At 45.1% G+C, this 288,358-nt stretch overlaps 2 protein-coding genes and 1 pseudogene across 4 annotated transcripts; 2 read left to right on the forward strand and 1 right to left on the reverse strand.

The window, feature by feature from the left end:
* The first annotated feature begins 9,709 nt into the window (after positions 1-9,709).
* Positions 9,710-12,363, forward strand: LOC121279190 (annotated as a pseudogene).
* Positions 12,364-18,552: 6,189 nt separating this feature from the next.
* On the forward strand, positions 18,553-37,176 carry kbtbd2 (kelch repeat and BTB (POZ) domain containing 2). Of its 3 annotated transcripts, none has more exons than XM_041189389.1 (4): positions 18,553-18,750; positions 30,423-30,935; positions 31,815-31,980; positions 34,677-37,176. In XM_041189389.1, the coding sequence occupies exons 2-4, from the start codon at positions 30,766-30,768 to the stop codon at positions 36,213-36,215; spliced, it is 1,875 nt and encodes a 624-aa protein (XP_041045323.1). In that variant the 5' UTR covers positions 18,553-18,750; positions 30,423-30,765; the 3' UTR covers positions 36,216-37,176. The 3 variants fall into 3 exon arrangements, with proteins under 3 accessions (XP_041045323.1, XP_041045326.1, XP_041045325.1); XM_041189392.1 differs by lacking the exon at positions 18,553-18,750 and adding an exon at positions 19,114-19,164; XM_041189391.1 differs by lacking the exon at positions 18,553-18,750 and adding an exon at positions 19,385-19,528.
* Positions 37,177-38,365: 1,189 nt separating this feature from the next.
* On the reverse strand, positions 38,366-194,741 carry avl9 (AVL9 homolog (S. cerevisiase)). The gene is made up of 16 exons (XM_041189388.1): positions 194,588-194,741; positions 173,905-174,025; positions 168,561-168,646; positions 162,487-162,558; positions 145,813-145,902; positions 143,351-143,417; positions 127,654-127,694; positions 108,183-108,221; positions 97,886-97,955; positions 96,222-96,766; positions 91,553-91,687; positions 85,646-85,865; positions 84,059-84,176; positions 77,139-77,192; positions 41,291-41,379; positions 38,366-40,306 (listed from the first exon to the last, which is right to left on the reverse strand). Exons 1-16 carry the CDS (start codon positions 194,660-194,662, stop codon positions 40,191-40,193), a joined length of 1,938 nt encoding a protein of 645 aa, XP_041045322.1. The 5' UTR covers positions 194,663-194,741; the 3' UTR covers positions 38,366-40,190.
* Positions 194,742-288,358: the final 93,617 nt, after the last annotated feature.

The following is a 288,358-nucleotide window of genomic DNA, read 5'->3' on the forward strand; positions in this document are numbered from 1 at the left end:
CTCCTAAAGTTAAACATGAGGATATAGGAAGCATTTTAAAAGATTGCTCCATGTGCATGTTATGTTCATGAACAGCCCAGTGAGTCATCGTGCAGGATGTGGTGAGGATATTGTCACATTTTTGCACCGTAAGTATATAAACTGTGAGCAGATACGAACTTAGACAGAGTGGTGTATGTAATAGAATGGAAAAATGGCACAAAAAGCCTATTTTGGGGTCAATGAGAGAATTTAACCCTAACAAAGAGGACTGGAGTAATTATGAACAAAGGCTTGGATGAATGCAAATAAAATTGGAGAAGAGGATAAAGTTAATGTCTTCCTCAGCAGGTTGGGGCCAAATGCCTCTGATGTCGTGTCTAACTAGTTTTGCCTGACAGACCCAGTACTATAAAATATATTGAAATAAGTGAGATTTTAGATTCATATTATGGCACTGCTAAGAATGAAATTGCACCGAGAGTTGCATTATGTCAAATGTTGTCAAGTGATATTATAGCAGATTACATTCTTGAATAGAAGAAGCTTTCTTGCCACTGCAGATATGGCGTAAACTTAGAAATCAATTTCAGAGACACTTTTGTGGGAGGCTTAAAGAACAAAATCCAGGCCAAGCTTTTGAGTAAAGGAAATAAACGGAGGTAGAAGGAGGCCTGTGATAAGGCCATGGCCATAGAAATGGCAAAAAGGGATAATTGCCAATTGCAAGGGAATATTTTTCTCAAGGTGTCAGGTGAGGTCCACCAGTTTCAGAGGAATCCAGGCCATGGCAGCCAAGTTCAAAGTCTCAGAGTCAGAAATTCAGATGTTACTGTTGCCAAGGTAGTCACTGACCATCTAAATGGTCCCACTTCCAGTGAAAGTTCTATGCCTGTGGGGAAGTTGGTCACATCCAGGTGGCATGTAGGAGTAGAGGAGATAGTAATGCTTCAGGTTGCAGTCAAGCACCAGATCGCAATTGTGGTAGATCTAAAGATAGTTCAGGAGCTTGGAAGACCTCGAGTGCGCATATGATAGATACGGAAACAGAAGTTGATGTTATTGAGCAAGGAGATCAACAGCTGTACTCAGTCAGAGAGCAAGCAAAACAGTGCATTAAAGATGAGAGTAATAAGACTGAGGATATAATTCCAGTTTCAAGTGAGGTTAAGTTTTATTATTCTGCTTTGTAGAAAAAATCCATGAAAGCAAATGGTGTGTTTGAAATACTTAAAAAAGTGCAGTTAAATACTATATGTTTGAAGATGATACACAAACACTAGATACATATTGCAGTCTGAAAAAAATCATTATTTCTTCCTAAAAGAACTTGTTTAACTTACATTAACCCACATATTGGAGTGTTTATTTCATGCATAAGTTTGTGTTATTACGATCTCCGTAGAGATGAATGACTTTTTAAAAGAGACGAATTTCCCAGTGACCGAGGATGGATATAATCGAAATTTTAAGTCTTCCACTGTAACAAACGAACCAAAATCAACTTTACTTAACATTCAGGCTTGGGCTAATAAGTGGCAAACAACATTCACGCCACACAAGTGGCAGGCAATGACCATCTCCAACAAGAGAGAGTCTAACCATGTCCCCTTGATGTTCAATGGCATTAGCATCAATGAAGTCCCCACTATCAACATCCTGGGGGGTTACCATTGACCAGAAACTGAACTGGACCAACCATATAAATACTGTGGCTACAAGAGCAGGTCAGAGGCTTGGAATTCTACAGAGAGTAACTCACCTCCTGACTCCCCGAAGTATACTCTCCACTTGCCTGGATGAGTGCAGCTCCAACAACACTCAAGAAGCTGGACATCATCCAGGACAAAGCAGCCCACTTGACTGGTACCCCATTCATCACCTTGAACATTCACTCCCTCCACCACCAGTGCACAGTGGCAGCAGTGTGTACCATCTACAGCTTGTCCACCAGTTTCTCAACTCACCAAGGCTCCTTCAACAGCAGCTTCCAAACCTGTGACCTGTACCACCTAGAAGGACAAGGGAAGCAGATGCATGGGAACACCACCGCCTGCAAGTTCCTCTCCAAGCCACATACCATCCTGACTTGGAACTATAGCGGCGTTCCTTCACTGTCGCTGGGTCAAAATCCTGGAACTTCCTTCCTAACTGCGCTGTGAGTATACTTACACCATGTAGACTGCAGTGGTTCATGAAGGAGGCTCACCACCATCTTCTCAAGGGCAATTAGGGATGGGCAATAAAAGTGCTGGCCTAGCCAGTGACACTCACATCCTGTGAAAGAATAAAAAAACTTAATAAGCAAATAATTCACCAAACTAAAGAACAAGTACTTTCACACTAACTAATGAACGCAATTGAGATACTTCTTATAGGCCCTCTTGCTGTGCACCCTGCTTCTGGCGGATGTATAACAATACAGGAACAAGTCTAAAGTTACTCCCAGCTTTCCAACAGGCTCACTTCTTGCTGCACGAGGTTGAAACATCCAGTGTGTTTCAAAAATCATTTCACTTAAGCTTAACCTTCCAGAACTGACTTTCACTAGCAAGGCCCACCTCAGCAACTCCTTTTTTAAATCTCCAGAAGTCCCACCTGTTCAGTGCTCTTCTCTTTGGAAAGAAAACCAGCTCGCAGAGGCATCCAAAATTTGACATGTATAAAGGATCAAGGGCAATAAAAGCTATATTCTTAATAGATTTAGAAAGAAATTTACTCAAATTTGTTCCTCAACATCTTTCCCACTAATTGGTGGCTTGGAGATTACATCTAGCAATGTAATTGCAGCTTTTTTATTCTTTAGCTCTGGCCAAATAGATTCTGTCCTTGACCCCTCTGGGACAGCCTGTGTCTCCAGCACTGCAATCTGCTTAGTTAATGCTGCCACCACTCGCCCTTTCCTATCTTTCCTGAACACTTCGTATCCAGGAATATTTAATACTCCTTCCTGTTCTTCTTTGAGCTAGGTTTCTGTTGTAGCGACAACATATTTCCATGTCACTATCTACATCTACAACTCACCAATCTTACTGACTGCACCCCTCACATGCACAAAAACTCCAAGGATACAATTTAGCCTTTGTTGGCCGGGAGGGCTCAGGAAGCCGACTGCTGCCTGTGATCGAGGCCGAAAGGCCATTTCATAATGGCAGGCCAATTAAGGCCGGCCCAGCGTGAAAAGCGAGTGGCAGCACTCAGCGCTGCCTGTGCGGGCAGGGGGGGGAGGAGGGTGAGTGCGAACTTCGGGCATGCGCACAAGTGCGCCCTTGAGAATCTCCCTGCCTCAGGGAGATGAAAAGTTTTTTTAAAAAAAATGAAGAGATGAAAAATGTTATAAAACATGAGCAGGGACATGTTATTTATTAAATTTTAACATTTTTATTTTATTATTTTACTTCTGTTTGCTTTAGGAAGCCTCATCCCACCTGTGGATGAAATTTCCTGAAATGTGCAAAGGCCGCTTGGTTTTTTCCCCTGCCTGCCAACTGCAAGGCTGGATGGGCAGCGGAAAATGTCAGTTAATTGAGACTTTAATGACCTTAACAGGCCTTTTAATTGTCGGTGGGCGCGCTGCCGACCATAGTTTTGTGCTCGCCTGACATCAACATGCATCATATTACACTCCAGCAGGTCGGGCGCACACCCACCCACCCAACCACCCACACATCCACACACCCACACACCCACCCACACACCCACCCTCCGAGGTAAATATTTTGCCCCCCAGCAGGAATGATTACTTTCTCCCTTACTGTGAACCCTCCTAATACCGATTTCCTTCTCTAGTGCTCTCTAACTGTCCCACTACTCTGTGCACCTTGATATTCCTGTCTGATTCCTGGTTCCTACACCCCTGCTAAATTAGTTTAAACCAGGCTTGTCCAACCTTTTCACTTTGGAGGCCACATTTCCACTTTTTTCTCACTCGAAGGGCCTATGAGCAAATTTCAGAAAGATAAGGTTTGGCACAAAATTAAACATGATTTTCAAAATAAGGTTGAGGTATGAAGAAACAAATTGCTGACAAAAATAAAGCAATGTCAAAGCAATAAATTGATAATTTAAAAAGAATAATTCACAAAGATCACCATTAGAGTGTGAGAGGGACAGAGTCTGTTTGTCTGGCTCACTCCCAATCTCTTGATGCTCACTCACTCACCTCTCCCACTATGAGTGGGTGTGATTGTGTATTGGGGTGAGTGTGAGTAGGAATCCTGAGCCAGACACACACACTCTCTCTCCTGTGCTTACCCTCTCTCCCGCGCTTACCCCCTCTCGCTTACCCGCTCTCTCTCTCTCCCGCAGTTACCCCCTCTCTCTGTCCTGCGCTCACTCACTCTCTCTCCCATGCTCTCACCCCTGCGCTCTCTCTCTCACCCCTGTGCTCTCTCTCTCTCTCACCCCCACCCCCACACTCACTCTCTCTCTCCCACATTTCCAGGCAGCAAGCCTCTTCACCCTCACCACGTGTGGACCATAGCATCCAGCCTCTTCCAGCCCAGCAGCATCTTCCTCCCCCACCCCGGGGTTGCCACTTCCTCTATTCCCCCCATCCCCACTTGCAAGCCCAACAGCAACAAAAGGGGGAGAGGAGCAGACTGTGATCAGAGGGGCAGGTTCTTTCAGAATCTCCCACACCACTTACCGGCATTTTGAAAACTGCGTCTAGGGGCCACATTGTGGGGCTTTGCAGGCCACATACAGCCGGCAGTCTGAGCATTGGACAAGCCTGGTTTAAGCCCTTCCTAATAGCACCTCCCAAAGAGTAGGATTAGGAGCAGGAGTAAGCCACTCGGCCCCTCGAGTCTGCTCTGCCATTCAATAAGATCTTGGCTGATCTGATGTTAACCTCACATTCCTGCCTACCTCCCATAACCTTTCACTCCCCTTGTCTATCAAGAACCTATCAACTCTGCCTTAAAGATATTCAAGGACTCTGCCTCAACCACCTTTTGAGAAAGAGAGTTCCAAAGTCTCACAGCCCTCTGAGAGAAAAGTTTTTTCCTCATTTGTCCTAAAAAGGCAACCCCTTATTTTAAAACAGTGACCCAGAGTTGTAGCTTCTCTCACAAGAAGCAACATCCTTTCCACATCCACCCTATCAAGTCCCCTCAGCATCTTATAGAGATTATTACCTTTGAGGTTCTGCTTCTTAATTTGTTGCTGAGCTCCTCATAGTGATTATGCAGAACCTCTTTCCTTGTCCTTGCTATGTCATTGGTACCTACATGGACCACGACAACTGGATCCTCCCACTGCAAGTTCCAGCCCTGAACAGATGTTCCAAATCCTGGCACTGGGCAGACAACTCAGCCTTCTGGACTCTTGCTCTTTGCTGCACAGAACAGTGTCAATCCCCCTCACTATACTGCCCCCCACTATGACTACATTCCTGTTTGCTCCCCCTGCTTGAACAGTTTCTTGTACCGTGGTGCCATGGCCAGCCTGCTCATCCACCTTGCAAACCTCGATTTCTTTCACACAGGCTGTTTGACAATTGCAAAGTCTGAGGCTGTTTGCTCAGTCCCTTAACCTGCCTCAATCACGGTCACATCCTCCTGTCCCTTACTGTTGATCAAAATAGATGATTCCATTCTAAGAAGGCTGACTGTCTTCTGGAACAAAGTGTCCAGGTATTTCTCCCCCTCCCTTATGTTGCTCAGTGTTTGCAGTTCAGCTTCCAGATCAGCTGCTAAAACTTTCTTCAGATCTATTTGTCCTGGATCGCCTTGGCATCCAAAAGTGCCCACATTCCAGAGCTACAACATAACACCTGTCCTGCCATTGTTACTTATGTTATTTAGTTAAGTTACCAAAACAGACCACCTTATTCTAAGAAGTGGAAATTGGTCCTGGCTCTGTTTTGGTGCAGCGTGTCCAGCAAGTACAGGTTCCATTTCCCCCAAAGTTGGACCCTATGTCCCAGGAATCTAAAACCTTCCCTCATGCACCACTTTTCCAGCCATGCATTCATCTGCTTTATCCTATTATTTCTATACTCATTTGCATGTGGTACTGGGAGTAATCCAGAGATTACTAATTTTGAGGCCCTAATTGCTAATTTCCTACCTAGCTCCCTAAATTCTGACTGCAGAACCTGATCCCTCTTTCTGCCTATGTCATTGGTACTGATGTGGACCATGACTGCTGGCTGTTCACCCTCCCCCCCGCCCTCCCCCAGGTACCCTGCAGCCATTCAGTGACATCCTTGACCATGGCACTGAGGGTCCTGAATTCATGTCTGTGGCCGCAGAAACGCCTGCCTGTTCCCTAAAACTATCGGATCTCCGATGACAATTGCTCTTCCAGTCTTTTTCATGCCTCCCTGCACAGCTGAGACATCTCAGATGAACTATAACTTTCATCACTGGGTAGAGAGTGAAATGCGCTCAGGGGACTCCGCACTACCTGCCTATTTCCTCTTGACTGCCTGATGGTCTCTCCCTGCATATTCTTAAGCTGTGAGGTGACCACATGTTTAAACATTCTATCAACAAAGCTCTCAACCTCATGGATGCGCTGCAGTTACACAAGCTACGGCTCTGAAATTCCAAGATTGGGCTGCTGCAGCTGACAACACTTACTGCACATATGGTTATCCAGGATACCAGAAATGTTCTGGAGTTCTCAGGAGGGGGGAGGAAGAAGTCTGGACGTGGAATAGTGGTAGGGGATTCGTTAGTGAGGGGTGCAGACAGGTACTTCTATGGCTGTAGACATGATTTTGTGCAGTAACTTTTGATGTGGCACCTTATCAAATGCCTTTTGGAAATCCAAGTACAGCACATCTACAGGTTCCCCTTTACAGATCTTGCTTATTAGAGACATAGCAAATAGAAGCAGGAGGAGGTCATTTAGCCCTTCGAGCTTGCTCCGCCATTCAATATGATCATAGCTGATCCTCTATCTCAATGCCACATTCCCACTCTCTCCCCTTACCCCTTGACACCATTAGAGTCCAGAAATCTATCAATTTTCTTCTTAAATATATCCAGTGACTTGGCCTCCACAGCCCTCTGTGGTAGAGAATTCCACAGGTTCACCATCCTCTGAGTGAAGACGTTTCTCGTCATCTCAGTCCTAAATGGCCTTCCTTATATCCTGAGATTCTAACCCCTTGTTCTAGAGCCCCCAGCCAGAGGAAACATCATCCCTGCATCCAGTCTGTCCAGCCCTGTCAGAATTTTATACGTTTCAATGAGATCCCCTCTCATTCTTCTAAACTCCAGTGAATACAGGCCTAGTTGTCCCAATCGCTCCTCATACAACAATCCTGCCACAAAGAGCTCTAATAAATTAGTCAAATATGATTTCCCTTTCACAAAAACATGTTGACTCTGCCTGGTTGTATTTTGTTTTTTTAAATGTTTTGCTATTATTTCCTTTGTAATGGATTCTAGCATTTTCTCTCCGACAAATGTTAGGCAAACTTGCCTAGTTTCCTGCTTTCTGTCTCCCTCCTTTTTTGAATAGAGGCGTTGAAAAAAGCAATTGTACGATTTGTTGGGACCTTTCCAGAATCTATGGAATTTTGGAAGATCACAGCCAATGCATCCAGTATCTTTGCAGCCTTTTCTTTTAAGACCCCAGGATATAGTCCATCAAGTCTAAATAACTTGTCTGGCTTAAGTCCCATTATTCCCATTACTTCCTAGTGATTATGATTACTTTAAGCCTTTCTACCTCTTGATTTTCAGGTATTCTTGACCTGCTTCACACTCTTCCCTGTCTGCTCCACAGTGATCCTGACTTACAACAACAGGTGCTGCTGTCCTTCTTGAAGCCGGTTCCACATGCATTCAGGCAAAACTCCTACAAGATCAACTACAATAGACTGGACACTGTGTCCAGATGGCTGAAAAGCATCTCCCTGCCAAGTGCTGTCTTCTCAACTCTCAAATGGTCAATGTTCCAGGGGAGAACAAAGAAAATGCTTCAAGGACAGTCTGAAATTCTCTTTGAAGCCTGGCAGCATTGACAGTAATGACTGGGAGGAACTTCGAACTATAGAAAAGTTACAGCGCAGAAAGAGGCCATACAGCTCATCTTGTCTGTTTCGGCCGGAAAAAGAAACGCTCATTTTAATCCCACTTTCCAGCACCTGGTTCGTAGCCTTACAGGTTACAGTGCTTCAGATGCAGATCCAAGTATCTTTTAAATGAGTTGAGCGTTTCAGCCTCAACCACCAATTTAGACAGTGAATTCCAGACACCCACCACCCTCTGGGTGAAAAAGATTTTCCTCATGTCCCCTCTAATCCTTCTACCAATCACCTTAAATCTATGCCCCCTGGTAATTGACCCCTCCGTTGGGGAAAACAGGTCTTTACTGTTGACCCTATTTAGGCCCCTCATAATTTTGTACATCTCAATTAGGTCACCCTTCAGCCTCCTCTGTTCTAAGGAAAACAACCTCAGTCTATCCAAAACAAAAACAAAAAACAAAAATAGCTGGAAAAACTCAGCAGGTCTGGCAGCATCTGCGGAGAGGAACACAGTTAACGTTTCGAGTCCATATGACTCTTCAACAGAACTAAGGAAAAATAGAAAAGAGGTGAAATATAAGTTGGTTTAGCCCAATCTATTCAATCTCTCCTCATGGCTGCAATTTTCAAGCCCTGGCAGCATTCTTGTAAATCTCCTCTGTACTCTCTCCAGAGCAATTATGTCCTTCCTGTAATGTGGTGACCAGAACTGTACACAAAATTCCAGCTGGTTACCAATTGTTCAGGGCATCAACTTGTCCATCAAACTGCATCACATTTTTGAGTCTGCAGGCCTTAACAAGGAGAGAGAGCAGTGGTAGAGAAAGAAAAGAAATGAAGCAAACGCTGCAGTCTGGATCCCACTGACTGGTGCCCCTGGTGCTCTTGGTGATCCTGGTGCGACTGGTGCTCTTGGTGCCCCTGGTGCTCCTCGTGCTCCTGATGTCCCTGGTGCTCCTGGTGCCCTTGGTGATCCAGGTACCCCTGGTGCTCCTGGTGCCCCGGTACTCCAGGTGTCCCTGGTGATCCTGGTGCCCCTGGTGATCCTGGTGCTCCTGGCGCCACTGGTGATCCTGGCGCCCCTGGTGATCCTGGTGCCCCTGTGGTGATCCTGGTGCCCCAGGTGATCTTGGTGCCTCTGGCGCCCCTGTGGTGATCCTGTTGCCCCTGGTGATCTTGGTGCCCCTGGTGCTCCAGATGACCCTGGTGATCCTGGCGCCCCTGATGCTCCTGGTGATCCTGGCGCCCCTGGCACCCCTGATGCTCCTGGTGATCCTGGCACCCCTGGTGATCCTGGCGCCCCTGGTGCCCCTGGTGATCCTGGTGCCCCTGTGGTGATCCTGGTGCCCCTGGTGATCCTGGTGCCCCTGTGGTGATCCTGGTGACCCTGGTGTGATCCTGGCGCCCCTGGTGATCCTGGTGACCCTGGTGATCCTGGCACCCCTGGTGATCCTGGTGCCCCTGGTGATCCTGGTGCCCCTGTGGTGATTCTGGTGACCCTGGTGACCCTGGTGCCCCTGATGATCCTGGAGCCCCTGGTGATTCAGGTTCTTCTGGTGCCCCTGGTGATCCTGGCGCCCCTGTGGTGATCCTGGTGCCCCTGGTGTGATCCTGGCGCACCTGGTGATCCTGGCACCCCTGGTGATCCTGGCACCCCTGGTGCCCCTGTGGTGATCCTGGTGCCCCTGGTGATCCTGGCATCCCTGGTGAACCTGGTGCCCCTGGAGATCCTGGCACCCCTGTGGTGATCCTGGTGACCCTGGCGCCCCTGGTGATCCTGGTGCCCCTGGTGCTTCTGGTGCCCCTGGTGATCCTGGCGCCCCTGGTGACCCTGGTGATCCTGGCACCCCTGGTGATCCTGGCACCCCGGTGCCCCTGTGGTGATCCTGGTGCCCCTGATGATCCTGGCGCCCCTGTTGATCCTGGTGCTTCTGGTGCCCCGGTGATCCTGGCACCCCTGGTGATCCTGGTGCCCCTGTGGTGATCCTGGCATCCCTGGTGATCCTGGCACCCCTGTGGTGATCCTGGTGCCCCTGGTGATCCTGGCACCCCTGTGGTGATCCTGGCACCCCTGGTGATCCTGGCACCCCTGATGCTTCTGGTGCCCCTGGTGATCCTGGCACCCCTGGTGACCCTGGTGATCCTGGCACCCCTGGTGATCCTGGCACCCCGGTGCCCCTGTGGTGATCCTGGTGCCCCTGATGATCCTGGCGCCCCTGTTGATCCTGGTGCTTCTGGTGCCCCTGGTGATCCTGGCACCCCTGGTGATCCTGGTGCCCCTGTGGTGATCCTGGTACCCCTGGTGATCCTGGCACCCCTGGTGATCTTGGTGCCCCTGTGGTGATCCTGGCACCCCTGGTGATCCTGGCACCCCTGGTGATCCTGGTGTCCCTGGTGATCCTGGTGATCCTGGTGCCCCTGTGGTGATCCTGGTGCCCCTGGTACCCCTGTGGTGATCCTGGTGACCCTGGTGTGATCCTGGTGACCCTGGTGATCCTGGTGATCCTGGCGCCCCTGGTGATCCTGGCGCCCCTGGCACCCCTGATGCTCCTGGTGATCCTGGCACCCCTGGTGATCCTGGTGACCCTGGCGCCCCTGATGCTCCTGGTGCCCCTGGTGATCCTGGTGCCCCTGTGGTGATCCTGGTGCCCCTGGTGATCCTGGTGCCCCTGTGGTGATCCTGGTGACCCTGGTGTGATCCTGGTGACCCTGGTGATCCTGGTGATCCTGGCGCCCCTGGTGATCCTGGTGATCCTGGCACCCCTGGTGATCCTGGTGCCCCTGGTGCCCCTGTGTGATCCTGGTGACCCTGGTGCCCCTGATGATCCTGGCGCCCCTGGTGATTCAGGTTCTTCTGGTGCCCCTGGTGATCCTGGCGCCCCTGTGGTGATCCTGGTGCCCCGGTGTGATCCTGGCACACCTGGTGATCCTGGCACCCCTGGTGATCCTGGTGCCCCTGTGGTGATCCTGGTGCCCCTGGTGATCCTGGCACCCCTGGTGATCCTGGTGCCCCTGGAGATCCTGGCGCCCCTGTGGTGATCCTGGTGACCCTGGCGCCCCTGGTGATCCTGGTGCCCCTGGTGCTTCTGGTGCCCCTGGTGATCCTGGCGCCCCTGGTGACCCTGGTGATCCTGGCACCCCTGGTGATCCTGGCACCCCGGTGCCCCTGTGGTGATCCTGGTGCCCCTGATGATCCTGGCGCCCCTGTTGATCCTGGTGCTTCTGGTGCCCCTGGTGATCCTGGCACTCCTGGTGATCCTGGTGCCCCTGTGGTGATCCTGGCATCCCTGGTGATCCTGGCACCCCTGTGGTGATCCTGGTGCCCCTGGTGATCCTGGCGCCCCTGTGGTGATCCTGGCACCCCTGGTGATCCTGGCACCCCTGGTGCTTCTGGTGCCCCTGGTGATCCTGGCACCCCTGGTGACCCTGGTGATCCTGGCACCCCTGGTGATCCTGGCACCCCGGTGCCCCTGTGGTGATCCTGGTGCCCCTGATGATCCTGGCGCCCCTGTTGATCTGGTGCTTCTGGTGCCCCTGGTGATCCTGGTGCCCCTGTGGTGATCCTGGCACCCCTGGTGATCCTGGCACCCCTGGTGATCTTGGTGCCCCTGTGGTGATCCTGGCACCCCTGGTGATCCTGGCACCCCTGGTGATCCTGGTGTCCCTGGTGATCCTGGTGATCCTGGTGCCCCTGTGGTGACCCTGGTGATCCTGGTGCCCCTGTGGTGACCCTGGTGATCCTGGTGCCCCTGGTGACCCTGGCGCCCTTGGTGACCCTGGTGTCCCTGGTGATCCTGGTGCCCCTGTGGTGATCCTGGTGATCCTGGTGCCCCTGTGGTGACCCTGGTGACCCTGGCACCCCTGGTGACCCTGGTGTCCCTGGTGATCCTGGTGCCCCTGTGGTGACCCTGGTGATCCTGGCACCCCTGGTGATCCTGGTGACCCTGGTGATCCTGGCACCCCTGGTGACCCTGGTGACCCTGGTACCCCTGGTGAACCTGGTGACCCTGGCGCCCCTGGTGTCCCTGGTGATCCTGGTGCCCCTGTGGTGACCCTGGTGACCCTGTGGTGATCCTGGTGACCCTGGTGACCCTGGTGTCCCTGGTGATCCTGGTGCCCCTGTGGTGACCCTGGTGATCCTGGTGCCCCTGTGGTGATCCTGGTGACCCTGGTGTGATCCTGGTGACCCTGGTGATCCTGGCGCCCCTGGTGATCCTGGCGCCCCTGGTGATCCTGGTGACCCTGGTGATCCTGGCAGCCCTGGTGATCCTGGTGCCCCTGGTGATCCTGGTGCCCCTGTGGTGATCCTGGTGACCCTGGTGCCCCTGATGATCCTGGAGCCCCTGGTGATTCAGGTTCTTCTGGTGCCCCTGGTGATCCTGGCGCCCCTGTGGTGATCCTGGTGCCCCTGGTGTGATCCTGGCGCACCTGGTGATCCTGGCACCCCTGGTGTTCCTGGTGCCCCTGTGGTGATCCTGGTGCCCCTGGTGATCCTGGCACCCCTGGTGAACCTGGTGCCCCTGGAGATCGTGGCGCCCCTGTGGTGATCCTGGTGACCCTGGCGCCCCTGGTGATCCTGGTGCTTCTGGTGCCCCTGGTGATCCTGGCGCCCCTGTGGTGACCCTGGCACCCCTGGTGACCCTGGTGTCCCTGGTGATCCTGGTGACCCTGGTGATCCTGGCACCCCTGGTGATCCTGGTGACCCTGGTGATCCTGGCACCCCTGGTGACCCTGGTGACCCTGGTACCCCTGGTGAACCTGGTGACCCCGGCGCCCCTGGTGTCCCTGGTGATCCTGGTGATCCTGGTGCCCCTGTGACCCTGGTGACCCTGTGGTGATCCTGGTGACCCTGGTGTCCCTGGTGATCCTGGTGCCCCTGTGGTGACCCTGGTGATCCTGGTGCCCCTGTGGTGATCCTGGTGACCCTGGTGTGATCCTGGTGACCCTGGTGATCCTGGCGCCCCTGGTGATCCTGGCGCCCCTGGTGATCCTGGTGACCCTGGTGATCCTGGCACCCCTGGTGATCCTGGTGCCCCTGGTGATCCTGGTGCCCCTGTGGTGATCCTGGTGACCCTGGTGACCCTGGTGCCCCTGATGATCCTGGAGCCCCTGGTGATTCAGGTTCTTCTGGTGCCCCTGGTGATCCTGGCGCCCCTGTGGTGATCCTGGTGCCCCTGGTGTGATCCTGGTGCACCTGGTGATCCTGGCACCCCTGGTGTTCCTGGTGCCCCTGTGGTGATCCTGGTGCCCCTGGTGATCCTGGCACCCCTGGTGAACCTGGTGCCCCTGGAGATCCTGGCGCCCCTGTGGTGATCCTGGTGACCCTGGCGCCCCTGGTGATCCTGGTGCTTCTGGTGCCCCTGGTGATCCTGGCGCCCCTGGTGACCCTGGTGATCCTGGCACCCCTGGTGATCCTGGCACCCCGGTGCCCCTGTGGTGATCCTGGTGCCCCTGATGAACCTGGCGCCCCTGTTGATCCTGGTGCTTCTGGTGCCCCGGTGATCCTGGCACCCCTGGTGATCCTGGTGCCCCTGTGGTGATCCTGGCACCCCTGATGATCCTGGCACCCCTGTGGTGATCCTGGTGCCCCTGATGATCCTGGCGCCCCTGTTGATCCTGGTGCTTCTGGTGCCCCTGGTGATCCTGGCACTCCTGGTGATCCTGGTGCCCCTGTGGTGATCCTGGCATCCCTGGTGATCCTGGCACCCCTGTGGTGATCCTGGTGCCCCTGGTGATCCTGGCGCCCATGTGGTGATCCTGGCACCCCTGGTGATCCTGGCACCCCTGGTGCTTCTGGTGCCCCTGGTGATCCTGGCACCCCTGGTGACCCTGGTGATCCTGGCACCCCTGGTGATCCTGGCACCCCGGTGCCCCTGTGGTGATCCTGGTGCCCCTGATGATCCTGGCGCCCCTGTTGATCTGGTGCTTCTGGTGCCCCTGGCACCCCTGGTGATCCTGGTGCCCCTGTGGTGATCCTGGCACCCCTGGTGATCCTGGCACCCCTGGTGATCTTGGTGCCCCTGTGGTGATCCTGGCACCCCTGGTGATCCTGGCACCCCTGGTGATCCTGGTGTCCCTGGTGATCCTGGTGCCCCTGTGGTGACCCTGGTGATCCTGGTGCCCCTGTGGTGACCCTGGTGATCCTGGTGACCCTGGCGCCCTTGGTGACCCTGGTGTCCCTGGTGATCCTGGTGCCCCTGTGGTGATCCTGGTGCCCCTGTGGTGACCCTGGTGATCCTGGTGCCCCTGGTGACCCTGGTGACCCTGGCGCCCTTGGTGACCCTGGTGTCCCTGGTGATCCTGGTGCCCCTGTGGTGATCCTGGTGATCCTGGTGCCCCTGTGGTGACCCTGGTGACCCTGGTGACCCTGGCACCCCTGGTGACCCTGGTGTCCCTGGTGATCCTGGTGCCCCTGTGGTGACCCTGGTGATCCTGGCACCCCTGGTGACCCTGGTACCCCTGGTGACCCTGGCGCCCCTGGTGTCCCTGGTGATCCTGGTGCCTCTGTGGTGACCCTGGTGACCCTGTGGTGATCCTGGTGACCCTGGTGACCCTGGTGTCCCTGGTGATCCTGGTGCCCCTGTGGTGACCCTGGTGATCCTGGTGCCCCTGTGGTGATCCTGGTGACCCTGGTGTGATCCTGGTGACCCTGGTGATCCTGGTGATCCTGGCGCCCCTGGTGATCCTGGTGACCCTGGTGATCCTGGCACCCCTGGTGATCCTGGTGCCCCTGGTGATCCTGGTGCCCCTGTGGTGATCCTGGTGACCCTGGTGACCCTGGTGCCCCTGATGATCCAGGAGCCCCTGGTGATTCAGGTTCTTCTGGTGCCCCTGGTGATCCTGGCGCCCCTGTGGTGATCCTGGTGCCCCTGGTGTGATCCTGGCGCACCTGGTGATCCTGGCACCCCTGGTGATCCTGGCACCCCTGGTGATCCTGGTGCCCCTGTGGTGATCCTGGTGCCCCTGGTGCCCCTGGTGATCCTGGCACCCCTGGTGCCCCTGGAGATCCTGGCACCCCTGTGGTGATCCTGGTGACCCTGGCGCCCCTGGTGATCCTGGCACCCCGGTGCCCCTGTGGTGATCCTGGTGCCCCTGATGATCCTGGCGCCCCTGTTGATCCTGGTGCTTCTGGTGCCCCGGTGATCCTGGCACCCCTGGTGATCCTGGTGCCCCTGTGGTGATCCTGGCATCCCTGGTGATCCTGGCACCCCTGTGGTGATCCTGGTGCCCCTGGTGATCCTGGCGCCCCTGTGGTGATCCTGGCACCCCTGGTGATCCTGGCACCCCTGGTGCTTCTGGTGCCCCTGGCACCCCGGTGACCCTGGTGATCCTGGCACCCCTGGTGATCCTGGCACCCCGGTGCCCCTGTGGTGATCCTGGTGCCCCTGATGATCCTGGCGCCCCTGTTGATCCTGGTGCTTCTGGTGCCCCTGGTGATCCTGGCACCCCTGGTGATCCTGGTGCCCCTGTGGTGATCCTGGCACCCCTGGTGATCCTGGCACCCCTGGTGATCTTGGTGCCCCTGTGGTGATCCTGGCACCCCTGGTGATCCTGGCACCCCTGGTGATCCTGGTGTCCCTGGTGATCCTGGTGATCCTGGTGCCCCTGTGGTGATCCTGGTGCCCCTGGTGATCCTGGTACCCCTGTGGTGATCCTGGTGACCCTGGTGTGATCCTGGTGACCCTGGTGATCCTGGCGCCCCTGGTGATCCTGGCGCCCCTGGCGCCCCTGATGCTCCTGGTGATCCTGGCACCCCTGGTGATCCTGGTGACCCTGGCGCCCCTGATGCTCCTGGTGCCCCTGGTGCCCCTGTGGTGATCCTGGTGCCCCTGGTGATCCTGGTGCCCCTGTGGTGATCCTGGTGACCCTGGTGTGATCCTGGTGACCCTGGTGATCCTGGCGCCCCTGGTGATCCTGGTGATCCTGGCACCCCTGGTGATCCTGGTGCCCCTGGTGATCCTGGTGCCCCTGTGTGATCCTGGTGACCCTGATGATCCTGGCGCCCCTGGTGATTCAGGTTCTTCTGGTGCCCCTGGTGATCCTGGCGCCCCTGTGGTGATCCTGGTGCCCCTGGTGTGATCCTGGCACACCTGGTGATCCTGGCACCCCTGGTGATCCTGGTGCCCCTGTGGTGATCCTGGTGCCCCTGGTGATCCTGGCACCCCTGGTGATCCTGGTGCCCCTGGAGATCCTGGCGCCCCTGTGGTGATCCTGGTGACCCTGGCGCCCCTGGTGATCCTGGTGCCCCTGGTGCTTCTGGTGCCCCTGGTGATCCTGGCGCCCCTGGTGATCCTGGCACCCCTGGTGATCCTGGCACCCCGGTGCCCCTGTGGTGATCCTGGTGCCCCTGATGATCCTGGCGCCCCTGTTGATCCTGGTGCTTCTGGTGCCCCTGGTGATCCTGGCACTCCTGGTGATCCTGGTGCCCCTGTGATGATCCTGGCATCCCTGGTGATCCTGGCACCCCTGTGGTGATCCTGGTGCCCCTGGTGATCCTGGCGCCCCTGTGGTGATCCTGGCACCCCTGGTGATCCTGGCACCCCTGGTGCTTCTGGTGCCCCTGGTGATCCTGGCACCCCTGGTGACCCTGGTGATCCTGGCACCCCTGGTGATCCTGGTGTCCCTGGTGATCCTGGTGCCCCTGTGGTGCCCCTGGTGATCCTGGTGCCCCTGTGGTGACCCTGGTGATCCTGGTGCCCCTGGTGACCCTGGCGCCCTTGGTGACCCTGGTGTCCCTGGTGATCCTGGTGCCCCTGTGGTGATCCTGGTGCCCCTGTGGTGACCCTGGTGACCCTGGTGACCCTGGTGCCCCTGTGGTGACCCTGGTGACCCTGGCACCCCTGGTGACCCTGGTGTCCCTGGTGATCCTGGTGCCCCTGTGGTGACCCTGGTGATCCTGGCACCCCTGGTGATCCTGGTGACCCTGGTGATCCTGGCACCCCTGGTGACCCTGGTACCCCTGGTGACCCTGGTGACCCTGGCGCCCCTGGTGACCCTGGTACCCCTGGTGATCCTGGTGATCCTGGTGCCCCTGTGGTAACCATGGTGACCCTGGTGTCCCTGGTGACCCTGGTGTCCCTGGTGATCCTGGTGCCCCTGTGGTGACCCTGGTGATCCTGGTGCCCCTGTGGTGATCCTGGTGTCCCTGGTGATCCTGGTGATCCTGGTGCCCCTGTGGTGATCCTGGTGTCCCTGGTGATCCTGGTGATCCTGGTGCCCCTGTGGTGATCCTGGTGTCCCTGGTGATCCTGGTGCCCCTGTGGTGATCCTGGTGTCCCTGGTGATCCTGGTGCCCCTGTGGTGATCCTGGTGTCCCTGGTGATCCTGGTGATCCTGGTGCCCCTGTGGTGATCCTGGTGATCCTGGTGCCCCTGTGGCGATCCTGGTGACCCTGGTGACCCTGGTGATCCTGGTGCCCCTGTGGTGATCCTGGTGTCCCTGGTGATCCTGGTGCCCCTGTGGTGATCCTGGTGTCCCTGGTGATCCTGGTGATCCTGGTGCCCCTGTGGTGACCCTGGTGATCCTGGTGCCCCTGTGGTGACCATGGTGACCCTGGTGCCCCTGTGGTGATCCTGGTGTCCCTGGTGATCCTGGTGCCCCTGTGGTGATCCTGGTGACCCTGGTGATCCTGGTGATCCTGGTGCCCCTGTGGTGACCATGGTGACCCTGGTGATCCTGGTGCCCCTGTGGTGATCCTGGTGTCCCTGGTGATCCTGGTGCCCCTGTGGTGACCCTGGTGATCCTGGTGACCCTGGTGACCCTGGTGATCCTGGTGCCCCTGTGGTGACCCTGGTGATCCTGGTGATCCTGGTGCCCCTGTGGTGACCCTGGTGATCCTGGTGCCCCTGTGGTGATCCTGGTGACCCTGGTGATCCTGGTGTCCCTGGTGATCCTGGTGCCCCTGTGGTGATCCTGGTGTCCCTGGTGATCCTGGTGATCCTGGTGCCCCTGTGGTGATCCTGGTGTCCCTGGTGATCCTGGTGATCCTGGTGCCCCTGTGGTGACCATGGTGACCCTGGTGATCCTGGTGACCCTGGCGCCCCTGGTGTCCCTGGTGATCCTGGTGATCCTGGTGCCCCTGTGGTGATCCTGGTGATCCTGGTGCCCCTGTGGTGACCATGGTGACCCTGGTGACCCTGTGGTGATCCTGGTGACCCTGGTGACCCTGGCACCCCTGGTGACCTGTGACCTGCGGGTTGAGAATGGGCCGAATGGAGGAACCAGCCCGAAAATCACTCAGTCGATGTCATCCCAGAATCGACAAGGACCATCCCGACCTCCATGTGAAGTCAGCTTCCAACCTGCAAAAAGAGACAGTCCTAAAGAACTCTGAACATTTTCTTACAACTTTATATTGTACTTACTCCTCATTAAAAGGAGCTTTTATCTCCCTCCATTTCTCGGCTCATTCCAGCCCTTAGAGGACGAGCCTCAGCACCAGCGCCACCTGCTGGGCAGCCTGGGCCTCTGCTTCGCTGGTGGGCGTCAGCGTGCGCGCTCCCGGGGTCAATGCGCGCGCGCTCCCCGTGTCAGTGTGCGCACTCGTGCGGGTGGCGGAGGCGGAGCGGGAGCGATGGGACCGCCCCACGCAGCGGCGTCATGACGTTGGCGCGTTCCGGCGGCCAGTGGCTGTGGGGCCTGTGATGGCGGCGAGGCCGCGGCTTTTGGTACCGGTTTGTCTGCATGGACTGGGCTTCAACGTGGGGCTTGCCAGGGACGCGAATCACGGGCAATAAAATCTTTATGGAGGTCGCGGGAAAGTTTGTGGTTTGTCTTGTTTAAAGGTAAGGCCCATCGGCGGACCGGGAACTCGGCCCCGGTGGGAGTGGCCGGTGAGCCCCAGGGCCCGAGCCCCGGCCCCGGCCCCCTCTCCCTCTCCCTCTCCCGCTCCCTCTCATGGCGCCTCCGGAACTGCTTGGCGGCAAAGCCGTGAGGCCCCGGCGGTAGGTGAAGGGGAGGTTGAGGGCCGGGGTGGGGGGGAGGTTGGGGGCTCGGGGCGGGAGGGCTCGGGGCCGGGGCCGGGGCCGGGGCTCAGGGCCTGGGCCGGGGCGGGAGGGCTCGGGGCTCGGGGCCCTCAGGGCCGGGGCTCCACTCCTCCTGTCCCCGCGCGGCAGGAAGTTGTGTTGCAGCCATTTGCCGCATTTGTGAAGCGGGATGTCGGCTGAGCGGCCTCAGGATGGAAGCTGGGTTTGGAGGAGGTGAGTCTCCCTTGCGGGGACAAACTGCAAACTCATGGAAGCGGCCCCAGCTCCAGATTTCAAGGGCATTAAACCGTTTCTGGATTTAGACGATGAAAGTGGTTCACCTGCGTTTTATATGAGAAATCCAGGAATCCATTTGTGAACCATTGCCGTGTTTTACTGCATCCGTTTGGAAGCAGTAAGTTTGACTTCAGTGTGAGAGATGAGAGGACCAAAAACATTGCTTTGAAATGGAATCTGGATGATTACACTTCAGCTATAAACTTGGAAATATTGTGAACTGTGAGGAGGATAGCGATAGACTTCAAAGAACTTAGGCTGGTAGAATGGATAAACAAGTAGCAGGTGAAATTTAATGCAGGTAAGTGTGACGAGGTACATTTTGGTAGCAAGAATGGGGAGAGGCATATACAATAAAGGATGCATTTCTAAAGGGGGTGCAGAAGGAGAGGAATCTGGAGTACGTGTGAACAAATTGTTGTTGGGGACAGGGCAGGTTGAGATAGTGGTTAATAAGACGTACAGGATCCAGGCTTTATAAATAGAGACATTGAGTAAAAACCAGGAAGCTATGATAATCCTGTAAAAACATTGCTTTAGCTACAAGTAGAGTATTGTATATAGTTCAGGACACCAGACTTTAGGAAATTTGTGAAGGCATTGGAGAATCTTTCCAGAGATTACAAACTTCAGTTACTTGTCTAGGTTGGAGAAGCTGGGGTTGTTTTCGTGATGGAAGAGGAGGTTGAGAGGAGATTTGAAAGAGGTGTTGAACATCATGAGGGGTCTGGAGAGAGTAAATAGAGAGAAACTGTAGAAGGGTTGAAAACCACAACCTGCTACTTTAAGATGATTGGCATAAGAACCAAAGATAATATGCAGAAAACATGTTTACTCAGTGAGTGATTAGCATCTGGAATGCACTACCTGAGTGTGTGGTGGTGGCTTTCAAAAGGAAATTGGATCGTTATTTGAATAGAACAAAATTGCAGGGTTACTGAGAAAAGGCAGGGGAGTGGGGTTAGCTGAGTTGCTCTTGCAGAGAGCTGGGTACAAACACAATGGGTTGAATGGACTCCTCCTGTGCTTTAACCATTCTATGGTTCTGTGAAACGTGCTTTTTCTGGAAATGGGTCTCAGTTTATGTGAAATAATATTCACCCATCTCTTTGAAACATAGGCCACTCAGCCTCTCAACTGCTCCTCCATTCAGTTAGATCACGGCAGATTTGTAACATAACTACGTTTATCTGTCTTTGCTCTGTAACCCTTAATATCCTTGCTCAACAAATCTAGCAATCTCTGTTTTGAAATGTTCAATTGATCCTAAGCTGCAGCAGCTATTTGTGGAGAGATTTCTACTCTGAGTGAAGATGTGGTTCCTGTCATCACGCCATGAATGGCCTGGAACTAATTTTGTTCTGGACCCTCCTGCTAAAAGGAATAGTTTCTTTCTATCTACTTATAAACTGCCTTAAGTATAAATATTGTTATTAGATAAAATCTTAAACTTCTATACTCAAGCATATATAAGTCTAGTCTATGAAACTTGTTCTCAAAATTTAACTTTATTTTAAGCACCATTATGATTCTGGTGAATCTGTGCTGCAAACCTTTGAAGGCCCATATATTCCTGAAATGCAGTGCCCAAAACTGAATGCAGCACTCCAGAAGAGGTCTCAGCAAAGCTCTATACAGCTTTAACTTAATTTCTACCCTTCTTATTCCTCTACAGATCCCTGGGGGACACCACTAACAATGTCAATTTGGGTATATACCTCTTTATCCCTACTCTGTCCCCTGCCCCCTAACCAATCCCTTATCCAGACTAACAAGTTGCCTCCACTTCCATCTGTGCTCATTTTTGTTGAGTCTCTTATGTGGTGCCTTGCCATGCACCTTTTGGTGTCGAAACTGCCTTATCTACATCATTTGTTACCCCATCAGATATCAGTTACTATTGTTAGTCATTTACAAATTCATATCTGTTGTCTCTAATAGTTTATATTTGCCTGAGTGCTCAGTCACTTGGACCTAATAACAGCTTTTAGTAGCTTCTCACAACTGATGTTAGACCAATAGGCCTATAATTAAAATTTATCTCTCAACAGCAATAATTGATATAGCGCCTTTAATGTAGTAAAACATCCCAAGGTGTTTCACAGGAGCAATATGAAACAGAATTATACATGAAACTACATATATTCAGGCGATGGCCAAGAGCTTGGCAGAGGTAGATATTAAGGAGTGTCTTGAAGCAAAAAGAGAGGCAGGGAGAAAGCGATTTTTGGAGGGAATTCCAGATTTTTGGGCTTGGGCAACTTAAGGCATGGCCACCAATAGTGGAGCAGTTAAAATCGAGGATGCTCAAAAGGCCAGAACTAAATGATGCAGATATCTTGGTGAATTGTGGGTCTGTGGGAGATTACAGTGAGAGGGTGAGACTTTACCAGAATTTGAAACCAAGGTTGAGAATTTTAAATAAGAACAGAAAATGCTTGAAATACTCAGCAGGTCAAGTAGCGTCTGTGGGGAGCAAAACAAGAGTTAATGTTTCATGTCTGTGACCTCTCATCCTAGGCCTGAAACATTAACTCTGTTTCTCTCCACAGATGCTACCTGCCCTGCTGAATTTTTCCAACATTTCTGCTTTTATTCCAGCATCTGTGGTGTTTTGCTTCTGTATGGGAGTTTTAAAATCAAAGCATTGCTTGACCGGGAGCCGATGAAGGTCAGTGAGTATGGGGTGATAGGCGAATGGGACTTGGAGCAAGGACATGGGCAGCAGCATTTCAGATGATCTCAACTAAATGAAGGGCAGAATGTGGGATGGCAGCCAAGAGTGAATTAGAATAATGGAGTCTAGGGTAAACAGAGACATGAATGAGGATTTCAGCAGCAGATGAGCTGAGATGGCAGCAAAGTTAGGCACTGTTATAGAGGTGGAAATAGGCGATTTTTAGTAATAACATGGATATGTGGTTGGAAGCAAATATGACACCAAGGATTTTAATTTAGCCTTGGACTGTTGCTAGTGAGAGATATGGAGTTGGTAGCTAGTGTAATTAGTTGATTTTGACCTCCGGGAATTAAGGGATTTGGGGAGCATGCGGGTAAATGGAATTGAAGCCCAAGATCAGCCATGATCATATTGAATAGCGCAGCAGGCTTATTGGGCCATATGGTCTATTCTTGCTCCTATTTCCTGCGTTCTTGTGAACGGAGTTCTGTTTTCCCAGAGGAAGACACAAATAACTTCCCAGAAATGCTAGGGAACCAAGGGTCTAGTGAAGAGGAGGAATTGAAGGAAATTAGTGTTACTAAAAAAATAGTGCTGGAGAAATTAATGGGACTGAAAGCCAATAAATCTCCAGGGCTTGATGATCAACACTCAGGGGTACTAAAGAAGGTGGCCATGGAAATAGTGGATGCGTTGATTGTTATCTTCTAAAATTCTGTAGATTCTGGAACAGCCCCGGCAGATTGGAAGGTGGCAAATGTAACCCCGCTGTTTAAAAAAGGAGGGAGGGAGAAAACGGAATTATAGACCAGTTAGCCTAACATCGAGTAGGGGAAATGCTAGGGCTTATTGTAAACAATGTGATAACAAAACATTTAGAAAATATCAGTGGGATTAGGCAAAGTCAACATGGATTTATGAAAGGGAAATCATGTTTGGCAAACCTACCCGAGTTTTTTGAGGATGTAACTAGAAGACTAGATAAGGGAGAACCAATGGGTGTGGTGTATTTGGACTTTCAGAAAGCATTTGATAAAGTCCCATGTAAGAAGTTAGTGTGCAAAATTAAAGCACATTGGATTGGGGCTAATATGTTGGCATGGTTTGAGAATTGGTTCACAGACAGGAAACAGAGTAGGAATCAATGGGTCTTTTTTGGAGTGACAGGCAGTGGCTAGTGGGGTACTGCAGGGATCAGTGCTTGGGCCCCAGCTATTCACAATATATATCAATGATTTGGATGAGGGATTCAAATGTAATATTTCCAAGTTTGCTGATGACATGAAACTTGGTGGGAATGTGAGTGATGAGAATATTAAGAGGCTTCAAGGCGATTTAGTTAAGTTGAGTGAGTGGGCAAATACATGACAGATGCAATATAAAGTGGATTAATGTGAAGTTATCCACTTTGGTAGGAGAAACAGAATGGCGGAGTATTATTTAAATGGTGAAAGATTGGGAAATGCTGATATACAAAAGGACCTGGGTGTCCTTGTACACCAGTCACTGAAAGCAAGCATGCAGGTGCAGCAAGCAGTTGAGAAGGCAAATAGTATGCTGTGAAAGGACTTGACTACAGGAGCAAGGATGTCTTACTGCAGCTGTACAGGGCCTTGCTGAGACCACACTTGGAGTATTGTGAGCTGTTTTGGTCTCCTTATCTAAGAAAGGATATACTTGCCATAGAGGGATTGCAGCGAAGGTTCACCAGACTGATTCCTGGGATGGCAGGATTGTCGTCTGAGGAGAGAATGGGTCAACTATACATATTAATGGAATTTAGAAGAATGAAAGGGGATCTCATTGAAACGTATAAAATTCTGACAGGGATGGACAGACTGGATGCAGGGATGATGTGTCCTCTGGCAGGGGGTCTAGAACAAGTGGTCATAGTCTCATGATATGGGATAGGCCATTTAGGACTGAGATGAGAAACTTCTTCACTCAGAGGGTGGTGAACCTGTGGAATTCTCTACCACAAAAGGCTGTAGAGGCCAAGTCATTGAATACATTTAAGAAGGAAATAGATTTCTACACCCAAGGTATGGGGAGAGAGCGGGAGTATAGCATTGAGGTAGAGGATCAGCCATGGTCATGTTGAATGGCGGAGCAGGCTCGAAGTATCAAATGACCTACTCCTATTTTCTGTGTTTATGGAGCATGGAATGAAGACAATGCAGTCTTCCCAATATTTAATTGGATTAAAATTCTGCTTATCCAACGCTGGATATCAGACAAGAAATCTGATAATTTAGCAGCAATTAGGGATGGGCAATAAATGCTCACCTAGCCAGCGAAGCCCATATCCCATGAATGATTTTTAAAAAATGGAAAGGTCCCTGATAGTAGAATAACACGGCAATTTTCCAATCCAATAGGACAGTTCCTGAAAGAAAAAAGTTTTGGAAAACTCTGACTAATATGTCAACAATTTTCTTATGTGCTTTTAATACCCTGAGATGGAAACCATTGGGCCCTGGAAATTTGTCAAACCATAACTTTATTATTTTCTCCATCTTCATGTATGTTATTCATATTAAATCTAGTTAGTTTCTCCCACGATTTATTTTTAGTTTCCCTTCTTTCCCTGGCACTTTATTCTCATCCTCTAAAGAAGTCTGCTACTTCCTGATTTCCAATTACAATGGATTGCGTTTCTCATTAAGGGACCTCCAACACTCTTAGGCACACTGTTAATATATTTGTAAAAACCTTTAGTGCTTTCCTTAATGTCCCTTACAATCTTTTTCTTGTATTCTGTTTTTGCAGCTCTAAATATTTACTTTGTTTTTTTCTGCTGCCTTACGCAGTCCATTGGATATCTACTGTTCTTTAACTTTGTATAAGCTCTTTTGGTTTAATATTATCTCACTTTCCTTGCTGATCAAGGCTGTTGAATTACATGCAGAGCTCTTGCCCTTTAGGGCATATGTACAAGTTTTACATTCTACCAGTTACATCTTTTGAACACATCCCATTGTTCATCTGTAGTTTTATTCGTAAATGGTTCTGTCCAGTCTGTTTTTGGTCAATTCCTGCCCCAGTTCTGTAAAGTCAATTTTACCAAAATATAAAATCTTGGTTCATGACTCATCCTTCTCATGCTCAAACCTAATATTGAATTCAATCATGTTACGACCACTTTTACCTGTTAGGTTATTGACTAGCTCAGGCTCATGACTCATCATTAAATCTGAGGTGGATTGCTTTCTTGTTGGTCATAATTTTCCAAAAAACTGCCTTGGCTACATTCAAGAAACCTGTGCCTTTGTTATTTGGGCTGTTCTGCTTCCACCAATCTGTGTGAAAATGAAAGTCTTTCATTATAATAATTCTTTTGCAATATGTTTCTCTGATGTACATGTTTATGTATCCCACTACTACCACTTATAGACTTGCAAGTCTATAAACAACTCCCACCCAAGGTTTGCATCCTTTGATATTTACCCATAGTCATATAACCTGCTCAACTCTACTTCTGTTACTTTTAAGTTTTATGATGAGAGCCAAAGTTGTGCTCATCTCTCTTATAAGTAGTTTTGCTGAAATTGATAATTCCTTCCTGTCACTAGTAAAAAAACTTATGTCTTTTAAAACTAGCCTTCAAATGTGCTAATTAAGGTAGGGCACACTTACCTATAAGATTGCAGCATTTTCTAACTTGTCACCTTTGGGTTATGATTGGTATTTTCACCTTTCTTATTATTAAGTTTATTTTGGGTCAGAAAAAAAAGCATAGGGAGTAATTATGTGAAGAATGTAAAATAAAAGCAAAACCTGTTATTTCCTTATAAATACCATATTGGCATTCTTAGTTATTCACCAAGCTTGAGCTCTGGACAGAACAGTACCTTAAATGGTGGAGAATGTGACATAAGGAATGGATCAGTGTACGTAACTATCAATGCATGTTTGCACATTCTTCCAGCCTCAGCATTCTTGGGGATTTTTGTAATAAATTTCCGGAATGTTAACACCTGTGCATAAGCAATAAGCATGCATTATTCCTTTTGCATAGCTCTTTTGCAGAACATTAATTTTGTAGGCTGTTGTTCTTCTGGTTCTCCAGCTTTGATATTTTAATCTTATTCCAAACAATTCAAGTTGAATGAAAGCAAAATACTGCAGATGCTGGAAGTCTGAAACAAAAACAAAAAATGCTGGAAAAACTTGGCAGGTCTAACAGCTCCTGTGGAGAGAAAGACAGTTAACATTTCAAGTCTGTATGACTTCTTCAGAACTAAGAAGTAGAAAAGTGGTGAAATATATACTGTTTAAGGCGGGTGGAACAGGTGGAGCTGGATAGAAGGCCAGCAATAGGAGGAGGCAAAGGAGAGATTGCGAAAGATGTCATAAACGAAAGGTCAAAGGGTTGTTAACAGTGGTGGTTCTGGCTGAAGGAGTGCTAATGGTGACATTAAGAGTGGAAAGCAGAATGTGATAATGGCCAGACCAGGGTAAGTACTCTGGAAAGTGACAGATGGCCCTAGTGGGGGGGGGGGAACGGCGATGGGAAAAAAGATTGAAAAAGCTGGGGATAAAACAATGAATAACATGGAAATAAATTTTAAAAATAGTAACATTGAAAATAAGTGGGGAAAAAGTAAATAAAAATTAAAGAAAAAATAAAAATGAATAAGAAAAAACGGGGTGGGGGGGGGTGGGGGGCGGTGCGGACTCAGAAAGGGGGTGGGGATGGAGGAGAGAGCTCATGGTCTGAAGTTGTTGAACTCAATATTCAGTCTGGAAGGCTGTAAAGTGCCTAGTTGAAAGATGAGCTGCTGTTCCTCCAGTTTGCTTTGAGATTCACTGGAACAATGCAGCAAGCCAAGGACGGACATGTGGGCAAGAGAGCAGGGTGGAGTGTTGAAATGGCAAACGACAGGGAAGTCTGGGTCATGCTTGCAAATTCAAGTTGAACGTTTGCTTCATACTAGAACCAGATGACTGGAGTAGGCAGCAAAGTCTGTGATATTTAATTAACTCCTTTCCTGGACAATATCACCAACTCTACATGATTGCAGGATTTGCAATATGGTTCACTAATATTCAGACTTTTTGTCTTGTCCCCTTGAGAGCCCCACACACAGTTTGACAGAACTGCCATTCATTTTCAATTTCTAAGATTTGAATACTAATAGAACTTGGTGTTCTAACTTAGTTTTATCCACGAATTAAGCTGCAGTAAGAAGAATATTTCCAATCCAAATCTCCAGACTCTTAGAATTCAAACAACAAACTAGAGTAAAGAATGCAAGGTAAATTTGCCAATCTCAGGCTTCCAACTGGGAGTTGAGCTTGTTGAATGTGGGTCAAAAATTAGGGCTACAGTGTTATTTCAATTTCAAATTTCCATATGCTCTGTCCTCTCTTATATTCCTTCTTCATTACAATGACCTCCCCATTCAAACCCTATCTATTATTTTGATTGACCCCTCTCAAAACCTCTTTCAATCTGTAAAACACTACAACTTTTGTTCTTCAGGACTTTCATTGAGGAAACGAAAATTATATTCAATGTCTTTTCAATTTCTTGTTTCTTGCAAGTCCAATCAAATTATCATCTCTCCCCTTCACTCCACGCTTCCTACTTGGCCTGTCAACATTCTGGTGTTGTCATTTGCCTATGGTCTCAAATGGAAGCCCTAAATTTCCTTCATTACTTTAGCTACTACCAAGAAGCTGAGTGTTCAAGTCAAGCACTTTTGTCCACAACTCTCTTGAATAATACTGATACAAAAGACACTTCTGCTGCCCCTCTTCCACGGAATATGAGAAAAAAGCTGAGATTGAAAACTCTGGAATAGTATGCGTGGTATGTGACTTTGAGGGATGCAGATGAGATAATCATTGCTTGATTATCAATGTTGGTCATATGAGCTAAGAATCTTCATCAAGTGATTGCCCCCTCTCTACGTAATCATTTGATTAATTCTGGTTCTTATTATTTTAACGTGTGCCTCAACAGCATTTATCTAGAATGGCTATGCTACTAAATTCCTGTCTTTCAGCTCCGCAGTGACAATCGGGGCCAAATTAATTCACTCCATTGTTGGCCCTTTCTCTGTCAAGTCACTCTTGATATTGTCCACCCAGTGCTTCCTTAGTCTTCCTTAGCTTTTTGCTCCATGTACCTCTGTGCGGGCCTCGAAAAATGTTCTAGCTGTCTTCTTCCATTCTGGAAACATGCCCAAACTATTGTATTCATCTGTCTTGGATTTTCTTACTTGCCCAAGGGATGTTCTCAATCTTGATACTTTGTGCCCTTCATGGCCCCAGTATTCATCTCAATCAACTTGGCTCTATGTCAGCATTTTTGCTCATATCACTACTCATGTTCCAACACTCAAATCTTATAATAATATGGAAAAAACCATTGCTTCATAACCTCTTACCTTCATTTTACCAAAATATCTTGAGCCTTTCCACATCCTACTTAATGTTCTAAAAGCAGCAGAAGTTAGACCATTCTGAATGAATGAGTCCCCTATTGGCCATGATTTCACAGATTTTGGCCCTATTGGGGGCTACAAAATATGTAGCATGCACATGGGCTTCCACATCATCTTGTAGACAGTGGTCAAGCTACTCAGTAGCTTTCTCTCATGTCTCAAATCGCAAATGAGGCTGGAATATCTGGGATCACTGTGTGTAGAAGTGGCCCAGAAACACAATGCAGAATTGTAATAATGGACCTGGACAAGAATGTGGAACGTCATCACCTTCCAACAAAACTTCCATGTGTATAATATTTGCATTGCTTCCATTCTCCTGAATACCTCAGAATTGAGGTGAATAACAGATGTATTTAAGGGGAAACTAAAAAGGCACAAGGGAGAGAAAAATATGCAGCGAGGCTCGAACAAAGAGGAATAGGAAGAGGCTTATGTGGAGCATAAATACTGGCATAAACCATGTCATATGTCAAATATGAACTCACTTTCAAACACACCAGGAAAAGATTGACACACTAGATGAGTGGTATCTTCACCATAGTCGCTGCTTTTGGTGGTGTGGCTTCATTGCAAGTAGTCGGATCAAAAAGGTGACTCACCAATGCATGTCACAATTTTAAGATGTTTGGCATCTTGACCGATCCCTTGATATCCCTAGGACAGATGATGTATAATGTGGGCAAATGTAAACTTGTTCACTTTGGCGGAAGAATACAGAAGTGTGATACTATTTAAATGGAGAATGATTGCAGAACTTGGTGGTACAGAGGGATCTGGGTGTCTGGTACACACATCACAAAAAAGTTAGTATGCAGGTACAGTAAGTGATTAGGAAGGCACATGGAATGTTACCATTTATTGCAAGGGGAATGGATTATAAAAGTAGGGAGGTTTTACTGCAGCTGTAAAGGCCTTGGTGAGACTATACCTAGAGTAGTGCGTGCAGTTTGGTGGTCTTATTTGAAAAAGCATATAATTGCATCAGGAGCAGTTAAGAGAAGATTCACTTGACTCATTCTTGGGATGAAGGGTTTTTCTTAGGAAGAAAGATTGAACAGGTTGTACCTATACTCACTGTAGTTTAGAAGAATGGGAGGTGATCTTATTGAAACATGTAAGATCCTGAGGGGACTTGATAAGGTAGATACTGGGAGGATGTTTCTCCTTTGGGTGAGTCTAAAACTAGGGAACAAAGTTTAAGAATAAGAGGTCTCCCTTTTAAGACAAATGACCTTTTTTTCTCCGGAGGGCACCTGTGGAATTTTTTTCCCTGGAGAGCAGTAGGAGACTGGGTCATTGAATTTATTCAAGGCTGAATTAAATAGATTTTTGATAGACAAGGGAGTCGAGGATTATGGAGGGGTCAACAGTAAAATGGAGTTGCGACCACAACCAGATCAGCCACAATCTTATTGAATGGCAGAGCAGGCTCAAAAACCGAATGGCCAACTCTGAAGTCCTATATTCCTCATTAACTGTCTGTATTTTAAGTGGCAGATCCATATGGTATTTCTCACTTTTCCAGATCTCTTGTTCCAGGAAGTTTGCTCGCTTAAAATGTGCGTAATGCTTTGTATTTATAAACAGAGTAGCTATGATCATAGAGAATTGGAAATTTATATTTGATCGCAATGCTGCTTGGACATTTCAATGTTTTAAAATATTCCAGTCGTGGCTCAGTGATGGTATTGATTCTGTGTCAAATATTCCAAGTGTTCAATGTATAATTTGCATAATGTATAAACTTCTGATTTGGTTGAAGATTAGCTGCTTTACTCCAGAAAGCCAATTGGCGAAGGATAGTACTGGAGCCAGTGTTTACTCTGTTATATTTATTTACAGAGTAAAACATTACAAACATACACCTGCTAACTCAATCACACCATGGTTTAACAAATATCTTCTTATATGTGCTCAGATGAAACACCAATTAATGGCCACAATCTGTACATAAAAATAGCATACAATCAGCAATAAATAATGTACAATTAACAGCAGGTGTTTACTCAACTTTAGTTGAGTAATTCAGTCTCTAATCTTTTGTTTCTTTTTTTCTCTAGGCACTGATACTGTCTAGCACCCGGATCACTAATGTGCCCACAAAATCTACGCTACCTCAAAGTTAGTCATGTACTGTGACACAATTTGTCTGAATGGAAATGCTGCAACTTGCCACAAGAATCATTTGGAGTACAGAGTTTGATATGATTGTATGAAATGACCCAGGGCTATTTCAAAGTGGAACGTTCTGCTGTCAGAAGTCTATTAGGATTGTTTTACAACTTTCAACCATAGTAAATAAATCAGTGCTCAGTACTTATTTCAACAGAAACTTCAGTTTTCAAGCTGTGTTGCAGAGATTTCATCAAACTGGGTGAAGCTTCTTATTGTTGGAATGCAATCATGTCCAATAAGGAAGAGAAGCAGATCAATACTGAATATGCTGTATCTTTGTTGGAGCAGCTTAAATGCTTCTATGACCAGCAGCTATTGACTGACATAGTTTTAATCGCAGAGAGCACTGAATTCCCATGCCATAAGATGGTTCTCGCTACATGTAGTTCCTACTTCAGGTAAATTGCAGTCTTTGTATTTTCCTGCCAACTGTTTTCTAAGATTAAATTAATTCATTAATAGGGAGTTTTATCTGTTTTTGAGAGAATTTTGAAATAAGTTTTATTTTTAAATATCTATTCAACTCCTACTTTACAGTGTTGAGTTTTCTGATCTTTAACTTCTGAGACCTAAAAGCTTGAAATATTCCTTTTCAGAGAACCTTATTAATTTGAATTGCTATGGACTGTCAATTGGTTTTAATCAAAAACCTGAATAGAAATGGCAGCTTGATTTTCTTTTTAGGTTTTGAAACTGTAAATTTGTATTGGATTATGGTGACCATTCTTGATGGTCCATGTGTATAAGTCTTAGGCTGCAGAAACCAGAATTGACATGGAGATAGATCAATGTAAGTTTGAAGCATGACAAGGAGGAAAGTGTCCATCTTTTGATAGCAATAAAAAATAAAATGGCACTTTAATATTCAGGATTAAAGGAACTCCACTCCTTTGAACCTTTGCAGTCAGTGCAATTAAAGCACTCACTGATTCAAATTCCTTTTGGAAATGAATGGACTATTTGATCTCCCTTCTTCTCAACAATGTCTGGGGCATGGAATCAAAATGCTGTTCTCTTTGAGTTTGCTGTCATATTGAGTATATACATTTCTTTCCTTTGATTCTGTATAAGGCAGCATTCTGGAAGTTTGAAGAAACTTCTCTTTCTCTCTTCTGCAGCAGCTGTTAGCATTCGAGGAATATATTGTTGGAAACATTGTAGATACATCTGAAAATTAATGCAGATTACTCAAAGAAATTGTATCTACTGTTGGCTCAGTAATTTCCCTTTGTCTCATGGTACTTAAAACTAGTAACTTATGTTGGATCTTTCTCCAGGGCCATGTTTATGAGTGGATTGAGTGAAAGCAAGCAGACACATGTTCACTTGCAGAATGTGGATGCACCCACGCTTCAGATAATCATTAGATATGCATACACGGGTAACCTGGCAATAAATGACAGCACTGTGGAACAGCTCTATGAGACATCATCCTTTCTGCAGGTAAGAATATTAGATTAACTGAAGCTAGTTTCTCCAAGTTTGTACTCTAAAGCATGTGCTAAAAAGGATCCAATTACCTCTTTGAGGGCAGAGCTGCTGTTTGCATAAAAGTTTAGACTTACAAAGTAGATACTAGAAGGAGCATTATAAGAATGCAGAGCACCATTGGAGTGACTGAAGCATATAAAAAAGCATTGGAAGAGCAGCAGCAGGGAAAACAAACTGCATAAATTTGCAAAAGTGACATTACAGTCAATAGAATGAAGGGCCTGGTGCAAGACAAATTATGTCACAATGAGCACGGAGCAACAGCTCTGAGGTTGAGTAAATAGTAAGTAATTTGTCTTTTTAGCAAAAGCAGTCTACCTAATTTTATTTCAGACTATTAATAAACAGGTTAAAGATGAGATACCAGCACAGGTAATGTCGGAAGTGTAATATGTGGTAGTTTGTGGGCACAGACTGTTCTGGATTCCCACATCTGCAGGAAATATCTCCAATTTTAATCACTTGGCTCAAAGCCATTGAGTTGGAGTGTCCGTTCGAGATATTCTGAAACATAATGTGGTAGTAGGGAGAAAAATTTCGGGATAGTTTTATCCAGAACAAAATCACACTACAGAGGAAAGCAGAGGTTCAGGAAGTGTAGGCGCCAAGTGGCAGGTGGTTGAGAAGGAGGTTCTGCAAGCATTGGTCCTGTTTTAACAAGTAGTGTACCTGTCAGGAGAAAGAAAAAGACTTGCAAAGCGGCAGCCACATTGCACACCCAGGTATGGTGGCTCAGAAGGCTGCCTTAGGAGGGGCAAAGGGGCAGATAAAGTACCCTGCAGCCACCAGCTAGTCCCAAAGGCTGTGTTGTCTGCTTGGTGCCAGAACCTGTGCAAATGGTGTACTTGGAATTCCAAAAGGCATTTGATAAGATGCTACTTCAAAAGTTACTTCACAAAACAAGAGCTCATGGAGCAAGGAGCAACATATTAACATGGATAGAGGATTGATTAGCTACCAGGAAGGAGAGAGTAAGGATAAATATGTCATTTAGGTTTGGCAAATTGTAACTAGTGGGAATGCAATTGGGATCAAAGCTGGGGCCTCAACTATTTACAATCTATATCAATAGCTTGCATGAAGGGACCAAATGTATATGAACATATGAACATGAAGCAGGAGTAGACTCTGCTATTTGATCATGGCTGATCTGATAGTAACCTCAAATCTGCATCCTGCCTAGCTCCGATAACCAATCACTCTCTTGCTTACCAAAAATCTATCCACCTCTGCTTTAAAAATATCCAAAGACTCTGCTTCCACCATCAAGTCCCAAGGTTGCTAAATTTGTTGATGGCACAAAGATAAGTAGGAAAATAAGCTACTAAGAGGACATAGAGTCTACAAAGGGATTTAGATAGGTTAAGTGAGTGGACAAAAAATTGGCAGATGGAGTAGAACAGGGGCAAATGTGAATTCATCCACTTTAGCAGGAAGAATAGAAAAGCAGTATATTAAATGGAGATCGACTGCAGAACTCTGCGATACAGAGGGACCTGGGTGTCCTGGTACTTGAATCATAAAAGGTTGGTATGCAGGTACAGCAAGTGATTTTGAAGGTAAATGTTAGGAGGTGTTGGCACAGCTACATGGCCTTTTCTGAGTCCATATTTGGAAAACTCTAAAGTTCTGATCTCCTTACTTAAGAAAGGACATAATTATATTAGATGCAGTTCAGACAAGGTTCACTTGATTCATCCCTGGGATGAAGGGGTTAGCTTATGAGGATAGGTTGGACTGGTTGGGCCTGTATCCATTGGAGTTTAGAAGAACAACAAGTGATCTTATTGAAACAAAGAAGATCCTGAGGGGACTTGATGATGAGAGAATGTTTCCCCTTGTGGGGGAGTCTGGAGCTAGGGAACACAGTTTAAAAATTAGGAGTCTCCCATTTAAGACTGGGGTGAGAATTTCTTTTCTCACAAAGGGTCGTTAAGCCTGTGTAATTCTCTTCCCTGCAAAGCAGTGGAGACTGTGTCGTTGAATATATCCAAGGCTGAGTTAGATTTTTGATTGATAAGGGAGAGCCTAACCAGTCCATGTATGTCCTCCAAATGAATATTATTCCTAATCCTGTGTGTGTGCCCTGTATCACAGTAGTGTTGTGAAATCATTAGTGCCACCACAACACGTAAATAGAGCCTCTATTTAACATCCATAGGAGAAAAACCTCTGACCATACAGTACTCTCTTGGCACAAATTGTGGAATGGCCCTTGACAGTACTAACATCCGTGCTTGGATTGAGTGTGCCCAACTAGCTGCTAATTTTTATAAAAGGAGTGATGTATTTAATTAAATTCTCCTTCTCTCTCTCTTCTCACCCCAGCACTTGTTTGAACACAGCTGAAATTAGCCACTACAAGGAATACTGGGGCGACTCATTCTTACCCAGGGCATTGAGGAGGTGCCATTGATGAGAGCAACCACTTTTGCTAATTATCAGAACATGCTAGAAAAATACTAATGAAGTCTGATTGGGAGCTCATTCAGATTAATCAAAAGTGTACCCTGTCTCTCAACGTTCACTTACCTTTGTTCACTGGTTCACCTGCTGGATTCTTTAGCTTATTCCGTGCAATTATTTTCTCCAAGTTTAAGATGGAATTAAAATCTGTGTTGATTTAAATGATCTCCCTCTTCCTGCAGGTGGAAAACGTGTCTCAACGTTGCCGAGAATATTTAATTAAGAAAATTAATGCTGAGAACTGCGTCCGATTATTGAGCTTTGCAGACTTGTACAGCTGTGAGGAGCTGAAAGTAAGCGCAAAGCGAATGGTGGAGCACAAATTCACTGCTGTTTACCATCAAGATGCTTTTTTGCAGCTTTCACATGATCTTCTGATAGATATCCTCAGCAGTGACAACTTAAATGTGGAGAAGGAAGAGACAGTCCGTGAAGCTGCTATGGTGTGGCTTGAGTATGACACCGAATCACGATCCCAGTATCTATCTTCAGTCCTTGGCCAAATAAGAATTGATGCACTGTCTGAGGTAACACAGAGGGCCTGGTTCCAAGGCTTACCACCTAATGATAAGTCTGTGGTGGTGCAAGGACTGTACAAATCTATGCCAAAATTTTTCAAACCTAGACTTGGTATGACTAAAGAAGAGATGCTAATATTCACTGAAGCCTCTGGTGAAAGTCCTCGTTCTTCCTTTTGTGCTGTTTGCTACAGCCCTCAGGCAGAGAAAGTGTACAAACTCTGTAACCCACCTGGAGATTTGCAGCGAGTAGGGACACTTGTTACTCCTGACAATGATATTTACATCGCAGGTGGACAGGTACCTTTAAAAACTTCTATCACCAATAATAGTAAGGCAAGTAAACTTCAGGCTGCATATAGACCTGTGAATTGTTTCTACCTGTTTGATGCTCAACAGAACACATGGGTTCCAAAGACTCCAATGTTATGTGCTCGCAACCGACCTTCATTGGTTTGCTGTGAAGGATACATCTATGCAATCGGAGGGGACAATGTTGGTGGGGAAATGAACAAACGGACCGTGGAAAGGTATGATTGTGAAACAGATGAATGGACTTTAGTGAATCCCTTGCCCTGTGCTTGGCAGTGGAATGCAGCGGTAGTAGTGGAAGACTACATTTATGTTATGGCACACAATCTAACATTTTGCTACTGTCCACGTACTGACTCATGGGTTGAAATGGCTGCACGTCAAACAAGCAGGTGTTTTGCCTCAGCTGCAGCTTTTGGAGACAAAATTTTCTACATTGGTGGTTTGCATATTGGAAATAACTCAGGCATCCGAATACCCTCAAGCACTGTTGATGGTTCTTCTGTAACTGTCGAAGTATATGATGTGATCAAAAATGAGTGGAAGATAGCAACTAATATCCCTGCAAAGCGCTACTCTGACCCCTGTGTAAGAGCGGTGGTGGTCTTGAACTGCCTGTGTGTGTTCATGAGAGACACTCACATGAATGAGAAACCCAAGTATGCAATCTATCAGTACAACATGGAGCTGGACCAATGGATCCTGCGTCAGTCTATTTCAGAACGAGTCCTTTGGGATCTTGGCAAAGATTTTCGGTGCACTATGGGGAAACTTTACCCCTCGTGTCTGGAAGAATCTCTATGGAAGCCTCCACCTTCTCTATTCTCACAAGATGGAGCCGATGAGTTTGAGTTGGATGGAGAGATGGTTACTTTGCCGTTGAATAGTTAGCCAGATATGGGCACACAGATGCTGTGGATTCCTAAGACATACATAGCACAGGAATATGTATGTCACAAGCTTCCAGATCATGACGGGGTTTATTTTAACAAATTAAGCAGTAACTGTGTTCTGCACAGCATGTCACTAAGTTTGCATAGTATTGTGTAAATAACTGAGAATACAGTTGTGTTGTATCATCTACTACTCCTAGATACCATGTGTTCTGCTAAAGAGATTATTGCATTATTGTTACAATGTGACTAATTTACAAAAGAAACGTTTTATTTACACAATTATCCCTGGATTTGACCATGAAGATACAAAATCATGTAGATCTTCCCAGTAAAAATAGGCTGAGCAAGGTGGCTGGCTGCAGGTTCAGTCAAAGGTCGTATTTGTTTGACACAAGTCTCCAATTTCCATAAAATATTCCCATTTATTCCAGGTTGCAGGCCTACCAAGCAGCTGGTAGTTTACCAGGTGTATTAGTGGGGGCTGTGTAGTGACTGCCAGCCTCTCGTAGTGCGGGTCTATGTGGAGCTTCAATCATTTAATGTCCCTCCACGTTGCAAGTAACATAGGCTCATCCATATTACAACTTCCTGCTGCTGAATTTTCATTTGTAAGACAAGTTTTAGTAACAACCAGGTTTTTATTTTGTATTTCATTAATTTAAGGCAACTGTTACTGTAGTGTGATTGTGTATAGGTATCCTAGCCGTTAGGTTTTTAATACAGTTGGTTTGAGTGAAAAGTTTCAAGAATGAACTGTATCCTGCGTGCAGGAGAGCAGAACGGACCCAGCACTGCTCTGGCATAATTCTGAGGAACCACTAGCAGTTGTTGGGCTCTCCATTCTAACATGAGCACAGGTGCTTCATGAAATCCCTACTCGCATGTTCAGCTGCATTGTGTTCCTTTGGCACTGTATTTTGAATTAAATTAATTTATTAAAACCCTTCACAAGTAAATGTTTGTTTTGCTTTTGTGATGCAGAACTTGGAGAATATCTGTACAATACTAACTTCTGCAAGTTTTCAGACATTTTGGCAAAGTTTCCTATTTGGATGGATAAACCAGAAACTGGCATTGCAGCTGAACTCGGTGTGATTGCTGTAATGTCTTTATTAATGTCACAGAATTTATTCCTTATGCTTTATGTTGATATTCACTACTTGCTGCAGCATACTTAGTTGACAGTGGTTTTTGGGGGTACAGATTTCCAGGGATGACCACCTCCAGCTCTAATTTAAAATCAGTTACGTAGCTCTAGGATTAGGGTTACGCCATGACTCTACTGTTATCAGTGTAGCTGTAAAGTGGCATGTTTCTCTAAGCCTGCAATTGAACAGCAAAATTGATGGTATTTCCTGGACTAATGTGACTTTGTTTTGCAGGAGATTGTAAGATTCTTTAAACAGAGAACTGGTTTTGCTCTCCTAATCTTGAAACTTCTAAGTACGTTTTCACAAACTATTGCTTCAATGTTTGGAGAGGGAAGAAAACATTTTCACTTCTCCACTGTAAACTCAACTAAATATTTCAACATACCTCTACTGGAGGTTGGTAAAATCACAACTGATTTTAGGGAGGGGTTTTAAAACAGTCTAACTCAGCATTTTATTCATATTAAGTTACTGACATTGCCTTTCAGTAAATGTCAAATGAAATTCAGCATAACTAGAGAGTGGCTGTTGGACTTAGAAACATTAAGCATGTCCAGCAGACTGGCACTTGTACTGTGGTCAGCGGTTACTTACATAGAAAGCCTTTTGGTCAGATTTTGTGTTGTAATGGTTGACATCAAAATTTTAAATTTTTTTTTAAGTAACATTTAACAACAGGTATAACAGACTATTGCACCTTGCAGATGGTGTTTAAAAACGATGACCCTTTCAGGAACTATTCAAAGAGCAGGGGAATTTTGTGTTTTTGGCCAGTATTTGATCTCACTCACTACCATCTATTTGACCAGATAATTTGTTTTATTTTGAGATATCGCTGTGCTCAAATTGACTACAGTGCTTTCCTACATTACAGTTCAAAATAACTAATTTGCTGTGAAGTGCAAGGCCATGAATGTTTTGTTCTATATGGAATAAACAAGACCTTTATGTTGTCAATACATCAGGCAAAGCAATAAGATCCTGAACTCTTAACTGCAGTTGGAGAAATCAGTTTTATAGAAGTATTAATCAAGTCTAAACTAAACATGTAACCTTATAGCTGTGCAAGAATCCTAAAAACAGCAAAAACATTTCTGATGACATAATTACAAGAAAGACTGATTTCTTTGGTACATAACATGTTTATAGCAAAGTTCATTGTTTGAGTGAATAGAAATATAATAAAACATCTGCAAGGCTATAATTTCTGTAGAATAACACATCAAAACTATAGTATATATCTCAGCAGTTTCACAAAATTTAAATATTTGAATAAAATATAATTAGGTGTTTGTGATAAATCCAATACAAAGATCTTTTGTGAAACAATACTTTTGACACTAGTATCTGGTTACAATTTGATTCTGCATTCAGAAAAAGCTGTTTGGATGACATATAGTTCAGCAGGTTTCATCAGAAAATGAGAAAACTTGCACAGGAAAAGGACCCTTGATTAAATGATTATAACCAGTCTCAATTGGATCTAAAGATATTAAACCCCTGTATGAAAATTTAAATTGTGTACTTGAAACATGACTGAAGACAGACTCATGTTTAATTCTCTCTCTTTCCTCCTTCCTGCCTCCCCTTCCCAACCCACCTCCAAAAAAAACACTGATACAGAACTTGGCCAAGGAATAACTTCACTACTTTGTTATTTATCAAAGGTGACAAACTGGGCAACCAACTGTGGAACTTTGCATTTTACTAGTTTAAGTAGCTTTTAATAGAGGGTCGTCCCCTGAATATTTGCTAATGACAAAGATGGAATCATCCAAAGTTGTTTTTCTGGTATCAGAATACAGAGTAAACTGCATTTTTAAGACTCTATTTCACAATAACCAACTAACTTCACATTAGATACAGGAAAATAACATGCTCAGAATGGCTTACAACAAATAAAAAAACAAGTATCTTGGAGCATGACTGGACTTTTGCAAAGCTCAATGCAATTTCTTTGTACTGAATATAGCACTCCATTGCACATTCCCATTACAAGCACAAAGATGGATCAAAAATTAGTGTTTAGTTTTCAAGATTTTAAGATACCTAATTTTTTTTAAACACTTTTGGGTGGAATGGGGTGGGTGGGGATTAAACCCACAATAATGTTTTCGTTTTTACTGATAGTGTCTTTTAATGCAACCTGTTCATATTGAAACGCATGAAGCCTAGTGTCGTTCCTTGCAAAAACATTGGAATATTTTAATTGTTGCTTAAAAATTGAGATATATAATTTTATGCCAGACAGTGTTCTCCTTTTATAGCAGAAAGTGAGTTAAGTACAGAAGTGGATTCTAATTAAAAAGAGCTACTCATTTTAGTAATTTGGTTTAGTGACCATAATTGGCAGAGTCTACCAATAGTTTGTTTCAAAGTTGAAAAATTAAATGTAAAATGTAAGCTGTTTACCAATTTATGCTTCAATGCTAATAACTCCAATTTCAAATTAGGAAATGCACTTGGAGGGGGAAGAATTTAGTTCATACATTTATCCATGGACCTCTATTGTTTGACATAAAATGTGAGGAAAAAATAACTGTGACAATCAGGCATTGGCTGCAGTGAAACAATTGAATTACCCAAAACACGTTCTACATTTAATCAGCAAGCATTCAATAGTGAAAACTCAGTTGATTTCATTTTGGAACTATATACATGAAATACGTAAACACTGATGCATCTCATCTTCATTATCCAGCACTGGAAATAGGATACAGAGCTTGACTTATTAATAAAAGGAATGGTTATTGATGAGTCCCAGCTCACTACACGATAATATTGGAATAGCCAGTGCATGCAATAAGCCTCTGATGTGATCAATGTTTCCCAGTTTGTCTCTCGGAGTAGGTTGTTGTGGACTGTTGATTGAAGGTAGAAAACCAAGAAGTCATAGCAGACTTGGCGCTCGTGAGTGCCCCTCCTACAGACTGACCTGTATCAAGAAGCAACAAAAGGAAACATTTTTGCAGGTCTGATCTTTATCCAGTTCAAATACTCAGGACACACAACTTGCTTATGTCTTTTAGGTCAATTATGCACATTTAAGCAATTATTTTGTACTTAAATATGCAAGAATTTAAAAAAGGTTTTCAAATGCAGTGCGAGTCAGTATCAAAAGAAAAAAAGACAAATTATGATGTCACCCCTTCGTTCTAATGAAAAGTGCACAGCCAAAACATTGTAAGCTTTCTTGTCTCTTTACATATGCGGCATATTTTAAGCATCTCTAGTTTTGCTTTTTATTCCACACATACAGACCTGATGAGAGCTGATCTTAGTTATGTATGCCATAGTGTAGTATAGTTAACCATCAAAATCAGAATTAGGAAAAGCTATATTATTCAGTTGTGTGTACTTCTACTTTTCTCACTCCTGACAAATATAACTGTCTGTTGTCTAAAACAAGTTGAGCATTTTGTGAAGTTGGAGAACACACTTGACAACTCAAAACTAAAACCTTGTGTCTACTGAAAGGGATTCAAAACTCCTATCATATCAGTTATTCTATGTTTATAGTCTTTTAGCATGAGTGGTAGCACTTTCCTGAGCACAGAATAAGTTCCAAAATGGTATGATATAAACACACTCCTACAAATGGATTTAATGTAAAAGCACTTGCTATGGAGCTGCTCAAAACAAAGGCAATCTAACAGTTAAAGACAAACTGATGGAATGTGAATAACATCATCCTATTTTAATGACTGTAAAAAAATCTATTAAAAATTGCATGCTTGGGAGGCCAGTGATCAGCACTCCATTCATAGGTTTGCTTGAATATGTATAACATTATATAAACAGCAATGAGGACCAGGAAGGGAAGTTGGATAGTCAGCAGTTAGTACACCAATTTCCGCTTCGACTCATTCTGAAAATAATACTTATTTATCAAACTCTTCCAAACAATGCTATGTCTTACCGACTGCCTTTCCTGTCTGCACCATACTGCGGCTCGTGGAGATCATTGCATTGCCAAGTTTCTTCCCACGTTCACTATTCTGTACAGAACTGAAACAAAGAAACATCCAGTGAAGAACCTTCATTGTCATGGAGAAAAGTGAGATATTGACAAAGTGATTGCAATCTTCAGCTCAATGGAAGGTTGTCAGGGTTTGTGTGGCATACAGAAATTATGTCTGTTCCCCAGGCAGTATCGCTTTCAGAACTACTTTCAATATTGGTTTCAAATTTCCATAATAGCCATTAAAAGCTGCATTAGTACACTTCGAATTTTAGACAGGATTATGTATCAAGGATTCCAGGGAAAAAAAATACTGCAAATTAACTTCGAATACAAAAGGCTTCATCATTCTTCAAATCATTGCTGTCAACACCAACTCTAAGTATGGAAGTCCTATAATATCAACATTTTATTTTTTTCCCTTATTAAACTAATCTCATAAAATAGAAAATGATTGTGTTGAACCTCAACAGTAAACAGAGAAACCACCCTTTTTGACACTGCCCCTTAAAGGAATTTATTAAGATTGCTTATTTTGTTCCCATTTTGGTTAATGTTTCAAGTCCATATGACTCTTCTTGAGGGATCTGGGTGTCCTGGTACATGAATCATAAATAATATGCAGGTACAGCAAATAATAAGGAAGGCAAATGGAATATTGGCATGGACTGTAAAGGAAAGATAGTATAAAAGTAGGGCAGTGATGCTATTGCTGTACAGGGCCTTAGTGAGACTGCAACGCCGATGCTACCAGACCTGCTGAGTTTTTCCAGGTAATTCTATTTTTGTTTTGGATTTCCAGCATCTGCAGTTTTTTGTTTTTATTTTTGCACCTGGAGTACTGTGTACAGTTTTGGTTTTGTCACTTAAGAAAGAATATAATTGCATTTAAGCAGTTCAGACTGCTCATTAGAGTTGAGAAGAATGAGAGGTGATCTTAGAAATATTTAAGATCCTGAGGGCACTTGACAGGATGGATGCTGAGATATTTTTCCTCTTGTGGGAGAGTCTAGAACTATGGGACACAGTTTAAAACTTAGAGGTCTCCCAAGAGATGATGAGAATTTTTTCTCTCAGAAGATCGTTAGCATATGTAATTCTCTTCCCCAGAGAGCACTGAAGACTTGAGTCATAGATTTTTGATCGACAAAGGAGTCAAGGGTTTGGGGGGCGGGCACACAGCAAAGCGGAGTTCAGGCCATAATCAGATCAGCCATGATTTTATCAAATGGCCGAACAGGCTTGAGGGACCAAATAGTCCACTCCTGCTAATGTGTGTGTTCTGGTGGTGTAAACATTAGATTTTATCCACAGAGAAAGTTCTGGCTCTGAAAATTATCAAGCAATATTTACTTTTGATTCAAGAAACCTGACACTAGGAGTTCTGGAAACAAGTGATTGTGACCATATTCCTTCAAGCTCCACATTAGCACTATCTATTCTAAACTAATTTCCATGGTCCATCTCTGCACCTTGGATATTTTTATTCTTCAAGCGTTTATTTACTTCTGTAAATGCTGTGGTTGGTTTGGCTGAGGAACCCCTTGCGGAACTTCACAGGTAAGCATTTACACAGCAATTACCCAGGAGTGCACACATCCTCTGGCCAATAATGCGCTGGGAACCATCTGAAAATGCGATTTAAAATGCAAACTTCGGATGGTTCCAACAGGGTTACACCAATAGTTGACCAGAAAAAGTTAGAAGAATTAAATCCTCTTCTAACTTCTGGGTAACAATGGTAAAGACCCAGACTGATGCACCCATGGGGACCCCCTAACCCCTGGCTAACCACCCCCCCCCATTCCCCAACCCCCATGGGATTCCCCATACCCGCACACAACTCACCCGTGTTGTCCCACCCTGCCGTGGGCCCAACTCTCACCCCTCAACCCGACTGGACCCCACCCCACCCCCTCCCAAATATCCAAACCCACCTACCCTCTCCTGATGTCTGAAACCCTCGGCCGCCCTCACTCGACCTCTGAACACCCCTACCCCCAAATCCTATCTACTTAACCTTCTCCCTGGCCTGTCAATTTCAATCGAACCTTTAAACTCACCTGCTTTATGGCAGCTAGTGCTGTTAAAAAAAGGGGGGGATGTCCTCAATAGTGCTGGACTTTGAAGACAACTGCGCTGCCTGGATCTCGCCCGGTTGGATCCGGACTTTCGAGTGAGACACGCATAGAAGAAATTTGGCATAGCGAAGTGGGCAGAGAGTGGCAATCCGACGCTGATAGTCACGCCGAGGAAGTTATGGCCCTCCATGTTGTAATGATCTCTTCTGTCAAAAACTATTCTCCTAATTGTCCCATCTAAGCTTCTAATGCTGAGTATGCATTTACATAATTCACTAACAAGTGAAAATAATTTTTCACCATTCTCATTAACACGAGAACACGAGCCTGCTCCACCATACAATAGGATCATGGTTGATTTGATTGTAGCCTTAACTCCACTTTGCTTCCTGCCCCTCCCCATAACCCTTGACTCCCTTGCAGATTAAAAACCTGTCTAACTTAGCCTTGAATATATTCAATAACTCAGTATCCACTACTCTGTGTGATATAGAATTCCACAGACTAATGACTGATGAGACGTAATTACGAGATTTAAAACAGTGCAAGAAGGAGAGAGTGGCAAGACTTCTGAGGTTTAAAAAGAGTAGTAAGGTGCATTAAGCATTAGTAAGATTTATCAATATTAGTAATGTTTATTGGTAGTAGCAAGGTTTATTAGTATTGGTAAATCTTTATCAGTACTGGTTACATTTATTAGCAGGATTAAGTTGTATTAGCAGTAACAAGGTTAATAATAAATAACAGAAAGGCAGGGTTGTTCCATTCTTGAGAGTGCACATCTGTGCAATGTGGGAACTCCAGGACACTTCCCATGTCCTGGATAACCATATATGCAGAAAGTGTCATCAGTTGCAGCAGCTTGACCTCCGAGTTTCAAAACTTGAGCAGTAGCTGATATCACTGTGGTGTATCCATGAGGTTGAGAGCAACATGGATAGCAGGTTTATAGATATGTTTATCCCGCAGCTTAAGAGTATGCAGAGAGAGAGGGAATGGGTGACTGCCTGCCAAAAAGGCAATGCAGCAGTCCCCTAAGTACATCCCACTCTCCAACCAGTATTCAGTGCTGAATACTCATGAGAGTGATGGTTATTCAATGGAGTGCAGCCAGAGCCAAGTCCAAGGCACCACTGGTGGCTCAGATGTACAGGGGGTGTACAAGGAAGACTGGAAGAGTAATTGATGATTCAATAGTTAGGGGGATAGACAGGCATTTCTGAAACGGTAGATGTGGATCCAGGATGATGTGTTGCCTCCCTGGTGCCAGGGTCAAGGATGCTACCGAGCAGCTTCAGAGCATTCTGAGGGGAAAGGGTGAACAGCCAGCAGTCATGGTCCACAATAGTACAAACAACATAGGCAGAAAGAGGGATGTAGTCCTGCAGTTAGAATTAGGGAGCTGGCTAAGGAATTAGCAAACAGGGCCTGAAAAGTAGTCAGCTCTGGATTGCTCCCAGCGCCATGTGCTAGTGAGCATAGAAATAGGAGGTTAGAGTACATGAATGTGCGGCTGGAGAAATGATGCAGGAGGGAGAGCTTTAGATTCCTGGGGTATTGGGTCCGGTTCTGGGGGAAGTGGGATCTGTACAAGCTGGATGGTTTGCATCTCACCAGGGCGGGACAAATATCCTTGTCGGGAAGTTTGCTAGTACAGTTGGGCAGGGTTAAAACTAGTTTGGCAGGGGGGTGGGAACCTGAAGATGAATTCAGATGGGACAAAATCAGAAATGGAAATGGAAGGCAGGAGGTTGTGAATGAGTCTGGAGGGCAGAGGAGACAACAGTTAGAGAAAATAATAAAAAGAGTTTGGCAGTGCTCGAGGGTATATACTTCAATGCAAGGAGTATAACAAATAAAGCGGACAAGCTGAGAACACATAAAAACAGGGCAGCATGATACCACAGCTATTACAGAAACATGGCTTAAAGAGGGACAGAATGACAGCTGAACTTTCTGATTACAGGGTTTTCAGATGAGATAAAGGGGAGGGGGGGGGGTAAAAAAAGAGACGGTGGCAATTTTGGTTAAAGAAACAATTAATAGCTTTGAGAAGGGATAATATGTTAGAAGGATCATCAAATGAGGCCATATGGATTGAGCTAAGGAACAAAAAAAGGGGAAGAATGCACTATAGATCCCCAAACAGTCAAAGTGAGATAGAAGAGCAAATCTCTGAGAAGTGCAACTTCTTTTTACCTTTTTAACTATCCCTATATTAACTGGGATAACTTTACTGTGAAAGGAATGGAGGGAACAAAATTGAGGTGCATTCAGTAGAATCTTTTTGGCCAGTATGTAGCAAATCTAACAAGATTCTGGACTTAGTTTTAGAAAATGAAGCTGGGCAAGGTGGAAAAAGTGGCAGTGGAAGAGCATTTTGGTAGTAGTGATCATAATTCAGTTAATTTGAACATAATTGTGGAAAAGGGAAAAGATAGGAGCAGGAGTCGGCCATTTAATTCATCAAGTCTGCTCTGCCATTCAGTATAATCATGGCTGATCATCCATTTCAATGCCTTTCCCCCAGACTATCCCATATCCATTTATAGCATTGGTATTTAAAAAATCTGTCAATCATTGCTTTAAACATAATGACTGAGCTTCCACTAGCCCTCTGGGGTAGAGAATTCCGAAGATTCACAACCCTCTAAGTAACAAAAAATTCTCCTCATCTCAGTCCTAAGTGGCTTCCCCCTTATTTTGAAATTGTGTCCCCTGGTTCTAGACTCCCCAATCAGGGGAAACACCTTACCTGCATCTGCCCTGTCTATTTTAAGTATTTTGTAGGTTTCATTGAGATCACCTCCCATTCTTCGAAACTGTAGAGAGTACAGGCCCAGTTTCTCCAATCTCTCTTCATAAGACAGTCCTGACACCCTGGGAACAAGTCTGATGAACGTTTGCTGCACTCCCTCTATGGCAATAAGATCCTTTCTAAGGTAAAGGGATTAAAACTGCGCACAGTACTCCAGGTGCAGTCTAACCAAGGTTCTATACAATTGAAGCAAGATTTCGCTACTCCTGTACTCAAATCCTCTTACGATCAAGGCTAACATTAGCCTCCCTAATTCCATGCATGTTAGCTTCCAGTGACTTATGGACAAGGACACCCAGGTCCCTTTGTACATCTACACTTTCTAATCTCTCACCATTTAAGAAATACACTGCAGATCTGTTCCTCCTACCAAAGTGGATAACCACACATTTTTCCACATTACATTCTATCTGCCATGTCCTTGTCTACTCACTAAGTCTTTTCAAATCCCATTGAAGTTGCTTTGCACCTTCCTCAAAACACACATTCCCACCTAGCTTTATGTCATCTGTAAACTCGGAAACATTTGGTCCCCAAATCCAAATCACTGATTTATGTTGTGAACAGCTAGAGCACAAATATCGATCCTTGGGGTACCCCACTAGCCACAGCCTGTCAACGCGAGAATGACTTGATTATTCCTACTCTGCTTTCTGCCCGTCAGCCAATCCTTAATCCATGCCAGTATATTATCTCCTATCCCATGTGCTTTAATTTTGCTAACCAACCTCCTGTGGGGGTCTTTAAAGAAAGGCCTTCTGAAAATCCAAGTGTACTATGTCCACTGACTCCCCTTTATCAATTCTCTTAGTAACATCCCCAAAAGACGCCAACAGATTCTCAAACATGATTGCCCATTCATAAATACATGTTGACCATACCCAATTAGATCATTATTATCCAAGTGCCCATTTATCACATCCTTTATGAAAGATACTAGCATTTTCCCCAATACTAATGTAAGGCTAACAGGTATATAGTTACCACTTTTGTCTCTTCCTCCCTTCTTAAATAGTGGGCTGACATTTGCTACCTTGCAATCTGCAGGAACCATTCCAGAATCTAATGAATTTTGGAAGATGATCACCAATGCATCCACCATCTCCACAGCAACCTCCTTCAACACTCTGGGATGTAGTACATCAAGTCCTAGGTACTTATCAACCTTCAGTCCCATTAATTTCTCCAATACAGTCTTACTAATACTAATTTCCTTCAATTTCTCATTCTTCCTAGTTGTTTGGATTTCTAATTCTGGGAGATTTCTTGTATCTTCCTCAGTGAAGACAGTCATAAAGTAATAATTTAGCTTCTTTGCCATTTCTCTATTCCCCATTATAAATTCTCCTGACTCTGCCTGTAATGGACCCACATTTGTCTTTAGCCAAATGTTTCCTTTTTATATATCTATAGAAGCTTTTACAGTACGTTTTTATGTATTTTGCTAGTTTACATTAATATTCTATTCTCCCTTTATCAGTTTCTTGGTCCTCCTTCACTGTATTTTAAAATGCTCCCAATCCTCAGGTTTATCACTATTTCTGGCAACTTCATAGGCCCTTTCTTTTAATCTTATGCAATCCTTAACTTCCTTTGTGAGCCACAATTGACTGACTTTTCCTTCTGGGTTTTATGTATAATTGCTGTAAACTATGTCATAATTCTTTAAAGACTATCCTTTGCCTATGCACTGTCATACCTTTTAATTATTTTCCCAATCCACTTCAGCCAATTTGGCCTTTATTCCTTCGTAATTTCCTTTGTTTAAATTTAACACCCTGGCTTCAGATTGAACTACCTCAATTTCAAACAGAATGTAAAATTCTATCGTATTATGGTCACTCATCCCTAAAAGTTCTTTTACAAGAAGATTATTAATTTGCCTTTTTTGTCACATAACACTAGATCTAAGATGTTCCCTAGTTGGTTCCTCAACATACTGCTCTAGAAAGCCATTCCTAACACATGCCAGAAACCCATCCTCCACAGCATTAATGCTCATTAGATTTACCCAGTATAAATGCAGATTGATGTCACCTAAGATTAATGTATTACCCGTGCTATGTGCTTCTCAAGTCTCCTGATTAATACCATGCCCCACACCACTACTGTCTGGTGGCTTATAAACTACTCCTACCAATGTTTGCTGCCCCTGTTTTTTAGCTCCACCCAAACAGATTCCACATTTTGTTCTTCTGATCTGAGATCCTCCCTTGCTAATGTACTGACCCCATCCCTTCTTATCAGTGTAAAACCACCTCCCTTTCCTTTTTGCCTGCCCTTCCCAAACGTTGAATACCTTTGACTATTCAGTTCCCAGTCTTGGTCACCTTGCAGCCATGTTTCTGTAATGGCAATTAAATCATACCCATTTACTTCAGTTTGTGCCTTTAAATCATCTACCTTGTTGTGAATGCTGCGTGCATTCAGGTAGAGTGCCCTTAACTTTGTCTCTTTGACATTATTCCACGTTCTAGGCTTACTTGATGCTTGCCTTTGTTTCGCCTGCCTTGTAATTTCTCTTGCTACTTTTCTACTTCCCGTTACCAGCTTTACTTCCTTCCAATTTGAGATGGGTTCCCATCCCCCTGACAAGCTAGTTTAAGCCTTTACCAACAGCACTAGCAAATCTTCCTGCAAGAACATTAATCCCTGTCCTGTTAAGGTGTAACCCGTCCATCTTGTACTCGTCCCACCTGCCCCAATGCCTCAGAAATCTGATGCCCTCCCTCCTATGATTCTTCAGCCACATGTTCAATCAATCAATCCTCCTATTCCCATGCTCACTAATATCTGGCATTGGGAGCAATCCTGAGATTACTGCTCTTGCTTTTTATTTTCCTTCCTAACTCCCTAAAATCTGCTTTCAAGACCTCATCCCTCTTCCTACCTAGTTGTTGGTACCTATGTGGACCACGGCCTCCGGCTGTTCAGCCTGCCCCAGCAGAATGTCCTGTAGCTGCTCTGTGACATGCTTGACCCCTGGTACCAAGGAGGCAACACACCATTCTGGAGTCATGTTTACTGCTGTAGAAACACCTATCTGATACTCTATCTAAACCCCTATTACTATTGCTCTTCCACTCCTCTTCTTCCCCTCCTGTGCAGCGGAGCCACCTGTGGTGCCGCAGATTTGGCTCTGGTTGCACTACCGAGGAACCATTGTCCTCACCGATTAGGAATCAAGATAGACACAGGGGCTCCTATGTCACCTATCTTGGTTCTCTTGGGCTGCCTAACGGTCACCCATTCCCTCTCAGCCTGCATGCTCCTAACCTGCAGTGTGACCACCTCCCCAAATATGCTATCCTTGCTGTTCTCTGCCTCATGGATGCACATCAGTGCTTCCAGCAGCACTTGAGTTCCAAAAACCGGAACTCACGTTTCTGCAGCCGGTGACACTTCCTGAAGATGTGTTCGTCTAGGACACATGATGCGTCCAAGGCTTCCCACATATGGCAGGTTGTACGTTCTACTCAGCCGAGCTGACGCACTATACATAATTTTAAAAATTATTTATTACAATTAGAATAAGTGCTGAAGTAAGAACCAGCTACTGGAGGCTGAAAAATGTAAAAAAAGGAGCACCTCCCTCATTGAACTCCCTCATTCACCAAACTCCCAGCTTGACACACTGTGCACGCAAAGCAGCACACTCGGTGCAGACATGGCCTTCTTCTGCGCTGTTATGATTCTATATTATTCTAATGACCCTCAGAGAAGAAATTCCTCCTTATCTCCATCTTAAATGAGAGAACCTATATTTATAAACTGTGTCCCCTAGTTCTAGATTTCCCCATGAAAAGAACCATTATCTCAGCGTCTACCCTAGAATCTTATATGTTTCAATCAGATCATGTTTTATTCTTCTAAACTCCAAAGAGCATAGGTCCAATGTCCTCAACCTTTCCTCATAAAATAACCCCTCATAACCCCTTCATCCCAGGAAGCAGCATAAGACCCCTTCTCTGAACTGCTCCCAAGGGAAGTATATCCCCCCTTGTGCAAGGAGACCAAAACTTTACACAGTACTCTAGGTGCAGCTTCACCAAAGACCTGAATAGTTAGAGCAAGATTTCTGTGCTTTTATACTCCAGCCCTTTCAAAAAAGGCTAAAACTCCTAATTATTTCTGCATGCTAACTTTTTGTGATCCATGTATGAGGACACCCAGATCCTTCTGTGCTGCAGTATTCTGCAGTCTTTCTCCATCACCTCTAGAGACGTGCTGGTTGGTAGAACTTGGGCTCTTCTTCATAGGTAATGTTCCAATGAACAAGACGGGTTGAACATCATTTGTTTGCAACATTGAAGGAAATGCAAATGGGTTTTGTTGGCATCAATCATTGAGAAGGATCCAGAACTCGCTGCCCATGAGGGTGCTCAAAACAGAAACAATGAACCAAAAAGGAAATTGGTTGGACACTGGAAGGAAATAAACCAGCAAAGCTACGGGGATCGAGGGGGGGAATGGGACTGACTGGACTGCCCCATAAGGAAGCCGAATGGTCTACCTTCTGTGCCGTAAATGACTCTATGATAATTGAGTTACCAGAGGTTGAAGATGAGAACACTCAAATCAAACCAACAATTAGGATGGAGTAGTGGTATTGTTACCAGACTAAGAATGCTGAGGGGACACAGGTTCAACTCCCACCACAGCAGCCTAATGATGACCATGAAACCATTGTTGATTGTCAGAAAAACCTAGTCTGGCCGACATGTGACTCTGGGCCCACAGCAATGTGGTTGACTCTTAAATGCCGCTGAAATGTCTTAGCAAGCCACTCAGCTGTATCAAACCGCTAAAAAGCCTGGCATAAAAGAAATGAAACTGGACGGACCACCCATCATCGACCGAGGCACCAGAAGCGCCAATGGCAATCTCAGACCTGTTGACCCTGCAAAGTCATCCTTAGTAACATCTGGGGGTTTATGCCAAAATTTGGAGAGCTGTCTCACAGCCTGACAAAGTCATTCTCATGGAATCATATCTTACAGATAATGTCCCAGACATCATCACCATCATCATCATCAGCATCATCCCTGGTGGCGGTGCAGTGGTATTCAGTTGGGAGGGAATTGCCCTGGGAGTCCTCAACATCAACCCAAGACCACATGAAGTCTCTTGGCATCAGGTCAAATATGGGCAAGGAAACTTCCTACTGATTACCACGTACCACCCTCCCTCAGCTGATGAATCAGTGCTCCACCAAATTGAACACCACTTGGAGGAAGCACTGAGGGTGACAAGGGCACAGAGTGTACTCTGGGTGGGGGACTTCAATGTCCATTACGAAGAGTGGCTCGGCAGCACCACTAGGGCTCGGCCTGTAAAAGACCTAGCTGTTAGACTGGGTCTGTGGCAGGTGGTGAGGTAACCAAGAAGGGAAAATCATACTTGACTTCATCCTCACCAACCTACCTGCTGCAGACGTAGGTGTCTATCACAGTATCAGTAGGAATGACCACTGCACAGTCCTTGTGGAGATGAAGTCTTGCCTTCACATTGATGATACCCTCCATCATGTTGTGTGGCATTACCACTGTGCTAAATGGAATAGATTTCGAATGGATCTAGCAATTCAAGGCTAGACATGCATGAGGCACTAGGGACCACTAGCAGCAGCATTGTACTCTACTACAATCTGTAACCCCATGGCCATGCATATCTCTCCACTCTACCATTACCACCAAGCCAGGAGATCAGCGCTAGTTCAATGAAGAGTGCAGGAGGGCTTGCCAGGAGCAGCATCACACATACCTAAAAATGAGGTGTCAACCTGAAGCTACAACACAGGACTACTTGCATGCCAAACAGCATAAGCAGCAGGCGATAGACTGAGCTAAGTGATTTCACAACCAATGCATCAGATCTAAGCTCTGCAGTCCTGCTGCATCCTGTTGCGAATGGTGCTGGACAATTAAACAACTCACTGGAGGAGAAGGCTCCACAAATATCCCCATCCTCAATGATGGGGGAGCCCAGCATACCAGTGCAAAAGATAAGGCTGAAGCATTTGCAACAATCTTCAGCCAAAAGTGCCAAGTGGAGTAAGAGGCGCACTATCAGCGAGTGGAGACCTCGACCTGCGTGAGACAGAAACCGAGTAAGTGTATTTGGGAATTTGATTCAAGTGGGAATTCAGTGCATAAGGGGAAAGAGGTGCTGTAGGGAAGTTTACTGCAAGAGGTGCGGCTTAGAATAGATTACAGGCAGTTAGGTAATTAAGGGAGTTAGGAAAGGAGGGAAGAGAGGTACTCTTTTGCTGTCTGCTTTGTCACTTTCTCAGCCTTCGCGAAGTGGTGGTACTTTGCGACAGGGGAAGAAGCTCATTATTAGGTGAGTATCTGGTAAGTGACTAAGGTTTATTCTATTCCTAAGGTTCAAAATAGTCTAGCAACTGGTGGTAAGTTTAATAAAATATATAAAAAAAGTAAAATATATAATTGAATAACAATTAAATAGTTAATTAGAACAGATTAATGATGTCAGGACAAGTGGTGTGTCGCAGCTGCAGCATGTGGGAGCTCCTGGATGCCAGTTTGATCCAGGGCAAACACGGCAAAAGTAAGTGTTTGAAATTTGAGCAGCTTCAGCTTAGAGTTCATGGGCTGGAGACTGAACTACAGGCACTGTGATGTATCAGGGAGGGGGAAAGTTATCTGGATTCTGTGTACCAGGAGGCAGTCACACCTCTTAGGATAGCTTCTTCTGATTTGGTCAGTGGTCAGGGACAGGAAAGTGTGACTGCGAGTGGAGCAGGTAAGGGGGCTCAGAGGGCAGGAGGACAGGAGTGTGAGCCTCTGCAATTGCCCAACAGGTTTGAGGATTTTTCAGCTTGTTTGGATGAGAGTGGGGGCTGCTGGGTGGATGAGCTAACTGGCAGTGGCACAGGGGCACAGGAAGCCATTTAAGTGGGGGGAGCAAAAAGGAATGTAATGATAGTAGAGAATAGTACAGTCAGAGGGATTGACACTGTTCTCTGCAGCAAAGAGTGAGAGTCCAGATGAATGTGTTGCCTGCCTGGTGCCAGGGTGCGGGACATCTACTCGGGGCTGGAGGGCAACTTGCAGTGGGAGGTGTAGGAACTCAGTCATCATGGTTCATGTAGGCAGGACAAAGAAGGAGCTTCTGCATAGTCAGTATGAGGACTTAGGCACCAAATTAAGATGCAGAATCTCAAGGGACATAATCTCTGGATTATTATCTGAGCCAAGTGCAAATTGGCACAGGACGAAACAGATGAGAGAGATGAACGTGTGGCTCAAAGACTGGTGTGGGAAAAGTGGGTTCCGATTCGTGGGGTACTTGCACCAGAACTGGGGAAAGTGGGATTTGTACCATTGGGACGGTCTACATCTGAACTGTGCTGGGACCAGTGTTCTTGTGAGCTGCATAACTAGGGAAGTTGAGAGGGTTTTAAACTAAATAATGGGGGCAAGGGATCAAATTTGGAAAGATGTGGTAAACCAAAGAGCAGAGACAAGGCAAAGGAGATAGGTATTAATACAGGAAATGAAAACCAGACTAGGACAGGAAGGGATAGAAGGTATAAACCTAACAGTAAATCAACAGATGAAACTAGAAGTCATAAAAAGAATAAAAGGATAAAAGTAAAAGCTCTGTATCTGAATGCGCATAGCGTTCGAAACAAAACAGATGAACTGACAGCAACAAATTACGATTTGATCGCCAGTACGGAGACATGGCTGCAGGAGGACATGGATTGAGACCTGAATATTGAAGGGTACAGGATATTTAGGGAAGGACATGAAGTGAGGAAAAGGTGGAGGGGTGGCTCTATTAGTTAATGATGGTATCAGCACAATAGAGAGGGATGACCTAAGTTCAGGAAGCCAGGATATGTTTGGGTAGAGATGAGAAATGGTAAAGGCAAGAAGTCACTTGTGGAAGTTGTGTACAGGCCCCCCTAACAGTAATCACATCATAATGTTGAGCATAAAGGAAGAAATAGTTGGAGCTTGTCAGAAAGGCACAGCAATAATCATGGGAGATTTTAATTTACATAAGACTGAAAAAGTCTTATGGGCAAAGACAGCCTAAATGAGGAGTACACTGAATGTTTTTGGGATAGCATCTTGGACCAGCATGTTCTGGAGCAATGAGAGAACAGGCTATACTAGACCTGGTATTGTGCAATGATCTCATAGTGAAGGCATCCCTAAGTAGCAGTGACCATAATATGATAGAATTTTACATTCAGTTTGAGGGAGAGAGGAGTGGGTCTGAGACTAAATTTTTAAACTTAAATAATGCCAATTATGAGGGCATGAAAACTGAGCTGATGAAAATGAATTGGCAAATTAGGTTAAGGTCAATAGAGCTGCAGTGGCTAATATTTAAAGGGATATTTCAGAATGCACAGAATAGATACATTCCAACAAGTAAGAAAGAGTCCAAGGGACAGGTACACCATCTGTGGTTAACTCGAAAGGTTACAGATAGTATCAAACTTAAAGAAAAAGCATATAATCATGTAAAAACACGTGGCAGGTCAGAAGATTGGACAGAATATAAGGAACAGCAAAGGATGGCTAAAGAACTAACAAGAAGGGAAAAATTAGAGTATGAAAGAAAGCTAGCCAGAAGTATAAAAACAGATAGTAAGAGTCTTTACAAATATTTTAAAAAGAGTTAACAAAGTGAACATTGGTCCAATAGAAAGTGAGTCTGGAGAATTGATAATGGAAAAGGAGATGGCAGATGAATTGAACAAGTATTTTGCATCAGTTTTCACTATAGGGGATACAAGTAACATCCCAGAAGCAGCTATAAACCAGGAAATGGAAGTGGTGAAGAAAGTCAGGAAAATTACAGTCACCAGAGAAGTGGCATTGAATAAATTGTTGGAGCTGTGTGTCCTGATGGACTCCATCCTAGGGTCTAAATGGAAGTGTCTACTGAGATAGTTGATGCATTGGTTTTAAGTTTCCAAAACTCCCTAGATTCAGGGAAGGTCCCATTAGATTGGAAGATAGCAAATGTAACTCCATTATTTAAAAAGGGAGGGAGACAGAAAGTGGGAAACTACGTGCCAGTTAGCTTAACATCTGTCGTAGGAAAACGTTAGAAGCTATTATTAAAGGAGTTATAGCAGGGCACTATAAAAGGCTATATTTAAAGGGATGCAGTCACATATCGGTAATTCTGATTCTTCGGGTTGGATTTTCCCCACATGGCATGGGGCCAAACAGCGTTGGGCAGAGTCAACATGGTTTTGTGAAAGGGAAATTGTGTTTAACCAACTTATTGGAGTTCTTTGAGGAAGTAACATGTGCTGTGAATAAAGTGCCACTTCAAAGGTTATTGCGAAAAATAAAAGCTCATGGTACAGGGGGTAACGAGTGGCATGGATAGAAGATTGGTTGGTTAACAGGAAGCAGAGAGTAGGCATAAATGGGTCTTGTTCAGGTTGGCAAGCTGGAACGAGTGGTGTGCTACAGGGATCAGTGGCTGGGACCTCAACTGTTTACAATTTATATAAATGACTTGGATAAAGGGATTGAAGGGATGGTTGCCAAATTTGCTGATGACACAACAATAGGTAGGAACTTAAATTGTAAAGAGGACATAAGGAGGCTACAAACAGATATAGACAGGTTAAGTGAGAGGGCAAAGATCTGGCAGATAGAGTTTAATGTGGGAAAATGTGAAATTATCCATTTTGACAGGAAGAATAACAGAGAAGCATATTATCTAAATGGTGAAAAATTGCAGAGCTCTGAGGTGCAGAGGGATCTAGGTGTCCTAGTGCATGAATCACAAAAGGCTAGAATGCAAGTACAGCAAGTAATTAGGAAAGCTAATAAAATGTTATCATTTACTGTGAGGGGAACTGAAAACAAAAGTAGTGAAGTTATGCTTCAGTTGTAGAGGGCACTAGTGAGACCACATCTGGAGTACTGTGTACAGTGTTGGGCACCTTATTTAAGGAAGGATGTAAATGCATTGGAAGTAGTTCAGAGAAGGTTTACCAGACTAATACCTGGAATGGGTGGGTTCTCCTATGAGGAAACGTTGGGGACTGGGCTTGGATCCACTGGAGTTTAGAAGAGTAAGAGGTGACTTGATTGAAACATATAAGATCCTGAGGGGTCTTGACAGGGTGAAATGTGGAGAGGATGTTTCCTCTTGTGGGAGAATCTAGAAGTAGGCGTCACTGTTTAAAAATAAGGGGCCGCCCATTTAAGACAGAGATGAGGAAATTTAAAGGGTCATCAGTCTTTGGAACTATCTCCCTGAAAAGGTTGTGAAGCAGAGTCTTTGAATATTTTTTAAATCAGAGGTAGATATATTCTTGGTAAGCAAGGGAGTGACAGGATTATTGGCAGTAGGTGGGATGCAGATTTCAGGTTACTATCAGATTAGCAATGATCTTATTAAATGGTGGAACAGGCTCGAGGGGCTGAATAGCCTAGTCCTGCTCCTGCTCCTTGCTCGTATGATCCATCCTGGCCTCCTCCAGCATCACAGATGCCAGCCTTCAGTCAATTCGATTCACCCTGCAAGACATCAAGAGATGACTGAAGGCACTGGATACTGCAAAGGTTATGGGCCCTGACAAAACTCTGGCAATAATACTGAAGACTTATGCTCCAGAACTTGCTGCACCCCTAGCCAAGCTGTTCCATACAGCTACAACAGTGGCATCTACTGACAATGTAGAAAATTGCCCAGGTATGTCCTGTACACAAAAAGTAGGACAAATCCAACCCGGCCAATTATCGCCCAGTCTACTCTAGGTCATCAGTAAAGTAATGGAAGGGAACATCAACAGTGCTATCAAGCAGCACTTGCTTAGCAATAACTTGCTCACTGATGCTCAGTTTGAGTTCTGCCAGGGCCACTCACCTCTTGACCTCACTACAGTTTTGGTTCAAACATGGACAAAAGAGCTGAACTCCAGAGGTGAGAGTGACTGCCCTTGACATCAAGGCAACATTTGACCGAGTGTGGCATCAAGGAGCCCGAGCAAAACTGGAGTCAATGGGAATTGTGGGGAGCTGCACATTCCACTGGTTGGAGTCATACCTAGCACAATGGAAAATAGTTGTGGTTGTTGGACGTCAATCATCTCAGCACCAGGACATCACTGCAGGAGTTCCTCAGAGTAGTATCCTTGGCCCAACCATCTTCAGCTGCTTCATCATTGACCTTCCTTCCGTCATAAGGTCAGAAGTTGGGATGTTCGCTGATGATTACACAATGTTCAGTATCATTTGCGACTCCTCAGATACTGAAGCATGTCCAAATACAGCAAGACCTGGACAATACCCAGTCCTGGGCTGACAAATGGTAAATAATATTCTTGCCACACAAGTGCCAGGCAACGATCATTTCCAACAAGACAAAATCTAACCAACGCCCCTTGAAATCCAATGGCATTACAATCATCACTGAATCCCCCACTGTCAACAACCTGGTTGTTATAATTGACCAGAAACTGAACTGGACCAGCCATATAAATACTGTGGCCACGAGAGCAGGTCAGAAACTTGGAATTCTGTGGCAAGTAACTCACCTCCTGACTCCCCAAATAATGTGCACCATCTACAAGGCACAATTCAGAAGTGTGATGGAATACTCTCCGCTTGCCTGCGTGCAACAACACTCAAGAAGCTTGATACCATCCTTAGGAACAAGAGATAGGTTAAGTAAGTTATATTTGTATTTGTGGGTGTTAAGAATAAGTTTTAGCTTTAAGTTTAACTTTTGTTTGTGTCAATATGTTAAGAAAGGGGGGAAATCGAGGTGTACTTTCATTTTAAAAGTTGCTTGCACACCAGTGGGTTTATTTGTACATCTTCATCCTAATGAGGTTTGATGGCTCTTAAAGTAGAAAAACTGGGCTGTTGCCTAGCAACATGGGGCCCACATACACAGGGAAAAACAGGACAGCAGTTTTTTTTTAGTTGATTTGAAACCAGGAGCCAGGAGAAGCAGGGCACAGAAGAGGGAACTGCAGAGAGCAGATTTCCCTAAAGAAACGAAAGGTCACAAAGCCAAGGAGTGGGACAGAAAGGAGGGGTCCCAAGAAGACCTTCTAGTCAAAGGAAAAGAACAGGGATCTGGAAAAGGTCACGTTAAATTAAGTTAAGAGTGAGGAGCAGAGAAAGGCTCCAAGGTTAAAGAGAGACACAAAAGTAAAGCAAAATAGGCTTGCGGGAAGACAAAAGATTCGAGGAGACAGCCAAAAGTTAGCGACTCCTTACTACAGACATGTGAAACAGTGATATTCTGTTGACATGGCTGAGTCGGTGAGAGTGTGTGTGGAAGGAAGCTTGGAGGCATGTGGTGATCCAGGGGAGAGGAACATCGGAAGGAGAGTTTGAAACGCTGGAGGTGGACCCTTGTGTAAGGCAAAGAGAAAGCGTCATTTGGGAGAAGATTCCAAAATGAGTTATTTGAGAGTGGAAACCCTCGCGTGGAAGGTGGAGTTCAGTGAGAGCAGTTGGCTTATGGTGTGACAAGCATCTGGGGCGAGTTGATGAGAGATTTATAGCATCCGTTTGGGGTGGCATTTGTCACTTATTTTTAGAGTGTGGTGTGCCTGACTGTAGGTCACCTATTGGTTTATAAGGACTGTGTACTTACTGTGAACATCAGAGCATAAGATAGCTCTTGTAACTTGTGTTATCCTTTTTTATATATATATATATATATATATATATATATATATATATATATATATATATATAAATAAATAAATAAAAGGTATAGCTGTAGGTGATGGAGTATTGTAATATAGTTTATCTTTTCTTGTTTAAAAAATGTTGTATTCTTTTGTTAGAAGTTCATCAGCTAACTCCTGTGACTCTGTTCAGTAGCCACCCTCCATTTTCCTAAACAAAAAAAAATAAAAGTTAGGGTCTATCAAGCCAGATTCCACCCTAGGATCTAGCTTGTCCAGTAGTAATATCAGTTGGGATCATAACATCATCCAGGACAAAGTAAGCCACTTGACTGGTACCCCATCCACAAATATTCCCTCCACCATTGATGCACAGTAGCAGCAGTGTGTACCATCTATAGGATGCACTGCAGGAATTCACCAAGGCTCCTTAGACAGCACCTTCCAAATCCATAACCACTACTATCTAGAAGGACAAGGGAAGCAGACAGATGGGAACACCACCACCTGGACGTTCCCCTCCAAGTCACTCACCATCCTGAGTTGGAAATATATCACCGTTCCTTCACGGTCGCTGGGTCAAAATCCTGGAACTCCCTCCCTAACAGCACTGTGGGTGTACCTACCCCATATGGACTGCAGCGGTTCAAGAAGGCAGCTCACCACCACCTCCTCAATGGCAATTAGGGATGGGCAATAAATGCTGGCCCAGACAGTGAAGCCCACATCCCATAAATGAATGAAATAAAAAAATTCAATCATACCCTGAACTACTGCTGAGGACAAGGTCATTGATGACTTAAAACTGAGATATCCCCAAATTTTTCAACATATCAGAATTTTAGAGCAGAGACTTAATGCACCTAGTCCATGGTGGTATTTTTCTCCACAAACCACTGAACTTAATCCCACTTTCCTGCTTCCCAACACTTATTGACCCGGATTTTGCAGTCAGTGGCAAAGCTGCAGCGCTCACCTCTGCCCACAAAGATTGCTGTGGCAGAAATTTTCCCTTTCCCAATGTTAATGTGAATGTTTCCAAGGGATCTCCATCAAACAGGTTAAGCAGCCAAGCACACTGAATAATTCTCTCAGACAGCAAACCAGTTAGTAAAATGCAATGATCCTTCTTCATATTTTATAAATTTTGCAGAGGTCAAAATAAGGATTTGGACATACAGACTAGAAGCTGATATATCAAACTTTAACAAATGAATTACAAAGCTATGGAACTATTATAATAAGAAAACTGACATTACACAAACATCAAATTACTTTTCCAGGGCCGGAGAGGTTGTTCAGCATGAGTTATGACTACACCTTTAAAAACCCAATCACACCTCTGTGACAGTGATATTACAATGTAAAAAAGGAAGTACACATCAGTTCGTCAACTTCCAAAGATTGCCATTTGCATAGCACAGTGCACCCCATGGAGGAACAGGGAATCACTGACAGCAACTACTGGGATTTCCATGTTTAACTGCACATGGATGAATGCCAGAAGTTGCTGTCAATTTCACATGGTAATGATAGCAAATGCTGACAGTTTCGCTCTCATACAACCTCAAAATTTGGGCCATTATTCCTCTCTCTCAAAAAGCAATCTAATTTTCTCATTTGGCAAACATCTGGGGTTTCCTCATCAGGGAATTCCACATTTTAACCAACTTGTTCAAACTGACTGTATTTTTGAAATCCACTTAATTTTTGTCACCGTTTTAAATTTGTGGTCCTTTCATTACTGTGTCACTGGAAACAAGCTATCAAGGTTCTCTCATTATAATGCTTCATCATTTTGAAGGGTTCTGTCAGGTCACACCTAACCTTGAGCTCTAGTTAAAGAAAGAATCCTGAAATCTCTCTTCATATCTGTAAATGCTCAGTCCTGGCAATAATCTCGTGAATCTACATTGTAATTTCTCTATAGGGCAATGAAGATTAGGTAATAAACGTGGCATTACCATCATAACCCACATCCCAAGAACAAATGCAAAAATAAATACTTTTTACATCCTTTTTATAATAAAGTGCCTAAATGGTACCCTGACTATAAAGTATTTCTGTTTTTCCTCTCTCTTCACAATTAGCTTGCTCCCATTTCGCAATAGAAAATATTATCCTTTTTCTTTGCTAATTTTCACTCATACTCATTGTTGCTCTTCCTCATAGAGCTGAATTTTATTTTTTTTTTTAAACTGGATTTCTTTAATTTATTAAAAAATTACTGGGATTTGTGGTGCATGAAAAAGGAAAAACATTTCCTTAAAAAACAATCAAGACCACTGCCAACAGATTAGTAACATCCAAACAGTTTAAATGCACAAATGAGGAAACTCATCAGTTATAATAACAGCAATTGTCACTGGAGTTTTTAAGAGGCTGTCCCTTAATGAGACAAATCAAACTTACATATTTGTCTGCAGGTTGAGTGAATGAGGAAAATATCATGTTCTGTTCACAATAAGACTGGCAAATCAACCAACTATGTCAAGAATGTTCATTCTAGGGTGAGTTAAATTTGGTCCAATAATATGGTCAATACTAATTTTATAAATTTAGTGATGGTGACAATCAGATACAAAGCACTTGACTGGAAAGGTCAACTTGAAAGCATAATATGCAATCAATTCAAGAAAATATATGGAGAGGCAGCATAAGTACTTCAATATGATGACATCGAAGTTTAATCCAAGGATTCCCCATTCAGCAGATTTCTAGCCGCAAAATCAAAGCAAGGGCTTAACAAAAAGTATAAAATTTAAACTGTGTTTTAAGTCCCTTATGGACCTTTTGGCTGGTTTGTGAATTAAGGAAACCATTAAAAAACAAGAATATAAATTCTATATTTATATTGCATCTTTACCATAACAAAGTGTTCAAAGGTACTTCACAGGAACATATTAAAACAAAGTATGATTCTGAGCCACATAAGGAGATATTAGGTCAGGTTATCAAAATTTGATGAAAGAGAGTTTTATGGAGAGTCTCAGGAAGAGACAGAGATAGAAAGGCAGAGAAATCTATGGAGGGAATTCCAGAGCTTGGTGCCTAGACAGTTAAAGGTGTAGCCACCAACAGTGGAGCGATTGAAATCAGGAATACACTAGTGGCCAGAATTAGAAGAGACAGATATCATGTAGGGTTGTGGGGTTGGAGGAGATTACAAAGGGATGACCAATGAAAGATTTTGAAACAAGGATGAGAATTTTAAAATCAAAATTATTTTTGACCAGCAGCCAATTTAGGTCAGCGAGCATAGGAGTGATAGGCTACAGGACTTGGTGCAAGTTAGGATATGGGCATCAGAATTTTGGAAGACCTCAAGTTTATGGAGGGTTGACAAGTAACTATAATATTTCTCAATGTTATTGTTATTTTTTGTGTTATATTTGTGTATTAACCTTATTTTTGGTTGTCTGTGTGGTGATTTAATTGAATTAGAGTCAGATATGCTGCAGGATTGAAATTATCAAAAGGGTTAGGTGTAAAGCAGACTTTTGAAATTAAGATGGATAAACTCAGATGATGGTTCCACAGAGAAGGTGTGAGTGAAATTTGCGTTTTTAGGTAAGTGAAGGGGTTGTTTGATTTTCAAAGGGATGGTAGGATTTTTTCAACTAACAAGATAAGCAAAACCAAGCAGTATGTTTATTTTTCCCAAAGGTACTAACCATATTGGCAACGTGAAAGATGTTTATATTATAGGGAAAGTAAATTTCCGAAGACATGTAGAATAGTGGGATTTTACACGTTAAAGAGAGATAAACATATATAAAGAAGGATGGAAGGTTATGTGAGGTGTGGCTATTTAACATCTTGAAAGGTACACCATGTAAGGCAGTTTGGGGAACAGCCTTTAGCCACTTTTGCAGAAGTCTGCTGTATCCAGCAACTAAAGCTGTGTTAAAAGTCTTTGGAATTCAACTGTCGAGTGGATGCTGAGGATAACATGCATGTCTGCTTATTCAAATTTATTTTGGACTGTTGCCTTAAAGGGGGTGTATATTTGGGAGTCAGGTTAATTTTGAGATTTGTTATAGTATTAAGTAACTGTAATCTTATGTCTGTGTTGTATTATTTTCTTCTGTTAATAAATGTTTTAATTAAATTTTTAAAATCACTAAAATTGTTAGCGGACTCACTACGTCTGAATTCAGTGCACAAATCTTCTTGTAGTAAATAAAAATTGCAAAACCGTTGTGACAGCATGGCCAAGTTTCCCTTGTGGATTTAGTCAGCCTGGCTGGCACATATCACCAGCCACATCATAACAAGGGTACAATGTGGGGAAACAAACCAGGAGCGTGTGGGAATAGTTAAGACTAGTGGAGATTCAAAAAGGGTGGCAGGGAGTGGGGTTGGGTGGGGGAGTGGATTTTTTAAAACTGAAAATAAATCCTTGAAGCAGGATAAGTGGTCGCCTAACAGCTGGTCTTTGCAGTCTCCTCTTTGCACCCCATCTACTTCAAACCTGGATAGCTTGGAATCCTGATTATTAAATATGCATCAACATTTAAAAAAAATGAAACAGTATTTATTAACGCAGCCCAATATATTTTGTTTAAATTGCTCAGGTGATGACTATTAGCCGCAGACATGTGACAAGTGGTGTCCTGTTTAGACACATATACTGCCTCATGAAGGAAGAGTCTTTGGGCAGAATTTTCCCAGAATTGAGCTAAGTGCGGTAGCGGGCGGCTGAAATGGAGTTTACCCACCGACGAAAATGGCAGGTTTTAACACCGTATCTTCCCAAGCCCACCTCATTATTTATGCATTCCCAGGAAACACGCTGTTTCCATGGCGAGCGGGCTCTCATTCTCCCGCTCACCATCATCCTGTTGTTGCATCATGCTGGCTGCCATCTTAAATAGGCAACCACCAGCAAAGTGCTCATCGCCACCAGCTCACCACTGCTGCCCAGGAGACATGGCCAGCAAAGTCAGAAAGACTGCAGCCCCCCCCACCCCCGCTTCAACAATGGGTCCCTCGAGTGACTGCTGGATGCTGTGGAGACCCAACAGGATTTGCTCTATCCCCACTCTAGCCGCAGGATGGGTAACAATGTCACCAGCCCGGCTTGGGAGGCGGTGGCAGTGGTGGTCAGTGCCAACGCCCTGCAGAGGAGGACAGCCACCCAGTGCCACAAAAGGATGAATGATCTCCTCCGTTTCCCCAGGGTAAGTCACTCTTTTCATCACTCCCAACTCACACACTCACAAACCCATCACCCATCCACAGGGCCCGCACTCACTGCCAGTGCAAGGGACATCACCATTCACTCTCTCACACTCACCCTCATTGTCCTCATCCCATCTATGGGACCACTCACCACCCACACAGGCCAGGTATACTTATCATCTGGCCCAGCAGACATCCTGATACACTCTCCCCATCTCTATCCATTCAGGATAAACTGGTTCACAACAGGAGGGAAAGGTCGCAGACAGGTGGAGGGATGCCGGAAATCAAAGTTCTGACAGAATTCAAAAACAGAGCCATCCAGCTGGCCGGCGACGACCAGGACTGATCCTGTGCAGACGGTGAAGTCGGTGCTGCTTTACCAAGTGAAGATCCAGTAGTGCAATGTCCATAAGTGATGTGTCCTGTTTCACAGGCCACTGCCGTGCATTAATTATCTCCCTTTGTTTTCGTAGGCACTTCGGCCAAACAGCTAAAAGACTCCATGACCCGGGGCCTCCAAGCAAACTCCGAAGAAACCTCTGAAGAGGAACCTGAAGGCACCCTCCCTAAAGTCCTGTCACAGCGCTCACCCACACCCTCCACCAGCACAGAGCCACACACTTCACTGGGAACTAGCTTTAGAATAGCCTCAGGATCACAATCTGGTCAGCACATCACACTTTCTGATCCACAGTAGGTGGAGGCAGGGACTTCCCAGGTCCCGGTATTCAGAGGACTCCTGGAGGCCAGAATGTTGCTGAGTCCGAGTCAGGTGACGAATTCTGGACTCGGTCATGTCACAGTTGCTGGAGCTGCAAAGGCAAGTTAGGGAACAACAGGAAGGGATTCTGCTGCACTCAAGGCACAATGGAGGAGTCCCTCCGTCTTCAAGCTGAGATGATAGCGCTGGCATTGCAACACACCAAATTCAACACTAGCAGAATGGTGGCCGCCATGGAGACCTTGGTCCAGGTCACCACTCCTGCACGGGCTTAAATCCATCACTGATGTGTTAGTTGGCCTCCAACGGTGTGTACATGAGAGGGACGCTGGGCAGCTTGATCTCACTCCAGCCACCCCTTCCACTCTCAGAGTCAGCCAGGCAGTGCCGGCCATTGCTGCCAGAATGTAGTGGGCAGGCACCACAGAGTTCCCTCATACTCTGTGTGTGCTCTCAGCACCTTTAAGGTGGGGCTGGCCCCCATCACACCAGCATCTGAGACCAGTGATGCATCAGCTCCTGAAGGGCTGAGGTGTTGAAGGCAGACACAGCATCATATGTGTCTAAAGTTTCATGGCCGTGTCTCTGTGATGGTCCTGATCACAAAGCGCAAGCCCTCAGCCAGACAAGAGTCAGACATTCTCAGAGGCTGTGTGAAGATCTATGGAGTGTCCTCACTACATGTTGTCATCATCCTCCTGCGATCGAGTGACTTTTAGGGTCTCCACTGCATCTCCATGACAGGAGCTTTCTCACTGAGGATATTGGTGCTGAGATAAGCCAGACTGGAGTCAAACGTTCACAACTGTGACATGAGGATCAATGGGGACACCTCACTGCATGTCATCATCATCCTCCACAAATCTGGCAGCTATGAGGGCCTCCTGAGTGCACCTGCCTCGTCCAGCCAGTGCGAGAGCCTCATCCCCATCATCGTCACCACCGAGGATTCCCTCACCCTCATCCGCGTCCTCCTCATCAGAGGAGATGTGCAGCTCCTCCTCAGCCAGTTCCTCACCCCGTTGCAGCGCCAGGTTGTAAATGGTGCAGTAGATGATGATGATGCGTGACACCCTCTGCAGACTGTATTACAGGACTCCACCAGACCGGTCCAGGCACCTGAATCACATCTTCATCCCGATAGTCTGCTCCATCAAGTTGTGAGCTGCTGCATGAGCCTCATTATAGCGTTGCTCTGCTGCAGTTTGAGGTCGCTGCATGGGTGTCATCAGCCACGGCCTCTGCGGGTAGCCCTTGTCCCCAAGGAGCCAACCCTGCAGCCTCTGTGGACCCTGGAAGACTGCAGGGATCTGTGAGTGACTCAGGATGTAGGCGTTGTGCACACTCCCTGGAAACTGTGTGCTTACCTGCAGGATGTGTTTCTGGTGGTCACACACCAGCTGCACATTCAGCGAGTGGAAGCCCTTGTGGTTGATGAAGTGCACCGAGTGTAGCGATGGAGACCTGAGTGCCACACGAGCGCAGTCATTCACACCCTGCAGCTGTGGGAATCCTGAGATCAGGGTGAATCCAATGCCCTTGTATCCTGGCTGTCTTGGACCCAGGTGAAGTGCATGACGTTGTGTGCCATGGAGAAGATGCATCTGTGACCTCATGGACCTTCCCCTTCTCCTGCTAGCCCACAGAATGGACAGAAGAGAGAATGAGTGACTGCCTAGGCTGGCTCAAACTTTGCACTCAGCAATCACCTTGATTATCCGAGTTCTCAGAATTATGCATCCTTCCTCACTAGATGTTTGGGGGAGGCCAACCTCGCCACTGGCACATGCATGGTTACAATCCCCACTGACCAGCTCGTGGCCTGCTGCTCGAATTGAATGGAGTGAGGGGCATGAGCTCAGGCAACCTCCCTCATGTCTTCTCTCTCTCTCTCCCCTGTTGTGGGTTGCCTTCTCTTGCATAAGGACATATAAATGGATTGTGAGCACATATGATGAAAGGGCAGGTCACAGGATGCTAGTCTGTGGCTAATAACTGGCGTTGTTATTCCCCAAAACTTGACCATGTGCACGGCACAAGTGAAGGGTGTGTTGGAATAATCTCCACTTGCCTGGATGAATGCAGCTCCAACAGCACTCAGGAAGCTGGACACCATCCAGGACAAAGCAGCCCATTTGATTGACAGACCATCCGTCACCCTCAACATTTACTCCCTCCACTGCCGACGTGCAGCGGCAAAAGTGTGTACCATGTACAAGATACACTTCAGCAGCCTCCAAACCTGCGAGCTCTACCAGCTAGAAGGACAAGGTCAGCAGACTCATGGAAACACTACCACCTGCATGTTTGTCCTGTACTCCACCCCATGGCTGCGCCTTCATTGTGGCTGGGTTAAAAATCTTGCAGTTGCCTTGCTAACACATGGACTGCAGCAGTTCAATAAGGTAGCAGCCCACCACCTTCTCGAGGGCATTTAGGGATAGGCAACAGAAATGCTGGCCTTGCCTGTGACACTCAGGTCCTATGACAGAAACACAAAGTGAGCGGTGATGCGAGTTGGGAAAGTAGAAGGTTCACTTCCCCTAACAGTGCTGATGAGATCGTTAATCCGTTTCCTGCACTGCAGGCGTTACTCCTCTGGACCCCACCGGTGCTGATGACCCTGGCAACCGCCTCCCAGCTCGGCATGGTCAGTTGGGTGGACCTCCTGCGGTTATCCCTAGATAAGAGGACATTCCGCCTTTCCTGCTCTGCCTTGAGGAGATGCTCCAGGGAGGCATTGCTGAAACTGGGAGCCAGAGCTTGCTGGTCGTCCTTCTCCCAGGGTCTTGATGGCATTAATGAAGGCCTGTCTGGATGCCTTTTAAATATGGCACCTGGATTTGATGATGGGGCAGCCAACTTCCTACCTGCCCCGAGACTTGACGCTAACCGCGCATGTGCATAAATAATGAGGTGGGAAACGCATGATTGCTTGTAACACCCCAACCCATTCCGCTGCAGGAGTCACTCCCACTTTCTGGTCCTACCACGGAACTTAGAGTGGGATGAGATGATTCTGCCCTTTTTGTTTAGAAAAAGAGATTAAAAAAATAGCTACTTTCAAAAAGAAAGAATTAGATTCCATGGTTTGAAAAAAGACTTCTTGTGATACAAGAGTCAAACAAAGCAAACACTAAATACTATTTTAGTTAATCACCTATACTATAAAGCCAAAGTCAAAGTTAGCTACATATGAATCAACAAGCAAATTGCAGTCCATTATAAAGCATAAAATACATGTTAAATGGCAAGTACAACTAAGACAGATCTTATGAACTGGCTCAGCAGTCTAGTCAGCATACAGGCCGACAAACTCAGTCACAAAGTCCTTCAAAACTTTGCATTCCCTACAAAGAATTTCAACTCCTCTCCTGCGAGGGGGTAGTTTAGTCCTTAGCTGATAGTAGCACATAACCAACCTGAGTTCCAAAGGCAAGGTCTTCACCAAAAATGGCACACATATGCAGAACCTCCTCAACTTGGTCTGGATAGCATAGATCCACCAATGTTATCTTCAAGTAACAGAAACAGCTGCAGCAACGATGTATTTACTAATGCACAGCTTCTGAATCTAGACTCTGTCCTCTTCAGCTTGCCTGTACTGTACCACGGGACAAATCAACTTCAACTACTGTGCTTGGATGTCTCTGCTTCCCCTTACATAGACTCAGTAAGTTTCAGTCTGCCCAGAAGTTTTGGTTTCCCTAGGAACTGGGAAAGCCAGTTTCCTTTTTTGGTTTTCCTTCTCATGAAGGGGCTGTCTTAAAAAAACACAGGTTTGGCAACCATGGATTCCATTACAGCATCAACTGGTTCGCCTTTATCCACCCTGTTTGCTACAACCGCAAAGAACTCCAATAAATTTGTCAAAAAATTTCTCTTTCACAAAACCAGGTTGACTCAGATTGTATTATGATTTTCTAAATGTCCTGTTATTATCTCCTTAATGATGGATTCTAGTATTTTCCAAATGACAACTGGCCTATAGTTTCTTAGTTTCTGTCTCCCTCCTTTCTTAAATATTGGTGTTACATTTGCAGTCTTCCAATCCACTGGGATCCTTCCAGAATCTAGGGAATTTTGGAAGATTACAACCAATGCATCCACTGTCCTTGCAGCCACTTCCTTCAAGACCATAGAATGCAGGCCATCCAGTCCAGAGCACTAGTCAGCCTTTAGTCCCATTAGGTTTATTAGCACTTTTTCTCTAGTGACCATGATTATTTTAAGTTTCCCCCCTTCCTTTTGCTTCTTGGTTTTCTACTATTTTTGGGATGCTTTCTGTGTCTTCTACTGTGAATGCAGATAGAAAATACTTGTTCAAAGCCTCTGCCATTTCCTTGTCTCCCGTTATTAATTCCCCAGTCTCACCTTCTAAGGGATCAATGTTTAATTTAGCTACTCTCTTTTTATACTTGTACAAGCTTTCAGTATTTGTTTTTATATTTCTTGCTAGTTTTCTCTCATACTCCAATTTTTCCCTCTATTATATTTTTAGTCATCCTTTGATGGTTTCTAAAATGTTCCCAGTATTCTGGGCTACACTAAGCTTTGCAGCATTGTGTATCTTTCCTTTCAACTTAATGACATCTTTAATTTCCTTAGTTAGCCATGGATGGTGCATCCTTCACGTAGCGTCTTCTTTCTCAAGAGAATATAAGTTGCTGAGAGTTATGAACTATCTCCTTATATATCTGCCATTGCTTCTCTGCCATTTTACCTTTTAACCTATTTTCCCATTTCACTTTAACCAACTCTGTCTTCATACACCCTTGTAATTGTTTTTATTTAAATTTAAGATACTAGTTTCAGACCCAAATTTCTAACCCTCAGACTGAAAGTCAAATTCTACCATGTTATGATCACTCTTACTTACAGGATCCTTTATTATGAGGTAATTAATTAATTCTATCTCATTACATATTGTCAAGTCTAAAATGGCCTGTTCCCTGTTTGGTTCCAGAACATATTGTTCTGAGAAACTGCCCTGAATACAACCTATACATTCACAGTCCAGATTACTTTTGCCAATTGATTCATCCAGTCTTTCTGAAGATTAAAATCTCCCATGATTGTTGCAGTACTTTTCTCACAAACCCCCATTATTTCTTGATTTATAGTGTGTCCGACAGAGTAGCTATTGTCAGGGGGCCAATAAACCACTCCCATTGGTGATTTATTTCCTTTGGTTATTTATCTCCACCCAAACTGATTCTAAATCTTGATCTTCTGAAACAAAATCATTAGGAGTCATATTTCATGATTCTGTCCAGTTTTGCAAGGAAACAGTTTTGATGATTGCCGAGATGGCACTGTAGGACAATTGGTGGCTTGAAGAAAATCGGTTAAAATTACTGTTTTGACATTATTCAATCATGTGGTTATAATGTAATACATGACCATAATCTGTCCTCTTCAATACAGATTATAAATACTACATGAAATTTCCAAAACTGTAGTTTTGTAAGGAAGGGGAAAATAAATCAAAAATTACACATTAGCTCTGCTGATAAGGATCCATACTGTTAGCTAAACAACGAAGTTGGCTGGAGCTTTAAGGGTTAACTTGGTGCTTTTAAGTTTAACCATGAAAGGGATCCTAAATGATGCTCGTGAAAAATAAGAACTTGCATTTATTCAACACATTATCATGCATGTCAAAAATCTAAAGCGCATGCAATATATGAGAATATCAGACAGAAAATGACCAACAGGTCTATTCAGCCTGTCTGAATCATAATGTCATCTACATCATAATACAGGCACTCAACAGCCCAACTGGAGACATGCACATACAGTGAATTATCAACTGCTGTAAGATATTTATGCAAACACTATCATCATATTGTACATAGCAAGATGTCACTAAAAACAATGGGAGGTGGTGGCATAGTGGTATTATCACTGGTCTAATATACCAGAGACCCAGGGTAATCCTCTGGGGACCTGGGTGTGAATCCCACTACAGCAGATGGTAAAATTTGAATTCAATAAAAATCTAGAATTAAGAGTCTAATGATGACCACGAAACCATTGTTGGTCATTGTAAAAACTCTTGATTCACTAATGCCCTTTAAAGGAAGGAAATCTGCTGTCCTTACCTGGTCTGGCCTACATGTGACTTCAAACTCACAGCAATGTGGTTGACGCTTAAATGCTCTCTGAACTAGGGATGGACAATAAATGCTGGCGGAGCCAGCGATGTCCACACCACATGAATGAATCAAAAAAAAAAGACTAGATAACCCTTACCCTGGCCCTGAACTCATCACTCCCTGGTTTCTCGTATCTCTTCCTGCGCTGTCTCTGAGCTCACCTGTAAACAAGATTCACCTCTTAAATTCCCACTTTTTTTTCCCTAAACTAACTGACATTATGAATGGCTCTCATTATTCTGCTACTGCCATCATCACCTCATATAAACACACCTTGAACCCATGTCATTGCAAACTGCCACCTGTATCCCAAACTTATCTCTCTCAGGAAACAACAAGCCAGTTAGGGAAAATGCCAGAATTTATTATTAAGGTGGTCATAGCAGAACATTTAGAAAACCTTTATGCAATTATGAAGAGTCAACATGCTTTTGTGAAAGGGAAACAGTGTTTGACTAATTTGTTGGAGTTCAAGGAAGCAATGTGCAACATGGCTAAAAGGAACCTGTAGATGTGGTGTGCTTCGATTCCAAGAAGGCATTTGATAAAGTGCCATATCAAATTTTACTATACAAAATAAGAGCTCATGGTGTAGGGGGTAACATATTAGGGTGGATAGAGGATTGGTTAGCCAACAGGAAGCAGAGAATAGCAAAAAATGGATCATTTCCGGGTTGGCAAAATGTAACCAGTGCCACAGGGGTCAGTGCTGGGGCCTCACCTATTTACAATCCGTATCAATGACTTGGATGAAGGGCTAAATGTATAGTTGCTAAGTTTGCTGATGCAAAGATAGGTAGAACAGTAAGTTGCGAAGAAGACATAAGGAATCTGCAAAGGGATATAGATAGGATAAGTGAGTGGGTGAAAATTTGGTAGACAGTGTAATGTGGGAAAATATGAACTTGTCCACTGTGGCAAGAAGAATAGAAAAGCAGAGTATTATTTAAACGGAGAGAGATTACAGTTCTCTGTGGCACAGAGGGATCTGGGTGTCCTGATGCAGGTACCAAAGGAAGGCAAATGGAATGTTGTCATTTATTGTGAGGGGAATGGAATATAAAAGTGGGGAAGTTATGCTACAGTTGTATAGGGTGTTGGTGAGACTACAGCTAGAGTACTGTGTACAACTTTGGTTTCCTTATTTAAGAAAGGATATAATTGCATTAGAAGCAGTGTAGAGAAGGTTCACTTGGCTGATGCTTGGGATGAAGAGATTAACTTATGCAAAAGATTGGCCAGATTGACCCTGTATCCACTGGAGTTTAGAAGAATGAGAGATGATCTTATTGAAACATAAAAGATCCTGAGGGGACTTGACAAGGTGGATGTTGGAAGCATTATGATCAGGATGGGAGAAGTCCGTGAATTATTAAGCCCCAATACTTTGCAGGCTGTACCATTAATTTAAAAGTTTAATTTTCTAACCGATTGGCCAATTGTGTACCTATACCTCTCATACCCAGAGGAAAAGATACTCTCACCAGGCTTCTTTCAAAAACTCAATAATTAATTTATTTTAACACCAAGCTTCTTTTAACAAATTGCTGGTTAACACACAATTGTAATCAGGAAGTACAGCTATCTATCTCTTCCCAGCACACACACAGAAACACAAAGGACAAACAGATAGAGTTTCTCTGCAGAGATGAGCTTTGGAGGGTGGGCATTATAAAATAAAGGATGAAGTGTTATCAACCTGGAGTTCTCTCGTGTGCAGACAGGCCCTGGTCCCAGTGAATGCCTGAAAGTTCCCACCAACTGGTTCAGCTTTTCAGGTCCAATTGCAGACTGGTTACACTCAGATGAGGGCTCTCTGGCTACAGGTTGGTAGCCACACAATTTTAGGCAAGGAAGAGAGAGGGAGCTTTCCTTTCTCAGCTTGTTCTCCACAATACTACATTCAAAAAAGCAGTTTCTCAAACACAAACACACAACTCCTTCTCAAGTACCACAGGTGATTTCTTGGAAGAAGCTTGCCTGCTGACAGTTCCCAGGTGAACTTATGACCATCTTTTAAAAAAAAAACTCCTAGGTTAACATCCAAATGTCTAGATCATGCCAAATCCTTCCATTTTTAAAAGAAAACTTCAGTCTTGAGAGATATGATTCGAACAAAAGGATATTTCTCCTTATGGGATAGACTAGTTTTCGAGGAGGGGGCACTGTTTAAAAATAAGGGGTCTCCCATTCAAGACAAAGATGAGGGGAATTTTTTTTCTCTGAGGGTTGGTATATTATGGAATTCTCTTCCCAAGAAAGCAGTGGGGGAGGCAAGGTCATTGAATATTTTTAATGCTGACTTAGATTCTTGACTGACAAGGGAGTCACAAGGTATAGAGGATAGACAGGAAAATACAGGCCATAATCAGATTAGCCATGATCTTATCAAAGGGCAAAGCAGGCTAGTGGGGCTGAAAGTCCAACTCTGCTCCAAACTTGTATGTTTGAATGTTCACAAAATTCCTAAATTAGTGTCACTTCTCAGACTTCCGCCCATATCATCCAAAAAGCCATCTGAATCAAACCAATCTAGTCTCTGCCCCTCCACATTCCAAAATAGTCCTAACCAAAGTAACAAATGATATTTTACAATCCCTCTTTTTGTTCTCCTTTTAAACACATCTCTCCTTTGTCCTGTTTAGTGAACCTACCTTTGCTTGGTTCCACTCTTACCTACCCTTGCAAGGTCAACTAAGTAGCCCCCAAGGATCCAGATATGGGTTGTTCTTCCTCTTCAACTACATGCTGCCCACTGGCAACAGCATCTGTGAATAGGGAGTCAGCTTCCACATATATGACTTATATACCCAATCTACCTCAACTAGTTCTAAAAAATCCCTTCAGTGCCTCCTGGCTGTAACAGTGCAACATCTTGGTCGAATTGTAATTTTCTCCAGCTAAACATTGGGAAGATTGATGCTATAATCTTGGGTTCACTTCCATAAATTCCATATCCTAGCTATTGACTATATTAGCTCCCTCTCTTGCCATGGTCTCAGTCTGAACCAAGCTGTATGCAGCCATGGTGGCCTGTTCAACATTGAGTCAGCTCTTAATCCCATATCCACTTCATCACAAAGACCTGCTACTTCCACTTCCATAACATTGTTCATATCTGTCCCTGTCTCAATTCATCTACTTCTGAAACCATCTATCACTTCCAAATTTAACTATTTGAATATTCTCAGCTGGCTTCCCATCCTCTACCCTCCATAGACATACAGCCCTTTAAAGCTCTGCTGCCCAAATCTATCACCCACCAAGAGCCACCCTTCACCGCCAAGCTCAATGATCTACATTGGCTCCCAAACCCTCAAACTATGAATGACTTATGTCCTACCCTCCTTAACCCTGTAACCTCCACCAGTATTAAACCTGTCCCCCAAACTCACCATTTCAGGCCACTTGTGAGCAATTCCCCGGCTGAGTTTTTTTTAATCTTTGTCTGCTTCTTCCAGATGATCACATGGTTTTGGGCAGGGCAGAGTGTGTATATATTGTGATACACAAAGGCCCAGATCTTCCGAAGAGTGGAAATCACCATCAGATTACTGTCGTGTTCAGAAATTTGCTCAACCCTATGCTGCTCTGCATTTGTACTGAGGTCTTATGAACCTGGCTATCCCAGAAATGGGGAGTGGAGGGTCACTCGGAGACCTCCATCAGAGATCTCAATCAGACTGTAGTAGAGCTGAAGGAAGGCAAGACACGCCCCCCTTTTTACGGCACTAGCTATCCTATAGTAAGTTTAAATGTCCAGTCTGAATGCTAGTGAGTGAACATTAGTGGCGGGGTGGGTAGGATGTAGGCGGATGAGATGGGTAGATGAGTGAATGGGTAAGTAGGCAAGGAGGGTGAGGTGGGTTTGTTGGGTAGTCAGGTCGGGACGGTACTCGGGTGGCCGGGGATAATCGGCAGGGGTGGTCAGGGGGTCGGAAGATGTGGTTGGGGGGTTGGGAAAGGTAGTTGTGGGGCTAGTTGGGGCATTCGACATGTTGGGGGAATTAGTGGGGAGGGTAGTCAGGAGGTTGGGGGAGTAGTCAGGGTGGTCTGCAGCGGTAGTCAGGGAAGTGGGGGACTAGTTGAGATGGTTGGGGGATAGTTGGGGGTGGAAGGGGGGGGGGATCAGGTGGGGTCAGTGTGAGCCAACTGGGGGTCATTTTTGGAATTATCCAAGAATTAGACAAGGGATTAATCTGTTTAACGCTTCTGGGTAACTATCCAAAAAGTACATCGGATCTCTCCCAAGTCTCTGACTCTTTCATGAAGTGTCCCAGGGAACAGGGGAATTGCCGATTGGAAGTTGAAGTTTCCCAGGCAATTCCCATGTAGGTCCACACATTGGAATTCCCACATGGCCCTGACTTTGCATCTCAGTTATACGTCTAGCCTCTGACAAACTGGAGACCAGAAGGTTTGGCACAAGGTATCACAATTGAGTAGGAAAGAGTGGCACGGAGGATCTTTACCTGTCCATATGTGTCTTCAGCCACCTAGGCCCCATACTTAATCATTTCCTCCCCTCTGACTCTCCAGCCCTCTCTTTTTCTTCTCCTTTAAAACATTCCTTAAAATTCACCCTTTTAGAAAGCTGTTGGTCATCCCTCTATCTTTTTCTTTGGTTCACAGCCTATTTTTCTTCCTGAGGCGTTTCTGAAATATCTTGGTATATTTGTCTAATTACACCTATTAGATATTGTAGCCCAGATAAACCACGATAGGAGATTCCAAGATTAAGTTCTTTTTTAACACCCAATAAGTCAAGGAGACTTGCCAGCAGAATTTCCTTCTAAACGGATCTTGTGAGTCTTATAACAACATTGATATGTAGATATTTCTTCAGCCTCGTCCATTCATAGTTTTCAGACCTTTACATTCCATTAGTGTTGGGGTAGGACCAAGTGTTATATATCTGAATGAAATGATTGAACTTTTACTGTATGCAAGTATCTGCTGATTATAGGGAAGAAAACACTGGAAGAACAAATTTGCATTCATGTTGGGGCTGCTACAATTTTGGGACATCTCAAAGAATTTCATGACCAATTAAGTAATTTTGGAGTGCAGTCACTATCGCAGGATAGAGGAAACACAACCACTGCTTTGTGTAAAGTAAGGCCCGATGAAAAATAATAAGATAACTGACAATATTTTATGCAATGTTTGTTGAGGAATAAATGTTACCCAGGTATGTATACAAGATCCATGCTTTGCTTCGGATAGTGCTGTGAGATGGCATTTGTAGTTTAAGCCTTCTGCACTGGTGAAAGGTTCAGTCGGTCTGTCTGCAAGCATGACCCAGACTTCCCCGTCGCTTGTCATTTCAACACTCCACCCTGCTCTCATGTCCACATGTCTGTCCTTGGCTTGCTGCATTGTTCCAGTGAAGCTCAACGCAAACTGGAGGAACAGCACCTCATCTTCCGACTAGGAACTTTACAGCCTTCCGGACTGAATATTGAGTTCAACAACTTTAGATCATGAACTCTCTCCTCCATCCCCACCCCCTTTCCGATCCCCCTTTTTTCCAATAATTTATATAGATTTTTCTTTTCCCACCTATTTCCAGTATTTTTAAATGTATTTCCATCCATTGTTTTATCTCTACTTTTTAGCCTATTTCGATCCCTTCCCCCCACCCCACCTCCACTAGGGCTATCTGTACCTTGCTTCTCCTGCTTTCTACCCTTAATGTCACCTATTAGCACATTTCTTAGATAATATCACCACCATCAACACCTCTTTGTCCTTTTGTCTATGACATCTTTTGGCTATCTCCACCTATCACTGGCCCTCTATCCAGCTCTACTTGTCTCCGCAGCCCCCGCCGCCCCCCCCCCCCACCCCCTCAACCAAACGAGCTTATATTTCACCTCTCTTCTATCATACGGGCTCGAAACGTTAACTGTGTTCCTCTCCGCAGATGCTGCCAGACCTGCGGAGTTTTTCCAGGTATTTTTATTTTTATTTTTGTTTTGGATTTCCAGCATCCGCAGTTTTTTGCTTTTATCTTGAATGATACCCTACTATTTTATGGAGGTTTGTGAATAAATGAGGAAGCATTTCCTTTCTTCAGAACTGGTAACAGACAAAAGAAAAGTTTTTTCTTGAAGTTCTAACCAAATTCATATGTTTGAAGATAAGTGACACAGAGTTAGTATTCCAAACTTTCACAGTACTCACTGCGACAATCTTAGCTTGACATCCGATACATTGTACTGCCCCTGGAATGGATGGCTGGAAAAGAGAAAGTGATAAAAATTCTATTTTGATTCTATCAAGATTTATTTCCTGACTGACAACGAATAAACATTACTTAAGTACTGAACTTCAAATTAAAACCAGTGAAGTGATCTCTTTCTATAATTAGAATCTTTTTGGAGAAGACAGACAGACTTGCATTTATGGAAGTAAAATCAGATTCGTACCCACCCTATACATATCTGTAAATGAATGATGCCATTAAGGCAATTTAGATGGCTCCTATCCACATTTTATCCATTTGTTAAATATTCTGAACAAACATACTTTATATATGACTAACAAAGTTATCAACATTCATGTACAGTACATCTAAATTAAAACTAATTTTCACATTCATAAGTCTAACCTATATTATTATAGGTTTCCGATAAGCAAAAGTGGAGATTTTCTAAAACAAATTTATTTACGTGACAAAATATTGCCTGGCGGTATGGAGTAAGTATACGTAACACAAGGCTGATATGCACACATGGACTTTAAAATCAAAACTCAGTTTGGCTGCAGAAGTGATCCAATGTCAAAGAGAATTTTGAAAATACACGTTCACATTTAAAATATTATTAGTAAACAAGATATTATATATTGATAACTCAAGTTAGTACAATATTGATGGATTTTCAGAAATGCCGAGTTTTGGACAAGACACATGCCAGCTCAAGTGGATGTGAAACATCCCTTAACATTCTTTAAAGGCCAGGGGATTTCTCTCAATGCTGTGTTCAATTCATACCTCAATAAGCAGATTATCTGTTGATTTATCCCATTGCTGTTCCTGGGACACTGGTTGCTGCATTTGCTTACAGAAATGAATACATTAAACTTGCAGAATGGGCATATAATTGGCAAATGAACTTCAGCACAGTAAGTGTGAGGTATTACAATTTGATTTTTAAAAAGGTAGGACATATTAATGGAAAATAAGAATCTCAATGGGCAGAGGAGCAAAGGGGGATCTGGGAGTACAAATAGACAAATCTCTAAAAGTAGTGACACACGTTAATAAGGCCATAAAAAAGAAAACCAAGAACTAGGTTTATTTCTGGAGGAACAGAATTGAAAAGTAGAGAAGTTATGACAAACTTGCATTGAACCTTTTGCTAGTTTTGGAGTATTCTGTACAGTTATGGCCGCCATATTATTTAAAGGACATGGAGGTGCTCGAGAGGGTGCCAAACTGACGTACAAGGATGATATCAGAAATTAGGAGGTTACAGGATCACTATCACATCAGGTGAACAGGCTGGTTCTGTTTTCTCTTGATAGGAGAAGGTTGAAGGGTGACATAGTAAAGGTCTTTCAAATTATGAAAGCTTTTGACAGAGTAGATGCAGAGAGACAATGTTTCTACTTGTGGGAAGAACAAAATTAGAGGTCTTCAATTGGGATTTTATTTTTTTCAATTGAAACTAAGGTTATCAGAAATTGATTTAAATGGGGTGGCTGAAGACAGTGTTAATTGCATATCAATTGTGTTTGGATGTTTGTAGGTGGTAGGCATTAACCGGGGATTCACTTATTCTCTTATAAACAGGAACAGACTGAATCTGTGGTAGCTTGGTTAGAATCTGCATGTTTGCAATGTGTAACCCTGTAAATCAAAGTTCATAAAGGGTGTAAATATTGGTTCCAGTTCTATCCTTCACCACCTGGCTTTCTGGAATAGAAAATGGTAGCAGAGAATAGTTGCCTACAGGTAAAGGTTGGAAGCTAAGAAAAATTCTCAGTAAGTAGAATAAAATCCTAGCAGCCATCATGGGAAATGGAGGAAAGCCACTGTGAATTGTCAGGATATGATTACCTTCTGATATTCTATAAGCCTGCACCATACGATCAGTAGAAGAATGAAACAAGATATGCAGACACGGGTTACACCTGTCTCAAACAGAAAACAAGGTATGGCCTTGGGGGTTTTCATTTCCTGCAAGTAGTAAAATCAGAAGTACTTTGTGAGATGTATGTCCATTAGAAGCATAGGTTGAGACCTATTAGAGTTCTTGGATATAATCTACGAGAAAGATAGTCCATTAAGTGCCTAAGAGGCCTGGCCCAGAATTTGACAGATTTTGGAAAACAGATGCTCATTCCATGGGAGAATATATCATGGACTTCAATAGATTGCATAAAAGATTAATGAAATTCAACTTGGGAATTCCTGAGTCAGTACTGGCATTTAAATTATTGAAGTATGCTAAGGTGTTTCATATAGACAAGAACTGATTCTAACTGGAGTTCTATTTTCAGAGAAGGAGACCCTGTCGGATCAGATATCTGCTGACCTGGGAAAATTCCTGAGAAAGTGGTAATTTCCTTAAGCCTGCACGGAACAAATGAGACATTCCGCAACACTAAGAATAGAGGACTCAAAGGTTTCCGGATTACGAAATAGTCCAGATACTGGAAGCTGGCGTCAAAAGAAGGATTAAAGACAGGAGGAAAGAATTTAAAGTGTCTTTAACAGATCTGGCTGTCATAGAAGATATCACTGTCCTAAAAGGGCGACCCCTAATTTTAAAACAGTGCCCCCTATTTCTGGTCTTACCAACAAGATGAAACATCCTTTCAACCTTCACCTTGTCAAGGTCGTTCAGGGTCTTGTATACTTCAATCAAATCACCCCTCACTCTTCTAAACTCCAGTGGAAACAAGCCCAGTCTGTCCAACCTTTCCTCATAAGACAACCCACTCATTACAGGTATTAATCTAGTAAACCTCCTTTGAACTACCTCCAATGCATTTAGATTCTTCCTTATATAAGACGACCAAAACTGCACACAGTATTCAAGATGTGGTCTCACCAATGCCCTGTATAACTGAAGCATAACATCCTTACTTGTATGTTCAGTCCCTCTCGTAATAAAGGATAGGTCTCCATTAGCGTTCTTATTGCTTGCTGTATCTGCATGCTAACTTTTTGTGACTCATATACTAGAACACCTGGATCCCTCTGCACCTCAGAATTATGCAGCCTTTCTCCATTTGCTTTCTGCTTTGGTGTTCTTTCTGCCAAAGTGAACAACTTCACATTTTCCCACATTAAACTCCATTTGCCAGATCTTTGCCCACTCACTCAACCTATCTATATCCACCTGCAACCTCATGTCCTCTTCACAACATACTTTCCTACCTATCTTTGTGTCAGCTGCAAATTTAGCTACCATGTCTTCACTCCCCTCATCTAAGTCATTGATGCAAATCTTAAGTTGAGGCCCCAGTACAGACCCCCTGTGGGACTCCACTCATCACATCCTGCCAACCAGAAAAAGACCCATTTATGCATATTCTCTGCTTTCTGCCAGCCAGCCAATCTTGTATCCAGGCTAATATGTTACCCCCTACACCATGAGTTTTTATTTTCTATAATAATCTTTGATGTGGCACCTTATCAAATGCCTTCTGGAAATCCAAGTACAGTATATCTACAGGCTCTCCTTTATCCACTGCACATGTTACTCCTTCAAAAAACTCCAATAAATTGGTTAAACGTGATTTTCCTTTCATAAAACCATGCTGACTCTTCCCTATTGCCTCGAGCTCTTCTAAGTGCCCAGCTATAACCCTCTTAATGATCGATTCAAATAGCTTCCCCACAACAGACATCAAGCTAACTGGCCTCTATTTACCTGTCTTCTGCCTCCTTCACTTCTTGAATAGGGAGGGTTATATTTGCTACTTTCCAATCTGATGGAACCTTTCCAGAATCTAACGGATTTTGGAAAATTAACACCAACGTATCAACTACCTCATTAGCCTCCACTTTTAAGACTGTAGGGTGAAGTCCAGTGGGACCTGGAGACTTGCCAACCTGCAGCTGCATCAATTTGCTCAGTACTGTTTCCCGAGTGATTTCAGTTTCGCCAAGTTCCTTTCTCCCATTCGCCTCCTGATTTGCAGCTATTACTGGAATGTTTTTTGTATCCTCTATAATGAACACAGAAGCAAAAGACTTCTTTCTGATCCCTCTCCCCCCCGGAGGATGTCCTGCAGCCGATCTGTAACATCCTTGACCCTGGCAACAGGGAGGCAACAAATCATCCTGGGGTCAAATTTACTGCCGCAGAAAGGCCTGTCTGATTCCATCACTATTGTCCTTCCTTTCCTCTTCCTCCTGCCCTGTAGAGCTGAGCCGCTCGTGGTGCCAGAGGCTTGGCTCTGGCTGCACTCCCCTGAGGAACCATCAGCCTTGCCAGCATCCAGAATGGAAAACCGATTAGCAAGCAGAATAGACTCAGGGGACTCCTGAACTACCTGCCTGGGAGGTTCTCCTAGATTGCCTGGAGGTCACACATGCCCTTTCTAGCTGCACACTTCTGACCTGCGGTGTGAGCACCTCCCCAAACATGCTATCCACGTAGTCCTCTGTCTTGTTGATGCACAACAGTGACTGCATCCTCCACTCAAGTCGTGAAACCCAGAACTCAGGCTTGTGCAGCTGTGACACTTCCTACAGATGTGTTTGTCAGGGATACATGGTGCATCCACAACTTGACACGTACCGCAGGATGTACACTCCACTTGGCTGAGCTGACCTGCCATCCTGTAACTCTAAAAACTATTTATTACGCTTAAAGTAAGTAGAATGAGCAGAATAAATTACTAGTAACTAAACTTTACTACACTTATGCCAACTTTATCTTACTTTGGTTTACTTTATTACTTTATTTCACTTTGACGTGATTTAACTTTAGTCCCCTATTGCTAGTGTTCCTTACTGAAATCCAAGCACCTAATAAATGATACATTTTTCTAGTTTTAAGCTATTTAAACACACTCCTTAACAGCAGCTTCTCACCAACCAATGAACTTACAGCTTTCCTGTGGTGTCATTCCTGGATTTGTTTTTCAAACTCAGCTTGCTGCCCGAGTAGAGGTGTCCCTCACAGATCCGGCTGTCCCCACTCCCAGGCAGTGAGTGAAGGCCCTGAGCCTCGCCCTCTATTTATCTGCTGCCAGGGTGAGGTGTCCCTCACAGATCCGACTGTCCCCACTCCCAGGCGGTGAGTGAAGGCCCTGAGCCTCGCCCTCTATTTATCTGCTGCCCGAGTAGAGGTGTCCCTCACAGATCCGGCTGTCCCCACTCCCAGGTAATGGGTGACTCAACTCCTGACTCCCTAAAGCTATTCACATCATCTACAAGGCACAAGTCAGGAGTGTGATGCAATACTCTCCACTTCCTTAGATGAGTGCAGCTCCAACCACACTAAAGCAGCTTGACATCATCCAGGGCAAAGCAGCCCACTTGACTGGTACCACATCCACCAGCTTAAACCTTCACTCCCTCCACCATCGATGCACTTTGGCAGCAGTGTGTACCATCTCCAAGAAGCACTACGGCGACTCACCAATTCTCCTTCAACAGCACCTTCCAAACCCCTGACCTCTACCACCTAAGAAGGACAAGGGCAGAAGAAGCAATGAGAACACCACAGCCTGCAAGTTCCCCTCCAAGCCACTCACCATACTGACATGGAACTCAACGTTCCTTCATTGCCACTTGGTCAAAATCCTGGAACTCCTTTCTTAACAGCACTGTGGGTGTACCTACACCACATGGACTGTAATGGCTCAAGAAGGCAGCTCACCACCACCTTCTCAAGGGCAACTAGGGATGGGCAATAAATGCTGGACTAGTCAGAAAAGCCCACATCCATGAAAGAATAAATGAAAAAAAATTGCAATGTTACACGTTTACATGGATAACTTCCAATACAGTGATTCCTTGTTTAATGTTGTAGTTGTGTTCCTAAGTACAACTTTAAATGAATCAGATTTACCAGTTACAACCAATGTAAAAGCTCCAGTTAGGTTCTGTAGGAGTTTTCTCATCAGACAAGTGCATTAAAACATTATACCCTATAAACTCAAAAACTGTCCATTCCTAAATTACTAACTCTTTCTACTTACCTCACACTCACCACCTTTCCCACTGGCTGACCCCCTCACTCACCATCTCTCCCACTCACTGCTTCCCTTCCCTGAGCCCTTGCTATGAATGAGAGCTTAGAAGAGGGTAGCGAGAGAGAGGGAGCCAGAGGAGCTGCGAGAGCGTCAGGGAGGGAAGCGGGCAGTGGGAAGGAAGCAGCCAGCAGGAGGATTAAGGAGCGGGAGAAAGTCGGGGAGCAGGAGAAACCACGCTAAAATGACACTGATTGGGTCATGTGACGCTTATTTGCCCTCAGTGCGAAATGATGCTAAAGCAGAAATCCCAATACTAAGTGCGAATACCAGCCCCATTTTTTATCAGCAACAGTAAAGCAGAACAATGCTGAATGAGGCAACTTATAACAAGGACTTACTGTACAAATGTGGACATGGGAATTTCTAGAGAATCCGACAGAATAACGACCCTCAAAGAAAAACTTTCTTCTCATCTCCATCTTAAATGGTAGGCCTCTTATTCTTAAACTATATCCCTTGGTTTTAGTCTCTCCCACAAAGAGGAAATATCCTCAGGGTATCCACCTTATCAAATCCCCCCAAGATCTTATATGTTTCAATAAGATCATCTCTCATTTTTCTGAGCATCAATGGGTATAGGCCCAACCTGTTGAACCTTTCTTCATAGGATAAACCTGTCATCCCAGTAATGAGTTGAGTAAACCTTCCCTGAACTTCTAAAGCAGTCATATCTTTTCTTAAATAAGGAGACCAAAACTGTATGAACTGTAACAACAGTGGTGCAGATGCATGCTTTTTAATATATCACAGATATGTACAGCATACAGTATTTTGGGATGTGTAACCTGGAAAATAAAATGTTAGCAAAACTCGAGTCATCTCTACTCTTCATAATATCCAGTAATTGGATAGAGAAAAACATGAAATAAACAACATCATCCTACCCAGGATTGACTTCAGTGACAGCAGGGTGTTTGTTGCTATTCCACACTCTGAAGTTGTGTGTATTCTTCCATGCAGTGACAAACAAATTGCCATAGTCTGCTAACATTTTCTCATTATCTGAAGCAGAGTAAAAGACATACTGATATATTGCCTGGTTAGAATAGTAGATAATATTCAGACAATTCTCCAGTTAGCTTCAACATAAATGTTCAAAATTACTTGAATATTAATCCAAATTTTGAAATAATGCAGCTTCTGTACATTCAAAGACCGACTTGAATGGTATTCAAAATCTACTTCAGAAAGCACACACTGTAAACAACAGCAGCTTTCATAACTAGAAGTTGCAGTTATTCCACAATTCTACTCATCAGGATGCTACACACTGTTCAATGTTACGGGGGAATTTCTAAATTTATCGCATACTATACTGGGAGCTCGACAATTATGAAAAGCAACTGCTCTGCAAAACACCCATGGCATATTTAAAAAAAATGCATATTCACTTCACAAATATGTCAGTGAATTATTTGCATGCACAAGAATCAAATGAAGTTTTTTCATAGGTCATGGGAATTTAAGCACAGAATTTTACAGCACAGGAGGCCATTCACTACCTGTGTCACCTATCTACTGGAGCAATCCAAAGCTAATCCCAGTTCCCCATGCTTTCCCCACAGCTCCGTATCTTCCTCTGCTTTAAATATTTATACACTTTTCCCCTGAAGTAAACAATGGTAACTTGCACTCTATGGTGAAGCTCTCTGAGCTCCTACAGCCAGAGGAACATTTCTCCTGTTCTCAATTTCTCATACTTGGTGAACAGTCACGGCACTGACTCTCCAACCAGAAGTAATAGCTTTTCCCCATTCACTCCATCAAAGCCCTGCCTAATTTACAAAAAAAAGACAGGAATTAAATCTCCTAATAGCCTTTTCCCCCGCCCCAATGGAAATAGTCTCAGCTCATACGGCATCCCTGTTGTTATTCAGGTGAATCTACAGTGCAATTCAATTTTCAAAAACCAAAAACCAACCAGCAGTGGTCATTCAGGGTATTATATATTTGAACCCTTGGGTGTCATGTTCATCTGCACCCTTGAGTGTCCTTCCATTACGTGCATAGTCCTTTCCTTCTTCTTCTCCACCTTAAATGTATTACTTTACTTCACTTCTCTAAATTAAACTGCATCTGCCAGTGTGATTTCACCAATATGAAGTCTTATACAATTCTCCTCACCATCTGTCAAAATCCCTACATTTATGTCCTTACATAAAAAAGTTTGCCTCCATGATCTGATTTACAAATATTTCAAGTAGTTTGACGCTAACAGATGTTGCAGTTCTGAATTAGGATTCATACACCAATGAAACAACAGCTCTCAATAAAAGGCCTACAAAATTCAAAAACTAAGAGATCTAATTGCAAATAGGACAAGTTGCTTGGTGGCAGGGCTCAGGCTAATTTCAATTAATTAAGCCCAATCAAATATACTTTGTAGATAAATGGAAATACAATCTTTTATGATACTATTTTGCTGTGTACGTAAAACCATTATTTTACTATATAAAAACATTACATCTCACCTGGCTGCAAAGTAGTGGCAAGAAGGGAATGAATATAGAGTGCAAACTGGGCCCTGATCCATTCATCTCCTCCTTCCCAACCCGTACCATCGAGAAAGATATCATCCCTATTTTCAGTTACATGCTTCACCAAAAAATCTGCAAAACGTAGGTCTGCTGTGGTGAGGTTCAACAGTTTGCGTAGCTCCGGATCATGTGTCTGTATCGCAGCTTCCTCAATCTGTAAAAACATATGATTTAACAGAGCTGCCAAATTTCTGATTCCTCTCCCCTTGTGGAAATTTTAAAGAATGATTGAAAGGAATGGGCATTTGCCTTCATGTTTGATGCAAACATGATGTGAATGAAAGGATGTTGCTCTTTCCTGAATCCTGTGTTAGGAAATAGAGATAATTTAAGTTATATTTGCATTTTTGGGTGTTAGGAATGAGTTTTAGCTTTAAAGTTTAAATTTGATTTATATTTCTGTATCTGTGTGTTAAGAAAGGTCAAATAGCGTTTTAGTTTCACTTTAAAAAGGTATTTGCATTTCTAATGAGGAGTTTTATGACCCTTAAAGAGAAGGTAAATCTAAATAGCCAAGTGGTTATGGTACTGGGTTTGTAACCCCAAGATCAAGAGTTCAAATCTCACAATGGCAACTATGAAAAACAACGTAACTTCATCTGAATAGGAGCAGATGGAAACGTGTTTGTACTCGAAAGAGTTACAAGGGTAGAAGGATTGGACTGTTGCCTAGCAACAGCGGCCCAAGAGGCAGGTGCCTCCCACAGACACACACACAGAAGAGAAACAGCAGTTATTTTGGAAGATGTTTGAGTGCAGTTGGTTCTGAAAGTTGTTGCCAAGAGAAACTGGAGCAAAGGGGACAGAGAGCCAGTCCCAAGCTAAAGAAAAACTCCAAAAATCCAGGGAAGCGGAAGAGAGGAAAGCAGACCTTCCAGTCAAAGGAAGGACCTGAACCTGGAAAAAGGTCCTGTTAAGTGAAGTTAAAAGTGAGGAGCAGAGAGAAAGGCTCCATGCTTCAGTTTTGAGGAACAAAAGCTGCAGAAAGCAGATTTGAAGCAAGAACAGCTTGCAAGAGGCAAGAAGGTACAAAGAGACAACTGAAGGTCTGTAACTTTTTGCCATGGGCATGTGAAGCAATGGTGCACTGTTGATGGCTGAGTCAGAGAGACAGAGTGTGTGGAAGACAGCTTGAATGCATGCGGTGACCCAGGGAAGAGGAACATCAGAAGGAGAGTTTGAAACCCTGGAGGTGAACCCTTGCAGAAAACGTCCGAGAGAAAGCATTGGTTTGGAAGAAGGTTCCAAGGTGAGGTCTTGGAGAGTGGTGATTGGAAACCCTTATGTGAAGGACAGAATTCAGGGAGTCTGGTTGGTTCATGGTGTGACAAGCGTCTGGGGGGGGAATTGATGAGAGATCCATAGCATCTGGTTGAGGTGGCATCTGTCTCTTGGTTTCAGACTGTGCAGTGTCTGATCACAGGGCACCATAGATTTACATGGACTGTGTGTACATTATAGTATAAGATAGCTTTTGTAACTTGTGAATAAATGTTTTATTCTTTTGTTAAAAATTCATCAGCTGACCCCTGTGCCTCTGTTCAGTAGCTACTCTACACGTATCTAAACAAACAAATAAAAGCTAGGATCTATCAAGCTGGGTTCCACTCTGGGATCAGGCTTGTCCAGGGGTAACCTCAGCTGAGATCATAACACCCGTTTCTCCTTGACAGTATCTTGAACTTAGATTTTCACTAGTCTTCTTTATTAAATATATAAATGTTATTGTGAGGCATAACATATTGTTAGTAGTATTCTAAAACAAGACATTTCTCCAGTTAATTTTTGTACACTTAAAATAGAGGATCGCCCTGATTATACTCCCACCAATGTAGATGCTGATTCAAATTGCTAGCTTCCACATATGATCCTGGCTGCCCTGCAGATTATACTTCAACATTTAGTCCCACACAAACCAGTTTACAATTAAAATGGTAATGAAAGGTAGGGATGAAGGTTAAAAGTGGGAAAAAATGCTGAGTGTACTAAAGCATCAAAAGCATCATGAAAGAAATGACCTACACTCCTGCTACAATCAATGACATAAACTGTCAAGAGATTTTCAGGAACGCAGCTACAACTTTAAGTGAGGACTTACCATACGCATGCAAAACAGCTGGAGGCATGTTGGGGAGAAGTAAAAAACATACACAAGACACTGGGTATGTTGCTGGTTAAAGAGGACCCAGATAGGCTGGTGGAAAGGCAATTGTGAAAAATGGCACAGGCTCCAATAGCCCATAAAAGCACCTCTCAGATGGATTTTAATGGCACTATTGGAAAATGCACACATCCTGGTGTCCCAACAAAAATGGTTTCCCACAACTAACATTACTGTTTCAATCACTGTCCATCTCAGCAGTGGTTGTGGGACATCGCTGTGTGTAAACTGGCTGCTGCATTTGCCTACCTACAAAAGTTCCTACATTTGAAAAGTAATTAATTTGAGACACTGAGGATTTGGAAGGATCTGCAGAACGTAGGTCTGCTGATGTCAAGTTGTTCCTCCTAAAGGCTCAGAACAAGAGAGATGGGGATTGAACAGGAAAGTGGAATTTGATCAGCCAGGATCATATTAGATGACAGAGCAGACTCGAGGGGACAGATGGTCTCCTGCCCCTAATTTCTTATATTCTTATTAACTGGGCTTTTATAAGCGAGATGAAAAGAATACCACCTGGCTCCATATTTCTCAAAGGAACAGTGTTGCCACATGTTTTGCTCCATTTCTTTTATTCGTTCACGGGATCTAGGCCTCGCTGGCTAAACCAGCATTTATTGCCCATCCCTAATTGCTCTCGAGAAGGTGGTGGTGAGTTGCCATCTTCAACTGCTGCAGTCCATGTGGTGCAGGTACACCACAGTGCTTTAGGGAGGGAATTCCAGGATTTGACCCAATGACAGTGAAGGAACGGTGATATATTTCCAAGTCAGGAAGGTGTGTGGCTTCCAGGTTGTGGTGTTCCCATGTGGTCGCGGGTTTGGAAGGTGCTGTCTAAGGAGACTCAGTAAGTTCCTGCAGAACGTCTTGTAGACGGTACTCAGTGCTGACACTGTGCATCGGTAGTGGAAGCAATTAATGTTTGTTGATGGGGTGCCAATCAAGTGGGTTGCTTTGTCCTGGATGGTGTCAAGCTTCTTGAGTGTTGTTGGAGCTGCACACATCCAGGCAAGTGGAGAGTATTCCTTCACACTCCTGGTTGTGCCTTGTAGATGGTGTTAGGGAATAGAGACAGTTTAAGTAAGTTATATTTGTATTTGTGAGTATTAGGAATGAGTTTTAGCTTTAATGTTTAAGTTTGATTTGCATTTCTGTTTCTGTTTGTTAAGAAAAGCCAAACGGAGTTTTAGCTTCACTTTAAAAGGTGCCTGCAGTTCTAATGAGAGTTTATGACTGTTGCAGCTAAGTTAAACAAAAAAGAGGAGAGAAACTGGGCTGTTGCCCGGCAACAGGGGCCCAGAGAGGCAGGTCCCTCCCACAGAAACACACAGAAAAGCTGAAGAAACAGCAGTTTTGAGCTCTGTTTTGAAGACAGCTGCCAAACAGAAGCCACCTAGAAGGGACAGATAGCTAGTCACAAGCTAAAATTGGTTTAAAGTAGCTGCCAGAGGGACTGGAGCAAAAGGGCCAGATAGCAAGTCCCAGGCTAAAGAAACGGCCCCAAAAATCCAGGAGAGTGGAACAGGAGAAAGTCCCAAGCAGACTTTCTAGTTAAAGGAAGGACAGAAACTTGGAAACAGTCCTGTTAAGTGAAGATTCTAATGTGAGCTCCTGCTAAGCGGAGTTTGGAAATCCTTGTGTGGAAGTTGGAACGCAGTGAAACTGGTATGCTCATGATGCGACAAGCATCTTGTGGGGGTGGGGGGGGAGTTGATGAGAGATCCATAGCATCTGGTTGAGGTGGCATCTGTCACTTGGTTTCAGAATGTGGTGTGTCTGAACACAGGTTGCCTATTGGTTTACATGGACTGTGTACTTGCTGGGCAAAATTTTTAGCTTGGCAGGTGGTCACGTGCCCAATCCGCTTGAGCGTACAATGACGTGTGCTGACGTCAGGCGAGCGTCCCATGTCAACGCGCAGTCACATGATATTTCGGTCAGCTGGCGTACACCGGAGTCAGCGGTGCACCTGCCGACAATTAAAAGGCCATTAACAAGGCTATTAAAAGAAATTTTTTGTTGCCCATCCAACCTTATGATTGGTGGGCAGGTGGGAAGACCAAGCAGCCTTTGCACATTTTTGGAAATCTCAACCATGGGCGGAATGAGGATTCCAAAAGCAAGTAAAAATACAAGTTTTAAAATTTAGTTAATAACTTAATTAATAACATGTCCCCTCATGTGACATGTTAACTTTTTTTTTTTTTACAACTCTTCATCTCCCTGAGGCAGTGTCTCTAAAGATTCTAAAGCATGCACTCACATGCATGTGCGAAATTCACACTTGCCCCGCTCGCACTCCCCCTTCCCCCTCTCCCACCCGCACAGGCAGTGCTGAGCGCTGCCGCTCGTGTTTCATGCTGGACGGGCCTTAACTGGCCTGGCAGTGCAAAATCACCTTCAGGCCTTGATCACAGGCGGCTTCCTGACTGCTCCCGCTGAGCTTGCCCGGCAAGGGCTAAATTCTGCCCACTCTGAACATTAGAGTATAAGATAGCTTTTGTAACTTGTGTTATAGTTACAAATCTGCATATATATGTAAAGGTATAGTTGGGGGTGAAGGAGTATGGTAATATAGTTCATCTTTTCTTGTTAAATAAATGTTTTATTCTTTTATTAAAAGTTCATTAGCTGACTCCTGTGACTGTTCAGTGGCCACTCTCCACGTACCTAAACGAATAAAAAATAAAAATTGGGATCTATCAAGCTGGGTTCCACCCTGGGATCAGGCTTGTCCAGTGGTAACCTCAGCTGGGGATCTTAACAATGGTGGAGAGGGCGTCAGGAGGTGAGTTACTCGTTGCAGGATTCCTAGCCTCTGACCTGCTCTTGTAGCCATAGTATTTATATGGCCAGTCCAGTTCAGTTTCTGCTCAATGGTAACCCCCAGGATGTTTATAGTGGGGGATTCAGCGATGGTAATGCCATTGATGGTTAGAATCTCTCTTGTTGGATATGGTCATTGCCTGGCACTTGTGTGTCACGAATGTTTCTTGCCACTTGTCAGTCCTGGGTTAATAGTAAAACATATATACAGACGTGAAGGATGAACAAATGAGGAAAGTATTAATTTTAAGGTTCCAGCAGGCTTGGTACAAATCGACTTTAAGAAGGTTTTTCAATCTCTAGATTTTATATCGACATAAAGGTTACAAATTAATCACCGCACCTTGGCACTGGGCTGAGGCTAACCATTTGTTGTACCAACACAAGAATCAATTTTACGAAATTGTACAGAATTTCTTTAATTTTATACATTTAAAAGCTAGAGTTTTCTTTTAAGTTGCTGTGCAATGACCAGTGGAACTAATAAGCTAATTTGTGTAGCACCTTCTTATTTCCGTTTTATCAAAAACAGAAAGTAGTACTTAGCATATATTAAACCCAAATTAACTACATGGAACAGTAATTAACCTGAAGACATACAGAAAAACATAGGGAATGTAACAGATTGATTTCACCCAAATCTTAGAATCATACACTAGCAGCAATCTGCAAATTGTATTGAAGTTTATTAGTGTCCATTTTATCTTCTTCTATAACCACTCTACACTTAAGCAGATGGTAGACTGTTTCTGGGAATATTTATTGTTGTGCTGTTAGCCAAGATATTGTGCCAGAAGGTTAACCTGTTGTGCTAAAACCATGAACCAAATTACATTCCAGAGTTCTGCACTTACATCAATAACTGCATCACTCAAGTGCTTCTGCTGGCGAAAAAGGATATTTGTTGCTCCAGCAACAAACCCACGCACAGTGACATCAGAGAGAAGGTGGTGCTGCTGCAAAGCCATGTATGGTAAACAAAGATAACCCTGCAAGAAGGAAACAAAACACTTTGAATTAGTCATAGTATTATTCTTCACAAATTAATTTTCAGATGTTGGCTAATTATGGCAATGGAAAACGTATAAAAGGATTATTGTTTGAGGGAGAGAAGAGTGGGTCTGAGACTTTTTTAAAACTTAAATCAATGTAATTGTAAGGATCTGAAGACAAAGCTGGCGAAAGTGAACTGATAAATTAGGTTCAGGGGTGGGTCAGCAGAGATGCAGTGGCAGACATTTCAGGAGATATTACATAACACTCAGCAAATATACATTCTAGTGAGAAAGAAAGACTCTAGGAGAAGGATGCACCACCTATGGCTAAGGAAGTTAAAGTATCACACTGAAAGAAAAAGTGTACAATTCTGTGAAAATTAGTGGTAGGTTGGAAGATTGGACAACATTTAAACACCAGCGAAGAATGACTAAAGAAGCAGAGAGAAATTAATAGTATGAGGGAAAGCTAGCTAGAAATATGAAAACAGATGGTAAGAGTTTCTACAAGTATTTAGAAAGGAAAAGAGTAAATAAAGTGAGCACTGATCCTCTTGAAAGAGTGTCTGGGAATTAATAACATGAAATAAGGAAACAGCAGAAGCTTTGAACACATACTTTGTGTCTATCTTTACTGTGGAAGACACAAAAAAATCCCAGAAATAATTATAAATCAAGGAGTGAAAGGGAGGAAGGAACTTTAAATAATTACAATTACCAGGGAAAGGGTACTGAGAAAACTATTAGAACTAAAGGCGGACAAGTCCCCAGGACCTGATGGACTTCATCCTAGGGTCTTAAAAGAAGTGGTTGCGGAAACAGTAGATGCACGGGTTATAATTTTCCAAAATTTCCTAGATTCTGGAAAGGTCCCATCAAATTGGAAAATAGTGAATCTAATTTCTCTATTCAAGAAAGGAGGGAGACTGAAACCAGGAAACTACAGGCCAGTTAGTCTAACATCTGTCATAAAGAAAATGCTAGAATTGATTAAGGAGGTGAGGGCTGGGCACTTAGAACATCTTAATGCAATCATAGAGTCAACATGGTTTTGTGAAATGGAAATCATGTTTGACTAACTTATTAGAGTTTTTGAGGAAGTACAAGCAACTTGGAAAAAGAGGAACTGATAGATGTGCTATACTTGGATTTCCAAAAGGCATTTGAAAAGGTGCCACATCAAAGTTTACTACAAAAAAAAAAGAGCTTGTGGTGTAGCAGATAACACATTAACATGGATCGAGAATTGGTTAGCTCACAGGAAGTAGAGAGTAAGGATTAATCGGTCATTTTCAGATTGCAAAGTGGAGTGCCACAGGGATCAGTTCTGGGGCCTCAACAATTTACAATCTATATCAAAGACTTGGATGAAAGAAACAAATGCATGGTTGTTAAATTTGCTGATGATACAAAGATGGGGAGGAAGGTAAGTTGCAAAGAGAACATCAAGAGTCTACAAAGGGATTTAGATAGGTGGAGTGGGCAAAAAAATTGGCAGATGGAGTATAATGTGGGAAAGTGTGAACTTGTCCACTTTGTCAGGAGAAATAGAAAAGCGGTGTCTGTTTTAAATGGAGAGAGATTGTGCAGCAAAGAGGGATCTGGATGTCCTGGTATGTGAATCAGGAAAAGTCAGTATGCAGGTACAAGTGACTGGAAAGACAAATGGAATGTTGCCAAGATAAAAGTAGGAATGTTTCGTTACAGTCGTACAGGTCATCGGTCAAAGTACATCTGGAGTACTGTGTACTAACTTAAGAATAGATATAATTGCATTAGAAGCTGTTCACAAAAGGTTCATTCCACTGATTCCTGGGATGAGGGGGTTATCTCATGAGGAAAGGTTGGGAAGATTGGATATGTATCCATTGCAGCTTGGAAGAATGAGAAGTGAACTTGCTGAAACTTATAAGATCCTGAGGGGACTTGACAGGGTGGATGCTGAGAGGATGTTTTCCCTTATCAGAAAAACTAGAACTGCGGACACAGTTTAAAATTATGGGATCTCCCATTTATGATGGAAATGAGGGGAATTTATTTTTTTCTCAGAGGATTGTTAGCCTGTGGAATTCTTTTTCCCAGGAAGTGGAAGCAGGGTCATTCAGATGCTTGTTTGGCAAGGGAGTCAAAGGGTACAAAGGGTAGACAGGAAAGTAGAATTGAGGCCACAATTAAATGAGCCATGATCTTATCAAATGGCAGAGCAGACCCAAACAGTCTAATGGCCTACTCCTGCTCTTACTCTGTACACTTGTATGTTGTTTGTAGTTATCAAGTTTTATGCAATCAATTCTTGTAAATATGTCCATTATCACAAAATGAAATAAACTACAGGATAAGGAATGTGTAAATGGAAAAGTTTCCCATTATCACACATTTATAGTTTGCAACTAGTTACAGATTACTGGACTTCTTCCTGTATTCTGCAATATTTGTGTAGTACCATCTTGCATCAATAGGCCATGTTTGACCTTTAGTTTTCGATTAGAAGGAAGTACAAGACTGTCTATGTTTTAGAGCTTCTAATTGTAGGAGTACGTACCTGTGCTGCCTCCTCTATGGTTGTGAGGGGAATGAAGACAGGGCCATCAAGGAAAGAGGTCAAGTACATTGACACAGAATTTTGAATCTTAAACTATGAAGGTGGCTACCCTTATCAGACTGAAAACATAAGGCAGTGTTACTTCAATATCCTCTTGTTGGAGATGATCAGAGTTAGTTAGATCATGAAGACCAAAAATCTGGGTCTGGACAGGGTGTAATTGCCCTGTTACAGTTAAACATGTAAAAAACATTGTAACTCAAGATGAAAATGTGTGTTCTTGAGGCAGATCCCATCCTGCCAATCTCCTCAGTTTGGTCCTTGAATAACACAAAGGAAATTAACCATCTTAATATTTTCTCATTAGAATCATGTTGAGTTTTGAAACATCGAGGGTAGGATGAAATTTCTATTGTACCTTTTATGACCTCAGGAAATCCCGAAGTACTTCACTATCAAAGAAGTACATTTTTTTTATTATTCATTTGCAGGACGTGGGCTTCACCGGCTAGGCCAGCATTTATTGGCCATCGCTAATTGCCTATGAGAAGGTGGCGGTGAGCTGCCTTCTTGAACCACTGCAGTCCCTGTGGTTTAGGTACAACTACAGTGCTGTTAGGAAGGGAGTTCCAGGATATTGACCCAGTGACAATGAAGGAACAGAAATATGCTTCCAAATCAGGATGGTGAGTGACTTGGAGGGGAACGTCCAGATGGTGGTGTTCCCATGCATCTGCTCTTGTCCTTCTAGATGGAAGTGGTCGTGGGTTTGGATGGTGTTGCCTAAGGAGCCTTGGTGAGTTTCTGCAGTGCATCTTGTAGCCGGTACACACTGCTGCTACTGTTTGTCAGTGATGGAGGGAGTGAACGTTTGAAGAGTAGTTACCCTTGTAATGTAGGGATTGGGGCTGTCAATTTGCACACAATAAGCTCTCAAAAACAGCAATGAGATAAGGACCAATTAAGACAATGCAGATGCCAGAAATCTAAAATAAAAACAGAAAATTCTGGAAATACTCAGGTCAGGCAGCATCTGTAGGAAGAGATATAGAAGTAATGTTTCAGGTAGATGATCTTTCATGAGAAAGAACTAATATGTTTTAATGGTGCTGGGGGATTGAGATATAAAGATTTGCCAATACACTCAGGAGAACTAATTTGCTGTTCTTCAAATGTTGTCATGGGATCATTCACATCTGCGAGAGGGCAGATCATACAGATCTCAGTTTAACAAGAGATTGGGAGTAAATCCACCACGTTGAACATCCGCTCTTTCCACCATCAGAGAATTGTGTTTACCATTTACAGAATGCATCGTGGCAACACATAAAAGGTTTCTTCAACAGCACCTCTCAAAGAAATGACTTCCACTACCTAGATAGAGGAGGGCAGTAGGCACATGGGAACTTTATGATCTCCAAGTTCCCCTTGAAGACACACACCATTCTGACTTGAATATATATTGCCATTCCATCATCATCAATTAGTCAAAATCTTGGAACTCCCTACCTAAGAAGACTGTTGGAACACCTTCACTACATGCACTGCATGAAGGCAGCCCAACAACTTCTCAAGGATAAGAGAGATGGGAAATAAATGCTGATCTTGCCAGCAGCACCATATCCCAAAAATACAAATTAAAATATGATCACATAAAAAGGCAGTCATATCGATGGAAGACAAAATATTGTCATTCTTAAAACTTTACAATGAAGTACAATTTTTGAGGAACAAATTGTCTTGCAATTTTACAGTATTTTGGCACAAAATTGCTAGACTGCTAAGAGCAAACAAGCCATTTTACCCTAGCATTTAGATAGTACTGGAATACTTTTGATTTTTATGTCAATTAAATTGCACTTTTAGTCTCAAGGTTTACAAAAACATTTTGGCCTTTAATGTACTTTTGCTACACAAAGATGGCAACATGCAAGACATCTACCAGAATTCAAATCAAAGTTAAAATGCGATACTTATAGAAGTTACCTTAGTGAAAATAGCTAACGGCATTCCATATTGGTCTTCCTCAAGACCAGAAATTAGTCCCGGGACTATCACTGTCTGGCCTGTGTTAGCCTGTGGTTGTACTGTGATTGGCAAGGACTGGGAAATTAAGGAATCTGGTGTAAACACTTCTTTTTGGTCAGAATTATCCTTTTCATTCAACGTGTCTTCCTTTATCCCATTATCTGCATCAAGAATGCTTGGATCCAAAGTTTCCCAATCGCTCTCTGATGAGTTAGGTGAAGCGCATTGTGGAGGCTGCAGTGGCTGCTGAAGTCTACTATTTGCCTGCTCAGAACTCTGTACATCCGAAAAGGTCACCACTTTTGCCATAACCTTCACCTGATGATCTCCTCCTGGATATTTTGTCTTTACACTGAATTCTGAAGCAGGGTTTGAAATGTCTGACACAGAAATGGAAACATATTCTTCCGTATTCAAACCATGTTCCTGGAAAACAACTTCCTCAGAGGTGCTCTTTCGTGGCTTGTATTGCGATGAATCTGCTAAACCATGTTCTACCATTCCTACAGCAATCATCAAAATAAGTCATTGGTTTTTAGTTAAACACAGTCCAACCTCCCCATGCAAAAGAATAAAGCATTATCCAGGGTGGGGGACACAACTTGATCCACTGTCCCCTTCAAAAGTGACATTATAATAGAATCATAGGTTAAAAAATATACCACCCCACCCTTTTTAAGGGGGCTTGTTGCAAAGAACACCTTGACCCAAATCAGAGAGAACCAGGAGCAGGTTTTGTACATGGACGAGCTACACTAGAAGAATGCCGACTATGTATCATGGGCAATTTATCTATTTTTCTCATTTATTTAGCTTCCACATAAAAATTAACCTTGGCTCAGTGGTAACACTCCTGTCATGGAGTCAGAAACACATGAACTCCTCTCCAGAGATTTGAGATCCTGAGGGGTCTTGACAGGCTAGATGTGGAGGGGATAGTTCCTTGTGTGGAAAAATCTACAGCTGTTTAAAAATAAGGGGTCACCCATTTAAAACAGAGATAAGGCGAAATTTTTTCACTCAGAAGGCTGAGGGTCTTTGGAACTCTCTTCCTGAAAAGGTGGTGGACGTAGAATCTGAATATTTTTAAGGCAGAGGCGGATAGATTCTTGGCAAACAAGGGGTTATAGGTTATTGGGGGTCGGTAGGGTGCAGATTTCAGGTTACTGTCAGATCAGCCTTAATCTTATTAAATGGCAAGCAGGCTTGAGGGGCTGAATGGCCTACTCCTGCTCCTAGTCCGTATGTTCGTAGTGCATAATTCAGGCTGACACTTCAGTGCAGTACTGAAGGAGTGCTGCAATGTCGGAAGTGCCATCTTTAAGATGAGATGTTAAACCAAGGTTCAATCTGCCCTCTCATTTGGATGTGTAAAATCCCATGGGGTACTATTTGAAGAGCAACAGGGTAGTTCTTGAACTAATATCACTAAAAAAAAATTATCTGGTTGTACATCTCATTGTTTGTGTGATCTTGCTGTGTGCAAATCAGTTGCCACATTTCCCTACATTGCAACAATGCCTTCATTTCAAAAGCACTTCATTGGCTGTAAAGTGCTTTGGAGTATAATGAGTTTGGATAAGTAATTAACTTGTCGATGATACAAATGTGTTCGTGCCTACCTGGAAAAAGTGACAGAACCGTCATCAGAGTTCCAACCAGACGATTTACTGGTGATAAATAAAACAGAACCTGTAAAGACAGTTGTCATTTTGTTATCATACACATGACAAATAATAATTTTTAAAAAACGTTGACAAACTTTTTTAAAACATAGGAATTATTTCAGCTTTCGAGCAGATATCACTAATTGAAAACCTGTGGCTCCCACCTCCGCACTAAACAAAATCTGCAAAACTGCTGGGTGGAAGAACTCCAAACAAGGTAAATTACTTCAAGGTTGTAATTACTCATATTATACGAATTTCATTCAAATCTCTGATCCTTTATATCTGGTTGTGAAAAATTCTGAATGCTGGAAATACTCAGCAGCTCAGTCTGTGGAGTTAGTGCTTCAGATCAACGACCTTTCATCAGGGCTGCGCAACTCGAGCTGCAATGAAAGTCAATGACCTGAAAGGTTAACTGTTTGTCTCTCCACATTTGCTGCCCAATCTGCTGAGTATTTCCAACATTTTCTGTTTATAATTCAGATTTCCAGCAACTACAGTATTTGCTTCTGAATATTTAGCTTTGGATTCATAAATTTCCACACAGCTATTAATATTAAGCACAGAAATATATTCAGAGAACAGTTTATTCAAACATAAATGCCGCTTTGTATAAGTGAAAGGGTTACATTTCTTTCAATCTTTACCATATATTGCTCTGATGTTGTAACTCATGCACATCTCTTGTTTGACTGTTCTTTTGCAGTCTAGCAACTACTTTATAGCATTTATGCATTTTTGTCTGTTTTAATAACAATATGATTTACTTAATTCTTTGCAAGCAGCACTGGCAAGGCTGAATTTATAACCAAGTGGCTTGCCAGGACACTGAACAGGGCATTAAAAGTACTTTGGGGGGCTGCAGACACATGTAGAGTGAGCAGTTTCCTTTTTCTACAGGCAATTAGTTGGATTTTGACATTTTTTTGTTGTTAGCTTATCGATTTCTTAAATTTAATTTCATTTGCTAGACCATTTACATAACCACTTGCCTACCCTTCACATCTATTTGCCTTAATTTGTGCTTAATCTTCATCACCTTCCATAATCATGCTTCCTACTTTGTTGTGGTGCTACTCAATAAACATCAGGAGGCTCAGGAACAGGCTTCAATCGTTTATTCAAACGTATACAGGGAGATTCTGCCTTAAGCAGTCTAAGACCATACTCTACAGATTACAGCAGTTAGTCACATACACATACAATCATTTGCTAAACAGATGGCCCTTTCCCGTGTGTATATATACCAGGCATTGTTCTCATCCATGCTGGGCCTCCCATATCTTGCTGATTGTGCAGTCAAGGGTCACATCCCAGACTCAAAACCCACTCCCTGCCCTTGCCCTTTGTCCTAGTAACTTGTTTCTATTATTCCTTATCCTGTCTAGAGTACATCTGCTAGTCTTCAGTTCTGCCCATATCTTATTTTTACTAAAATACACTAAAATTGTTTAACCCTTTCACGACTTTAGATGCAGAAATAGTCGTGATATTTGAGGGGCAGACAAGCTTCATGCCACCACCTGGGGTTAAGTACTATGCTACTTTCTGATATTCATTTCACATTATCTCTGTTGTTTCATCTGAAGTCTGAAGGCAATCAATTTTTTTCTATACTACTACATGCCTAGGAGTTGCCCATTTAAATTTTTGGACTATTAAAATTGTAAAAAGGTGATCGACCCACCCTTTAGGAAAACTTGTAATTCTATACCAATCTGGAATTCTGCATTTGACATTTACATAATGTTTTTATCAATCAATGACTCATCAAATATCCAGCAACATTTGTCTAACAATTTGTGCTGCAATATCACTTCTCAACATTACATGGCTCAACACACACTCAGGGCTCACAACTACCATGAGGGCTTGAAAACAAGGTGCCCTTTTCAGGTACGAACAATATGCAAACAGTATAAAATAAAGCAGGCTTGTATGTCAGAAAAATGATTTACAAGATTCCTTCATTTATAAATATCTCAACTTCAGAGAAAACATAGGAGCTTGGACTTAGGAATAGGAGTAAGCCATTCGGCCCTTTGAACCTGCCCCGCCATTCAACAAGTTAATGGCTGATCAGGTTATGCTCTCAACTCCACTTTGCTGTCTGCCTGACTTCTGCCCCACCCAAATAACCCTCGACTCCCTTGTCTATCAAAAATCTGTCTAACTCTGCACTGAATAACTTCCAGCCTCCACTGCTTTCTGGGGAAGAGAATTCTACATACTAATGACCCTTTGAGAGAAAATGCCTTTCCTCATCTCCATCCTAAATGGTAGACCCCTTATTCATAAACTGTGTCCCCTGATTCTAGTCTCTCCCACAAATGGAAACATCCTCCCACTATCTACGCTATCAAATCCCCTCAGGATCTTGTATATTTCAATAAGATCATCTCTCATTCTTCCAAACTCCAATGGATATAGACCCACCTGTTTAACCTTTCTTGGTAAGATAAGTCTCTCATCCCAAGAATCATTCAAGTGAACCTTCTCTGTACTGCTTCTAATGCAATTATATATTTTTTCAAATATGGAGACTAACATTGTACACCGTATTTCAGGTGTGGCCTCACCAATGCCCTGTACAACTGCAGTAAAACTTCCCTACTTTTATATTCCATTCCCCTTTCAATAAATGCCAACATTCCATTTGCTTTTGTAATCACTTGCTGAACCTGCAGACTAACTTTGAGATTCATGTACCAGGACACCCAGATCCCTCTGTACCACCGATTCTGCATCTTTTGCCATTTAAATAATATGATGCTTTTCTAATCTTCCTGCCAAAGTGGACAAGTTCGCATTTTCCCACATTACGCTCCATCTACCAAATTTTTGCCTACTCACTTAACCTGTCTACATCCCTTTTGAGACTCTTTACCACCTTTCAACAACTTACTTTCCTATTTATTTTGGTGTCATCGGCAAATTTAGCGACCATATACTCAGTCCCTTCATCCAAATCGTTAATATAGATTGTAAATACTTGAGGCCTGAGCACTGATCCCTGCGACACTCCACTTGTTACAGCTTGTCAACCTGAAAAAGATCTATTTCTTTTTCCTTCTCCCTGCTTCCTGTTAGCTCACCAAACCTTTATCCATGCTAATATGTTACCAATAGTAAGAGACAGATTTATTCTGATTTTACATTGAAGTTTTATTCATACAGTCCTATGAATATATGATTAGGAATCAGGAAAGTCATGTTCCTTTCATCACTGAGTGAAGATGTACCAGTTTGCAAAACCAATACAAAACTACAGACAACATCAAAAAAAGGCTTCAGGAAATCATTCCCTACTATTCAACATGTAGTCACAATACTTACCGCATAAAGCTAAACTTTTTTTCTAAACTTATCTTTTGCAATATGTTCATTGCTTATTAATTCTCAAAAGTTTTTAAATAATTACATTTGCTTACATGTTTTAATGTTTCAAAGAGCTGGGGCATTCCTAGATAGGTACAAGATGTGGTAATGGCCACGTGCAGAGGGGTAAAACTAACTCCCCTGTGATACCACTCCAAGTCTGACCATAACAGAGTTTTTTTGTGAATTTAGAAGGGTGAAGGAATATTCTCAATGTCTATGTTTAACCATTCATGTACTGATTGCAAAGAAACAATTCCGACAGGCTTTCTTGAGGTTTAAAACAAAAAAAGGTTTGTTTTTGAGTTAAAAACCCACCTGGGTAAGGATAGCAAAATATTTTAAAAGGTAAACCTGCGCTTCTCAAACTTTCATGACGTACATTCACACACACACAAGCATGCAAAACTTACAAGATGTACTTTAAGTAATTACTTTCTCAGTCAGGAGAGGGGTTGGGTTCAAGCTCATGTAACTGCAAGTGCCAGGGACAATTCTTATTTTAAACCATAATCCGTCTCTTCCAGAAGTCGATGAGCTTGGTACCTGAGTTTCCTTTCAATGCAAAATTCACCATCAATGTGCTGGATTTTTAAATTGTAAGAGATAAGGTCTTAACTTGGGAGAGGAGAGAAAGGAGCTCCTTACTGCTTCATTGGCAGCTTTTCCAGACTACTGGCTGCTTCATCCTTAACAGCTAGTATTAGAGAGATTTCAAAACTACTACTTCAGTCACATGACCTCTCTCCCCATAATGATTTCAGTTGTTTGTTTATCTGATGTCTGAACTGACTGATGCTTTTGCTTCACAGAATCACAGTGCATAAGAGGCCCTTCGGCCCATTGAGTCTGCACCAACACGTGAGAAACACCTGACCTACCTACCTAATCCCATTTAAAAGCACTTGGCCCATAGCCTTGAATGTTATGATGTGCCAAGTGCTCATCCAGGTACTTTTTAAAGGATGTGAGGCAACCCACCTCCACCACCCTCCCAGGCAGCGCATTCCAGACTGTCACCACCCTTTGGGAAAAAAAGTGTTTCCTTACATCCCTCCTAAACCTCCTGCCCCTCACCTTGAACTTATGCCAACTTGTGACTGACCCTTCAACCAAGGGGAACAGCTGCTCCCTATCCACCCTGTCCATGCCCCTCATAATCTTGTACACCTCGATCAGGTCGCCCCTCAGTCTTCTCTGCTCCAATGAAAACAACCCAATTCTATCCAACCTCTCTACATAACTTAAATGTTTCATCCCAGGCAACATCCTGGTCAATCTCCTCTGCACCCCCTCCAGTGCAATCACATCCTTCCTATAATGTGGCGATCAGAACTGCACACAGTACTCCAGCTGTGGCCTCACTAAGGTTCTAGACAACTCCAACATGACCTCCCTACTTTTGTAATCTATGCCTCGATTGATAAAGGCAAGTGTCCCATATGCCTTTTTCACCCCCCCCACTAACATGCCCCTTCGCCTTCAGAGATGTATGGACACACACGCCAAGGTCCCTTTGTTCCTCAGAACTTCCTAGTGCCATGCTGTTCATTGAATACTTCCTTGTCAAATTACTCCTTCCAAAGTGTATCACCTCACACTTTTCAGGGTTAAATTCCATCTGCCACTTACCTGCCCATTTGACCATCCCGTCTATATCTTCCTGTAGCCCAAGACACTCAACCTCACTGTTAACCACCCAGCCAATTTTTGTGTCATCTGCAAACTTACTAATCCTACCCCCTACATAGTCATCTATGTCGGTCATATAAATGACAAATAATTGGGGACCCAGCACAGATCCCTGTGGTACGCCACTGGACAGTGGCTTCCAGTCACTAAAGCATCCTTCTGTCATCACCTTCTGCCTCCTACAACTAAGCCAGTTTTCAATCCACCTTATCAAATTACCCTGTATCCCATGAGCCTTTGCCTTCTTTATAAGTCTCCCATGTGGGACCTTGTCAAGGTGTTTGCTGAAATACATATAAACTACATCAACTGCACTACCCTCATCTACACACCTGGTCACCTCCTCAAAAAATTCAATCAAATTTGTTAGGCATGACCTCCCTCTGACAAAGCCATGCTGACTATCCCTGATCAAACCTTGTCTCTCCAAGTGGAGGTAGATTCTCTCCTTCAGAATTTTCTCCAATAGTTTCCCTGCCACTGACGTGAGACTCACTGGCCTGTCGTTCCCTGGCTTATCTTTACAACCCTTCTGAAATAGCGGAACCACATTAGCTGTTCTCCAGTCCTCTGGCACCTCCTTGTGGCCAGAGAGGAATTAAAAATTTGGGTCAGAGCCCCTGCAATCTCCTCCCTTGCCTCCCTCAGCAGTCTGGGATACAAATCATCTGGACCTGGAGATTTGTCCATTTTTAAGCCTGCCAACACCTCCAATACCTTGTCACTCCCTATATCAATTTGCTTAAGAACCTCACAGTCTCTCTCCCAGACTTCAATACCTTCATCCTCATTCTCTTGAGTAAAGACAGAAGTGAAGTATTCATTCAACACACAACCTCTGGCTCCACCCATAGATTGCCCCCTTGGTCCCTTATGGGCCCTACTCTTTCCCTGGTTATCCTCTTCCCATTGATATGCTTATAGAATATCTTGGGGTTTTTCCTACTTTTACCAGCCAGAGCTTTCTCATATCCCCTCTTTGCTCTCCTAACTGCTTTCTTAAGCTCCACCCTGCACTGTCTGTACTCCACTAATGCCTCCGCTGATTTGCTTCCCTTGTATCTGCTAAAAGCCTCTCTTTTCCTTCTCATCGGAACCTGAATATCTCTGGTCATTCATGGTTCTCTGGGCTTGTTAATCCTTCCTATCACCCTAGAGGGAACATGTTGAGCCTGTAAGCTCTCCATTTCCTTTTTGAACACCCCCCACTGTTCCTCAGTAGATTTCCCCACAAGTAACTGTTCCCAGTCTACCTTGGCCAGATCCTGCCTTATTTTACTAAAATCCACTCTCCCCCAATCCAAAACATTTTTTTTGCAACTTCTCGATTTCTTTGTCCATATCAAACTTAAACTGTACCATGGAAAAACTCAGCAGGTCTGGCAGCATTTGCGGAGAGGAACACTGTTAACGTTTCGAGTCTGTCTGACTCTTCAACAGAACTAAGGAAAAATAGAAAATAGGTGAAATATAAGCTGGTTTAAGGGGGGTTGGGATAAGACGAGCTGGATAGAGGGCCAGTGATAGGTGGAGATAACCAAAAGATGTCATAGACAAAAGGACAAAGAGGTGTTGAAGGTGGTGATATTATCTAAAGGAATGTGCTAATTAAGGGTAGAAAGCAGGATGAGCAAGGTACAGATAGCCCTTCCCTTCCTTGACCTCTCTGTCTCGATTTCTGGTAATAGACTGTCCACCAATATCCATTACAAGCCTACTGACTCCCACAGCTACCTCGACTACAGCTCCTCACACCCTGCTTCCTGTAAAGACTCCATCCCATTCTCTCAGTTCCTTCGCCTCCATCACATCTGTTCTGATGATGCCACTTTCAAAAGCAGTTCCTCTGACATGTCTTCCTTCTTCCTTAACCGAGGTTTTCCACCCACGGTAATTGACAGGGCCCTCAACCGTGTCCAGCCCATCTCCCGCGCATCCGCCCTCACACCTTCTCCTCCCTCCCAGAAATGTGATAGGGTCCCCCTTGTCCTCATATATTACCCCACCAGCCTCCGCATTCAAAGGATCATCCTCCGCCATTTCTGCCAACTGCAGCATGATGCCACCACCAAACACATCTTCCCTTCACCCTCCCGGTAGCATTCTGCAGGGATCGTTCCCACCGGCATACCCTGGTCCACCCCTCCATCAACCCCTACACCTCAACCCCCTCCCACGGCACCTTCCCATGCAACCGCAGAAGATGCAACACCTGCCCCTTTACTTCCCCTCTTCTCACCATTCGAGGGCCCAAACACTCCTTTCAAGTGAAACAGCATTTCACTTGCACTTGCCTCAATTTAGTCTACTGCATTCGCTGCTCCCAATGCGGTCTCCTCTACATTGGAGAGACCAAATGCAGACTGGGTGACCGCTTTGCGGAACACCTTCGGTCTGTCCACAAGCATGACCCAGACCTCCCTGTCACTTGCCATTTCAACACTCCACCCTGCTCTCTTACCCACATGTCCGTCCTTGGCTTGCTGCTTTGTTCCAGTGAAGCTCAAAGCAAACTGGAGGAACAGCACCTCATCTTCCGACTAGGCACTTTACAGCCTTCCGGACTGAATATTGAGTTCAACAATTTTAGATCGTGAACTCTCTCCTCCATCCCCACTCCCTTTCCGATTTTTCCCCCCCCTTTTTGTTTTTTCCAATAATTTATATAGATTTTTCTTTTCCCACCTATTTCCATTATTTTTAAGTGTATTTCCATCCATTGTTTTATTTCTACTTTTCAGCCTTTTTCGATTCCTTCACCCCACCCCCGAGGGCTATCTGTACCTTGCTCGTCCTGCTTTCTACCCTTAATTAGCACATTCTTTTAGATAATATCACCACCTCTTTGTCCTTTTGTGACATCTTTTGGTTATCTCCACCTATCACTCACCCTCTATCCAGCTCTTCTTGTCCTACCCCTGCACCTACCCCCCCAACCAGCTTATATTTCACTTTTCTATTTTTCCTTAGTTCTGTTGAAGAGTCATATGGACTTGAAACATTAACTGTGCTCCTCTCTGCAGAAGCTGTCAGACCTGCTGAGTTTTTCCAGGTATTTTTGTTTTTGTTTTGGATTTCCAGCATCCGCAGTTTTTTGCTTTTATATTAAACTGTACCATGTTGTGGTCACTATCGCTAAAATGCTCCCCCACCACCACCTCAGCCACCTGTCCGGCTTCATTCCCCAGAATTAGGTCCAGCAATGCACCGTCCCTTGTTGGACACTCTACATATTGACCTAAAAAGTTCTCCTGTACACATTTCAAGAAATCCACTCCATCCAAGCCCTTAACACTATGTCTATCCCAATTAATGTTGGGAAAGTTGAAATCACCTAATATAAATACCCCATTGTTATTGTTTTTACACACCTCCGCAAACTGTGCACATATTTGCTTCTCAATTTCTCGCTGACTATCTGGGGGTCTATAATAAACACCTAACAAAGTGGCTGTCCCTTTTTTATTCCTAAGCTCTACCCACAAAGCTTCATTCGATGCCCCCTCCAAGATATCGTTTCTCCTTACTGCAGTAACTGACTCCTTTACTAATAATGCAACACCTCCTCCTCTTTTACGCCGCCTCCTCCCCCGAAGATTCTATATCCCAGAATGTTGAGCTGCCAATCCTGCCCTTCCCTCAACCACACCTCAGTGATGGCTACATGATCACAATTCCACGTGTCAATCCTCACCCTTAACTCATCTGTTTTACCTGTAATACTCGTGGCATTAAAGTAGAGGCCATCCAGCCTTGCCTTACTCCCTTGAAGCTTAACGCAGCTGTACTCCCTCTGACTTGATTGTTTTACTGTATTACGATGTGTCCCAGGACAGTTAGATTCTGTAATGTCCCAGCCATTAAACCCTTGACTGAGTTATTATCCATCGTGGTGAGATAGTAAAACATCTTTCACATAACATTTACATTCCTATTAGACTACCTCTGTTATGTCCAGTACACTTGAAATAGTCCTCCGCATCCTCAGGCATGAAATTCCAGAGAAGGATGTTATGGAATGTCTGAATTGTATCCCGCATTGGAACTTTCCAGAAACTGGTCACTGGCAATACCAGATGTCAGTTGACTTGTGGTCATCTTTAGTCAGTATATTTTCTTGTACTTAAAATGTTCTTTTTAAACAGTTCGGTATATGTTTGGTCAGTGTGAAATTACAGATCAATAACACTCATGCACAGGTCACATCACTGTGACAAAGCCAAGAGTGCTCTTTTTAAATTAAAGTTTGAGATTTGGATGTCACTGGCAAGGCCAGCATTAGTTGCTGGAAGGTGTTGGTGGGCCTTTTCTTGAACTGCTGCAGGCCATGTGGGGAAGGTGTCCACAGTGCTGTTAGATAGGGAGTTCCAGGATTTTAACCCCGTGATGAAAAAGGAAAGGTGATACACGTCCTAGTCAGAATTATGTGTGGCTAAAGAGGAGAACTTGGAGGAAGTGGCACCTGCTGCCCTTATGCTTCTGGGTGATGGAGGCTGCAAGATCAAGGGTGTTACCAAAGAAGCTCTGATGAATTGTTACAGTGAATGATGTAGGTAATACATACTGCAGCCACCATTCACAGTAATGAAGGGTGGAGGGTAGAGTGTATGGTTTAGGTGGTGAATGGGGTACAAATCAAGCAGACTACTTTATGATCAATAGTGGTAAGATTTTGGAGTGTTATTGGACACCTATCCAGTTAAGTAGAAAGAACTCCATCACATTCATGACTTATACCTTGTAGTTGGTAGAGAATCTTTTGGGAGTCAAAAAGTGAGCCATTCACCATAGAACAGCCAGCCTCTGACTTGCTCTGTAGCCATGCCATTTACGTTAATGAACCAGTTCAGTTTCTGGTCACCAAAGATGTTAATGGTGAGGGTTCAATGATGACAGTACCGTTGAATGCCAAGGGGAGGTGGTTAGGCTCTCTTCTTAGAAATAGTCATTGCTTCACTAGTTGTGACAAATAAAAAATGCATTGCACACTCATTCCAAACCTGGATATTGGTACATGTGGACATGCATTGCTTTAATCCTGTAGTGTATTAACCCCTGTGTATGGAGAGCCTTTCCAGCAGGAAACAAATATATGAACACTGCTATTTATATAAATATTCTGAACACCTAAGCATTACTTCTGACACTAAGCTCATTAGCATTCAGTAGGACTACTTACCTTCTTCTCTAAAAGAATCAACTTGAAGAGAATTATTGTCTGCAAAACAAAAAGTTAGCACTTTCTATCACCACTCATAGGACCACTATTGACATATTTAAATGCTAACTTGGCAAGAATAACAACAATTGAGTACAATAACTTGCGTTCATATCACACCTTTAGCATAGTAGGCAGTTCCAACATGCTTAATTAGACTTCAAAAACAAAAAATGCTGGAAAAACTCAGCAGGTCTGACAGCATCTGTGGGGAGAAAGACAGAGTTAATGTTTCGAGTTCATATGACTCTCCTTCAGAAGAGTCTGAAGACTCTGAAGAGTCATACGAGCTCAAAACATTAACTCTGCCTTTCTCCCCACAGATGCTGTCAGACCTGCTGAGTTTTTCCAGCACTTCTTGTTTTTGTTTTAGATTTCCAGCATCTGCAGTATTTTACCTTTATCTTAATCAGACAACAATTGGCACCAAGCCAAAGGAGGAAACAACAGGAAAGGTGACCAAAAGATTGGTCAAAGGTACTGGCTTTATGGAGCATCTTAAAAGGAGTGCACTTTGGGAGCACAGCAAAACATATTTCAACACAGTGGAGCTGAAATTTAGGGAGCCCCTTTAACAAAAACAAAGGCATGAAGAAAAAAAACCGGAAAAGTTAGCTCACAGGGAACACAGAGGGATAGGTTGTGGAGACAGGATCAGAAGCTGTATCTTATTTATCTTTACAATTAAGTTCTTAAGTTCTTATATGGCGCAGGAATTATTGCAGCTTAAGTGCCACTTGATAGCACTGTTGACGACCCCTTCCATCACTTTGCTGATGATTGAGAGTGGACGGATGGGGTGGTAATTGGCCGGGTTGAATTTGGTTCCAAGTCAGGAAGGTGTCTGGCTTGGATGGGAATTTGCAGATGGTGGTGTTCTCATGCTGCTGCTGCCTTTGTCCTGCTAGCTGGTACAGGTCATGGGTTTGGAAGGTGCTATCGAAAAAGCCTTGGTGAGTTGGTGCTGATAGTGGCATAAAGATAAAACAGCAGAAGGTGTTAATAGAATAACAAGGGTCAGTGCTCTGTGAAAGCACAACATAGAAACAAGTGATAGGTGGCCCTGTGAGGGGCAGAGGGGTTGGGGGAAAATAATTTAAAAAAATTAAATAAATAAAATTTGGATTTAAAAAGTGGTCACGATGGAAGAGAGTTCATGGTCTGAAATTGTTGAACTGAACGTTAAGTCCAGGAGGCTGCAAGGTGCCTAATCGGAAGATGAGGTGCTGTTCCTCCAGTTTGCGTTGGTCTTCACTGGAACATTACAGCAGGCCAAGGACGGACATGTGGGCATAAGAGCAGGGTAGAGTGTTGAAATGGCAAGCGACAGGGAGGTCTGGGTCATGGCTCTGGACTGAGCGAAGGTGTTCTGCAAAGCGGTCACCCAGTCAGCATTTAGTCTCTTCAATTTAGAGGAGACCACATTGTGAGCAGCGAATACAGTAGACTAAATTGAAGGAGGAACATAGGAAGAAACTGGGTTGAGGGTCTTGCAGGCAGGGTCTCAGCAATTGGAGAAAAAAATTATAGAGCGGGACCTCAAATGGTTTATCCCAGTGTCACATGGTGATGAGTGTAGGAATAGTGGGCTAGAGAGGTTTACAAGTGGCTGGAGAAATTGTACAGAAGAGAAGGTTTCAGATTCCTGGAGCATTGGGACTAGTTTGGGGACAGGAGGGATTTGTTTAAGATTGACGGGGCCAATGCTTTCATAGGGAGGTTAACTAGTGCTTTGGGGGAGAATTTAAACTAATTTAGCAGAGAAAAAGGTACCAGGATGTTGCATTATAAAGGCGAAACAAGCTGCACAGAGGACAGCATTAGAATAAGAGGAGGAATCAGCGTGGGGCAGGGAGGCTGGGATTGCAAGGTGACTTGGATAAAGTCAGATTGCATGTGCATGAATGCTTGTGTGTGGTAAATGCAGTTGATGAACTGCAAGCACAAATTCAAAAACGGGATTATTAAATAGCAGCAATAACTGAGATCTGGCTCAAAGGGAGGATTGTGAACTTAATATTCTTGGCAACAATATATTAATGAAAGATAATAAAGTGATGGCATTGATCCAAGAAACTACTATAGCACTGGATGATGAAGATGAGCATGCAAAGGCAGAATCTAACTGGTCAGAATTAAGGAAAAATAAAGGATGTTACTGGGTATGTGATATAGGTCACCTAATAGTGGGAGGAGATACAGGAGCAAATTTGCAGGCAAATTTCAGAAAGAGGCGATAATTATAGGGTAATGATAATAGGGAATATCAATTAAGCTAATGTAGATTGATTTGGTAACAGTATTAAGGCCAAAGAGGAGGAGGAATTCCTGAAATACATACAAGGGAACTTCCAGCCTAATGAGGAAGGAAGCAATGCTGCGTCTACTTCTCAGGAATGAAGGTGACAAGTGAAATATGTTTCAGTGGGGGAGCACTTGGAAAACAGTGATCACAGGGAAGAATTTGGGAAACAGTGATCACTTTTGGAAAAGGTCAAGGAACAATCAAACATTAAAATATTTAACTGAAGGGGGTTTAATTTCAATGAGCTGAAAGGAGATTTGGTCTTGTTGGATTGGAATCAAAAACTGATGGGTAAAAGATGGCAGGCCTTCAAAGAGGACATAGCTCAGGTACATACCATACACATCTCCATGAGGGGAAACAACAACTTATATTTAATAAAAATTCCCCAAGACATTTCATAGGAGCATTATAAAACAAAGTATGACACAGTGATCTAAGGAGATATTAGGCTAGTTGACCAAAAGTTGAAAAAAAAGTGTCAGAGGAGGAAAACGAGGTAGAGAGGTGGAGAGCTTTAGGGAGGGTACTCAAAAGCTTTGGGCCTAAGCAGCTGAAGCACAATGGTGGAGTGATTAAAATCAGGCATGCACAAGCGGCCAGAATCAGGATTGTGGGGCTGGAGGAGATTACAACGATAACAAGGGACAAGGCTGTTGTACGGCTGTTGATACCTCATTAAAAGGTCTGGTCTGGAGGCTTGTATCGTTGAACATAAACTGTTTATTAGTAACCCATAACTATATACATCACCAAGATACAGCCCTGCATGGGTGCTGTCTTCATGTTAGCTTCTTCCAGACTCTAGTATACAGTCTACCATCATGTGACTCTCTACATCGTACTGTTTGGGGGGGGGGGGGGTACTGTTCTCCAGACCCACATTAACCCTATTCAGCCCGAACACCCTTATACTACAGCAGGTCTGATAGCATCCATGGAGAGAGAAACAGAGTTAACATTTTAAGTCCATATGACTCTTTTTCAGAGCTCTGAAGTCATACAGACTCAAAACCTTAACTATGTTTCTCTCTCCACAGATGCTATCAGACTGCTGAGTTTTTTCCAGCATTTTGTTTTTATTTCAGATTTCGAGCACCTGCAGTATTTTGCTTTTACCCTTATACTACACCTCCAAGTCCTTACCCAAATATATTTACAATACAGTCATCTTGTTTGATGCCACCATAGATAAGGAAGTGGACAATAGGTTTTTAAAAGCAAACAGCGCATTCTACAGACTCTACAAATGAGAGTGGAACAACCACAGCCTCAGAGCATAGACCAAACTCAAAGTGTACAAGGCCGAGGTACTGACCACTCTTCTGTGTAGCCCAAGTCATGGGCCTCTACCGCTGTCATGTACACGTTCTAGAGTGCTTCCAGCAGCACTGCCTTCGCAGCACCTTCAAGATCCACTAGCAGGACCACATCACAAACATTGAAATCCTGGGAACAGTCAACATCACCACCATCAAGGCCATCCTCCTGCAAAGCCAACTGCGTTGAGTGGATGGACGATGGTTGCTACCCATGATTGTGCTGTATGGAGAGCTGACCACAGGTAAACTAAACAGAAGGTCCCACGCAAACATTTCAAGGACACCCTGAGAAGTCCCTTTCTGTGTGCTGCATTGACCATCGCCAGTGGGAAATGCAGGCCATAGATCAGGATGCCTGGAGATGCCACATCAAGAGTGCTACAACAGCCTTTAAGACTGAGCAAAGACCCAGCATAAAAAAGAAAAAGGGATAGATCCAATTGGCCCTAGCAGCGACTACACCTTCACCTGCTGTTGGAGAATCTGCCCATCACGGATAGGCCTGAATTGCCACCAGCAAGCCTGCAAACGTTAAGTACAGCCTTCCTAAAAATCTTTGCCTATGAAATGGAAAGGCAGACAATCTTCTTTACATGCTACCCCTTCTCCCCCCTCCCCCTCAAGTCTCTGACTTTATAAATTCAGATGGTCTGGAGATTTGACAATTCTTCCAGATCTTGTTCTAGCACATTTGGAGGAATGGCAGCCATCTCAGTTGCTTTGGGTGGATGTCGTCGGTTTGGTGTTGAAATTGTAGTACTCTGTGTTTCCAAGCTGTGGCTTTCTCCATTTAATTCACTTTTAGCACTCCTTCGAGTTGAACTTCTCTTTATCAACAACCCGTCTGCTTTGTTCAGACACTGTGGGTTTGTCTTGTTCCTTCTGAAAGGAATGTTCAAACTGTCAGATTTTCTTTTTCTGTGGGATCCACCATGATCTTGCTGGACATTGACGTTTTGAAAATGGAACCTTCATTTCCACTTGTTTCACAATTTACTCTATTTTCCGATCCTTTTTCCAGCTTAGGAATCTTTTCATTCAGCTCAGCAACTACTTTGGGAAGTTTAATTGTCTTTGTTTCAGTTACCTGTTTTTAAAGTCTGAATTTTCTCATCCATACTGCACATCTCATAGTTCATGTTTTTCAGATTGGATTGAAGTTCAAGAATTTCATCAGTTTTGGTTGTTAATTCTGCATTCATGTTAGGAAATAGAGATAGTTTAAGTTAAATTGGTATTTCTGGGTGTTAGGAATGAGTTTTAACTTTAAAGATAATTTTGATTTGTATTTCTGTATCTGTACATTAAGAATGGCCAAATGGAGTTCTAGTTTCACTTTAAAAAGGAAGTTGCATTTGTAATGAGAGTTTATGACTTAAGAAGTTAACCAAATGTAAGGGTAGAAGAATTGAGCTGTTGCCTAGCTACAGGGCCCAGAGAGGCAGGTCCCTCCCACAGACACACACAGAAAAGTTAAAGAAATAGCAGTTTTAAGTTCAGTTTGAAGCCAAGACCTCGGAGAGACTGGACACATGGAGAGGAGCTGCAAATTTCCCAAAAGAATCAAAAGGTCCCAAAGGAGTGAGACAGAAACAGGAGAAAGTTCAAAGCAGACCTACCAGTCAAAGGAGGGACAGAAACCTGGAAAAGGTCCTGTTAAGTGAAGTTAAGAATGAGAGGCAGAAAGAAAGGCCCCAAACTTCAGATTTTAATTCAGAAAAACTGCAGAAAGCAGATTTAAAGTGAGAACAGCTTGCAAGAGGCAAGAAGGTCCAAAGAGACGGCTGAAGGTCTATAACTCTTTGCTATGGGTATGTGAAGCAGTGCTACTGTTGACGGCTGAGATGGTCAGAGAGAGTACGAGAAAGAGACCTTGAATGTATATGGCAACCCAGGGAGCAGAAACATCGGAAGAAGAGTTCGAAACCCTGGAGGTGAACTCTTGCGGAAGGCATCTGAGAGAAAGCGTCAGTTTGGGAGAAGATTCCAAAGTGGGTCCTTGTAGAGTGGAGATTGGAAACCCTCGTATGAAAGATGGCATTCAATAAGACTGGTGACATGCATCTGGGGGGGGGGGAGTTGAGGAGAGATCCATAGCATCCGGTTCCGGTTGAGGTGGCATCTGTCACTTGGTTTCAGAGTGTGGTGTGTCTGACCACAGGGTGACTATTGGTTTACATGGATGTGTATTTACTGAGAACATTGAAGTAAAAGATAGCTTTTGTAACTTGTATGATCCTTACAAATCTGTATATATCTTTAAAGGTTTAATTGTGGGTGAAGGAGTATTGTAATATAGTTCATTTTTTCTTGTGAAATAAATGTTTTGATCTTTTATTAAACACTCATCAGCTGACTCCTGTGACTCTGTTCAGTAGCTATTCTCCACTTATCTAAACAAACAAACAAAAGTTAGGGTCTAGCAAGCTGGGTTCCACCCAGGGATCAGGCTTGTCCAAGGGTAATTTCAGCTGGGAGCGTAACATTCAAGCAACTGTTCTGATTCATCCGCTGTTCCTTCTCCTACTTCATGCATTTTTCACAATACTCAATAGACACTTCTGATACTTAAAGTTCATCCAGTTCTAATTTTTCATTAGCAAATTAATCTTTCGTATATGAAAGTTGGATCTCTACATTGAACTGTTTTTCCTTAGCAGAGCCTAATTCCTGGGTACAATCCTTCAAGTTCACATTCTTTAATATTACTTCATCTAGTTGTTTCTGAGACTCTTCACACTCCTTTGTTAGAGCTTCTACTTTCTCTTGCAACATTTGAACTTATTCTAGGTTCTTGATTTTCATTTCAGCTAAGTTATTTTTCAACAACTCAATAGTTCTCAGCACGTTTCAGGCACCCAGTGCTTTTCCTTTTAGTTCCTTGAGCTTCAGGTCAGGTTTGCATTTTCTGATCTTATTTCTGTCTCTTCTTGCTCTGTCTGCAGCAGAGTTTTGTCTTTGTCTTTCATTTCAGTTTCACCATTGGTCAGGTCAGTCTCTGGAGAAGTCTTAACTTGTTTCAGTTCTGTAACTTTGCTACTCAGATTCATTATCTGCTCGCATCTTTCAAAGTTTGATGGCTTTTCCTTTCAATGCCTCCTCCTTTCCATTCAGCTGGCTCTTCAGTCTCTTAGTTGTACCTCTTGGCTTCCTCTTGGGGAGGCAGTGACTTAGGGGTATTGTCACTGGACTGGCAATCCAGACCCAGGGTGATGCTCTGGGGACCCAGGTTCGAATCCCACCAAAGCAAATGGTGGAATTTAAATTCAATAAAAATCTGGAATTAAAAGTCTAATGATGACAATGAAACCATTTTCGACTGTTGATAAGGAAAGGAAATCTGCCATTCTCGCCAGATTTGGCCTACGTGTGACTCCAGATCCACATGAAAGTGATTGAAAGTGGTGGCACAGTGGTATACAGTTGGGAGGGAGTTGCCCTGGGAGTCCTCAACATCTTAAAATCCATAAAATCTCATGGCATCAGGTCAAACATGAGTAAGGAAACCTCCTGCTGATTACCACGTTACCCCCCCACCCAGCTGATGAATCAGTGCTCCTCCATGTTGAACACCACTTGGAGGAAGTATCGCGGGTGGCAATGTCCATCACCAAGACTGGCTCGATAGCATCACCACAGACCAAGCTGGCCGAGTCCTAAAGGACAAAGCTGTTAGACTGGGTCTGTGGTAGGTAATGAGGGAACCAACAAGAGGGAAAAACATACTTGACCTTATCCTCACCAACCTGCCTGCTGCAGATGCATTTGTCCACGGCAGTATCTGTAGCAGTGACCACCGCACAGTCTCTATGGAGACAAAGTTTCATCTTCACACTGACGATATCCTCCATTGTGTTGTGTGGCACTACCGATGTGCTAAATGGGATAAATTTCGAACAGATCTAGCAACTCAAGACTGGGCATTCATAAGGCGCTGTGGGCCATCAGCAGCAGAACTGTACTCAACCACAAGCTGTAAACTCATGGCTCGGCATACCCCCGCCCCCCCCCCCCCCCCCCCCCCCCCCCCCCGCCCACACCCCCCCCCCCCACTCTATCCTTACCATCAAGCCAGGGAATCTATTAAGAGTTCAGAGACCATGCCAGGAGCAGCACTAGGGATACGTAAAAATGAGGTGTCAGCAATAGCTGGTGAAGCTATATCACAGGACTACTTGTGTGTCAATCAGCAAATGATAGACAGAGCTAAGCGATCCAACAATCAACTGATCAGATCTAAGCTCTGCAGCCCTGCCACATCCAGTCGTGAAAGGTGGTGGACAATTAAACAAAGCAGCCCACTTGATTGCCACAAACATTCACACCTCCACCACCAATGCACAGTAGTAGCAGTGTGTACCATCTACAAGATGCACTGCAGAAATTCATCAAGGCTCCTCCGATAGCATCTTCCAAACCCACAACCACTAAAATTTTGACGGACAAGGGCAACAGATGGATGGGAACACTATCAACTAGAAGTTCCCCTCCAAGTCACCATCCTGACTTGGAAATATATCACCGTTCCTTCACTGTCACTGGGTCAAAATCCTGGAACTCCCTCGCTAACAGCACTGTGGGTGTACCTTCACCACATGGACTGCAGTGGTTCAAGGCAGCTCACCACCAACTTCTCAAGGGCAGCTAGGGGTGGAAAATAAATGCTGGCCCAGCCAGCAAAGCCAACATTCCATAAGTGAATTTTAAAAAACTCATTAAAGGAGGAGGCTCTAAGAATATCTCCATCCACAATGATGGAGGAGCCCAACACATCAGTGTAAAAGATAAGGCTGAAGCATTTGCTACAATCTTCAGCCAGAAGTGCCAAGTGGATGATCCATTTCAGCCTCTTCAGGAAGTTTCCACTATCACAGATGCCAGTCTTCAGCCAATTCGATTCACTCCACGTGATATCAAGAAATGACTGAAGACACTGGATACTGCAAAGGCTATGGGCTTGACAATATTCCGGCAATAGTACCGAAGATTTGTGCTCCAGAACTTGCTGCACCTCTAGCCAAGCTGTTCCAAAACAGCTACAACCCTGGCATCTACCCAGCATTGTGGAAAATTGCCCAGGTCTGTGTGGTACACAAAAAGCAGGACAAACCTAATCCAGCCAATTAATGCCCCATCAGTCTACTCTTGAAGATTAGTAAAGTAATGGAAGGGGTCACCAACAGTGCTATCAAGCGGCACTTGCTTAGCAACAACCTGCTCACTGACACCCAGTTTGGGTTCCACCAGGGTCACTCAGTTCCTGACCTTATTACAGCCTTGGGTTCAAACATGGACAATTGAGCTGAACTCCTGAGGTGAGAGGTGACTGCCCTTGGTATCAAGACAGCATTTCACTGAGCATGGCATCAAGGAGCCCCGAGAAAACTGGAGTCAATGTGAATCGGGGAATGCTCTCCGCTTGGTTGGAGTTATACCTAGCACAATGGAAAATGGCTGTGGTAGTTGGAAGTCAACCATCTCAGTTCCAGGACATCATTGCAGGAGTATCTGAGGGTACTATCCTTGGCCCAACCATTTTCAGCTGCTTCATCAATGACCTTCCTTCCATCATAAGGTTAGGAGTGGGGATGTTCACTGATGATTGCCCAATATTCAGCACCATTTGCGATTCCTCAGATACTGAAGCAGTCCATGTCCAAATGCAGCAAGACCTGGACAATATCCAGGCTTGGGCTGACAAGTGACAAGTAACATTCTTGCCATGCAAGTGCCAGGCAACGATCACCACCAACAATAGAGAAACTAACCATCACCCTTTTGACATTCAATGGCATTACCATTGCTAAATCTCCCACTATCAACCTCCTGAGGGTTACCATTGACCAGAAACTAAACTGAGCTAACCATATAAATAGTGTGGCTATAAGAGGAGCTCAGAAGGTATGAGTCCTGCAAAGAGTGGCTCTCCTACTGACTTCCCAAAGCCTGTCCACCATCTACAAGGCACAAGTCAGAAGTGTAATGGAATACTCTCTGCTTGCCTGGATGGGTGCAGCTCCCACAACACTCAAGAAGCTCGACACCATCCAGGATAAAGTAGCCTGCTTGATTGGCATCACACCCACAAACATTCGCTCCCTCCATCACCGATGAACAGTGGCAGCAGTGTGTACCACCTACAAGATGCACTGCAGCGACTTACCAAGGCTCCTTAGGCAGCACCTTCCAAACCCACCACTGCTACAACCTAGAAGGACAAGGGCAGCAAACACATGGGAACACTACCACCTGGAAGATCCCCTCCAAGCCACTCACCATCCTGATTTGGAAATATATCGCCCTTCCTTCCTTGTCGCTGGGTTAAAATCCTGGAACACTATCTCTAACAGCACTGTGGATGTACCTACACTACAAGGACTGCAGCAGTTCAAGAAAACAGCTCACCATCACCTTCTCAAGAGCATTTAGGGATGGGCAATAAATGTTGGCCTTGCCAGCATAAATGAATAAAAAAATATAGAACATTGCTGAGTCTTCTATGCAAACTGGTTCTTCAGTTCGTTCAATGACATTAAATTCATTTTGCTTCTCTGTAATTTTTCAGGGGAACAAATTTAGATCTGAGGGATCCTTGTAGTGTGCTAAGGTCCTTCAGCAGGATTTTCCTTTTCTTTGCAAAGTTCAATTGCTTCATCTTGAGTTTTCTTATAATTGAACAGAATCTCAACTTTGTTCTGCTGTTCTTCCATTCAGCTGTTCAAGAGTCTTCAGTTCTTCATGTTTCTGAAGGGTTATGTGCTCCTTTTGTATTTGATTGTGAAGGACAATCAGTTATTCTTCAACTTTTTTTTCTTGTTGACCTCTTGCCAACTCATGCCGCCCCTCAGTGCATTGCTTTGTCACTACTGATAGCTCAGCTTTTTCTGAAGTAATAGTCAACATCTTTTTTATTGCCTCATGTTTTCCAAAGCGATGTATTGATTCTTTAAAGAGTCTTTCAGCGTGGTGACTTCTGCGGTCACCTGACCTTTCTGTTGGTTGCTATTTCACTTCACCATCTTGATATCGGTGAGGGTGATGGATCCTTGGAGGAGGGCAGAAAGAGCCAAACCTGTGGCACCACGGGTGGCCCAGCTGTTCAGGAGGGAAGGAAGAAGAGCAGAAGGGCAGTACTGATAGGGGATTCTTTAGTTAAGGGAGTAGACAGGCATTTCTGCAGCCATCAACATGACTCCGGGATGGTTTGTTGCCTCCCTGGTGCCAAGGTCAGAGATGTCACAGAATGGCTGTGGGGGAGGGCAAACAGCCAGAGGTTATGGTTCAAATTGGTACTAACGACATAGGTAGGAAGGGAGATGTGGTCCTGCAATCGGAATTTAGGGAGCTAGGTAGAAAATTAGCAAGCAGGACTCCTAAAGTAGTAATCTCCGGGTTACTTCTGCAGTCACCTGACCTTCCTGTTGGTTGCTATTTCACTTCACCATCTTGATATCGGTGAGGGTGATGGATCCTTGGAGGAGGGCAGAAAGAGCCAAACCTGTGGCACCACGGGTGTGCCACGTGCAAGTGAGTACAGAAATAGGAAGATAAGACAGATGAATCCTTGACTGGAAAGATGATACAGGAGGGAGGGCTTTAGATTCCTGGGATACTGGGACTGGCTCTGGGGGAGATGGCACCTGTACAAGCCAAACGGGTTGCATCTGAACATAGCCAGGACTGAGTTCCTTGAGGGTTGTTTTGCTAGTGCTGTTGGGGAAGATTTAAACTAATTCAACAGGGGTGTTGGAACCAGGAGAGAATATTATAAAGTAATGCCAGGGTGTGTGGAATGCTGGGAGAGATGCAGATAGCACTCAAATAGAGAATAGTAAATTTATAGATGGAATCGGAGTAAGGGATCAAGTAACAAAGTCTAAATCAGGGTTATACTGCATGTATGTGAATGGACAGAGTATAGTTAATAAAATTGGTGAGTTACAGGCACAGATTGCCTTGTGGGACTGTGATATTCTGGTGATAATGGAGACCAGGCTTAAGGAAGGGCAGATCTGGGTGCTAAATATCACTGGTTACAAGGTTTTCAGAAAAGGTATGAAAGGGAAAAAGGAGGAGGGCTGGCATTTTTGGTTAAGGAGAGTATTGCAATACTGGAGAAAGAGGATGTGTCAGAGGATTCAAGAACAGAATCAATTTGGCTAGAGTTAAGGAATAAGAAGGGTGCAATTACATTGCTGGGTGTGATGTATAGACCACCAGTTAGTGGGAAGGATATAGAGGAACAAATCTGCAAGGAAATTACAGACAGGTGTAAATATCATAGAGTAGTTAATTATCCATATAAAGACTGGGATAGCGGTAGTGTAAGGGGCAGTGACGGACAAGCATTCTGAGATTTGTTCAGGAGAATTTTGTACAGCAGTATGTGTCCAACAAGAAAGGAGGCACTGCTAGGCCTAGTTCTTGGGAATAAGGTGGGCCAAGTAGATCAAGTGTCAGTGGGGGAACATTTAGGAGACAGTGATCATTATATCATAAGGTTTAGGATGACGGCGGAAAATGACATTGGTCAATCCAGAGTAAGAATAATTAACTGGCACAGAGCGGACTTCAATGGGGCAAGAACGGAGCTGGACTGGATAGACTGGAACCAAAGGTTGGCAGGAAAAACTGTAGCTGAACAATGGGCTACCTTCAAAGAGGGGATGGTTTGGGCACAGTCAAGGTATGTTCCCTCAAAAGGGAAAGATAGGACAAACAAATCCAGAGTTCCCTGGATGACAAAGGAGATAGAAATTAAGTTAAAGAAGAAGTGTGCTTACGACAGGTGTCAGGTGGCAAATACAGTTGAGAACCAAGCTGAATACAGAAGGTTCAGAAGGGATGTGAAAAAGCAAATACAAGAAACAAAGAGAGATTATGAAAAAAGACTGGCAGCTAACATAAATGGAAATCCCAAAGTATTCTATAAGCACATCAATAGTAAAAGCGTGGCAAGAGTAGGGCCTATGGGGGACCCAAAAGGGGATTGATACAGAGGCACGAGGCATGGCTGAGGTGTTAAAAGAATACTTTGCATCTGTCTTCACCTAAGAGGCAGATTCTGCCCAGGCCATGGGGACATTGGAGGAAACTCAGTCACTGGAAGAGTTTAAAATTGATAAGGAGGAGGTGTTGGATAAGCTGTCGGTACTTAAAGTTGATAAGGCACCGGGACTGGATGAGATGCATCCAAGAATATTGAAGGAAGTGAGGGTGGAAATTGCAGAGGCACTGGCAATAATCTTTCAATGTTCCCTGGATTCGGGGGAGGTGCTGGGGGACTGGAGAAGTGCAATTGTTCAACAAAGGTTGTAAAGATCTGCCCTGCAATTACAGACGTGTCCATTTAACTTCGGTGGCAGGGAAACTTCTAGAAGCAATTATTTGGGATAGAATTAATAGTCACACGGAAAACTGTGGATTGATTCGGAAGAGTCAGCATGGATTTGTTAAAGGAAAATCATGTCTAATTAACTTGTTGGAGTTTTTTGAAGAGGTAACAGAGATTGTTGAGGAGGGCAAGACTGCTGATGTGGTGTATAAGGACCTTCAAAAGGCTTTCAATACAATGCCACACAACAGACTTATGATGAATGTTATAGGTCGTGGAATAAAAGGGGCAGTAGCAACATGGATACAAAATTGGCTGAAGGAATAGGAAACAGAGTAATGGTAATTAGGTATTTTTCAGGTTGGAAGAAGGTTTCTGGTGGAGTTCCCCAGGGGTCAGCATAGAGTACAAGAGCAGGAAGTTTATAATGAACTTATATAAGACACTGGCTAGACCTCAGCTGGAGTATTGTGTACAGTTCTGGGCGCCACACTATAGGAAGGATGCGAACGCATTGGAGAGAGTGAAGAGGTTTATGAGAATGGTTCCAGGGATGAGGCTTCAGTTATGAGGAAAGACTGGAGAAGTTGAGACAGTCTTTTCCTCACCAAGGAAAACAAAGAGGAGACTTGATAGAAGTTTTCAAAATCATGAGCGGTCAGAAACAGAGTTGATAGGGAGAAACTGTTCCCACTTGTAAGTGGATAGAGAACCAGAGGGCACAGTTTTAAAGTGTTTTCCAAAAGAAGCAAACGTGAGGTGAAAAAATACTTTTCACACAGCAAGTAGTTAGGGTTTGGAATGCACTGCCTGGAAGTGTAGTGCAGCCAGGTTCAATTGAGACATTCAAGAGGGCATTGGATGATATTTAAATAGAAACAACGTGCAGGGTCACAGGGAAGAGGCAGGAGATTGGCACTAAGTTAAAATGCTCAGAGAGCCAGTGCAGACACGATGGGCTGAATGGCCTCCTTTTACACCATAACAATTCTGTGATCTTGCTCTCATTTCTGTTCTCGCCCTGCTACAACATTCCAGTGAAGCCCAACATAAGCTGTTGGAACAACGCCTCATCTTCCTATTAGGCACTCTATAGCCTTCTGGACTCAACATTGAGTTGAACAACTTCAGACCATGAACTCTGTCCTCCATTTGAACTTTTTCATCTAAGTTGCAGTCTGTATCTTGTCCTTATATTTTTACTTTAGACAGTGCTGACCCTCTTTTCTGCTATTAATATATTCTGCTGTTTTGCTTTCCAGACAGCGTTGACCTTCATTTTGCTATTAACACCTACTCTGGACTAAAACCTTTGTCTTTATACTATCATTACCACTCCCTTTATCTTGTGCTCCATGCCATCATTGTCATTTAATCTCTCCTACCCTCCAACTTATCCCTGATCTTTCAATTCGCTCCACCTGCCCCACTCCACTTTTTCAAGAGCATAAAACCTATCACATTTCTACCTCTATTTCCCCAAGAAATGTCATACTGGACTTGAACCATTAACTCTGTTTCTCTCTCCACAGATGCTGCCAGACCTGATTTTACACCATAACAATTGTGTGATCTTGCTCTCATGCTTTACCAGCATTTTCTGCTTTCATTAAAAGGTTATCATTTGAAACTGTTGTTAAGAAATAGATAGTCTAAATAAGCTATATTAGTATTTATAGATGTTAGGAACAAGTTGCAGCTTTAAAGTTTAAGTTTGATTTGTAGTTCTGTACGTGTGTGTTAAGAAAGGTCAAATTGAGGTTTACTTTCATGTTAAAAGGGTGCTTGCAATTCTAATGAGGGGTTTTACAACTCCTAAAGAGAAGGTAAACAAACAAGGATAGAAGAATTGGACTGTTGCCTAGCAACAGGGGGCCTGAGTGGCAGGTCCCTCCCACAGACACACACAGGAGACAGACAGCAGTTTGTTTTGGAAGCTGTTGGAGTTCAACTGGTTCTGAAGATAGCTATTCGTGAAACAGCCTAGAAAGGGGACAGATAGCCAGTCCCAAGCTAAAGAAAAGACCCCAAAATCCAGGGGAATGGAACAAGAGAAAGTCCCAAGCAGACCTTCCAGTCAAAAGAAGGACAGGAACCTGGAAAAGGTCCTGTTAAGTGAAGTTAAGAGTGAGGAGCAGAGAGAAAGGCTCCAAGCTTCAAATTTAAAGAGATAAATGCTTCAGAAAGCAGATTTAAAGTGAGAGGCAAGAAGGTCCAAAGAGACAACGAAAGGTCTGTAACTCTTTGCTATGTGAAGAAGTAGTACTGTTGACAGTTGAATCGGTGAGAAAAAGTGCGTGGAAGACAGCTTGAATGCATGTGGTGACCAAGGGAAGTGAAACATTGGAAGGAGAGTTCGAAACCCCAGAGGGGAACCCTTGCGGAAGATGTTGGAGAGAAAGCGTCGGTTTGGGAGAAGATTCCAAAGCAAGATCTTGGAGAGTGGAGATTGGAAACCCTTGTGTGACAGAAAGGGTTCAGTGAGACTGGTTGGCTCACAATGTGACAAACAACTGGGAGTGAGTTGATAAGAGATATATAGCATCTGGTTGAAGTGGCATCTGTCACTTGGTTTCAGATGTGGTGTGTATGACCATAGGATGCCTATTAATACATGGACTGTGTACTTACTGTGGACAATAAAGGATAAGATAGCTTTTGTAATTTGTGTTATCCTTACAAATCTGTATATATCTGTAAAGGCATAGTTGTGGGTGAAGGAGTATTGTAATATAGTTTTTTTTGTTTAATGGATGTTTCATTCTTTTGTTAAAAGTTCATCAACTGACTCCTGTGACTCTGTTCAGTAGCTATGCTCCACATATTTAAACAAATAAAAGTTAGGATCTATCATCTGGGTTCCACCCTGGGATCAGGTTTGTCCAGTGGTAACCTCAGCTGGGATCATAACACTGTACATTTCTAAATCCCTACATTCCTAAATGAAATAATTTTTAAAAATAAAATAAATTTATTAATATGAAATAAATCTAAATGTAAATGAGTGTAAATAGGGTTACACTCACCAGCTGCCTGGTTTCAAAGTGACTGGATTCCATTTAGTAGCAGAAGATGGCGCTGGTGCTGGAAAAGAGAAGGCAGTGATGTAGCGGTATTGTCACTGGACTAGTAATCCTCTGGGGACCTGGGTTCGAATTTGGAATTTGAATTTAATAAAAATTTGGAATTAAAATTCTAATGATGACCATGAAACCATTGTCAATTGTTGTAAAAACCCATGCCCTTTACAGAAGGAAACCTGCAGCCCTTACCTGGTCTGGCCTACATGTGACTCCAGACCCACAGCAATGTGATTAACTCTCAAAAGTCCTCTGAACGAGGGCAGTTAGGGATGGGCAATAAATGCTGGCCAGGCCAGTGACGTCCACACCCCATGAATGAATGAAGTTTAAAAAAGCTGAAGGAGCTCCCAGTGGCAGTGGTGACAGACAGTGGAAACTTTAACAGTGAGAGCAAATGGAGGGAGGAGAGCAGGGAGGGAGGAACAGATTAAGAAGTTCCTGATAGGAACAGAACCTCAATCTCCCCTGGGTCAAGAGCAGATAAAAAGCTCAGCGAGCTGTAAAGGGAATTAGCAATATTCACTAGCTGCACCTCAGTCGAAGAACAGCAGGAAGAGCTGACCAGTGAAAACTACGAGAACTGAGGTTGCTACCTGCAGTTGCCTTGTGAGCACATGGGATGTGCAGGCCATGGAACAGGAACTCTCTGGCAAACAACATTATAGCGAACATCGCAATGTTAAAAGGATACTCATTCCCTATTTTATCAGCGACAAGGTGGATCGAGTCAATGTTAAGTGAGGAATTACTGTACTTTTGTTATATTAATTCACGGGATGTGTTTGATGAGAATTTTGAAATCCTAGTGTTGTGAACCAGTGGCTAATGTAGGTCATTGAGGATAGGAGCGATGAGTGGGCAAAACCTGGTGCAAATATGGATATTGGCAACTGAGCTTTGGATGCACTCAAGTTTATGATGGGCAGCAGATGGGAGGCCATTGAGGAAAGCATTGGAATAGTCAAGTCTAGAAGTAACAAAAGCATTGATGAGCGTTTCAGAGGCAGATGTGCCAAGCAAGGGTGGATACGGGCGATGTTACAGGAGGTGGAAGAAGACTCTCCTGTTGATAGTGAGGATATTGGGACAAAAGCTCAGCTCAGGGTCAAATAGGATGTCAAAGCTGCAAATAATCTGATTCAGCCTTAGACAGCTGCCAGGAAATTGCAAGATGCTAGGGAGTGAAATTTGTCTGAGGACTGAAGACAATGGCTTTGCTCTTCCACAAGAACACAAAAATTAGGAGTAGGAGTATACTGTTCAGTCCATGGAGCCTGCTCCACCCTTCAACAAGAACATGGCTGATCTGATTGTGGCATCAACTTCATTTTCCTGTCGGCACCCCTCAACCCTCGACTCCTTTGTCGTTCAAAAGTTTATCTAACTCAGTCCTGAACATACTCAATGACCCAGCCTCCACTGCTCTCTGGGGAAGAGAAGTCCACAGAATAAAGATACTCTGAGAAAAAAAAATCTCAACTCAGTACTAAATGGGAGACCCCTAATGGTTAAATTGTATCCCCTAGTACTAGACTCCCCAACGAGGGGAAACATCCTCTCAGCATCCACCCTGTCAAGTCCACTCAGGATCTGATATGTTCACCTCTTATTCTTTTAAAAGCCAAAGGGTATAGGCCCACCCTGCTCAACCTTTCCAGGAATCAGATGAGTGAACCTTCACCGAACTGCTTCTAATACAAATATATCCTTTCTTAAGTAAGGGGACCAAAACGGTACAGTCTCCAGATGTGGTCTAACCAATGCCCTGCCCTGCAGCAACACTTCCCTAATTTGATAATCAATTCCCCTTGCAGTAAAAGCCAACATTCCATTTGTCTTCCTAATCACTTGCTGTGCCTGCATATCAACTTTTTGATATTCATCTACCAGGGCACTCAGATCACTCTGTACCATAGAGTTCTGCAGACTCTCACCAGTCAAATAATACACTGCTTTTCTATTCTTCCTGCCAAAGTGGATAAGTTCACATTTTTCCACATTATAGTTCATCTGTCAAATTTTTGCCCAACCTAAATCTCTTTGTAGACTCTTCATGTCCTCTTGACAACTTACTTTCCTACCTATCTTTGTATCAATCACAAATTTAGCAACCATACATTCGGTCCCTTCATCCAAGTTCCTAATGTTCAACTGAAGAAAATTTAAGCTAATTTCGGATCGGATGTTGGGCGAGCAGTCTGACAACACAAAGATAGTAGAGGGGGTCAAGGTAAGTGGCAATGGGGTAGAACTGAGAAACAGGAGGGAGCCGAGGACAAATTCTTGTGGGCTCTAGCGTTAACTGCACAGGTGTGGAAAGAAAATCCACTGGCTACAACTGAGTAGGCAAGAGTGGCACCAGGGTTAGGTAGCCTCACTCAGCTAGACAACAGTGGAGAAGAGTAGGAGATCTATGCTTTTGCAGCAGTAAACATAATAAAAGTAAGAATGCATTTTTAGCAAATTGATTTCTTCTTCTTTATGACAACAAGTTTAGGAAAAATAAAAGAGCAATTCTTATCAAAGAGCAATTTTGAATACTGAAATGTGTTTTTGGCTTCTGTTAACCAGACAGTTGATGCAGAATATTTTGCCGGACAGAAGGACCAATAACGAGTCACAGCTCATCATCTTCAGCAACATAGTGTACTTTTATGGCACCTTTCTTGTAACAAAAAATAAGAGTAATTTCAGAAACTAAGCAGAGAGAGAGTGAATTATGTGAGATGGTCAAAACCAGGATAGAAATGGTAGGTGTTGAGGGGTTTTGTGAGGAGAGGGGAAGGTATCAAGGTGGAAGGATTTAGGAAAAGTATTCCAGAGTATAGGATTTTGATGGCTGAAGCTGGTGCCAAACATAGAACAGAAGTAGGGGGCCATACAGAAGCGTAGGACAAGGAAGTAAAAGGTGATTGCTGGGACATAGTACTGGGGAGGATTGCAATAAAGAAGGACTATGGTATTATGAGATTTATGCATTAGGACAAGTATTCCAAAGGTGATGATCTAAGATCAGGATTGCAAGGAAGAAAATGCAAACTTTTGGGTGAACTGGAGATCGTGTACAGAAAAAAAATGAGAGACTAGGAGATGTCTCACATTTAGGATATTACGTCAGAATGTCTTAAAAGTAGTCACCAGTTGTAAACTTTCCCCAAGAGAAGAACACCATTGCTTGGTCTGCTCATGCAGTTCATATAGAATGCTACAAAGTAAGAACATACATTTGTGAACACGCAGAGATGCAGAATTAATGCCATGTTATAACTCAGGAATCAATCAACTAGCTATTATCACATTTTCTTTTATGTCAAGATTAAAATAGCCTCAACAGAAAACCAAAACAAAACTAAATCAGTGGAAAAATTGCTAATATCAGCTACTGTACCTTGTGTCTGAAATGGAGAACCAGGTCCCGTGGAGACAGACCTAAAAACAAAGTCCCAATTTATATGAAATTACAACAAAACTATTAAGCCTCCCTAAAGAACAGAATAATTGCAATAGAAGATTGACAGTACTGGACTCACAATCCCTCTTCCCATTCATTTGGCAGGTAGGAGACTTGCCATCTGTCTTCCTTCAACAGGTACTAGACTTGTTAGAGAATCATAGAATGATACAGCACAGAAGGAAGCCATTTGGCCCATTGTTTCTAGGCAAGGTTCTTTGAAAGAGATATCCCATTAGCTCCACTACCCTGTCCTTTCCCCATAAAGCATCAATTTTTTCTCCTTCAAGTATTTATTCAATTCCCTTTTGAAAGTTATTTGATCAGCTTCCACCACCCTTTCAGGCACTGAATTCCAGACGATAACACATTACATAAAAAACTGCTTATCTTCCTTCTGGTTCTTTTACCAATTACCTTAAATGTGTGTCCTCCAGTTACCAAGCCCTCGACTGTTGGAAATACATTAATAAGGAGAAACCATCAAAACCATTCATGACCTCGAATATGTCTATTAAACTTTCCTTTAACCGCCTCTGTTTAAAAGGTGGACAACCCCGGCTTTTCTAGTCTCTCCACATAACCAAAGTCCTACATCTTTGGTTCCATTCTTGTGACTTTCTTCTGCATCCTTTCGAAGGCTTTAAATAAAATTACATAGAATATACAGCACAGAAACAGGCCATTCATCCCAAATAGTCTGTGCTGTGTTTACATGCCATACAAATCTCCTCCAATTCCATCTAATCATCTCAGCCTTTCCGCGTATCTTTGGTTTCCTTTTACTCTCATTCACTCGTCTAGTTTCCTTTTGTAAACATCTAAGCTATCTGTCTCAGTCCATTTCCCATTGCAGCGCGTTCCTCAATCTAACCAGAGTAAAGAACTTTCTCCTTATTTCTGTATTGGATTTATTACTATCCTGTGCTTCCTAGTTTTGGATTTTCCCACGTGTGAAAACATTCCCTCCATACCCCTATAACCCAATTCTAATTTTAAATACCTCAAGCAGATTTCCTCTAAATCTCTTTAAAGAAAAGGCGCCAACCTATTCAATCTTTCCCAACAGCTATACTGTAATCTCTTAGTTCTGGTATTGCCTTGACACCCCACAATACTCAAGCTGGAATCAAACCAGTTATTTATAAAATTTTACCATGACATCCTTACTTTTTTATATTGTGCCTCTGTTTATAAAGCCAAGGATCCAGTATGCTTTGTAAAATATATAGCCTTCTCAGCTCCTCCTGCTACCAAAGATTTGTGTACATACCCCCAAGGTCTCTGTTGCTGCATCTCCTTTAAAATTGCACCAATTAATTTATATAACCGGTCTTCATTCTTCCTATGAAAATGCATGAATTCACAATACAGCAGATTGGGGCTTTTTTCTTTAGAGATGAGACTTAGAGATCTGACCAGACACAACCCCCGCCCCCCTCCCCAAGGCCTGACTTCCCAACCCCCCGACCTCCCCCAAGGCCTGACCCGACTCCCGCCCCCTCCAAAGTCACAACATGACCCACCCCCGCCAAACCGCACCCCTCCCACCCCCCCACACCCCCCAACCCTACCCACCTAATTTATACATTTACCTTGTTCCTGGCCTGTCAAAGACCTTTGAATTTGGCTGGACCTTTAACTTACCTGGTTTACAGCAGCTCGTGTCATAAAAAGGGGGTGTGGGCTCCTTGCATCTGACAGAACTGCACTTGATGCTAGGCCCTGAGGATGCACTGCACTGCCTGGATTTCACCTGGCCTGAGTCAGAAGGTCAGGTGAGACAGGATTGAAAAAAAATTGCTGTAAAATACTAGCAGCAGAGTGGCAATCCGACTCTGACTGCCACTCAAAGGAAGTTCAGGCCCGAGAAATTTCTTTGCTCAGTGGTTAAAATATGGAACTCGCTGTGACAGGAATTGGTTGACGCAGAGAGCTTAGATTTTTACAAAAGGATATAAAATGTTACATTCCATCTGTCATGTGGTCTGCTGATTTCACCAGTCTGTCTACCAAAGTGCCTTTAATCCCAGGGGCTTCAGATTTGTTAAATTTCACCTCTCTTCCTACTTGTTCGACAGGTAGGAGAAATGCTATATCTCTTTTGATCAGAGGTCTTAGTACTTTAGGAAGTTAAAACACCTAGCTATTTTAATCCACAAGACCATAGGATGCTGTATAACAATGATAAAAACAGCTCAACAATATTGCAACCAATGTTAGGATCCTTGTATTATGAGAATGGATTGAGAGAGATATATGCTAACACATGGTTTAGATTAGGTCATTAAGATCTGAAGGGGAATGTCTGATGAACTGGTTTTAGGTCAGTGCAATTTGGAACATAAGAAATAGGAGCAGTAGTAGGCCAAACAACCATTCTACCATTCAATAAGATCATGACTAATGTACTTCCAACACCATTCTCCTGCACTATCCTCTTATCCCTTGATGTTTTTAATATGTAGAAATCTATCAGTCTCAATCTTGAACAAACTCAATGACTGAGCCTCCACAGCCCTCTGGGGTACAGAATTCCAAAGGTACACCATCCTCGAGTGATATCTCAGTCCTAAATGGCCTATTCCTTACTCTGAGACTGTCCCCTCTGGTTCTAGACCACCCCAGCAAGGGGAAACATCTTTCCTGTATCTATCCTGTCGAGGCCTGTAAGAATTTTGTATATTTGAATGAAATCATCTCTCATTCTTTGAAACCTTGGGGAATAAAGGCCCAGACCATTCAATCTTTCCTAAAAGGACTAGCCTCCATCCCAGCAATTAGTCTGATGAACCTTCATTGCACTCCCTCTATGGCTAGGATATCTTTCCTGAGGTAAGGAAACCAAAACTGTTCACAATACTCCAAGCATAGTCTCACCAAGGCTCTATATAATTGCAGTAAGGCATCTTTAAGCCTATCCTCAACTCCTCTAATAATAAAGGTCACATAGCATTTGCATTCCTAATTGCTTGCTGTACCTGCATGTTGGCTTTGTGATTCATAAACAAGGACACCCAAGTCCCTTTGAAGTTCAACACTTCCCAACCTATCATTAAGAAATACTCCGTATTTCTGTTTCTCCTACCCGTGAATCACCTTGGATTTCTCCACGTTATTTTCCATCGGCCAAATTTTTTATCTGCTCACAGCCTCTCCAAATCCCCTTGAAATATCTTTGCATCGACCTCACAACTGATACTTCCACCTAGTTTTGTGTTATCTGCAAATTTGGAAATATTACATCTAATACCCACATCCAAATCATTGATAGAGATTATGAATAGTTCGGGCCCAAGTATGACACTTGCCATACCTCACTAGTCACAGCTTGCCAACCTGAAAATGACCCATTTATTCATACTCTCGGTTTTCTGTCCATTAACCAGTTCTCAAACCATGCCAGTATATTCCCCCTGTAGAAGTATGCTCTGGGAGGTTTCTTAGTCCAACAATACAAACTTTATTTACACAGGAGCCTCTTTGGCTGCCAGCCCCTCATACAACCATTTTCTAGGGAACTCCTCCCCTAGAATTTATTCCTCCCCATGCTAGCTACACATTGGTTGAACAAATCATGTGACCTCCAGTCAGTTGGACTGATCTTAAAGTGACCTTCATCACATCCCTCCCCCCTTGCACATCATTTCAGTTAACAATTGCTTAGCACAATTGAACCAAGAATTTTCTGAATTCTAAAAATAATTACACATGTTGTTAGTCCAGGCTTCAATTGCACAATACACCCCATAGTTATAAATAAAGTCTTTGGGGGGTGGGGAGGGGGGGATTTCGAATGCACGTCGAGCAGCATAGTTCGACAGGTTGAGGCTTCTACTGGATCAACATTTTCTGGAACTGTACTAACAGGTACCTCCTTTCACACAGCCAATTCATTATCATTAACTTCCACAGGGATGTCCTTGATGTTTATTACAGGTCGACCAGAATCTTCAGTGTGCACAGGCTCGCCAACACTCAGTGGTAACACTGAACATGGGAGTGCCTCTCTAGCCCTCAAGTGGTCAATGTGCTTCCGAACGATCCATCCCTCTATCCTTACTTGATACACGAGAGGTCTGGTCTCAGAGTTTACGCTTCCAGGAATCCACCTACGACCGCTACTGAAGTTTTTCATGTACACATTTTCATTAGTCGAGAATTTCCTAGCTCTACTGTAAGAATCACGACTTGTCTTCTGGTTGCACTGACTTGACTCCACCCTCCCTGTAAATTTGGAAACACAAGGCTTCACCTTGTCCTGAGACCACGTTTCACTAGCAGTTCAGCAGAAGGAAAAGCTGTCGTTGCGTATGGGGTGGTGCAGTAACTCAGCAGAAAACACGAGACTCGGGTTGCTACAGCTCCACCTGATAGATTTTTCATGCCAGATTTAAAAGTTTGTATGGCTCTCTCGGCTAAGCCATTCGGTGCTGAGTGGTAGGGCGCTGTCTTTATGTGTTTTATACCATTGAGAGCGATGAAGTTTCGAAACTCCGTACCCTTGAACACTGCCCCATTATCGGATACGATTACTTCAGGCAAACCATGAGTTGCAAAACAGAGCCACAGCTTCTCGATGGTAGCCATCGATGTTGCTGTCTTCACCTCAAAAATTTCTATCCACTTAGAGAGTGTACATCAATTACAAGGAGAAACAATGCACCCATAAATGGTCCTACATAATCAACATGGATGCAGACTCATGGGCGGCCAGGCCACTCCCAAGGGTGTGTAGTGGAGCTGTGGCTGGCAGATTTTGCTGCAACTGGCACTGTTGGCAGTGCCTTACCAGGTTTTCAATACGAGTGTCAATTCCAGGCCACCATATATAGCTCCTGGCTATCATTTTCATTTTTGAGATATCAAGGTGGCCACTGTGTAGCTCCATCAGGAGCTGTCCCTGTCCGGCACAGGAATGACCACTCACGCTGCCCATAACACAATACCATCTTGACAACTAAGTTCATATTTAAGGATGAAGTAGAGTTTCGTGGCCTTTGAAACAGTCTCATTTCCTTATCCCGTAATGACTTTATCTCGCACTCCAGAGAACAATGGATCCTGACTGGTCCAGGTTTTGATTTGTTTCGCACAGACTGGTAGCATATCCAAAAAGTTTAAGGCTAACACAATTTCTTGAGGAATAGGTGTACATGTACTACTTTTTCCCAAGGGCAGGAGACTCAACGCGTCCGCATTCTCACTATGTACCCCCAGTCAGCATTCGAAGGTGTATTCATATGCAGCCAGGATCAATGCCCACCTCTGAATCCTCGTAGAGGCTATTGGTGGAATAGACTTCTCCTCCTTAAAAAGGCCCAACAGCGGCTTGTGGTCTGAAACAATAGTGAAATGTCTCCCATGTGGATACTGATGGAACTTCCTGATGCTGAAAACTACTGATAGGCCCTCTTTTTTGATTTGAAAATAGTTCTTGACATATATCCTATTGGCCTTTCTGAGCCATCAACCATCTCATGGGACAACACTGCCCCAACACCATATGGAGAGGCGTCACAGGTCATTGTTTGTCCCTTTGATGGGTTGAAGTGTACAAGTGGGCTTGAAGGCTGCATCAATTGCTTCACCTTGTTTTAAGCCATTTTCTGAGTTCCCCAAAACCAGCCGTGGTGCTTCTTTAGAAGGCCGTCTAAGGGAGTCGGCACGGTGGGTAGATTTGAAAAAACGACTATTCATAGAAACAATTTGAGTTCAGACACGTTATTGGGGGAAGGTGCTTCTTTTATGGCCCTGAATCTCTCCTTGACAGAGTGTAGCCCTTGAGCGTTGATCCTATGTCCCAGGTAAGTCACTTCCTTGGCTTGAAAAAGTGCATTTTTTCTTTCTTGATGTGGACCCCAGCCTCCTGAAATCTTTCTAGTGTCTCTTGTAAATTTGCCAGATGTTTAGCCTTCGTGGCCCCAGTGATGAGTGCACCATCGAGGTATACCACAACCTGGGGCAACCACTGTAGTCGGCTCTCCATTGTGCATTGGAATGTTGCAATGCCAGTGAGTCACCAAAAGGCAGGTGTGTGTACTGAAAAAGCTCTTTGTGGGTGTTTATCATGACATATCATTGGGGACCATCATCCAGCTTAAGCTGCTGGAAGGCATGACTCACGAGAGTCATGCCTTCCAGCAGCTTGGTATATGACTAATTCCCGGCCAGGTTTGCATAAAGATCTTCGATTCAGGGAGGGGGAGCGCGGGAGGAGGAGGGGGGGGGGGGTGGTGGGGTAGCATGGGTGGGCAGGCAGGGAAGGGAGGGGGAGCGTGGGCAGGGAGAGCGTGCGCATGGGGAGAGAGAGAGAGGGAGCATGCGCGCAGGAGTGTGTAAGTTGGTCTCTAAAACATACAGGCAGCAATTTTGACACATAAGGAAACAGCCTGGACAGACCTATATTGAATTTGAGAGGGTAAAGCAAAGTAATTTTAACTGTTGAATACGTGCATTAAAAGGTAGATACAACATATGAAGCTCTTAGGAAAATAATTCTTCTGGAAGAATTTAAAAATTCACTTCCTCCAGTTGTTACAACCCACATTAAAGACCAGAGGGTTGCAATAGCTGGACAGGCAGTAGAAATGGCTGACGATAATGAGTTGGTCCATAAATCTAAACCCTTTTTTCTGTCACTCCCACAAACTCAAGGCTAGAAGAAGGGAAGATGAAAGGAAGGCAAGTACCCAGGGAAGAGAAGGGACAGCTAGAAATTCACCAGGAACTCCCCAGACCAGAAAGGAAGGTGCTGAGGGTGCAAGTGATATTCAAAAGCCTAAGTGATTCCATTACAAGGTGGGATACGTGCTGATTACTGGAAGTTGTGCAGGAAAACCATGAGACTTATTGGGGTACATAAGAGCAATTCAGGAAAAGAAGCCCTGATTGAAAATACAGCAGATCAAGTTATAGCGTTAACTAAAGCTGTGAAACCAAGTGTGAACACTTTTGAGTTCAGGAAAGGTGACTACAATACATGAGAGTTATAAAGAATTCTTGCCAGAAGGAAAAGCAACCCCTTATCCCTCAAATGAGACAGATAAACCTATAATTATATTAAGAGACATGGAAGCCACTCAAACACTTTTGCTTGAGAAAGGCATAACTTTACCCCCAGAAAGCGCATTAAAAGCCAAATTTTAACAAATGGTATTGGCGGGGAGTATATACCCTAACCTTGTACCAGGTGCACTTGGAGTGTTACCTAATATCTGGGATAGTGACAGTAGGAGTTGTTCAGAAGTTACCTGTAGACAGAGTTGACTTACGCCTAAGAAATGATTTGGCTGGGGCGAAGGTAGTAGCTTCTCCCATAATTACAGAAAGTCCAAGTGGGGTTAAAGAAATGGAGCAGTTACAGGAAAAGGTTCCAGGAATTTTTCCTTCATATGTGATGACCTGAGCAAATGGCTAAGCAAGGTCCATCATCGGACATCAAAGTGATATCACAGACAGATGTTTGGTTGAAACTTTCTTTAAAGACTTAGATAATTCGAAAGAGATGTTTAGTAGATCTTCTCTAGTTGGGCTGCAGCAAGCTGATCCGGAGTTATGTAAGATAGCACAATCAGACCAAACAAACTGAGGAAGTCCCAGAATGCTATCATATTAAAAATGGGATACTAATGAGGAAGTGGAGACCACTTCACTGACCTGCAGATCTGGTGCAGATGGTTGTTCATCAGCTAGTGTTACCACCCAAATATCATAAAGAGATATTACAGATAGCACAGGAAATTCCTATGGCAGGACAAGTAAGGATACGGAAAACTCAAGAGCGAATAAATTGACAGCTTTACTGGCCAGGTCTTCACAAGGACATGGTGCAGTTTTGTAAAAGTTGCCATATGTACCAGATGGTGGGAAAACCACAATCAAACTGAAATCCTTAATTCCCACACCAGTTTTTGACGAGCCATTTAGTAAAGTGTTAGTAGACTGTGTGGGACCGTTACCAAAAATGAAAGCAGGACACCAGTACACCCTTACTATAATGGATATAATAACCTTTAAGAATAGTTACAGCTAAAATAATGATACAGAAGTTAACACAATCTTTCACTGATATGGATTACCAATAGAGACCCAGTTGGATCAAGTTTCTAATTTTATGTCTAGAATTTTTCAAAACACAATGAGTAGTTTGGGCATTAAACAGTCCACAGCAAATCATCACCAACACAGGAAACTTTCGAGAGGTACCTTCAAACTTTCAAAACAATGATTAAGGCATATTGTCATGAATAAGCCCATGATTGGGACAAAAGTTTGGACTTTCTTTTATTTGCTACATGAGATTCACCAAATTAATCTATTGGTTTTAGCCCTTATGAATTAATTTATGGACATGAGGTAAGAGGTCCTCTGAAATTAATCAAAGAAAAGTTTTTAGGAGAGAGGGGCAAATCCTCTATGATAGATTACGTCCGTGTTCCAGGAACAGCTCACGGGAACCTGCAAAGTGGCTCATGAACATCTTAAAAAGTTTCTCAGGCAAGGATGAAGAGATGGCAGATATACAAGCTATGACCCAGGCATTACAACCAGAGGATGAAGTATTACTGTTATTGCTTTTACGAGGGGAATCTCTGAAAGTACAGTTCAGTGGGCCATACAAGGTAATTAAGAGGGTTGCTAAATTAAATTATTTGATAGACACCCCAGATTGTAGGAAAACTAATCAGCTGTGTCATAACAATATGTTAAAACAATACCATTGTAGGGAGGAGGATAAGAAGGTGCAGGTATGTCAGGTAGTAAGCACAGTGGAGGATAAAGGGACAGTGAGGGTGAGGCGGAAGATTTAGACAGTTCACGGAACCTCCTATTATCTGGTTAACTAACGCTGAAATATTAGGACAGTTAGACACCATATTTTCATACTGAGAGGCAGGGCAACGAGAGGATCTAGTGAGGTTACTTATAGAATTTAAGAAATCTGTAGGGACAAACTAGGATGTACAACCTTAGGCATACATGACGTGGATGTAGGCGAATCCCCTCCTATAAAACAATATCCTTATCGATTAGAGCCAGAGAAACACGCTCAGGTGAAAGCAGAGGTAGCAGAGATCCAGTACATGTTAGAAAATCATCTCATTGAATCCAGCCAAAGATGATGAAGTTCACCTGCTGTGTTAGCGTAGTGGCTAAACCAGACAATTCGACCAGATTCTGTATGGACAACGGGAAGGTCAATGCAGCAACAAAAACAGATTCCTACCCAATTCCTCGCTTGAAAGACTGTATTGATAAAGTTGGCTGTGCCATGTTTCTATTTTTTTTATTAATTTGCGGGACGTGGGCTTCGCTGGCTGGGCCAGCATTAATTGCCTATCCCAAGTTGTCCTTGAGAAGGTGGTGATGAGCTGCCTTCTTGAACCACTGTAGTCCATGTGGTGTAGGTACACCCACAAATAATCTGTTGAAAGGATATTGGCAGGATCCTTTAACACCCCAAGCTAAAGAAATGCCAGCCTTTGTCACGCCAGATGGTCTTTTCCAATGTCAAGTGATGCCATTCAGGCTAAAAAGCACTTTAGCAACTTTTCAGAGGCTAATGAACCAAGTGGCAGCCAGTTCCTAACTGTGTGGTTTATCTTGATGTACTGATATATAGTGACACTTGGAAACACCACCTGAAACAGCTAGAAGCCCGGTTTAAAAAAAACACTACCGTCAGCTGATTTGGTAATAAACCTTGCCAAAATGAATTCACGAAAGCAGTTGTAGGGCAAGGACAAGTGTTGCAAAGAACAGCAAAAGTACAGGCATTAATGGAGTCCTCTGCCTCTAAAACTAAGCAAGAGATCATTGGAGCTGTGTGGGTTTTACCACAAATCTGTACCAAATTTCAGTATTCTCGCTGCTCCACTGATGGACATGCTACAAAAGAAAGCCAAGGTAGTGTGGATGGAAGAGTGTCAAATATCTTTTGAAAGGCTGAAAACAATATTGATCAATGAAGCAGTGTTGACTGTTCAAATTTCACTAAACCCTTCAAAGCAGCAATTGATGCTAGCGACCTGGGGTAGGTGCAGTCCTGTTACAAGATGATGAATTGGGCACAGAAAGGCTGAATTGATACCAAAAGAGATACTCTACAGTGGAAAAGGAAACCCTGGGCTGCTATTAGCTCTTAAACATTTTGACATATATGTCTGCCATGGATACAAGGTAAAAACAGACTGCCAGATTATTTCAATGGAGTTTATTATTACAGCCTTATCACTTAAAGATTGTCCACATTGCAGGGACAATAAGTAATTACTGATGCTTTGTCTAGAAATTAACTCAGCTTTAAATCTGCTAAAGGCGAAAGTGTCAGAGAATAACTGTACTAGCTTTGTATAAAAAGTGAATGAATGAGTGTGTGTGGGTTCGTCTTAGTATTTTGTTTATATTTTATTACACTTTGTAATGAAACATATATAAATATGGCATTTCATTTCTTCAAGGCGTGTGTCATGAACACTTTAATCAGAGAATATGGTTCATCTTCAAGGACTGAGAACTGAGAACATTCTCGAAGAATGTGTGCTTTAAAAAGACACCATTTCTTAAAAGTTGAAGGCAGGGCTCTGACTGCTATTCCCATATCATGCCAAGACGACATGAACAAAAAATCTAAAAAAAAATTGTTTCTCTTCCATATTCTCGTTTAATTTTTTTTTAAACGGGCAATTTCTGGGCTAATAAAACAGTCGCAGCTAGTCACATGCTGGTAGTTCTGTAAAATTCTGAGCACTTCTACTGGGCGAAGGCGAACTCATCAACCTCCTCGAATGTAACTTGTAGTGATGGACACTCCAGCCAAACCAACACAAGAACTAGTAGGGACAGGATGTCAGCACTAGCCAGCTCTGACAGAGGCAGAGTTATTTGTGACTCCTCATCTCCGAAACAGTGCTATTGGTTCCAGAGTTAACTGCTCAAACTACAATAGGTTTAAACAAGGGGGCCTGGTTAGCTGAATGGCTTGTCCCAAAACCACCTATTCACATGACTGAGATTTGAGCTATTTGAATTGCTTTAATTTATAGCCTTTGGGTTCTATCTTCAGTTGTGATTTAACCTCAACAGAGAAAACCGGACTCCAGGTTAGCAGCCTGCCTCTGTCTGCCATCTTCCATCAGTTCAGCAGCAGAAAACCAAGGCTCTGTCCAGGTTCAAATTGCTTGGCCCCCCATAATCGCCGTTTTCTACTGGAAAGTCCGAACTTCTGTACCTACTACAAAACTAATTCATCTCTACGTGCTTCTCCTATGTGGAAGTCAGCGGTACTGGAAAAGTGGATTACCCCGCATCAGTTTCAGCCTGCTAACCTCTCAAAAGTAATACACCATTGGATTTGATTCTGGACTCTGGACTCACATGAAACAATAATTCTTAATTTGTGATTTTTTGCCTAGTACCTCTTTCTTTTCCTTATCCTTTTTGTATTGTGTGAATTTACGGGGCTACATAGCATCAGTCCCTCCCTGCGTTTTGAGTGTGTGTAAAATAAACTAATCCTCTGATTTTACTCTATCTCGAGTTTGCTGCGAGGTTACTTATAGAGGATTGGATCACTCCAAAACTGAGGGGTTGGGGAAATTACGTCATCACTTATAAAGGGGGAAATCAAAAATCAAAAAACCTTTCTGTTTATGGACGGATGGCGAGAGGAGAAATCAGGGCTGTTTTAATTAAACCCCCTCTTGTCCGTAACAGAAATTAGGAGCTCAAGTCCGAGATAACCCAGTTTGAGTTTGACCAGAGTCCAAATTAAGAGATGAGCTAAATCTGATTTAAAATGAGCCCGAATTGGATACTGAAAGAAACCAATTGGAAGCCAAAGGAGGAAAATTCAGTGGCTGAAATTATCTTTAAGACAAATAGACATACTGCAACAAATTCTTTTAATTTCACATTCAATGGTAAATTTAACATGGTAAATCATACTATAAAGATGGGTAGGAAAAGGAAGTACTAACTAGTGAAACCTTAGCCTCTCTAAGTCGAGGGCAATTGACATTTGTAGCCTGGAAAATGAAGGTAAAAGTTCCTCCTGAGGCCAAAAAGCCCGTGGTACTCCAGATACTTTTGGAGAATTTAGACCTCAGTACCAATCCAGAACAGATAGAAGACCCAGAACCAAATATTGATTGGAGACCTGTATTCAAGATAACTACCCTAGCCACAAAACAGCTGTTAGAGCCGGAAAGGAGGAGACTGGAGTTCCAGGAGAGGGAACAAGAGAGAAAGGGCTCACCAGCAAAAGATGGAGATGAAATTAAAAGCTCAAGAAACAGAGTGTATTCCAAAAGGAGATGGAAAGGAGGCAGAGGGAATTAGCTATATTACATGGAAATTACTTGGTGAGGTCCTAAGCATTCTGCCTCGAGAAGCCAGAACAGACCAGAGAGGCTGTGCAGCCCATACAATTTTAGCAAAACTCTGCAGTGAGAGAGAAGGCTGAGAAAGTTCAGAGGCCCTGAAGGGAGTGAAAGAACCCATCAGGGATAAGGTGGCTCAGAGAAAGCTACCTGGATTTAAAAAGGCTGAGATTAGGCCAGCAAAATTAAAAAGGGGTCAAGAAAATGGATTTCCAAGCGATGAAGGGAGTGAGTCAGAGACTGAATTGGCAATCACCTTCTGTGCTAAACTGAACAGGGAACGGGCCATTCACACGCAGGAACAATGAAAGTGAGGGAGCTGCCTCACACAGTCAAAGAGCCACATGGCACAGCAGTAGAAGCTAGCCAGCCCCATGTGAGCCAGGGTGTCCCAGAACGCATGGGGCTGAATAGGGACCAGCCCATCCCTACAGCAATTAAATTGGGGGAGTCATTGACCCGTGAGCAAGCCCACACTTGCCACCACCCAAAAGGCAGACAAGTGTTGCAGTTAACTTCCAGGCATCTAAAACGGGTGGGCAGTGCCCAGCCAAGGAGCAGGGGGAAGCAAAAAGGCTGGGATGGGAACAACAAAGAAGGGCTAGTAGAATCCTTCTCCCTGGAGATAAACAGAGGCACAGAAGGACCCCAGGCCTGACCAGCAAGTTTAAAAAGAAAGGAGCCCGTACCCCTGGAGGTGTGGCTGTCTGAAACCTTCTTTTCAATTTTAGAAGATGGTGCCAGGAAAGTCCCTGAATAGATACTCAGTGGGTGAGGAAACGACTGTGATCAGATTTGAAACAAAGGGAGCCTGCACCCCTCCTGGGTGAGGAGGTCTGGCTACTAAAACCCGTCTTTCCAAATTTGGAGGTAAGCTCGAGAGGTTCCCAAATACCCCCAAAGCAGGTAAGCAAACTGCCTCACCCAGTTGAAGAGCCCGCAGGGCACAGCAGGAGAAGCTAGCCCAACTCCTGTGAGTGAGGATATCTCCAAAGATACGGGACACAACAGGGACGCCAAAAGGTCCCAAAACATGCAGAATGATTGTCATGAAGAGATATTAATGTCTATAATGTTATTGGAAATTATTTTTAAATTGGGCTTGTAGTGGGCGGGGGGGGGGGGTGCTGTGTGTGTGTGTGTGTGTGTGTGTGTGTGTGTTTTAATTGGATTAAAGCAGCTAGTCTGGGTGCTTTGATGTGTAGTAGCTTTGAGATGTTAATTAGAGAAATGTAAATTAGTTATAAAGTAGGTTGTAATTTGCACTTATAAATAAACCATTCAAAAGAAGGGGTAAAATCTTGCGTCTAGCTGGGAGACGGCAAACAATGTGTTTGTATTACTAATAAAATTGGTGAAGTGAAAGGATTATTGTTAGGAGAGGTAAAATTTAAAAAACCTAATAATACAATGGAAAATTTACATTCAAAAAGGGAAGCTTGGTATAAACAGAAAGGAGTCAGTATGTATAAGTCAAGGGCATTTAAGATCTAACTAGCCTGTAAGCCTACAACTGTCCGAAAAGAAGCCAAACTGCAAGGGACCTCATTTTGAATTTGTACGGTCAAATGTGCTTTGCCTGGTGTCTGTTTAAAGTCTATGGGTTATTGTTGCCTTGGCGAAGATTTACCTGGGAGTGATTAATTTGGGGATTTATTTAAAAGTTATTATGGTAGTAATTTGTAGATATATGTATGTGTTTAAATTTATTGTTAAATTAATAAATGTTTAATTTAGTTTTATATAAAAAACCTTGAGGCTTGGTGGTTTTATTCCTGAATTCAGAGCTACATCTCAAACATATCAATTGAAAATATAGGTTATGACAGTTGTTCAAGTTTCCCTCTGGGATTTAAACAACTCAGCCTTTACCAACTGCTGTGTCATAACATGATTTACCCCTGTGGGATGAGCAGGAGGTCTGGCTAGCCCACATTGCCTTTCCAACCTTAGAAGTACAACAGGGAAGGTCCCATCTGCCAGTAGACATGCAGATGACGAGGGAAGTGCCTCACCTAGTTGATGAGCTGCACAGCAGTACAGCCGGAACTGGACAGCCACCTGAGGGCAATAAAGTCCCAAACTGGCTGAGAACCAACGCCTCCCCAAGGTAACAGGTCAGGGAAAGATAGTAACCCCGAAACAACTGGCCATTTTGGTGAGAGAATCAGCCTTTTAAATTATTGGCGCAATCTGTGCAGTAATGGGGTTAGTCAATCTGCGCATTCTTCCCATCTCGGTTGTAACAGTACCATCTACAAGATGCAATGCAGGAACTCAACAAGGTTCCTTAGACAGCATCTTCCAAGCCCACAACCACTACCATCTAGAAGGACAAGGGCAGCAGACACATGCAAACACCAACCCCTGGAAGTTCCCTCCAATCCTCCTGGACTCCAAAGCTACATAAAATAATGGATGTATGAGATATAATCAAGCAACTGCCCTTTGCAAGCAGACCACCAGAATAGCATAAGAACTTACGAGCACTTAAACCATGCCTCCACATTTACATCGAGAGCCAAGATTACTGCAATATTCTGCACCCACCCATAAAATTCATAAAGAATAGCAGCAAAGCTATTTTCCATCCTGTAAAATACTCCCCCTCAAAGAGTAAGTGGTATAACCTGAAGCTCTTACGTACAGCAGATTTACAGCAGAGTTAACTACTTACTAGAGTATTTTCAGCAATCAGAAATCTGCAGTGGTTCAAGGCAGCTCACCACCACCTTCTCAAGGGCAACTAGGGATGGGCAATAAATACTGGCCCAGCCAGCGAAGCCCACGTCCCGTGAATGAATATGACAGGCACAGACGCACACACACAGACAGGCACACACAAAAGGATTGTGTGTTTGTATCTCCTGCCAACACTAGCATAGATGGAGCTGCCCATAAAAGGAAACAGCACAATTATTCAAAGGGTTTGAAAATTTAGCAAGGTGTTTCATTTGTGCTATATGAATGTAAGCTTTGAAATAAATTGATTAGCTAATTTTGAAATGGTTATTGATTGGTAGCTTGTCATAACTGTCCTGTAAATGGAACTGGCTTCCAATTGGTTTAAATATCTCACTGACTAAAGGCCACACAAATTCATCATGGTTAACAACATTGTGGATATTTGAGGCAACCCTATTTTTTGCTCTTTGAGAGGTGTGAAACCACAGATAGGCAAAATAAATAGACAGATCTTAATTACAGGCTTGTTTCTTCAAGTGCATATAATTTGATTTTAATTCACTTACCCAAGCATGCCTGGGAACCTTCTAATGCATTTCCTCCTAAAGAGCTGTTCATGTGTTCATAAAGTTCCTAATTTAATCATTAAAAAAGTAAACATTTTACATACTAAAAACATTTAACCATCACACAAGTTCTACTTTAAGTGTTCCAATTAAGCCAAATAAAAACAGATGAATTGAATATTTAACACTGTAAGCACTGCACACATGTATGAAATGTACCATTACTGCCATGCAAGTGCATGCAAGGAAATCCATCACTTAACAAGTTGTTAAATCTGATATTAAGTATCTGTACAATCTTGTATATTTCATTCCACTTTTGAAAGATATTTATATTTTAAAAATCTAAACAACGTTGAGAAAGTTAGTGCAATAATAAAATTTGCTGCATTTAAAAAAGCAAAATTAAAGAAATAATAACCAAACTTTTTCCTGAAAAGGGAAGCCAAGATTACCATCGACGAAAGAAAAGCACAGCCACAACTATGGATGAAAAGATAGTTCTCATATTTTTCTAATATTGTAAGACCAAAAAGGTAACCTATGTATAGGGGCAGAAGATGTGGGTATGATTCTTAATGAATACTTTGTGTTTACCTTCACACAAGGCAGCAACAAGGCAGGCATTTTAGTTAAAGGAGGGGAGTGAAATATCAGATGTGATAAACATAGGGAGAGAGGACGTATTAAGAGGATTCGCATCCTTGAAAGTGGATAAATCATCAGGACCGGATGAAATATATCCCAAGCTGTTAAAAGAAGCCAGGGAGGAAATAGCGGATGCTCTGACCATCATTTTCCAATCCTCAATGGGTATAAGATTGGTGCCAGGGATTGGAGGTCGAGTAACTGGTGCCAGGTGACTAGTGACTGGTGCCAGGGATTGGAGGTCTAGTAACATTGTGCTTTGTTGCCAGAACTGGAAAATTGCAGCTATGAGAAAGATCAGATAGCTGTGATTGTTTTCCTTGGAACAGAGGAAGCTGAAGAAAGATTTGATTGAGGTGTACAAGGTTGTCAGGAGCCTGGATAGAGTAGATGGGAAGGACCTATTTCCCATAGCACAGAGGTCAGTGACTAGGAGGCACAGATTTAAAATGATTGGTAGAAGGATTAGAGGGGAGTCGAGGAAAAGTTTTTCACCCAAACGGTGGTAAGGGTCAAGAACTCACTGCCTGAAAGGGTAGTAGAGGCAGAAACCCTCAACTCATTAAAAAGGTGTCTGGGTATGCACCTGAAGTCCCATAACTCCCAGGGCTATGGGCCAAAGGCTGGAAAATGGGATTAGGCTGGGTGGCTTGTTTATTGACAGGCACAAATCGGAGGAGTGGTCTCCTCCTGTGCTGTAATTTTTTCTACATTTTCTAAATATCTAAAAAGGAATGTGCAGGGGCCTGGGGAGTGGTAGTACATGAATTGCTCTTTGGGAGAGCCAGCACAGACGCAATGGGTCAAATAGCCTTCTTTTTTGTTGTTATGATTCTAGGCCTAAGTCCCTCGAGAGAGTGAAGATTATAGCCATAGTAGGTAGATGACCAGGATTGGAAGAGATTATGAGTTTCACTGAAACCAGGGCATCAAAAATAGAGGAAAAGGAGTGGTCGCGCAGGTTCATGATTGCAAAAATATCGCGGTGGATGAAGAACAAAAGGCTGGAGAGTTTGAAAGTGTTGTACCAAATGATTGAAAGAGAACTTTACTGCAGGATGGCTGCAGGGGAAGCATGGTTGTACTGGGTTGGGCAATGTGGATGGTGAGAAATAAAAATAGTAGTTATAGATTCTATGACATTGTCTGAGATTGAGATCATGCTGATAGAGAGGTAAGCTGAGATAGTATGTTCAAGGAGAATAAAAGAACACTGAAATCAGATAAAAGACGGCAAGATGAGTTGGGCTGGGGATTGAAATTATTGAGGGGGAGGGGTCACTTAGGCTGAGGGAGGTAAAGTGTGAGGATGCCTTAGTGAGAAACTTAGGATGGGGTATAGGGTGGTAGAGAGTGAGAATTTTAAAGGAAAACCAAGATAGATGGGACACGGTGCAATCCTTAGGCAAGAAGAAAGTCTGAGAACTTGAGGTGAGGCCAAGATATGATTTGGTGATAAAGGATAATCCATCCTTATGGCAGTTTTGGTGGGATAGATAGAAGGTGGGAAGTACAATATGGCAGGCAGGTCTCAGTAAGGGACATGGTGAGCAACGTTTCTACAAAAGCCAAGAGATCACTCACAACAAGGTTGTAAACAACATGGGTCTTGTTCAGTGACAAGTGAAAATCCTGGAGGGAAATGTGGAGGGGGCTGTGATTGTTGATCTGTTGGCAGAGCCCCTGGGGACAACGGTAGGTGAGGTGAAGGGGAGTGGAAAATAGGTTGGGGAGATGCAAATGAAAAGTACTGCAGTTTATTTCAACATTTTCATTAATAAGATCTGTGTAAACAAAAGCACAATAATCCTCACCTTTAGGATAGAAATCTGTGAAAAATCTTTCTCCTCAAAGTAAGCATGGGTGATGAGCTGCAATTTTGCTTGAAGCAACCCATAAAGTGGCTATTGAGAAGAAATTGCAACAAAGAATATCATGCAGTTTCAGCAGTTCAGTATGAACTAGTTGGTCATAAAAATACGAACAGCAGGTATACAAGCAGTTTCTACTACGTGCCTGTCGTAAATAAAAACACAAATGCCAAGTGATGGCCAGAGCACATTGAAGATTTAAGAAAGCCTTTGGTGTTGGGTCTCTACATTCTCTACATAAAGCAGATTTAGCACATTCTATAGCAAATTTGGTAGAAGGAATTAGCTTGGGATAAATCAGACTTTGTAATAAAACCCGCAACATAATCCCGAGTAGAATATAAACGGTACATTTAGAGTTTCCAGAAAGAGAAGTTAAAGTGCAGCAATGCCACGAAGTGGACAGGTTTATAATCACACTTCCATATAAGGAGATCCTGTTCTCAATTGTATCATCAGAAAGAGGTGTAAAGAGAAGGTTTAAACCATTTTCAATTTGGGGAGGGGGGCGGGGGGGTGGGAGGGTGGAAAGGAGCAAAATTTGCAGTTGAGATCTCAGACATAATTTTTTCCAATAAAAAAAGATCAAAACCACACTGATACAGATCTTCTCATTTTCCCTGCGGTATGCAATAAAAGTTTTCTTTCTTTCCCAGAACTCCACGTTTGAGTTCTCCCAATCAGGTGTCCATTCCTTTTCATGGTACCAAAATGTGTCTCAAAGTCACAAACAACATCGTATTTGACTATGACTAAGGTAAACGATCCTTCCCTATTGCCTCTCAACAGCCTTTCACACAGTTAAACCGCATCATCCCCTCCAACACCTTTTCATGGTCATCCAGTCGGATAAAGCTTCTCTCACCTGATTCCATTCTTATCTAATTGTGGCCAGAGGAGGCTTCTTGTCCTACTACTGTATCTTTACCTCTGGCATCCCCCAAGGATTTATCCTTGGCCTCCTCCTATTTCTCACCTAGATGCAGCTGCTCGGCAACATCAACTGGAAGTTCAGCGCTAGTTTCATGTGCATGCTCTACCTTGCCACCAGCTCTCTTGACTCCTCCATGTTGCTAAATTATCAGGCTGTTTATCTGATGTGGATAAGTAGAAATTTCTCTTGTTGCAGATGGTCATGGCCTGGCACTTGTGGTGTGAATGTTACTTGCCACTTCTCAGCCCAAGCCTGGATATTGTCCAGGTCTTGCTGCATTTGGACATGGACTGCTTCAGTATCTGAGGAGTCGCAAATGGGCTGAATATTGTGCAATCATCAACGAACTTCTGACCTTATGATGAAAGGAAGGTCATTGATGAAGCAGCTGAAGATGGTTGGGCTGAGGAACTCCCACACTGATGTCCTGGAGCTGAGATGACTGATCTCCAGCAACCACAACCATCTTCCTTTGTGCTAGGTATGACTCCAACCAGCAGAGAATTTTCCTTGGTTCTCGTTGACTCTAGTTTTGCTGGAGCTCCTTGATGCCACACTCTGTCAAATTCTGCCTTGATGTCAAGAGCAGTCACTCTCATCTCACTTCTTGTGTTCAGCTTTTTTGTCCACATTTGAACCAAGGCTGTATTGAGGTCAAGAGCTGCATGACCCTGACGGAACCCAAACTGAGTTCAGTGAGCAGGTTATTGCTAAGCAAGTGCTGCTTGATAGCATTGTTGATGACCCCTTCCATCACTTTACTGATGATCAAGAGTAGACTGATGAGGTGGTAATAGGCCAAGTTGGATTTGTCCTGCTTTTTGTGTACAGGACATACCTGGGCAACTTTCCACATTACCAGGTAGATGCCAATGTTGTAGTTGTACTGGAACAGTTTGGCCAGGAGCGCAGCAATTCTGCAGCAGAAGGCTTCAGTATTATTGCCAGAATTTTGTCAGGGCCCCAAGCCTATGAAGTATATAGTTCCTTCAACCAGTTCTTGATATCACGTGGAGTGAAGTGAATTGGCTGAAGACTGGCATCTGTGATGCTGGGGACGTCCAGAGGAGACCAAGGTAGATCATCCAACTGGCACTTCTGGCTGAAGATAGTAGCAAATGCTTCAGCCTTTATCTTTTGCACTGATGTGCCAGACTCCTCCACCATTGAGGATGGGATATTTGTACAGCCTCCTCCTCCAGTGAGTTGTTTAATTGTCCACCACCATTCAAGACTGGAAGTGGCAGGGCTGCAGATCTTAGATCTGAACTATTGATTGTGGAATCGCTTAGCTCAGTCTATCATCTGCTGCTTATGCTGTTTGGCACACAAGTAGTCCTGTGTTTCACCAGGTTGGCACCTCATGTTTAGGTATGCCTGGTAATGCTCCTGGCGTGCCGCCCTGCAATCTTCATTGATCCCCTGGCTTGATGGTAATGGTAGAGTGGGGGATATGCCGGGCCATGAGCTTACAGATTGTGGTTGGGGTTGCGGGCCCCAGGGAAGAGAGGGTGTTGTGAGGCCTGCGGAGAGAGAAAAGCTGTGAGCCGCAGAGGGTGGGGAGAGAGGCTGTTGGGGGGTGTAAAAAGACTCACCACCGGGGGTATGTGTGAGAGTGAGAGAGACAGTGAGTGTGTGAGAGAGTGGGTCTGTGTGAGAGTGAGAGAGACAGTGAGTGTGTGAGAGAGTGGGTCTGTGTGAGAGTGAGAGCAAGTGAATGTGCATTTGTGAGCAAGAAGGTGAGTTCATGAGTGTGAGAGTGTGACAGAGTGAGTGGGTGAGTGTGAGCGTGTGTATGTGAGAAGGAAATTGACTGTTTGAGGAGAGAGGGTAAGTGTGTGTTTGAGAGAAAGAGTGAGTGAGTGTGGGGGCAGGATTTCCCTTCGTCAGGCAGGCCCAGGAATGGCCACGAGACTTACCGCCGCCCACGATCAGGCTCCGACTGAGGTTTCACGCTGGCTGGCCAATTAACAACCAGTCAGCGTGAAACGCACACTAGGAGCCTCAGCACTGCTGGGTGGAGTGGGAGGAGTGTGAGCGCTAGTCCGTACATGCATGGGGGTGTGCTGACTGAAAGCTCCCTGAAGGCACAGGGCTGCATCAGGGAGCTGAAGAATTTTAAAATGAAAAATAAATGATATAAAGATGTCCTCACATGTGACTCAAGAGGGACATGTTAAAAATGTTATTGTTTTTTTCAGTAACTGTTGGAAATCTCATCCACCCGTAGGTGAGGTTTTGTAAAAATGCGAAGGCCGCATGGCCTATTCACCAAAATTACAAATTAATTACACTAAGGGTCTTAATAGGCCCCTTAATTGTAAGTGGATGTGCTACCGCCTCTCGCGTGCGCCCACTGACTGAAAGATCAATAGAGTTTGCGATGACGTGGGGACGCTTGCCTGGCATCATCACGCACTATTTCACTCCCATTCGGGTCAGACACCTGCGCGTGGGACGAAAAATTCTGCCCAATGTGTTATCTGGACATGAAGCATTGAGCCACAAAATGCTTTTTTTTTTTGTGAACTGCTCAACATAGTTTACAAACAATGAAACTTATTTTCTAACATTAATAGCTACTAAGAAAGTAACAAATCACAAGAGTTAGAACAGCCTGCAAAATGCTTGAAAGCAAATGAGGGGGTGCTATAGCATTACATCAAACATACAAGATTCTGAGGGGCGCTGACAGATTGGCTGCTGAAAGGATGTTTCCCTTTTTGGGAAAGACTAAAACTAGGAATCATAGTTTAAAAATTTGGGGTCTCCCATTTAAGGTGGAGTCGAAGAAAAACTCTCAGAAGGCTGTAAACCTTTGGAACTCTTCCTCAGAGAGCAGTGGAGAGAAAGTCATTGAATATTTTTAAGGCAGAGGGATATAGACTTTTCACTAACAAGGTAATCAAAAGTTATTGGGAGTAGGCAGGAATGTGGAGTTGAGGTTACAATCAGATCAGCTATGATTTTATTGAGTGGCAGAGCAGGCTCAAGGGGCTGAATGACATACTCCTGCTCCTAATTCGTATGTTCATCTGTTCCTATTTACAGCACAGAAACAAACCTTTTGGTGCAACAGACCCAGGTTGGAGTTTATGTTCCATTCAGCATCCTCCCACCCTTCTTCATCTTATGCTGTTACCATACCCTTCCATTCCTTTTTCCCCTAATGTTTTTATCTAGATTTCTTTTAAAAGCATCTACGCTGTCTCCCTCAACTACTCCCGTGGTAGCCAAGTTCCACATTCTAGCCTCTCCTTGAATAAATTTATTAGTGACTGTGATATTAATGGCCTGTAATTCTGGTCTCCCCTGCTCCCCGACCGCCACCCCTGCTCCGCCTTCACAAATTTTCTCTATGTCTACCCTTTTGTAAGCTTGAAGTCCTCTACTGGGTCTTTACAGAAAAGAGTTGCAGTCTATTCAATCTTTCTTGATACTTTCCTGTCAGTTCAAGAACCATTTTTAAAAATCATTCTATCCTTCTAGAAAATGAAACCTGGTATTTTGTTTTGTTTCCTCATTAACCTCTGTTGCTACTTTACTTAAACCAAGAGCTTTCAGCTAGGAGTTTCGATATGGCCCTGTTTGTAAAATTGTTGAAATTTGTTACCTTACAGTTAGAACTCTGACGAAAAATTAGTGTTCACTTTAATTCAATTACTAATTTTAAATCAACTAGTTTTCAAAAGCAAGGCTCATTTGTAACACCACCCCCAATCATTTCCAAACATGACCCGCAGCTTTCCAAGACTGGTATATCTCCATTATCGCTATCAAAGTTGAAATTGCTACATATTGGCTAAAAACTTAGAAACATAGAAACTCTGAGCAGGAGTAGGCCATTCAGCCCTTCGAACCTGCTCCACCATTCAATATGATCATGGCTGATCCTCTATCTCAATGCCATATTCCCCCTTTCTCTCCATACCCCTTGATGTCCCTAATATCCAAAAACTTATCAATTTCTTTCTTGAACATACTCAGTGACTCGGCCTCCACAGCCTCTGTGGTAGAGAATTCTACAGGTTGACCAGCCTTTGAGTGAAGAGATTTTTCCTCATCTCAGTCCTAAATAGCCTGTCCCGTACCCTGAGACTGTGGCCCCAGGTTCTTGACCCCCCAACCAGGGGAAACATCCTCCCTGCATCTAGTCTGTCTGGCCCTGTTAGAATTTTATACATTTTAATCAGATCCTCTTTCATTCTTCTAAACCCTAGTGAATACAGGCCCAGTCGAACCAATCTCTCCTCATATGACAGTCCTACCATCCCTGGTATCAGCCTAGTGAACCTTCGCTGCACTCCCTCTATGGCAAGTATATCCTTTCTTAGGTAGGGAGGCCAAAACCAAAAGGTGTGGTCTCACCAAGGCCTTGTATACCTGCAGTAAGACATCCCTACTTCTGAACTCAAATCTTCTTGCAATGGAGGCCAACTTACCATTGCCTTTCTAATGGCTCGCTGCACCTGCCTGTTTAATCTCATTGACTGGTGCACAATGAGAGATCCCTTTGTACATCCACATTTCCCAATATATCACTATTTGAATAATACTCTGCCTTTCTGTTTTTCACACTGAAGTGTATAACATCATAATTATCCACGTTATACTGCATCTGCCATGTGTTTGCCCACACAGACAACTTGTCTAAATCGCCCTGATGCCTCCTTGCATCTTCCTCACAACCCCACAGCAAACTTGGAAATATTGCATTTGGTTTCCTCATCCAAGTCATTCATATATATCATGAATAGCTGGGGCCCAAGCACTGATCCCTACATGTCACCACCTGCCATCCGGAAAAAGGCCCATTTATTCCCACTCTCTGTTTCCGGTCTGTCAACCAATTCTCAATCCATGCCAGTATATTACCCCCAATCCCATGTGTTTTAATTTTGCCCACTAGCCTCATATGTGGGACCTTATCAAAAGCCTTCTTGAAACCCAAATACACATCCACTGGTTCTCCCTTATCTATTCTATTAGGTACATCCTCAAAAAACTCCAGTAGGTTAGTTAAGCATGATTTCCCTTTCATAAACCCGTGCTGACTTTGTTTAATCCCGTTAATGCTTTCCAAGTGTTCCGTTACCACATCTTTTATAATAGACTCTAGCATTTTTCCACTACTGATGTTAGGCTAACTGCTCTGTAATTCTGTTTTTTCTCTCTTTTTTTAAAAATAGTGGAGCTACATTTGCCACCCTCCAATCTGTAGGAACTGCTCCAGAGTATATAGAATTTTGGAAGATGACCACCAATACATCCAATTATCCAGGGCCACTTCCTTTAGTACTCTGGGATGTAGATTATCAGGACCTGGGGATTTTTCAGCCTTTAACCCCATTAATTTCTCTAGCACCATTTTTTTTTTACCCATACTGATTTTCTTCAATTCCTCCCTCTCACTAACATTCCTGGGAAATTATCTGTGTCCTCTTTTGTGAAAACAGAACCAAAATATGTGTTCAATTCTTCTGCCATTTCTTTTTCTCCATTATAATTTCCCGTTTCTGACTGTCAGGGAGCTACATTTGTCTTTGCTAATCTTTTTCTCTTCACATATTTATAGAAGGTTTTACAGTCAGTTTTTAGGTTCTGTGCTAGTTTACTCCCATACTCCATTTTCCCCTTCTTGATCAATCTTTTTGTCCACTTTTGTTGAATTCTAAAATGCTCTCAATCCTCAGGCTTGCTGCTTTTTCTGGCAATTTTTAATTTTATCCATCATTGCCAACTCGCGCCCCTTACCCTCGTAGTTCCCTTTATTTAGATTCGTGACCCTGGTTTTCACTCTCCATCTTAATGGGCAATTCTATCATTTTATGGTTGCCCTTCCTCAAGGAAGATTGTTAATTAATCCTTTCTCATTGCACGATGCCCAGTCTAGGATAGCCAGCTCTCTAGTTGGCTCCTCCACGTGTTGGTCTAAAAAACCACCACATACACACTCCAGGAAATCCTCCTCCACAGTATTAGTGCTAGATTGGTTTGTCCAATCTATATGTAGTTTAAAGTCACCCATGATTACAGTTGCACTCTAATTGCATGCGTCTCTTAATTTCCTGTTTAATGCCTTTCCTTACATCTCCGATATTGTTTGGGGGCCTATAGATAATCCCCACCAATGTTTTCTGCCCCTTGGTGTTTTTTATCTCCACTCACAGATTCCACATCATGATTTTCTGAGCCAAAATCCTTCCTCACTATTGCATTGATTTCCTCCTTTACTAACAGAGCTACCCCACCTCCTTTCCCTATTTGTCTGTCCTTCCTAAATACTGAATACCCCTGGATGCTCAGTTTCCATCCTTGGTCACCCTGCAGCCATTTCTCCGTAACAGCAACTATATCATGACCGTTCATATCTATTTAAGCTGTTAATTCATTTACCTTATTGCAAATGCTCTGCACTTTAAGATACAATGCCTGTGGACTTGGTCCTTTTCATCTTGTTAATCACCTTAGCTTTATTTTGCACTATGACCCCATTTGTTTTTCGCCCTTGTTTTTTCTGCCTTCCACTTTTGCTTCTTACTTTTCTGTCTTTCGTTTCTATCGTCGTTTCCCCCTCCTGTCTCCCATCCACCTGCCATTCTAGTTTAAACTCTCTCCGACAAAATCAGGCAGTAAATACATGTTTGCGTCCTGTTGAGAAACCATATCTTCAAGAACTACATTTTCTTTTAAAATTTGAAAAGACATTGCATTATTGGACACTTGGGAACTGACTTAGATTTTTTTTAAAAAAGGTCATAAGTTCAACTTGGCCCATGAGGAAGCATGTCTTTTCCAAGGAATCACATGACCAGCATGGCACTTGAAGAGGAGAGCTATATGCTCATTTGAACTTTAAAGTACTTCAATGGTGTGTGTATGTGTGCACGTGTGCGCGCGCATGTGTGTGTGTGTGTGCATGCGCATTGGGGTATTTTAAAAGGCATAGATAGTTACACTTCTGATTAGAAATTGTGTTAATCCGTTCTTGTTTCCTGGCGATGTAAATTGAAGACTCGAATGCCCCCTCCCACCATCAACGGCAGGCTGCATTTTGTCGTCCAACATCAGGAACTTTAAAATTAATGTATTTGCATCTTATTATTGTGCCCACACGCCAGAATCATCCCCCATTAAATTTAATTCCCACATCAGCATGGCTTCAGAACGGCATGATTTACTGCTGCCTTTGAGGAGAACTCGGAGGTGAATGCACGCAACATTGCGCAGCATTTGTGAGGATCTCCTTTAGGGCAAGAAGGAAGAGGCATCACACATTCACAAATTAATGAGAGTTTTAGGGGGCCGCAGAATATTTGGACGACTGGGGAAGATGTATAATCTCCTTGCAAAACACAGTCACTGATGGAGGCACTCAGAGTCCTTGCAATGTATTTATTCAGGTTTGGACAAGTAATCCTTATGGTTCAAGCTAACAGCACAGCCTTGCAATGCAGGTTAAGGGAATGCCTGCACTTGAGCTGAGAGCACAGCATTCAGTCGAGTGGCTGAAGCTGCCGCCAATTGATCAGGTGGAGTAGGGCAAAGATGGGTGGGCTTTTGGACAGCCATGAAATGCACTAAACACTGGTCATCCAAGTAGTGGCCAGCACTCTCCAGCATGCATGAAGGAGCCTTCAGATACAAGCAGAGCCAGAGACTTCACCCAGGGAAGTCTTTAGGAGACATGTGCTAACCATCGCATCATTCTCTTTGGTACTGCAAGAAGCAAACATCACGATCATGAATCGTGATGATCTAGCTGTATGTCTCATGGCTTACAATGAGCAGAAAAGAAGGAGATTGCGACGGGGGTGCCTGGCTCGACAAAGGGAAGAGCACTACCTTCAAGATGAAAGGGTGCAGGGTCTCCTCCATATGCAGCTGAAGGTTCACGGCAAGCTGTCGCTCATAGGTGCCTCAATAGACCCAGGGTCTATAGAGGGGGCTAGTCATTCCTGCACATGAGCAAGAACAAGGGTCGCTGAAGTTTGCGCATGTCTAGGGAACTGATCACTCAGTATGCCATCTTGGTCACTCAATATGCCACCTTCTGCATAATTTGACGCCATGGGGACTTGGAGGGCAGCCACTGCCAGTGGCTGTGAAAGTGACTGCAGTACTCAATTTTTAGGCCAGTTGCTCCTTCCAGGACTCCACAGGTGACCTGTGCAGGATTTCACATGCCTCCACCCACAAGGGCATCCAGGAGGTCATGGATGCCATCTTCACAAAGGCACAGAACTTTGTGCATTTCGACTGGGATCAGGAAAGCCAGGAAGCAAGAGCGCTGGGATTTGCAGCGATCTCTGGTTTTCCAAAGGGCAGGGTGCCATCCACTGTACTCATGCGGCAGTTAGATCTCCGTGGCAACAAGCAGTCCAGAATGTGAACCGCAAAGGCTTTCACTTGATGAATATTCAGCTGGTCTGCGACCACAACAAATGCATCATGCAGATCTGCACACGATATGCTGGAAGCATCCCCAACTCCTACATTCTCAGCAGGTCTCAGATCCCTGACATCTTCCAGGGTCCACAAAGGTTGCAGGGTTGGGTCCTCAGGGTCAAGGGTTACGCACAGATAACATGGCTGATGACATGCGCACAGCAGCCTCAGACTGCAGCAGAGAAACGGTACAAGGCTCAAGATGTGTAAAAATGTTTAAAAGTCCAAAAGGCACTGTATCTGAATGCACGGAGCATTCGCAATAAGGTAGGCGAATTAACAGCACAAATAGATGTAAATGGTATGATATGATTGTGAATATGGAGACAAGGCTGCAGGGTGAGCAAAGCTGGGAGTTGAATATGCTAGGGTACTCGATATTTAGGAAGGACAGGCAAAAATGGAAAGTAGGTGGGGTGTTGTTGTTAGTTAAGGATGAAATCAGTGCATTAATGAGGTGGGCTATTGGCTCAGATAAACTAAATGTAGAATCAGCATGGGTGGAGTTAAGAAGCAACAGGGGGCAGAAAGCATCAGAAGTTGTCTATAAGCCACCAAACAGTAGTGGTAAGGTAGGGGACGGCATTAGTCGTTTTATCCTTAGAGATCGCCACAGCACTTAATGCAATGCAGGGAAAATTCCGTCCTATAAATCAATCGTTCTGAGTTTATTGAAAGAAGCCTGGTTAAAGTCTCTTTCATTCTGGGTCTAACGGTAGCAAAGGTAAATAATTGGCCATTTTGGTAAGTAAATTACACATTTACACTAATGATGGGACCTGCAGAGTGCTGGGGCTAGATAAACTGTGCACTCCCCTCATCCCGGTCATAACACAGATTGGAGGCTCTTGCAGGATATTTGAAATTCAGGCAACGGGTGGTTGGACGCAGAGTAATAATAATTGGTTAAGGATAAAAGGACAGATACCAGGTTTCTAATACATTAGTAAACCAAAATGGCTTTGTAAGTTGCTAAGACTTTTCTAGAGATGGAAGATTTAACACTGACTGGTTTACATGCAGTAACCAAGACTAAACTAATGGGATTGGCAGATAATTTGCGGTTAGAATTAACTGTAGGTGCAAAGAAAGCAGACATAGTTGAGGTAATAGGACAGCCGTTGGAATTGGAAGGGTTACAAGAGAGACCACGTTCTCCATGGGGTGAGTCAACTGAATTATCTAGGATTCAGCTGCAAATGAAGCAGCTTGAACATGAAAAAGAAATGGAGAAACTTAAACTTAAAAAAGGAACTGAAAATTCTAACAGAAAAAGAGAAATGCTAGAAAAAGAGTGCAGAGGCAAAGGAAATGAAAAAGCTTGAACTTGACCTCCAGAGAGAGAAATTAGCAAGGGAGGAAAAAGAGAAGCAATGAGAAAGGGACTACCAGCTTAAAAGGCTGACATTAAAACAAAGAGGTCTTAATGCTGCAGAAAGTTCTGATGACAAACAAAACACCCTCAACCCAAAGCCCAGTGGGGAATGTTTAAATTCTTAAAGCCTTTCCAAAGTTTGAGGAAAGGGAGATAGAGGCATTCTTTAGTTTATTTGAGAGAGTAACTAAGCAAATGAAGTGCCCAAAAGAAAACTGGACACTGCTCCTACAGGATAGGTTGGTGGGTAGAGTTCATGAGGATTATGCGTCATTTTCAGAAGAGGCTTCTGTGGATTATGATGCAGTAAGAAAGGCTATTCTCAGGTGCGTTTGAGTTGGTCCCTGAGGTGTACAGCCAGAAATTTTGAAACATAAGGAAACAGCCTGGGCAGACCTATATTGAATTTGAGAGGATAAAGCAAAATAATTTTGACCTTTGGATACAGGCATTAAGGGTAGATGCAACGTATGAAGCTCTTAGGGAAATAATTCTTCTGGAAGAACTTAAAAATTCACTTCCGCCAGTTGTTAGAACCCATGCTAAAGACCAGAGAGTTGCAAAAGCTAGACAGGTAGTGTAGATGGCTGACAATTATGAACTTTCCATAGATCCAAACCCTTTATCCGCCACCCCCACAAACCCGAGAAGGATAAAAGGTGGGAAGGTGAAAGAAAGGCAATTAGCCAGGGAAGAGAAGGGACAGCTGGGAATTCGCTAGGAATTCCTCTGCTGACTGGAAAGGAAGCACTGAGGGTGGAAATGATATTCTAAGGCCCAAGTGTTTCCACTATAACAAAATGGGACACATATGTACAGTTTGCTGGAAGTCCCGCAGGAAATCTATGGGGCTTATTGGGGTATGTAAGGACAATTCAGGAAAAGGAGCCTGATTGAAAATACAACAGATCAAGTTGTAGCATTAACTACAGCTGTGAACCCAAGTGTGAACACTGCTTTGAGTTCAGGGGAGGTGAATAAAATACGAGGGTTAGAAATAATTCTTATCAAGCTAAAAAGTAACTCCTTATCCCTCAAATGAGACAACTAAATCTATAATTATATTAAGAGACATGGAAGCCACTCAAACACTTTTGCTGGAGAAAGGCATAACTTTTCCCCCAGAAAGCGCATTAAAAGCCAAAGTTTTAACAAATGGTATTGGCAGGGAGCATTTACCCTAACCTTGTACCAGGTGCACTTGGAGTGTTAGCTAATGTCTGGGACAGTGACGGTAAGGGTTGTTCAGAAGTTACCTTAGACAGAGTAGGCTTCCCCCTGGGAAATGATTTAGCCAGAGCAAAGGTAATAGCTTCTCCCATAATTACAGAAAGCCCAAGTGAGGTTAAAGAGATGGAGCAGTTACAGGAAAAGGTTCCAGGAATTTTTCTTTCTTTGTGAGATTACTCAAGCAATGGCTAAGCAAAGTCCATCATCGGAGGCCAAACAGACAGATGTTTGATTAGCTGAAACTTTCTTTAAAGACTTAGATAATCCAAAAGAGATGTTTAGTAAATCTCTAGATGAGACTTAACAAGCTGATCCAGAGTTAAGTAAGATAGCATAATCAGCTGAAACTGAGGGAGTTCCAGAACGCTATTATAGTAAAAATGCGATACTAATGAGGAAGTGGAGATCTCCTTACAGACCTGCAGATGAGGTGTGGACGGTTGTTCATCAGCTAGTGTTACCACCCAAATATCGTAAAGAAATATTACAGATAGCACATGAAATTCCTATGGCAGGACAAGTAAGGATACAGAAAACTCAAGAGTGAATAAATTGACAGCTTTACTGGTCAGGTCTTCACAAGGACATGGTGCAGTTTTGTAAACATGCCAGATGGTGGGAAACCACAACTTATAATCAAACCAGGACCCATAATTCCCAAAACAGTTTTTTGGGGAACCATTTAGTAGGGAGATAATAGACTGTATGGGACCATTACCTAAAACGAAAGCAGGACACCAGTATATCCTTACTATTATAGAAATGACAACTTGATTTCCAGAGGCTATCCCTCCAAGGACAATTACAGCTAAGGTAATGATAGAGAAGTTAACCCAAATTTTTACTCATTCTAGATTACTTGTGGCGATCCAGTCGGATCAAGGTTCCAATTTTATCTCTAAAATCTTTCAAAGCATGATGAGTATTTTGGGTATAAATCAGTTAAAGTCCACAATATATCATCCACATACACAGGGAGCATTAGAGAGGCACCATCAAACTCTCAAAAAATGATTAAAGCATATTCTCATGAATATCACTATGATTGGAACAAAGGACTGGACTTTCCTTTATTTGCTACCTGAGATTGACCAAATGAATCTACTTTTTAGTCCTTTTGAATTTATTTATGGACATGAGATAAGAGATCCTCTGGAATTAATCAAAGAAAATTTTTTAGGACAGAGGGAAAAATCCTACATGTTAGATTATGTATCCTTGTTCCAGGAACGCTCAGGGAAGCCTGCAAAGTGGCTCAAGAATGATCTTAAAGTTTCTCAAGGATGAACGAAAGGACAGATAAGCAAGCTGCGACCAAACATTACAACCAGGGGATGAAGTGTTCATGTTATTTCCTTTACAGGGGGAACCTCTGAAAGCACAGTTCAGTGTTCCATACAAGCTAATTAAGAGGGTTGATAAAGTAGATTATTTGATAGGCACCCCAGATCTCAGGAAAAGGAATTGGCTGTATCATATCAATATGTTAAAACAATACCATCATAGTGGGGAGGATGAGAAGGAGCAGATTTGTCACAGTGGAGGATGAGAGAGAGATTAAGAGTGAGGCAGACTTGGACAGTTCACAAATAGAACCTCCTAACTGGTTAGCTAACACTAATTAGATGCCATATTTTCATACTTAGAGGTAGGACAACAAGAAGATCTAGTGAGGTTACTCGCAGAATTTAAACAAATTTGTAAGGGTAAATGGGGTGTCCAACTTTAGCTATGCATGATGTAGATGCAGGGAAATCTTCTTCTATAAAACAACATCCTTACTGTTTAAGTGGAGAGCAACAAGTTCAAGTAAAAACAGAATTTCAATATATGTTAGAAAATCACCTAATTGAACCTAGCCAAAGCTGTTCAAGTTCTCCAGTAGTGTTAGTGCCTAAACCTGATGTGTTAACCAGGGTCTGCAGAGATTATAGAAAGGTAATGCAGTAACAAAAATGGATTCCTACCCAATCCCACATTGCAAAGATTGTATTGACATGGTTGGCAGTGCCACGATCCTTACTAAGATAGATTTATCGAAAGGATCCTGGCAAGCACCTTTAACATGGCAAGCTAAGGAGATATCAGCTTTCATCACACCAAATGGGCTGTACCAATGCAGAATGATGCCATTTGGGCTTAAAAAATGCTTGCCACTTTCCAGAGATTAATGAATTAAGTTGTAACTAGTGTTCCTAACTGCGTAGTTTGCTTGGATGATGTACTGATTACAGCAACATTTGGAAAGATCAGCTAAAACAATTGGAAGCCCTATTTAAACAATTACAGTTGGCAGATCTAGTAACAAACCGTGCCAAGAATGAGTTCGCAAAGTGCAAGTAACTTATCTAGGGCAGGGACAAGTTGTTGCCAAGAACAGTGAAAGTACAGACCTTGATGGAATTCCCTGTCCCTAAAACTAAATGAAAAATCATGAGATTTTTAGGGATGTGTGCCTTCTATCATAAGTTTGTGCCAAACATCAGCACAATAGCTCTTCTTCAGAGTTTCAGAGTCATTCGGACTCGAAACGTTAACTCTGTCTTTCTCTCCACAGGTGCTGTCAGACCTGCTGAGTTTTTCCAGCATTTTTTGTTTTTGTTTCAGATTTCAGGCATCCACAGTATTTTGCCTTTATCAGCACAATAGCTGCTCCACTAATGGATTTATTGCAAAAGGCAGCAATTGCGGTGCGGTCAAGAGAGTGCTCAACAGTTTCTGAGAAGCTGGAGGTGATCCTAAATAATGAACTGGTGTTAGCCACCCATAATTTTGCTAAACCCTTCAAGGTGGCAATCGATGCTAGCGACTTGGGGTGGGGTGCAGTCTTATTGCAAGAAGATAAATTAGACATGGAGAAGCCAGTGGGGTACTTAACAAAAAAAAATTAGATCAGCATCAAAGGAGGTACTCTACAGTAGAAAAGGAAACCCTGGGATTGTTACTGGCCCTTAAACACTTGGAGGTTTTTATCTGTCATGGAAGTAAAGAAACACTAGTATTTACTGACCATAATCCCTTGGCCTCTGTAGAAAAATTTAAGACTCAGAATGACAGTTCCAATGGAGCTTGCTAACACAGCTTTGTAACTTGCTGGGAAGGATATCATCAGGAATGCAATTTTTGTAGAATTATCAGGAAATCAAGAAAATTAGAGAAAACTGTACACATTCTGTATTATGAGTGAATGACTCAGTGTGTGCATGTTTGAATTTAGTTTTATATAAATTGCATATATCTTTCCTGTACACTTAGTAATGAAACACATTTGGAATCAGCTTTTCAATTCTTAAAGGCGGAGGCATGTTGGGAAACCATATCTTCACAATTTTCTTTTAAAATTTGGAAGGACATGGCATTATTTGGGGACTTGGGAATTGACTTGGACTTCTTTTTAAAAAACGGTCATAAGTTCACCTTGGATTGTGAGCAAGCATGTCTTTTCCAAGAAATCACATGACCAGCATGGCACTTGAGGAGACTATTTTCTTATTTGAACTGTAATTTCTTTAATGGCTGGAAAAAAACTGTTTTATAGGCAAAGGTGAAAGGTGATTTATGGAAACCGTCTCTACGTTTCGAACTTTTTTTTTGAACTCAGCTGGGAATAAACTGAGAAGGGGAAAGCTGCCCAACTCGCACTCTCTTTGCCTTGCCTGAAACAGCGTGGTTATCAGTATCCAGCTAGGAATCCTCATCTCAGTGGAACTTGTCTGTATTTGGAAACCTGAGCGGCTGAAACGAGTGGGAGGTCCCAAGGATTGATCCAGCTCTATTCTTCTCCACGCTGAAGTCCCATTGATGAGAACCTCCAGACATTTATCGGGACTAGCATTCCATATTCACACAAGGGAGCACCAGATCGACAAGTCAAAATACTGCGAACTTTATCCTTTTCAAATAATTTTTCTTTACCTGCCAATCTGTGTGCGTGCATGCATGTGTGCATGCTGGGGTATTTTAAAAGGGTTAGATAGTTGCACTTCCAGGTTACAAATTGTGTGTTAACCAGTTTTTTCAAATTGTTTTAAAAAAGATTTGTTTTATAATATGTCAACTAATTTGAGTTTATTGAAAGAAGTCTGGTCAAAGTCTCTTTTATTCTGGGTTTAACAGTGACCATGGTAAATAATTGGCCATTTTGGTCACATTTACACTAATGTGCGGCCTGTGAAATTTTGGGGCAAGATAAACTGTGCACTCCTTCCATCCCGGTTGTAACAATCCATATTTTGCCAAAGCAGTAGATTGCCAATCACAACTCTGTAACAGGCCATTCATTCCATGTGGATTGACGAAAGGGAAGAAGAGATATTCATTATACATGTCCATACCATCAGCTGACAGCAGCATTCCTGGAGGCCCAGAAGCTAGTTCCCCAACCACTTAATGTGCACCAAGGGAAAGGGAAAGGTATTTTATATGATAAGAAAAAAAATTAGTAAAAATGAAATTGCTCAAAAATCTAGGAAGCTTTTTTTGTTCTTGCACAATTCAAACCAAAGTATGTCCAAAGTAGTTAAATGTAATTGTACTTACTCTGCAATACTTTCCATAAATTAACATTTCTTCTTTGTAAAGTAAGACTGCTGCTCTTGAAATATATTTGAGAAAAGTTCAGTCCACTTACCAACCTACTGAGTACACACACGCTCTTCTGTACAGTTTCTCTTGTGACATCGGCCTGCCGAACCTTCAGGGTCTGAAGTTAAGAACAAGTGTGTTACGATTAGAGCCTTTATAGAAACATGCATTCAATGGCACAGCTTTCTGAACATAATAAATTCCAGAGAACAAAAGATTAGTCTGACAGTTGCAAAATTCAAAACCATATTAACACGAGGCAACAATTAATTTGTAAACAAAAACTAATTTTGATATGAAAGCAGACTGTGTGGCCGCTTCACATCACTCAGTTCGCAAGCACGACCCAGGCCTTTCTGTCGCTTGCCATTTCAACACCACCCTGCTCTCATGCCCACATCTTCTGTCCTTGGCCTGGTGCAATGTTCCAGTGAGGCCCAATGCAAACTGGAGGGACAGCACTTCATTTCCGATTAGGCACTTTACAGCCTTCCGGACTTAACAATGAATTCAACAACTTCAGACCATGAGCTCTCTCCTCCATCTTTACCCCTTTATAAATCCAACAGTTTTTTTCTAATTTTTATTATTTATTTATTTATTCATTCATTTTAAAGTTCTTTGTCGCCAACCTCCCCCCCCACAACCCCAACCTACCACAGGACCATCAGTCACTTGTTTCTATGTTGTGCTTTCACAGAGTGTCATGGAGTTATTAATGTATATAATATTTTGGAAAATGCTTTTCTTTTTGAGTAGTGGTTTAGTGTGCGGGTATGTCTTAATTGGATTAAAGCCAGCTAGTCTGGGTGCTTTGATATGTATTAGTTTTGATGTGTAAGAGAGATAGCTGCATTTACATTTTTTTGAATAGAGCATCCAAGGGGCAGAGTTTCCTGGCTGGCGTGTGGGAGCGGAGCCCACACGCCAGCACTTCAAACGTCGCAAGCTGACATCACGCGAGCGTCCTGACATCAGCGCGTGGTATCGCGATATTTCAGTTGGTGGGCGCTATGCAGCGGGACACGTGCCCGCCATTAGTTAAAGGCCTCGTTCAGGTCCTAACTTGCCAATCGTCGACGATTTTGAGGGGCCTGTGCGAGCTTCAGCTCGGCGCAACAGCCCAATGGGCAGGCGGTTAGGTGATTTTATTTACAAACCTCATCCCGTGGCGGGCTGAGGTTTGATAGCAGTTTTAAAAACATTTAATGAAGTTTTTGTTTATTTCATTAACATGTCCCATCTCATGTGACATTTTGACATGATAGGGACATGCTAATTAATTTATTGTTCTATTTTTTATATTTGCCAGCCTTTCCGCGATCTCCCTGAGGCAGCACTTTGCTGCGAAAGAGCGCACTCTGACAGTTGGGGAATCCCTCACCCACCCACCCCACCCCAGCACAGGAAGCGCATAGCGCTTCCCATCGGGTAGGCCTTATTTGGCCCGCCCACTTAAAATGGCGGCGGGGTCCGTTTCAGCGGCGGCGATCGGCTGCCTGTGAGCCAGTGAGCCCCGCTCGCCCATCAAGGGCAAAATTCTGCCCATCTTTCTAACAGCTACCAAGCAATATGTTTATATTACTAATAAAATTGGTATTGTGAATGGGGTTTCATTGTTAAAAGGTAAAGTTCAAAGAGACTGAATTCAAGTTCTCATTGTCTCATCAGTGATGGTAGGTATAACTTCAGTAGTTTTCTGGTGTGCAGGGAGAGGCAATGTAAGATCAAAAGGAGCTGCAAGCCTCCAACTGGCTCCACAGTGAAAGGAGCCTCATTTTGAACTCCTAAGGTGAAAATGCTTGGCTGGTGTTTGGTTAAGTCGATGGGTTGCTGTTGCCTTAATGGAGGTTAGTTTGGGAATTTGTTAAAAGATATGATTGTAGTAATTTGTAGCGATGTGTATATGTATATATATTTTTTTCATTTACTGTAAAACCTCAACAACTAGTGGTCTGATTCCTGAGTTTAGAGTCACTTGAAATAGAAGCATAGGACAGAGAAATGGCTTTTAAAAGGGAATTAGAAATTGTGAAGATTGAGGAGGAAGAAATAGGAAGATAATTAGAAAGAGAATTCTAACTGAAAATGTTGGCAGTTAGAAAAAAGAGATATCAGTAGGTGAGGAAGGATTTGTCTCCAGGGTAAAACCCAGCAGGTATATGTTTAGATTTGTACAAGTTCTTTCAAAGTTTGAAGAACAAGATATTGAAACATTCTTTATTTCATTTGAGAAGCTAGCTAAACAGATGAATTGGCCATAGGAAAACTGGACATTATTATTACGATCTAAGTTATTAGGTAGGGGGCATGAGGTATATGTTTCACTATCAGATGAAATGTCGGTGAATTATGATGTGGTGAAAAAGGCTAGTTTGAGTGCATATGAGCTGGCTCCTGAAGCATACAGGCAGAAATTTAGGAATGTGAGACAACAGCCTGGGCAAACTTATATTGAGTTTGAAAGAGTAAAACAAAGTAATTTTGAACGGTAGATATGGGCATTAAAAATAGAACCTATGCAACTCTTAGGGAAGTAATTATTTTGGAAGAATTTAAAGATTCAATCCCTTCAGTAGTGAGAACTCATGGAGGAACAGAAGGTTGATTCTGTAAGACAAGCAGCAGAGATAGCTGATGTTTATGAGTTAGTTCATAGAGCTAAACCTTTTTTCTGTCACCCTGTCAAATTGGAAAAGGACAAAAAGTGGTAAGGTGAAAGGAAGGTAGGTAGTCAGGGAAGAGGAGCAGCTGGAAGCTCCCAGTAAGTTTCTTCTCAGAACAAAAAGGAAGCTGCTGAAGGTACAAGTGACATTCAAAAATTGAGGTGTTTTCATTGTAATAAAGTGGGGCACACGAAATCAGTGTGTTGGAGATTGCAGGAAAAATCTGTAGGAATTATTGGGGTACAGAAAAACTCCAAAAGTAAAAGTGCTGTGGGTTCTGAGGCACCGGAGAAACCAGTGGTTAGTGTACAGGTGAAACAGGGAGAATCAGTGAAAGGTAAAGAAGTGGGAATGTGTTCACAGTTTACTCAAGAGAATTCTGAGGAGCAGGTTCCAGAAATGTTTAAAGACTTTATACGTGAAGGGAAAGTTTTTTCATGTGTACAGGGTGGAGTTGTAATGTAAAGTTTCTTTCTAATTATCTTCCTATTTCCTCCTTCTCCATCTTCACAATTTCTAATTCTCTGTTAAAAACCATTTCTCTGTCCTTTGCTTCTAATCCAAGCAACTCTAAACTCAGGAATCAGACCATTAGTTCTCGAGGTTTTACAGTAAATTTTACCCGGCAAAGATGTTAAAAGATTAAGAGACAGTGATATTTGTTATTCAGAGGGAGTGCGGCAGGAGAAGGTAATAATAATTGGGTTTCGTGGAGATGCTAAACCTATTCCATTGTAGAAGGTAAATTTAAAGAGCAAATGGAAGAATGGTGAAGTTAGAGTTGGAGTGGTGGAAAAATTGCCCATTGCAGGAGTTCAATTTATTCTGGGTAATGATATAGTTGGATCGCAAATGTGGGTGATTCTTATGGTAGCTGAGCAGCCAGTAGAAGTGTTGTCAACAGAAGTGGTACAGAAGGAACATCCTGGATTGCTCCCCGATTGTGTTATAATGAGATCAAAAGCCCATAGGGAAGAACAAAATAAACAAGATAAGCAGGCAGTTCAAAGGCAAGAAGAAAATGTCGAAATCCAATTAGCTGGCACTGTATTTAATAACATTGTTCAGGAGGAAGGTATGCAGAACAGTTCAATTGAAGTGTTTAACTCAAAGACGTTAGTGGAGTTAGAGAAAAATGATTTACAATTAAAACAGTTATATCAGAAAGCTTATTCAGAAACTACTCTCCTGGATTACATTTCAAATTTCAGGGAAAGATTGAACAGAGCATGTGAGTTGGCAAGGGAACATTTAAAGATCTCACAGCAAGTAATGAAAGTGAAAGCAGGTAAGGTGGTTAAAATTTGCAGCTTTGTTTCTGGAGGAAAAAGTATTAGTTTTGTTACCAGTACTAGGGGATTCATTAAATGCAAGATTTAGTGGACCTTACATGATTGAAAAGAAATTGAGTGAAGTAAATTATTTAATAAATACTCCATGTAGGAGAAAGAAGCAGAGAGTGTGTCAGGTAAATATGCTTAAAAATTACTATGACAGGGAAGAGGAACAAAAGAGGTGATGAGAAAGAGGTAGAAGTGCAGGACCCTGAAATTGATTTTCCTGTAATCAAATTGGTTAGTCTGAAAGTTTAAATGCAATATTGAGTTACCTTCCCATCAAGTGTCAAAGTGATTTGGAAAAGCTATTGCAGTCACATAAACCTATTTGTGGAAATAAGTTCGGAAAGACACATTTAGGTTTACATGATGTATGTATAGAAATATCATCTTCAGTGAGGCAACAACCTTATAGATTAAATCCGACAAAGTTATCACAACTACAAAAAGAAATTGATTTCATGCTTCAAAATGATATCATTGAGTCTAGTTGCAGTAACTGGAGTTCGCCAGTTGTACCGGTACCGAAACCGGATGGAACACAAAGACTGTGTGTGGACTATCGAAAGGTGAATGCAGTGACAAAAACGGATTCATATCCCATTCCACGGTTGGAGGATTGCATTGAGAAAGTGGGACAATCGAAATTTATCACAAAGATTGATTTGCTAAAAGGGTATTGGCAGGTACCATTGTCGGAGAGGGCAAAAGGAAATATCAGCTTTCGTAACGCCAAGTGGACTATATCAGTTTAAAGTCATGCCATTTGGTATGAAGAATACAGCTGTAACATTTCAAAGACTGACAAACAAAGTAATTGCAGGTCTGAGCAATTGTGCTGTTTATATTGATGATCTGATCATTTTCAGTCAGACGTGGGAGGAGCATTTACAGCATCTGGAAGAATTATTTACTCGAGTACAAGAAGCTAATTTGGTGATGAGCTTGGCTAAAAGTGAATTTGTAAAAGCGCAAGTTATGTATCTAGGCCATACCATTGGACATGGTAAGGTGGCTCTGAGAGATGTGAAAGTCAAGGCTATCGTGGACTTCCCAGTGCCTACAACAAAATGAAGTTTTGAGATTTCTAGGCATGAGTGGGTTTTACCAGAAATTTGTAGCAAGGGAAATCACAAGCTCATTACCCAACTGCTTGCAACTAACCTCAGCGAGGCTACATCAAGATCCTCACGGATCTCCTTTCACAGGGCTAATTACGTCTTTCTAACATGATGCTATTATGTCAATGCATCCTCTCTTGCAACTACTTTATTGCCTTACTAGTCACCTATTATATTTATTTCTTCTCACAAATGGTTACTGAGGTAATGTCTACGCACAGACTTACAGCCATTCTACCTGATACACTTAATCCTTAATGCCAACTGCAAGAATAAGTTGCTAAAGCCATGAAGAATGCAATTCCCTGATCCACTGTTTTGGAGTGTAGTATGACTAATATTTAGTATGTTCTTGCTGGATGGGAGCCCATTTAAAGCCTGAAGTTAAAATACTGAGTTCCATTAGCAGAATTGGTTCAAATTCAAGGTGGGCCAGATAGTCAGACTACAAAATGCTGCATAATCGTGGGACAACTGACCTTACATTCAATGGGTGACCTTTGCTGGTGGTCTTCCCGGTCCACACAACTGGCATAACTTGTATCTACTTCCTTATTTAGAGAATACAGCTGCCCTTCTACTTTGGCCTGAATCACCTTTTAAAGATGACACTCTTAAGCCCCCCTCAGAGCAGAAGTTGTCACAGAACAACAGCCACAATCAACACATTTGGATAGGACTTTCACATCACGTGGTTCAGCAAAGCATGAAAAGGATTCCTTGCAGTAGCAAGCAACAATTCCAGAAAAATTCACATATTGTGATTAAGTGACTAACTGAGCATCAAACACATTGAGTTCAGAACATTATCACATACCCTTATTGCCTTTTTGTAAAGATATGGGATATTTTCATGTCTCCATTGCCCTTATATGGAAGTATATGTGGGCTGCGTTTCATTAACAGTTTTAGTTTTCCCTTCCAATCTGTTTTATTGCACTTCTTCAGTTGTGAAAGCAAATCATTAAATCTATATTTTAACTAAGGAAAACAAACCTTAGCTTCAATTTGTCGATAGCAGGAAACACCATAAACTGTCTTTCGATTCCCAATCCTTGGAGGTAAATGAAAATAAATGGTATCTAAGGAGAGAGAAAATCAAAAATATAAAAATCATAGAAAAGGATGAATTTCTGGCTGAACTGAAAATATTCTAGAGGGATAGCATGAGAATTGCTAATAAAGTATTTCTCAAAGTGGTTGGTAACTTATAGTGCTTCGACCTCAAGTTGAAATGATAAGTTAATAACGAGGGCACAGATATTCAATTATGTGACAACAGCATAATAGAATATGACTGTTATTAACAATTACCACAATACTTATTCATCACAGTGGTACCAACATGGCCAAACAAAGTCAATCATAGAATCATATGGCACAAATTGAGATAATTTTGTTTATCAGGCCTATACTGGTTTTTGAAAGTGATAGGCAATTAGTCCCATTCCTCTACTGCTTTCCCATATCCCTGTGATTTTTTTTCCTTTACAAGCATATTTAAATTCCTATCAAGTTACTACTGAATCTACTTTTATCATCCTTTCACACAATCTGTTCCAGATCATCACCTGCCCTCTGTTTCTTTCTTCTGTACGCTTCAATGTTATGTCAATAATCTTACTGTGCAATAATTACATTTACCACCTCAAAATGCCCCATTACCAGGCATGTAACCATAATTTAGTACCCTAGTGACTCATATTGTTCCCTCTATCATAATTCAAGTTTTGTACTTAGTATATGGTTGTGTGGTGTCTTCAATGTTTAAGTGACTATGAAGATTTTGCATGCACCATTGTATTTCACTGAAATTCTAGTAGCAACACTAGAAAGAAAATGGAAAATATTTCCTACCTCCTCCCTCTTCTCATGTGATAAAGGGTGTGACTTGGGAAGGTATGGAAGACAGTTGGTAGTGTTAGCTCTTCAGGGCTTATATTTCTAGTGGAGATGTATTCACTAACTTCCAACTATTTGGCTGGATTTGCAAGTCTAGCAGTATTCAAAAGTCTTGTAGAGTTTCATCAGTATTGTGTAATTATGGGTTAGTAAACAAAACAGGAGCTACACCCATGGGGATATGTGCATAAAGCATATGGCGCAAAGGCTCATGACTACAAAAGATCATACTGAAGAAATCCTCCAGGGCAGGGATTTTCAATTCTTGCCTTGTAAAAAAAATTACTCGTTTTATTTGTTTGAAGTTGAAACTCTGCTTTTGATCAAGAGGTCAAATTGGGTTCCTTGCATTATTTGCATTACCCAGTTGAAATTAAAAGACCGGTTTCCTCAAGTGGGGGAAGAAGTTACATTTGGGAAAAACATTGCCAAAAGCTTTTAATGGTTCACCCGGTCACTGATACTTATAATTGTACTTATTACGTGCATTCACCTTTGGTAAAGTACATAACAGTGGAGTGTTCTCAAGGTTAGCTGGGATGTTCCAAATCAAGGAGTTAACAGAAGTGTTAGTTTTGATTTATATAATTACATAATTCAAGGCAGCAGCACACCACTACCTTCTCAAGGACAATTAGGGACGGGAAATAAATGCCGGCTCCCGACATCCCATGCATGTATATAAAAAAAATTAAAACAATTCAACATGATTAGTAAAATATTTTGGCTTGTCCTGAGAATGTGAAACGCTGTCTTTTTTTTTTAAGGAGTTGAAATCAATCCTTTAAAGCAAAGTGTGAGTCTTTTCAAAATCCTGAGCTTAGTTAGAATGAGAGGCTATGTTTATTGCTTGTTTGGTTAAAAGGAGGCCATTTGGCCCATCAAGCTTGCAATGGCTCTTTAAAAGAGCTGTCCAATATAGTCCTACTCTTCCTCCACAACCCTGTAGTTTAGTCCTCATCAAGAATGTATTTTTATTCATTCTTGGGGTATGAGCATCATTGGCAAGGCCTGCATTTATTGCCCATCCCTAATAGCATTTCAGAAGATGGTGAGCCACATTCTTGAACTGCTTCAGTCCATGAGGTTATGTACACTCAACAGTGCTACAAAGGATGGAGTTCTAGGATTTTGGACCTGAGAGGGATCAGTGATGTAATTTTAAATCAAGATGGTGTGTGGTTTGGAGTGAAACTTGCAGTGTCCGCTGCCCTTGTTCTTCTAGCTGGTAGAGGTTGCAGGTTTGGAGGGCATTTTGAAAGAGCCTTGGCAAGCTGCTACAGTGCTTCTTGCAGATAGTACACATTGCTGCCACTGTGCACCAGTGGCGGAGGGAGTGAATTTTGAAGGTGGTGGGGGGTGTCGATCAAGTGAGCAGCTTTGTCCTGGGTGGTGTTGAGCTTCTTGAGTGTTGCTGAAGCTGTATTTATCCAGGCAAGTAGACAGCATTCCATCACACCCCTCACTTGGGCCATGTAAGACGGTAGACAGGCTTTGGGGAGTCAGGAGGTGCAGAATTCCCAGACTCTGGTCTTCCCTTATAGGTTATATAGGGATCCAGCAATCGTAATGTCATAGAATGTCAAGGGAGATTGGGTTAGCTTCTCTACTGAAAGCTCCTATATGCCACTATATAAGGTAATCATGCAGATATAAATTTTCTCTTGGAGTAGCAATTTTGCTTTAATTCTCCTTTTTTGGTTAATTATTCTAAATTTATGACCTCTGGTTACCAAACCACTTGTATATTCCTATCAGCTTTACATTTGCAAAGGGGCAGCAATGGAAAGATTTGCTGGCTGAGGGTAGGCCTCCTGCTATAGACCTGTATTAGCTGAGCTTGAAATCAGCCTGAAACCTGCTAGTGCCTAAAAGCACAACAATATGATCTATTAATTGCTATCAAAGCCTTCAGCTTTTTACTGAAAAGGTTTCAAGTACAGCCAAGTAATTGCAGATCACAAGGTTAAATATACTTTTTGGCTGAGGCAGGAGGAGCCCAAATCTTTTGCCATCAATAATATGGGCAATGCAGAATGTTACTCTGCCAGCAGTTTTCTGAGGAGGTTCTGCAAAGCAAACTCTATTGACACCAATTTCCTTTCATGGCTCACATGCCCAAAACCAGTTCCCTTTTCTGGCTACAGCAATGCTTAAGAACACCCAAAACATTGCAAAAGTGAATACAAAACATTAAATGCACTGCATTCTCCACTGATGCTGCTGAATTTGTGGCATTTTACACTTTTGCTTAATATGTGACGAATGTCTAGTTCATTGTTCAGTTAATATTTTAGAGGTAATGTTTCATTCTGGGAAGATCATAACTTAATTGTAGAAAAAAGGATAAATGCAACTAAAGCAGCTGGGAGTCTATTATACTTAAAAGTTGGGCCATGCTGACTTAAGGGTTAACAGCCAGAAAGGTAAGATCCTACACCAGCTGGTGGGCTTATTTAGCTGGAGAGTTGGAGATGCGGTGTTTATACTGTTTGTAAAGAAGGGTTTTGTTTTGGGAGTTTAAAAAATTAGTTTAAAAGTATTCAGTGAACCCTGGAAGGCCACATTGTCCTGGAGATGGGTGGAGCTGAAGAAGGTTCTCTGGTTTCAATTTATCTGAGTGTTCTACAGCAGGGTAAAGAGGATACCGAAAGGCCACTGAATGGCTCCAGACAGTTTGATGGCCATTGGTTGCAATTTGGACCTTGCATTGATCACAACTCACAGGTGCTCTGGATGCTGTTCGCAGACTCAAGTCACTTAGGGCTCAGGGAAGATCTGGGGAACTGAGGTAGTGGTGGACAGTCACAGGTTCCATGCTGGAGAGGGTTAGGGCTCAGAAGAAACCCTGGGAGCCATTTGTAGCTTGGTGCAGCCGGGAGACTGGAGTTCTAAGGCAGTGCCAGCTTAGTCTGCAAAAGAGTTGGAAAATGAACTGGTAATTCGAGGCAGGATTGTAGCTTTGTGAATCCTGTGGGATGCAGTCTTAGGAGAGAATGAACCAATGAGAGATGAACAGTGGTTGAGGCAGTCCGAATTGGAGCAACTTTTGAAGGAATTAAAAGGCTAAACCTTTGAAAGTGAAAAGTTGAAATCCCTCATGAGGGAGACAAGTTTTAACAAGATATTGTGACTCAAAATGGTCATTGATGTCTGGGTGGGTTGCTGAGAAATCTGTGGGGTCTGTCTTGATTGTATCTGCCATTTAATATGCAGTGTGCCCCAGTTTGCCTGTTAATTCATATTAACTTCGTACTTGGTATTTCAAATTTGTCTATTTTAGACAAAATGTTACTGGCCCCTAACCAGATCGTAACAATTAACATTGTGCTTGGACAAATCAGGCCTTATTATAACAGTCCAACAACAAGCAAGGATGCTGCCATAAGCCCTTTTGTTAAGTTTGGACTAGGCTTTAAAATGTTCACATCAACTTATAAAATAGCTGCAACTTTGAAAAAAGATGTAAAAATAACTTATCAAACTTCCAAAAATCTAAGATGCATATTACAAATTACACTATTGCATACTATTGAAAAAGATTTTAAAACACTTTCCCACAACCTTGGCTATTCTTGCTGGAAAAAAAACTAAAAGCAATTCACAACAATGGCCCTTTAATTTTTTTTCTCTCTTGTATCCTATAATCTCCAAATACATTGTCCTAAGAGACAGACTCAGTCCTTAATCCTTTGAAATCAAGACATATGCAGCTTCTAACTCTAACCCAGGACTGCCAAAGTATGCAACCCATTGCCTCCTTTTTCTTACAATTGTTAAGCTTTTAAAGCCCAAACCTGATATTAATCATTATTTTCCTATTTACTGAGCTGATATTACACTTCCCAATCTTGGTGGTGTCTGTAATATTGCCCACGGCCTTTCATCTTAGCTTTTCCTTAGATTGAGACACCAAATGGCAGGACACCTAACCAAAAGGGACAGCATCCCCAGATGATTTTCAGCTTTGCCTTCTGAGAGTGCTGCCAATTTCCATCTGTGGGGGTGGGTGGGGATGAAAGGAAGGAAGGAAGGAAAAGAAAGGCTAACTTGTATTAATATAGAACCTTATTACATCCCTAAAAAAGACCTCCAAATACAACAATTATTTAAAATACATTAGCTGTGATGTACACAAACATAGTAACAATTATACACAGAGCGAAATCCACATCAGCAATGAGATGAATATGGGGGTCATTTTGTTTTTCCTGGTTTTATGAGTAGAATGCAGCCAGCACAGTGGGAGAACTCAAATCTTCATCCATCTGAACTAACTGAACAAGGAGTTTGACATCAGAATGTTTTCAGAATAATGATCTCGGGTCCTGCAGACTGATTTGTAACCATGACCATGAACTCAGGTGAGAAATCTAACCAATTGATACAGTTATCTTGGTGTAGTAAATATAAGAGCATGTTTCCTCATCTATCTTACCTTCCTGGTAGTTGTGTGCTCCATCAGGCAGGGCCAGAAATGGGAGGTATTTCCACTCCTCAGGCAAGCTGTGACCATCATGTCCTTCTTCTGGAACCAATGGTGGATATGAAAATTCAACCTGTAGTGTTCAAGAATGGAGATTATAATAAGTAGCATATAATTTTCCACTAGAAAAAGTTAGATGCAACACTCTACAGAATGACAGCTAGTGAAGAAATCACAATGGCTGGAAAAAGGCAATCAAAAAAGTATTTTGTAAATATAAAAGGACAAAGAACTATTTTAGGAACTTCTTTATCCATTTAATTCATTACTTTGTTTCTAGCAGTACTCTGCAGGATCTATATGCATTCTAGTATTCAATTCTGTGGTGACCAAATTTATATACCTGCTGAACGATCCAGAATATTTATATCTGGGAATCAGTCCAACCTAGTTTGAGCATTTCTTGATAGCTGTTCTTCATGTAAAGGTCCCAAAATTATTTTTCACAAGCAGATCTAGTCTATTTGCTTCAATTATTTTATTTTGTTCAGTGTTGGAGTTAACCCTGAACAAAGCAAGTTGCTTATTAGAGGTTACCCAGGATTTCAGTAACAAAGGCAATCCAAATAATGAAAATATTATGCCAATTGATACCAGCTAAATGAGTCTTCCAAATGTATTTACAAATAAGATTATACATAGAAACAAGAAGCTGGCTAATTATTAAACAGTGTAATGCTCATCTGAGAGAAAGGCAATCAATCCATAAAAGGTTGACAATATACTATTTTCCAAAAAACTGCATTTGTTCAACAATTGTTAGAAATCTAACAATTCTTTTGGATAAGTTAGCAGATAGCCATGACATTGGTTATAATCTTGCAAAATTCCCTAGATTCTGGAAAGGTCCCCAGATTGGAAAGCCACAAATTGTAACATCCCTATGCAAAAAAAGAGGAAGACAGCAAGCAGGAAACTATAGGCCAGTTAGCCTAACATTATTGGGATAATGCTGGAATCCATCGGAGCAGGATATTTAGAAAATCGTAATATAATCAGTCAGCAACATGGTTTTGTGAATGGAAAATCATGTTTGACAAATTTCTTACGAATTCTTTAAGAATGTAATGAGCAGGGTGGATAAAGGTGAACCTGTAGATGTATTCCCAAAAGGTATTCAATAACGTGCCTCTTAAAAGGTTACTAATCAATCTAAGAGCTGTGTTGGGGATAAAGGATGATTGGCTAACTAACAGAAAACAGATTCACAGTAAATGGGCCATTTTCAGGTTGGCAAACCATAACTAGTGGGGTGTAATAGGGATCAGAGCTGGGGTCTCAACTAGTTATAGTCTGTAGTAACAACTTGGATGAAAGGGTCAAAAGTATTGTAGCCAAATTTGCCAAGAGTACTAAGATAGGTGGGAAAGCAAGTTGTGAGGAGGACACAAAGAAGCTGCAAAACGATATAGGTAGGTTAAACGAGTATGCAAAAATTTGGCTGAAGTATAATATGGGAAAATGTGAGGTTATATAACTTAGTAGGAAGAACAGAAAAGTAAAATATTATTTAAATGAAGAGACACTACCAAAATGCAGCAGTACAGAAGGATCTGGGTGCCCTTTAACATGAAACACAAAGGCAATCCCAATAGCAGCAAATGTTGAGAAGTTTGGTGCTATTGAAGGCCTCAACGCCACTGCGACTTCTGGGGAATCCATGTAACGCTCCAATCTGGAATCTGGTGTGTGCCTAAAAGGGCTCAGGGGAGTCCAAGCTGATGGTCCCAGCAGGACCTGTCAGGGTGTAAGTTTGGGCTGATTGCCCTTAACCTACCTCAATAGTTGCACTGATATATTTATGGCTTCTCCTAGCAGGGGCTGAGACCCAGCACCCACCAGGTCTGCAACACCCAAATTACATTTATGAATGAATAGTTAGACTCAAATGTTTACAGCACAGAAGAGGCCATTTAAGCCATCATGTCCACGCCAATCAAGAACTACACAAATCCCATTTTCCAGCGCTGGACCCATAGCCCTGGAGGCTATGGCAATGCAAGTGAATATCTAAATACTTAAAATGTTACGAGAGTTTCTGACTCAACTGCCATTTCAGGCAGTGAGTTCCAGACTCCCACCAACTTCTGGGTGAAAAAATGTCTCCTCAACTCCCCTCTTAGCCTTCTACCTTAAATCTATGACCCCTGGTTATTGACCTTTCTACTAATGGAGAAAGTGCCTTCTTATCCACCCTATCAATGCCCCTCATAATTCTATGCACCTCGATCAAGTCCCCTCTCAACTTTCACTGCTTCAAGGAAAACAACCCCACCCTATCCAATCTTTCCTCATAACTTAGACCCCCTAGCCCAGGCAGCATCCTGGTAAATCTCCTCTGCACCCTCTCCAGTGCAATCACATCCTTCTTACAATGTGGTGACCAGAACTGCACACAGTACTCCAGCTGTGTCCTAACCAGTGTTTTATACAGTTCCAGCATTACCTCCCTGCTCTTGTATTCTACGCCTCGGCTAATAAAGGCAAGTATCCCATATGCCTTCTTAACCACATTATCTACCTGCCCTGCTACCTTCAGGGATCCGTGGATATGCACACCAAGGTCCCTCTGATCTTCAGTATTTTCTAGGGCCCTGCCATTCATAGTATAATCCCTTGCCTTGTTAGCCCTCCCCAAGTGCATTACCTCATAGTTTTCCAGGTTGAATTCCATTTGCCACTGCTCTGCCCACCTGACCAGTCCATTGATATCCTCCTGCAGTTTACAGCAATCCTCCTCACCATTTACCATCCTAACAATTTCCGTATCATCCGCAAACTTCATGATCATACCCCCTACATTTAAGTCCAAATAATTTATGTACACCACAAACAGCAAGAGCCCCAGTAATGAGCCCTGCGGAACCCCACTGGAAACAGACTTCCAGTCACAGAAACATCCCTTTACCATCACTCTCTGCTTCCTGCCTCTCAGCCAATTTTGAATCCAACGTGCCACTTTGCCTTTGATCCCACGGGCTCTTACTTTCTTGACCAGTCTGCCATGAGGGACCTTATCAAACCTTGCTAAAGTCCATGTAGACCACATCAAATGCATTACCCTCATCAACACTACTGGTTATCACCTGAAAAATTTGATCAAATTTGTCAAACATGACGTTCCCTAAACAAAACCATGCCAACGATCCCTGATTAATCCATGTCTCTCCAAGTGCAGATATATTCTGTACCTCAGAATTATTTCTCGTAGCTTTCCCACCACCGAGGTTAGACTGACTGGCCCGTAATTTCCTGGTCTATCCCTTCCTCCCTTTTTTAATAACGGGATAATATTAGCAGTTCTCTGGCACCTCATCTGTGGCCAGAGAGGATTTGAAAGTTACTGCCAGGGCCCCTGATATCTCCTTCCTCAACTGCCCGAGATACATCTTGTCCAGGTTTTCTTTTTAATTCATTCTTGGGATGTGGGCTTCACTGGCTGGGCCAGCATTTATTGCCCACCCAAGTTGCCCTTGAGAAGGTGGTGGTGAGCTGCCTTCTTGAGCCACTGGAGTCGATGTTGTGTAGGTACACCCACAGTGCTGTTAGGGAGGGAGTTCCAGGATTTTGACCCAGCAACAAGGAAGGAACAGCGATATATTTCCAAGTCAAGATGGTGAGTGTTTTGGAGGGGAACTTCAAGGTGGTGGTATTGCCAACTATTTGCTGCCCATGTCCTTCTAGATGGTAGCGGTCCTGGGTTTGGAAGGTGCTATTGAAGGAGCCTTGGTGAATTCCTACAGTGCATCTTGTAGGTGGTACACACTGCTGCTACTATGCATTGGTGGTGGAGGGAGTGAATGCTTGTGGATGTGGTGCCAATCAAGTGGGCTACTTTGCCCTGGATGGTGTCATGTTTCTTGAGTGTTGTGGGAACTGCACTCATCCAGACAAGTGAGGAGTATTCAATCACACTCCTGACTTGTGCCTGCGAATTTATCCATTCTTAAGGCCACTAAACCCACTAGTATCTCCTTTCTCTCTGTTAATTTCCTCTAATACTTCACAGTCCTCCACCCTGATGTCTATACCTGCATCGTCCTTTTCCAATGTGAAGACTGACGCAAAGTATTCATTGAGGACTGTACCCACATCTTCTGGCTCCACACACAGATTACCTCTACAGTCCCTAATTGGCCCTACTCTTTCCCTAGTTATTCTTTTGCTCTTTATATATTTAAAAAACCTCTTTGGGTTTTCCTTCATTCTACCCACCAATGCTTTCTCATGCACTCTCTTAGCTTTCCTAATTTCCTTTTTAAGCTCCCCCTGTACTTTTTATACTGCTCTAGAGACTCTGCCATATTGAGCACTTGGTATCTGTCATAAACTTCTCTTTTTTTCTTAATCCTAACCTTTATGTCCCTTGACATCCAAGGCTGTCCAATCTTGGTCTCCCCCTTTGTCTTTACGGGAACATATTTGTTCTGTAGTCTCATAATTACCTCCTTGAATGCCTCCCACTGTACTCTCACAGTTTTAATTGTCAAGGGAGATTGGGTTAGCTTCTCTATTGAAAGCTCCTATGGTATCTGATGCCACTATAGAAGGTAATCATGCAGATATAAATTTTCTCTTGGAGTAGCAATTTTGCTTTAATTCTCCTTTTTTGGTTAATTATTCTAAATTTATGACCTCTGGTTACCAAACCACTTGTATATACCTATCAGCTTTACATTTGCAAAGGGGCAGCAATGGAAAAAATTGCTGGCTGAGGGTAGGCCTCCTGCTATAGACCTGTACCAGGAATTTTTAAATTAGCTGAGCTTGAAATCACCTGAAACCTGCTAGTGCCTAAAAGCACAACAATATGATCTATTAATTGCTTTCAAAGCCTTCAGCTTTTTACTGAAAAGGTTTCAAGTACAACCAAGTAGTTGCAGATCACAAGGTTAAATATATTTTTTGGCTGATGCAGAAGGAGCCTGAATCTTTTGCCATAAATAAGATGGGCAATGCAGAATGTTACGTTGTCCCTCTCACTTGTGAACACTGATGCAAAGTATTCATTTAGAACCCCACCTATGTCTTCTGGCTCCACACACAAATTACCACTATGGTCCTTAATGGGCCCTACTCTTTTCCCTAGTTATCCTCTTACTCTTAATATATCATAAAATAACTTTGGATTTTCCTTCATTTTACCTACCAATGTTTTCATGCCCCCTTTTTGCTCTCCAAATTTCCTTAAGTTCCCCCCTAAATATTCTATACTCCTCTAGGGCTTCCGCTGTTTTGAGCCCTCTGTATCTGCCAAAAGCCTCCCTTTTTCTCTTTATCCAATCCTGTATATCCCTCAACATCCAGGGTTCCCTGGATTTGTTGGTCCCACCCTTTGTCTTTATTGGAATATGTTGGCCCTGTACTCTCCCTATTTCCTTCTTGAATGAGTCCCATTGCTCTGACACAGACTTACCTAAAAATAGCTGCTCCCAGTCCACTCTGGCTAAATCATATCTGACCTTATTAAAATCGTCCTTCCCCCAATTTAGACCTCTGATTTCTGGCCCATCCTTGTCCTTTTCCATAACAACTTTGAATCTAACGGAGTTATGATCACTATCTGCAAAATGCTCCCCCACTGATACCTCTGCCACGTGCCCGGCTTTATTCCCTAAAATTAAGTCCAGACCGCCCCCTCTCTTGTAGGACCTTCTACGTACTAGTTTAAAAAGCTCTCCTAGGTGCATTTTAAGAATTCTGCTCCCTCTAAACCTATCACACTATAACTAAATCAGTTAACGTTGGGGAAGTTGAAATCCCCCATTATTACTAACCTACTATTTTTACACTTCTCTGAAATTTGCCTACATATCTGCTCTTCTATTTCTCTCTGACTGTTTGGGGGCCTATAGTACACTCCCAGTAATGTGATTGCTCCTTTTTTGTTTTTCAGTTCTACCCACATTGCTTCATTTGAGGAGCCTTCTAAGATGTCATCCCTCCTTACTGCTGTTAATGATTCCTTGATCAACATTGTGATACCCCCTCCTCTTTTACCTCCTTCCCTGTCTCGCCTGAAGACCCTATATCCTGGAATATTGAGCTGCCAAACCTGCACCCCTCTCAACCAGGTCTCTGTGACAGCAATGACATCATACCTCCATGTTAATTTGTGCCCTCAACTCATCTGTCTTATTCGTCAGACTCCTTGCATTAATATAAATACCATTCAACCGTGCCAAACTCCCTTGTGCCTTAACTGGCCTAAAATTTCTATGCCTTCCAGACTCACTTGCTCTCTCATCTAATTTTGGCTGTGCATCTCCCCCTGCTGAACCTCCTTTCAGGATCCCATTCTCCTGCCAAGTTTGTTGAAACCCTCACCAACAGCAGTAACAAACCTCCCCACAACAATGTTGGTCCCATTCCAGTTCAGGTGCAACCTGTCTGCCTTGTACAAGTTCCACCACCCCCAGAAATGGTCTCAATGTCCCAGAAATCTAAAGCCCTCCCTCCTGCACCACCTCTGCATCCACGCATTCATCTGGACTAATCTCCTATTTCTACACTCATTAGCACGTGGCACCGGAAGTAATCCAGAGATTACTAACTTTGAGGTCCTGTTTTTTTTTAAAATCGGTTTCCTCGCTCCCTAAATTCTGCTTGAAGGACCTCATCCCTGTTTTTACCTATGTCGTTGGTACCAATATATCACGATCTCTGTATGTTTGCCCCCACCCCCCCAGAATGCCCTGCAGCTGTTCAGTGACATCCTTGACCCTGGCACCAGGGAGGCAACCTACCATCCTGGAGTCACGTCTATGGCCGCAGAAACACCTGTCTGTACCCCTTACTATTGAGTCTCCTACCACTATTGCTCTTCCCCTTTTTCGTCACCCCCTGTGCAGCTGAGCCACTCACAGTGCCATGAGTGTGGCTGCACTCCACAGAGGAACCATCACTCTCACCGTTTTCCAACACAGAAAAATGGTTCTCGAGCGAGAGGCACCCTGGGGATTTCTTGACTATCTGCCTGACACCTTTTTTCTGACTGATGGTCACCCATTCCTTCACTGCCTGCACTTTCGTAAGCAGTGGGGTGATCACGTCTACAAAAGTGCTGTCCACGAAACTCTCAGCCTCGCGGATGCGCCTCAGTGTCTCCAGCTGCCGCTCAAGCTCCGAAACCCGGAGCTCAAGTAGCTGCAGCTGGTGGCACTTCCTGCACACGTGGTCGGCCAGAGCGCAAGGAGCGTCCAGGGCTTCCCACATGTCGCAGGCAGTGCATAACACAGGACTGAACTGCCCTGCCATGCCTCTAGTTGAAAAAAGACCCTTATTTTAAGTTAAATACAGTAAAAAAATTAAATTATTTATGTTCTTTTAATAAAGACTAGAACCCTTACCTTAATCTATTTTAAACTGGAGAAAAACACTTACCCACTACTCACCAATCAGCTCTCACCTTTGTGCTGATGTCACTTTTTGAAGCTTCCCCACACTCGCACTGGCTCTGATCTCTCTGCCGCTCTCTCGCACTGTCTTGTGATGTCACTCTTGTTATTTTCAACAAGAACTGACTGCAGGACACTCTTCCCAGACTGCTTCACCGCGCTGCTGACTGCAGGACACTCTTCCCAGACTGCTTCACCGCGCTGCTGACTGCAGGACACTCTTCCCAGACTGCTTCACCGCGCTGCTGACTGCAGGACACTCTTCCCAGACTGCTTCACCGCGCTGCTGACTGCAGGACACTCTTCCCAGACTGCTTCACCGCGCTGCTGACTGCAGGACACTCTTCCCAGACTGCTTCACCGCGCTGCTGACTGCAGGACACTCTTCCCAGACTGCTTCACCGCGCTGCTGACTGCAGGACACTCTTCCCAGACTGCTTCACCGCGCTGCTGACTGCAGGACACTCTTCCCAGACTGCTTCACCGCGCTGCTGACTGCAGGACACTCTTCCCAGACTGCTTCACCGCGCTGCTGACTGCAGGACACTCTTCCCAGACTGCTTCACCGCGCTGCTGACTGCAGGACACTCTTCCCAGACTGCTTCACCGCGCTGCTGACTGCAGGACACTCTTCCCAGACTGCTTCACCGCGCTGCTGACTGCAGGACACTCTTCCCAGACTGCTTCACCGCGCTGCTGACTGCAGGACACTCTTCCCAGACTGCTTCAACGCGCTGCTGACTGCAGGACGCTTTTCCCAGACTGCTCCAATGCGATGCTGACTGCAGGACACTCTTCCCAGACAGTACAGTTCAATCCTCAAAACCCTCTTCATTACACAATTTTAAAGAAAAATAACCTTAGAGAACACTTAGGAAGCTTCAGAAAAAAAATTAATTTCGTTGGTGGCACTGCTGTAATATCTAGACGTTTGTTTCATTTACCTTCCCTCTTTAAAAGACAAATGCAGCAATATTTAATAACCTAGAAAGTAAAACAAAGATTTATTAAACAAGAAAAAAATCTGGAAATAGGAAGGGAAAGCTGACTGAAACTCAGGGGAAAGCCCATAACTGTCAGCAAGCTGTAAGAGATGAAACATAATATCCAGAAAACAACCAATACCAAATTCACTAGCTGTTAAAATCCCAGGACTGAAATATATGCGACTACACATTTCTAGCAATCACATGGCCTTCTTACTTTTTTTTAAATAAACAGACCACATGGCATGCAACCAACATCACCATAATTAATTCATGAGTTATAAATCAGATAGCCTTTAAGCTGTAACAGCAGTTGTTGGAAAGCATAACATTCCACTGCTGTTTTACCCATGTAGTAAAGAAAATTAGTTGGCAATATTAGCCTGGTTAAACCTGAATGTTTCTCCAAAAATGGTAACCCAAAATATTTGTTGAGAATTAAATTTGGAACGAAAAGAAATCACTTTTTCTTTTAAAGAAATACTTAGCTTATTTAATGGCAAATGTATCTCTAGTCCAGAACTACTTACAACATGTGTAAGAAACCTAAGACCGCAATATTAACATTTTATCCAACACTTCAAACATATGTATTTCACATTCTAAATACATTATAGTACTTAGAGGAAAACTTAAAATTTTAATTTCACTGAAATTGCTTATGTACAAAAATATCCAGGTAGAAATGTTGATTGATTACCTTCTAAACCCCAAATCCATTCTATCTTGAAACTAAACAGGCAATTTAAAGTATAACCTTTTACAAAATCTGATATTCATGACACCTCCCTGTGAGACTTTGAGACTACCAGTCAACCCAGAGTCATCACAGATGTCCTTGCCATTGTCCACAGGAACCCATGGCAATTTACAGGGTAGATGATAAAAGTGGATCAAAAGCAACAGATGAATATAGATGTACCAAAGGTTAGCAGGCAAAGTAGTACAGTCAAGGTATATTACCATGAAGGGGAAAGGTATGACAAAAAAACCCAGAGCTTCTTAGATGACAAATGAGATAGAGATTAACACAAAGTAGAAAAAGTGTGCTTATGATAGATGTCAGGTGGATAATACAATTGAGAACCAAACCAAATATATAAGGATTAGAATAGAATTGAAAAAGCTGTTATGATCCCCACACAGAATAATATTCAAATTCCCAGCGACTGACTGACTAGAAGGATCATACAATAAGATTTCAAGTTTTCAAACTTTTACTATAACAAAAACTAAAAGCAACATTGACTAAACATTATTTCAGTAGGCAACTTACAATCTAACCTACAGGGATGTTTCAACATTTAACCTTTAAAATGACCAAAGTTTCCACTCCATGATTATACTTTACTCTGTCCCTTAAGTGGACATTTCACTCTCCAGGAATCACAAAAAATTCTCAGCTCCCGATAGTTTGATTCCTTTAGATAAAAACAAAAAAACTGCGGATGCTGGAAATCCAAAACAAAAACAGAATTACCTGGAAAAACTCAGCAGGTCTGGCAGCATCGGCAGAGAAGAAAAGAGTTGACGTTGAGTCCTCATGACCCTTCGACAGTTCTTCGAAGTTCTGTCGAAGGGTCATGAGGACTCGAAACGTCAACTCTTTTCTTCTCCGCCGATGCTGCAAGACCTGCTGAGTTTTTCCAGGTAATTCTGTTTTTGTTTTTGATTCCTTTATCCTTTTTCAGTCAGATAACTTCTAATGAACTGACTTTCATGGTAAGGGCTACCCTGGAGATTCCTCCTTCTAGCCAAAGCTAGGCAAATCTTCCAGCCTCGTTTAAATCCTCACAAACTTGGTCTCTTCAATCCGAGCATGAACTCCCACCTACATTCTGCCTGGTGAACAAATGGTCGCCTCTATATTTCTGTTCTCTCTCTCTCAAAATCTTGCAGACTCACCTGCCTGAGAGGTTGAGGGATATCTTTTTAAAAAAACCCTGTAAGCCAACAACAATGGCTTTGTTGTTCTCTTCTCATAACCCATCTCCAGGGCAATGTGGATCATATGGGCTTTTTTCCAGGTAGAAATGCTGATTAACTATCTTCTAAATCCCCAACCCATTCTATCTTGAAATTAAACAGGCAGTTTAAAGTATAATTGTTTACAAAATCTGACATTCATAAAACCTCCCTGTGAGATTTGGAGACTATAGGTCAACTCAGAGACATCACAGATGCCCCTGCCATTGTCCACAGATGTGAATATCTTATCTCTTTTTCCTCATAAATCAATCTGGGCCTCACTGCAAAAACAGAATTACCTGGAAAAACTCAGCAGGTCTGGCAGCATCGGCGGAGAAGAAAAGAGTTGACGTTTCGAGTCCTCATGACCCTTCGACAAAACTTGAGTTCGAGTCCAGGAAAGAGCTGATTCCTGGACTCGAACTCAAGTTCTGTCGAAGGGTCATGAGGACTCGAAACGTCAACTCTTTTCTTCTCCGCCGATGCTGCCAGACCTGCTGAGTTTTTCCAGGTAATTCTGTTTTTGTTTTGGATTTCCAGCATCCGCAGTTTTTTTGTTTTTATCTCTGGGCCTCACTGTTTCCATACCGGCCAAGTCACCCAGCTTGCTGTCGAGCAGGATTTGGAGCAGATCACATGACCCTCTTCAATACTCCACTTTACCTTTAATTTAATTAAACTGTCTCAAAACATAAACTTATGAACTTCATATTTGTAACAAAGCAAATAAAAGAAGCAAAGACAGAATATATGAGTAGAAACTGGCAGCTAATATAAAAAGGAATCCAAAAATCTTCTATTGGCATATAAATAACAAAATGGTGGTAGAGGAGGAGTGGGGCCAATTAGTGATCAAAAAGGGGATTTACGCATTGAAACAGCAGGCATGGCAGGCGTTACTGGAACACTTTGTATATATATCTTTACCAAGGAAAAAGATGCTGCCCAGGTCATTGTGAAAAAGGAGGTATTTCAGACATTTGATGGGTTTAAAATTGATAAGGAGTTTTGGATAGGCTGTCTGCACTTAAATCTGATAAGGCACCAGGTATGGATGAGATGTACCCAAAGATACTGAAGGAAATGAAAGCGAAAATTGCAGAAGCACCGGCCATAATTTTCCAATCTTTCTTGAGACTCAAGGGTGATGTCAGAGGATTGGAGAATTGCAAATGTTATGCGAAGGGCATACAGGTAAGCCCAGCTACTACTGGCCAGTCAGTTTAACTCCAGTGATGGGACAAAATTAATAATCACTTGAGCAAATGTGGGTTTTTGATGAGGTACCAGAGATGGACTTTGAGGGTAATGTTGTTGATGTAGCGTACATGGACATCCAAAAGGCATTTGTTAAAGTGCTGCACAACAGACTCGTGAGCAAAGTTAGATCTCATGGAATAAAAGGCACAGTAGCAACATGGATACAAAACTGGCTGGGTGACAGGAAACTTTAGTAATGAACAGTTCTTTTTCTGGAGCAACTGGAGCAAGGTTTATAGTGGAGGTCCCAAGGATCGGTGTTAGAACTCCTGCTCTTCCTGATATATATTAATGACGTTGACCTTGGTGTACAGGGCACAATTTCAAAACTTGTGGATGAAAAGAAACTTGGAAGTATCGTGAACCACAAGAAAGATGGTAATCCAAAGGGACACAGACATATTGCAGATTGGGCAGACAAGTGGCAGATAAAATTTAATGTAGAGAAGTGTGAAGTAATTCATTTTGGTACAAAAAATACAGAGACAATATAAAATAAAGGATGCAATTCTAAAGGGGCTGCAGGAGCAAAGGATCCTGGGTGAATATGGGCATAAGTCATTGAAGGTGGCAGGATAGTTTGAGGTAGTGGTTAATAAAGCATAAAGCATCTGTGGCTTACCAATAGGGGCATACATTACAAAAGGAAGTTATGTTAAACTGTATAAAACACTAGTTCCACTTCAACTCAAGTATATTCTGTCCAGGTCTGGGCATCACACTTTAGAAAGGACTTTAAAGAGGGTGCAGAAAAGGTTAACAAGAATAGTTCCAGGGATGAGGAACTTCAGTTATGTAGAAAGATTGCCGGAGTTGAAACTGTTCTCCTTGGAGAAGGTTGAGAGGAGATTTGATAAGGGGTCATGGACAGAGATTCATGAGGGGTCTGGACAGAGTAGATTGGTAGAAGGATTGAGAGCCAAGTGGCACAGATATAAGGTAATTGGAAAAAAAAACCAAAGGTGAAATGAGGAAAAACTTTTTCAAGCATCGAGTGGTTAGGACCCGGTATGTACTGTCTGAGAGCATGCTGAAGGCAAGGTCAATTGAGACTTTCAAAAGGGAATTGAATCATGATTCAAAAAGGAAACACTTGCAGAGCAACGGGGAAAACACAAGGTACTGGCACCAGGTGAGTTGCTGCTTCAGAGGGCCAACACAGACATCAAATGGCCTACTTCTCTGCTGTAACCATTATATGATTCCATAGAAAGTCTGGAAAAGACAAAAGAAACACTGAAGAGAAGGAATATAAGGAGCTTTTGAAAACAATGAGCTGCTCATCCTCCTTTAGATTGGAATATTAGCTCCCATTCATGCCAGGTTTCTGGAATGGCTACTGTATTGTACCCTTCAAGTTGAATCTCTGCTTCTTGTTCACCTGCATTATTCCTTGTGCTAAGAGCATTTGTATGGAGGGGTTTTTTTTGGTTACCTTTGCCCCCAACCCTCACACCTTGTTTTAATTAATTCTGAAGTAAGATGGTGAAGTAGGAAACCAGATGCTGATTTCTTACTTAATAGTAGGTTCATTTATTGAATGCAACATTAAAAATGTCTGCCTCCTCCCTGACCAGTATCCTTTGTCCCATACATCTCTCTTTATACCTTTTGAATATAAATTAAATAAACAAGTTAACTAATTGGCAGCTCCTTAAAGGACTCAAGGTACTGAATCAATGCCCTCCACTTATATATCTTTACCCTTAATAATACAATTAGAATACCATGAACATCTTTTTTTAAATCCAAACTTAATAACACAAAATATATTTTAAAAAAAGGAACTGAAGCCAGAGAAAGAAAAAATATTTTCCATATTCTGTACACATCACAGTACAAGACATCCCGAGGGCCTCTAATAGAGTCTTTGTGCAAGCATTCCTTTTTGTAAAGCAGTCCAACAATTGATGACTCGTAAACAAAAACAGAATTACCTGGAAAAACTCAGCAGGTCTGGCAGCATCAGCAGAGAAGAAAAGAGTTGACGTTTCGAGTCCTCATGACCCTTCGACAGAACTTGAGTTCGAGTCCAAGAAAGAGTTGAAATATAAGCTGGTTTAAGGTGTGTGTGTGGGGGGCGGAGAGATAGAGAGACAGAGAGGTGGGGGGCGGGGGGGGTGGGGGGGAGCGGTGTGGTTGTAAGGACAAACAAGCAGTGATAGAAGCAGATCATCAAAAGATGTCAACGACAATAGTACACATAGGTGTTAGAGTTAAAGTTGGTGATATTATCTAAACGAATGTGCTAATTAAGAATGGATGGTTGGGCACTCAAGGTATAGCTCTAGTGGGGGTTTTTTTATTATATAATGGAAATAGGTGGGAAAAGGAAAATCTTTATAATTTATGGAAAAAAAAGGGAAGGGGGAAACAGAAAGGGGGTGGGGATGGGGGAGGGAGCTCACGACCTAAAGTTGTTGAATTCAATATTCAGTCCGGAAGGCTGTAAAGTCCCTAGTCGGAAGATGAGGGCTTTACAGCCTTCCGGACTGAATATTGAATTCAACAACTTTAGGTCGTGAGCTCCCTCCCCCATCCCCACCCCGTCTCTGTTTCCCCCTTCCCTTTTTTTTCCAATAAATTATAAAGATTTTCCTTTTCCCACCTATTTCCAGTATATAATAAAAAAAAACCCACTAGAGCTATACCTTGAGTGCCCTAGCATCCATTCTTAATTAGCACATTCGTTTAGATAATATCACCAACTTTAACTCTAACATCTATGTGTTCTATTGTACTATTGTCGTTGACATCTTTTGATGATCTGCTTCTATCACTGCTTGTTTGTCCTTACAACCACACCCCCCCCCCCCCCACCTCTCTGTCTCACTATCTCTCCGCCCCCCACACACACACCTTAAACCAGCTTATATTTCAACTCTTTCTTGGACTCGAACTCAAGTTCTGTCGAAGGGTCATGAGGACTCGAAACGTCAACTCTTTTCTTCTCCGCCGATGCTGCCAGACCTGCTGAGTTTTTCCAGGTAATTCTGTTTTTGTTTTGGATTTCCAGCATCCGCAGTTTTTTTGTTTTTATTTTTATTTTTGTTTTTGTTTTTATTTTTAATTGATGACTCGTGTCAACCAATTTTACCTTGGCGATTTCTTTGCTCTCTAGCATCTTTTTTTTTACACCAGCAAGGTCAATCCCTAACCTTTTTTCAGTCACATTTCTTGTCAACTGAACATCATCTTGCAGGGAACAATTACCTATTGTTATGACAGCAGATGTTAATTACTGAGCAAACCAAATCCCAGAGGGAAACTTGGCTTACAGGCCATACCCATTTTTTGTATGCTAAAAATGAGATAAAATGTGCTGATCTCAGCAACAAGTCAAGTAACACTTTTGGGACTTTAAAAATTAAAGGTAAATGTTTTATTAACAAGAACAAAACTTAAACAAGGTTACAGGTACACAGTTAAAATTAGTCTTACACAGCGTTCTCCAAGAGACACCCTACTTGGTCAGGCCCACAAGTAAACACCTTCCAGGCAACATTCCTTATAGATGCTTAACTATAAAAATCCAGTAATATTACCCAAGGCAAACTGCTGTGGCTTTAATAAAGGCATACCATGCAACCTCTTAAACTCTCTTCCAATCTGCTGTGGAAACCCAAGGCTTCCAAACAAGACTGCTTTTTGCAGCCTATGACTTTTTGTCATAACATTCAAGGCTATGGGCCAAGTGCTGGTAAATGGGATTAGGGTAGGTAAGTCAGGTGTTTCTCATGTGTCAGTGCAGACTCGATGGGCCAAAGGGCCTCTTCTGCACTGTGAGATTCTGCCTTGACTAGAAGGCTGATTCAAACTACATCTTCTCCCAGCCTAGAGCTGTTTCCAGGAGATCTTCCTCACACAGCCAACAACCAACTACTAAACTCTCCACAGTAACTCTAAAATACCTTGCTCCACCTTTCATCTCAGGTTCCATTGTTCTCACATTTCTTTGAAACTCAATTCCTTCCAAATATCAAATCCTTCCTGTTTCTATTTTTTCTTTACTTTCAGGTCAATAAAATGTAATATACGAACATATGAATTAGGAGCAGGAGTTGGCCACTCAGCTCCTCGAGCCTGCTCCGCCATTCAATAAGATCATGGCTGATCTGAATGTAACCTCAACCCCACATTCCTGCCTACCCCTGATAACCTTTCCCCCCTTGTTAATCAAGAATCTATCCAGCTCTGCCTTAAAAATATTCAAAAACTCTGCTTCTACCACCTTTTGAGGAAGAGAGTTCCAAACAGTCAATACGCTCAGAGAAAAAATTTCTCCTCATCTGTCTTAAATAAGCAACCCCTTTATTTTTAAAAAGTGACCCTAGTTTTAGATTCTCCCACAAGAGGAAACATCCTCTCCACATCCACCCTGTCAAGACTCCTCAGGATCTTAAAGGTTTCAATTAAATCATCGCTTACTCTTCTAAATTCCAGTGGATACAAGCCTAACCTGTCCAGCCCTTCCTCATGAGGCAAACTGCCCATTCCTGGTCTTCGTCTAGTAAACCTTCCCTGAACTGCTTCTGATGCAGTGACCTCTTTTCTTTTTAAATAAGGAGACCAGTACTAAACATAATACTCCAGATGTGGTCTCACCAACACCCTGTACAACTGAAGCATAAGCTCCCTACTTTTGTGATCAATTCCCCTCGCAATAAATGATAACATTCTATTAGCTTTCCTAATTACCTGCTCTACCTGAATACTAACCTTTTGTGATTCATGCGCTAAACCAAAGTGGAAAATATACCCTCTTCTATTTACCCATGGAACTCCTGTAAGATATAAAAATGTTTCTTGTTACCTCTGACTTCCCTCTGATATTCAAACAAACTCTCAACTTATCTAAAAATGCAAATGTTAGATCCAACCTATCCACTTGTACCTCAAACCCACCATATCTCATTACAAATGCACATCCAACACCTCTGTCCTTTCAAGTCTTAAGCCTGCCAGACAACATGGCCCTAGTAACTTTTCCCCAGCTTAATCAAATCATTTACACAAACAGACCCTTCTTCACAGAATAACACATTCCCCAAAAATATTTTTAAAAATAACATACATTCTCTCACTATATAACATTCAATGAGAAAACTATTCTCAGAATGCCCCTTGTATCAATTTTCCCAGAAAATATTTGATAATAACCCCATTTCTACTGCTTCTACAAGAGTCAGCCTTTCTGCACTAAAGTACTTCTAACCACCCTTTTCATTTTCTTAGCTTCCCAGACCAAGGGACAATATTCCATTTTCACCCACCAAGAATATTATAAAAGCAGCTGTACTGAAATACCCATTTGGAAGATTGGCATGTGAAGTGTCATTAAAAAAGGACTAATTCAATATCCTTCGGGTTCCCTTAAGCTGGAAAATTGAGTGTGCATTTCTCCACATTTAATTCTGCAAATATTTTATTTGCCTTTAAATTGTAGCCTGTGTCACCAGTGTATTTAGTTCCAATACATCAAAACTGACATCTGGTCTTGTCCCAAGATATAGCCATTTTGACTGTCCAATCAAGCTTCTTAACTGCTCTGTTCCTTCTTTAAATGTAAGATTATCTTTTCAGTTATAACCTAGCATGATTTATCGGGATATAAGTAACAATTTCTACATAAGCTTGTTGATTTAAGGTTATTCCAGGCTTATTCTGCTTAATGTGTAAGCCTATATACTTAAAGCACCCACCCCCATCCCCCAAAGCCTGACTTCCAACCTTAATTCCCCCTTAATCTTATTTATAACAAACTGCACAAAACCTCCCCATAGAAAACCATTGACAAGCATGACAAAGATGCCTAACAGTTTCCCTTTGTTGTACCAGTAGAACATTGCTGGATCTGCTTTCAGTGCAGTACAGTCTACTTCCAGCAAGATAGACCTAAACAAGAAATACCATACCCTTGATGCATCATTCAATCAATAAACACATTTGCTTAATTTCCACAGCTTCCTTATTATATTGGTTGCTCTTTCAGTGGAGATAGAAACAGTTAACATTGAGTCCACATGACTCTTTCCCAGCTCTGAAGAAGTCATATGGACTTGAAACATTAATTCTGTTTCTCTCTCTACAGATGCTGCCAGACCTGCTCAGTTCTACCAGCATTTTCTGTTTTTATTTCTTTTGATTTATCTTCTAGTTTGTTGGCAGGCACCAAAACTTCCAGTCATAAAGGTTTCTAAATTTTGTAGTGTTCCTAGATTGTTCTATAGTCCCTGTTCTACTGTATAATCCAGTCAAGCTACAGCCCCTCTACTTGTACTTCTATGACTTTCTGGACTACTATGACAGGATCTCTCTCTTCCAAGATCAGAGGTTCTATCACTGATATGTGATTATTTCCTAGCATGAGAATCACTCCCAGAAACATTGAGAACTCGCACTATGTTTTCTTGCTTTCTACTCTCTCATCCATTTTTCCAGTCTATAGAAGTTACCTCTTATTCATCATCTTGGACATCTAGCCAATATTTGAACTTGCCGATAGCTTTCCCTGCTCTCCTTACTGTACACACATCCTTCCATTCAATGGACCTGTCTGGTGAGCATGTCACTTGACTACCCACTCTATGCAGCTCTCCTTTGGATATGATAGCCCTGTTCTGTGCATCAATATCTTTCTGCCTATCGCCATCTGGCCCCTTATCTACTGTATTCTGTTCTTCATAACCATCAAACATGAGTATAAGGTAACTCATCATCTTCTACTAATTGCTTAGATTCTGAAAGTTGGTGATCAATTCCAGTGAACCAAGATGAATGGACCTTAAATTTGACTACCATGTGGGAGAACTACTGTCTTACCATCACACCCTATCACCTCACCCAAGCCATTCTACTCTTTATGATCCTCTCTTTCATAGTATACTAAATCCTCAGGATTAGAGTTCATCATGGATCATCTAATACAATATCTTAGAGCTGAGTTCTGTCAAAGTCTTTGGCCTTGATGAATACCTTTCTCTCTGCATGTAAAACATTCAATTGTGCAGAAAAAAACGGAACTAATTGTGGTTCCCACTAGGGCAGGGTACTATCACACAGCACAGGTGGTTTTTGGAACTCCTCCCACAGACCAATTGATCAGGACTGTTGCCTCCAACCATCTAAAGCAAATTCTTTGCATGGACTGCCCATGCCACAGCAGTGATTAACTTGCAGTTTGGTTGAACGGCTAAGACCATATGGAGTAACTCATCGATCACCATATAATTTCTTTCAGAGTCCATTGCTAAAAGGACTTTCAGTTGCAATGTTCATAACCATAATGCTCATACTTTTACACGTCTCCAAACTTGTCATGAGCTATTGCCAGTCAAAATTTAGGTGGTATTCCAACTACAGTCCTCATCCATTTTTCCATTACTTTTATCTAAAATCACCCTTTTGCCCTGACTATGTCTATAAAAATGTAAAATTAAAATGTTTATGTCATCGTGGCTACTACTTCATTAAAGTCTCATGTCAATGGAAAACTTACAATGGGATGTGGCGGCATCTTCCAAAACTTTTTAAATATATCACATTTTTCACTAATCTCTTTGGTGAGCATTGTATACTCATCATCCACCACATCTGCATCTTTTAGCAGGATTTTTAATCTGTGACAAGAAGGTTAAGCAAATGTTTCATGTAACTTTAAGATAATTTGCTTTAACACTTCTTTAACATTCTGATTAGAAATGTCAGGTTTTGTGAAGGGGATGTTAATGTCCTGATTGGTTAAGCTGCAGATCCACTGACTTTCAAGAAACAATTGGTTTAATATGTTCCATGTCCAGTTTCATTTATGCCTGTTTCATGAAGAGCTTGCTCAACAACAAGGTTCCCTCACTGGAGACATCAGTAATAAATCAGTTTTGCATGAAATCACAACTCTTTTTAGTGACTTCAATGCATTGTCATCCTTGAAGCTAGAACAAGCAGAATTTTCAAACACCCTGATCCCTCAGTTTCTCTCCTTTTTAGGTTCCTCAAAACCTAGAAGGTATTTGCTTATTGAATAATGCAATGTAAATGATAAAGCGGGAATTTAGCACTAAAAAACAATTTAAATTCAGTGACTCTAAATTAAGAGCAGAATGCACCAATGTGCAACTGAAGCACAAGTTGTCAGGTTGAAAGTCAAACAGTTTATACCATTTGGTTAAACAAGCAACCAAATCAAAACTCACATTTAACAATTAGTGGTAAACAACAATTTATATAGCACCTTTAACATAATAAAACGTTTTGAGGTGCTTCACAGTAACATTTAAAAAAATGACACTGATCCACAATGGGGCTTTCTACAAGTTATGACAGAAGCAGCAGGATTTTTGATGACTTCAAATTTACAGAGTAGAATGTGAAGGACCAGCCAGTAGTGTGTAATAGTCAAGCCCAGAGGGAGCAAAGACATGGATGAGGGTTTCAGTAGCAGATGAGCTGAGACAGGGGTGAAGTCAAGCAATGTTACAGGGATGGAAAAAGACAGTCTTAGAGAAGGCAGGAATATGAGCTTGGATGCTCAGCTCAAGATCAAATGGATAACATAAATGTAATGGGTGATAATTACCAACAGATCTACAAGTAACACCTCATACAGTAAAAATTTAGATTATAACGTAAACCCCAAAGTTGGCATATTGCCTTGAAGTAAATAAATAGTCCTAAATTAATATACATCATCAATAGTTTAGATTGATTCTTAAATTTAGGTGTAGTCCAGCAGCTATCCACCTATGGTGACCAGGTCTATTCCCCTTCACCCTAACCAACAACCTTAACCTCCGATCCCCGCCCCCTGATCCCACAGCCCGATCCCCGCCCCCCCGATCCCACAGCCCGATCCCCGCCCCCCCGATCCCACAGCCCGATCCCCGCCCCCCCGATCCCACAGCCCGATCCCTGATCCCACAGCCCGACCCCGCCCCCGCCCCCCCGATCCCACAGCCTGAAACCCAGGCCCAGCCAAGGCCGCTTTTTTGCTGCTGACCCTCCAGTTCCTGACCAGGCCCTACTCACCTGGCAACCCTTCTTGTGGTGAAAACCGACCACCACGATGTGCAGCACGACCCCGGCCTCGGCTCCCAGCTCCATCCCGACGCCCTGAGTGTGACTCAGACCCGGGGCTCGAGCAACCGCTCAGGCGCACTTCCGCCTCGAACCAAAACAGCGTTATCACGTTAAATACGTCATCACGCACAAAACGGACCGGCAGCACCTGACGTCACCGTAAACTGCGGCTGGCGCATGCGCCGAGCAGCTTTGGGTAATTCTTACTGAGCCACAAGTGAAAGATATTGTAGTTTGTAAGTATCTTAAATTCAGCAAAAGCGAAAGGTCAGTGTCTTCAATTTGTGGCATTAAAATTAGTGAGTTAGGATTAGGACCATAAGAACTGGATCACAGAATATAGTGATGGCAGGAATCCATTTGAATAGAGAAAGACAGTTGATCAGATCCAGCTCAGAGCGAATGGAGCTGCAGACCCTTGTTCATCAGCTTTTATTACCTGATGTTGATGGGACCCTTGTTCATCAGCTTTTATTACCTGATGTTGATGGGACCCTTGTTCATCAGCTTTTATTACCTGATGTTGATGGGACCCTTGTTCATCAGCTTTTATTACCTGATGTTGATGGGACCCTTGTTCATCAGCTTTTATTACCTGATGTTGATGGGACCCTTGTTCATCAGCTTTTATTACCTGATGTTGATGGGACCCTTGTTCATCAGCTTTTATTACCTGATGTTGATGGGACCCTTGTTCATCAGCTTTTATTACCTGATGTTGATGGGACCCTTGTTCATCAGCTTTTATTACCTGATGTTGATGGGACCCTTGTTCATCAGCTTTTATTACCTGATGTTGATGGGACCCTTGTTCATCAGCTTTTATTACCTGATGTTGATGGGACCCTTGTTCATCAGCTTTTATTACCTGATGTTGATGGGACCCTTGTTCATCAGCTTTTATTACCTGATGTTGATGGGACCCTTGTTCATCAGCTTTTATTACCTGATGTTGATGGGACCCTTGTTCATCAGCTTTTATTACCTGATGTTGATGGGACCCTTGTTCATCAGCTTTTATTACCTGATGTTGATGGGACCCTTGTTCATCAGCTTTTATTACCTGATGTTGATGGGACCCTTGTTCATCAGCTTTTATTACCTGATGTTGATGGGACCCTTGTTCATCAGCTTTTATTACCTGATGTTGATGGGACCCTTGTTCATCAGCTTTTATTACCTGATGTTGATGGGACCCTTGTTCATCAGCTTTTATTACCTGATGTTGATGGGACCCTTGTTCATCAGCTTTTATTACCTGATGTTGATGGGACCCTTGTTCATCAGCTTTTATTACCTGATGTTGATGGGACCCTTGTTCATCAGCTTTTATTACCTGATGTTGATGGGACCCTTGTTCATCAGCTTTTATTACCTGATGTTGATGGGACCCTTGTTCATCAGCTTTTATTACCTGATGTTGATGGGACCCTTGTTCATCAGCTTTTATTACCTGATGTTGATGGGACCCTTGTTCATCAGCTTTTATTACCTGATGTTGATGGGACCCTTGTTCATCAGCTTTTATTACCTGATGTTGATGGGACCCTTGTTCATCAGCTTTTATTACCTGATGTTGATGGGACCCTTGTTCATCAGCTTTTATTACCTGATGTTGATGGGACCCTTGTTCATCAGCTTTTATTACCTGATGTTGATGGGACCCTTGTTCATCAGCTTTTATTACCTGATGTTGATGGGACCCTTGTTCATCAGCTTTTATTACCTGATGTTGATGGGACCCTTGTTCATCAGCTTTTATTACCTGATGTTGATGGGACCCTTGTTCATCAGCTTTTATTACCTGATGTTGATGGGACCCTTGTTCATCAGCTTTTATTACCTGATGTTGATGGGACCCTTGTTCATCAGCTTTTATTACCTGATGTTGATGGGACCCTTGTTCATCAGCTTTTATTACCTGATGTTGATGGGACACTTGTTCATCAGCTTTTATTACCTGATGTTGATGGGACCCTTGTTCATCAGCTTTTATTACCTGATGTTGATGGGACCCTTGTTCATCAGCTTTTATTACCTGATGTTGATGGGACCCTTGTTCATCAGCTTTTATTACCTGATGTTGATGGGACCCTTGTTCATCAGCTTTTATTACCTGATGTTGATGGGACCCTTGTTCATCAGCTTTTATTAACTGATGTTGATGGGACACTTGTTCATCAGCTTTTATTACCTGATGTTGATGGGACCCTTGTTCATCAGCTTTTATTACCTGATGTTGATGGGACCCTTGTTCATCAGCTTTTATTACCTGATGTTGATGGGACCCTTGTTCATCAGCTTTTATTACCTGATGATGGTGGGACACTGTTCTTCAGCTTTTATTACCTGATGATGGTGGGACACTGTTCTTCAGCTTTTATTACCTGATGTTGATGGGACACTTGTTCATCAGCTTTTATTACCTGATGATGGTGGGACACTGTTCATCAGCTTTTATTACCTGATGATGGTGGGACACAGTTCATTCAGCTAATCCGGGTGGTAACATGCACATTGTCATCTGGGGCAATGAGCTAAAGGTTCCAACTTTCTTTCCATCACATGGATATACAAGGAATTTCCAATAAGATAAATGCAAAATACTGCGGATGCTGGAAATCTGAAACAAAAACAAAAATTGCTGGAGAAACTCAGCAGGTCTGACAGCATCTGTAAAGAGAAAGAGGAATCTCCCCGGCTGCCTACTATTGGAGTGTGTTGGAAGGATTTGCTGGTAATATGCAAACTACTTGGCCATGTTATGAACACACCTTCCTTGGGCATCAAATCCTCCTGTGGGACTCAAACCTGGAGCTTCTCACTCAGAGGCAGGGAAGCTGCCCACTACACCACAAGAGCTCCCCACCTACTATCTAGATAGCAAATATTTAGGATCTATGTTTTGTACTTCAATGGTTCTCATTAAGTTGGAGTAAATAATCTAGTCGTTGGTTAGTTTGCTTTGAGGAGTGAATTGAAAAATAGCAGTATAGTTTAGACCTGGTTAAGAATAATTATTCAACACCTAAGGGTTTATTTAAGTTTCATGTTAGAATAGCGAGGCAGCTAGAACCTGCAACATTTGGGAACTTTAGGACCCATCATATGTCCCAGAGACCCAGGTTGCCCGGAGTGCTTCCAGTTGCTGGGGCACATATTGAGGGTTACTGAGCTTCAATGACAGCTGGATTCACTGCAGGCATACAGCTGGCTACATGTTTACTGTTTAACAGGTTAGAGCAGGTGCTCTTCTCACAGCCAGAGCGGGTGGTCACTTGGGGTTAGAAGAGGCAGGCAGTGCAGGAATCCTCTGGAAGTATAACACTTTAAGATTTCGGTGATCAGGGGCCACAGGTGCCTAAATAGGCAGTTGACTAGTCATGAGTAATTTTAAGATGCTTTATTAAGTTGATTAAGAAACAATAGTTTACATATGATGCATTAATTAATTAGAAAAAGTATATGACCTGTGACAGTTCACTGGTCCCAGAGGATGGACAAACAGCTTCAGCTAATCCCTGCAGCCCAGTGGTGGGGGTGACAGTCCTTCGCTGATCGCAGTCGTCAGTCTCCCTTTCTTTCCTTGTTTGCCTTTCCCTCAGTTCAGCTTAGACGCCAGGAGGCTCTTGATCTTCTCCCAAGCAGTTCATTTCACTTTCCTCCTATGCACCCATTGATATACCCTACCTCTGAGGGCTGGTAGCTTACCCAGTGTCAATCCCCTATCTCAACCCTTCAGACCAATGGATATTGGTACTCAGAATGACAAGTTGGTTCCTGCCAAGGTCTGCTTTTCTGTTTACATCCTGCTGAGTGTCATATTCTGGTCTTTTCTAAACACTTGGGAGATAAGGGGGTGCACAGGATGCCAGCCAACAACTCAGAAATGTCACCATAGCAGCCTGAACTAAGGCTGTTCTAAGTGTTTAGAAAAAGACGCAATCAATGCCGCTTAGAAAATCCTATAAAAAATCCTAAAGATGTCTGTCCGCAAGCATGACCCAGACCTCCCTGTCACTTGCCATTTCAACACTCCACCCTGCTCTCATGCCCACATGTCCGTCCTTGGCCTGCTGCAATGTTCCAGTGAAGCTCGACGCAAACTGGAGGAACAGCATCTCATCTTCTGACTGGGTACTTTACAGCCTTCCAGACTGAATGTTGAGTTCAACAATTTTAGATCATGAACTCTCTCCTCCATCCCCAACCCCTTTCCGTTTCTTCCCCCTTCTTTTTGTTTTTTCCAATAATTTATATAGATTTTTCTTTTCCCACCTACTTCCATTATTTTTAAGTGTATTTCCATCCATTGTTTTATCTCTACCTTTTAGCCTATTTTGATCCCTTCCCCCCACCCCACTCCCACTAGGGCTATCTGTACCTTGCTTGTCCTGCTTTCTACCCTTAATTAGCACATCCCTTAGATAATATCACCACCTTCAACACCTCTTTGTCCTTTTGTCCTTTTTCAGTGACATCTTTTGGTTATCTCCATCTATCACTGGCCCTCTATCCAGCTCTTCTTGTCCCCCCCCCCCACTTAATCCAGCTTATATTTCACCTCTCGTCTATTTTTACTTAGTTCAGTTGAAGGGTCATTCGGACTCAAAATGTCAACTCTGCTCCTCTCCGCAGATGCTGCCAGACCTGCTGAGTTTTTCCAGGTATTTTTGTTTTTGCTGTGGGCTAAGGATTGATTACACCTTCACTAATAAATCCCTGGTAGAAGCTGAACTGCAGGACTGTATCCTAATGCCAGAGATTGACGGACCAGACCATTGTCTAGTCAAAGCCTTTCCAAAGGCTCGCTGTGTACCTGGATGCTCCGCACTTTGAACCAAATACACGCCAGAATTTGCTGACCTGGAACAAAAACTTTCCCAATTTCTGGTAAATGTTCAGGAACAGCAAAGCAGCTATGAGCTCCTGAATTATACTGAAATTGAACGGAATTCCCAGTCGTAGGAAAATGCCCAAAGAAAGTTAACTGGATCAAAAGCGAACTGGAAAATAGTTGTTTGGTAATACAGAACTTGAGTATTGGACAGCCATTCCCTGGTTCATCCCCGTGGCAATGCCTTCACCAATCAAAGTTGACTTGCTGCATTGAATTTAATCAAAAGCTTGACAATTAACTGTTCCCTGGTGCATTCGCCATGGCACGACCTACCAATCAGAGTCCATTTGTCAACCAATCAGTATTTTCTTTTCATGCAGTATAAATTGTTGTCCCTTTTTCAATTGGTATTCTTGCAAATTCTGTTCCATGAGTGCAAAGTGAAAAGCTTTGACAGCATGTCTCTTTTTTCTGCACCACTCAAGAACTGAAAAATGTTTAATGAGAGAAAGAGAGGCAGAGGTGATTCTCAGCTCTTGGGGAACTAACTACGATTTTTCAAACCAGCTTACTCGAATCCAGCTTTCGAATTGGAGACATGTGATGAACTGGGTCTCTTTAATCAAACACCTTCCCCAATCACTAGTTGCCAGCAAACCCACAGCAAATTAAACAGGACACACAGGCCAAGAAGCAGCAAAGTAAATCACAAGCTGCTTTTTGGAAGTTATTACTGAAAGGGCGACATGCTCTCCTAACCTGTTCTGGGCACTGGGATCCATGCCTGCTGCGTACCATCGGGAAACCTGGGCCTAATCAGGACAAGCAGTTCTGTATCTGTCTATTCCCTGAAGGCTCCATGTCAAACTCTGCATCATGCTGCAACTTCTTACATTGAGTGAACACTAGCAACTGAAAGCCATGTCTTGAGTCTGAAACCACTGCCTATCGGAAGAAGGAAGGAAGGGGCTGGTGGAGGGAGGGCATGGAGCAAGGGAGGGGCTTGCACAATGGAGAGAGGGAGTGGGGGAGGTAGGGAGGAGCTGGTAGAAGGAAGGTGTTGTGGAGGTGAAGAGGGTCTGTCAGAGTGAGGAGCTGGCATAGAGGAGGAAGGGAGGGTCTGGCAGAGGGAGGGACTAGTGAAGGGAAGGATTGGGTGAGGTAGGAAGGGATTGGCATAGTAGAGGGAGGGAATGAGGGATGTAGGGAGGGGCTAGCAGAGGGAGGGGAACACTGTCACCCTACATCAGGTTTGGGGGGGGTGGAATGAAGAGAGAAGGCACTCCAATGTTCTTTATCCTCATATTCAAACCTTCAGTGAATTTACATTTGCTGTCTGTATTTTGGTTTTTATGAAGTTTCAAATATATTAATGCGAAAACAGTAACAAATGTGGCCATTTGAATTGGACATGAGCCATGTTTGGCAGCATTGCAGTATGGAGCAGTGCAATGAACAGTAATGCATTGTGGAGAGATGTAGATGGGCACCAATGCAGTGTAATGGACCGCATTGCAGCAGGGAGCACTGCATCAGGCAACGTTGCAACAGGGAAGCAGCGCAATACTGGATAGTGTGCAATGGGCAGCATTGCAGCAGAGAAGCAGTTCTGAAAAGTGTTTCCTCCAATTGGTACTTTTGCAGCAGGGAGTGGTGCTACAGGGATTGGCACAGCGCGGGAAGCAGGGAGTGGTGCAGGGGGTAGCATTACAGTGAGAAGATGTGCAACAGGCAATGTTGCAGTGGACAGTGTTACAACAAGGAGAGGTGCAATCAAACAATGTTGCAGCAGGGAACACTGCAGTGGGATGCTGTGCAATGGAAGCATTGCAGCAGGGATAGCACCACAGACAAGTGTTGCAGTGGGCGAGAGGCTGAATGGACAAGGGTGGGAGCAGGTGAGCAGTGCAGAAGATGAAGGTTGCAGCAGGGGAACAGTGCAACTGTTGAGTGCTGTGTCAGGGAGCAACATTGCAACAGGGAGCAGTGTGACAAGCAGCACTGCAGTGGGCTGCAGTATTCTGACAGGGAACGGTTTGTGTTGCAATTTTGTAAATAAAGTGAAACCTTGAACTTTACAGCCAGGTCGGCGGATTGAATCTTACTTGCGCAGGTAACATGGGTGGATTGTCACAATTTCTTACATGAAAGCACTTCCCTTGCACTTTCCCACTGTCACTCTGCCTACATCCCGCTGTAATCCAGAGGCTGGGAATTCTGCCATTAGTAGCTCACTCTCTGACTCCCCAAAACCTGTCCACCATCACGAAGACATAAGTCAAGAGTGGGATGGAATATTTCCACTTGCTTGGATGAGTGCAGCTCCAACAACATTCCAGAAGTTCCACACAATCCAGGACAAAGCATCCGCTTAATCAGCACCCCATCCTCCACCTTAAACATTCACTTCCTGAAGTACTAATACACAGTGGCAGCACCGTGACCCATGTACAAGATGCACTGCAGCAACCTGCCAACCCTCCTACAATAGCACATTCCATACAAAAACCCCTACTCCTGGAAGAACAAGGGCAACACATACATGGGAACACCACCATCAGCAAGCGCCCCTCTAAGACACACAGCATCTTAATTTGAAAATAGATTGCCATTCCTTCACTGTCACTGGATCAAAATTCTGGAACGCCTTCCTAACAGCACGGTGGGTGTACCTACACCACAGGGACTGCAATGGCTCAAGAAGGTAACTCACCACCACCTCCTCAAGGGCAATTAGGGATGGGCAATAAATGCTGGACTTTCCAGCAACGCCCACATCCCAAGATCAAATAAAACAAAAGAGAAACTACAAATGAACCTGTCTTCCATCCTATTCTGCCACTTGTATCTCTTTATTAAAATTGCAAAGAAATTTCCATTGGCAGACCCATTCTGGTACTCAGAACACTTCACTGCGGGGAGGTGCAAAAATGTCTTGGTGATTACAAAAATAATGTTTTTATAGGCCTTCAGACTGCCTGACACAAATGCAGCTATTTCAAGATACATTGCAAATAACAGAACACTTTAAAACCAATTTAATTAAGCTTCCAATGAAACCTCAGTCACCAGCCCTAACTAGAATGATCCCATCCTTTACCCAAATCCTAGTCTAAAACTCTCATGCTGAAATCCTTTAAATCATGCTCCTTATTTTGAACTATGGTATAAATGTTCTTTCAACTACATATGCCCTGTTGTAAGTAATCAACATATGTCTTCAATTGCAACTATAATCTCAGCTGGAGATGGATAATGGCAAGTAAAACTTGACAAAAAACAGTGAACATGTGAGCCGATCAAAAGTAGCAAGTATCACAGAATCACACAGTGCAGAAGAGGCCCTTCTGCCCATTGAGTCTGCACCAACACGTGAGAAACACCTGACCTACCTACCTAATCCCATTTACCAGTACTTGGCCCATAGCCTTGAATGTCATGATGTGCCAAGTGCTCATCCAGGTACTTTTTAAAGGATGTGAGGCAACCCGCCTCCACCACCCTCCCAGGCAGTGCATTGCAGACTGTCACCACCCTCTGGGTAAAAAAGTTTTTCCTCACATCCCCCCAAAACCTCCTGCCCCTCACCTTGAACTTATGCCCCCTTGTGACTGACCCTTCAACTAAGGGGAACAGCTGCTCCCTATCCACCCTGTCCATGCCCCTCATAATCTTGTGCACCTCGATCAGATCGCCCCTCAGTCTTCTCTACTCCAATGAAAACAACCCAATTCTATCCAACGTCTCTTCATAACTTAAATGTTTAATCCCAGGCAACATCCTGGTGAATCTCCTCTGCACCCCCTCCAGTGCAATCACATCCTTCCTATAATGTGGTGACCAGAACTGCACACAGTACTCCAGCTGTGGCCTCACCAAGGTTCTATACAACTCCAACATGACCTCCCTACTTTTGTAATCTATGCCTCGATTGATAAAGGCAAGTGTCCCATATGCCTTTTTCACCACCCCACTAACATGCCCCTCCGCCTTCAGAGATCTATGGACACACACGCCAAGGTCCCTTTGTTCCTCAGAACTTCCTAGTGCCATGCTGTTCATTGAATACTTCCTTGTCAAATTACTCCTTACAAAGTGTATCACCTCACACTTCTCAGGGTTAAATTCCATCTGCCACTTATCTGCCCATTTGACCATCCCATCCATATCTTCCTGTAGCCCAAGACACTCAACCTCACTGTTAACCACCCGGCCAATCTTTGTGTCATTCGCAAACTTACTAATCCTGCCCCCCACATAGTTATCTCTGTTGTTTATATGAATGACAAATAATAGGGAACCCAGCACAGATCCCAGTGGTACGTCACTGGACACTGGATTCCAGTCATTAAAGCATCCTTCTGTTGTTACCCTCTGCCTCCTACAACTAAGCCAATTTTGAACCCACCTTATCAAATTACCCTGTATCCCATGAGCCTTTGCCTTCTTTATAAGTCTCCCATGTGGGTCCTTGTTAAAGGCTTTGCTGAAATCCATATAAACTACATCAACTGCTACACACCTGGTCACCTCCTCAAAAAATTCAATCAAATTTGTTAGGCATGACCTCCCTCTGACAAAGCCATGCTGACTATCCCTGATAAAACCATAGATATAAAAACAAAACACTGCGGATGCTGGAAATCCAAAACAAAAACAGAAATACCTGGAAAAACTCAGCAGGTCTGGCAGCATTGGCGGAGAACAACAAAGTTGACATTTCGAGTCCTCATGACCCTTCAACAGAACTAAGTAAAAATAGGAGAGGGGTGAAATATAAGCTGGTTTAAGGTGGGGGGGGGGTTGGGGGGGGTGTTGGGGGGAGAGAACTTGGGGGGGGCTGGTGGTTGTAGGGACAAGCAAGCAGTGATAGGAGCAGATAATCAAAAGATGTCATAGACAAAAGAACAAAGAGGTGTTGAAGGTGGTGATATTATCTAAACGAATGTGGTAATTAAGAATGGATGGCAGGACAGGCAAGGTACAGATAGCTCTAGCAAATGCCCTTTTAGTCTTATTTCACCCCACCCCCACTAGAGCTTTCTGTACCTTGCCTGTCCAGCTATCCACGACTTGATCAGCATTGCAGATGTTCCACAATGAGTCCACCTGCAGCTCCAGCTCTGAAATCCAGTTAGCTAGAAACTGCATTTGGATACACCTTCCACACACATGGTCACCAGGGATGCTGGAAGTGTCCCTCATTTCCCACATCTTGGGGGACGTGCGTATCACAGGCCTGAGTTCTTCTGCCATGACATCCCTCTGGATTCAGCTAGTTACTCCCTTTAAAAACTACGATAGCTTGGGACTTTATTTATGTTAGCTAGGAACCTTGTTTCTTGACTAATTATACTTGTACAGTACTGCTCTATACTTGTTTTTTAGCTCCTACCTCAGTATTAAGCAATGAATAACTTTAATAGATTGAAAAAAAGCTCACCAGGATTTACTCACCAATCAGTTGCTTGTTTTTTAAATCCACTTTCAGAAGAGTGTCCCTCGCAGGTCTGGTGCACTTCTGAAGGCACTGTCTCTCCCTCTCTCTCTCTTTTTTACTGGCTTGAGGAGGAGGGAGGGATGGAAACACTACAGCAAAGTAATGTTTGGGGCTATTCCGTTCTTTGACAGTGGGTCCTCCTTGATTCCCTTCTGAGTTGTGGTGTCGGTGCTGACTTCTCCCAGAATGTTTTCTTTTGAAAAATATACTTTATTCATAAGATATCTGGAAGAACATTACAAAACATTTCTAAATTGACATCACAAAAAGTACAATCAGATTCAACTTTTACACATGGATCACAAGGTGCATCAATACAATCAATGAATATTACAGTCATTTCAATATGGTCAATGCAGACAATCAGACAAAGCTATTGGAGTTATCAACACAAATCATGTTGCACTCTGAGGTGCTTCAATACAATTATAATACAACTAGTATTCAATGCAGACATTCATTCTGAGCTGTACAGCCCGAGGGGCTCTGAACAGTTCCCAGTCCCTCAGTGCACCGTGGCAGAAAGGTCTTAGACAGCGACCTTTCCCCATTGGGCCTTTGCGGTGGCTGCCCCAAGCTTTAGTGCATCCCTCAGCACATAGTCCTGGACTTTGGAATGTGCCAGTTTGCGACACTCGGTCAGGGACAACTCTTTGCGCTGGAAGACCAACAAGTTTCGGGCAGACCAAAGAGCGTCTTTCACCGAGTTGATGATCCTCCAGCTGCAGTTGATGTTTGTCTCGGTGTGTGTCCCTGGGAATAGCCCATAGAGCACAGAGTCCTCTGTCACAGAACTGCTCAGGATGAACCTCGACAGGAACCACTGCATCTCTCTCCAGACCTTCTTTGCAAAGGCACAATCCACAAGGAGGTGAACAACGGTCTCGTCCCCACCACAGCCACCTCGACGGCAACGTGCAGAGGGGGTGAGACTCCTGGCATTTAGGAATGATCTTACAGGGAGGTCCTTTCTCACCACCAGCCAAGCTACATCCTGGTGCTTGTTGGAAAGTTCTGGCGATGAGGCATTCTGCCAAATGACTTTGACAGTCTGCTCGGGGAACCATCCCACAGGATCCACCCTCTCCTTTTCCCGCAGGGCCTCTAAGACGTTACTTGCTGACCACTGCCTGATGGACTTGTGGTCAAAGGTGTTTCTCTGCATAAATTTTTCCACGATGGACAGGTGGTACGGCACAGTCCAACTACTTGGAGCATTCTGCGGCAGCGTGGCCAGACCCATCCTTCGCAACACCAGAGACAGGTAGCACCTCAGCACGTAGTGACACTTGGTGTTTTCGTACTGAGGGTCTACGCACCGTTTGATGCAGCCACACACAAAGGTGGCCATCAGTATGAGGGCGATGTTGGGCATGTTTATTCCCCCTTGATCTAGAGGCTTGTACATCGCGTCCCTGTGGACATGATCCGTTTTCGACCTCCAGATAAAGCGGAAGATGGCTCGGGTGATCGCCATCACGCAGGAGTCTGGAATGGCCAGACCTGCGCCATGTACAGCAACAGCGAGAGTGCCTCACACCTGATGACCAGGTTCTTACCCGCAATGGAGAGAGAGCGTCGCTCCCACATGCCCAGTTTTCTTTTCACCATAGACACGTGCTCCTTCCAGTTTCTAACGCATGCCCCGGTGAAGGGGACAAAGGATCGGTCAACTCAGTTCCTGAAGAACATGGCCTCGCTCTTCCCATGATTTACCTTGGCTACCGAGGCCAGTTTCAACTGGTTGCAGATGTGGATCTGAGCAGAAGACGGCGACATCGTCCATGTACAGGGAGGCTTTGACCTGAGTGCCTCCACTGCCTGGGATCATCACTCCTCTTATGCCCGGATCCTTCCTGATGGACTCAGCAAAGGGTTCTATGCAACACACAAACAGGACAGGGGAGAGAGGGCAGCCCTGCCTGACTCCAGACTTAATCGGAAATCTATCTGATTCCCACCTATTGATAGAGACTGCGCTACTGATGTTAGTGTAGAGCAGTTGGATCCAATTGTGAATTCCCTCCCCAAACCCCATTTTGGAGAGCACATCCACCATGTAGGTGTGTGATATTCTGTCAAAGGCCTTCTCCTGATCCAGGCTGATGAGGCAGGTATCCACACCCCTGTCCTGCACATAGGCAATCGTATCCCTGAGCAGCGTGAGGCTGTCAGAGATCTTCCTGCTCGGCACAGTGCAGGTCTGGTCAGGGTGGATCGCCAATTCCAGAGTGGACTTAACCCGATTGGCGATGACCTTGGACAGAATCGTATAGTCCACATTCAACAGTGAAATGAGTCTCCAATTTCTAATTTCCTCCCTTTCCCCCTTGTGTTGGTAGATGAGAGTGATGATGCCTTTCCTCATGGATTCTGACATGCTGCCGGCCAGAAGCATACTCTCATACACTTCTAGCAGGTCTGGACCCATCCAGCTTCACAGAGCTAAGTAGAACTTCGCCGGCAAGCCATGGCTTCCAGGAGTTTGACTCTTCTCGAAGGGCCTTAGTCAGTTATTCAGGAGTTAGCGGTTTGTCCAGGCTCTCCCAGAATACTTTAGTCACTTCTCACTACCGCCCTCTGTTGGATGCTCTTCCTCCTGTTGAGTGCAAGAGTCCTTCTCCTTGATTCCCTTCTGAGTTGTGGTGTCTGCGCTGACTTCTCCCAGAATGTGTCTCCAAAATGGGGTTTGGGGAGGGAATTCGCAATTGGATCCAACTGCTCTACACTAACATCAGTAGCGCAGTCTCTATCAATGGGTGGGAATCAGATAGCTTTCTGATTAAATCTGGAGTCGGACAGAGCTGCCCTCTGTCCCCTGTCCTGTTTGTGTGTTGCATAGAACCCTTTGCTGAGTCCATCAGGAAGGATCCGGGCATAAGAGGAGTGATGATCCCAGGCAGTGGAGGCACTCAGATCAAAGCCTCCCTGTACATGGACGATGTTGCCTTCTTCTGCTCAGATCCACATCTGCAACCAGTTCGAACTGGCCTCGGTAGCCAAGGTAAATCGTGGGAAGAGCGAGGCCATGTTCTTCAGGAACTGGGCTGACGGATCCTTTGTCTCCTTCACCGGGGCATGCGTTAGAAACTGGAAGGAGCGCGTGTCTATGGTGAAAAGAAAACTGGGCATGTGGGAGCGATGCTCGCTCTCCATTGCGGGTAAGAACCTGGTCATCAGGTGTGAGGCACTCTCGCTGTTGCTGTACGTGGTGCAGATCTGGCCCATTCCAGACTCCTGCATGATGGCGATCACCCGAGCCATCTTCCGCTTTATCTGGAGGTTGAAAATGGATCATGTCCGCAGGGCTGCGATGTACAAGCCTCTAGATCAAGGGGGAAAAAACATGCTCAACATCGCCCTCATACTGATGGCCACCTTTGTGTGTGGCTGCATCAAACGGTGCGTAGACCCTCAGTACGAAAACACCAAGTGTCACTACGTGCTGAGGTGCTACCTGTCTCTGGTGTTGCGAAGGATGGGTCTGGCCACGCTGCCGCAGAATGCTCCAAGTAGTTGGACTGTGCCGTACCACCTGTCCATCGTGGAAAAATTTATGCAGAGAAACACCTTTGACCACAAGTCCATCAGGCAGTGGTCAGCAAGTAACGTCTTAGAGGCCCTGCGGGAAAAGGAGAGGGTGGATCCTTTGGGATGGTTCCCCGAGCAGACTGTCAAAGTCATTTGGCAGAATGCCTCATCGCCAGAACTTTCCAACAAGCACCAAGACGTAGCTTGGCTGGTGGTGAGAAAGGACCTCCCCATCAGATCCTTCCTAAACGCCAGGAGTCTCACCCCCTCTGCACGTTGCCCTCGGGGTGGCTGTGATGGGGACGAGACCGTTGTTCACCTCCTTGTGGATTGTGCCTTTGCAAAGAAGGTCTGGAGAGAGATGCAGTAATTCCTGTCGAGGTTTATCCTGAGCAGTTCTGTGACAGAGGACTCTGTGCTCTATGGGCTGTTCCCAGGGACACACACCGAGACAAACATCAACTGCAGCTGCAGGATCATCAACTCGGTGAAAGACGCTCTTTGGTCTGCCCGAAACTTGTTGGTCTTCCAGCGCAAAGAGTTGTCCCTGACCGAGTGTCGCAAACTGGCACATTCCAAAGTCCAGGACTACGTGCTGAGGGATGCACCAAAGCTTGGGGCAGCTGCCACAAAGGCCCAATGGGGAAAGGTCGCTGTCTAAGACCTTTCTGCCACAGTGCACCGAGGGACTGGGAACTTTTCAGAGCCCCTCGGGCTGTACAGCTCAGAATGAATGTCTGCATTGAATACTAGTTGTATTATAATTGTATTGAAGCACCTCAGAGTGCAACATGATTTGTGTTGATAACTCCAATAGCTTTGTCTGATTGTCTGCATTGACCATATTGAAATGACTGTAATATTCATTGATTGTATCGATGCACCTTGTGATCCATGTGTAAAAGTTGAATCTGATTGTACTTTTTGTGATGTCGATTTAGAAATGTTTTGTAATGTTCTTCCAGATATCTTATGAATAAAGTATATTTTTCAAAAGAAAACATTCTGGGAGAAGTCAGCACCGACACCACAACTCAGAAGGGAATCAAGGAGGACCCACTGTCAAAGAACGGAATAGCCCCAAACATTACTTTGCTGTAGTGTTTCCATCCCTCCCTCCTCCTCAAGCCAGTAAAAAAGAGAGAGAGAGGGAGAGACAGTGCCTTCAGAAGTGCACCAGACCTGCGAGGGACACTCTTCTGAAAGTGGATTTAAAAAACAAGCAACTGATTGGTGAGTAAATCCTGGTGAGCTTTTTTTCAATCTATTAAAGTTATTCATTGCTTAATACTGAGGTAGGAGCTAAAAAACAAGTATAGAGCAGTACTGTACAAGTATAATTGGTCAAGAAACAAAGTTCCTAGCTAACATAAATAAGGTCCCGAGCTATTGTAGTTTTTAAAGGGAGTAACTAGCTGAATCCAGAGGGATGTCATGGCAGAAGAACTCAGGCCTGTGATACGCACGTCCCCCAAGATGTGGGAAATGAGGGACACTTCCAGCATCCCTGGTGACCATGTGTGCGGAAGGTGTGTCCAAATGCAGTTTCTAGCTAACTGGATTTCAGAGCTGGAGCTGCGGGTGGACTCATTGTGGAGCATCTGTGATGCTGAGCAAGTCATGGATAGCAGGTTTAGCGAGGTGATCACACCGCAGGTGAAAATTACACAGGCAGAAAGGGAATGGGTGACCATCAGGAACAGTAAAAGACTCAGGAAGGTTGTGTAGGAGTCCCCTGTGGTCATCCCCCTCTCTAACAGATATACCGCTTTGGATACTGTTGGGGGGGATGGCCTCTCAGGAAAGCAGCAACAGCCAAGTTCACGGCACCGTGGGTGGCTCTGCTGCTCAGAGGGGCAGGAGGAAAACAAGTGGCAGGGCTGTAGTGATAGGGGATTCAATAGTTAGGGGCACAGACAGACGCTTCTGTGGCCTCAAACGTGAATCAAGGATGGTATGTTGCCTCCCAGGGTCCAGGATGTCACGGAGCGGCTGCAGGACATTCTGGGGAGGGAAGGTAAGCAGCCAGTGGTCGTGGTACACATTGGTACTAACGACATAGATAAACTAAGGGATGAAGACCTGCAAGCTCAATACAGGGAGTTAGGAAATAAATTTAAATGCAGGACCTCAAATGTAGTAATCTTAGGATTACTCCCAGTTCCACATGCTAGCGAGAGCAGGAATAAGAGGATAGACCAAATAAACATGTGGCTGGAGAGATGGTGTAGCTGGGAGGGATTCAGATTCTTGAGGCACTGGGACCGGTTCTTGGGAAGGTGGGACCTGTACAAACCGGATGGTCTGCACCCAGGCAGAGCTGGGACTAGTGTCCTTGCAGGGTCTTTTGCTAATTCTGTTGGGGAGTATTTAAACTGGTGTGGCAGGGGGATGGGATCCCAGGAGTAGGATCAGGTAGGCCAGATTCAGATCAGAAAAATGGAGGTAGAACATTAGCTAGGGACGTTGTGATAGACATGGAGTTTCAGGAGAAGCAAAGTTTAAAAAGTGTCCAGCAAGGGAATTTGACGGTATTAAACTGTTTACACTTCAATGTCAGGAGTGTTACTAACAAGGTAGATGAGTTAAGGGCACAGGTAAACACATGGCAGCAGGATGTCATTGTTATAACGGAGACCTGGCTAAAGGAGGGACAAAACTGGCAGCTTCATATCCCTGGTTACAGAGTCTTCAGACACGATAGAGAAGGAGATAAAAAAGGAGTGGGGGGTAGGGGGGGGCGGGGTGCTGATAGGGGTAGCACTAATGGTTAAAGAATCAATTCCAGTTGTGAGAAGGGATAATATACTAAATGGGTCAACAAACGAGGCTTTATGGATTGAGCCTGGAAATAAAAAAGGGACAGTCACACTACTGGGAGTATACTACAAACTCCCAAACAGTAAAAGCGAGATAGAGGAACAAATATGTAGGCAAATTTCTGCTTGTAAGAACAAGAGGGCAATAAAAGTAGGAGACTTCAACTATCCTAATATCAACTGGGATTCAAACAATATAAGGGGCACTGAGGGAGAAAAATTCATGCAGTGTGTCCAGGAAAATCTTTTCAATCAATTGGTGACAAACCCAACGAGAGGAGATGCAATTCTAGATCTAGTCTTGGGGGACGAAGAAGGGCAAGTGGGTGAAGTGACAGTTGGCGACCATATCGGGGACAGTAATCACAATTCAGTTAGATTTAGCATTACCATGGAAAAGGACTGAGATAAGGCAGAAATAAAAGTCTTGAACTGGGAGAAGGGAAATTTTGCAGAAATGGGAAGGGTCTTGGCTGAGGTGGACTGGACAGCACTGCTGGAGGATAAAACTGTGGAAAACCAGTGGGAAGCACTAAAAAGCGAGATCCTAATTGTACAAAGTAGACATGTCCCCTACAAAAATAAGAGTGGTACTGCCAAATCTAGACCCCCTGGTTGTCTAGAGGAATACAGAGGAAGATCAAACTGAAAAAGAAAGCGTACGATAGGCACAAAGAACTAAGCACTGCAGATAGCCTAAACGAATATAGGAAGTGCAGGGACACAGTAAAAAAGGAAATAAGGAAATCGAAGAGAGGGCATGAAAAAAGATTAGCAAGTAAAGTTAAAGATAACCCAAAGATATTTCACCAATACATTAATGCTAAAAGGTTAGTTAAGGAAAAAGTGGGACCTATCAGAGATGAAGATGGAAACTTGTATGTAGATGCAGAGACTGTGGGAAGGATTTTGAGTGAATATTTTGTCTCTGTGTTTACAAAGGAAAGGAATGATGTCCATATAGTAGTCCACTGCTAGATATTGGACGGGATAGTCATAAAGAGAGAGCAAGTACTCGAAGGGTTGAAATCCTTGAAAGTTGATAAGTCACCAGGGCCAGATGGATTGTTTCCGAGGCTGCTGAAGGAAGTCAGGGAGGAGATAGCAGATGCTCTGAGGATGATTTTCCAATCTTCACTAGATACAGGGGAGGTACCAGATGACTGGGGCAATGCAAACGTAGTTCCATTGTTTAAAAAGGGATCAAAGGAAATGCCAAACAATTATAGGCCAGTTAGTCTTACATCGGTGGTGAGCAAATTAGTAGAATCAATCCTGAGAGATAAGATTAACTGTCATGTGGAAAGGCATGGACTAGTCAGGGATGGTCAGCATGGATTTGTTAAAGAAAGGTCTTGCCTCACACACTTGATTGAATTCCTTGAGGAAGTGTTGCGGTCACTTTGCCAAACAGACCACAGGAGTCTCAGGTATAGGTCATGATCGTTTATTTGAGCAATTGCAAGTGGAGAACCATTCCAATGCAGCTTGAGATAGCACTCTGCTAAATTACAAGTGTTCAACATATTTATACATTATTGGTCACGTACAAGAACAATTTCCAGATTCCGATCTTGTCAACATATAGGTTTACATTAAACAGACATCTCTGGTAACAGGTACATGCATCATATGTCCCTATTTGTTACCCAGGAAGAGACCTTCCCTCCTACCTAAACTAGGACCATCAGTTCTTCCCCCATCTGTTGAAGAGCACACTTAATCTTAGTTGTTATTGCCAATACTTTGACTGCAGTTCAGCTCCCAAGGCCTTTCTGTTGTTTGCAGGCCCTAAAGCTGTGCAAGGTTCATCTGGTAACCTTTAACTGCCAATGTGCGTGGTAGCGCTGGCTGCCTGGAGATTTTAAGTAATTCATTCCTTTTCAATAAATTCTCCCTTACCATAAATTCTTACTTACTTTCTTCCCCCTAACAGGAAATGACAAGAAGGGTTGATGAAGGTAGTACAGTGGATGTTGTGTACAAGGATTTTAGCAAGCATTTGACAAGGTCCCACATGGCAGATTAGTCAGGAAAGTAAAAGCCCATGGGATTCAGGGTAATGTGGCAAACTGGATAAAAGGATGGTTTTGTAACAGGAAACAAAGGGTAATAGTCCATGGATGCCCTTGCGAATGGAAAGTTGTCGCAAGTGGTGTTCCACAGGGCTCGGTGTTGGGATCCTTGCTGTTTGTGTTATATATTAATGATTTGGACGTGAATGTGGGGGGCACGAAGGGGAAATTTGCAGATGACACAAAGTTTGGCCGAGTAGTGGATAGTGTAGAGGATAGCCATAATCTCCAAAATGATATAGATGGGTTGGTGGGGTGGGCGGTAAAGTGGCAGATGGATTTTAACATAGAGAAGTGTGAGGTCATACATTTAGGGAGGTCAAACAATTACAGGGATCACACAATAAATAGGAATATGCTAAGAGGGGTAGATGAAGTGAGAGGTCTTGGTGTACAAGTACACAGGTCCCTGAAGGCAGCAGTTCAAGTTGACAAGGTTGTAAAGAAGGCATATGGAATGGTCTCCTTCATCGGCAGAGGTATAGAATATAAAAGTAAAGATATAATGTTGGAGTTGTATAAAACACTGGTGAGGCCACAACTGGAGTATTGTGTACAGTTCTGGTTACCACATTACAGGAAGGACGTAATAGCTCTGGAGAGAGTGCAGAGGAGGTTTACAAGAATGTTGCCAGGGTTAGAAAAGTGTAGCTACGAGGAGAGATTGGATAGGCTGGGGTTATTTTCCTTAGAACAAAGAAGGCTGAGAGATGACTTGATTGAAAAATTATGAGGGGAATAGATAGAGTGGACAGGATAAAATTGTTTCCGTTGGTGGAGAGTTCTAGAACCAGAGGACATAGATTCAAGATAAGTGGCAGAAGGTGTAGTGGGGACATGAGGAAGAACTTTTTTATGCAGAGGGTAGTGGGTGTCTGGAATTCGCTGCCCAAGTTGGTGATAGAGGCAGAAACTCTAAACTATTTTAAAACGTACCTGGATCTGCACCTTGAGTGCTGTAAGCTGCAGGGCTATGGGCTGGATGCAGGAAGGTGGGATTAGAAAGGGCACCTGGGTGTCCTCGGGCTGGCATGGACAAGATGAGCTGAATGGCTTCCTTCTGTGCTGTATCTTTTCTCTGGTTCTAATTGCTCAGACCTGCAATTACTTTGTCAGTCTTTGAAATGTTGCAGGGGTATTTTTCATACCAAATGGCAAGACTTTAATCTGATATAGTTCATCTGGCTTCACAAAAGCTGATATCTGCTTTGCTGTCTCCAATAACGGTGCTTGACAATATCCCCTTAGCAAGTCAATCTTTGTGATAAACTTTGATTGCCCCACTTTCCCAGTGCAATCTTTCAACTGTGGTATTGGATATGAATCCACTTTTTTCACTGCATTCACCTTATCATAGTCCGCACACTATCTTTGGTACCAGCACAATAGGCGAACTCCAGTTATTGCAACTAGACTCAGTTATGTAATTTTGAAGCACAAATTCAGTTTCTTTCTGTACTTGTGATAACTTTGCCAGATTTAATCTGTAAGGATGTTGCCTTATCGAAGATTAAACTTCTACACATACATCATGTATAGCTAAATTTGTCCTCCCCATCTTATTTCCACTAATAGCTTTGTGTGACCACAATAGCTTTTCCAAATCAGTTTGACACTTGTCTGGAAGGTAACTCAAGGTCACATTTAAATTTTCAAGTACCCCCTCATTTTCCAATTTGCTTTGAGGAAAATCAATTTCAGAATCCTTCACTTCTACCTCTTTCTCCTTATCTACCACTACTAATGCCTCCTTTCGGTCCTCTTCCGTGTCAAAGTATTTTTAAATCATATTTACATGACATACTCCCTGCTTCTTTCTTCTATCTGGAGTATTTATGAAATAATTTATTTCACTCAGGCTCTTTTCAACCCTGTAATGCTCACTAAACCTTCCCTTTCACAAGTTACCCAGCTAGCACTGGTAACACAACTAGCACCGTTTCCCCAGCAACAAAACTATGAGCTGTAGCTTTCCTGTCTGCCTTCACTTTCATCCCTTGCTGTGATATCTTTAAATGATCCCCAGCTAACTCACGTCCCCTGTCCAATCTTTCTCTGAAGTTTGATACATAATCCAGGAGAGTAGTTTCTGAATTTTGACCCACCAATTTCTTATGAATCAATTTCAGTGGTCCCCTTAACTCATAGCCTTAGGGCCGAGTTTTTAGGTCAGTGTGCAGGCACGATCTAACCCTAACCCTGCCCATGATTGGCCCCCAACCATGATTTAATGCCGACTGACCAACTAATGGCCAGTCAGTGTGAAGCAAAGGCGGAAATGCTCAGCGCTGTTGGGGCAGGGGTGGGAGGAGGGTGGGTGCTGAGGTAAGCGCAGGCATGGGCGAGCACTGAACAAAAGCTCCCTGAAGGCAGAGAGCCGCCTAAGGGAGCTGAAGCCTTAAAAACAGTTAAATAAAGATTTTAAAACCTGGAAAAACATGTCCATGCATCAGAATCAGTCACCTAAACATATAGATAGTGAAAATTCCACCCATACTTTTTAAAAATTCAATAACGGAAATCTCATCCCACCCTTGGATGCAGTTACATCAAAAATGCAAAGTCCACCTGGCAGATTCGTCCATCCGCCAACTGTAAGGTTAGACAGACCATGAAAAATCAGGGACAGTTGGAACCTTAACAACTTTACTTGTCTTCTTAGTTGTCGGCGGGCACGTTTCCGACACTCATGCGCACCCACTGATCGAAATATCATGTGAGTGCGGGATTATGTCAGGACGCTCGCCCGACATCATCAAGTGCGATTTCACATGTGATCGGGTTGCTCGTGTGCCTGCTTGCTGGCCTAAAAACTCTGCCCGTAGAATAGTTTCAAAGTACTGAACTCAGTTGTTACATTAGGAGCATTCCTAATAGTAAATAACAAGAATGGAATTTCCCTATCCCAATCTTGTGGATAGTCCTGACTATATACCCTCATCATAGTTTTTAAAGTTTCATGCCATCTTTTCAAAGCCTCTTGTGACTAGGATGATAAGCTATTGACTTAACCTGTTTTATCCACAAACTGTTCATTACTTCCTTAAACAGCTGTCACATAAAACTTGAACCCTGATCTGATTGTACTTCTTTTGGTAAACCATATCTTGTAAAAAATGTAGTCAACTCTTCCACAATTTTCTTGGCTGTAATATTTCTCAAAGGCTTCAGGAAACTTGTAGACACATCCATTATTGTCAGTAAGTACTCATTTCCAATTTTAGTCCTAGGGAGAGGTCCTACACAATCAACCATGACTCTAGAAAAAGGTTCTTCAAATGCTGAAATTGGAATTAAAGATGCTGGCTTAATCACTGCTTGTGGTTTCCCTATCACCTGACACATGTGACCTGTTCTACAGAATTTGACTGCATCTCTATGCAATCCAGGCCAATAAAAATGTTTTTGTATTTTCACCTATGTCTTTCTAATTCCTAAATGTGTCCCCATTAGAATTTCATGAGCTATTCTCAGAATCTCAATTCTATATCCAAATGGTCTAACAACCTGATGCACTTACCTCCAGCATTCATCTGTTGAAACATGATATGGCCACCATTTTCCATTAAAAAATTACCCTTCATGTAATAATGTTCTGGAACACAATCTGCCTCTGTTTCTGAGTAAGCTTCCTAATATAACTGTCTTATTTGTGTCAAGAAGATATAATAATTCTCATAATGTTATTGGAATTTATTGTAAAATAGAATAATAGTGGGATGTGCCTATGTGTCCAAATGCACCTGTGTGTGTGTGTGTGCGTGCATGCGTGCATGCGTGTGTGTGTGTGTGTGTGTGTGTGAGAGAGATTTAATTGAATTAGAGGCAGCTAGTCTGGGTGTGTTTGGGGGAAATTTAAAATGCTAAAAGAGAACACAGTAAGCATTTACTGAAAAACCCTTAAAATCTCCAGGCAGACATGGCTGCTACCAGATGAACATTGCACAGCCTTGAGAGTCAAACTGGAGACAAAAGTATGACATAAATTAGATTAAGTGTACTCCCCTCTCACATAGTGAAGGGGCAGATGGTTTTAGCTTAGATATGGGAAGACGAACAAAGGGCAAAGAGGGGGCTTTGATGAAATACAATCAGTCTTGAGTTGTGAGAACCAAAGTCTTTGCGTATGTGTTTTAATTCTGATTGGATAATATATTTATGTATACGTCCGTTAGAATAATTGGTTAGCAAAATCACATGTTTATGCACTCAATAGGATAGAGTTAGCATGGGACCGGTGTGTCGATTACCGATTGGATGTATTCAAATGTACTCAAATGTATTATGATAAGAAAATGTACAAAAGTAATGAAATGTAATCAACTTGGGAGCTGGGTCTTCATTCTTAGGAATGATTGCATATGCTTGAATAAAACTGGTTAAAGGAAGCCTGAGTCTCTGTGGTCATTGCAGCATTGGAGAGTATACCATCTTCAGGATGCTTTGATCTAAGAGAGGTTAGGTTTGAAATGTTAATTAGATAAACATGGGGAAGTTTAGAAACATAGGTGTCAAGGGAACATTTGCATTTTGAAATAAACCAGACTAGTTTTCAAAGGAGGGGTGAAATGTGTCACCTAGCCAGGTGAAGTTTAGTGGAAAAGATTACTGGAAAATTTAGTGCTATGAGAGGGTTTTATTTTCAGGGAGATAAAGTCCAAAGGCATAGTAAAACAATGGGTATTTGCATTCAAAGAGGAAGATATGTGTAAAGAAGGAGCAAGGGCTGTGTGTAGAGGAAGGCATTTTTAAGATCTTACAAGTATGAAAAGCCTTTAGTGAGCTGCTGCCTTCAAAGCACTGAAGTTAAGAAAACTCACTTGGGAGTTGACGTCCTCAGGGTATCATGTTTCTTTGCCTGGGTCTTTCAAATCTTTGGGCAGAATTTTCTAGCCTGCTGGCAGCGGGTGTGATTGGTGGCATGCACAGAAAATATGGCAGGACCCACTTCACGATGGCATGAAGGCAAGTCACGATCTTCCACTCAGCCCTCCAACAGCGACCAAGTTTTCCACCATCAGTCAGCTGGGAGATAATTGTAACACATTAGCATATAATTAAAAGGCCACCCTTCCAAGCTCTTGGAACCCCACTGTATCATCCGTCCACATTGGCGGGAAAGCAAGCCAATGTGTTTCACAATAGCATGCAGGTGACATGCAATTGGTGCCCTTCTCTTTGGGGGAACTGAGGTGAGTAAGAAGCAGTGTTCTCCATAACTTGCCCATTGTCCACAGGCCTCAAGGACACCGGGGGTTGGGGGGAATTAATCAGGTAACTGCTGAGGGGTTGGGTTATTCAGGGGCAAGTGCTGGCCAGCCTAGGAGGCACCTGCTGAAGGGTGGGAGTGTCCAGGGGTAAGTGCTGTCCAGCCTCAGAGGCAACTGCTGAGGGGTGGGTGCTATCTGGGGGCAAGTGCTGGCCAGCCTTGGAGGCAACTGTTGAGTAGGGGGTGCTGCCCTGGTGCTGCATTCTGCGCACAGGTGGTGGGCAGGGTAAGTGTGGGAAGTGGCCATGCATGATGGACACTGGTATAAACTGACCATGCCTCTGCAACTAAGACAGATCAGGTGCAGCCACAGGGATGTGACTGGGGTCAGGCTCCTAGCCTGCCACCCATGCAAATATCATAGAGGCACCAAAGGACCACCAAGTACTCCATATCTTACACCACCTACCCCCCTCTCAGAACACCAAATCCCTCCAGCACAGACTTCGATCCCGCCACCACTTTATTGGACTACACGCATTGTACAATCTCCTCACCAATGCTGGCCTTGTAGAGGTCACTGCTGGAAGCGCGCACAGTCCTTGCAATCTCAGGACCCTGGTTTGGACCAGAGTCCCTCATGTCGCAGGTTGACAGGGCAGCCATGCAGCGCACTCATCTCTGGCCATCCAAGGGGTGACCAGCACTCACCAGGAGGCATTAAGTGATGGACACACAGGGCTAGGAAAAGCGCTAAGTACAGCCAAGATAACCACGTGTCTCCCTCTTTCATGCTGCAGGAGGACCACATCAGGATCACGGATCCTGGTGACTTAGCTGTATGCCTGATGGACTACAGAGACTCTAGAAGATGGAGGAGAGAGCGACTGAGGTACCTGGCCATGCAAATGCAGGAGCAGCAGCCTTAGGGAGAAGGGGCAGCAGGTGCTCCCATACACGCTGCCTAGGAGTGACAGTGAGCCAAAGTTGGCCGGCGCCTAGCGACACCCAGGGGCTATAGATGCCGCCTGACATTCCTGCACATGACTGAGAACCAGTGTCGCCAATGACTGTGCATGCCTAGGGAGCTGGTGGCTCACATTTGCCACTTACTTCTGGATTTGGTGTCAAGGGGTCATGGAGGGCATCCATCTGATGTGTAGAGCCAAACAGAGCCTGGCAGAACCAATCAGAGCCTGGCAGAGCCATAAGAGCCAAACAGAGCAAAATAGAGCCTGGTAGAGCCAAAGAGTGTCAGACAGAGCCAGAAAGAACCTGGCAGAGACAGACAGAGCCAAACAGAGCCTCCCAGAGCCATAATGAGCCAGGGCCAAACAGAGCAAAGCAGAGCCAAACATTGCCAAACAGAGCCATACAGAGCCTAGCAGAGCCTAAGAGAGCCAAAGAGAGCCAAACAGAGGCTGGCACAGACAAATAAAGCCAAACAGAACATGGCAGAGCAATACTGAGCGGATCAGAGCCAAACAGGGTCAAACAGAGCCAAACAGACACTGGCAGAGCCAAACAGAGCCTGGCAGACCCAGACAGAGTCAAACAGAGCCACACAGAGCTAAACAGAGCCAACCTCAGCTTGGCAAAGCCAAACAGAGCCAAACAAAGCCAACCAGAACCTGACAGAGCCGAACAGAGCCAAACAGTACAAAACAGAGCCTGGCAGAGCGAAAAAGGGCCAAAGAGATCCTGGCAGAGACAAACAGAGCCACACATGAGACTGGCAGAGCCAAACAAAGCCGGGCAGAGACTGACAGAGACAATCAGAGCCAAACAGAGCCTGGCAGAACCAAACACAGTCTGGCAGAGCCAAACAGAGCCTGGCAGATCCGGACAGAGCCACATACAACCAATCAGTGCCAAACAGGGATAAACAGAGCCAAACAAAGACAAACAGTACTTCAGGGAGCCAAGCAGAGACTGGCAGAGTCAAACAGAGCCAAACCGGGACTGGCAGAGCCTAACAGAGACAATCAGAGCCAAACATAGCCTGGCCGACCCAAATAGAGCTGATCAGAGCCAAACAAAACCAAACAAAGACAAACAGAGACTCACAGACACAAGCAGAGCCAACAGAGCCAAACCAAGACTCCCAGAGCCATACGTTGCCTAGCAGAGCCAAAGAGAGCCAAACAGAGGATGGCAGATATAAACTGAGTCAGACAGGACCTGGCATAGCCATACTGACAGAGCCATACAAAGCCAAACAGAGCCTGGCACAGCCAAACAGAGCATGGCAGAGCCAAACAATGCGAAAGAAAGCCATACAGAAACTGTCAGAGCCAAACAGAGCCAAACAGAACCCAACAGAGCTAAACAGAGCCTGGCAGAGACATAAAGAGACGACAAGGGTCAAGAGAGCAAAACAGAGGCTCCCAGAGACATACAGGTCTACGTAATGCCAAACAGAGCAGAATAGTGCCACAGACATTCTAACAGACCCAAACAGAGCCAAACCGAGCCTTGCAGAGTCAAACAGAGCCAAATAATAAAAACAAAAAAACTGCGGATGCTGGAAATCCAAAACAAAAACAGAATTACCTGGAAAAACTCAGCAGGTCTGGCAGCATCGGCGGAGAAGAAAAGAGTTGACGTTTCGAGTCCTCATGACCCTTCGACAGAACTTGAGTTCGAGTCCAGGAAAGAGCTGAAATATAAGCTGGTTTAAGGTGTGTGTGTGGGGGGCGGAGAGATAGAGAGACAGAGAGGTGGAGGGGGGCGTTGTGGTTGTAGGGACAAACAAGCAGTGATAGAAGCAGATCATCAAAAGATGTCAACGACAATAGTACAATAGAACACATAGGTGTTAAAGTTAAAGTTGGTGATATTATCTAAACGAATGTGCTAATTAAGAATGGATGGTAGGGCACTCAAGGTATAGCTCTAGTGGGGTTTTTTTTATAATGGAAATAGGTGGGAAAAGGAAAATCTTTATAATTTATTGGAAAAAAAAAGGAAGGGGGAAACAGAAAGGGGGTGGGGATGGGGGAGGGAGCTCACGACCTAAAGTTGTTGAATTCAATATTCAGTCCGGAAGGCTGTAAAGTCCCTAGTCGGAAGATGAGGTGTTGTTCCTCTAGTTTGCGTTGGGCTTCACTGGAACAATGCAGCAAGCCAAGGACAGACATGTGGGCAAGAGAGCAGGGTGGAGTGTTAAAATGGCAAGCGACAGGGAGGTTTGAGTCATTCTTGCGGACAGACCGCAGGTGTTCTGCAAAGCGGTCGCCCAGTTTACGTTTGGTCTCTCTAATGTAGAGGAGACCACATTGGGAGCAACAAATGCAGTAGACTAAGTTGGGGGAAATGCAAGTGAAATGCTGCTTCACTTGAAAGGAGTGTTTGGGTCCTTGGACGGTGAGGAGAGAGGAAGTGAAGGGGCAGGTGTTGCATCTTTTGTGTGGGCATGGGGTTGTGCCATAGGAGGGGGTTGAGGAGTAGGGGGTGATGGAGGAGTGGACCAGGGTGTCCCGGAGGGAGCGATCCCTACGGAATGCCGATAAGGGGGTGAAGGGAAGATGTGTTTGGTGGTGGCATCATGCTGGAGTTGGCGGAAATGGCGGAGGATGATCCTTTGAATGCGGAGGCTGGTGGGGTGATAAGTGAGGACAAGGGGGACCCTATCATGTTTCTGGGAGGGAGGAGAAGGCGTGAGGGCGGATGCGCGGGAGATGGGCCGGACACGGTTGAGGGCCCTGTCAACGACCGTGGGTGGAAAACCTCGGTTAAGGAAGAAGGAGGACATGTCAGAGGAACTGTTTTTGAATGTAGCATCATCGGAACAGATGCGACGGAGGCGAAGGAACTGAGAGAATGGGATGGAGTCCTTACAGGAAGCAGGGTATGAGGAGCTGTAGTCGAGATAGCTGTGGGAGTCGGTGGGTTTGTAATGGATATTGGTGGACAGTCTATCACCAGAGATTGAGACAGAGAGGTCAAGGAAGGGAAGGGAAGTGTCAGAGATGGACCACGTGAAAATGATGGAGGGGTGGAGATTGGAAGCAATATTAATAAATTTTTCCAAGTCCTGACGAGAGCATGAAGCGGCACCGAAGTAATCATCGATGTACCGGAGAAAGAGTTGTGGAAGGGGGCCGGAGTAGGACTGCAACAAGGAATGTTCCACATACCCCATAAAGAGACAGGCATAGCTGGGGCCCATGCGGGTACCCATAGCCACACCTTTTATTTGGAGGAAGTGAAAGGAGTTGAAGGAGAAATTGTTCAGCGTGAGAACAAGTTCAGCCAGATGGAGGAGAGTAGTGGTGGTCGGGGATTGTTCGGGCCTCTGTTCGAGGAAGAAGCTAAGGGCCCTCAGACCATCCTGGTGGGGGATGGAGGTGTAGAGGGATTGGACGTCCATGGTGAAGAGGAAGCGGTAGGGGCCAGGGAACTGGAAATTGTTGATGTGACGTAAGGTGTCAGAGGAATCACGGATGTAGGTGGGAAGGGACTGGACAAGGGGAGAGAGAAGGGAGTCAAGATAACGAGAAATGAGTTCTGTGGGGCAGGAGCAAGCTGAGACGATCGGTCTACTGGGGCAGTTCTGTTTGTGGATTTTGGGTAGGAGATAGAAGCGGGCCGTCCGAGGTTGGGCGACTATCAGGTTGGAAGCTGTGGGAGGGAGATAATGCCTGGCAAAGTGAAACAGAGCCAAACTCGGACAGGCAGAGCCAAAGAAAGCCTGGCTGAGCCGATCAGAGCCAAACAAAGCCAGGTAGAACCTAACACAGCCTGTCAGAGCCAAACATAGCGCGGCAGACCCAGATAGATCCAATCAGTGCCATACAGAGCCGTACAGAAACTGTCAGAGCCAAACAGAACCAAACAGAACATATCAGTGCAAAATAGGGACAAAAAGAGGGAAACAGTGCCTCACAGAGCCAAGCTGGGACAAACAGAGCCAAACAGGGACAAACAGGGACAAACAAAGCCAAACAGGGACAAACAGAGAGAAACAGTGCCTCACAGAGCCAGGCAGAGACTGGCAAAGTCAAACAGAGCCAAACAGGGACTGGCAGAGCCAAACAGAGCTAAGCAAAGCCTCGCAGAGCCTAGCAGAGACAATCAGAGCCAAACATAGCCAGGCCGTCCCATATAGAGCCTGTCAGGGCCAAACAGAGCCTGGCAGAACCAAACAGAGACAAACAGAGCAGGACAGAGACAATCAGAGCCAAACAGAGCCTGGCAGAACCACGTACAGCCTTTCAGAGCTAAACATAGCCGGGCAGACCCAAACAGAGGCAAACAGAGCCACTCAGTGCCAAACAGAACCAAACGGAGACAAAGAGAGCCTCGCAAACCCAAGCAGAGCCTTGCAGAGCCAAACAGAACCAAACAGGGACTGGCAGAGCTGAACAGAGCCAAACTAAACCTGTCAGAGCCTAACAGAGACAATGAGAGCCAAACAGTGTCTGGCAGACCCAAACAGAGCCTCCCAGAGCCAAACAATGCCTGGCAAAGTGAGACAGATCAAAACAGAGGATGACAGAGACGGACAGAGCAAAACAGGACCTGGCATAGCAATACAAAGCCAAACGCAGCCTGGCAAAGCCAAACAGAGCCAGACAGAGCCAACCAGAACCCGGCAGAGCTGAACAGAGCCAAACAGAGCCAGATAGCGCCTAGCAGAGTCAGACGGAGCCAAGCATAGCCAAACAGAGCCAAACAGAGCCAAAGAGAGCCAAACAGAAACAAACAGAGCAAACGAGAGCATCTAAGAGCCAAACAAACCCAAAGCGAGCCAAAGTGAGCCTGGCAGAGCTAAACAGGGACCATCTGAGGCTGGCAGAGCCAAATATAGACAAAGAGAGACTGGCAAAGCTAAACAGAGCATGGCAGAGCCAAACAGTGCCAAAGAAAGCCATACAGAAACTGTCAGAGCCAAGGATAACTCAACAGAGCCAAACAGAGCCTGGCAGAGACATAAAGAGACGTCAAGGGCCAAGAGAGCCAAACAGAGCTTCCCAGAGACATACAGGTCTACATAATGCCAAACAGAGCTAAATAGTGCCAAGAACATTCCAACACACCCAAACAGAACCAAACCGTGCCTTGCAGAGTCAAACAGAGCCAAATAATGCCTGGCAAAGTCAAAAAGAGCCAAACTGGAACAGCCAGAGCCAAAGAGAGCCTGGCTGAGCCAATCAGAGCCACACAAAGCCTGGTAGAACCTAACACAGCCTGTCAGAGCTAAACATAGCCTGGCAGACCCAGACAGAGCCAAATAGATCCAATCAGTGTCAAGCAGAGCCTGGCAGAGCCAAATCAGAGACTAGCAGAGCCAAATAGCGCCTGGCAGAGCCAAAGAGTGCCAAACTGGGATAGGCAGAGCCAAACAGAACCATTGAGAGAGGGGCAGGGTCCGACAGAGCCAAACAAAGCTTGGCAGAGCCTAACAGAGACAATCAGAGCCAAACAGATCCTGGCCGAACCAAATAGAGCTTGTCAGAGCCAAAGACAGCCAAACAGAGCCAAACAAAATGAAGCAGACACTGGCAGAGACAATACAGAGCCAAACAGAACCAAACAGAGCAAAGCAGAGCATCTAAGGGCCAAACAAACCCAAAGAGAGCCAAAGAGAGCCTGGCAGAGCTAAACAGGGACCAACTGTGCCAAACAGAGCCTGGCAGAGACAAAAAGAGACGACAAGGGCTAAGAGAGCCAAACAGAGCCTCCCAGAGCCATACAGGTCTACATAATGCCAAACAGAGCAGAATAGTGCCAAAAACATTCAAAAAGAGCCAAACAGAGACAAACAGAGCCCTGCAGAGTCAAACAGAGTGGAACAGAGCCAAATCACACCTGGCAAAAGCCAACAGAGCCAAAGTGGGACAGGCGGAGCCAGAGAGAGCCCGGCTGAGCCAATCAGAGCCAAATATAGCCTGGCAGACCCATACAGAGCCAAAGAGAGCCAAACAGAACCAGAGACTGGCAGGGACAATATAGAGCCAAACAGAACCAAGCATAGCAAACCAGAGCATCTAAGAGCCAAACTAACCTGAAGAGAGCCAAAGAGAGCCTGGCAGAGCCAAACGGGGACCAACTGAGCCTGGCAGAGCCGAACACACCCAAACAGATCCTGGCAAAGCCAGAAGGAGCCTGTCAGAGACAAAGAGTTCCGAAGAGTGCCATACAGAAACTGCCAGTGCCAAACAGAGCCAAACAGAGCCTATCAGTGCCAAAGAGGGACAAACAGAGACAAACAGTGCCTCACAGAGCCAAGCGGAGACTGGCAAAGTCAAACAGAGCCAAACAGGGAGTGGCAGAAACAAACAGAGCTAAGCAAAGCCTTGCCAAGCATAACAGAGACAATCAGAGCCAAACATAGCCAGGCTGTCCCAAATAGAGCCTGTCAGGGCCAAACAGAGCCTGGCAGAACCAAACAGAGCCAAACAGAGCAGGACAGAGACGATCGGAGCCAAACAGAGCCTGGCAGAACCACATACAGCCTTTCAGAGCTAAACATAGGCAGGCAGACCCAAACAGAGGAAAACAGAGCCAGTCAGTGCCAAACAGAACCAAACGGAGACAAAGAGAGTCTCACAAACCCAAGCAGAGCCTTGCAGAGCCAAACAGAAGCAAACAGGGACTGGCAGAGCTGAACAGAGCCAAACAAAGCCTGTCAGAGCCAAACAGAGACAATGAGAGCCTAACAGTGTCTGGCAGACCCAGATAGAGCCTCCCAGAGCCAAACAAACCTGGCAAAGTGAGACAGATCTAAACAGAGGATGACAGAGACGAACAGAGCAAAACAGGACCTGGCATAGCCATACAAAGCCAATGTGCACCTGGCAGAGCTAAACAGGGACCAACGTAGACTGGCAGAGCCAAATACAGACAAACTGAGCCTGGCAAAGACAAACAGAGCATGGCAGAGCCAAAAAATGCCAAAGGAATCCATACAGAAACTGTCAGAGCCAAACAGAGCCAAACAGAACTCAACAGAGCCAGAAAGAGCCTGGCAGAGACATAAAGAGACGACAAGAGCCAAGAGAGCTAAACATAGGCTCCCAGAGACATACAGGTGTACATAATGCCAAACAGTGCAAAATAGTGCCAAGAACATTCTAACAGACCCAAACAGAGCCAAAAAGAGCCAGACCGAGCCTTGCGGAGTCAAACAGAGCCATAACTGAGCGAAATAATGCCTGGCAAAGTGAAACAGAGCCAAACCGGGACCGGCAGAGCCAAAGAAAGCCTGGCTGAGCCAATCAGAGCCACACAAAGCCTGGTAGAACCTTACACAGCCTGTCCGAGCCAAACATAGCCTGGCAGACCCAGACAGAGCCAAACAGATCCAATCAGTGCCAAGCAGAGCCTGGCAGAGCCTAACAGAGCATGGCAGAGCCAAATAGCGCCTGGCAGAGCCAAAGAGAGCCAAACTAGGATAGGCAGAGCCAAACAGAACCATACAGAGGCGGGCAGGGCCCGACAGATCTAAACAAAGCCGGGCAGAGCCTAACAGAGACAATACAGAGCCAAACAGAACCCAACAGTGCAAATCAGAGCATCTAAGAGCCAAACAAACCCAAAGAGAGCCAAAGAGAGCCTGGCAGAGCCAAACAGGGACCAACAGTGCCAAACAGAGCCTGGCAGAGACAAAAAGAGACGACAAGGGCCAAGAGAGCCAAACAGAGCCTCCCAGAGCCATACAGGTCTACATAATGCCAAACAGAGCAAAATAGAGCCAAAAACATTCAAAAAGAGCCAAACAGAGACAAACAGAGCCCTGCAGAGTCAAACAGAGTGAAACACAGCCAAATCACACCTGGCAAAGGCCAACACAGCCAAACTGGGACAGGCAGAGCCAAAGAGAGCCCGGCTGAGCCAATCAGAGCCAAATATAGCCTGGCAGACCCATACTGAGCCAAAGAGAGCCAAAAGAACCAGACACTGGCAGAGACAATATAGAGCCAAACAGAATCAAACAGAGCAAACCAGAGCATTTAAGAGCCAAACTAACCTAAAGAGAGCCAAAGAGAGCCTGACAGAGCCAAACAGGGACCAATTGAGCCTGGCAGATCCGAACACACCCAAACAGATCCTGGCAAAGCCAAAAGGAGTCTGTCAGAGCCAAACAGTGCCAAAGAGTGCCATACAGAAACAAACAGAGCCAAACTGAACCTATCAGTGCCAAACAGGGACAAACAGAGACAAACCGTGCCTCACAGAGCCAAGCAGGGACTGGCAAAGTCAAACAGAGCCAAACAGGGACTGGCAGAGCCAAACAGAGCTAAGCAAAGCCTTGCCGAGCCTAACAGAGACAATGAGAGCCAAAGATAGCCAGGCCGTCCCAAATAGAGCCTGTCAGGGCCAAACAGAGCCTGGCAGAACCACTTACAACCTTTTAGAGCTAAACATCGTCAGGCAGACCCAAACAGAGGCAAACAGAGCCACTCAGTATCAAACAGAACCAATCGGAGACAAAGACAGTCTCGCAAACCCAAGCAGAGCCTTGCAGAGCCAAACAGAACCAAACAGGGACTGGCAGAGCTGAACAGAGCCAAACAAAGCCTGTCAGAGCCTAACAGAGACAATGAGAGGCAAACAGTGTCTGGCAGACCCAAAAGGAGCCTCCCAGAGCCAAACAAAGCCTGGCAAAGTGAGACAGATCTAAACAGAGGATGCCAGAGACGAACAGAGCAAAACAAGACCTGGCATAGCCATACAAAGCCAATGTGCGCCTGGCAAAGGCAAACAGTGCCAGACAGAGCCAACCAGAACCCGGCAGAGCTGAACAGAGCCAAACAGGGCCAGATAGCGCCTAGCAGAGCCAGACGGAGCCAAGCATAGCCACACAGAGCCGAACAGAGCCTGGCAGAGCCAAACAGAGCCAAAGAGAGCCAAACAGAACCAAACAGAGCAAATGAGAGCATCTAAGAGCCAAACAAACCCAAAGAGAGCCAAAGTGAGCCTGGCAGAGCTAAACAGGGACCAACTGAGCCTGGCAGAGCCAGATACAGACAAAGAGAGCCTGGCAAAGCCAAACAGAGCATGGCAGAGCCAAACAGTGCCAAAGAAAGCCATACAGAAACTGTCAGAGCCAAACCGAGCCAAACAGAACTCAACAGAGCTAAACAGAGCCTGACAGAGACATAAAGAGACGACAAGGGTCAAGAGAGCCAAACAGAGCCCCAAAGAGACATATAGGTCTACATAATGCCAAACAGAGAAAAATAGTGCCAAAAACATTCTAACAGAGCCAAACCGAGCCTTGCAGAGTCAAACAGAGCCAAATAATGCCTGGCAAAGTCAAACAGAGCCAAACTGGGACAGGCAGAGCCAAACAGATCCAATCAGTGCCAAGCAGAGCCTGGCAGAGCCAAACAGAGCCTGGCAGAGCCAAATAGCGCCTGGCAGAGCTAAAGAGTGCCAATCTGGGACAGGCAGAGCCAAACAGAACCATACAGAGGCGGGCAGGGCGCGACAGAGCCAAACAAAGCCTGTGAGAGCCTTACAGAGACAATGAGAACCAGTGTCTGGCAGACCCAAATTTAGCCTCCCAGAGCCAAACTAAGCCTGGCAAAGTGAGACAGATTTAAACAGAGGATGACAGAGATGAACAGAGCAAAACAGGACCTGGCATAGCCATACAAAGCCAAACGCAGACTGGCAAAGGCAAACAGAGCCAGACAGAGCCAACCAGAACCCGGCAGAGCTGAACAGAACCAAACAGAGCCAGATAGCGCCTAGCAGAGCCAGACGGAGCCAAGCATAGCCAAACAGAGCCAAACAGAGCCTGGCAGAGCCAAACAGAGCCAAAGAGAGCCAAACAGAACCAAACAGAGCAAACGAGAGCATCTAAGAGCCAAACAAACCCAAAGAGAGCCAAAGTGAGCCTGGCAGAGCTAAACAGGGACCAACTGAGCCTGGCAGAGCCAAATACAGACAAAGAGAGCCTGGCAAAGCCAAACAGAGCATGGCAGAGCCAAACAGTGCCAAAGAAAGCCATACAGAAACTGTCAGAGCCAAACTGAGCCAAACAGAGCCCGGCAGAGCTAAACAGAGCCTGACAGAGACATAAAGAGACGACAAGGGTCAAGAGAGGAAAACAGAGCCCCAAAGAGACATACAGGTCTACATAATGCCAAACAGAGAAAAATAGTGCCAAGAACATTCTAACAGAGCCAAACAGAGCCAAACCGAGCCTTGCAGAGTCAAACAGAGCCAAATAATGCCTGGCAAAGTCAAACAGAGCCAAACTGGGACAGGCAGAGCCAAGGAGAGCCTGGCTGAGCCAATCAGAGCCAAACAAAGCCTGGTAGACCCAGACAGAGCCAAACAGATCCAGTCAGTGCCAAGCAGAGCCTGGCAGAGCCAAACAGAGCCTGGCAGAGCCAAATAGCACCTGGCAGAGCTAAAGAGTGCCAAACTGGGATAGGCAGAGCCAAACAGAACCATACAGAGGCGGGCAGGGCGCGACAGAGCCAAACAAAGCCTGTGAGAGCCTTACAGAGACAATGAGAACCAAACAGTGTCTGGCAGACCCAAATATAGCCTCCCAGAGCCAAACAAAGCCTGGCAAAGTGAGACAGATTTAAACAGAGGATGACAGAGATGAACAGAGCAAAACAGGACCTGGCATAGCCATACAAAGCCAAACGCAGACTGGCAAAGGCAAACAGTGCCAGACAGAGCCAACCAGAACCCGGCAGAGCTGAACAGAACCAAACAGAGCCAGATAGCGCCTAGCAGAGCCAGACGGAGCCAAGCATAGCCAAACAGAGCCAAACAGAGCCTGGCAGTGCCAAACAGAGCCAAAGAGAGCCAAACAGAACCAAACAGAGCAAATCAGAGCATCTAAGAGCCAAACAAACCCAAAGAGAGCCAAAGTGAGCCTGGCAGAGCTAAACAGGGACCAACTGAGTTTGGCAGAGACAAATACAGACAAAGAGAGCCTGGCAAAGCCAAACAGAGCATGGCAGAGCCAAACAGTGCCAAAGAAAGCCATACAGAAACTGTCAGAGCCAAACCGAGCCAAACAGAACTCAACAGAGCTAAACAGAGCCTGACAGAGACATAAAGAGACGACAAGGGTCAAGAGAGCCAAACAGAGCCCCAAAGAGACATATAGGTCTACATAATGCCAAACAGAGAAAAATAGTGCCAAGAGCATTCTAACAGAGCCAAACAGAGACCGACAGAGCCTTGCAGAGTCAAACAGAGCCAAATAATGCCTGGCAAAGTCAAACAGAGCCAAACTGGGACAGGCAGAGCCAACTAGAGCCTGGCTGAGCCAATCAGAGCCAAACAAAGCCTGGTAGACCCAGACAGAGCCAAACAGATCCAATCAGTGCCAAGCAGAGCCTGGCAGAGCTAAACAGAGCCTGGCAGAGCCAAATAGCCCCTGGCAGAGCCAAAGAGTGCCAACCTGGGATAGGCAGAGCCAAACAGAACCATACAGAGGCGGGCAGGGCCCGACAGAGCCAAACAAAGCCGGGCAGAGCCTAACAGAAACAATCAGAGCCAAATAAATCCTGGCCGACCCAAATAGAGCCTGTCAGAGGCAAAGACTGCCAAACAGAGCCAAACAAAATGAAACAGACACTGGCAGAGACAATACAGAGCCAATCAGAACCACACAGAGCAAAGCAGAGCATCTAAGAGCCAAACAAACCCAAAGACAGCCAAAGAGAGCCTGGCAGAGCCAAAACAGGGACCAACTGTGCCAAACAGAGCCTGGCAGAGACAAAAAGAGATGACAAGGGCCAAGAGAGCCAAACAGAGCCTCCCAGAGCCATACAGGTCTACATAATGCCAAACAGAGCAGAATAGTGCCAAAAACATTCAAAAAGAGCCAAACAGAGACAAACAGAGCCAAACAGAGCCCTACAGAGTCAAACAGAGTGAAACACAGCCAAATCACACCTGGCAAAGGCCAACAGAGCCAAACTGGGACAGGCAGAGCCAAAGAGAGCCCGGCTGAGCCAATCAGAGCCAAATATAGCCTGGCAGACCCAGACAGAGCCAAAGAGAGCCAAACAGAACCAGAGACTGGCAGAGACAATATAGTGTCAAACAGAGCAAACCAGAGCATCTACGAGCCAAACTAACCTAAAAAGAGCCAAAGAGAGCCTGGTAGAGCCAAACAGCGACCAACTGAGCCTGGCAGGTCCGAACACACCCAAACAGATCCTGGCAAAGCCAAAAGGAGTCTGTCAGAGCCAAACAGTGCCAAAGAGTGCCATACAGAAACTGCCAGGGCCAAACAGAGCCAGACAGAACCTATCAGTGCCTAACAGGGACAAACAGAGACAAACAGTGCCTCACAGAGACTGGCAAAGTCAAACAGAGCCAAACAGGGAGTGGCAGAGCCAAACAGAGCTAAGCAAAGCCTTGCCGAGCCTAACAGAGACAATGAGAGCCAAACATAGCCAGGCCATCCCAAATAGAGCCTGTCAGGGCCAAACAGAGACTGGCAGAACCCAACAGAGCCAAACAGAGCAGGACAGAGACGATCAGAGCCAAACAGAGCCTGGCAGAACCACATACAGCCTTTCAGAGCTAAACATAGCTGTGCAGACCCAAACAGAGGCAAACAGAGCCACTCAGTGCCAAACAGAACCAAACGGAGACAAAGAGAGTCTCAAAAACCCAAGCAGAGCCTTGCAGAGCCAAACAGAACCAAACAGGGACTGGCAGTGCTGAACAGAGCCAAACAAAGCCTGTTAGAGCCTAACAGAGATAATGAGAGCCAAACAGTGTCTGGCAGACCCAAGTAGAGCCTCCCAGAGCCAAACAAAGCCTGGCAAAGTGAGACAGATCTAAACAGAGGATGCCAGAGACGAACAGAGCAAAACAAGACCTGGCATAGCCATACAAAGCCAATGTGCGCCTGGCAAAGGCAAACAGTGCCAGACAGAGCCAACCAGAACCCGGCAGAGCTGAACAGAGCCAAACAGGGCCAGATAGCACCTAGCAGAGCCAGACGGAGCCAAGCATAGCCACACAGAGCCAAACAGAGCCTGGCAGAGCCAAACAGAGCCAAAGAGAGCCAAACAGAACCAAACAGAGCAAATGAGAGCATCTAAGAGCCAAACAAATCCAAAGAGAGCCAAAGTGAGCCTGGCAGAGCTAATCAGGGACCATCCGAGCCTGGCAGAGCCAAATACAGACAATCAGAGCCTGACAAAGACAAACAGAGCATGGCAGAGCCAAACAATGCCAAAGAAAGCCATACAGAAACTGTCAGAACCAAACCGAGCCAAACAGAACTCAACAGAGCCAAACAGAGCCTGGCAGAGACATAAAGAGAGGACAAGAGCCAAGAAAGCCACACAGAGGCTCCCAGAGACATACAGGTCTACATAATGCCAAACAGAGCAAAATAGTGCCAAGAACATTCTAACAGACCCAAACATAGCCAAACAGAGCCGGACCGAGCCTTGCAGAGTCAAACAGAGCCAAAACAGAGCGAAATAATGCCTGGCAAAGTGAAACAGAGCCAAACCGGGACTGGCAGAGCCAAAGAAAACCTGGCTGAGCCAATCAGAGCCACATAAAGCATGGTAGAACCTACCTCAGCCTGTCAGTTCCAAACAGAGCCTGGCAGAGCAAAACAGAGCCTGGCAGAGTCAAAGAGCGGCTGGCAGAGCCAAAGAGAGCCAAACTGTGGTAAGCAGAGCCAAGCAGACCCTTACACAGATGGGCAGTTCCCAACAGAGCTGGACAGAGCCTAACAGAGACAATCAGAGCCAAACAGATCCTGGCCGACCCAAATAGAGCCTGTCAGAGCCAAAGTCAGCCAAACAGAGCCAAACAAAACAAAACAGACACTGGCAGAGACAATATAGAGCCAACCAGAACCAAACAGAGCAAACCAGAGCATCTAAGAGCCAAACAAACCCAAAGAGAGCCAAAGAGAGACTTGCAGAGCCAAACAGGGACCAACTGTGCCAAACAGATCCTGGCAGAGACATAAAGAGACGACAAGGACTATGAGAGCCAAACAGAGCCTCCCAGAGCCATACAGGTCTACATAATGCCAGACTGAGCGAGATAGTGCCAAAAACATTTAGAAAGAGCCAAAAAGAGACAAACAGAGCCAAACAGAGCCCTGCAGAGTCAAACAGAGCCGAACAGAGCCAACTCACAACTGGCAAAGTCAAACAGAGCCAAACTAGGACAGGCAGAGCCAAAGAGAGAACGGCTGAGCCAGTCAGAGCCAAAAAAAGCCTGGCAGACCCAGACAGAGCCAAAGAGTGCCAAACAGAACCAGGGACTGGCAGAGACAATATAGAGCCAATCAGAACCAAACAGAGCCACCCAGAGCATCTAAGATCCAAACTAATGTAAAGAGAGCCAAAGAGAGCCTGGCAGAGTCAAACAGGGACCAACTGAGCCCGGCACAGCTGCACACACCCAAACAGGCCCTGTCAAAGCCAAAAGGAGCCTGTCAGAGCCAAACAGTGCCATAGAGAGCCATACAGAAACTATGAGAGCCAAACAGAGCCAAACAGAACATATCAGTGCAAAATAGGGAAAAACAGAGAGAAACAGTGCCTCACAGATCCAAGCAGAGACTGGCAAAGTCAAACAGAGCCAAAGAGGGACTGGCAGAGCCAAACAGAGCTAAGCAAAGCCTCGCAGAGCCTAACAGAGACAAACAGAGCTAAACTTTACCAGGCCGTCCCAAATAGAGCCTGTCAGTGCCAAACAGAGCCTGGCAGAACCAAAGAGAGCCAAACAGAGCCAGGCAGAGACAATCAGAGCCAAACGGAACCTGGCAGAACCACATACAGCCATTCAGAGCTAAACATAGCCGTGCCGACCCAAACAGAGGCAAACAGAGCCACTCAGTGCCAAACAGAACCAACCGGAGAAAAGAGAGCTAAGCAAACCCAAGGAGAGCCTTGCAGAGCCAAACAGAACCAAACAGGGACTGGCAGAGCTGAACAGAGCCAAACAAAGCCTGTGAGAGCCTAACAGAGACAATGAGAACCAAACAGTGTCTGGCAGACCCAAATATAGCCTCCCAGAGCCAAACAAAGCCTGGCAAAGTGAGACAGATTTAAACAGAGGATGACAGAGATGAACAGAGCAAAACAGGACCTGGCATAGCCATACAAAGCCAAACGCAGACTGGCAAAGGCAAACAGTGCCAGACAGAGCCAACCAGAACCCGGCAGAGCTGAACAGAACCAAACAGAGCCAGATAGCGCCTAGCAGAGCCAGACGGAGCCAAGCATAGCCAAACAGAGCCAAACAGAGCCTGGCAGAGCCGAACAGAGCCAAAGAGAGCCAAACAGAACCAAACAGAGCAAACGAGAGCATCTAAGAGCCAAACAAACCCAAAGAGAGCCAAAGTGAGCCTGGCAGAGCTAAACAGGGACCAACTGAGCCTGGCAGAGCCAAATACAGACAAAGAGAGCCTGGCAAAGCCAAACAGAGCATGGCAGAGCCAAACAGTGCCAAAGAAAGCCATACAGAAACTGTCAGAGCCAAACCGAGCCAAACTGAACTCAACAGAGCTAAACAGAGCCTGACAGAGACATAAAGAGACGACAAGGGTCAAGAGAGCCAAACAGAGCCCCAAAGAGACATACAGGTCTACATAATGCCAAACAGAGAAAAATAGTGCCAAGAACATTCTAACAGAGCCAAACAGAGCCTTGCAGAGTCAAACAGAGCCAAATAATGCCTGGCAAAGTCAAACAGAGCCAAACTGGGACAGGCAGAGCCAAAGAGAGCCTGGCTGAGCCAATCAGAGCCAAACAAAGCCTGGTAGACCGAGACAGAGCCAAACAGATCCAATCAGTGCCAAGCAGAGCCTGGCAGAGCCAAACAGAGCCTGGCAGAGCCAAATAGCGCCTGGCAGAGCCAAAGAGTGCCAACCTGGGATAGGCAGAGCCAAACAGAACCATACAGAGGCGGGCAGGGCCCGACAGAGCCAAACAAAGCCAGGCAGAGCCTAACAGAAACAATCAGAGCCAAATAAATCCTGGCCGACCCAAATAGAGCCTGTCAGAGGCAAAGACTGCCAAACAGAGCCAAACAAAACGAAACAGACACTGACAGAGACAATACAGAGCCAATCAGAACCACACAGAGCAAAGCAGAGCATCTAAGAGCCAAACAAACCCAAAGAGAGCCAAAGAGAGCCTGGCAGAGCCAAAACAGGGACCAACTGTGCCAAACAGAGCCTGGTAGAGACAAAAAGAGACAACAAGGGCCAAGAGAGCCAAACAGAGCCTCCCAGAGCCATACAGGTCTACATAATGCCAAACAGAGCAGAATAGTGCCAAAAACATTCAGAAAGAGCCAAACAGAGACAAACAGAGCCAAACAGAGCCCTACAGAGTCAAACAGAGTGAAACACAGCCAAATCACACCTGGCAAAGGCCAACAGAGCCAAACTGGGACAGGCAGAGCCAAACAGATCCAATCAGTGCCAAGCAGAGCCTGGCAGAGCCAAACAGAGCCTGGCAGAGCCAAATATCGCCTGGCAGAGCTAACAAGTGCCAATCTGGGACAGGCAGAGCCAAACAGAACCATACAGAGGCGGGCAGGGCGCGACAGAGCCAAACAAAGCCTGTGAGAGCCTTACAGAGACAATGAGAACCAAACAGTGTCTGGCAGACCCAAATTTAGCCTCCCAGAGCCAAACTAAGCCTGGCAAAGTGAGACAGATTTAAACAGAGGATGACAGAGATGAACAGAGCAAAACAGGACCTGGCATAGCCATACAAAGCCAAACGCAGACTGGCAAAGGCAAACAGAGCCAGACAGAGCCAACCAGAACCCGGCAGAGCTGAACAGAACCAAACAGAGCCAGATAGCGCCTAGCAGAGCCAGACGGAGCCAAGCATAGCCAAACAGAGCCAAACAGAGCCTGGCAGAGCCAAACAGAGCCAAAGAGAGCCAAACAGAACCAAACAGAGCAAACGAGAGCATCTAAGAGCCAAACAAACCCAAGGAGAGCCACAGTGAGCCTGGCAGAGCTAAACAGGGACCAAATGAGCCTGGCAGAGCCAAATACAGACAAAGAGAGCCTGGCAAAGCCAAACAGAGCATGGCAGAGCCAAACAGTGCCAAAGAAAGCCATACAGAAACTGTCAGAGCCAAACTGAGCCAAACAGAACTCAACAGAGCTAAACAGAGCCTGACAGAGACATAAAGAGACGACAAGGGTCAAGAGAGGAAAACAGAGCCCCAAAGAGACATACAGGTCTACATAATGCCAAACAGAGAAAAATAGTGCCAAGAACATTCTAACAGAGCCAAACAGAGCCAAACCGAGCCTTGCAGAGTCAAACAGAGCCAAATAATGCCTGGCAAAGTCAAACAGAGCCAAACTGGGACAGGCAGAGCCAAAGAGAGCCTGGCTGAGCCAATCAGAGCCAAACAAAGCCTGGTAGACCCAGACAGAGCCAAACAGATCCAGTCAGTGCCAAGCAGAGCCTGGCAGAGCCAAACAGAGCCTGGCAGAGCCAAATAGCACCTGGCAGAGCTAAAGAGTGCCAAACTGGGATAGGCAGAGCCAAACAGAACCATACAGAGGCGGGCAGGGCGTGACAGAGCCAAACAAAGCCTGTGAGAGCCTTACAGAGACAATGAGAACCAGACAGTGTCTGGCAGACCCAAATATAGCCTCCCAGAGCCAAACAAAGCCTGGCAAAGTGAGACAGATTTAAACAGAGGATGACAGAGATGAACAGAGCAAAACAGGACCTGGCATAGCCATACAAATCCAAACGCAGACTGGCAAAGGCAAACAGTGCCAGACAGAGCCAACCAGAACCCGGCAGAGCTGAACAGAACCAAACAGAGCCAGATAGCGCCTAGCAGAGCCAGACGGAGCCAAGCATAGCCAAACAGAGCCACACAGAGCCTGGCAGAGCCAAACAGAGCCAAAGAGAGCCAAACAGAACCAAACAGAGCAAACGAGAGCATCTAAGAGCCAGACAAACCCAAAGAGAGCCAAAGTGAGCCTGGCAGAGCTAAACAGGGACCAACTGAGCCTGGCAGAGCCAAATACAGACAAAGAGAGCCTGGCAAAGCCAAACAGAGCATGGCAGAGCCAAACAGTGCCAAAGAAAGCCATACAGAAACTGTCAGAGCCAAACCGAGCCAAACAGAACTCAACAGAGCTAAACAGAGCCTGACAGAGACATAAAGAGACGACAAGGGTCAAGAGAGCCAAACAGAGCCCCAAAGAGACATATAGGTCTACATAATGCCAAACAGAGAAAAATAGTGCCAAGAACATTCTAACAGAGCCAAACAGAGACAGACAGAGACTTGCAGAGTCAAACAGAGCCAAATAATGCCTGGCAAAGTCAAACAGAGCCAAACTGGGACAGGCAGAGCCAACTAGAGCCTGGCTGAGCCAATCAGAGCCAAACAAAGCCTGGTAGACCCAGACAGAGCCAAACAGATCCAATCAGTGCCAAGCAGAGCCTGGCAGAGCTAAACAGAGCCTGGCAGAGCCAAATAGCCCCTGGCAGAGCCAAAGAGTGCCAACCTGGGATAGGCAGAGCCAAACAGAACCATACAGAGGCGGGCAGGGCCCGACAGAGCCAAACAAAGCCGGGCAGAGCCTAACAGAAACAATCAGAGCCAAATAAATCCTGGCCGACCCAAATAGAGCCTGTCAGAGCCAAAGACTGCCAAACAGAGCCAAACAAAACGAAACAGACACTGGCAGAGACAATACAGAGCCAATCAGAACCACACAGAGCAAAGCAGAGCATCTAAGAGCCAAACAAACCCAAAGAGAGCCAAAGAGAGCCTGGCAGAGCCAAAACAGGGACCAACTGTGCCAAACAGAGCCTGGCAGAGACAAAAAGAGATGACAAGGGCCAAGAGAGCCAAACAGAGCCTCCCAGAGCCATACAGGTCTACATAATGCCAAACAGAGCAGAATAGTGCCAAAAACATTCAAAAAGAGCCAAACAGAGACAAACAGAGCCAAACAGAGCCCTACAGAGTCAAACAGAGTGAAACACAGCCAAATCACACCTGGCAAAGGCCAACAGAGCCAAACTGGGACAGGCAGAGCCAAAGAGAGCCTGGCTGAGCCAATCAGAGCCAAATATAGCCTGGCAGACCCAGACAGAGCCAAAGAGAGCCAAACAGAACCAGAGACTGGCAGAGACAATATAGTGTCAAACAGAGCAAACCAGAGCATCTACGAGCCAAACTAACCTAAAAAGAGCCAAAGAGAGCCTGGTAGAGCCAAACAGCGACCAACTGAGCCTGGCAGGTCCGAACACACCCAAACAGATCCTGGCAAAGCCAAAAGGAGTCTGTCAGAGCCAAACAGTGCCAAAGAGTGCCATACAGAAACTGCCAGGGCCAAACAGAGCCAGACAGAACCTATCAGTGCCAAACAGGGACAAACAGAGACAAACAGTGCCTCACAGAGACTGGCAAAGTCAAACAGAGCCAAACAGGGAGTGGCAGAGCCAAACAGAGCTAAGCAAAGCCTTGCCGAGCCTAACAGAGACAATGAAAGCCAAACATAGCCAGGCCATCCCAAATAGAGCCTGTCAGGGCCAAACAGAGACTGGCAGAACCCAACAGAGCCAAACAGAGCAGGACAGAGACGATCAGAGCCAAACAGAGCCTGGCAGAACCACATACAGCCTTTCAGAGCTAAACATAGCCGTGCAGACCCAAACAGAGGCAAACAGAGCCACTCAGTGCCAAACAGAACCAAACGGAGACAAAGAGAGTCTCAAAATCCCAAGCAGAGCCTTGCAGAGCCAAACAGAACCAAACAGGGACTGGCAGTGCTGAACAGAGCCAAACAAAGCCTGTTAGAGCCTAACAGAGATAATGAGAGCCAAACAGTGTCTGGCAGACCCAAGTAGAGCCTCCCAGAGCCAAACAAAGCTTGGCAAAGTGAGACAGATCTAAACAGAGAATAACAGAGACGAACAGAGAAAAACAGGACCTTGCATAGCCATACAAAGCCAAACGCAGCCTGGCAAAGCCAAACAGAGCCAGACAGAGCCAACCAGAACCCGGCAGAGCTGAACAGAGCCATGCAGAGCCAGATAGCACCTAGCTGAGCCAGACGGAGCCAAGCATAGCAAAACAGCGCCAAACAGCGCCAAGCAGAGCCAAAGAGAGACAAAAGGATCCGAACAGAGCAAACGAGAGCATCTAAGAGCCAAACAAACCCAAAGAGAGCCAAAGTGAGCCTGGCAGAGCTAAACAGGGACCAACTGAGCCTGGCAGAGCCAAAAACAGACAGAGCCTGGCAAAGTCAAACAGAGCATGGCAGAGCCGAACAATGCCAAAGAAAGCCATACAGAAACTGTCAGAGCCAAACGGAGGCAAACAGAACTCAACAGAGCCAAACAGAGCCTGGCAGAGACATAAAAAGACGACAAGGGCCAAGAGAGCCAAACAGAGGCTCCCAGAGACATACAGGTCTACATAATGCCAAACAGAGCAAAATAGTGCCAAGAACATTCTAACAGACCCAAACAGAGACAGACAGAGCCAAACCAAGCCGTGCAGAGTCAAGCAGAGCCAAATATTGCCTGGCAAAGTGAAACAGAGCCAAACTGGGACAGGCAGAGCCAAAGAAAGCCTGGCTGAGCCAATCAGAGCCAGACAAAGCCTGGTAGGACCTAACACAGCCTGTCAGAGCCAAACATAGCCTGGCAGACCCAGATAGAGCCAAACAGATCCAATCAGTGCCAAACAGAGCCTGGCAGAGCAAAACAGAGCCTGGCAGAGCCAAAGAGCAGCTGGGAGAGACAAAGGGAGCCAAACTGTGATAAGCAGAGCCAAGCAGACCCAAACAGAGACGTGCAGTTCCCAACAGAGCCAAACAAAGCTGCACAGAGCCTAACAGAGGCAATCAGAGCCAAACAGACCCTGGCCGACCCAAATAGAGCCTGTCAGAGCCAAAGTCAGCCAAACAGAGCCAAACAAAACGAAACAGACACTGGCAGAGACAATACAGAGCCACCCATAACCAAACAGAGCAAACCAGAGCATCTAAGAGCCAAACAAACCCAAAGAGAGCCAAAGAGAGACTGGCAGAGCCAAACAGGGACCGACTGTGCCAAACAGATCCTGGCAGAGACAAAAAGAGACGACAAGGACCATGAGAGCCAAACAGAGCCTCCCAGAGCCATACAAGTCTACATAATGCCAGACTGATCGAAATAGTGCCAAAAACATTCAAAAAGAGGCAAACAGAGACAAGCAGAGCCAAACAGAGCCCTGCAGAGTCAGACAGAGTGAAACAGAGCCAACTCACACCTGGCAAAGTCAAACAGCCAAGCAGGGTCATGAGGACTCGAAACGTCAACTCTTTTCTTCTCCGCCGATGCTGCCAGACCTGCTGAGCTTTTCCTGGTAATTCTGTTTTTGTTTTGGATTTCCAGCATCTGCAGTTTTTTGTTTTAATTTTCAGAGCAAAGCAGGACCTGGCAAAGCCATACAATTCCAAACGCAACCTGGCAAAGCCAAACAGAGCCAGACAGCCAACCAGAACCCGGCAGAGCTGAACAGAGCCAAACAGAGCCAGTTAGCGCCTAGCAGAGTCAGACGGAGCCAAGCATAGCCAAACAGAGCCAAACAGAGCCTGGCAGAGCCAAACAGAGCCAAAGAGAGCCAAACAGAAACAAACAGAGCAAACAAGAGCATCTAAGAGCCAAACAAACCCAAAGAGAGCCAAACTGAGCCTGGCAGAGTGAAACAGGGACCACCTGAGCCTGGGAGATCCAAATACAGACAAACAGAGCCTGGCAAAGCCAAACAGAGCATGTCAGATCCAAACAATGCCAAAGAAAGCCATACAGAAATTGTCAGAGCCAAACAGAACTCAACAGAGCCAAACAGAGCCTGACAGAGACATAAAGAGACGACAAGGGCCAAGAGAGCCAAACAGAGACATAAAGAGATGACAAGGTCCAAGAGAGCCAAACAGAGACTCGCAGAGACATACAGGTCTACATAATGCCAAACAGAGCAAAACAGTGCCAACAACATTCTAACAGACCCAAACAGAGCCAAACAGAGCCATACCAAGCCTTGCAGAGTCAAACAGAGCCAAACAGAGCCAAATAATGCCTGGCAAAGTCAAACAGAGCCCAACTGGGACAGGCAGAGCCAAAGAGAGCCTGGCTGAGCCAATCAGAGCCACACAAAGCCTGGTAGAACCTAACACAGCCTGTTGGAGCCAAACATAGCCTGGCAGAACCAGACAGAGCCAAATAGATCCAATCAGTGCCAGACAGAGCCTGGCAGAGCCAAACAGAGCCTGGCAGAGCCAGAGAGAGGCAAACTGTGATAGGCAGAACCAAACAGAGCCATACAGAGACGGGCAGGGCCCGACAGAGCCAAACAAAGCTGGGCAGAGACTAACAGAGACAATCAGAGCCAAACAGATCCTGGCCGACCCAAATAGAGCCTGTCAGAGCCAAAGACTGCCAAACAGAGCCAAACAAAATGAAACAGACACTGGCAGAGACAATACAGAGCCAAACAGACCCAAACAGAGCAAAGCAGAGCATCTAAGAGCCAAACAAACCCAAATAGAGCCAAAGAGAGCCTGGCAGAGCCAAACAGGGACCAACTGTGCCAAACAGAGCCTGGCAGAGACAAAAAGAGACGACAAGGGCCAAGAGAGCCAAACAGAGCCTCCCAGAGCCATACAGGTCTACATAATGCCAAATAGAGCAAAATAGTGCAAAGACATTCAAAAAGAGCCAAACAGAGACAAACAGAGCCAAACAGAGGCCTGCAGAGTCAAACAGAGTGAAACAGAGATAAAAAAAAACTGCGGATGCTGGAAATCTCACACCTGGCAAAGGCGAACAGAGCCAAACTGGGACAGCCAGAGCCAAAGAGAGCCCAGCTGAGCCAATCAGACCCAGATATAACCTGGCAGTCCCAGACAGAGCCAAAGAGAGCCAAACAGAACCAGAGAATGGTAGAGACAATATAGTGCCACACAGAATCAAACCGAGCAAACCAGAGCATCTAAGAGCCAAACTAACCTATAGAGAGCCAAAGAGAGGCTGGCAGAGCCAAACAGGGACCAACTGAGCCTAGCAGAGCCGAACACACCCAAACAGATCCTGGCCAAGCCAAACAGAGTCAAAGAGAGCCAAACAGAAACAAACAGAGCAAACGAGAGCATCTAAGAGCCAAACAAACCCAAAGAGAGCCAAAGTGAGCCTGGCAGAGCTAAACAGGGACCAACGAAGACTGGCAGAGCCAAATACAGACAAACAGAGCCTGGCAAAGCCAAACAGAGCATGGCAGAGCCAAACAGTGCCAAAGAAAGCCATACAGAAACTGTCAGAGCCAGACAGAGCCAAACAGAACTCAACAGAGCCAAACAGAGCCCGGCAGAGACATAAAGAGACGACAAGGGCCAAGAGAGCCAAACAGAGGCTCCCAGAGACATACAGGTCTACATAATGCCAAACAGAGCAAAATAGTGCCAAAAAAATTCTAACAGAGCCAAACAGAGCCAAACCGAGCCTTGCAGAGTCAAACAGAGACAAACAGTGCCACATAATTCCTGGCAAAGTCAAACAGAGCCAAACTGGGGCAGGCAGAGCCAAAGAGAGCTTGGCTGAGCCAATCAGAACCAAACAAAGCCTGGTAGAACCTAACATAGCCTGTCAGAGCAAAACATTGCCTGGCAGACCCAGACAGAGCCAAACAGATCCAATCAGTGACAAACAGATCCAATCAGTGCCAAACAGAGCCTGTCAGAGCCATACATAGGCTGGCAGATCCAGACAGAGCCAAAGAGAGCCAAACAGAATCAGAGACTGGCGGAGACAATATAGAGCAAAACAGAACCAAACAGAGCAAACCAGAGCATCTTTGTGCCAAACTTACCTAAAGAGAGCCAAAGACAGCCCGGCAGACCAAACAGGGACCAACTGCGCCTGGCAGAGCCGAACACACCCAAACAGATCCTGGCAAAGCCAAAAGGAGCCTGTCAGAGCCAAACAGTGCCAAAGAGTGCCATACAGAAACTGCGAGGGCCAAACAGAGCCAAACAGAACCTATTAGTGCCAAACAGGGACAAACAGAGAGAAACAGTGCCTCACAGAGCCAGGCAGAGACTGGCAAAGTCAAACAGAGCCAAACAGGGACTGGCAGAGCCAAACAGAGCTAAGCAAAGCCTTGCCGAGCATAACAGAGACAATGAGAGGCAAACATAGCCAGGCCGTCCCAAATAGAGCCTGTCAGGGCCAAACAGAGACTGGCAGAACCAAACAGAGCCAAACAGAGCAGGGCAGAGATAATCAGAGCCAAACAGAGCCTGGCAGAACCACATACACCCTTTCAGAGCTAAACATAGCCGGGCAGACCCAAACAGAGGCAAACAGAGCCACTCAGTGCCAAACAGAACCAAACGGAGACAAAGAGAGCCTCGCAAACCCAAGCAGAGTCTTATAGAGCCAAACAGAACCAAACAGGGACTTGCAGAGCTGAACAGAGCCAAACAAAGCCTGTCAGAGTCTAACAGAGACAATGAGAGCCTAACAGTGTCTGGCAGACTCAAATAGAGCCTCCCAGAGCCAAACAATGCCTGGCAAAGTGAGACAGATCTAAACAGAGGATGACAGAGATGAACAGAGCAAAACAGGACCTGGCATAGCCATTCAAATCCAAACGCAACTGGGCAAAGCCAAACAGAGCCAGACAGAGCCAACCAGAAGCCGGCAGAGCTGAACATAGCCAAACAGAGCCAGTGAGCGCATAGCAGTGTCAGGCAGAGCCAAGCATAGCCAAACAGAGCCAAACAAAGCCTGGCAGAGCCAAACAGAGCCAAAGAGAGCCAAACAGAAACAAACAGAGCAAACAAGAGCATCTAAGAGCCAAACAAACCCAAAGTGATCCAGGGTGAGCGTGGCAGAGCTAAACAGGGACCAACGAAGACTGGCAGAGCCAAATACAGACAAACAGAGCCTTGCAAAGCCAAACAGAGCATGGCAGAGGCAAACAGTGGCAAAGAAAGCCATACAGAAACTGTCAGAGCCAGACAGAGCCAAACAGAACTCAACAGAGCCAAACAGAGCCTGGCCGAATCATAAAGAGACAACAAGGGCCAAGAGAGCCAGACAGAGGCTCCCAGAGACATACAGGTCTACATAATGCCAAACAGAGAAAGATAGTGCCAAAAACATTCTAACAGAGCCAAACAGAGCCAAACCGAGCCTTGCAGAGTCAAACAGAGCCAAAGAGAGCCACATAATGCCTGGCAAAGTCAGACAGAGCCAAACTGGGACATGCAGAGCCAAAGAGAGCCTGTCTGAGCCAATCAGAGCCAAACAAAACCTGATAGAACCTAACACAGCCTGTCCGAGCCAAACATTGCCTGGCAGACCCAGACAGAGCCAAACAGATCCAATTAGTGCCAAGCAGAGCCTGGCAGAGCCAAACAGAGTTTGGCAGAGACAAAAAGCGGATGGCAGAGCCAAAGAGAGCCAAACTGGGATAGGCAGAGCCAAACAGAGCCACACAGAGGAGGGCAGGTCCCAACAGAGCCAAACAAAGCCGGGCAGAGACTAACTGAGACACTCAGAGCCAAACAGATCCTGGCCGACCCAAATAGAGCCTGTCAGAGACAAAGACAGTCAAACAGAACCAAACAAAATGAAACAGACACTGGCAGAAACAATACAGAGCCAAACAGAACCAAACAGAGCAAATCAGAGCATCTAAGAGCCAAACAAACCAAAAGAGAGCCAAAGAGAGCCTGGCAGAGCCAAACAGGGACCAACTGTGCCCAACAGAGCCTGGCAGAGACAAAAAGAGATGACGAGGGCCAAGAGAGCCAAACAGAGGCTCCCAGAGCCATACAGGTCTACATAATGCCAAACAGAGCAAAATAGTGCCAGAAAAATTCTAACAGAGCCAAACAGAAGCAAACAGAGCAAATCAGAGCATCTAAGAGCCAAACAAACCAAAAGAGAGCCAAAGAGAGCCTGGCAGAGCCAAACAGGGACCAACTGTGCCCAACAGAGCCTGGCAGAGACAAAAAGAGACGACAAGGGCCAAGAGAGCCAAACAGAGCCTCACAGAGCCATACAGGACTATATAATGCCAAACTGAGCAAAATAGTGCCACAAATATTCAAAAAGAGCCAAAAAGAGACAAACAGAGACAAACAGAGCCAAACAGAGCCCTACAGAGTCAAACAGAGCGAAACAGAGCAAAATCACGGCTGGCAAATTCAAACAGAGCCAAGCTGGGGCTGGCACAGCCAAAGAGAGCCCGGCTGAGCCCATCAGAGCCAAACAAAGCCTGGTAGAACCTAACACAGCTGTCAGAGACAAGCATAGCCTGGCAGACCCAGAAAGTTCAAAACAGAACAAATCAGTGCTAAACAGAGCCTGGCAGAGCCAAACAGATTCATACAAAGCCTGGTAGAACCTAACACAGCTGTCAGAGAGAAACAAAGCCTGGCAGACCCAGATAGATCCAAACAGATCCAATCAGTGCCAAACAGATCCAATCAGTGCCACACAGAGCCTGTCAGAGCCAAACATAGACTGGCAGATCCAGACAGAGCCAAACAGAACCAAACAGAGCAAACCAGAGCATCTAAGTGCCAAACTTACCTAACGAGAGCCTAAGAGGGCCTGGCAGACCAAACAGGGACCAACGGAGCCTGGCAGAGCTGACCACACCCAAACAGATCCTGGCAAAGCCAGAAGGAGCCTGTCAGAGCCAAACAGTGCCAAAGAGAGCCATACAGAAACTGCCACGGTCAAACAAGCCAAACAGAACCTATCAGTGCCAAACAGGGAGAAACAGAGAGAAACAGTGCCTTGCCGAGCCTAACAGAGACAATGAGAGCCAAACATAGCCCGGCCGTCCCAGATAGAATCTGTCAGGGCCAAACAGAGACTGGCAGAACCAAACAGAGCCAAACAGAGCAGGGCAGAGATAATCAGAGCCAAACAGAGCCTGGCAGAACCACATACAGCCTTTCAGAGCTAAACATAGCTGTGCAGACCCAAACAGAGGCAAACAGAGCCACTCAGTGCCAAACAGAACCAAACGGAGACAAAGAGAGCCTCGCAAACCCAAGCCGAGCCTTGCAGAGCCAAACAGAACCAAAAAGGGACTGGCAGAGCTGAACAGAGCCAAACTAAACCTGTCAGAGCCTAACAGAGACAATGAGAGCCTAACAGTGTCTGGCAGACCCAAATAGAGCCTCCCAGAGCCAAACAATGCCTGGCAAAGTGAGACAGATCTAAACAGAGGATGACAGAGACGAACAGAGCAAAACAGGACCTGGCATAGCCATACAAAACCAGACAGAGCCAACCAGAACCCGACAGAGCTGAACAGAGCCAAACAGAGCCAGTTAGCGCCTAGCAGAGTCAGACGGAGCCAAGCATAGCCAAACAGAGCCAAACAGAGCCTGGCAGAGCCAAACAGAGCCAAAGAGAGCCAAACAGAAACAAACAGAGCAAACGAGAGCATTTAAGAGCCAAACAAACCAAAAGAGACCCACAGTGAGCCTGGCAGAGCTAAACAGGGATCAAAAAAGACTGGCAGAGCCAAATACAGACAAACAGAGCATGGCAAAGCCAAACAGAGGATGGCAGAGCCAAACAGTGCCAAAGAAAGCCATACAGAAACTGTCAGAGCCAGACAGAGCCAAACAGAACTCAACAGAGCCAAACAGAGCCTGGCAGAGACCTAAAGAGATGACAAGGGCCAAGAGAGCCTAACAGAGGCTCCCAGAGACATACAGCTCTTCATAATGCCAAACAGAGCAAAATAGTGCCAAAAACATTCTAACAGACCCAAACAGAGCCTTGCAGAGCCAAACCGAGCCTTGCAGAGTCAAACAGAGCCAAACAGAGCCACATAATGCCTGGCAAAGTCAAACAGAGCCAAACTGCGGCAGGCAGAGAGAAAGAGAGCCTGGCTGAGCCAATCAGAGCCAAACAAAGCCTGGTAGAACCTAACACAGCCTGTCCGAGCCAAACATTGCCTGGCAGACCCAGACAGAGCCAAACAGATCCAATCAGTGCCAAGCAGAGCCTGGCAGAGCCAAACAGAGCCTGGCAGAGATAAAAAGCGGCTGGCAGAGCCAAAGAGAGCCAAACCGGGATAGGCAGAACCAAACAGAGCCACACAGAGGTGGGCAGGGGCCCAACAGAGCCAAACAAAGATGGGCAGAGCCTAACAGAGACAATCAAAGCCAAACAGATCCTGGCCGACCCAAATAGAGCCTGTCAGAGACAAAGACAGCCAAACAGAGACAAACAAAACGAAACAGACACTGGCAGAGACAATACAGAGCCAAACAGAACCAAACATAGCAAATCAGAGCATCTAAGAGCCAAACAAACCCAAAGAGAGCCAAAGAGAGCCTGGCAGAGCCAAACAGGGACCAACTGTGCCCAACAGAGCCTGGCAGAGACAAAAAGAGACGACAAGGGCCAAGAGAGCCAAACGGAGCCTCCCAGAGCTATACAGGAGTATATAATGCCAAACAGAGCAAAATAGTGCCACAAATATTCAAAAAGAGCCAAAAAGAAACAAACAGAAACGAACAGAGCCAAACAGAGCCCTACAGAGTCAGACAGAGCGAAACAGAGCCAAATCACGGCTGGCAAAGTCAAACAGAGCCAAACTGGGACAGGCAGAGCCAAAGAGAGCCCGGCTGAGCCCATCAGAGCCAAACAAAGCCTGGTAGAACCTAACACAGCTGTCAGAGACAAACATAGCCTGGCAGACCCAGATAGATCCAAACAGACCCAATCAGTGCCAAACAGATACAATCAGTGCCAAACAGAGCCTGTCAGAGCCTAACATAGGCTGACAGATCCAGAAAGAGCCAAAGTGTGCCAAACAGAATCAGAGACTTGCGGAGACAATATAGAGCCAAACAGAACCAGACAGAGCAAACCAGAGCATCTAAGTGCCAAACTTACCTAAAGAGAGCCAAAGAGAGCCTGGCAGACCAAACAGGGTCCAACTGAGCCTGGCAGAGCTGAACACACCCAAACAGATCCTGGCAAAGCCAAAAGGAGCCTGTCAGAGCCAAACAGTGCCAAAGAGAGCCATACAGAAACTGCGAGGGCCAAACAGAGCCAAACAGAACCTATCAGTGCTGGACAGGGACAAACAGAGAGAAACAGTGCCTCACAGAGCCAAGCAGAGACTGGCAAAGTCAGACAGAGCCAAACAGGGACTGGCAGAGCCAAACAGAGCTAAGCAAAGCCTTGCCGAGCATAACAGAGACAATGAGAGGCAAACGTAGCCAGGCCGTCCCAAATAGAGCCTGTCAGGGCCAAACATAGCAGTGCAGACCCAAACAGAGGCAAACAGAGCCACCCAGTGCCAAACAGAACCAAACAGAGACAAACAGAGCCTCGCAAACCCAAGCAGAGCCGTGCAGAGCCACACAGAACCAAACAGGGACTGGCAGAGCTGAACAGAGCCAGACAAAGCCTGTCAGAGCCTAACAGAGACAATGAGAGCCTAACAGTGTTTGGCAGATCCAATTAGAGCCTCCCAGAGCCAAACAATGCCTGGCAAAGTGAGACAGATCTAAACAGAGGATGACAGAGACGAACAGAGCAAAACAGGACCTGGCAGAGCCATACAAATCCAAACGCAACCTGGCAAAGCCAAACAGAGCCAGACAGAGCCAACCAGAACCCGGCAAAGCTGAACAGAGCCAAACAGAGCCAGTTAGTGCCTAGCAGAGTCAGACAGAGCCAAGCATAGCCAAACAGAGCCAAACAGAGCCTGACAGAGCCAAACAGAGCCAAACAGAAACAGAGCAAACGAGAGCATCTAAGAGTCAAACAAACCCAAAGAGAGCCAAAGTGAGCGTGGCAGAGCTAAACAGGGACCAACGAAGACTGGCAGAGCCAAATACAGACAAAGAGAGCCTGGCAAAGCCAAACAGAGCATGGCAGAGCCAAACAGAGCATGGCAGAGCCAAACAGTGCCAAAGAAAGCCATACAGAAACTGTCAGAGCCAGACAGAGCCAAACAGAACTCAACAGAGCCAAACAGAGCCTGGCCAAGACATAAAGAGACGACAAGGGCCAAGAGAGCCAGACAGAGGCTCCCAGAGACATACAGCTCTACATAATGCCAAACAGAGCAAAATAGTGCCAAAAACATTCTAACAGACCCAAACAGAGCCAAACCGAGCCTTGCAGAGTCAAACAGAGTCAAACAGAGCCACATAATGCCTGGCAAAGTCAAACAGAGCCAAGCTGGGACAGGTAGAGCCAAAGAGAGCCTGGCTGAGCCAATCAGAGCCAAACCAAGCCTGGTAGAACCTAACATAGCCTGTCAGAGCAAAACATTGCCTGGCAGACCCAGACAGAGCCAAACAGATCCTTTCAGTGCCAAACAGATCCAATCAGTGCCAAACAGTCTGTCAGAGCCAAACATAGGCTGGCAGATCCGGACAGAGCCAAAGAGAGCCTGGCAGAGCCAAACAGGGACTAACTGTGCCCAACAGAGCCTGGCAGAGACAAAAAGAGACGACCAGGGCCAAGAGAGCCAAACGGAGCCTCCCAGAGCTATACAGGACTATATAATGCCAAACAGAGCAAAATAGTGCCACAAATATTCAAAAAGAGCCAAATAGAGACAAACAGAGACAAACAGAGACGAACAGAGCCAAACAGAGCCCTACAGATTCAGACAGAGCGAAACAGAGCCAAATCACGGCTGGCAAATTCAAACAGAGCCTAACTGGGACAGACACAGCCAAAGAGATCCCGGCTGAGCCCATCAGAGCCAAACAAAGCCTGGTAGAACCTAACACAGCTGTCAGAGACAAACCTAGCCTGGCAGACCCAGAAAGTTCAAAACAGAACCAATCAGTGCCAAAGAGAGCCTGGCAGAGCTAAACATAGGCTGGCAGATCCAGACAGAGCCAAACAGAACCAAACAGAGGCAACCAGAGCATCTAAGTGCCAAACTTACCTAAAGAGAGCCTAAGGGAGCCTGGCAGACCAAACAGGGACCAACGGAGCCTGGCAGAACCAACCACACCCAAACAGATCCTGGAAAAGCCAGAAGGAGCCTTTCAGAGCCAGACAGTGCCAAGGAGTGCCATACAGAAACTTCCATGGTCATACAGAGCCAAACAGAACCTATCAGTGCCAAACAGGGAGAAACAGAGAGAAACAGTGCCTCACAGAGCCAAGCAGAGACTGGCAAAGTCAAACAGAGCCAAACAGGGACTGGCAGAGCCAAACAGAGCTAAGGAAAGCCTTGCCGAGCGTAACAGAGACAATGAGAGCCAAACATAGCCAGGCCGTCGCAGATAAAGCCTGCCAGGGCCAAACAGAGCCTGGCAGAACCAAACAGAGCCAAACAGAGCCTGGCAGAACCACATACAGCCTTTCAGAGCTAAACATAGGCAGGCAGACCCAAACAGAGGCAAACAGAGCCACTTAGTGCCAAACAGAACCAAACGGAGACAAAGAGAGCCTCGCAAACTCAAGCCGAGCTTTGCAGAGCCAAACAGAACCAAAAAGGGACTGGCAGAGCTGAACAGTGCCAAACTAAACCTGTCAGAGCCTAACAGAGACAATGAGAGCCAAACAGTGTTTGGCTGACCCAAATAGAGCCTCCCAGAGCCAAACAATGCCTGGCAAAGTGAGACAGATCTAAACAGAGGATGACAGAGATGAACAGAGCAAAACAGGACCTGGCATAGCCATACAAAACCAGACAGAGCCAACCAGAATCCGGCAGAGCTGAACAGAGCCAAGCAGAGCCAGTTAGCACCTAGCAGAGTCAGACGGAGCCAAGCATAGCCAAACAGAGCCAAACAGAGCCTGGTAGAGCGAAACAGAGCCAAAGAGAGCCAAACAGAAACAAACAGAGCAAACGAGAGCATTTAAGAGCCAAACAAACCCAAAGAGACACACAGTGAGCCTTGGCAGAGCTAAACAGGGACCAACGAAGACAGGTAGAGCCAAATACAGACAAACAGAGCCTTGCAAAGCCAAACACACATGGCAGAGCCAAACAGTGCCAAAGAAAGCCATACAGAAACTGTCAGAGCCAAACAGAACTCAACAGAGCCAAACAGAGCCTGGCAGAGACCTAAAGAGACAACAAGGGCCAAGAGAGGCTCCCAGAGACAGACAGCTCTACATAATGCCAAACAGAGCCAAATAGTGCCAAAAACATTCTAACAGGCCCAAACAGAGCCCTGCAGAGCCAAACCGAGCCTTGCAGAGTCAAACAGAGCCAAACAGAGCCACATAATGCTTGGCAAAGTCAAACAGAGCCAAACTGGGGCAGCCAGAGCCAAAGAAAGCCTGACTGAGCCAATCAGAGCCAAACAAAGCCTGGTAGAACCTAACATAGCCTGTCTGAGCCAAACATTGCCTGGCAGACCCAGACAGAGCCAAACAGATCCAATCAGTGCCAAACAGAGCCTGGCAGAGCCAAACAGAGCCTGGCAGAGACAAAAAGCGGCTGGCAGAGCCAAAGAGAGCCAAACTGGGATAGGCAGAGCCAAACAGAGCCCTACAGAGGCGGGCAGGGGCCCAACAGAGCCAAACAAAGCCGGGCAGAGCCTAACAGAGACAATACAGAGCCAAACAGAACCCAACAGTGCAAATAAGAGCATCTAAGAGCCAAACAAACCCAAAGAGAGCCAAAGAGAGCCTGGCAGAGCCAAACAGGGACCAACGGTGCCCAACAGAGCCTGGCAGAGACAAAAAGAGCCAAACAGAGACAAACAGAGCCAAACAGAGCCAAATCACACCTAGCAAAGGCCAACAGAGCCAAACTGGGACAGGCAGAACCAAAGAGAGCCCGGCTGAACCAATCAGAGTCAAATATAGCCTGGCAGACCCAGACAGAGCCAAAGAGAGAAAAAGAACCAGAGACTGGCAGAGACAATACAGAGCCAAACAGAACCAAACAGAGCAAGTCAGAGCATCTAAGAGCCAAACAAACCCAACGAGAGCCAAAGAGAGACTGGCAGAGCCAAACAGGGACCAACTGTGCCCAACAGAGCCTGGCAGAGACAAAAAGAGACGACAAGGGCCAAGAGAGCCAAACAGAGTCTCCCAGAGCCATACAGGTCTACATAATGCCAAACAGAGCAAAATAGTTCAAAAAGCATTCAAAAAGAGCCAAACAGAGCGAAACAGAGCCCTACAGAGTCAAACAGAGTGAAACACTGCCAAATCACGGCTGTCAAAGTCAAACAGAGCCAAACTGGGGCTGGCACAGCCAAAGAGAGCCCGGCTGAGCCCATCAGAGCCAAACAAAGCCTGGTAGAACCTAACACAGCTGTCAGAGACAAACATAGCCTGGCAGACCCAGAAAGTTTCAAACAGAACCAAACAGTGCCAAACAGAGCCTGGCAGAGCCAAACAGAGCCAAACAAAGCCTGGTAGAACCTAACACAGCTGTCAGAGAGAAACATAGCCTGGCAGACCCAGATAGATCCAAACAGATCCAATCAGTGCCAAACAGATCCAATCAGTGACAAACAGAGCCTGTCAGAGCCTAACATAGGCTGACAGATCCAGAAAGAGCCAAAGTATGCCAAACAGAATCAGAGACTGGTGGAGACAATATAGAGCCAAACAGAACCAGACAGAGCAAACCAGAGCATCTAAGTGCCAAACCTACCTAAAGAGAGCCAAAGAGAGCCTGGCAGACCAAACAGGGACCAACTGAGCCTGGCAGAGCCGAACACACCCAAACAGATCCTGGCAAAGCCAAAAGGATCCTGTCAGAGCCAAACAGTGCCAAAGAGAGCCATACAGAAACTGCGAGGGCCAAACAGAGCCAAACAGAACCTATCAGTGCCAAACAGGGACAAGCAGAGAGAAACAGTGCCTCACAGAGCCAGGCAGAGACTGGCAAAGTCAAACGGAGCCAAACAGGGACTGGCAGAGCCAAATAGAGCTAAGCAAAGCCTTGCCGAGCATAACAGAGACAAGGAGAGGCAAACGTAGCCAGGCCGTCCCAAATAGAGCCTGTCAGGGCCAAACAGAGTCTGGCAGAACCAAACAGAGCCAAACAGAGCAGGGCAGAGATAATCAGAGCCAAACAGAGCCTGGCAGAACCACATACCCCCTTTCAGAGCTAAACATAGCCGGGCAGACCCAAACAGAGTCAAACAGAGCCACTCAGTGCCAAACAGAACCAAACGGAGACAAAGAGAGCCTCGCAAACCCAAGCAGAGTATTGTAGAGCCACACAGAACCAAACAGGGACTGGCAGAGCCGAACAGGGCCAAACAAAACCTGTCAGAGCCTAACAGAGACAATGAGAGCCTCACAGTGTCTGGCAGACCCGAATAGAGTCTCCCAGAGCCAAACAATGCCTGGCAAAGTGAGACAGATCTAAACAGAGGATGACAGAGATGCACAGAGCAAAACAGGACCGGGCATAGCCATTCAAATCCAAACGCAACTGGGCAAAGCTAAACAGAGCCAGACAGAGCCAACCAGAAGCCGGCAGAGCTGAACATAGCCAAACAGAGCCAGCTAGCGCATAGCAGAGTTGGACAGAGCCAAGCATAGCCAAACAGAGCCAAACAGAGCCTGGCAGAGCCAAACAGAGCCAAAGAGAGCCAAACAGAAACAAACAGAGCAAACGAGAGCATCTAAGAGCCAAACAAACCCAAAGAGAGCCAAAGTGAGCGTGGCAGAGCTAAACAGGGACCAACGAAGACTGGCAGGGCCAAATACAGATGAACAGAGCCTTGCAAAGCCAAACAGAGCATGGCAGAGCCAAACAGTGGCAAAGAAAGCCATACAGAAACTGTCAGAGCCAGACAGAGCCAAACAGAACTCAACAGAGCCAAACAGAGCCTGGCAGAGACATAAAGCGACGACAAGGGCCAAGAGAGCCAGACAGAGGCTCCCAGAGACATACAGGTCTACATAATGCCAAACAGAGCAAAATAGTGCCAAAAACATTCCAACAGAGCCTTGCAGAGCCAAACCGAGCCTTGCAGAGTCAAACAGAGCCAAACAGAGCCACATAATGCCTGGCAAAGTCAAACAGAGCCAAACTGGCACAGGCAGAGCCAAAGAGGGCCTGGCTGAGCCAATCAGAGCCAAACAAAGCCTGGTAGAACCTAACACAGCCTGTCCGAGCCAAACATTGCCTGGCAGACCCAGACAGAGCCAAACAGATCCAATTAGCGACAAACAGATCCAATCAGTGCCAAACAGAGCCTGTCAGATCCAAACATAGGCTGGCAGATCCAGAGAGAGCCAAACAGAATCAGAGACTGGCGGAGACAATATAGAGCCAAACAGAACCAAACAGAGCAAACCAGAGCATCTAAGTGCCAAACTTACCTAACGAGAGCCAAAGAGAGCCTGGCAGACCAAACAGGGACTAACTGAGCCTGGCAGAGCCAAACACACCCAAACAGATCCTGACAAAGCCAAAAGGATCCTGTCAGAGCCAAACAGTGCCAAAGAGAGCCATACAGAAACTGCGAGGGCCAAACAGAGCCAAACAGAACCTATCAGTGCCAAACAGGGACAAGCAGAGACTGGCAAAGTCAAACAGAGCCAAACAGGGACTGGCAGAGCCAAACAGAGCTAAGCAAAGCCTTGCCGGGCATAACAGAGACAATGAGAGGCAAATGTAGCCAGGCCGTCCCAAATAGAGCCTGTCAGGGCCAAACAGAGCTTGGCAGAACCAAACAGAGCCAAACAGAGCAGGGCAGAGATAATCAGAGCCAAACAGAGCCTGGCAGAACCACATACAGCCTTTCAGAGCTAAACATAGCCGGGCAGACCCAAACAGAGGCAAACAGAGCCACTCAGTGCCAAACAGAACCAAACGGAGACAAAGAGAGCCTCGCAAACCCAAGCAGAGTATTGTAGAGCCAAACAGAACCAAACAGGGACTTGCAGAGCTGAACAGAGCCAAACAAAGCCTGTCAGAGCCTGACAGAGACAATGAGAGCCTAACAGGGTTTGGCAGACCCAAATAGAGCCTCCCAGAGCCAAACAAAGCCTGGCAAAGTGAGACAGATCTAAACAGAGGATGACAGAGATGAACAGAGCAAAACAGGACCTTGCATAGCCATTCAAATCCAAACGCAACTGGGCAAAGCCAAACAGAGCCAGACAGAGCCAACCAGAAGCCGGCAGAGCTGAACATAGCCAAACAGAGCCAGTTAGCGCATAGCAGTTTCAGGCAGAGCCAAGCATAGCCAAACAGGTCCAAACAGAGCCTGGCAGAGCCAAACAGAGCCAAAGAGAGCCAAACAGAAACAAACAGAGCAAACAAGAGCATCTAAGAGCCAAAGAAACCCAACGAGAGCCAAAGTGAGCGTGGCAGAGCTAAACAGGGACCAACGAAGACTGGTAGAGCCAAATACAGACAAACAGAGCCTTGCAAAGCCAAACAGAGCATGGCAGAGCCAAACAGTGCCAAAGAAAGCCATACAGAAACTGTCAGAGCCAGACAGAACCAAACAGAACTCAACAGAGCCAAACAGAGCCTGGCCGAGACATAAAGAGACGACAAGGGCCAAGAGAGCCAAACAGAGCCTCCCAGAGCCATACAGGACTATATAATGCCAAACAGAGCAAAATAGTGCCAAAAATATTCAAAAAGAGCCAAAAAGAGACCAGCGGAGACAAACAGAGGCCTGCAGAGTCAAACAGAGCGAAACAGAGCCAAATCACACCTGGCAAAGGCCAACAGAGCCAAACTGGGACAGGCAGAGCCAAAGAGAGCCCGGCTGAACCAATCAGAGTCAAATATGGCCTGGCAGACCCAGGCAGAGCCAAATAGAGCCAAAGGAACCAGAGACTGGCAGAGACAATACAGAGCCAAACAGAACCAAACAGAGCAAATCAGAGCATCTAAGAGCGAAACAAACCCAACAAGAGCCAAAGAGAGGCTGGCAGAGCCAAACAGGGACCAACAGTGCCCAACAGAGCCTGGCAGAGACAAAAAGAGACGTCAAGGGCCAAGAGAGCCAAGCAGAGCCTCCCAGAGCCATACAGGTCTACATAATACCAAACAGAGCAAAATAGTGCCAAAAACATTCAAAAAGAGCCAAAAAGAGACAAACCAAGACAAACAGAGTGAAACAGAGCCCTACAGAGTCAAACAGAGCGAAACAGAGCCAAATCACGGCTGGCAAAGTCAAACAGAGCCTAACTGGGACAGACACAGCCAAATAGAGCCCGGCCGAGCTCATCAGAGCCAAACAAAGCCTGGTAGAACCTAACACAGCTGTCAGAGACAAACGTAGCCTGGCAGACCCAGAAAGTTCCAAACAGAACCAAACAGTGCCAAACAGAGCCTGGCAGAGCCAAACAGAGCCCAACAAAGCCTGGTAGAACCTAACACAGCTGTCAGAGAGAAACATAGCCTGGCAGACCCAGATAGATCCAAACAGATCCAATCAGTGCCAAACAGATCCAATCAGTGCCAAACAGAGCCTGTCAGAGCCAAACATAGGCTTGCAGATCCAGACAGAGCCAAAGAGAGCTAAACAGAATCAGAGATTGGCGGAGACGATATAGAGCCAAACAGAACCAAACAGAGCAAACCAGAGCATCTAAGTGCCAAACTTACCTAAAGAGAGCCAAAGTGAGCCTGGCAGACCAAACAGGGACCAACCGAGCCTGGCAGAGCCTAACAGAGACAATCAGAGCCAAACAAAACCAAACCGAGATAAACAGAGACTCGCAAATCCAAGCAGAGCCTAACAGAGCCAAACAGAACCAAACAGGGACTGGCAGAGCTGAAGAGAACCAAACAAAGCCTGTCAGAGCCTAATAGAGACATTGAGAGCCTAACAGTGTCTGGCAGACCCAAATAGAGCCTCCCAGAGCCGAACAATGCCTGGCAAAGTGAGACAGATCTAAACAGAGGATGATAGAGACGAACAGAGCAAAACGGGACCTGGCATAGCCATAAAATCCAAACGCAGCCTGGCAGAGCCAAAGAGAGCCAGACAGAGCCAAACAGAACCTGGCAGAGCCAAACAAAGCCACAAAGAGACTGGCCGTGCCAAACATAGCCAAACAATGCTGGGCAGAGCCTAATAGAGACAATTTGAGACAAAACGAGCCTGGCCGACCCAAATAGAGCCTCTCAGAGCCAAACAGTTCCAAGCAGACTCTGGCAGAGCCAATACAGAGCCAAAAAGAACCAAACAGTGCAAGCCAGAGCATCCAAGAGCCAAACAAAACACAGAGAGCCAAAGATAGCCTGGCAGAGCCAAACAGGGACCAACTGAGCCTGGCAGAGCTAAACATAGCCAAACAGAGCCAAATCATGCTTGGCAAAGTGAAACAGAGCCTAACCGGGACAGGCAGAACCAAACAGAGCCCAGCAGAGCCAATCAGAGCCAAACAGAGCCTGGAAGAATCCAACACAGCCTGTCAGAGCCAAACATAGCCTGGAAGACCCAAAGAGAGCCAAACAGATCTAATCAGTGCCAAAGAGAGCCTGGCAGAGCCTGGCAGAGCCTAGCAGAGCCAGATAGCGCCTGGTAGAGCCAAAGAGAGCCACACTGGGATAGGCAGACCCAAACAGAGCCCAGCAGAGCGAATCAGAGCCAAACAGAGCCTGGCAGAACCAAACACAGCCCGTCAGAGCCAAAGAGAGTCTGGTAGAACCAGACACAGTCTGGCAGAGCCAAACAGAGCCTGACAGATCCAGAGAAGCCCAAATAGAACTAGCCAGTGCCAAACAGGGAAAAAATGAGCCAAACAGAGACAAACAGTGCCTCACAGAGGCAGGCATAGTCAAAACGAGCCAAACAGGGACTGGTAGAGCAGAACAGAGCCAAGCAAAGCCTGACAGAGCCTAACAGAGACAATCAGAACCAAACAAAGCCAAACAGAGACTCGCAGACTCAGGCACATCCAAGAGAGCCATACCGAACTTCCCAGATCCATACATTGCCTAGCAGAGCCAAACAGTGCCAAAAAGAGGATGGCAGAGACAAACAGTGCCTGGCAGACACAGACAGAGCCAAACAGATCCACGCAGTGCCAAAGAGAGCCTGGCAGAGCCGAACACATCCAAACAGAAGCTGGCAGAACCAAACACAACATGTCAGAGCCAAACAAAACCTGGCAGACCCAGACAGAGACGAAGAGATCCACGCAGTGCTAAAGAGAGCCTGGCAGAGCCAAACAGAGCCAAGCAGAACCTGGCAGAGCCAGACAGTGCCACAAAGAAACTGTCAGTGCCAAACAGAGCCAGACAAAGCCGGGCAGAGCCTAGCAGAGACAATGAGAGCCAAAAAGAGCCTGGCCGACCCAAATAGAGCCTGTCAGAGCCAGACAGAGCCAAAGAGAGTCAAACAGAAACAAACAGACACTGGCAGAGACAATAGAGAGCCACACAGAACCAAACAGTGCAAACCAGAGCATGTAAGAGCCAAACATACCCAAGGAGAGCGAAAGAGAGCCTGGCAGAACCAAACAGGGATCACCTGAGCCTGGCAGACCCAAACACAGTACAACGGAGCCTGGCAAAGCCAAACAGAGCCTGGCAGAGCCAAACTGTGCCAAATAGAGCCTGGCAGAAAAATAAGGAGACCACAAGGGCCAACAGAGCCTCCCAGAGCCATACAGGTCTCAATAGTGCCGGACAGAGGAAAATAGAGCCAGAAATATTCAAACAGAGTCAAACGGAGCCCTGCAGAGCTAAACAGAGACAAACAAAGCCAAACAGAGCCAAATAACGCCTGGCAAAGTCATACAGAGCCTAACCGGGGCAGGCAGAACCAAACAGAGCCCAGCAGTGCCAATCAGAGCCAAAAGAGCCTGGCAGAACCAAACACAGCCTGTCAGAGCCAAACATAGCCTGGCAGACCCAGACAGAGCCAAACGGATCTAATCAGTGCCAAAGAGAGCCTGGAAGAGCCAAAAGGAGTCTAGCAGACCCGAATAGCACCTCGCACAGCCAAAGGGAGCCAAACTGGGATAGGCAGAGCCAAACAGAGACTGGCAGAGGCAATCAGTGCCAAAGAAAGCCTGGCAGACACAAACACAGCCTGTCAGAGCCAAACATAGCCTGGCAGACACAGGCAGAGCCACATAGATCCAAGCAGTGCTAAACAGAGCCTGGCAGAGCCAAACAGAGTCAAACAGAACCTGGCAGAGCCAGACAGAGCCACAATGAGACTGGCAGAGCCAAACAGAGCCAACCAAATCCAGGCAGAGCCTAGCAGAGTCTATGGGAGCCATACAGAGCCTGACAGAACAAGACAGAGCCAAACAGAACCAATCAGTGCCAGACAGGGGCAAAATGAGCCAAACAGAAAGAAACAGTACCTCACAGAGCCTGGCATAGTCAAAAAGAGCCAAACAGGGACTGGCAGAGCAGGACAGAGCCAAACAAAGCCTGGCAGAGCCTAACAGAGACAATCAGAGCCAATCCAACCTGGCAGAAACAAACAGAGTCTCGCAGACCCAAACAGATCCAACAGAGCCAAACCGAGCTTCCCAGACCCATACATTGCCTAGCAGAGCCAAACAGAGCCAAAAAGAGGATGGCAGAGACAAAAAGTGCCTGGCAGACATAGACAGAGCCAAACAGATCCACACATTACCAAAGAGAACCTGGCCGACCCAAATAGAGCCTGTCAGAGCCAAAAGGAGCCAAAGAGAGCCAAACAGAACCAATCAGACACTGGCAGAGACAATACAGAACCAAACAGAACCCAACAGTGCAAGCCAGAGCATCTAAGAGCCAAACAAACACAAAGAGAGCCTGGCAGAGCTAAACAGGGACCAACGAAGACTGGCAGAGCCAAATACATACAAACAGAGCCTGGCACAGCCAGACAGAGCATGGCAGAGCCAAACAGTGCCAAAGAAAGCCATACAGAAACTATCAGAGCCAGACAGAGCCAAACAGAACTCAACAGAGCCTGGCAGAGGCAACCGCTGCCAAAGAGAGCCTGGCAGACCCAAACACAGCCTGTCTGAGCCAAACATAGCCTGGCAGACACAGGCAGAGCCACGTGGATCCACGGAGTGCCAAATAGAGCCTGGCAGAGCCAAACAGAGCCACGCAGAGACTGGCAGTGCCAGCAGAGCTAAACAAAGCCGGGCAGAGCCTAACAGAGTCAATCAGAGCCGGACAGATCCAGAGAGAGCCAAACAGATCGAATCAGTGCGAAACAGGGACAAAATGAGATAAACAGAGACAAACAGTACCTCACAGAGCCAGGCATAGTCACAATGAGTCAAATAGGGTCTGGCAGAGTAGCACAGAGCCAAACAAAGCCTGGCAGAGCCTAACAGAGACAATCAGAGCCGAATAAAGCCAAACAGACACTTGCAGACCCAAACAGATCCAAGAGAGCCAAACCGAGCTTCCCAGATCCATACATTGCCTAGCAGAGCCAAACAGAGTCAAAAAGAGGATAGCAGAGACAAAGAGCTCCAACCAGGACCTGATATAGCCTTGCAAATCCAAACACAGCCTGGCAAAGACCATTAGAGCTAGACAGAGTCAACCAGAACCCTGCAGAGCCGAACAGAGCCAAATAGAGCCAAACAGCGCCTAGGAGATCCAGACGGAGCCAAACATAGCCTAACTGAACTGGACAGAGCCAAAGAGAACCAACCAGAGCATCCAAGAGCCAAACAAACCCAAAGAGATCCAAAGAGAGCCTGGCAGAGGCAAACAGGGACCAAATGAGCCTGGCAGAGCCAAACATAGCCAAACAGAACCTGGCAAGGCCAAACAGTGCCTGGCAGAGCCAAACAGTGCCAAAGAGAGCCATACATAAACTGGCAGAACCCAATAGAGCCAAACTGAACCCACCAGAGCCAAGCAGAGACTGGCAGAGACAAAAAGAAACAACAAAGGCCAACAGAGCCAATCAGAGCGTCCCAGAGCCATTCAGAGCCAGACATAGCCTGGCAGACATAGGCAGAGCCAAACAGATCTAATAAGTGCCAAAGAGAGCCTCGTAGAGCCAAACAGAGTCTGGCAGAGCCAAATAGCGCCTGTCAGAGCCACAGAGAGCCAAACTGGGATAGGCAGAGCAAGACAGATCATGGCAGAGGCAATCGGTGCCAACAAGAGCCTGGCAGACCCAACCACAGCCTGACCGAGCCAAACATAGCCTGGCAGACACAGGCAGAGCCAAGTGGATCTACGGAGTGCTAAACAGAGCCCGGCAGAGCCAAACAGAGTCAAACAGAACCTGGCAGAGCCAAACAGAGCCACGCAGAGACTGCCAGTGCCAGCAGAGCTAAACAAAGCCGGGCAGAGCCAAAAAGAGAATGGCAGAGACAAACAGTGCCAACCAAGACCTGACATAGCCATGCAAAGCCAAACACAGCTTGGCAAAGCCTAACAGAGCTGGACAGAGTCAACCAGAACCCGGCAGAGCTGAACAGAGCCAAATATAGACAATTAGTGCCTAGGAGAGCCAGACGGAGCCCAACATAGCCTAACAGTGCTGGACAGAGCCTACGAGAACCAGTTAGAGCATCTAAGAGCCAAACAAACCCAAAGAGATCCGAAGAGAGCCTGGCAGAGCCATAAAGGGGCCAACAGTGCCTGACAGAGCCAAACATAGCCATCAGAACCTGGCAAAGCCAAGCAGATCCTGGCACAGTCAAGCAGTGCCACAGAGAGCCATACATAAACTGGCAGAACCCAACAGAGCCAAACAGAACCCACCGGAGCCAAACAGATTCTGGCAGAGACAGAAAGAAACAACAAGGGCCAGCAGAGTTAAACAGAGCCTCCCAGAGCCAATCAGAGCCATACATAGACTGGCAGACCCAGACAGAGCCAAACAGATCTAATCAGTGCCAAAGAGATCCTGGCAGAGCCAAACAGAACCTAGCAGAGCCAAATAGCGCCTGGCAGAGCCAGAGATAACCAAACTGGGTTAGGCAGAGCCAAAGAGAGCCTCGCAGACACCAGATAAGTCAGTCAGAGCCAAACATAGCTTGGCAGAACATGGCAGAGCCAAGTAGCTCCATGCAGTGCCAAATGGAACCTGGCAGAGCCAAACAGAACTTGGCAGAGCCAAACAGAACCGCGCAGACTGCCAGTGCCAAACAGAGCCAAACAAAGCCAAACAGAGACCCGCAGAGCCAATCAGAGCCAAACAGAGATTGGCAGAACCAATCAAAGTCTGTCAGAGCCAAACAGAGCCTGGCATATCCGGACAGAGCCAACCAGAACCAATCAGTGCCTAACAGGGACAAACAGTATCTCACAGAGCCAGGCATAGTCAAAAAGAGCCAAACAGGGACTGGCAGAGCATAACAGAGCCAAACAAAGCCTGGCATAGCCTAACAGAGACAATCAGAGCCAAACAAAGCCAAACAGAGACAAACAGAGTCTCGCAGACCCAGGCAGATCCAACAGAGCCATGCCGAGCTACCCAGATCCATACATTGCCTAGCAGAGCCAAACAGAGCCAAAAAGAGAATGGCAGAGACAAACAGCGCCAACCAGGACCTGATATAGCCATGCAAAGCAAAACACAGCCTGGCAAATACTAACAGAGCTAGACAGAGTCAACCAGAACCAGCAGAGCCGATCAGAGCAAAACAGATCCATATAGCGCCTAGGAGAGCAGGCGGAGCCAAACATAGCCTAAAAGTGACTGATTGAGCCAAAGAAAACCAACCAGAGCATCTAACAGCCAGACAAACCCAAAGAGATCCAAAGAGAGCCTGGCAGAGCCAAATAGGGACCAACTGAGCCTAGCAGAGACAAACATAGCCACACAGAACCTGGCAAAGCCAAACAGAGCCTGGCAGAGCCAAACAGAGCTTGGCACAGCCAAACAGTGCCAAAGAGAGCCATACATAAACTGGCAGAACCAGACATAGCCAAACAGAACCCACCAGAGCCAAACAGAGACTGGCAGAGACAAAAAGAAACAACAAGGGCCAACAGAGCCAAACAGAGCCTCCCAAAGCCAATCAGAGCCAAATATAGCCTGGCAGACCCAGACAGAGCCAAACAGATCTAATCAGTGCCAAAAGGAACCTGGCAGAGCCAAACAGAACCGCGCAGACTGCCAGTGCCAAACAGAGCCAAACAAAGCCAAACAGAGACCCGCAGAGCCAATCAGAGCCAAACAGAGCCTGGCAGAACCAAACACAACCTGTCAGAGCCAAACAGAAATTGGCAGAACCAAACAGTCTGAGTCAAGAAGAGCCTGGCCGACCCAAATAGAGCCCCTCAGAGCCAAACAGAACCAAGCAGACACTGGCAGAGACAATACAGAGCCAAAAACGACCAAACATTGCAAACCAGAGCATGTAAGAGCCAAACAAACCCACAGAGAGCCAAAGATAGCCTGGCAGAGCCAAACAGGGACAAACTGAGCCTGGCAGAGCCTAATAGAGACAATCAGAGACAAACAGAGACAAACAGAGACTCGCAGACTCAAGCAGATCCAAGGGAGCCAAATCGAGCTTCCCATATCCATACATTGCCTAGCAGAGCCAAACAGAGCCAAAAAGAGGATGGCAGAGACAAACAGTGCCTGGCAGACACTGACTGAGCCAAACAGATCCACGCAGTGCCAAAGAGAGCCTGGCAGAGCCGAACACATCCAAACAGAAGCTGGCAGAACTAAACACAGCATGTCAGAGCCAAACATAGCCTGGCAGACCCAGACAGAGGTGAACAGATTCACGCAGTGCTAAAGAGAGCCTGGCAGAGCCGAACAGAGACAAACAGAACCTGGCAGAGCCAGACAGTGTCACAAAGAAACTGGCAGTGCCAAACATAGCCAGACAAAACCGGGCAGAGCCTAGCAGAGACAATGAAAGCCAAAAAGAGCCTGGCCGACCCAAATAGATCCTGTCAGAGCCAGACAGATCCAAAGAGAGTCAAACAGAACCAAACGGACACTGGCAGAGACATTAGAGAGCCACACAGAACCAAACAGTGCAAACCAGAGCATGTAAGAGCCAAACGTACCCAAGGAGAGCAAAGGACAGCCTGGCAGAGCCAAACTGGGACCACCTGAGCCTGGCAGATCCAAACACAGCAAAACGGAGCCTGGCATAGCCAAACCGAGCCTTGCAGAGCCAAACTGTGCCAAATAGAGCCTGGCAGAGAAATAAGGAGACCACAAGGGCCAACAGAGCGAAACAGAGCCTCGCAGAGCCATACAGGTCTCAATAGTGCCGGACAGAGCAAAATAGAGCCAAAAACATTCATACCGAGTCATGCGGAGCCCTGCAGATCTAAACAGAGACAAACAAAGCCAAACAGAGTCAAATAACGTCTGGCAAAGTCATACAGAGCCTAACCGGGACAGGCAGAACTCAACAGAGCCCAGCAGAGCCAATCAGAGCCAAAAGAGCCTGGCAGAACCAAACACAGCCTGTCAGAGCCAAACATAGCCTGGCAGACCCAGACAGAGGCAAACGGATCTAATCAGTGCCAAAGAGAACCTGGAAGAGCCAAATAGAGTCTAGCAGACCCAAATAGCACCTGGCAGAGCCACAGGGTGCCAAACTGGGATAGGCAGGGCCAAACAGAAACTGGCAGAGGCAATCGGTGCCAAAGAGAGCCTGGCAGACCCAAACACAGCCTGTCAGAGCCAAACATAGCCTGGCAGACACAGGCAGAGCCACATATATCCACTCAGTGCTAAACAGAGCCTGGCAGAGCCAAACAGAGTCAATCAGAACCTGGCAGAGCCAGGCAGAGCCACAACGAGACTGGCAGTGCCAAACAGAGCCAACCAAAGTCAGGCAGAGCCTAGCAGAGTCTATGGGAGCCAAACAGAGCCTGGCAGAGCCAAACACAGTCTGTCATAGCCAAACAGAGCGTGACAGATCCAGACAGAGCCAAACAAAACCAATCAGTGCCAAACAGGGGCAAAATGAGCCAAACAGAGACAAAAAGTACCTCACAGAGCCTGGCATAGTCAAAGAGAGCCAAACAGGGACTGGCAGAGCAGGACAGAGCCAAACAAAGCCTGGCAGAGCCTAACAGAGACAATCAGAGCCAAACAAAGCCAAACAGAGACAAACAGAGTCTCGCAGACCCAAACAGATCCAACAGAGCCAAACCGAGCTTCCCAGATCCATACGTTGCCTAGCAGAGCCAAACAGAGCCAAAAAGAGGATGGCAGGACAAACCGTGCCTGGCAGACGCAGACAGAGCCACACAGATCCATGTACTACCAAAAAGAGCCTGGCCGACCCAAATGGAGCCTGTCAGAGCCAAAAGGAGCCAAAGAGAGCCAAACAGAACCAATCAGACACTGGCAGAGACAATACAGAGCCAAACAGAACCAAACAGTGCAAGCCAGAGCATCTAAGAGCCAAACAAACAAAAAGAGAGCCAAAGAGAGCCTGGCGGAGCCAAGCAGGGACCAACTGAGCCTGGCAGAGCCAAACACAGCCAAATGGAGCCTGGCAAAGCCAAACAGAGCCTGGTAGAGCCAGAGTATGCCAAAGAGAGCCTAGCAGAGACATAAGGAGACAACATGGGCCAACAGAGCCAAACAGAGCCAAACAGTGCCAAACAGAGCCTCCCAGAGCCAATCAGAGGCAAACATAGCCTGGCAGACCCAGACAGAGGCAAACAGATCTAATAAGTGCCAAAGAGTACCTGGCAGAGCCAAACACAGCCCAGCAGAGCCAAATAGCGCGTGTCAGAGCCAAAGAGAGCCAAACTGTTAGAAAGAGCCAAACAGAGACTGGCAGAGGCAATCGCTGCCAATGTGAGCTTGGCAGATCCAAACACAGCCTGTCCGAGCCAGACATAGCCTGGCAGACACAGGCAGAGACAAGTGGATGCTCGCAGTGCCAAACAGAGCCTGACAGAGCCACACAGAGTCAAACAGAACCTGGCAGAGCCAAACAGAGCCACACAGAGACTGGCAATGCCAGCAGAGCCAAACAAAGCCAGGCAGAGCCTAACAGAGACAACAAGAGCCAGACAGAGCCTGGCAGAACCAAACACAGTCTTCCAGAGCCAAGCAGAGCCTGACAGATCCAGACAGATCCAAACAGAACCAATCAGTGCCAAACATGGGCAAAATGACCCAAACAGAGACAAACAGTACATCACGGAGCCGGGCATATTCAAAAAGAGCCAAATAGGGACTGGCAGAGCCAAACAGAGCCAAACAAGCCTGGCAAAGCCTAACAGCGACAATCAGAGCCAGACAGAGCCAAACAAGCCAGGCAGAGCCTAACAGAGACAACGAGAGTCGGACAGAGCCTGGCAGAACCAAACACAGTCTGTCAGAACCAAACAAAGCCTGACAGATCCAGACAGATCCAAACAGAACCAATCAGTGCCAAAAAGGGACAAAATGAGCCAAACATAGACAAACAGTACCTCACAGAGCCAAGCATATTCAAAAAGAGCCAAATAGGGACTGGCAGAGCAGAACAGAGCCAAACAAAGTGATAAAAACAAAAAACTGCGGATGCTGGAAATCCAAAACAAAAACAGAATTACCTGGATAAACTCAGAGCCAAACAAAGCCTGGCAGAGACCAGCAGAGACAATCAGAGACAAACAAAGCCAAACAGAGATAAACATAGACTCCCAGACCCAAGCAGATCCAACAGAGCCAGACCAAGCTTCCCAGATCCATACATTGCCTAGCAGAGCCAAACAGAGCCAAAAAGATGATGGCAGAGACAAACAGTGCCTGGCAGACACAGACAGAGCCAAACAGATGCACGTAATGCCAAAGAAAGCGTGGCTAACCAAAATAGAGCCTGTCAGAGCCAGAAGGAGCCAAAGAGAGCCAAAGAGAACCAAACAGACACTGGCAGAGACAATACAGAGCCAAACAGTACCAAACAGAGCAAACAAGAGCATCTAATAGCCAAACAAACCCAAAGAGAGCCAAAGAGAGCCTGGCAGATCCAAGCAGTGACCAACTGAGCCTGGCAGAGCCAAACCCAGCCAAATGGAGCGTGGCAAAGCCAAACATAGACTGGCAGAGCCAAACTAAGTCAAAGAGAGCCTGGCAGAGACATAAGGAGACAACAAGGGCCAACAGAGCCAAACAGAGCCTCCCAGAGCCAATCAGAGCCAAACATGGCCTGGCAGACCCAGAAGAGCCAAACAGATCTAATAAGTGGCAAAGAGAACTGGCAGAGCCAAACACACCCCAGCAGAGCCAAATAGTGCCTGGCAGAGCCAAAGAGAGCACAACTGGGATAGGCAGAGCCAAACAGAGACTGGCAGAGGCAACCGCTGCCAAAGAGAGCCTGGCAGACCCAAACACAGCCTGTCTGAGCCAAACATAGCTTGGCAGCCACAGGTAGAGCCAAGTGGATCCACGCAGTGCCAAATAGAGCCTGGCAGAGCCAAACAGAGTCAAACAGAGCCTGGCAGAGCCAAACAGAGCCACGCAGAGACTGGCAGTGCCAGCAGAGCCAAACAAAGCCGGGAAGAGCCTAACAGAGACAATCAGAGCCGGACAGATCCAGAGAGAGCCAAACAGATCGAATCAGTGCGAAACAGGGACAAAATGAGATAAACAGAGACAAACAGTACCTCACAGAGCCAGGCATAGTCAAAATGAGCAAAATAGGGTCTGGCAGAGTAGAACTGAGCCAAACAAAGCCTGGCAGAGCCTAACAGAGACAATCAGAGCCGAACAAAGCCAAACAGACACTTGCAGACCCAAGCAGATCTAAGAGAGCCAAACCGAGCTTACCAGATCCATACATTGCCTAGCCGAGCCAAACAGAGCCAAAAAGAGGATAGCAAAGACAAAGAGCTCCAACCAGGACCAGATATAGCCTTGCAACTCCAACCACAGCCTGGCAAAGACTAATAGAGCTAGACAGAGTCAACCAGAACCCAGCAGAGCTAAACAGAACCAGATAGAGCCAGATAGCGCCTAGGAGAGCCATACGGAGCCAAACATAGCCTAACAGAGCTGGACAGAGCCAAAGAGAACCAGCCAGAGCATCTAAGAGCCAATCAAACCCAAAGAGATCCAGAGAGAGCCAGGCAGAGGCAAACAGGGTCCATCTGTGCCTGGCAGAGCCAAACATAGCCAAACAGAACCTGGCAAAGCCAAAAAGTGCCTGGCACAGCCAAACAGTGCCAAAGAGAGCCATACATAAACTGGCAGAAGCCAATAGAGCCACACAGAACCCACCAGAGCCAAACAGAGACTGGCAGAGTCAAAAAGAAACAACAAGGGCCAACAGAGCCAAGCAGACCCTCCCAGAGACAATCAGAGCACACATAACCTGGCAGACCTAGACAGAGCCAAACAGATCTAATAATTGCCAAAGAGAGCCTGGCAGAGCCAAACAGAACCTAGCAGAACCAAATAGCGCCTGGCAGAGCCAAAGAGAGCCAAACTGGGATAGGAAGAACCAAACAGATCCTGGCAGGGGCAATCGGTGCCAACGAGAGCCTGGCAGACCCAAACACAGCCTGACCGAGCCAAACATAGCCTGGCAGACATAGGCAGAGCCAAATATATCCATGCAGTGCTAAACAGAGCCTGGCAGTGCCAAACAGAGCCAACCAAAGTAAGGCAGAGCCTAGCAGAGTCTCTGGGAGCCAAACAGAGCCTGGCAGAACCAAACACAGTCTGTCATAGCCAAACAGAGCGTGACAGATCCAGAAAGAGCCAAACAAAACCAATCAGTGCCAAACAGGGGCAAAATGAGCCAAACAGAGACAGAAAGTATCTCACAGAGCCTGGCATGGTCAAAGAGAGCCAGACAGGGACTGGCAGAGCAGGACAGAGCCAAACCATGCCTGGCAGAGCCTAACAGAGACAATCAGAGCCAAACAAAGCCAAACAGAGACAAACAGAGTCTCGCAGACCCAAGCAGATCCAATAGAGCCAAACCAAGCTTCCCAGATCCATACATTGCCTAGCAGAGCCAAACAGAGCCAAAAAGAGGTTGGCAGGACAAACAGTGCCTGGCAGACACAGACAGAGCCAAAGAGATCCACGTACTGCCAAAAAGAGTCTGGCCGACCCAAATAGAGCCTGTCAGAGCCAAAAGGAGCCAAAGAGAGCCAAACAGAACCAATCAGACACTGGCAGAGACAATACAGAGCCAAACAGACCCAAACAGTGCAAGCCAGAGCACCTAAGAGCCAAACAAACAAAAAGAGAGCCAAAGAGAGCCTGGCGGAGCCAAGCAGGGACCAACTGAGCCTGGCAGAGCCAAACACAGCCAAATGGAGCCTGGCAAAGCCAAACAGAGCCTGTTAGAGCCAAAGTATGCCAAAGAGAGCCTCCCAGAACCAATCAGACCCAAACATAGCCTGCCAGACCCAGACAGAGCCAAACAGATCTAATAAGTGCCAAAGAGAACCTAGCAGAGCCAAACACAGCCCAGCAGAGCCAAATAGCACGTGGCAGAGCCAAAGAGAGCCAAACTGTTAAAAAGAGCCAAACAGAGACTGGCAGAACCAAATAGCGCGTGGCAGAGCCAAAGAGAGCCAAACTGGGATAGGCAGAGCCAAACAGATCCTGGCAGAGGCAATCGGTGCCAACGAGAGCCTGGCAGACCCAAACACAGCCTGACCGAGCCAAACATAGCCTGGCAGACACAGGCAGAGCCAAGTGGATCTACAGAGTGCCAAACAGAGCCCGGCAGAGCCAAACAGAGTCCTACAGAACCTGGCAGAGCCAAACAGAGCCACACAGAGACTGACAGTGGCAGCAGAGCCAAACAAAGCCGGGCAGAGCCTAACAGAGACAACGAGAGCCGGACAGAGCCTGGTAGAACCAAACACAGTCTGTCAGAGCCACTTAGAGCCTGACAGATCCAGACAGATCCAAACAGAACCAATCAGTGCCAACCAGGGACAAAATGAACCAAACAGAGACAAACAGTACCTCACAGAGCTGGCATAGGCAAAAAGAGCCAAATAGGGACTAGCAGAGCCTAACAGAGATAGCCAGAGCCAACCAAAGCCAAACAGAGATAAACAGAAACTCGCAGACCCAACAAGATCCAACAGAGTCAAACCGAGCTTCCCAGATCCATACATTGCCTAGCAGAGCCAAACAGAGCCAAAAGGAGGATAGCTGAGACAAACAGTGCCAACCAGGACCTGATATAGCCATGCAAAGCCAAACGCAGCTTGGCAAAGCCTAACAGAGCTGAACAGAGTCAACCAGAATCCGGCAGAGCTGAACAGAGCCAAACATAGCCAAATAGTGCGTAGGAGAGGCAGACGGAGCCAAACAAAGCCTAACAGAGCTGGACAGAGCCAAAGAGAACCAAGTAGAGCATCTAAGAGCCAACCAAACCCAAAGAGATCTGAAAAGAGCCTGGCAGAGGCATAATGGGGTCAACAGTGCCTGGCAAAGCCAAACAGAGCCTGGCAGAGCCAAGCAGAGCCTGGCACAGCCTAACAGTGCCAAAGAGAGCCATACATAAACTGGCATAACCCAACAGAGCCAAAGAGAATGCACCGAAGCCAAAGAAAGACTGGCAGAGACAAAAAGAAACAGCAAGGGCCAACAGAGCCAAACAGAGCCTCCCAGAGACAATCAGAGCCATAGGTAGCCTGGCAGACCCAGACAGAGCCAAACAGATCTAATCAGTGTCAAATAGATTCTGGCAGAGCCAAACAGAACCTAGCAGAGCCAAATAGCGCCTGGCAGAGCCAAAGAGAGCCAAACCGGGATAAACAGATCCAAACAGAGCCTGGCAGGGGCAATCAGTACCAAAGAGAGCCTGGCAGACCCAAAATCAGCCAGTCAGAGCCAGACATAGCCTGGCAGACCAAGGCAGAGACAAGTAGCTCCATGCAGTGCCAAACGGAGCCTGGCAGAGCCAAACAGAGTCAAACAGAACTTGGCAGAGCCAAACAGAACCACGCAGAGACTGGCAGTGTCAAACAGAGCCAAACAAAGCCGGGCAGAGACCCGCAGAGCCAATCAGAGCCAAACAGAGTCTAACAGATCCAGAGAGAGCCAAACATAGCCTGGCAGACCCAGACAGAGCCAAACAGATCTAATAAGTGCCAAAGAGAACCTGGCAGAACCAAACACAGCCCAGCAGAGCCAGATAGCGCCTGGCAGAGCCAAAGAGAGGCAAAGTGGGATAGACAGAGCCAAACAGAGACTGGCAGAGGCAATCGCTGCCAAAGAGAGCCTGGCAGATCCAAACACAGCCTGTCTGGGCCAGACATAGCCTGGAAGACACAGGCAGAGGCAAGTGGATCCACGCAGTGCCAAACAGAGCCTGGCAGAGCCAAACAGAGTCAAACAGAACCTGGCAGAGCCAAACAGAGCCACGCAGTGACTGGCAATGCCAGCAGAGACAAACTAAGCCGGGCAGAGCCTAACAGAGACAATCAGAGCCAAACAGAGCTTGGCAGAACCAAACACGGTCTGTCACAGCCAAACAGAGACTGACAGATCCAGACAGAGCCAAACAGAACCAATCAGTGCCAAACAGGGACAAAATGAGCCAAACATGAGACAAACACTACCTCACAGAGCCAGGCATAGTCAAAAAGAGGCAAATAGGGACTGGCAGAGCAGAACAGAGCCAAACAAAGCCAAACAGAGCCCTGCAGAGCCAATCAGAGCCAAACAGAGCCTGGCAGAACCAAACACAGCCTGTCAGAGCCAAACAGAGCCTAACAGATCCAGAGAGACCCAAACAGAACCAATCAGTGCCAAACAGGGACCAAATGAGCCAAACAGAGACCAACGGTGCCTCACAGAACCAAGCATAGTCCAAAAGAGCCAAACATTGACTGGCAGAGTAGAACAGAGCCAAACAAAGCCTGGCAGAGCCTAACAGAGACAACCAGAGCCAAACAAAGCCAAACAGAGACAAACAGAGACTCGCAGTCCCAAGCAGAAGCAACAGAGCCAAACCGAACTTACCAGATCCATACATTGCCTAGCAGAGCCAAAGAGAGGCAAAAGGAGGATGGCAGAGACAGACAGTGCCTGGCAGAAACAGACAGAGCCAAACAGATCCAGGCATTGCCGAAAGGAGCCTGGCGGACCCAAATACAACCTGTCAGAACCAAAAGGATCCAAAGGGAGCCAAACAGAGCCAAAGAGAAATTGGCAGAGACAATACAGAGCCAAACAGTGCAAACCAGAGCATCTAAGAGCCAAACAATCCCAAAGAGAGCCAAAGAGAGCCTGGCAGAGCCAGCAGTGACCAACTGAGCCTGGCAGAGACAAACACAGCCAAATGGAGCCTGGCAAAGCCAACCAGAGCCTGGCAGAGCCAAATGATGCCAAAGAGAGCCTGGCAGAGACATAAGGAGACAACAAGGGCCAACAGAGCCAAACAGAGCCAAACAGAGCCAAACAGTCTCCCAGAGCCAATCAGAGCCAAACATAGCCTGGCAGACCCAGACAGAGCCAAACAGATCTAATAGGTGCCAGAGAGAACCTGGCAGAGCCAGACACAGCCCAGCAGAACCAAATAGCGCCTGGCAGAGCCAACGAGAGCCAAAGTGGGATAGACAGAGCCAAACAGAGACTGGTAGTGGCAATCGCTGCCAAAGAGAGCCTGGCAGACCCAAACACAGACTGTCTGAGCCAGACATAGCTTGGCAGACACAGGCAGAGCCAAGTGGATCCAGGCAATGCCAAACAGAGCCTGGCAGAGCCAAACAGAGTTAAATAGAACCTGGCAGAGCCAAACAGAGCCACGCAGAGAATGGCAGTGCGAGCAGAGCCAAACTAAGCCGGGCAGAGCCTAACAGAGACAATCAAAGCCAAACAGAGCCTGGCAGAAACAAACACAGTCTGTCACAGTCAAACAGAGTCTGACAGATCCAGACAGAGCCAAACAGAACTAATCAGTGCCAAACAGGGACAAAATGAGCCCAACATGAGGCAAACAGTACCTCACAGAGCCAGACATAGTCAAAAAGAGGCAAATAGGGACTGGCAGAGCAGAACAGAGCCAAACAAAGCCTGGCAGAACCTAAAAGAGACAATCAGAGCCAAACAAAGCCAAACAGAGATAAACAGAGACTCGCAGCCCCAAGCAGATCCAACAGAGCCAAACCGATCTTACCAGATCCATGCATTGCCTAGCTGAACCAAACAGAGCCAAAAAGAGAATGGCAGAGACAAACAGCACTAAACAGGACATGATATAGCCATGCAAAGCCAAACAAAGACTGGCAAAGCCTAACAGAACTAGACAGAGTCAACCAAAACCTGGCAGAGCCGAACAGAGCCAAACAGAGGCAAATAGCACCTAGGAGAACCAGACGGACCCAAACATAGCCTAACAGAGCTGCACAGAGCCAATGAGAACCAACCAAAGCATCTAAGAGCCAAACGAACCCAAAGAGATCCAAAGAGATCCTGGCAGAGCCAAAGAGGGACCAACAGAGCCTGGCAGAACCAAACATAGCCAAACAGAACCTGGCAAAGCCAAACAGAGCCTGACAGAGCCAGACAGAGCCTGGCACAGACAAACAGTGCCAAAGAGAGCCATACATAAACTGGCAGAACCAAACAGAGCCAAACAGAACCCAACAGAGCCAAACAGAGACTGGCAGAGACATAAAGAAACACCAAGAGCCAACAGAGCCAAACAAAGCCTCTCAGAGCCAATCAGAGCCTTACAAAGCCTGGCAGACCCAGACAGAGCCAAACAGATCTAATCAGTGCCAGAGAGATCCTGGCAGAGCCAAACAGAGCCTAGCAGAGCTAAATAGCGCCTGGCAGAGCCAATGAGAGCCAAACTGGGATAGGCAGAGCCAGATAGAGCCTGGCAGAGGCAATCAGAGTCAAAGAGAGCCTGGCAGACCCAAACTCAGCCCATCAGAGACAAACATAGCCTGGCAGACCCAGACAGAGCCAAACAGATCTAATCAGTGCCAAAGAGAACCTGGCAGAGCCAAACACAGCCCAGCAGAGCCAGAATGCGCCTGGCCAAAGAGGCAAAGAGAGCCAAAGTGGGATAGACAGAGCCAAACAGAGACTGGCAGAGGCAATCGCTGCCAAAGAGAGCCTGGCAGATCCAAACACAGCCTGTCCGAGCCAGACATAGCCTGGCAGACACAGGCAGAGCCAAGTGGATCTACGCAGTGCCAAACAGAGCCTGGCAGAGCCAAACAGAGTCAAACAGAACCTGGCAGAACCAAACAGAGCCACGCAGAGACTAGCAATGCCAGCAGAGCCAAACAAAGCCGGGCGGAGCCTAACAGAGACAATCAGAGCCAAACAGAGCCTGGCAGAACCAAACACGGTCTGTCACAGCCAAACAGAGACTGACAGATCCAGACAGAGCCAAACAGAACCAATCAGTGCCAAACAGGGACAAAATGAGCCAAACATGAGACAAACACTACATCACAGAGCCAGGCATAGTCAATAAGAGCCAGATAGGGACTGGCAGAGACAAACTGAGCCAAACAAAGACAAACAGAGACCCGCAGAGACAAACTGAGCCTGGCAGAACCAAACACAGCCTGTGAGAGCCAAAGAGAGCCTAACAGATCCAGAGAGAGCCAAACAGAACCAATCAGAGCCAAACAGGGACCAAATGAGCCAAACAGAGACCAACAGTGCCTCACAGAACCAAGCATAGTCAAAAAGAGCCAAACATTGACTGGCAGAGTAGAACAGAACCAAACAAAGCCTGGCAGAGACTAACAGAGATAACCAGAGCCAAACAAAGCCAAACAGAGACTCGCAGACCCAAGCAGAAGCAAGAGAGACAAACCGAGCTTCCCAGATCCATACAATGCCTAGCAGAGCCAAAGAGAGCCAAAAGGAGGATGACAGAGACAGACAGTGCCTGGCAGACACAGACAGAGCCAAACAGATCCACGCATTGCCAAAAGGAGCCTGGCTGACCCAAATAGAGCCTGCCAGAGCCAGAAGGAGCCAAAGGGAGCAAAACAGAACCAAACAGAAACTGGCAGATACAATACAGAGCCGAACAGAACCAAACAGTGCAAACGAGAGCATCTAAGAGCCAAACAATCCCAAAGAGAGCCAAAGAGAGCCTGGCAGAGCCAAGCAGTGACAAACTGAGCCTGGCAGAGCCAAACACAGCCAAATGGAGCCAGGCAAAACCAAACAGAGCCTGGCAGAGCCAAATGATGCCAAAGAGAGCCTGGCAGAGACATAAGGAGACAACAAGGGCCAACGGAGCCAAACAGAGCCAAACAGAGCCAAATAGCGCCTATGAGAGCCAGACGGAGCAAAACATAGCCTAACAGAGCTGGATGGAGCCTGGCAGAGCCAAACAGATCCAAAGAGAGTCAACCGGAGCATCGAAGAGCCAAACAATCGCAAAATGATCCAAAGAGAGCCTGGCAGAGCCAAACAGGGACCAACTGAGCTTGGCAGAGACAAACATAGCCAAACAGAGCCTGGCAGAGCCAAACAGTGCCAAAGAGAGCCATACATAAACTGGCAGAACCAGACATAGCCAAACAGAACCCACCAGAGCCAAACAGAGACTGGCAGAGACAGACAGAAACAACAAGGGCCAACAGAGCCAAACAGAACCTCCCAGAGCCATTCAGAGCCATACATAATCTGGCAGACCCAGACAGAGCCAAACAGATCTAATCAGTGCCACAGAGAGCCAAGCAGAACCCAGCAGAGCCAAATAGCGCCTGGCAGAGACAAAGAGAGCCTAACCGAGATAGGCAGAGCCAAACAAAGCCTGGCTGAGGTAATCAGTGCCAAAGAGAGCCTGGCAGACCCAATCTCAGCCTGTCAGAGACAAACATAACCTGGCAGACCCAGGCAGAGCCAAGTAGATCCACGCAGTTCCAAACAGAGCCTGGCAGAGCCAAACAGAGTCAAACAGAACCTGGCAGAGCCAAACAGAGCCACACAGAGACAAACAGAGACTCGCAGACCTAAGAGAGCCTGGCAGAGCCATACAGTGACCAACTGAGCCTGGAAGAGCCAACAATAGCCAAACAGAACCTGACAAAGCCAAACAGGGCCTGGCAGAGCCAAACAGAGCCTGGCACAGTCAAACAGTGCCCAAGAGAGCCATACATAAACTGTCAGAACCAAACAGAGCCAAACAAAACCCACCAGAGCCAAACAGAGTCTGGCAGAGACAAAAAGAAACAACAAGGGCCAACAGAGCCAAACAGAGCTCCCAGAGACAATCAGAGCCATACATAGCCTGGCAGACCTAGACAGAGCCAAACAGATCTAATAAGTGCCAAAGAGAAAATGGCAGAGCCAAACACAGCCCAGCAGAGCCAAATAGCGCCTGGCAGAGCCAAAGAGAGCCAAAGTGGGATAAGCAGAGCCAAACAGAGACTGGCAGAGGCAATTGCTGCCAAAGAGAGCCTGGCAGACCCAAACACAGCCTATCCGAGCCAGCCAAAGCCTGGCAGACACAGGCAGAGCCAGGTGGATCCACGCAGTGCCAAGCAGAGCCTGGCAGAGCCAAACAGAGTCAAACAGAACCTGGCAGAGCCAAACAGAGCCACACAGAGACTGGCAGTGCCAGCAGAGCCAAACTAAGCCAGGCAGAGCCTAACAGAGACAATCAGAGCCAAACAGAGCCTGGCAGAACCAAACACGGTCTGTCACAGCCAAACAGAGACTGACAGATCCAGACAGAGCCAAACAGAACCAATCAGTGCCAAACAGGGACAAAATGAGGCAAGTTTGAGACAAACAGTACCTCACAGAGCCAGGCATAGTCAAAAGAGGCAAATAGGGACTGGCAGAGCAGAACAGAGCCAAACAAAGCCTGGCAGAACCTAATAGACAATCAGAGCCAAACAAAGCCAAACAGTGATAAACAGAGACTCACAGACCCAGGCAGATCCAACAGAGCCACACCGAGCTTACCAGATCCATACATTGCCTAGCTGAGCCAAACAGAGCCAAAAAGAGAATGGCAGAGACAAACAGCGCCAACCAGGACATGATATAGCCATGCAAAGCCAAACAAAGCCTGGCAAAGACTAACAGAGCTAGACAGAGTCAACCAAAACCCGGCAGAGCCGAACAGAGCCAAACAGAGGCAAATAACGCCTAGGAGAGTCAGACGGAGCCAAACATAGCCTAACAGAGCTGGACAGAGCCAAAGAAAACCAACCAGAGCATCTAAGAGCCAAACAAAGCCAATGAGATCCAAAGAGAGCCAGGCAGAGCCAAACAGGGACCAACAGAGCATGGCAGAGCCAAACATAGCCAAACAGAGCCTGGCAAAGCCAAACAGAGCCTGGCAGAGCCAAACAGAGCTTGGCACAGCCAAACAGTGCCAAAGAGAGCCATACATAAACTGGTAGAACCAAACAGAGCCAGACAGAACCCACCAGAGCCAAACAGAGACTGGCAGAGACAAAAAGAAACAACAAGGGCCAACAGAGCCAAACAGATCCTCCCAGAGACAATCAGAGCCAAACATAGCCCGGCAGACCCAGACAGAGCCAAACAGATCTATTCAGTGCAAATGAGAGCCTGGCAGAACCAAGCAGAGCCTAGCAGAGCCAAATAGCTCCTGGCAGAGCCAAAACAAGCCTAACCGAGATAGGCAGAGCCAAACAGAGTCTGGCAGATGTAATCAGTGCCAAAGAGAGCCTGGCAGACCCAATCTCAGCCTGTCAGAGACAAACATAACCTGGCAGACCCAGGCAGAGCCGAGTAGATCCACGCAGTTCCAAACAGAGCCTGGCAGAGCCAAACAGAATCAAACAGAACCTGGCAGAGCCAAACAGAGCCACACAGAGACAAACAGAGACTCGCAGACCAAAGAGAGCCTGGCAGAGCCATACAGTGACCAACTGAGCCTGGAAGAGCCAACAATAGCCAAACAGAACCTGGCAAAGCCAAACAGGGCCTGGCAGAGCCAAACAGAGCCTGGCACAGCCAAACAGTGCCCAAGAGAGCCATACATAAACTGTCAGAACCAAACAGAGCCAGACAAAACCCACCAGAGCCAAACAGAGACTGGTAGAGACACCAAGAAACAACAAGGGCCAAGAGAGCCAAACAGAGCCTCCCAGAGCCATACTGGAGCAGATAGTGTCAACCAGAACAAAGGAGAGCCAAAAACATTCAAACAGAGCCAAACAGAGACAAACAGAGCCAAGCATAGCCAAACAAAGGCTTACAGAGACAAACAGAGACCTGCAGAGTCAAGCGGAGACAAACAAAGCTGGCCAGAACCTAACAGAGACAATCAGAGTCAAACAGAGCATGGCTGACCCACATAGAGCCTGTCAGAGCCAAACAGAGCCAAAGGGAGCCACACAGAACCAAGCAGACACTGGCAGGGACAATACAGAGCCAAACAAAGCAAACCAGAGCACCTAAGAGCCAAACAAACCCAAAGAGAGCCTGGCAGAGCCAAATAGGTACCAACTGAGCCTGGCAATGCCAAACAGTGCCAAAGAGAGCCATACAGAAATTGGCAGAGCCAAACAGAGTCAAACAAAACCCAACAGAGCCAAACAGAGCCAGGCAGAGACAAGAAAAAAACAACATGGGCCAACAGAGCCAAACAGAGCCCCCCAGAGCCATACCGGTCTACATAATGCCAAACAGAGCCAACCAGAGCCAACAACATTTTATCAGAGCCAAACAGAGAGAAATAGAGCCAAACAGGCCTCTGCAAAGCCAAACAGAGCTAAATAAATCATGGCAAAGTAAGACCGAGCCAAACTGCGACAGGCAGAGCCAAACAGAGCCAAACAGAGCCTAACAGAGCCAGACAGAGCCTGTCAGAGCCAAACACAGCCTGGCAGACCCAGACAGAGCCAAACAGATCCAATCAGTGCCAAACAGAGCCTGGGAGAGCCAAACAGAGACTGGCAGATGCAAATCACGCCTGGCAGAGCCAAAGAGAGCCAAACTGGGATCAGGGGAGCCACACAGAGCTAGGCAGAGCCATTCAGAGCCAAAGAGATCCTGGCAGAACCAAACATATCCTGTTCAGAGCCAAAGATAGCCTGGCAGACCCAGACAGAGCCAAATAGATCCCCACAGTGCCAAGCAGAGACTGGCAGTGCCGAACAGCGCCAAACAAAGCCGGGCAGAGCCTAACAGAGACAATCAGAGCCAAACAAAGCCAAACAGAGACAAACAGAGACTCGCAGACCCAAGCAGATCCAACAGAGCCAAGCGGAGCTTCCCTGATCCATACAATGCCTAGCAGAGCCAAACAGAGCGAAAAAGAGGATGGCAGAGACAAACAGCGCCAAACAGGTCCTGGCATAGCATTGCAAAGCCAAGCAGAGCCTGGCAAAGCCTAACAGAGCTAGGCAGAGTCAACCAGAACCCATCGGAGCCGAACAGAGCCAAACAGAGCCAAATAGCTCCTATGAGAGCCAGACGGAGCCAAACATAGCCTAACAGAGCCGGATGGAGCCTGGCAGAGCCAAACAGAGCCAAAGAGAGCCAACCAGAGCAACGAAGAGCCAAACAATCCCAAAATGATCCAAAGAGAGCCTGGCAGAGCCAAACAGGGACCAACTGAGCCTGGCAGAGACAAACATAGCCAAACCGAGCCTTGCAAAGCCAAACAGAGCCTGGCAGAGCCAAAAAGAGCTCGGCAGAGCCAAACAGTGCCAAAGAGAGCCATACAGAAACTGTCAGAACCAAACAGGGCCAAACAGAACCCAACAGAGCCAAACAGATCCTGTCAGAGACAAAAAGAGACAACAAGGGCCAACAGAGCCAAACAGAACCTCCCAGAGCGATACAGGTCTCAATAGTGCCAAACGGAGCAAAATTGAACCAAAAACATTAAAACTGAACCAAACAGAGGCACATAGAGCCAAACAGAGCCCTGCAGAGCCAATCAGAGCCATACAGATCCTGGCAGAACCAAACACAACCTGTTAGAGCCACACATAGCCTGGCAGACCCAGACAGAGCCAAACAGATCCAATCAGTGCCAAGCAGAGCCTGACAAAGCCAAACAGAGCCTGGCAGAGCCAAATAGAGCCAGGCTGAGCCAAAGAGAGCCAAACTGGGATAGGCAGAACCAAACAGAGCGAGGCAGAGCCAATCAGAGCCAAAGAGAGCCTAGCAGAACAAAACATAGCCTGCTAGATCCAAATGAAGTCGGGCAGTCCCAGACAGAGCCAAACAAGTCCAAGCAGTTCCAAAGAGAGCCTGGCAGAGCCAGACAGACCCTGGCAAAGCCATAGAGAGCCAAACTGGTATAGGGAGAGCCAAACAGAGCCCAGCAGCGCCAATCAGAGTGAAACAGAGGCTGGCAGAACCAAACATAGCCTTGCAGAGCCAAAGATAGCGTGGCAGACCCAGACAGAGCCCAGCAGATCCACACAGAGCCAAACAGAGGCTGACAGAGCCAAACAGAACCTAGCAGAGACAGACAGATCCACACAGAGACTGGCAGTGCCAAACAGAGCCGAACAAAGCCAGGCAGAGCCTAAGAGAGACAATCAGAGCCTGTCAGAACCAAACACCGTCCATCAGAGCCAAACAGAGCCAAACAAAGCGTGGCAGAGCCTAACAGAGACAATCAGAGCCAGACAAAGCCAAACAGAGACAAACAGAGACTCGCAGACCCAAGCAGATCAAACAGAGCCAAACCGAGCTTCCCTGATCCATGCAATGCCTAGCAGAGCCAAACAGAGCCACATAGAGGATGGCAGAGACAAACAGTGCCAAACTGGACCTGGCATAGCATTGCAAAGCCAAACACTGCCTGGCAAATCCTAATAGAGCTAGACAGAGTCAACCAGAACACGGCAGAACTGAACAGTCAAATAGAGCCAAGTAGCGCCAAGGAGAGCCAGATGGAGCCAAACATAGCCTAAAAGAACCGGACAGAACCTGGCAGAGCCAAACAGAGTGAAAGAGAGCCAAACAGAACATCTGAGAACCAAACAAACCCAAAGAGTTCCAAAGAGAGCTTGGCAGAGCCAAACAGGGTCCAACAGAGCCTGGCAGTTCCAAACATAGCCAAACAGAACCTGGCAAAGCCAAACAGAGCCTGGCAGAGCCAAATAGAGCCTGGCACAGCCGAACAGCGCCAAAGAGAGCCATACATAAAATAGCAGAACCACACAGAGCCAAACCGAACCCACCAGAGCCAAACAGGGACTGGCAGAGACAAAAAAAAACAACAAGGGCCAACAGAGCCAAACAGAGCCTCCCAGAGCCATACATAGCCTGACAGACCCAGACAGAGCCAAACAGATCTAGTCAGTGCCAAAGAGAGCCTGCCAGAGCCAAATAGAGCCTGGCAGAGCCAAATAGCGCCTGGCAGAGCCAAAGAGAACCTAACCGAGATAGGCAGAGCCAAACAGAGCCTGGCAGAGGCAATCAGTGCAAAAGAGAAACAAAAACAGAATTACCTGGAAAAACTCAGCAGGTCTGGCAGCATCGGCGGAGAAGAAAAGAGTTGACATTTCGAGTCCTCATGACACTTCGACAGAACTAGGTGAATCCCAGGAAGGGTTGAAATATAAGCTGGTTCAAGGTGGTGGGTGGTGGTTGGGGGCAGGGGGGGTGGTGGGTGTTGGGGAGGGTGGTGGGGGGCGTTGGATGGTGGGTCGTGATAGAAGCAGATCATCAAAAGATGTCACAGACGGCAGATCAAAAGGCTGTAAAGTGCCTAGTCAGAAAATGAGGTGCTGTTCCTACAGTGTAAATGAGAGCCTGGCAGACCCAAACTCAGCCCGTGAGAGACAAACATAGTCTGGCAGAACCAGGCAGAGCCAAGTAGCTCCACGCAGTGCCAATCAGAGCCTGGCAGAACCAAACACAGCCTGTCAGAGCCAAACAGAGCCTGACAGATCCAGACAGAGCCAAACAGAACCAATCATTGCCTAACAGGGACGAAATAAGCCAAACGGAGACAAACAGTGCCTCACAGAACCAGGCATAGTCAAAAAGAGCCAAACAGTGACTGGCAGAGCAAAACAGAGCCAAATAAAGCCTGGCGGAGCCTAACAGAGACAATCAGAGCCAAACAAAGCCAAACAGAGACAAACAGAGACTCGCAGACCCAAGCAGATCCAAGACAGCCAAACCGAGCTTCCCAGATCCATACATTGCCTAGCAGAGCCAAACAGAGCCAAAAAGAGGATGGCGGAGACAAACCGTGCCTGGCAGACACAGACAGAGCCAATCAGATCCATGCATTGCCAAAGAGAGCCTGGCAGAGCTGAACAGAGCCAAACAGAACCTGGCAGAACCAAACACAGCATGTCAGAGCCAAACATAGCCTGGCAGACCCAGACAGAGCCAAACAAACCCAAAGAGAGCCAAAGAGAGCCTGACATCGCCAAACAGGGACCAGCTGAGCCTTGCAGAGCCAAACACAGCCAAATGAAGCTTGGCAAAGCCAAACAGAGACTGGCAGAGCCAAACTGGGCTGAAAAGAGCCTGGCAGAGACATATGGAGACAACAAGGGCCAACAGAGCCAAACATAGCCTCCCAGAGCCATACAGGTATCAATAGTGCCAAGCAGAGCAACATAGAGCCAAAAACATTCAAACAGAGCCAAACAGAGCCCTGCAGAGACAAACAGAGACAAACATAGCTAAACAGAGCCAAAAAACGCCTGGCAAAGTGAAGCAGAGCCTAACCAGGACTGGCAGATCCAAACAGAGCCCAGCAGAGCCAATGAGTGCCAAACAGGGACAAATGAGATAAACAGAGACAAACCGTGCCTCACAGAGCCAAGCATAGTCAAAAAGGGGCAAACGGGGTCTGGCAGAGAAGACCAGAGCCAAACAAAGCCTGGCAGAGCCTAATAGAGACAATCAGAGCCAAACAGAGACAAACAGAGACTTGCAGAGCCAAACAGAGACAAACATAGCTACACAGAGCCAAATAACGCCTGGCAAAGTGAAACAGAGCCTAACCGGGACTGGCAGAACCAAACAGAGCCCAGCAGAGCCAATGAGTGCCAAACCGGGACAAAATGAACCAAACAGAGACAAACAGTGCCTCACAGAACCAGGCATCGTCAAAAAGGACCAAACAGGGACTGGCAGAGAAGAACAGAGCCAAACAAAGCCTGGCAGAGACTAATAGAAACAATCAGAGCCAAACAGAGACAAACAGAGACTCGCAGCCCCTAGCAGATCCAAGAGAGCCAAACCGAGCTTCCCAGATCCATAAATTGCCTAGCAGAGCCAAACAGAGCCAAATAGAGGATGGCAGAGATACATAGTGCCTGGCAGACACAAACAGAGCATAACAGCTCCACGCAATGCCAAAGAGAGCCTGGCAGAGCCAAGCAGAGCCAAACAGATCCTGGCAGAGCCAAACAGAGCCACAAAGAGACTGGCAGTGCCAAACAGAGTCAAACAAAGCTGGGCAGAGCCTAACAGAGACAATCTGAGCCAAATAGAGCCTGGCAGACCCAAATAGAGCCTCTCAGAGTCAAACAGAACCAAGCAGACACTGGCAGAGACAATACAGAGCCAAAAGAAACCAAACATTGCAAACCAGAGCATCCAAGAGCCAAACAAACCCACAGAGAGCCAAAGATAGCCTGGCAGAGCCAAACAGGGACCAACTGAGCCTGGTAGAGCCAAACATAGCCAAACACAGCCAAATAACGCCTGGCAAAGTGAAACACAGCCTAACCGGGACAGGCAGAACCAAACAGAGCCCAGCAGAGCCAATCAGAGCCAAACAGAGCCTGGAAGAATCAAACACAGCCTGTCAGAGCCAAACATAGCCTGGAAGACTTAAAGAGAGCCAAACAGATCTAATCAGTGCCAACGAGAGCCTGGCAGAGATAAACAGAGCCTAGCAGAGCCAAATAGTGCCTCGTAGAGCCAAAGAGAGCCACACTGGGATAGGCAGAGCCAGACAGAGCCTAGCAGAGCCAATCAGAGCCAAACAGAGCCTGGCAGAAACAAACACAGCCTGTCAGAGCCAAAGCGAGTCTGGCAGAACCAGACACAGTCTCTCAGAGCCAAACAGAGCCTGACAGATCCAGAGAAACCCAAACAGAACTAACCAGTGCCAAACAGGGACAAAATGAGCCAAACAGAGACAAGCAGTGCCTCACAGAGGCAGGCATAGTCAAAACGAGCCAAACAGGGACTGGCAGAGCAGAACAGAGCCAGGTAAAGCCTGGCAGAGCCTAACAGAGACAATCAGAGCCAAACAAAAGCCAAACAGAGACAAACAGAGACTCACAGACTCAAGCAGATCCAAGAGAGTCAAACCGAGCTTCCCAAATCTATACATTGCCTAGCAGAACCAATCAGAACCAAAAAGAGGATGGCAGAGACAAACAGTGCCTGGCAGACACAGACAGAGACAAACAGATCCACGCAGTGCCAAAGAGAGCCTGGCAGAGCCGAACAGATCCAAACAGAAGCTGGCAGAACCAAACACAGCATGCCAGAGCCAAACATAGCCTGGCAGACCCAGACAGAGATGAGCAGATCCAGGCATTTCCAAAAGGAGCCTGGCCGACCAGAATAGAGCTTTTCAGAGCCAAAAGGAGCCAAAGAGAGCCAAACAGAACCAAACAGACACTGGCAGAGACAATACAGAGCTAAACAGAACCAAACAGTGCAAACCAGACCATCTAATAGCCAAACAAACCCAAAGAGAGCCAAAGAGAGCCTGGCAGAGCCAAGCAGTGACCGACTGAGCCTGGCAGAGCCAAACACAGCCGAATGGAGCGTGGCAAAGCCCAACAGAGCCCGGCAGAGCCAAACTAAGCCAAAGAGAGCCTGGCAGAGACATAAGGAGACAACAAGGGCCAACAGAGCCAAACAGAGCCTCCCAGAGCCAATCAGAGCCAAACATGGCCTGGCAGACCCAGACAGAGCCAAACAGATTTAATAAGTGCCAAAGAGAACCTGGCAGAGCCAAACACAGCTCAGCAGAGCCAAATAGCGTCTGGCAGAGCCAAAGAGAGCAAAACTGGGATAGGCAGAGCCAAACAGAGACTGGCAGAGGCAATCGCTGCCAAAGAGAGCCTGGCAGACCCAAACACAGCCTGCCCGAGCCAAACATAGCCTTGCAGACACAGGCAGAGCCAGGTGGATCCACGCAGTGCCAAACAGAGCCTGGCAGAGCCAAATAGAGTCAAACAGAACCTGGGAGAGCTAAAGAGAGCCACGCAGAGACTGGCAGTGCCAGAAGAGCCAAAAAAGCCGGGCAGAGCCCAACAGAGACATTTAGAGCCGAACAAAGCCAAACAGACACTCGCGGACCCAAGCAGATCCAAGAGAGCCAAACCGAGCTTCCCAGATCCACACATTGCCTAGCAGAGCCAAAAACAGGATGACAGGACAAACCGTGCCTGGCAGACACAGACAGAGCCGAACATATCCATGCATTGCCTAAAAGAGCCTGGCCGACCCAAATAGAGCCTGTCAGATCCAAAAGGAGCCAAAAAGACCCAAGCAGAACCAAACAGACACTGGCAGAGACAATACAGAGCCAAACAGAACCAAACAGTGCAAGCCAGAGCATGTAAGAGCCAAACAAACACAGAGAGAGCCAAAGAGAGCCTGGCGGAGCCAAGCAGGGACCAACTGAGCCTGGCAGAGCCAAACACAGCCAAATGGAGCCTGGGAAAGCCAAACAGAGCTTGGCACAGCTAAACTATGCCAAAGAAAACCTGGCCGAGACATAAGGAGTCGACAAGGGCCAACAGAGCCAAACAGAGCCAAACAGAACCAAACAGAGCCAAACAGAGCCTCCCAGAGCCAATCAGAGCCAAACATAGGCTGGCAGACCCAGACAGATCATGTCTGAGCCGGACATAGCCTGGCAGACACAGACAGAGCCAAGTGGATACATGCAGTGCCAAACAGAGGCTGGCAGAGCCAAACAGAGTCAAACAGAACCTGGCAGAGCCAAACGGAGCCACACAGAGACGGGCAGTGCCAGCAGAACCAAACAAAGCTAGGCAGAGCCTAACAGACAACGAGAGCCGGACAGAGCCTGGCAGAACCAAACACAATCTGTCAGAGCCAAACAGAGCCTGACAGATCCAGACAGAACCAAACAGAACCAATCAGTGCCAAACAGGGACAAAATGAGATAAACAGAGACAAACAGTACCTCACAGAGCCAGGCATAGTCAAAAAGAGCCAAATAGGTACTGGCAGAGTAGAACAGAGCCAAACAAAGCCTGGCAGAGCCTAATAGAGACAATCAGAGCTGAACAAATCCAAAAAGACACTCGCAGCGAAGCAGATCCAAGAGAGCCAAACCGAGCTTCGCAGATCCATACATTGCCTAGCAGAGCCAAACAGAGCCAAAAATTGGATAGCAGAGACAAACAGCTCCAACCAGGACCTGATATAGCCTTGCAAAGCCAAACACAGCCTGGCAAAGACTAACAGAGCTAGACAGTGTCAACCGGAACCCTGCAGAGCTGAACAGAGCCAAATAGCGCCTAGGAGAGCCAGACGGAGCCAAACATAGCCTAACAGATCTGGACAGAGCCAAAGAGAACCAACCAGATCATCTAAGAGCCAAACAAACCCAAAGAGATCGAAAGAAAGCCTGGCAGAGGCAAACAGGGGCCACCTGACCCTAGCAGAACCAAACGTAGCCAAACAGAACCTGGCAAAGCCAAACAGTGCCTGGCACAGCCAAACAGTGCCAAAGAGAGCCATACAGAGACATAAGGAGACAAGGCACAACAGACCGTCCCAGAGCCAATCAGAGCCAAACATGGCCTGGCAGACCCAGACAGAGCCAAACAGATCAAATAAGTGCCAAAGAGAACTGGCAGATCCAAACACAGCCCAGCAGAGCCAAATAGCGCCTGGCAGAGCCAAAGAGAGCCAAACTGGGATAGGCAGAGACAAACAGAGACTGGCAGAGGCAATCGCTGCCAAAGAGAGCCTGGCGGACCCAAACACAGCCTGTCCGAGCCAAACATAGCCTTGCAGACACAGGTAGAGCCAAATGGATCCACGCAGACCCAAACAGAGCCTGGCAGAGCCAAACAGAGTCAAAAAGAACCTGGCAGAGCCAAAGAGAGCCACGCAGAGACTGGCAGTGCCAGAAGAGCCAAACAAAGCTGGGCAGAGCCTAACAGAGACAACGAGAGCCGGACAAATCCAGAGAGAGCCAAACAGATCCAATCAGTGCCAAACAGGGACAAAATGAGATAAACAGAGCCAAACAGTACCTCACATAGCCAGGCATTGTCAAAAAGAGCCACATAGGGACTGGTAGAGTAGAACAGAGCGAAACAAAGCCTGGCAGAGCCTAACAGGGACAATCAGAGCCGAACAAAGCCAAACAGACACGCGCAGACCCAAGCAGATCCAAGAGAGCCAAACCGAGCTTCGCAGATCCATACATTGCCTAGCAGAGCCAAACAGAGCCAAAAAGATGATGGCAGGACAAACCGTGCCTGGCAGACACAGACAGAGCCAAACAGATCCATGCATTGCCTAAAAGAGCCTGGCCGACCCAAATAGAGCCTGTCAGAGCCAAAAGGAGCCAAAAGGACCCAAACAGAACCAAACAGACACTGGCAGAGACAATACAGAGCCAAACAGAACCAGGCAGTACAAGCCAGATCATCTAAGAGCCAAACAAACACAAAGAGAGCCAAAGAGAGCCTGGCAGAGCCAAACACAGCCAAATGGAGCCTGGGAAAGCCAAGCAGAGACTGGCACAGCCAAACTATGCCAAGGAAAGCCTGGCAGAGACATAAGGAGAATCAAGGGACAACAGAGCCAAACAGAGCCAAACAGAGCCTCCCAGAGCCAATCAGAGCCAAACATAGGCTGGCAGACCCAGACAGAGCCTGTCTGAGCCAGACATAGCCTGGCAGACACAAACAGAGCCAAGTGGATACACGCAGTGCCAAACAGAGCCTGGCAGAGCCAAACAGAGTCAAACAGAACCTGGCAGAGCCAAACAGAGCCACACAGAGACGGGCAGTGCCAGCAGAGCCAA

The sequence above is a fragment of the Carcharodon carcharias genome, chromosome 6, assembly GCF_017639515.1.
Source record: "Carcharodon carcharias isolate sCarCar2 chromosome 6, sCarCar2.pri, whole genome shotgun sequence".
NCBI lineage: Eukaryota > Metazoa > Chordata > Chondrichthyes > Lamniformes > Lamnidae > Carcharodon > Carcharodon carcharias.

What these genes read in the sequence shown, in the direction of transcription:
- kbtbd2 (XM_041189389.1), top strand. Translation starts at nt 30,766, where the DNA reads ATGTCCAATAAGGAAGAGAAGCAGATCAATACTGAATATGCTGTATCT. An exon ending in ACATGTAGTTCCTACTTCAG is followed by an intron (nt 30,936 to 31,814) that starts GTAAATTGCAGT and finishes ATCTTTCTCCAG; the next exon opens with GGCCATGTTTATGAGTGGAT. An exon ending in AGACATCATCCTTTCTGCAG is followed by an intron (nt 31,981 to 34,676) that starts GTAAGAATATTA and finishes CTCTTCCTGCAG; the next exon opens with GTGGAAAACGTGTCTCAACG.
- avl9 (XM_041189388.1), bottom strand. Translation starts at nt 194,662, where the DNA reads ATGGAGCTGGGAGCCGAGGCCGGGGTCGTGCTGCACATCGTGGTGGTC. An exon ending in ATCGACAAATTGAAGCTAAG is followed by an intron (nt 162,559 to 168,560) that starts GTTTGTTTTCCT and finishes TCTTAACTTCAG; the next exon opens with ACCCTGAAGGTTCGGCAGGC. An exon ending in GTCAAGCTAAGATTGTCGCA is followed by an intron (nt 41,380 to 77,138) that starts GTGAGTACTGTG and finishes TCTTTGTTTCAG; the next exon opens with TTCTGTACAGAATAGTGAAC.